Source organism: Hippocampus guttulatus, chromosome 21, assembly GCF_054856545.1.
Source record: "Hippocampus guttulatus isolate MCC_2025c chromosome 21, RoL_Hgut_1.0, whole genome shotgun sequence".
NCBI classification, from domain to species: domain Eukaryota; kingdom Metazoa; phylum Chordata; class Actinopteri; order Syngnathiformes; family Syngnathidae; genus Hippocampus; species Hippocampus guttulatus.
The window spans coordinates 5,298,951-5,587,308 of record NC_141281.1 but is presented as its reverse complement, the minus strand read 5'-3'; the positions used below and the strand labels follow the sequence as shown (position 1 = coordinate 5,587,308).

The 288,358-nt window shown below is 43.4% G+C and overlaps 6 protein-coding genes, 1 long non-coding RNA gene and 1 other non-coding gene across 21 annotated transcripts; 3 read left to right on the top strand and 5 right to left on the bottom strand.

The window, feature by feature from the left end:
• The first annotated feature begins 69,972 nt into the window (after positions 1 to 69,972).
• On the top strand, positions 69,973 to 72,699 carry fzd8a (frizzled class receptor 8a). The gene has a single exon (XM_086102368.1). It carries the CDS (start codon positions 70,367 to 70,369, stop codon positions 72,116 to 72,118), a length of 1,752 nt encoding a protein of 583 aa, XP_085958494.1. The 5' UTR covers positions 69,973 to 70,366; the 3' UTR covers positions 72,119 to 72,699.
• A 2,038-nt stretch (positions 72,700 to 74,737) lies between these two features.
• On the bottom strand, positions 74,738 to 77,547 carry gjd4 (gap junction protein delta 4). Its single transcript, XM_086102104.1, has 2 exons — positions 77,317 to 77,547; positions 74,738 to 77,232 (listed from the first exon to the last, which is right to left on the bottom strand). Exons 1-2 carry the CDS (start codon positions 77,399 to 77,401, stop codon positions 76,088 to 76,090), a joined length of 1,230 nt encoding a protein of 409 aa, XP_085958230.1. The 5' UTR covers positions 77,402 to 77,547; the 3' UTR covers positions 74,738 to 76,087.
• Positions 77,548 to 78,822: 1,275 nt separating this feature from the next.
• Positions 78,823 to 88,510, bottom strand: ccny (cyclin Y). Of its 7 annotated transcripts, none has more exons than XM_086102199.1 (13): positions 88,490 to 88,510; positions 87,793 to 87,991; positions 84,135 to 84,209; positions 83,802 to 83,822; positions 82,906 to 82,940; positions 82,709 to 82,732; positions 82,330 to 82,430; positions 82,196 to 82,231; positions 81,953 to 82,010; positions 81,676 to 81,795; positions 81,010 to 81,176; positions 80,636 to 80,798; positions 78,823 to 80,485 (listed from the first exon to the last, which is right to left on the bottom strand). In XM_086102199.1, the coding sequence occupies exons 2-13, from the start codon at positions 87,944 to 87,946 to the stop codon at positions 80,369 to 80,371; spliced, it is 1,071 nt and encodes a 356-aa protein (XP_085958325.1). In that variant the 5' UTR covers positions 87,947 to 87,991; positions 88,490 to 88,510; the 3' UTR covers positions 78,823 to 80,368. The 7 variants fall into 7 exon arrangements, with proteins under 7 accessions (XP_085958325.1, XP_085958323.1, XP_085958324.1 ...); XM_086102197.1 differs by lacking the exon at positions 88,490 to 88,510 and adding an exon at positions 88,172 to 88,474; XM_086102198.1 differs by lacking the exon at positions 88,490 to 88,510 and adding an exon at positions 88,190 to 88,474.
• A 1,095-nt stretch (positions 88,511 to 89,605) lies between these two features.
• Positions 89,606 to 92,134, bottom strand: LOC147186838 (cyclic AMP-responsive element-binding protein 1-like). 2 transcript variants are annotated; one of them, XM_086102052.1, is made up of 3 exons: positions 91,980 to 92,134; positions 91,107 to 91,236; positions 89,606 to 90,730 (listed from the first exon to the last, which is right to left on the bottom strand). In XM_086102052.1, exons 1-3 carry the CDS (start codon positions 92,008 to 92,010, stop codon positions 90,586 to 90,588), a joined length of 306 nt encoding a protein of 101 aa, XP_085958178.1. In that variant the 5' UTR covers positions 92,011 to 92,134; the 3' UTR covers positions 89,606 to 90,585. The 2 variants fall into 2 exon arrangements, with proteins under 2 accessions (XP_085958178.1, XP_085958177.1); XM_086102051.1 differs by lacking the exon at positions 91,980 to 92,134 and having other exon boundaries at positions 91,107 to 91,381.
• A 1,512-nt stretch (positions 92,135 to 93,646) lies between these two features.
• cul2 (cullin 2) lies at positions 93,647 to 101,651 on the top strand. 2 transcript variants are annotated; one of them, XM_086102449.1, is made up of 21 exons: positions 93,647 to 93,733; positions 95,320 to 95,458; positions 95,595 to 95,697; positions 95,776 to 95,870; positions 96,064 to 96,169; positions 96,246 to 96,328; positions 96,412 to 96,508; positions 96,823 to 96,933; positions 97,348 to 97,510; positions 97,601 to 97,725; positions 98,043 to 98,150; positions 98,241 to 98,300; positions 98,396 to 98,524; positions 98,680 to 98,766; positions 98,892 to 99,044; positions 99,489 to 99,566; positions 99,641 to 99,707; positions 99,899 to 100,101; positions 100,480 to 100,581; positions 100,678 to 100,794; positions 100,918 to 101,651. In XM_086102449.1, exons 2-21 carry the CDS (start codon positions 95,340 to 95,342, stop codon positions 101,047 to 101,049), a joined length of 2,238 nt encoding a protein of 745 aa, XP_085958575.1. In that variant the 5' UTR covers positions 93,647 to 93,733; positions 95,320 to 95,339; the 3' UTR covers positions 101,050 to 101,651. The 2 variants fall into 2 exon arrangements, with proteins under 2 accessions (XP_085958575.1, XP_085958576.1); XM_086102450.1 differs by lacking the exon at positions 93,647 to 93,733 and adding an exon at positions 94,493 to 94,512.
• Positions 101,652 to 103,831: 2,180 nt separating this feature from the next.
• On the top strand, positions 103,832 to 279,848 carry LOC147186834 (partitioning defective 3 homolog). Of its 6 annotated transcripts, none has more exons than XM_086101469.1 (25): positions 103,832 to 104,730; positions 120,030 to 120,131; positions 157,512 to 157,686; positions 165,875 to 166,059; positions 167,970 to 168,107; positions 175,546 to 175,649; positions 176,430 to 176,513; positions 179,467 to 179,592; positions 181,880 to 182,077; positions 182,168 to 182,355; positions 184,239 to 184,378; positions 184,687 to 184,815; positions 191,759 to 191,947; positions 192,062 to 192,232; positions 199,610 to 199,763; positions 206,229 to 206,415; positions 211,635 to 211,783; positions 213,391 to 213,429; positions 216,733 to 216,957; positions 219,847 to 220,075; positions 234,307 to 234,435; positions 239,645 to 239,956; positions 272,255 to 272,372; positions 275,222 to 275,349; positions 277,529 to 279,848. In XM_086101469.1, the coding sequence occupies exons 1-25, from the start codon at positions 104,611 to 104,613 to the stop codon at positions 277,932 to 277,934; spliced, it is 4,125 nt and encodes a 1,374-aa protein (XP_085957595.1). In that variant the 5' UTR covers positions 103,832 to 104,610; the 3' UTR covers positions 277,935 to 279,848. The 6 variants fall into 6 exon arrangements, with proteins under 6 accessions (XP_085957595.1, XP_085957592.1, XP_085957594.1 ...); XM_086101468.1 differs by having other exon boundaries at positions 103,833 to 104,730; positions 191,762 to 191,947; positions 272,252 to 272,372; XM_086101467.1 differs by having other exon boundaries at positions 103,833 to 104,730; positions 272,252 to 272,372.
• trnaw-cca (transfer RNA tryptophan (anticodon CCA)) lies at positions 118,249 to 118,320 on the bottom strand. Its single transcript has one exon. It is a non-coding gene; the product is annotated as a tRNA-Trp (tRNA).
• On the bottom strand, positions 193,712 to 199,956 carry LOC147186835 (uncharacterized). The gene is made up of 3 exons (XR_015098951.1): positions 199,867 to 199,956; positions 199,591 to 199,696; positions 193,712 to 193,859 (listed from the first exon to the last, which is right to left on the bottom strand). It is a non-coding gene; the product is annotated as an uncharacterized LOC147186835 (long non-coding RNA).
• Positions 279,849 to 288,358: the final 8,510 nt, after the last annotated feature.

Sequence of the window (288,358 nt, the reverse complement as noted above, 5' to 3'; positions counted from 1 at the left end):
CCTTGGAGCTTTCCCACTTAACTGAATTTTGCTGCATTTTCCACTGATTTACGCTTGAGTGGCCACACATAAATTGATACAAATCCATAATCCTGATCCAGCTTAAATGTGTTTCTCTCCCCTGCCTTTTCCTTACACGAGTGTGCAGGGTATTGATCCGGGCCTAAATAATTGAGCAGCTTAAGTTAAGCAAGTGTAAGGCAGTAGCATGCGTGGGTTACACAAGCGTGGAAGGGGGAATGGCACTGGATAGTACATCCCAAAATTGGCCATCAAATTAGTGTGCATGTGCACAGAGCTGCGGTCTAAGTCAACAATATAGCAGGCCTTTGACTTGGAAGGAAGTTAGGAGTTGTCCAAGAAGAAAAATAAGTGGAATACTCCTTGAAATGATCACCAGACGATCACAGACCTCACAGAGAGAGACAAAGATTGAAAGGCTTTCGAAAATTAGAAGGAAGCTGACTGAACGAGAACCCTCAAATTGTATACGGTGAACATGATCATTCCTCACGGCCCATTTCAATAATCGGGCGCAGATCTCCAACTAAACTTTCTGTCCTGTCTAGTCATTTAATGACAAAACCCCTGTAAGCGATTCCACGAATTACTTAACCCCCCCCCCCCCCCCCCCCAGCATCTTTGCTCAAACGATCATTCAAAACTTGAAGTCATCAATGACGGTGTGAAGATAATTACGTCTTTCTTTTTTTTTGTTTGTTTTTGCCACTCTGTTGTCCGGTCCACCAAATGACTAGATGAGAGTGGCACAAGCAGAGCCAAATGTGTCAGTGGGCCGCATGGAATGTTGGTTTCGCCCTGATTCAGCGCGTCCAGCTGGGTGACTCAGGTGCTCCCGACTTGACATTTCTCGACTGCAATCATCCTCCGCGATGATAAAATAAGTGCGATGGTTTCTTTCTTGGCAGAACCTCCCACTATTTCTCTCACGTACACTGCACGCAAACATCCCCATCCACAATCAGTAGCCAAGGTGCACACAGTCACAAAACGTTCATCGTAATGCACAAATGTTCAACTTTGTCAACTTTCTATTTCGTGATGTTGTAACCATGCCTTTTTATAAATCACAATAATTGTCATTCCTATAAAAGTATCCGTAATAAAGCTCCCTGTCATGCACAATCCTGTCAAGCGTGATGGAGATAATGACAAGGTCAAATTAGGAACCCGGGCAACACAGATGCTGGAGCTAATTTCACGCAAGGCGTAATAGCATCACATGCAGCATGATTAGAGTGTGGTGCAAAATGTTGGGAATCCTCTACATATAGCATAATAATGTGCTTGGCATCATCTTATGATTTCTGATATTTGTTTTGCCAGAATTGTTTTGCACCATAACTGCCCTGACAGAATTGTTTTCTTTTTTTCTTTTTGTACCTGATTGCAAGAAGTAAATTGAGGTCAGCCTCACACCGAGGAGACTCTGTTCGACACAAGTGTTTGCTCTCAGTGATTGTTTTTCTGAATTTCTATTTTTGTTCCTCCCAAAATACAAAATATGAAAACGGTTTCAAGGTACCCGAGTTGTTCGGGATAAGCTTTTTAGTGTCTACCAGCTTGCATGGCATTCAGTAATAAAACGGAAGAAGAAAAAAAAACTGCAATGACATTTTCATTCAGCGCCTCATTATGCATCAGGAGACGCTACGATGACCCATTATAGAACTTCAGAAAAAGAGACAAGCAGATGTGGACACCGATACCGCAGGCCCTCTCGGTCCTACGGATTCGGGGCATGTGACTGACACATCAGTCTGAAGTGCCCCAGCGGTACGTGAGCTAGCCGTGAGCAGAAATTTAAGAACGCAATCATTCAAGGAGAGCGTGCCAATTATCGAAAGCTCGGAATCAGATGCATACAAAATAGTTTTCTGTGTTCCACGTATCTTAGGCTTAGGCGTTCCTGAGTACGCCGCCCATTGCCCATCCAACGAGAACACTGACCACTTGTGTAGCAGTAAGCATCGCGAACGTGTGGATTTTCTGGGCTTTATTGTTCAGTGGTTGTATTTGTGAAAGAGGTCACGCCAACAGCAAGGCAGCGCATAACATTGGCATGAGTTTATTTGAAGTTGAACATGAGCTTCACAAAAGCAGAATGACTCAAGGAACAATCGAGGCATTGTAGAGGATCAAATGACAGATCATATCGGAGGTTTGTATTCAAAGTTGAGTTACATGATCCAATTTAAATGGCAACACAAAGAGCACACATCAAGGCTACGTTCTGAAAACAAATACGTCATGGGCGCTAAACAAAGTTCAAATCTTCATTTTGATTGGAAAGCGTGATGTCGGAATGAATGAACAAAGTGAGTTAGACATTGTATATGTTCTTAACTTCTTGTCCTTCACTTGTGGTTTTTATTTATTTGAAAGGCTTCGGTGGCTCTGGGATACTTGGATGCTAGGGGGTTCCCAATGTACCGCACCGGCATCATGAGACCAAAGCCATTCCATTTCATGACATGGTTGCATTGGGAGGACCCACTTGGAGGGTCCCGAGGTGTGATTGTGAGCGTGGATGGTTCTTTGTCTTTGTGTGCCCTGCGATTGGCTGGAAACCAGTTCAGGGTGTCCCCCCGCCTCCTGCCCGAATATGGCTGGGATAGGTTCCAGCACCCCCTGCGACCCTTGTGAGGATAAAATGGATTTGAAAGTGGATGGATCGATAATCTGTTTGGCCTCAAGACGTACGGAGTGAGCACACCACATCAACTCAAACAAGCTTAACCCTAGTTTGAACGAAAAATGGGACAGCAATTGAGACTTAATGGTCTTGCCTGGTGACATGCTGATGTATTTTTGACCGTCGGCAACAAGCCTGCTGACAAAGATACGACCAGGACATCCTGATGACCTACTGTGGCAGCCAGCTTCTTTCTGAGGATAAAAGAACAACAGGCAGTGGAATTTTGACCTGTGACCTCTGTTCTCTGCTTACTTTTTCCTGTTCCACGTCACTTTGACTTACTACTGTATTGTTGTGTTAAAGTGTGGAGGGCAAGGGTGTTGAAGTTTTTAAAAAAATGGTTTGGTTTCACGTCATGGGTAGTAGCACATTGTGATGGGATTTCATCAGGAGGATTCTCTCAAGGCTAATTTCAAAGCCGTTTTACATAATATAGTTCCCGTTTCATAAATGCACCGATAGGATCACATTTTCACTTTATGACTTGCGGTTTTCTCAAGACGCAGTCAAATATTTCTTTTAAGTCATATTTTCATAGATACCAAATAATGAGTGAGTGATTTTTAAAAAATATATATTTGTATTCAAATAAATCATATTGTGCTCGAACCCCCACAAATGTGCTATTGGTACGTTCCTAGTCATGCAGTACAAGAATCTTTTTGGCTTGTCCTGTTTTCCCCATTGGGAGTACAATGACTTATTTCCATGTCTAAGTGAAGTTTCACAAATTGCAAAAAAAAAAAAAAACGTTGGCTGTTCATTCTTGCCACAGCACTGTGGACCAAACAAAGCTTTACATCTCCCTGAAACTGTAACTTGGAAATGCTTGCTCATTCTTACCTAATTATCTCCCCCAGCAGTGTGGTTGCAACTCTCAGTCAGGAGTAAACAAGACCCCAGCGGGAAAAGGCTCCTGTCTTGGCTAGCCAGCCCATTTTAATAAATCGATGCGCTAATCATTGCATGTGCACCGACTGTCCTGGTCGTGCTTCCAGTCTTACTCCCTTTGAGGGTAATTTAATTAGGTTTCCAATGCTGAAACGCTCCGCACATGCACAAAGAAGTGAAAGGTGAAATAGATTTTTCCTCCCCCCCAGTATTTTTGGCATTTAGCTGGTAACAGCAAACAGGGTGAAGGGAATTAAATGACAAAAACAGAAAACAAAAGACCCAGTTTGTGTGGCTTAGGGGACATTTAGCTTACGATACAGCTGAGGTTTAATAAAGCGAGATCAATCCCTCGCAAATTGGGTGAATTTATCGACAGACCATTTCTTTCTCGGTGTTTGTCCTCAGTGTGCTGTCGTTGTTCATATGTTACACCCAAGGCCAGTTTGCTCATTAATCTGCAAATCCATACACTGTGCGTTTTTATCCTTTTGGTCTGCCCTAAAATGAAAATGTCTTCTACATTTGGAGAGAGTGTGGTTAACAACCGGCCAATTTTGAATGATGAGAACAATCGCCACAATGATATAAAAAGACAATTCAACATTGTGAAAAGTCACATCTTTGGCTCCACTCTCAAACGTTGTGGCCGTGTAATCTCCCCTGAATGCGTCAACTCATGCATTGTCATACATTGTCCAGCAACATTTTTTTGTGCCTATGACTTCGCTGCACGTTTGAGCCGTGAAAATATGCCAATTTAAAGCCTCCGGTGGCTGTTATACATCTCACCAGGTCATCTCGGGGCTTTCCAAACCATGAGGAGAGATAATAGCCACCAGCTAGTTTGCGAGCTAACAGCCTTTAGGGCATAGGCGTCAAACTCAGGTCCTGGAGGGCAGCAGTCTCCCTGTTGCAACACACCTGATTCAAATGAACAGGTTCAATGTCAGTCTTGCGCAGGGCTTGCTGATGATCTGATCATTTCAATCAGGTGTGTTGCAACAGGGAGACTTGGAAAACATGCAGGACAGTGGCCCTCCAGGACCTGAGTTTAACACCTATGCTTTAGGGGATCATGTCAGCCGCATCACTTCAAGTCAAAATATCTGGTCCTAAAACTAATATTCAAGGGATGTACGCTGTTTTGTGTCGTTTTGTTTCCATCCATGCTCCTACTACTGCCCTCTCCGATGACGCAAATCCCAACGGGGGCTAATCGGGTTACTCTAATATCATACATCCAGCCAGACACAGAATATTTTTAATTTTTATTATTTTTTTAATTGTGCAGGAACCTTTGCCAACACTGGAATCAACTTTTAAAAGCCTGCGCTTCTCCAAGCAAAAGAAAACTGTTATTTTTGTGCTGAACAGTACCCCAATGTATGTTCACTACTGGAAAGAGTATCATGTCTAGAGTTTCTTCGGGCATGTACACACTTGAAAACACACAGACCCACACACACACACAATCTGGGATTTGGAAGGCTTCTGCAGAACCTTTAGGCCTGTTTGGCTTTTGTATGGAAAACTCCCTGGAAGCGGGTCCCAGGACGTCAATGTGTGTCAGCTCCAGTATTCAGACAGCATTTTCTCATTTGACCGACTGCAGAGACCAGGGAGGAGGAAATCCATCAACAAGCAACAAGGTATAATATTTCACTTGACATCCGGTATCCACATGCCAGCAATCGCTCCAAAATGACTCTCCAACCTGGGCTGGGAAGTTTTCGAAGCAGAGGAGAAGAGTACGGTAGCCGTCAAGAATTTTCTAAACTACCGGGATAATTCCCCAATCAAGCACTGCAGCACACCAAAGTTGAGTATGGACAACTGCGTTTCATCGAAAAATGGTTCATTCCTAATTTCTTTTGGAGTTGAAGGTGAATTAGCAAAAAACATACAAACAGTAGTTAGTTATATCTGTTTATTACATATTGATTGCTCAAATTTAAAAGGTGGCATTTGGGCAAAAACAATTCTAATGACACAAGTGGAGCGAAAATAAACATCAGAATCATTCAAATGAAAGTTTCCTGACCTGAAATTCATGAACAGAAAAGCGCATTAAGCCCCAAACTGCGCAACCTAATGGCAATCAGCGCTGTTTATTATCCCTTGTTACGAGTCCAGCTGTCTGCTGTCTCCATGACACTCCCTGTGTTACAAGTGTTTATTTTGCATAAGTTCTGCGTTGTGACTGCTGACTCTCGCTAGGTGGTCTCGCCTTTATTACAAAGTTTGTATGTTTTGTTTTCCGAGGGGCCATGAGAAATGACATCCTGGTGGATGCCCCTGGGAGAGCAAAGTGACGAGGGACTACATGCATGAATTTGGAGGATGGTTGCAAAACCCAGATCCCTACTTGCTTTTTTTTTCTTTTTTTTTAAAATATAAATAAAGTAATATAAATGATAAAGTACGAGGTGTTTCATGCAGGGTCAATTCATGTCTTCTTTCATACTCTTGATGGGTGGTCTTCCTTCATTACCCCTCTTCCGCTGTTGCCGCCTCTCAACACAGATGAGCCTCAGCTTGTTTGCACGTCTTCCGTGATGCGAAGGCGATTCGCAAGCGAGAAGCATCAGCGCGACTGGTGAAATCATCATCATCTCCACTGGGACTTTCTTCCGACGCTGTGTTGTCTTCAAGTTTCCATTCATTAGCACTTGTCTGAAATGTTTCTAAACCTCTGTCCCATCACCATCAACCAAGCCAATCATTCTTTCTCTCGGAAGTGCAAGCAGATTCTCTCAAGCTCGGAAAATGGCTTTGTCTTACAAAAGGCATGAATTTAGATTTCATTTGTCAGAGTGTCGGCAACGTATTATCACAGCAATGAGAGCAAGTGACATCCGAGTTAGCTTCCAGTTCCTTAAAGGGTCTCTTCATCCAAATCGTGGAGCAGAAGTTATTTTTCTACCAGTGGGAACTTGTCATACTGAAAGCTATGCTGTGATAAGACAACGGAAAGGAAAGGAAGCGTTTCGCTGTTGTTTCTAAAGCGTGTTGATTTACATCAGTGGCATGGAGCCAAGTCCGATGCGTCCTTGTTTATAATGTCGTCTGAATGTACACTTTCCAACTCATTATTGTGCCAAAGTGCTCGATTTTTCACGCATCCGTGACACAGCACTCGTTACCACTTTGTCATTAATTATAAGGAATGCTCATTGTTATGAGGTGAAACCAACAAAAGACATACATAACTTAAGAATACTGAAGTGCCTTTCAAGTTGAGAAACACTTTTGGACTGTTTGACAGCTGGACCATGAAAAAGGATTACTATTTGTGATTTGCGAATTTATTACAAAGTAGTTGACAACTCCAAAGAAATCGGAGGTCAATTTGCATCCCCCCAAACCTTCGAGATTCCACAGTGGTGGATCACAGCAAGTCATGGTTTTGTTCCAAACCGATGAGGGCGGTGACAGTCTCGACTGCCCGATCCGCTACATTTTTCCATGTCACCTTCCTCTCTTTGGGATTTATTTTCCACTCTTAGAGGTCCTGTGAAAAACATCTCTCAGATTTTGACAGTTCATCTCAATCAACGGTGCCAAGAATGAGCGTTTCCCTCTCGGAAACAGTGAATCCGAATTGAGAAGACGCACGCAAATGCAAAGCTCATTCCAAGCATACCGCTGCCATCGCTTCTATTTGATCAGATAGCTTGAGTCATTAAGTCCATCCGACACATGAAACGGCCTCTCGCGACGAGTCCAAATGTGTTCCAATGGGCAAAGGCGTTCGGGCTTCCTTGAGGGGCCGCCTGACGGCTCGAGCAGGGTGGTGGAGGAGAGGCTTGTCTGCCGCTATTGGACGCTGTCAGCGGGCATGGACAGAGGTCAGTCGCCGCCAGGCCTTATTAGCTCCACATCAGCAAAATGCGGCTTGTCAGACATTGCATTGAAATAGAGGAGGGCTCCCGGTGTGCCTTCTGCCTCTCAGCACCAACTTTCTGGCTCGATGGTCATGATCAAACCCGTCTGGCCCTACCTACTGCGATGTCTTGTGTCACTCCATTAAACAGCATGTATTACTGGTTTCACGCCAAGTTAAGGAGGTGACAGGGAAAGTCAACTTGACCTTGAAGTCCGGCGGCTGTAATTCCTTGAATAGTGAGCACAGAGTTGAAAAAAAACATTACCAATTGTACCTTAATCAACGGCAGTAAGTTTTCTTTTTCCATACCGTCAGTATGTTGACTGGAGTTTCATTTCATCACCATTTTGTGACGGCATTGAATTGTATTTCTGTTCTATGGGGGCGATTGATGGCGAGTAGGCTAGGTGGAGCCATGTGTATGCAATCCAAAAGCATTCCATTGACTCCTAAAAGAAAACAATTGGGCGGCTGATGGATCTCTGGCAGAAATATTTAGCTTAGTCTTGTGTTTTTGATCTGGAAAGCTCAATGTAAACAGCAAAGGACCTTAGTAACCACTCGCATAGTAAACTCTGGGAGTTTGTTATGTTAAATGGTAGTCGTTATGTAGATTGAGAGTTAAATGTGATCAAATGTATTCCGGTAACAGATTCACTTTAAACATGGTTAGATTGCATTACATGGCTGAATCTTTTGGGGCTGCAGAGTTTGGAGAGTGATATCGCAGTGGATTACTGTGCCGACGTTGATATTTGCGGCAAAAGTATCATTTACCACTTATCAAGTTGTAACTCCATGATAGATGTAGTCACCTATCTGATAGTCACACAACATCTGGTAAAGTAAATATGTACAATATTTAATTCGTCCAAATATTTATCATATAACATCCCCTTGCTTTATGGTTGATCTCTCTGCCACAAATTGCAGTGTATCGCTAAGGTCCAGGGAAAAAAGCTGTTAACGTGAATGAAATGCCGATAATATTGAAGCCCCAAGTCAAAAAAAAAACCCCAACACAACTCCTTCGCATCTACACCCGGGATCAAATGACAAACTCACTATGACAGCTGCTTCCTGATATGTTGATCGCCGCGCTGCTTCGACAAGTGGCCTAATTTAATGAAACCAGAGTATGTTTTATTTCTGCCAACATGGCCAGCTCGGGCTATTTCCCCTTTCCGGAGAGCTGCTTATACTGTAACTCAAACTGCCATAAATGTATAGGCACATCATAAAGAATGCCGTTAGTCAAGGAGCCCAATACAAGCGATTTTCTCGCAAATTGCTTCAAAGGTATTTTGCATCAGTGCAACAGTAGAAGTTATGCTCTAAGTGGCCTCAGCATTAACAATGTTAGGTTTGAGAACGAACCGAATCATGTTTTGGGTCCCCAAAATGTAGACAGACACAATGCAAACAACAAAAATGTTTATTCTCAAAAACACAAAACCGACAAAATCCAAACAGAAATCGATGGTCACAAGGAGCCGGGAAAAACAAGGCATGATCAAGAAGCACTTGCAAAGAGAAAGGTTAAGTAACACAGAAATACAAACAAAATGACAAGAGTCCAATTCACACAAAAAAACAAGATCAAAAAGCATGAATAAGACCAATCTTTCCAAAACAGAGCAAAATGAACGCGAATAAGATTGACAGGCCTAGAAAACAACAGCTGAGCATAAACAGTAAGTTCAATAATTCAACAATGACTTGGCAGCTTGGCAGTCCTTCAATACATGGCAAGGCTTGATTGGAAACAAGGAACAGGTGGGCCTGCTGCAGGGAACCGCCCTTCACTCCAGCTGCAGCTGAAAACAAAATCAACACCGACAGACATGACAACATACTGCAATTGAATGACTTAAGACACCAAATCACACTCTCCATTATCTTTTGAACAGCTGTGCACATCCAAAATTGTGTATGCATTTTATTCACAATTACTAGAGCCTGAAAACTGACTAATTTTGCAAAGGGAACACAACCACAGAATCCTAGTTACTGTAATTTATGGGATAAAAAGGCTTTTTCTGTTGTCCGGAGCTGACGGTCGCCGTACAACCCAAAATTGCCTGCACTTGAAAATCAGCAAATCAGCATCCAGCAAAGACATGATGAATTGGATGTGCACCATACCCCCAACATGTGTTTTCGCTGATCATTTGAAATATGGCACTCTGAAGGACGCAACTGAGTAGCTCCCACCTCGAGCAGACAAAATTGTGATTTACTTCCCCTCTTAGTCTGTTGTGGATGTTTTATGCATAAGGGAACTCCGCCGGCGTGGGTGAAAATGAAGCGGGGAAATAACCGAGCAGCCTGTGCATTGTTTGTTTTTTCAGCAACATTCCGTGAGTCGACAGGAATTCCCTTGTCGGGAGAGCATGCAATGTGCTACAAATTTCCAGACCCAAAACTCAAGAGACGAATCCCCGTTAGACGAATTAAACTGAAGAATGTGTGTTTTGTTTACACTCGGAGTGTGAAGACAATCACAGCAGAAAGGGTGAAAAAGGGCTGCAACTCATTCATGAAAACAAATGTGGGTGATGTGAAGTTCAACGGGGAAATGCTGCATGTCGTGAAAGTCGGCTTTAATTAATGAAGTGAATTCACAGCACTCTTTCCTGCTTTAGAGTGGACTGATTGTGATTTACATTTATATTGGCTTGCAGGAATTCTTCATGTGACTGCGGCATCTGACTCTCGCCAGGATCTTTCCACACCGGTGACCCCTGAAAATCTCTGCACACATTTTCTATAGTCCTGTTATGAGAAATGTTGTCGTGACAGAAGCGTTATTGTGACAGAATTCAAAGAATGCGTGCAAATTTCCAAAGACATTCTGCAAGAACCGAAATCTTGACTGTCATCGTTACACTCTAGATGAGTTAATAGACTGTAATCGGAAATATTCTACTTAGTTGACTCCTCCGCTTTCCAGCTTTTATACCTACCGTGTTGTTTCAGTTTTTAGTATTGATCGCACTCCGCCTTTTGAATTATAAATTGTGCTGCTGGATTCAGCGGTGTCCCATATGGGTTCATCAAAGACAGACCCCCCCCCCCCACCACCACCACCACCACCACCACCCCAAAACAAAAAAACGTTTGTGCAACTTGGCACCGAGCTGTTAGAAATCAATCCGGGTCAAAATCGTGTCACCCCATCATTCTTAATTAGCCGGGGGCCAAATACAAGCTAGTAGCAGAACTTGGAGGTAAAATGCGGATGTGGATGAGTAGTTCCTGTTCCCCTGACTCTCGCGATCTGGTTCAATGCCGGTGGACACCAATGACTGCGTGTCATAATCATCAATGTGCGCCTGAGCCGGACAATTCCATCTATAGTAATCGACTGGTCCGCTCTGTGCTGGCTGACATTGAGTGGTTTTACTTCATCGTTCTCTGCAGGATTCCAAGAGTGCAAAGATCCGTTGTCCAATGGGACTCTTGTTTATTTATTTATTTATTTATTGCATGACTAATGTGGTTTAAAAGTTGTTAGCAGTGCATGAAATTGGGACTGGACATAGTCTGGGCAACCTTGTTGTCGAGTACAATGCATTTGTTTAGCTACAATACATTTTCCTATTGCGATGTTAAGAAGGGGCATGTTTTGATGACTGTGGGACGATGTTAACAATGAGATGAAATTTGACACTCACTCCTTAATTCAGATGATGTATTAGATTTAAATCACTGCCCAAGCGGGCTTCAAATTGAATGGATCATGTCATGGTATATTACAAACAAATTATCTATGGGCTGAGGCCAATATAACGGATATGACTAAAAGGCAACAAAGACCGCGTGTCGGAAATGCATTACCCAATTTCATCAGCCACTAATACATGAGAAGACGTTTAGAGCGTAATCCCTTCAAGCACAAACAATGTGATCCTCAGATACAAGCGGTGGGTTTTGATACGATAAACAATGGCCGCAGAGTGAATCAGGTTGCATCCCAGTCTCGGCATGAAATTTCCCACGGAAGGGCGCGTCTCCCTAATGGGCGAGCATTGCTTTGGTGGAAACAGTCGCAGGGCTTAGGGGTTTATAAATGTAAAGGAGTGAATGCACAACAGGGTCAAACGAGTAAATCCGGTCCTGTGTTCTGGCTTCTTTTATTGCGAGGGTTGCCGCATGGCGCGGTATGATGTTCTGAACACTGCCAATGGAAAGAAGCCTCCTTTTCACAAGCCGGTCGACCTTTTAAAAGCAGGCGTGTCTCAGATATAGTTTCACTCGGAGCCCTCCCCATTTGGCGATGCTGGCGCCCGATCCGGGTGCTTAACGGGATAGAAATGAAAGCAAATCAAGACTTTCAGGTGAAATGCTTTTTTATTTTTATTTTTAATGATGATTTGTGTTTTGTTTTTTCCAACTTCAGAGAACTGCACTGTATTGTGGCGGCTGAGGTAGTTGAGCTTGACCTTTCTCACCTTCACCTGCCGCACCTTGTGGTGAATAAAGAAAATGAAGAGTGGTGACCGAAAGCAATCTCACATTTTTACCTCGAGCTCCGGAATGAATTTCCTCGATCAACTATGACCAAAACTGAAAACAAATCACTTTTTGATTATGTATCCATTTCTTGCTTTGCGTGATGTTACAGTTTCTCTCTGAATGTTGTCATGTTTCAACGTTGCCCCAATCACCGCAGCATTCTGCTTCGAGATATCAGCAATCAATACCACACAAGCGAAAATGTTTCCTAAATGTCAACAAATTAAGTCAGCAATTGTTATGCCCATACTTAGTGCAGAGTCAATTTTGTGACGACATGAAACCACAACAAGCTAATACGACTGGGTTTACGGGCATTTGTTAATTGAATACGGTAAGCTCTTTGACTGTATGACTGTGGCTGAATTAACTCGCTATAATTAACAAGGACTTCAAAATACAGAACCAGGTGTGGCGTTGAGGCTATAATTCGCGGTTAGGGCGCATGACTGCTGGAAACATTCTTTCACGGTGACATCATCTCCAAGCTGCTGCCGCACTTTATGTAAGCAGAAACAAGCATGGGATGGAGCCAGAGACACAACATCCGCCGCATTCAACTGACTTGTTTTTGACCCGACAGAACATGTGAATGGCTCTAAATAAACCCGGGCGAGGAAAAGAGAACCTGAAATCTTTGTTCAAATTCTTATCGCAGACTGTACATTTCCTTCGTGGGCTAAATAGGTCCAAGAGTTTAGACTTGTGCCTAAATAAATAAATTAAAAAATGTCATGCAAACTGCCTTCCCGTGAGACAACTGTGACAGGGCATTCGTTTTGGTTTACAGTTAGAATTGCTGTCGTCAATCCGACTGGGACATTCACAACGCTATGGATGTTGCCTTAAACTCTATTTGTGCACTTTTCAAAGTAAAATTGAATCCTTAAAGTAGAAGAGACGACATTTTTGACATTTACAGTCAATTCCCAGACTTCAATTTGTCCCCTGACTGAATCATGAAAACCAGGAAATCTGTGAAGTCAGAACTAACGAGAGACTATTTACTTGGGAAAGTGGAAAAACTACGCAGAAAGGTGTTTCTTATTAGTTGTGTCATTCTGAAAGATAAACAGTCCAAGCTTTACCTCACTTTACAAAAAAATAAAAGAAATAAAGCATGGCCGTGGAAGGCAAATTGGCGCTGTTCGATGTTTTTAAACGTCAATTTTTTCCAGTTCGTCATAGCGGTTACATCATTGTTTGCCAAAGCCGGACTCAACCGTGAAAACGCACGAGAAATAATCTAATTGGAGGAGATGTAAACATTCCCAATATGTGTAAGACGGCGACCGAGCTGCCCTCCTGTCAACGTCATATTTCAAGTTATGAGTAATGCTCTGGCCTCGCCGCTTTTCAGCCCCGTATTGCCACTTTAGTGAAATTGATGCCCATTGGCAAAGTAACCGCTGTTCAACACGGTTCTTTTCCTGTCCCAAGAAGATTGGCGAAATCATTCTAAATCGGAGCCGCGTTCAATTTCCTCAAATCATAAAAACACGACTGAAACCAAGTGCATCTCCCCCCCTTAGGTTTTCTTCAACGGTTATTCCCTCACAAGTCGTTTTTCTTCTGCCAGATATAGCGCTTTGGACGCTTCATTGGGCCTCGGGGACAAATATGGAAATGTTACGCTGTAATTATAGTTGAGGTGCCCTCACCCTCAGCAAGTCAGGCAATGGAAGAGACCCCGGAGTCACAGTGGAATTTGGATGTCGCGTTCAAGCTTTCTCCATTGAATGATGGTCGGCTTCACTTCACAGCAAAGATTAAACACATCTTTGCGTATATTAGCTTGCCTGTGTCATCAAATGGAATCCTAGCCCTCTTAATCGTCACTGAATGGAATCATGAGGTGGCGGCAGATTCCTACTCAGACGAGTTAAGCTCTTGACGTGAAATTATGATGCGGGTCAAAATAGAAATCGTGACAAATGAACGTATATGTTTTATACATTTTGCAGCCAAGATCCGGATTGCTGAAACACCTCGATAGTCATTCTGATCATGAAGTTCCTCGGGAAGGGAAAAAAAAAAATCAAAAATAATAGCGACACCATCTCGCTACTGCCAGTGTCGGAGCTAAGTGCCCCTCTGGCTGCTGTCACAGTTCATGAGAAGTCATCATGATGCAACACTCTGCAAAATGTACTAATACAGCAAAATTCAAGAGTTCTTTTCAGGGATATTTTGGTCAAGATATGTAGCGACTGCATGATGGATTGGGAGTTGATATTTGCGGCTTATGTGCTAATGTCAGATATGATAAATATTTACGCTGCCCAGTGCTGCTGGATACTGCTGCTGGGAGGCACTTGAGAAATCGGCTTTGGACAATACAAGTGATCTCTTCATATGATGGCTGAGAGATGCTTTCATCAAGCACTCTCGGGTCATTGCAAATACTGTCACCAAAGTACACTGAAAGAGGCTTTTGTTGAATTTGCTCAATTCTATTTTATCAAGAGGCGTCACGAAATGAAATCATCTGGATTTTTTAAGGAAATGACACAATGACTTCAAAATGAATCAAGATCCGAAGGATTTTATTTTGTGCAGCCACTTTGAATACAATGGAGTCAACGCAACACACCGTCGACACGGAAAGACAAAAATCCATTTATTCAAAACCATTTGCATTCATAGATGATGCATCGATAACCATGACAGTTTGAAATCATATCGTCATCACACCGAATTGGAAAATGGATCTAAATCATAGTTCAACCTTTCCTTTCCATTACAGCAAAAGTTCTTCTGGCTTCAAGTCACATGTACAGTACAAAGGATGTTGGTGCTTTCTCTCTCACTTGCAGCCAGGGCAAACAACTCATGTGATTCGTTTGTCACCGCCTGGATGACGGCCTCCTGTCCGGGGAGCAGTTAGTGCAGCACGTGTCTTTTCTTTCCGGTCGTTTGTAGGAATAATGGCGCACCGAGGCCAGCACTCCATAGTGACCGAGGCCTGTTTTCCCAAGCAGCCGCAGAGCTGCTCAGGTAATTAGTCAACAATTTGGATCATGGCGAAACTTGGTGCCCCGAGCCCATGTGCAGAGGAACTTTTCTTGTTTGTTACGAGAAATGTCTCCAAGTGATCATTGAAACTCTGAAATTTTGCTTATGGACTAAATATATGTGTGTTAAATAACCGAAATAAAGTCATGGAACTGTGTTGAGAAAGGCCATCATTTGATTTCAAATTAATAAATGATTATAATGAAGTATCCACATTAGACTCCTCGCATCACATCATTTGACATCCACTTTGAAGATCACAAAACACGGAATCATCTACATTCACGACGTACGACCAAAATGCAATGAATTGGCCATCTGTTTGGGATCGTAGCATAAGCTCTCGCCCAAAGTCGGCTGTGATTTGGCTCCAGATAGCCTGGATACTGTACTGGACAAACAGGACATGTAATGGCTAAATTATAGTTTTGACCCACCCTAAAAAAAAAAACAATCAAACAAACAAACAAAAACACTCGCACAATGGCCACCTGGCCGAGGCTAAGAGCGGGCCTCGGACGCAATTTGCCTACTTTATATCACATCTCAACTCAGAGTTGGATAAATGGATAAATAGCCTTCTCACCAAGTTAGCAGGGTAATGAGAATGAGAATGGCTCGTATAAAGATATCCATATGTGAATAGTAAAGACAGATTCTTGGATTGCAACTACAGTATACGACCGTGGAGTCCAGAAAACTGAGTAATATCCTGTCAGGTATTGAGTTTAAGAGGTGCTGCTGAGTTTATTGTTTCAAATCGTTGGCCGTCCCTCCCATACTTTTCACTCCGTGAGCTTCAACGAAAAAATGTGCGAGTGATAAACTCCATCTGTCATTCTTTGTGTTCAGTAGCAATCCAGAGGCGCCGGCGTGATCGTTTGTAACATTGCAGTTCTAAATTTCCTCCATTGACATTTCAGCTCCAGTGTCATTGGACACGCATGCCGTAAAGTTGCGTGCGGAGAGCAGTGTGAGGAACTTCAGCGGTTAACCACCCCCACCTCAGAGGGGAAGGGTTTACAATGGATTTACAGTCTGTTTTGACCCCATTAGGCCCATGAGTACGTCTGTATCAACAGTTCGAGGGAACGTGTGCACGGATGTATTGCGGGGAGACAGAACGGATAAAAGAGTGTGGAAGGGGAGTGTGGTGGGTGAGAAAGAAGGCTTCCGAGGCCACTGCAGAGCAGGGTTCTGAGCCTTGCGTCAGGCCCATGTTTATTTCATAAACATTCGCTCCAGCTGTCAGTCGAGAGGAGATAGGGTACGCGCTCTCGCTCACCTCTGAAGCCATCCGCTGGAGTAAATAAGCAGCAAGACTCCTGAACAATAGTGTCCTCGGGAACAGACGATTACTACATTGCATTCAAGTTGCGGTTACAGAAAAAGGGATGACATTACCGTGAACCTGATTGTGTCCATTTTGTCAAAAGCAGATGCACGATTCGAGCTGGAGAGGGCAGCGTTCACGTCCGCACGGAAGGTCAAAAAGGCACCTTCAACTGGTACGCATCCATCAGCGGCGATATACTTCATTTTGCTTTTCTTGCTATCCCATGATGAGAGACGTATGACTCGAGCGGATATCGAGGTCCCCTGGGTCCCTCCACCCGCAGCAACTCGTGTGGAAAAAAAACTCTCCGAAAATGCTTGAATCGATGCCCTTAGGCCGTAAAACCTATTGACTGCGAGTCTCCTGTATTTATTTGGAGAGAGGCATTCATTCGTAGCTACACAAACTGAATTGTGACAGATCTGCTTTTTGCACTTTGTTTGTGTGTGCGTGCGTGCGTGCGTGCGTGCGTGTGTGTGTGTGTGTGTGTGTGTGTGTGTGTTTGTAAATTAGACCGAACTGTTTCTCCACTCTGCCTGCTGGTCTTATGTAAATAGAGTTGTCAGCCACTTGTTATGGTCAGGCTGGGAGTCATCAGGAGGCCCTGGCAGCCTCTGGGTCCCTGGGCTCTGTGTGATTCATAGCTGGCTAGGGGGACAGGAGGGAAGTTTAAGTCTGCCCAAATCCAAACACAGAAAGCGAATAAGGTGGGGTGGGGGAGAAATGCACCAAGCGTGAAGAGAGAGAAAAAGAGGGAGTGACGAAGGAGGAATAAGGAGAGACATCAGGTGGATTGGCAGTTTGTAAAGACACAATTGCTGCGGCAAAGTATGGGTGTGTTGAACGGGCTGCTTTCTGCCTGCTCTCCCGCTTCCTTCTCTCAATCACTGTCACTCCAGACATCGCCGGAGTTTATCCCTGCTGCACTCTTGCCCTCATTAAAGTCTCTTCTTGCATCTCGCTGCGTATTCGCCCTCCCTTCCTCGACTCCCACTCACCTCTAGCCCAACACATTGATTGGCATGAAGCAATTTCTAAAACTTTAATTTTCTCTAAACCCCATGGAACGCATCGCCTCAAACTATTCTCGCGTTTGACTCAAAGTTGTGGAGCTGCGAGGACTTGTAATGATACGGGGGGGAAATGGAATCCGTGGCAGTATTTGAATAATATAAACATCAGCAAGAGGTAAAATTGGGATCCACTGTTGGATATCCATTTAATTGCAGAACAACTGCATTTTTACTCGGTGGAACCTAAATTATGAACAACCAGACCCAGCAAATTAATAAGTCATGATTCTGAAAAGTATTGAATATTAATCATTCGATATAGACAGCATCTCCCGGTAGCCATTGTTTGCCGTTACACTGTTTTAATCCTCCGTCGCTTTGCTGATTCCATTTGATGCTGTGTCTGTGATGTGTTATACGAGACATCCTCTTGGCCGCTCAACTGCGAGCAAAATCGAATGGGTCGTTTAGGCGTGACCTATGAAACAGTGAACAAGTAAACCTTTCAACATCTTTCACATGGCATTCAAGATGACTTTCCAAATACACAATTCTACTACAAAACCATAATTTACAACGACGTTGCCCCTATTTTCAAGGCCAGCGCAAGTGTAGCACAAATTGCAGTCGAACTGTGCATGAGTGGAGTTTTCTTTTGTATTTTTGTAGATGGGTGCAGGAACATATTTGCGACAGTGTGGGCATGATTAAACTTTCAGACTACATTATAAAGAGCCCTTGTGCAATGCGTATCCTATGTATAACCCTAAAGCTGGACCAGAAGATGGCCTTCAAATATGGCGAGCCACTGGGCCGCAAGTACTACTACTACAAATAATAATACAGGTAATAATAACATGGCAAGTCAGTCTACATGTATATATTTTCTGCTTGTACCAGCAATCGTTATACCTTGACACAGATCAAGTTTTAGGACACAATTGGAAGAAATGCACCCCCATTAAAACATGGTCACTGCTAGAATGTGAGGTGGCAAATCATCTGCTGCCTCTCCACTATATTTCCCCTGCCACTTCACCACGAGAGCTTTACCCACTAAAAAAAGAGGTAATTCAATCTCCCCGCTCTCACGAAAAGCACAGCTGTCTACCACCAAGCACCGTGGCTCCTCTTAGTGAATGTAAATTTTCAGTTCATGGAGCAGCGAGAGGCGGAGGCAGTCACCGTGACAGTGTCCGCCCAGGATCACCGTTGTATCCATATAACTCGAGACAAAGACAGTATGTGAGTCAATGCATACTCAAAATTGTGTGTGGGTTTCATCAGTTAATCTTACTTGACTGCTTTTATATGCTAATGTAGCATAAAAATGTTGTTTTTATTTGGGGTGGGGGGTGTTTGTTTTTTTTTGCTCGATAAGAATTTCTTTAGGCTTTCTTTTTCCTCTTCACTGTTTACTTTCACAGCCAATGCTTGGACCTGAATTCTGCAAAGCCATCCCACTACCTTTATTAAGCCCCCTTCACACTGTCTGTTAATGGCGGTAGTTTTTTACCCCACCCACAAATTTCCTGTTGTACCAGGTGTGCACAAGGTCACAACCAGTTCGGAACCAAAAGCTGTCTCGTATGTGTCCGGACCTGTCTTGGAGCTTCTATTGTGAGCGGGGGCAGCTTTTGTCGTCTTTATGGTCGTGGTTCAGTGGATTTAGATAAATGAGATGTGAGCTCAGTCATCCCACGTGACAGTAGAGCCAATCAATCCTCTGCGTTTCAGAAAGTAAACACCGTGACTCTATAGTACAGATATAGAACAACAAAAGTTGGGTTAAAGACAGAGGAAGGGAGAGACCGAGATGACTGTTGTGGAGAAAGTTGAGAAAATGACAGGGTACACCAGATTAAGGGAGAGACAATATGGAGCAACTGACACTTTCCACACACACAAGTGGACAATGAAAATAGACTTCAGCAATCTGTAATGGATTGGACTGTCTTCGGGCAGTACGCGGGGTACACCCTGAACTGGTTGCCAGCCAATCACAGGGCACACATAGACAAAGACCCATTCGCGCTCACAACCACACCTGGGGACAATTTAGAGTGTTTAATCAGCCTGCCATGCATGTTTTTGGAATGTGGGAGGAAACCGGAGTCTTTTTTTTAAGCATGAAGACGCGGCAAAAAAAGACGTGGTCTTTCCCAAACATGAAACAAAGTAAAGGTGTTTTGCTCATCACTCCTCAATGAAGTAACGAGTCCAACATGGAGGATGTTTTGCATCAAAGTTGTGACTTGTTTGCCAAAGCCCTAAAACAACTACCGATCCTCTTTTTTGACATCAAAACATTTTATATGTTACTTCAACATCAGCATTTCTAAACTGCAAAGCAGGAAATGAAGCAGAGCATTTTGTCTTCAGATTATACATGTCATCACTAAAATAACAGACTATCATCGGAAAGGTTTAACACCAGCCGTTAACACCATTATCTTCTTTTCTAAAATAGCTCTCCTTGTACATGTACAAAGAATGTTGTTCTTTCTGCTGCACCATATCGGGTCAAACTGTCTGGCTTTCATCGGGGTAGTTTAGTGAGAGGCAGCACCACTGCATGTCTACTTGGCTTTCCCCACCAAGGTTGTCTCTCGTTTGGTCACTACGCTTTGTGTAATCTTCTCATATTACACAGAGAGATCCCGGTTAAATTGTAGACATGTGTGTCCAAGTACCTACCACACGGCCACGGTGGTTATTTTAAGCCCCCAAAACCAATGTTCTAATGTCATTGCACTCAACCGTAAGACCATAGAGCAAACCTAGGCTGAACGGTGTATGTCGGCCGGTTACAGCTGCTGTGAGTATTTTTACTCGGTGCTTCCATCAGGATGCATAATGTACTATATATATATATATATGCAAAAAAAAAAAAAAATACAGTACTTTAATCATTTAAGCATATGGGTCTAACATATATAAAGGTATCCTGCCTTAGTTCAGGAAAATAATTGGATTAAGAGAATGATGTGTCATATGCTGTCACAAACGATGTACCTGTATTTCAATTCCCTTTCACTGCGGGCCAGTACTTTTTCCCACCGCCGATCATCATGCCAGCCAATAGCAATGGGCCAGGAGTATCTCCACCTACAGGATAAGGATACGCAGTTTTTGCTGTGATCAGTTGACTCAAATGCGCTCATCAAATGTAATTTAATTTGCATTAAGATGTAGATGAGATTTAACACGGCTAATCCAATTTTAATATTTCTTCGTGCTTATATATGATGACATGGTGTGCGCTTGACTCCAAAAATACATGATGGTTCTGGATAAAACCTGACCTTCATTAGCTCTTGTCTCATTATTTTTGCAGGTGACTCATGTTTTCGGCTCGGCAGAGGCCTGCGCTTTCTGAGCGCTCTTATGTTTATGATGCTTTTATCATGTACAAGTACAGCTTTGTCAGATGCGGTTCTGGCAAGCTTTGAACTACCGCATTCGGGGTGTGTGGCGGTCTGTTTTACATTAACATGTAAAGTGTGGTGTGTGGTTTCGAGGTGTTTTGTGTCTTTCTTATTCAACGTGATAGATCCCATGACACATGCAATTGCCCTTCACTTGGATGGCAAATTGCGTGAGGACCAGTGTTTGATGACGGGGCACTTTGATTAATCACCGGAGACCGCTTACGAGACGAACGGACAGTAAAGAATATGCAGGGAAGCATCTTGAAAGCCTAGTGGTTTCGCTTCAATGCCTCCGAGCCGCATCTCAAAAGAAGACCGAAAAGGGACAATCAGCACTTTAACTCCTTTTCTGTTACCTGCTTCAGCTCGGAGAGAAAGGCGGGTGCCAGGTGTTCTGGAAGCAGGCGTGATATTGATGTGACGCTGTGGAGTTGACCCTGCTGAACTTTCTCTTTAAGATGTTTATCCTTTGGATTCTTTTAAGGCCCAGCAACTTGCGAGTGCTCCAAAATAAAAGGCTGGATTGAGAGTTTGCCATTCTGATGGATTCCTGCTTAAAAATAAATAAATATGACTCCATCACCTATAAGAGTGAACGTAGGATGTCAATTATTTTGGGACTTTTATCGTTTTATTTTCCCTGATTATTTAGAATTGTCTGTGTGGTTGTCATAATTATGTTATGAGGGCTATCGCTGCAGGCGATGCAGCTCACTCATTAACATGGCTATTTTCACCATATTGAAGCTGGGTTTGGTTTTCTTCCCTTTTAAAGTGAAAAAAAAGAAAGAAACGGCGTGCAATTTCAAGGAAAAACATCTCTCGTGTTTGAACAGGCGAAAACAAGTGGCTATATTTTGGCAAACCACATAATCTCGCAGCGTATTTATCCAAACAAAGCCTGGTCCAGCACCATCCCGCTGCGGCTTGCAAATGGTTTCTGCATCATCCTAGTCGATCCCTACAATAATACCAGCAGCCTCTGGGCTATTTTCAGATTTCCCAGAGTTCCTTGTTGAAATACAACACTTAGTGGTTGAGCGTGGTCTGTCTCACTCAGCTGTGTTTGTTTGTGCAGGTAACATCTGATTATGGCTGATAGCTAAAATGAGCTATATGCAGTTAGATCCAAATAGTACAAACATTTGTACATGTGGCCAAATTCTGGAAATTCGTGACAATGTTTGGATGTCTGAAAGCTCACATTTGAAAATGGATTTGACATTTGGAATCTCAGTCTAAAGGGTAACGTGCAATTCACATTGGAAGCCTAAATGTGAAGCCAACTCTCATCAAGAAAATGAACTCATCTATCTGTGGTGTTAAGAAAGGTGTTATCAAGATTTACTGCGGGCCGAAAAATGCCCAAGTCTACAAATAGATCAATTCTTTCTTCTTGCTGTTTTCATGAAATCCCAAAGAACACTTTTTTTTCCCTCTTCAATTGCCCAACGCAGTGCAACAGGAGAGTCAATTCTTGTGTGTCTGGGAGTAAACACAAGACCTGACGCAAATGCTTGTGGTTCCATCGGGCCCTCTCACACAGGTGTGCCAACAAAAGCTCCAAATGGATCCAACCACCGACCCCTGGTAAAGGTCATGTTGAACTCCAATTTAAATTCCTGTCTGACAAAGCCATTAAAAAGCTGTCTGAAAAGGCTTGCCCATCTACGATGCGAGGCGGTAACACAAATCCTTCGCAAGCGAGGTTTCACTCCAGACATTTGGAATGCATTATCTGTTTAGGAGCAAGGTGGAGTTCTGGATTACAGTTTCCAAATGAACTGTGGCGGTTTAGCTCCTGCAGGTATAACTGGCTTTGCCGTCAAGGCCTCGGCGCAGCCCTGCCAAAGAAAACTCAGAGGAGGGGCATTATTTTGCCCTCAACTCTACCTCAGAGTTGCCCACATAACTGTCCCTCACAATTACCCCAAGCGTGACGACGCGCTGGGATTCGGTATCGCTAAAAAGCAGACTCGCCTCTCGGTGTACTTGTCTCTCTCAGATCGCCGCGGTCTCTCGATCGCCCTCGATGCAGAATGGACGAGCTTGCCACGAGGTGTTTCCAGGGGTTGAGCCTTTTCAGCCTTTGACAACCATGTCCGTGAAAATGCAGAGCTGTGACCTTGGCAACTGTGCTCCTGCCACGCTACATTCAGCCAGGAAGACTGAATGTTGCTCCTTAACTACGGCTCTGTCTAATTATGTGCACACCTCACTTGAACTACTCTTAAAGGAAGCTTCCGGAACTCTCAGAGTTCTTGAGAGGCAATGAAAAAGATGTTTGTTTGTTTTGTTTTGTTTTTTTTAAACTTATATATTTTGACGCGTAAGTTTAACGACGTCTTATGCTTATTTAAGATTGATCTCCCGGTACAGTTTTTTTTCGTACGTTTCCAGTCGGGGAAAGGCTGTTGTGAACGGTTGAGTGCATGTTAGATAACATATCGTAGCTTTCTCATCAGCCCGCTGTGGAAAAAGGGGGAGAAAAACAAAGCGGACAGTGTCTTTGCCCGGCAGAATTGAGTTGCACTGGCAGAAGCTGGCAAGATTTCTCCCCTCTCGCCCCCACTCTATTGACTCTGTGGATAATCTTGACTCCCCAGAAAAAAAAAAAAATCCTCAAGCAGCTGGCCACAAACCTTGAGCTCGATGCATACAATATCTCCCTCCAGCCCTGAGGTTGTTTTTCTACACTCCCGCCTTCCCCTTTCCTCATCTTCCTTTCCTCTTCTTCCCCAGTTCTCCAGTGAGCCAACATATCTGGTGGGAGAGAGAAAAAAATGCATTTGTTTGTAGTGACTGCAATAAAGTGCCAAAATCAACAGGGCTCCCCTCTTCGCGGAGACCTGCAGCAAATTGGACTCAAGCTTCTCGGACCCATGTGAGGCCACTGTCTTCTGTCTGAGCCCTGCAGTGAAAGCAGAGTGCATGTGAGCGTTTCTGGTTCAAGGAAAATAATAGTAAAGCGCAAGCTCAGGGTAAAGCATTTTCACTATTTCCTGTGTAAACACAGATGCCTTCTGAGAGTCCGTTTCGGCTTGTGATCATACCGTTTCTTAGTGTCTGCTGTGTTAAGGAGATATTAAGCGTGAGTGCTCTAATATGATGGCTGTTGACTTTGAGTATGCGATGCCAGAAGTAGAAATGAACGTAACGTGCAGATGGATTCAACAAGACATCTTAATTACATTCTCTCATTGAGGTAGCTGCTTATCTCCTGTCCTGAGGCTTCCTGATCCCACCAAAAGGAAGCGGCTCCAGCATACAGAATATATCACCTAAGAGCGCCTTATGCAAGACATCCTTTTGTTTGATGGCATTTGCCCAGTTAAAGGTTAACATGTGAGCTACACTGCGACATGTTTTTTTTTTTTTGGTCAAACTGATAGCATTCAGATAAGTGCGACGCCGTCAGTCACATGGTTGTAGTTCAAATTAAAGCATCCCATAGCCAGGTATGTGATGGGATTTAAAAAGAAAAAAGACCCAATTTAAAACTTAATTGAGAAGGTACACTTCAAAATAATCCGAAAAAAGCCAATGTATTCAGTTTCATAGGTAAGGTTTTTCAAATAATGGTCACTTCCATTGTGCGGCACACATTGTATTTGGAGATAGTTTTTTTTTTTTTTCCTGCGTCCGACTCTCCTCTGGTCTCTTCTTTCTGAGTGCTTCAAAGAGCAGGTATCCACAACCCCCCGGGGCTCAGTGATTGAAAGCTTAGAAAGAAGGACCGAGTGCCAAAGTCTTATGAAGAATGCAAGAGAAAATACATATATTATTCAGATGACATTCTAACACTTCTGTCTCGCGATGCTGACATACATGATCCGGGAATGAATTTCAGAAATTCAACGGTAGTTGGTAAAGTCAGAAGTAAAAAGTCATTCATCAAGCATCCATGTCAAAAGCCCAAAGATGGCAGACTTCTGTGGGTATACCGCGTTGCAGTAGGATGGGAGAGAAAGAAAAATACGCCCTCCTCCATTTGAATGGTTATCCACGCTAGACGTGAGGTGTGACCACATGAAAAACTCCTCGAAAGCGAGTGTGATTTCCCCTTCGCCGGAGGGGGGTTCCAGATGTCAAAGCACCAAGCGATTAGCATGGCTCTGACATTAAGAGGAGGGCAAAACCTCAGTTACAAACATATTCATAAACTGCTCTCCAAAGCAGGCCTCCAGCCACACCGCCGCCGCTTTTGCAATCTACTCTTCTCATGGCTGAAAAAAAATCCCTTTCCTCAGCCTGTGTGCCATCTCAGCACAGTTAGCCTCTCCATATAATCAAGTTATATCAAAATCTCTCTCAGTCAAGATGGACCCCCACGTTGCCAAGGGGCCACACGCTCAAGCAACTCTTTGCTGGCATAATAGCCGCGCAAGTTCGACACACTTCTCCAAGTGATGTTCAAGTAAGAGTAAATTGCCGACATAATATATTCTCCCATCTGAAATGGACACACTATTATTTGCAATATTTGTTTGCAGAGGTATCTCATATTGGACTTTGTGCATCGGACTTTGGCTGCGAGATGAGCAAAATGAATTTGTCATCAAGTTTTAAGGTTTTTGGCAGCTATCCTGGAGTCAGCCAAGGTCCTTGAAGTCGCAAAGGCTTTCCTGCCGCTCACCTCCTCTGCATCCCAGCAGGTCCATGGATTAAATTTATAGCTTCTGTCAAAGCCCCTGACAAGCCTCAAAGGGGGAGCAGCGCTTCTCTGGCTCCCCCGATATCATTCCCCAAGGACTGGCAAAACAAGACTTTTTTTTTTTTTTTATGAGTCGCTGCGATGCTCAAGGTGCCACGGTGCCCTAGTGAGCCGGTATAATGTGACTCTTGGTTTGGATGCCACTCATGTCTGATGCCACCACCACTTGATTCGAGCCACCAGACTTTGTATATCTGTATCATAAGGCATATACAAAGGAAAAAAGTTATATGTTCATATCATACATTCGGTTTTCTATGTGGCCATTGTGAACTGGAATATAAATCCATATAATAACACAACAGGGCAATTCCAAGGACAACTAAAGCTCTCTGGGCCAAACACCAACATATCAAACTCTAACCTTGTTTATTAATTTTTTTTTTTTTTTTTGCATTCACACGCAACCCCCCTGCCCCCCGTGCTGTAATTCTTTAATTATTGATTTTCGTGCTCTCCGTCCTCGGCAATGCTCCAATTATATAACCACAAGGATTTCCATTGACGGCTCCGAGACCACTTGTCTAGTACTCCTTCAGATGCTGTGCCCAGCCCTGGAAACAAACCTTGGGAAAGTGTTTGTGGGAGGGTTAATGAATTTAGATCAGGGTTTGCCGCAAACACAGCCTTGCCATCCACCGCGGCGGGCCTTGAAGTCGGCGTCCCCGGGGTTAGAGTTGGGTCATCTCTGAGACAATGCGGCTGATTAGGATGGCAAACACCAGAGACTGTGGAGGCATGTCTTGCAGCCAGAGACCCCAAATTCAAAGCCGGGGCCCTCAATGACAAACCCAGGAGGCATTGGTAAAACGGAGAAACACAGAAGGTCTCTTAAATGCACTCTGCAGTCTTCGAAGCGGATTCGATAAAATAGTCTTCCAATGTGCAAGAGTAAAGTCGTGGATTTCCATCACAGAAATGCGTTGACTGCAAATTGTTTCTCGCAAGTTGTACCTGATCTCTGGCTACTGTAAACTCTGATCAACCACAGGTTAAAACTGAACTCTCACAAGATGGAATTTAGAAAATATGAGCGGGGATAAACATTTGCATCCTAACAAATGAATTTGGAATGAACCCCCGTGGCAATCACACTGCTTATTTTCATTAGCAATACCAACTTGCCTTCAGACCAGCGTGACCAAATAGTGGAATGGGGGGCAGCTAATTGCTCAGCGGTGGCCAGTGGCAACGTGGGAGTCTATAATTGGAAGACATATCGCTTATACCATCCTTTGAGGTGATGGAACATTAATTGCGGTGTCGGTGCTGACAATATTCTTTGCCACCATGTTTTGCATGCACGCCTCAGTCGAGCTCCCGCCATTGTATTTCTCCTCTCGTCCTACTTCACATGGACTGAGGCTAATTAAAATTTTTAGGCCAAACGGTGTCCCCACTGCAACATTAGGTAGCAAAACATTCATTTTCAGATTTCAGCTTTTCTGGTTGACCTACTATCACTCTGCCAACTACAAAACTCCACAACTTGTTTCAAGAAAGATTTTCAAGAGTGCCTCTGCTTCTTTGGAGACCAGTCACTCTGCACGAGGCCTCGCTACTGGGTGGCGGACTCTTCATTGCCTTGTGAGGGTCTGCTTTGGACTTGTGGGGGTCTGCTTTCCCAGGAAGTTGATGGATTTGAACTTCCAAGTAAATTCCTGAAGACAAGTGAGATAACTGGAAGATTACACACTTTAAACATGCGTGAAAAATGGTGCTCAAGAAATAATCTTAGTCAGACCAAGCTGCTGACATGTATTTTTGACATATATTATTTACGTATGACCAAGGCAATACATCAGAGGTCTAAGGTCTTCTGAGTTTCACTTAGGTCTCGTGTAATGGTCTGACATGATGTCAAACATGACAGTGATTCATATTGCAGCCCCCCACCCCAACATTAAAATACTTTTTCGAAAAATATTAGTCGAGATCAGAATTTCAGAATTTTTTGAGTGAAACCAAGAAAAGATTGCTCGTAATTGCTCAATAAAGCTTCTTCCGCTGTTTACCTTTGAGTGACACTTCAGCGGCATTACATACGTACATATTGCACAGTTCACGCTTCTGGGAAAAAAAGAAAAGAATAAATAAAAAATGATCATGTGTTTGTGCAATATACAAATGTGCGTCAGATGACCGTCAATGTGATTATGGGATGCGTGGCCGTATTTCTAGCAACACCGAGAGGGCCTGACGCCGACACTTGAAGCATGTTGTGTCACAGAGGCCAAAAGGAGCAGCCTCATAATTACAGACGAGTACTCAATTTCCCCACTTTGATGAGCAGTCCCCCTTCCAACCTTATGGGGCTTGTTAGAGGAGACAATATACCTCGGCACAGCAATGCCCCAATGCCTCCACCCTGTTGAACAATGAGCCTGTTGTGCTTAGCCCAGTAGTGAGGAAAGTCCTGGGAGACTGCATCGGCAGCTGTGGTGAGATCCTGAGACAAGGGCTGGAGCTCGAGGAGAAGGAGAAGAGGAGAGGGGGGGGGCGACGTTTTGGGGAGGGTGTGTGGGTTTATGGAGTCTAGAGGGCCAGTGTGTTGTGGGAACCTCAATCTCCCCGCTCAACCTTGTCCTCCCTCCAGCCACCCCCATCCTTTCTGACTCCCCCGAAAAAAGGCCAATGCGACAGCACCTCGATTTGCAATGCAGATCATGTCCAGGAGGAAAGTATAAAAGAAGTCGTGAATCAATGGTTCTGTATCAATCTGCTGCCTGCTAATGTCTCCCCGCCCCCACCCTGCCACATTCTGATTCTTGACCCCTTCCCTGCCATTCCCAAGAGAAACCGCCATTGTCCCCAAAGGCCCCACCTTTCCCCCTTCAGTCTATTGCGCAGCAAAAGATGCCACATTAGGCGAGGAAAACCCACAACTCAAGGTTTCTTTGAAGAGAGTCGCACTAAGTGTCATTTAGAAATGTGTTAAGCAGGTTTGGGGCCGTGACATAATGGGCTGAAAAGAGAAAGGGCTGAGAACGGGGAGGGTGCAAACTTGGGGGGGGGGGGGCAAGTCAGTGTTTCGCGAACAACATTTAACCCTTGTGGTCATTGTCATAATATGCCAATTTGTGTCACAAATCTGGTTAGAGTGATACGGTAAATCAGAGGAAGAAAAGAAGAGTGTCAGGTGACATTTCTCACTGACAAAAAGAGAGGAAAGACGATGGGAGCTTGCCGGCTCCTCACATCAGACCAATAGTTTGTCATTTTATGATGCGTATATCATTTAATCCCAATAAAAGTCTTGATTTATCATCAGCAGCTACGTCCACCCGTGAGTGTCTCCGTTAGAATTGTCAGTCCATTTCCAAGCTCTTGACCTGCAGGTGAAGAGAAACAGTTTCAGAGGAATAAAATTGGCTTATATGTGATTCTGAAGCCAAAAGTTCAGCATGTGCGGGGCGGCTGGCTGAAGGCCATTTATTATGCAGCAAGACTGAGATGGAGCGTCGCCCAGTGGCACCTTGGCTCTCATTTGGAGCAGCTGAAAAGACCACAAATGGATGCAGTGACCCTTCAACTCACTTTGGGACCGAGTGAACTCTTGAAATCAGCATTAGGCAGCCAACTGGGGCCATTATGTCGGTCGCTCTTCTGCATTTCTCTCAACTGCACATGTGGATGACATTTCATCGAACCAGCCCACACCACAACAGCAGCTCTTAAAGCTAACAGACTACATTCAGACCTTTTTTTGGTTTTGCAAGGGAGTGGATGGGGGGGGGGGGGGGGGGGGAGTTCCATCATACCAGAAGACCTTTTTCGTCTACTTGAACAAATCCTTTTCAGTGGTGGTGCATATGCATGATTTCTGACCGGCTGCTCCGCAAGAAATGCTATACAACTAGCAACGAGTGGTATAATTTGAAAGCCAGTCTGTCAGCTCCCCCTGTCCATGAGAAGCCTGCGCAGTCCTGTTGCCTGCTGTTTATTTATGAGCAGGTCTGGGCCCAACGGTTTTAATCATTCATGAAACTTCGACAGGCTGAAAAAGAAGTCAACACCAAGCCTTACCCGAGCCAATATTGTGGTGTTAAAGAAAAAAAAAAAAGAGAGCAGCATTTCTCCCGGATTGAGATAAAATATACAAGGGTAAAATCCATAAACACGTTGCACATAGAAATGAGCGATTGATTGACATCTCCATGAAATAAACAACTCAGAACTGTCATCCCAGCTCTCGCTATTATATCTTGTCAATTGGCCTGAATGACAGCGTATTCCACTTGATATTCCTCATCACCTTTGGGTGCAATTCTCATTTGGGTAAATTAATTCCAGTGGCAGGCACCAGCAAAACAAAAGTTGAATTGTGAAATTCCAGCATACCAGCAAGAAAATTATGAACGGATGAGCAAAAAGATTGCTTTGTAGTTTCAGTGGCCATATGACCTCAATTTTGATCAGGAGCATTTTTAGGGTTGCTTGAAAAGAAAATATTGGTGAATCTTGTGAGAATAATATTTCCTAATCTTCAAACTCTATGGGGAAGGCAATTTTTAGCAAATGTCAAAGAGGCTCACCATTATTTTGGAGTCTGGCTGATGTTGACGTTCACACTGTAGATACAGATGTACACACGTGTGTTGTGTTTCACTTTGTCTTGGACAGCTTTACAAAAGCCCAGTGAGAATTCATTTGGACATTTTTTTGGTTTACTCTGCGTATGTGCCAGGTCCTAAGTGCTTCTGGTTAAATGTGAATGGTGTATCGTAAAGCCGTAAAGCGACACAATTGGCCTTTATGAGCACACAAACAAACAGCATTATGCCTCATCGACACTTCACTTCTTGATGGATGGACTTGTTCACCAACACTGTGGCTGACACTCAATTTTCAGATATCGTCACAAAAAATGCATCACTGGGTGCCTCGGAGAAAAACGTTTTCGGCGCCATCAACTTGATGCGTGATTACAAAATCGGGAAAACCATTAACACGCCTCAAATATCAACTAGCAAGGGATTCAGAGAGTGAGTCTTGTTTTACTTGGCATTGTATCCTTCTGCTGTGGCTAATGTAAAAACAGCTCACCGAAAACACGCCTGAGTTATGCAATATTTGCCACCAACCGATTAAGTGCGCGCCAATAAAGCATTACAAGGTACAAGTGCATGTGTGAGACAACAACGTTCTATTTGTATTGTTTGTTTTGGGGGTTTTTTGTTTACATGTGCACAAACTGGGTCTCATCCAAAGATAATCTTGGTCTGCACATATACCGGAAGACTTCAAACACCTGAGTTTTCTCAGACAGTTTTCACAGATGAACGATAACGGTTTTGTTGTCCAAAAAAAAAAAGGAAATATTCCAGTTTGGAGTCACGTGTGATTCAGAACACATAAATCCTTGTGGTTGACAGACTTTGACAAATGCGGCGGCACAGATGCAACTCTCGTTGCGTGGTCATGCCAGACCTGAATATTAGCTCCGAACTAAGTTATATTGATTTGGATTTTGCAACAAATGTGTTCTATGAACCCCTCTCCCAGTCAGGTGGCATCATCAGGTCCAGCGCAAGTCATTTGAAAAGCTTTGCCAATTTGCCTTCCACAAAGTGGAGCCAATTGCCTCGGTGTATTCATCAGATACAATTGCGATTGATTGCATTTAAAAATTCCGCAGGGTAATAAAAGAGGGCCAAACATATATGCAAATGAGCCTGACAGTTTCCCAAACTGAGCCCAGATTGACGAGCAAACCTAAATAAACTGTAAATTCAAGCATTGGGAAAGTGACAACAAAAGTGAAACGTATGACGTGAAAAACAATAGCTGGGAGAAAACCAGAACGTTTTGAAAAGTTGCCATTTACATTTCAAGAGTCGCCTGAAACGAGCGTGCACAACAGCATGACCACATGAGCTCAGTGCAAACGCCTTGATCTTGCAAAGACAATAAGAGCCCAACAGGAGAAAAGATGGATTGGACACTCAGAGGGTCACGGCGCTGTTTGTGTGTTTGCTTTTGGTGTTTGCAAAGAACGCCACTTTTTTTTTTCCCTTCCTTTTACGATGCCATCTGCGCCGCGGCAAGAAAGGCTTACATTGTACGCGCGCGGCCCTTGTGAATGATCAAGGCGTTAATGACAATACCGTTTCAAACTTCCCACACTACTCCTCTGCCTCCGTTTGAAAGTTTGAAGCCAGGGAAACAAGCATAAAGGCAGCAATTATATGACGCGAGGCCACTCCGATCTTGTGTGTCCGTTTGCCATCGCTTGTGTGGGAGAGGAAAAACACGGGCTTGACAGCGCAAAGGGCAGAAGTTCAATTCGGCGGCGAGAGGACTGAAGGGGACCTCGTGACACAAACAAAACATTATTCAAACAAATGTAGAATTCTCCTTGACGGTCTCTCGTGTTGCACCAAAAGGGCCACGAGTAGATCACTCAACTCAACAAGATTTATAACACGCTTCCTTGTAGTTCAATGTTAAGCCTGTCCAGAAACCTCATACGCGGAGGGAATGCCGTATTTTCACAGACGATGAACGAGTTGAGTGCGGTGTGTCGTTCCGTGTTGACAAAACAAGGGAAAGCCTCGTGAAGCACGGTCACATTTCCTCGGGTGCGAGCAAGACGAGGCAAAGAGAGAAAAACACGGTGGGTCAAAACACGTTCAAACGTTACCTGCATTTCAGATTCTGTTGAATTTGAAATATTTGTGACATGTACTGCAGCCGCACTTCGCAATGTCATTAAAGAACAGTGACTTTCGTATCCGTCCATGGATGAAATCCAGTTCGTCGATGCGGCGTAGTCGTATTAAAATGAGGCACCTGAGATGTAACCGGCCATTGATGAGCAAATGTCAAGAAACAAAATGATTACAATTCTAGAACTGCATACTTCATAAAGACTGCAAATGTGCATCGTACCTTTTCCAAGAAAACAAGGTCAATTTCTCTGCGACGTGCAGGAAAAACCTTCCATCTTTGAAAACATGACATGAAATCTGACCGCGAAACAGCGTCCTACTTCCGCGTCCATTTCTCAGGATCAACATCAAACAAGTATATCATTTTGAGATGACTCACTGAGTACCTCCCAGGACGATTACCTTTATTTAGTCATCCAAAGAATCATCCATAAATGACCCGCACATGCGATCTGCTCAATCAGAATTTCATAATTTCCAAGAAAGTGTGTGTGTCTGAAGAAACTCACCACCTTGAAAGATAATCATGGCAAAGGTTTGTCAAAGAGATCCAAGGCAACACCGGAAGCATCTTTGAATCCATCTGGGGTAACGAGTCATTCTAATATGTCGAGAATGCTATTCAAGCTTTTCGGTTGCCTGGCAGAACTGGTACGCCTCACCAATGTCTAAACATTGTAAAGCTTGTCATCACATTCAGGCAAAAAAAAAAAAAAGACAAATTGCGAACTTGTGGGAAGAACTTTACACGCATGGCGCATCACACACACACACACACACCTATTCACGTTGTGTGAAAGTGAAGGGTCCACTTGAGGCGGCGGTGATAATTTTGTTTCTCTTTTCGGAGTTTTCTATGGCAGATGTGCCGGCGCTGTAAAAGCGGAAGGGATGCATCGGGGGCTTGTTAATTAGCAGAGTGTTTTGAAAGGCCTCGCATACCGCCTTGGCTGGCAGGTTGGCAGCACCTGATTAGTGGGGAATAGCGAAGCGCTGAGACGATGCTCTAGTTCCCCAAAATAAAGAGGAGAAGCATTCACTCACACAAACGCACATACGCACACTGAGAGCCCATATGCTGGCCTCATTTCCCCCCCCCCCACCCCCTCCCTTGTCTTCATCTGACAAATTGCATTCACGGTATGAAAAAGAAAACGGGAGGGAATACATATGTCTAAAGCAACTGTTGGAGCTGAAAACGGTAAATTTCCGCGCAGCATTGTTTTGCCGCATAAAGCGATGCTATGTTGGAAAAGTGTAACTATGATCAAATAGTTTGAAAGTTTACAAAGTTGGAGAACTTGTCAGTTTTGGCATAACACGGTGCGGTGTATTTCGACATCCCGATCAATCTTCCCCCGCTGGCCACAACATTAGGGATGCCATAAAATATCGTTGTGTTTTGATTGACGCGGTCAGATGGTTTCCTTGATTTATGATGCACTTGTGGCTTGTATCACGGAGGGTGTAGTGGTTTTGTCACCTGACATACAGCGTAGATGCCACCAATCCAGGGTAGGATAGGCTCACCCAAGACCCTCCAAAAGGACAACAATTACAGAAAAGGAATTATGGATTCTACCAGTGTAGAAGGAAAGACAATGAGCAAGTTTTCATGTGAACAAGTCTGCCGTTGAGTCTTGCTGGCTAGGAAAACTTGAACATGGATACGCTAAAACCATTTTGAAAAAGTGAGTCAACAGGTTTTAGGTAAGTTTATTTGTTCGCTGTCAGTGAATGAGGCCCAATGTCCCTCTGGGTTCTATGATTTCAGAATATTTGTGTTTGTGGAACATGTTTTTTATCCCTACGCTGCCCTCGGTGTCAGGACCACCGTGCGAAGGCTCTCCTCGTGGGAATTTAAGCAGGTCTTCATTTCGCGAATCTGAGCAGAATTATTTTCCCTGACTCCGCTCGAGCTATCTTGTTATTGATGTAACTGCTTTGTCAAAGTTAGCCAAAACACAGAGTGTGAAGAGCCAACAAAAAAAGTTTGTTTGGGATGACAGTGTGAACTGAAAGTATAGACGGAGAAGAGGCGACTGTGGAGCCTGCCAGATGGGGACACCAGCTCTGAGGTGGTATAGGTTACGAGAACCTCCTTTTCAGCGGCCCCGGGTTCAGCTAATGGACATCTGTCACAGTCCCACGACAGCAGACCCGGCCAGTGTTCGCGGCGGTAATGAAATATGTATGAAACAAGGATGTTCAGCACTGGGCTTGGCACTCCTAATCAATGCTTCGATCCAGCGGCACACGCTGTGCGGGCTCCATTTATTACACCGTATCTTTTCATGCAGTCAATTTTATGCATTCGGATTCCACCTCCAGTCGTACAACATTAAAAAAATGGGGCAAAGCAGAAATTGTGTTTAAAAATTTAAAGTGGTGCCCCGAGCTACATGGCTCCCTCTCACTGTCAGGCATGCAGGATTTGTTGGAAGGTGATCTCTCACTCCAACCTCTCGTCTCCTTCTGCTCTTTCTGCTATCCAAATTAAAGCAAACATATTTGCTCCAAATCAATTTGATCCTGTCGGTCTAATTACGGGAGGAGAAAGCAAGCGTCCTGCGTGGCGAGTTGCAGTTAAGTGACCTGAGCTGCAATGGCTGCCAAGGGCAAAGCGGGCTAATGTAAAGCAAATCCTGTACCTGGGGAGCGGCAACTATTCAGGCTAATCCACTCGCCTTCAGGCTGCTGCTTAATAGGGGCTCCACGGGCCAAGTCATTGTCCTCTCTTGCACCCTGCAGCATGCTGCAAAACACACACGCTGTAAATATTTATCGGAAGCATATTGGGTTCGCTTTGAATCTGGCAAAACACGATGAGCGCTATTATGAATACATCTCTTATCCCTCAAAAGAGCTTTGACTGGAGGTTAACACTGACACCAACAACCAAATAAAGAATATTACAAAAAGGACTGGAAGTGAGAATGAGGATCTGGTGGTGGACTGCGGTGGTTGCATAATCAAACACCATTTTTTTTCCACGGGCCTGTCATTTGGCACCATCTAACAGGGGGGGGGGGGGGGGGGGCAATAGCAGCTGTCAGCATCAGCCCTTTACATATCCATCCTCCGAATGCATCTCATTGGATACAATTCATTTTACCTGAGGGACTTTTGTCATGCCAGTCAGATTCTTCCGTCGCGGATGTGCGCGTGAGTGTGCGCAATTGCATGTCTGCCGCACGTGCACACAAAGAGTACGTCTCTGGATTTCCCTCCGCCTTGCGTGTGCACTCATGCATCACATACGTGGGAGCGGCAAAGCGCCACGTATTGACACACATGTTTACCCTCGCTGCCATGGGAGCATGGAGTACGCCAGGGGCTGTTGGGGTTACACAGCAGGGGATCGAGCTACCGAAGAGCTGCTTCGGAAAACTCACTGATTATATGTACCATTAATTCACACCCCCTTGACCTTACTGCTCAATTTATACTCCATCGCTCATAGCAAACGGCACGGCTCGAAGAGGCTCATACAGCCTAATCTGCATTTGACACACGCCGTAGCTCCAGGCAACAGATGTGGAGTCAGTCCGTACTTCATATTTAGAGTTGATGGACCTTTTTTTTTTTCTTTTGGCAATTCCGAATTCCTAAGTGATTTTTTCAAAAGCGGCACGGTGTCCTTATATCCATTTTCTACTGAAAAGAGCTACGTGGCTAGCAAACGCCCTGGTCCGGTCGCCCGGGCGGGCCTGAGGTGGACAGCCGTAGCGGGTGCAATCGTGGGGCTAAACTGAAGGATTGGGTGCATATCGTGCTCCATGAAGACAGCTAGGTCGAATTATTCCAGTCTGCAAGGCTTCAGTTTGACTGTCAGCTAGCTGTCTGGGCTGACGACTGATGCCACAGGACCGTGTGGACAGAAATGTGCAAGTGCGCGTAAAAAGCAGTTTGTCCAATTTGTCTTTGCTGCTCCCTCTTCTATCTTTAACTCTCTTTCTGCAGACTCTTTCATTGTAAAGACATCCTCCAGTCAGTCGTCTGTTTCAGTCTCCTCCATTTCCACATTCATGATGAGATGGAGTAAAAAACAAAATCGAGAGACACCGGCAGAAATAAAGAGTCACTTTCGGTAAAATGTATGCCCTCCACACAGATAGCCCACTAAACATAGCCTGCTTGGTTCAACATCAACTTCAATTTGGGGGAACCTCAGAGTATTTTGTTCCTGCATGTAGCAATTAGAATGTCAAATCAAACTTGGAAAGGCAAACAGCAGAGCAAGCCTCCACGCTGCTATTTCGAGCTACCACGTCTCTGTCTCAAGCACTCACACAGCCAAACGCGCACACAAACATACACACACACACACACACACACACACACACACACGACAGGCTCTCTCCTACTCCCACACAGCCAGCTCCAGCGACTAACGATGATACAAAGTTTCTCAGTGAGAGAGCTCCTCTACCACTCACATGGACACACACAAACACAGTGTCATGGTAATGATCACATCCCCAAACAATTCTTGAGTTCCTGACCCAGTAATCCACGGAGCCATAAACCGGGGGGGTTCAGAGAGCGCCTGACCTTTGACCCATCCAACACCCGACCCGTCCTTACTGTCAGTCAGCTCTTTATCTCCCCCTGACCTCGAAACATTACCCAGACGACAACAGGGTAAAGCCAGAGTCTGTATTCATTCGATTGTTGTCAACAAAGTTCCTCACCGTGACATCAATATATTTTCCAGTCCGATATATTCATCATCTGAAATGCGATAGGGGTACTTTGGATCGTTTTTATTGTAGGAGAAATCTACACTACTGCGAGACTCTTGTACAAACTCCTCGAGATCCACCCCCTTTCGGCAATTATGCGGTGCTTGGGTATCCTTGGCATCTGAAGTCTCAAGTTTTTATGTCAATGCTCTGTGATGTGAGGACACACTTTCCTTCGCCAAGCTTGCTTGAAAGAAGTTGGCATGACCGGAGCACTCTTGCTCATGCGCTGGCACGTAAATTGAAGTGATCACTCTTCTGGCTGGTGAGTGATAGAAACAACGAGAAATATTCAAAATGATCCACACAGTCCTTATTTGTCGTATGAGTTCCAATGTTCAGGTCCAATGTTGCACTTTCATGCAGAAGACACAGATGTTGGATATCCGCAAACTAACAGGCCTGCCGCACCAAATGCATACGAAACACATCCTTGGTCTAGATACTTCACGCTGGGAACTGGTTGGAGATTCTGGTGTAGAACAGGCATGTCCATCTCTGGGCCTGGAGGGCCACTGTCATGCCTGTTTTCCAGCTCTCGCGGCTGCAACACACCTGATTCAAATGACCAGATCATCAACCAGCTGTGAAGCAGGATTAGAATCAGCCAAATTGTTTGAATCAGGTGTGTTGCAGGACAGCGGCCATTTACTTTGGACACCCCTGTTGTAGGACTTCACCAACGGCATGAACCGCAGTGACTTGTGATAACACAATGGAGAAAAATGTGAATGTGACATGTCTTTTTTTTTCTATACTGCATATGTCTATATATTTTTTGGGGCGTACATAATTCTTTAGCATGCATGCGGCGAAGAGAGTCAAGCCTAAAATTAAGAGAGCAGACAGTTCAGGATGAATAAGGTGGAACAAGAGTGTACAATTATTGTTCAAAAACATTGATATTAAATCAGTGACTGCCTTGTCTCTTGGGCAGCACCTTGGAAATGAAGGGTTTTCAAAAGCACAACCACATGAAAGCAATGTCTTCTTTTTGCCACTGATTCTTTTATTTAAAAACTTCCTTTTCCCTTTTAACTTCAAAAGCTGCAATTTATAATTGCTTCAATCTCATTCAAATGCCTGTAATGACAGAGCAATTCTCTGAAATGACTGCATTTGGCTGCACTTTGTGATACAGTAACAGAAACACTAATCAGCGTAAGTGTGCCATTGCATGAACTATTTATGCCAGTATTTTCTTCCTTTTTTTTTTTTTTTTTTAAATAAGGCATTTTCCAAAACAGTCACTAAGTGGAACAGGCACCCTGCTGTTTGTCTGCAAAGAGGGAGACGCTTGAGAATTTGGAGGCGAGCAGGGCCACCGAGGGACATTGCACTCACTCTGGGTCACTGCCTCTGAGGTCAACACCCTCCTCCCCTTTTGGCCCCCTCTCAACCTACAAAATGCCACGAGTAACACTATTTCTCAACTTGGTGAACGGATCCACGGGTCCACTTTGACAAGTCCCTTAATCTGGTATTGAGAAGTGTAATCTCCTATCCTATATCTGAAAAGTGTATACGTACTGTATATTATATATATATATATATATATATATATATATATATATATATATATGGAGGCCACTATACAGTTGCTAAACTTAACTCTGGACTGACAATTTTGTTTAAAAAAAAACAACATGGAAAATAAGAATGCCAGCTGCTGGCATTACACAACGGCACAAAGAAAGTAAACCGAGGTACTAAAAATAGGGCACTCTGGCAGTAATTGACAGTTATTAAGAAAAAAAAAAGTTCTTATCCGCTATGATGTTTACACATTGTGAAGTGAATGGAGCTTGGCATGCTTCCCTAGCTTAGCGCTGCTTATGTTGGAGGATATTATCCGCCTCTGTGAAGCCTCCTCCCAATGTGATGACAAGCTGCGGAGTAACCCTTCACACAGCTGGAAGCTCGGGGCCCCAGACTTTAGAGGCGTGCGCCGGGCCCCTCGACAGGACCCACGCCGGCGTACAGTTTTGTTACTTTGCTCCTTTGCCTCTCCCTCCTCACCTTCCCTCCCGCGCTGCCTGTTTTTAACACTAATTTGCCATGCCGTCACCATTCAGAAAATGATGTTCAGTTTTGACTGACAATGTTTATTTTTGTGGCTCAGTTAACAGTGGTTATAAAACTGGACTGCATCATGCATGTGAAGTATTCCCACAAGTGGGCAAACACCACAAAGGAAGGCGGGTGACAAGATTTTAACCCAGACCGTCAGAACTGTGAGGCACGTGCTTACCACTGGTGGAATACACTACCTACTCTCGAGAACAGTTTAAAAAATATTGCAATAGCTATTAAAACAATAAAAATATTGCCATCGTTTTACATTTTTTCTGCAAAATGGTCATCACTACTTTTTTGTGACATCACTGAAGTCCTCAAGTGATGTTCCAACATAATTTTCCTTTTTCCAAGTTTGCAAATGTCCAACTACCGGTATGTTAGTTTTGGGGACGGCATCTACAGTTCCTTTCATTGGGCAAACTTGAGTGTTGAAACGGAATAGCCGTATACACAACAAAAAAAAATCTTTCCCGGTGAAAAAGTTGCAAATCTGGGCTCGCTCCCACAGATCCCCACAGTTGCCCTCGGGGCTGACTTACGGAAGGCCTGTAAAAACCATGACTGATTTACATCCTTGGTGCCTGGGCTTCCACAGACAAGTGGTACCTCCCCGACCGATTGTTTTTGGGGGATGCAGAGGTTTTTAGGGTACAAAAACCCAACAGGAGTGGGGGTACTTGTGGTCCACGAAAGAATAGTCGTGCAAAAATGTGAACTAGATGAGGGAGAAACAAGCAGGGAAAAGCAAGGGCATAGGAGGCGGGGGGGGTCATAAGGGCAGCGCAGGGCGTTCCCAGTCATCGCTGTGTAAACAGGCCTTCTCCTGGAGTGGACAGGTTGCAGGGAAAGGGGGTGGGGAGGGGGTCCTCCACGGGCCACTGAGGCTGTCAGCAGAGTAGATAACTGATGGCAGGAATGTGGCATTTATTCTCAAAAAGAGAGAACAGGAGGACGAGAATGGAGAGCGGGAAGGGGGAGGAGCTCAACTAGTGGCAGAAAGTGGGGGCCGCCAATTAACATCTACTTGATGCATTCATACAGCCGGGCCTCTGGCTCCTTAAGAACTGCAGCTGCATTTGTGCTGGCAGGCAGCTCCCTGCCCTCCCTGGCCTGGCCCCCATACGTTCACATAGACACGGCTTTAACGACACAAAAACAACATGTCGGTACAGTGCTCTCCTTGTCTCAGAGTTTAGTCATTACTCTCAAGACCGGTACTCATCTGGTAATCGATTTACAGGGTTAATCTTGATTTTACATTCATTACCTCTGCCATAGTTGATCAACATGAATAATGTCAAAGACATTTTTAAATGTTTCTTGTGACAGTTTTGTCAAAACAAGGGCCCCAGCAGATGGCACTGTCCGATTTATCACTCGCTTGCCCGTTTAGTAATACACAATGCAGACATTTGGGGGACAGGGGTGTAAAGTCATTCACGCAATGCACTCGGTTTTCGTGACGGAGTGGGATGCAGGATGACACATGGACAACGGCGGCCTTTAGCAACCTTGTGCTTCTTTGGAACGGGTTGCAAAAGTAGACCGGTGCCATTTCTATCCGGTTTGGACAAAAAGTAGGCCGCAGCGTGACAATGATTCCCTTTGCATCCCAGAGCCTGGGACACTTGAACACGGCATCAATAATTTTACCTCCATGGTGTTTTCACTGTGCCGGTTACTTTGCCAAAATCTCTTGCCACTGTCACTGTGAATTCACCAGCTCTCCGTTCAAACGCGCAGTCTGTTGTCACACCGGCGCTGCCTCCCAATTGAAGACCCGCTGCAGCACACCATTGTATCGGCACACCACACAGCGAATGCTAAGTGCAGTGCATCAAGTCCTTCGTGATATGGCCAAGCAAATCCTGATTTTGCAATTCACCAAGTCAGATGGACATGTTTCGGATTATTCGACGTCAGCACTTTAAATGTCATTTTCGTGGGTACTTAATACTTGAAAGTTTTCCCAATTTACACCGTCGCTAAGTTTGTCAGCACGATATGAACCCCCGAACAAAAAGTAGTGCAGCCTCAGCAGATTCCTTATTAATTCTAATCTCATCCCCTAACACGATGAAGGTTTTTCTTATCATCAGCTGGGTTTTTTTTCAAGCCGTCTTGCGCTGAAGAACTTGACATTAATTGTGATAGTCGGTGGCAGCAGTGACGTGATCCCATCGTCAAGTTCTGTCTATCGCCTGTGTGTGCGTGTGTCCTGCACCCTGAAGATTGGCATTCTCCTCCCGATCCCAAAGCAGTCCTTCGCCTGCCCTCCCATCAGGAGCATGCAGAGTCGAGATTGTTTGAGCTGACCTCAAGTCTGCGGTCGACAGAACCTCCGAGGTGTCCCTCTGCACCATCCATCTGAGAAGCGATCCTCGTGTTTGACCCTCCCTTTTGCACCGCCCGCCGTGGTGGCCTTTGAGGCCAAGTGAAGTGAAAACAAATCCAATATACGCGGCATTGTAAGGCACCCTGAGGATCCCAAAGAAGTAACTCCAGAGGTACAAATCACTTCAGGTCACGGTTTGCTTGCTTTTTCTTGCTCTATTTCCCTGCGGCTACCCGGCCAGCGCCACCATCATACACGTTTATTTACATTTGGACTTCGTAGATTGATTGAATGGGCCCCTTTTTGGTTTAGACCTCCACTGGCCTACTTAGTGGTAAAGCAGGCCATCTTTATACTCTGAAGGAATGCTGCACACACCCCATTCCTTCACTCGGTGATATCTTACTCAGGTCTGTGCAAAGTCATGATTCTCGCTAAACTTCAACGACTGGTTAAGTAACAATCACGGCTCAATAAACTCTGATGATTATAAGAAAAATACTTCCATGCATCCATCCATTTTCCAATCGGCTTTATCCTCACAAGGGTAGCGGGGGGTGCTGAAGCCTATCCCAGCCATCTTCGGGCAGTAGGCAGGGTTGCCACACACAGATTAACAACCATCCGCGCTCTTGTCGAATATTATACATCCATAAAGACAGAGATACGATCAGATGTCTGCAGTGAGATCCCGAGTACATTTGGAAACCCACAAATATCTGAACTGAATATAACCGGTGACCTGAGCACAAAATAAATAAAGGGAGATAGACAACGATGTGAATCCTCCCAACTTCTCGGAAGGATTAGGCGGTGGATCGGCACCGTGCCTATTCTCCTAATAATTTATTAGCATGATTTACAAAAGAAATACATTATAATTGGATGGAAAATGGACAGTTTGGTTCACTCTGACAAAGTCATTCTTGAGAAAGTATTCAACTGAGCTATTTCTCCTTCGTAACAACCTGCAGTTCGATCACTGAACTGTCATTTCCTCCTTATAGATAGGAGGTGATTTTTTTTGTTTGTTTGTTTGTTTGTTTTTTTTGCTTCCCTGCAAATGTAAAAAGCAGCGTGCAAACGCTGCTGCGGGTCAGCGGGGCATAGGACAACGATCCATATCCTGGACAACACCCTCTCCTGACCTGGCAGGCGTTTATCAGGTCACCGTGGGTTCAGCCCTGGGGCGTAACCCACTGACTGTCTGCTCGATTCATACGGTATTAGGGAAGAGCCGAGGAATGTGTCAGGTTGTGTTTCGAGGAAGAGAAAAATCAAGTGTACCGAATAGCTTGAATTAATAGCAAAGACGGAACGCACCGCTGTCGACGATGGGTTATTGTGGCTTTCATTTTTGATTGATATATGGAGTGCACGATTGAGCGTCATCTTCCTCGTGAGTTTGAGTGAGTCTCTGCAAAGACAAAGGTGCGTGAGTGTGTGCGTGCTTGAAAGAAATAATAACATACAAGCATCTGCCTGCACACAAATAAGAGATTGCCGTATGGTCCAATGACTCTATTCAGCCAAATACGAAGACGAGTACTTGTAGATGGCAGTTGCTCCAGATGCATATCGCTTCAGTTGACTTTTGGGGTAATTGGGTTTGACATCACTCTGAGAACGATTGCCGCAAAACCCGTGTAAGCAGCAGAGCAGGCTGACTGGGAGCATTGTCTGAGGAGGCAGCAGGAAAATACTCTTCAAGCACGGCGGCGTGATTACCATCTGTGCTTCTCAGCCTTTTTTTGTCCATCCTGTCATATGTTCTAAACTTGTTCATTTATTTATTTAACAATTAGGATTCTTGGAGGGCTGACAGACTGAGCCTGTCCAGGCAGACAGCCACAAATGAATGTTGCTTGACTGTGTGAACGCTGAGTGTTGAGCGCCCAGTGAGCTAATAGCGCTCAAATATTTCCAGGTTATTCAGCTACTCTGAGTCCAAATATTTAGATTTGAGGACGATCAACAGAAAACCCTGACGCAGCGGTGATGTCACCTATTCCAGCATGGGAGTCATGCCCGAATTTCCCGTGATGTGTGTACTGGCATTTTAGCATTCAACTGCACTTTCCTTGAACGTAAGAGTCACGAGCGGTGGCATAACCATCGTTTTAAAAAATATGCAATGCAAATCCTGTCTTAGTGGCGTAATGACATCAGTGGCAACATCTGGTGTGATGCTTTTCTCAACATAAGATGGTGAAAGAAAGTCAGTGTTGAGTGTCAAACTTCACACCGATGTCCCGATATTACAGCATTCCCCTAAACGCAGACGCCATACTGCTTCTGTTCTGGCAACCAACCACCACCCACACTGGAGTCTGGAGTCTGCTATCTTGGTTTATTGAGTGCTTTGATGCTGGCTGAGCTGAGCCCGACCAAGTCTGCCGCAACATCATGTCACCAATGACGGCTGGGCGACCTCAAACGTTTTGTCTTTGGAGAACTTGAGGCAAGGCAAGGGCAAGGCTAAGGTGGTTTGATTTGAATAGTGCATTTCATACGCAGGCTAACTCAATGTGCTTCACAAAAATAAAAACAACATTTAGAAGCATCCACAAACAAACAAGTTAAAGGCAGTTCAAAGCAAAGTAAAGAAAGAAAAATTACACTGAAAAGATGGCATGTTGAATTTGCTCTGTTTTATTCCGTCAATCAAATTACCTCAAGAACGTACGGTGAGAGAACAAGATTTTTGAAGAATTCATTTTTAAAAATGCCTGAAAAGCCCTTAATCATCAAACTGGGTTTGCTCGTGACTCCGCTATTAAAAAAATATGCGCTTGGTTTCTTCACGGTCTTGTTAAATTCCTTATGCCTGTCCTATTGCATTAGACAAAAACACATTTTACAGCCTTGACATACAGTACATGCAGAGAGTTCACATGTGTTAGTCATCCGACAAGCAGGGTGCAAACTTTGCATGTTCCCCAATAAATCAGGGAGACAGAGCAAGTTTTATTAGTTATCAAAGTTAGCCATTCATATCGCAACAAGGCAGGCCCACGACATTCTTTGCAATCAGCAGCTCTCTCTGTTAGCCATGTCGGAATGTCTGGATTCAGACATACATAACGCCATTTGCTGATTTCTGTCACGCTCTGGCACACTCCACAAACCAATTAAATGAGAAGGACAGTTTGAAGACTGATTTGTCATCTCTTCAACTCCATCTGTCAAGGATTAGTATTTGCATACCACCAATATTGTCATTGTTTGAACTGTGAACCAAGTTTCCTTTTTGTGACTTTTTTTTCAGAATCATTTTAACAGACTTGTAAGTGCAATAATAAAATCAACCATATTTCATTGTAAAAAATGTTTATATAATAAAAGATTATATACTTAATTTTTGTTTAACATTCTTAACTTATCACACGTGACAAATAAAAGCATCACCATGTGGGATAAATGACAAACTCGATGATCAACCATGTTGTTTTCTCCAAAGCATATGATTTAATTGCATTTTTTTTTTCTGAAAATCAACGCACGCATCAAGTAGCATCATCTTGCTAGGTGTGTTCTGTGACAGCTTTGAGAACTATTTCAGCCCGGTGCCTGCAACTGATGGCTAAAATATGCTCCTCAATTATGCATGAGGCAAGCCAGTCATCACCCCAGGGCCCCTGTACACCTCCCACCGTTGCACTCCCACCCTCAGTCCCACACACACCCGTATTGTACAGCCAAATACAGTGATGATGTTCCCTTTGCTCAAAGGTGAGTAAGGCCTATTGATTTGTAGACAGAAAGCCCCCACTTCTCATCTTCTCGGGCCCCAGCTGCAAAATGGATTGGGGTTGAAAAAGGGGCGGGGGTGGCTATGGCGGGGAGGGAAGAGAATGTGGTAGAAGGCTGTTAGATGGATTGGGGGGGGGGGGGGTTGAAGGAGACATAGAGAAAGAGATAAACTAGAAAAAAAAGGTACCAGTGCTTTTGTTACCCTGTCAGCGTCGATGACGTCACCCTCCCCCTCCCCCGCCCCCCCCCCCATGACAGGGTGAGGAGGTAAAGAAAAACAGGAAAGTTCAGGAGAGGAGAAAAGTAGCTGGTGGTCTCAAAATCTTCTTTGGTGGACTTGGAGGCATTGTGCAACAGGCAGAGTGTCCTTTGTTGCCCCAAGCGATGCCTTTTTCGAACACATTTGGAAATCAACGCTAATTCAACTCAATTAATTGAACTGAACATTTAGAACAATGAGAGAGGTGTCATGAACAGCCAAAACCCAAATGTAATATAAATGTGAAATTAAAAACTCTGCACACATATGCATAGGTGTGAATTTGTCTTTTGTATTTGTGGAAGGGTCAAGACGACATTGACCAAATTCAAATCGCTCATCTCAAAACTCACCAACTCAGACGACTCATCGTGATCAATCTCAGGGAGGTGGCAGCTTTTGCCACTTTTACTGGGAAGCCATACAGCATAATACAGAGTTTGGAGTTCACAAGAAATACTTGGAAAGCTCTGAAGGCTGAGTGCGCTAACAGATGAAAACAAATGTTGCGGACACAGGCCTTGAGTTATGTTCTATGTAACTCTGGCCACAAACCATGGAAACAACCCACATGCCACTGTGTACTCTGCCGACTTTATTCACGATTTGAAATATGTTTGTGCTTTTCTTTTCTTTTTTTTTTATTCTCACTCAAACATAATATTTTGCATGTGTATGTACGAGAGGGCCTCCCTGGATGTTGTTCTGTCGTGCGTCTGCAACGCTCTTCTGTTATCTGGAATACGAGCTCAGCTTACTTTGTTCACGGATTGAAATATTTACTCCAGTCTTGTTGTCCATTTAGTTGGAACATGAAACGTGTATGCTTGATTGGCAGATAAACATTCAACACCAGTCGAGTGAACCAGAGCGCAACTGAGATAAAGAGCATTGTCTCCTCGCTTGTCTTTACTTCGTCCACCGATGGCTCCCCTAAGTGGACTCGCCATTGATAATTGCACAATGCTTCCCTTCCTGTGCAACAAAGGCTCCCCAACCAGATGGCAAATTAATGCCAATTGTTCAAAAACAATGTAGACGTCTGATGACAGACGCTGAGGGCGCACGCAGGAGACGACAGCGCGCCAGTGTTTGGATAGGGTTTTTTTTTTTCCTCCATTCAGCCTCCTCCCGCGCTGCGCACCCACACGGAGCGAGGGGTGACCGAGTGTTGGATTGATTATTTTTAGTCATCATACATTCGCTTATGCCTGACATGATAAATTGATTATGCTTGCAAAGAAGAACGCTTATGCTTGCAATCATTAATTGACTATGCCTGCAATGAAGAACGCTTCTGGTTTTAATAGAGATACATTCTTTATTATGTACTCACATTTTATCCATTATATACTCACTTTTATAATCAAGAATGCTTGGTGCACTGTGTGGAAGTTTAGGGACGCAACCACCTTTCCGAGGACGTGGTTGGGAAGAGATAAGTGTTAAGACTAAACAGTGAGCAAGGGTGAACAGTGAATGGAGCCATCAACACCAGCTGTGGCGTGATGTTTTTGTGACAATTGCACACATGTACGTAATTTGCACTCACATACACACACATAGTCAAACAAGTGTGTTTGACTATGTGTTATCAACCGACATGGCAAATATTCACTGTTGTGAATACAGCAATAAACATTTTTCGGAACAAGTATTGGAATTCGGGTTGTAAATGTTGGTCAGAGATTCTAATCGTGCTAAGGTCCTCAGAGAAAGTCGTTTTGCAAAAATGTAGCCGTGCAAGAAGATAGTGGTAGTCTTTAGTTTTACAAATGATGATTGGGATTATCTGCTCATTTCTGGTATCTGGACATGTAACCTGCACTACTTGTCACGTCTCTCCCATACACGCACCCCTTTAACTCCCCCTCGCCCCCCACCAAACTCGCTGTCTCTCCCTACCTTTCTCCTACTCCCACCAGCATGCACGTCTATCGACCTTGACTATTTCCCCTGCAGCAATGACAGGATTATGTCTGACATGTTTAAGGAAGTGGCAGTCTAGAGGAGGCAGGGAATGAGACAAGACACACACACACACACACATACACACACGCGCGCATTCCGGATGGCAGCCCTGCTTCAGTAACCGTGTATAGCGATGCAAGTTTGTGCAACGTGTCTGTCAAAGTGCTGCTGAGATTAATCTGAGAGTAACGAGTGCACGGGAGATGAGCCAGAGAGGTTTTAGCGTTATCATTACAGATGTCAAACAAGATGACAGGGCAGCGGCGATGCCGTTGGCCAAAGGCCTGCGCTGGGATTTCAACAAGGAATTAGCCCACTTTGTCAAGTGGAAGTGCAGGTACAGGTGAGTATTTATTTACTCGCTCGGTGGTGTGAACGAGAAGGTCTTTCTGCCATCACGTCCTGTGTGCGGGTATTTGTCTGCCAAGAATATGATGAATGACTCCGGGGGAGTAAATGCACTCTCCAGCTCGCCGTCTCCATCTCGAATATCACAACAGCTGAAGCAAATTCCAGCAGAATGGCATAATTGAAGGGCGCTTTCCTTAAAGGTGATTCAACATGAAATGGCGGCAAGAAATGAGCGGGGCGGAAGATTCCGATTATTTTCCTCAGGTGGGATTGCACGGGAGACATACTGTAAGACATGGGCGCAGTTGATGAGTGGACATGCCCCCCCCCCCCTCCCAACTACTTCCCAAATTATGCTGACCTGGCACCCTGTTGTAACCTAACTAGTGCGGAGAGGAGGAGGATTTGCGTGTAAAAATAGCTTCCTCATGAACGACCCCCCCAACAACTTCTGAAATGTCTGCAAACCTGCTGCAAGAGCAGGAAGGGAGAAGGTATGGAAAGGGGAAAAACAGGAAGTAAGTGTGGTCTCAGTAGGTCAATAATAACAGAGTGCAAGAGCAGGCCCTCGTATATGCGCTTTGCTATACTTTCCGCATGAACTGCCGTCTTGAACTACAGTGCGAGGGCATACCGAGAGGTTCCTTTTAGCACGCTTTATAAGTTAACATGCCAGAGCGTGTCGATTCCCTCCGATGCCTGCTAAGACTCACTGTTGGTAGACAGGACAAACTCTTTGCCTGCCCACAAAAGCGGCCATTCATCAGGTATTATATGACGTCACGGTGCAGTAACTCAAAGACGTTGACAGACTTTCAGAGTGTCTTTGAAAAGCATACGTCCGCGCAGGCAGCTTTGATTTGTGGTGCGAGTGTTAAATTGGGTCATTTATCAGATTCACATAAAAGTGAAGCTAAATGGAGAGTTTCTTGGCTGAGAGTGGCTCCGACTTCCAGACTTGCTCCCCCAGGTGTACACAACTGTTGAAACTAAGCATTTAAAAAAATAGAGGAACAGTTTAGGGGAGAGTTATAAGCCGAGAGTTGCAAGTATTCCCCTGCATGTTGTAGAACTCAAAGATGTGCATGACTGCAGTCAGACAGTCGTAGATACTAAACCTTGTGAAATGTATTCACAACAATGGCTGCTGGATGACTTACTCCCACTCTCTCCTCAGGGCTTTACCTGTAACTGTGAGCCGTACGGTAAGAAGGCCATTCTTGTACGCGGCACAGGGAGACGACTTTTAACGGCGGCGGATTAACCTCAACAGCGAACTGGGACGCCACGCTTGCGCGGATGGCAATTATTAAGACGATTTATTATACTTTATTCATCCTCGAGGGGATTTTGTCTGTTGCACTCTCAGCTGGGGATGTCAGAATGTGGGAGCTCGACAAATATGATGTGCCACAGCAGCAGTTGCGGCCTGGCCTCATGCAGCCACTTCTTTTCCATAGCAACGATGAGTTTTGATCTTATAGTCCCCAATTCTGAAATGTTACAAACTGGTCCCCAATAAGGATAAGCGGAATAGAAAATGAATAGATTGTTCCACACCTCACAACAGACAACTGTTCAGCCTGATAGCGGTGTTGACGTGCCTACCGTCTGGTGTGCGGTTAGCTGTTTCCAGCTCCAGTTCGCTTAAGTACTGTATTTCAGTCGCAGTCAAGCTCGAGGCTGATGCCTAAAAAAGGCCCATCAGCCATAAGGTAAGATAATCAATCTTTTTGAAAGGGGGAGGAAAATCAAGAACACTAGACAATAGGGTTTTTTTTCCTTGATGGGTGTCCCCGTCAATCCCCAAGAATCAGTAAACAAGAATGTCCAAATCACCGAAGACTCAAAATGATTCATAGATGCGAATGTGAATGCTTGATTTTCTATATGTAGCAGTCCAGGGTCACCCAGGAGAGGCTCCATGATAACGGATTGTGGTTGTGGTAAAATCCCACAGATGTCCACCACGAAGCGTGTGCGTCCCGTGGACTGCATCACCGCAGAGCTAAGATTAAACCTTGGTTTGTTACAGTTGTTTGAACACTGACTGTGGCTTCTTCATGTGGTTTCCGACACAGCTCATTTTTCCCTAAATATAATTCTTGAACACCACGACATCATCTCGCCCTCCATGTGCCTACCCGAATGTGACCAACCCAAACATTTACTCAGTGTAAAAAGACCATGGAAATTTAAATACTGGATATTAGCAACCAACTGGTTTTACACTATGTTCTTGCCACGGAGCAAGTGAGACAATTTATCCTCGGTGAGATTTTTCCACAACTTGACGGTTGGTCCGGCATGACAGCCTCTCCAATGCTGATCCTATTTCGGGCAAGGAGCCGTTTTGGACCATTTTAGAAGTGCCCAAGCATCCAAATGAGACAACACGTTTCATTTATTCCAAGAAATTAAGTCAGACAATGAATTTAATAAGAAAAATATTGCATTGTACAAACTTTTGTCAAGTGGTTGCACAAAATAAAATCATCTGGATACAGATACATTTTTTGAAATAGACGATATGCTGTATATATACAAAAAAAAATACCTAACTGGATCCAGATGATTTTGTTTTGTTTTTTACAGTCAATTCCCCAACGGGTTGATGCCAAATGCGGTCAAGATAATTTTGGTACCAATCACGTCAATAAAAACTCAAAGAATATCATACTTTGATGATCTTAACCAAATTAAATACTTTAATGGAAACTGGCATGATGAATAAACAAAGCTCTGGACTTTGGTGTTCTGAGTAGCACGGATGCTTGCGGATTCATGTGAACCTGTTGTGCATGAAGGCTGATCTCAATGTGCAGGCATGCTAAATCATACGTTGTGAATGGGGTTGCTCCCTCAAGGGCAAGTGATGGCAAATGTTCAACATGTCACTTCTAGTTCAGGTGCATCTGCTGCTTTTTTTTTTTTTTTTTTTTACAGCACCTCACGGAGCACTGCTTCAGACTGGAAAAACAATTCAGACTGGGTTTTTGGTTTGGTTTTGTCAGCCAAGAATCCTTCGCCTATACAAACACAGGAAGTGAAGTGTGCCAGGAGAATGCGAGCCAGAGGAGACGACAGGACGGTGCTGGTGACAGACGGGACTAAAAGACAGTGCGGCAACCTCGATGAGTGACGAGATGTTCATGAACAATCTTGATTGTTTCGAATGGACCTGAACAGGACCAAAGGCGTCCAAGTTCTACGAGATGCGTGCCTTTTTTATTCCAGAATCGAGGCCAATACGGTTCGGTCATCATTTTCCAATCGTCCATCAAGTTCCTGTCAACTTGCGGTCGGCAATTCATTCATGCATGCGGGCAAGAATTAGAAAAGGGACTGATTGGTCTTTTAGATGGGACTAATTTTCAAAATAGACTGCGGGCATGTCAGGCAGACAGCAGCCGTGAGCCTCCCCGCACACAATTCTTAGCTCTGACGATGAAGTATTCCTCTTCTCTGCTTGAAATTCAGCAATTTGCGCCATGAGCTTTGTCTGAGTCATTTTTAAAGCAAGACCATAAAGTACAAGTAATAGGGCCATAGTGCAGAGTGTGTGTGGGGGGGGGGGGGGGGGGGGGATACTTACCGTATGTGCCACTTCAAAATACAACACAAAATTTTCTGCTAGCAAGCACCGCAAGTAATTCTGACCTTTACAGGTATCTATTTTTTCATTTGGTTTTGCAGTTATTTTTATCGTGTTGAAGACAAATTTTGCTCCGACATGAACCACGTTCTCCCAAGCAAATATCATTTTGTCATTGTATTGCCAGAGGTCTGAAAAACAAATCCGAGTCCTCCATGTTTAGTAGCATCTATCAATAAAATAGCAACGAAAGGGTAGATGACACAGCTGACTGGCCAGGAGCCACCTTTCCTAAAGCAAGAGTTGGGAAAATGAAAAGAAAAGACTGGGAAATGCAACAAGTTTGGTTGTTTTACTTGGGCTAGGCCCTTCCTCGCCCATGCTACGCAGCAGCTGCATACGCACCCGTCCAAACAAACGTGGGATGCCAGGGGCTATCCTCCTTTCAGAACACGCCCGACACCACCTATACACACAAACGAAAGCAACCTCGCGCGCTGATTCTCAACTGAATTAATCACTCAGTGAGTACGTTCTTCGACAGCCACCGGCCCCATAATAACCCCCAGTGGCAGGAAGGAAGTCTCGGTGTGTTCCATCTCCGTTGCGCGTTGCAGGTTGAACCTTGCCGTGTGGATTCAAACACAAATAATCTGGTCATGAACGGTCATGTTTGATTTAGGAGCAGGCAGATAGGGCAGAAGACTTTGGAATTTAAACAAGAAGGGGCCTCTATTTGGATATCACACACACACATATTTGAAAATGACCACTTTTGTACGTTTGGAGAAAAGTAATTTGGTTATTAAATACTGTGCATGTCAGATTTTTTTTTAACACAATAAGCAAGGGCCAGGTATGTCAACATCTGCTAACGTGACACCAATAGGAAAACAACGGTTAAGTTACATTCAGTGAGTATCAAAGGATTAACCCTGCGCATGTTTTACTTATTCTTTGACTTCCGCCCCCTCCGAACCCATCCCAAAAGAAAGCCTATCTTCAACAATGGGTGTTAAGAGATGCGAGAAGAGAAGGAGAACCTGACGTTACATGAAGCAAGATGTCAACAGTGTCCTGCTAGCCATCGTCTGGTTTGGACACGCTTGCTGGTAAAGTTGAGGGTTGTCTTTAAGCTTCACAATGATTAACTACGTTTGACGCTTACGTGATAATGAAGACGCAACTAGATCACATCAGTAGCCATAAATTTAAAGGCTGCGCGTGTTTTATTACTCTGGCATTTGAATGCAACAGTGAGTACCTTATATTTGCACTGACACTTAGGAATGTTGACTTCCAGGGTTTTATGAAGGCATTGGTTTTTCGACTTCAGAGATTTTACAGTATTGTTGAATGAAAACTTCTCTGCAAGTGCCAAACAAAACAAAACAGGATGTCATTTTAAAGCTTTGTGACGCATTGATTAGAATGCTCCGGCGTCCTTATTTCCCTAACGAGCCACAAGCCAAAATGGGTTCACTTGATTACCCTCAGGTTCTTCTTAGTCACTTACTCGGTGGATCTGGCTTGCTAGAATCTGGCTCACCTGATCCAGTGTTGTTGGTCACCAAATTGAGAAAACGAAATGACCAGTTCAGGGTGTCCTCCACGTACTGCTCGATGCGACCCTCGTGAGAATAAGCGGTTTGAAAATGGATGGATGGATGGATTTTGCTTGGTGTGAGGAAGTAAGCGTTTTGCCCAAATGGAGCAAATTTGAGCTTTAAGAGGCAAACTAGCCAAATGAAACCAGCTCCGAAAAAAAAATGACATCCAAGTTCCAACTCCACTCAGGACTGATACGACTAAACTTTTCCAGTCCTGGTGCCCCACCGCACCTCCACTACTCCTTCCCTCCCCTCCCATCCACCTCCTTTCTTCTTTTCCTTCACATGCTTTTACAGTGAGGTCCGCTGAAAGCTCCCTTTGTTGCCACGGTCTGTGGCGTTTGAATGGTACCAAACAAGCGCCCAAGTGCACCGAGCCCCCAAGACGGCCCGCTGAATAGAATTCTTCCCCTGACTTCTCCCTGGCCGAGCGACAATGACTGGGACCACTCCTTTCTAGTCGGGCCCGTACTAATGGCTAAGACAATATTTGCTGGAATGAGGGGGATTTAATTTGCATTCAGGCTGTCTCCATTTCTTTTCACAAGACTTTGGCCTGCTCAGTTCAACGGTGCCGCAGCCTCTGAAACTACACTGCCGATTCTGCTTTGATTTTATTTATTTATTTATTTTTTTTTTTTTTTACCCCTTCCACCTCCACACAGTCAGACCCGCGAGCCAGGTTTTGTTTGTTTTTTTCAATCCTTAGTTCCTGTAATTTAAAGTGGAAAACGAACAGTGAGCATCTGGGTGTTATTGGAAAGGAACAGGTGTGACTCTCTAAGATTAAACTGCCCTTACATATGAAATTCCTTTTTGATTTATGCAAATGGAGTGCATTGATTTCAAGATCCTTTGGTGGAATTCCTTTTTGTATAAACCTTTTTTTTTTTCACTTTGAAGGCTCCTGATGTAAGCTTTATTGAAATGTATAGATGTGATAAAATGCATGTGTTATGTTCAACACCTCTCAAAGGTATTGTGGCAGCTACAAATCGGGCTTGGGTAACAAACATCATTGGTAAACAATTATTTCAGGGGCGGTGGTTGCTTTAGATTGCAACGTAGAAATAGATTACACAAAAACAGCCTGGTAGAGGAAGGAGTGGGTACGGCTTTGCCATCGCCCAAATTGTGTTCTTCCTGCAGGTTCATTGACGTCCCTCAAAGCACACACGACGTCAATCTCCCCACACAGTGATAATTAGTCACTTTATTTTCACGCTAGAAAATAAAAATGTTCCTGAGGATTGTTTTGTTACCATAGGAATCCCCTGGCTAAATAGTCACCGCATCAATTGCACTGGAGAACAACCGACTTTTATGTTTTGTTTTGTTGGGCAGCAAGGGGCTCAGTGCCATGCGCCAATCAAAAAAGGACAACTAAGCACGACATCGATTTGAAAGCCGTGGAATTTATCCGTGATGTGTCCATTTGCCAGCAGAGACGTGTATTGTTTACATCTTTAATGATAGTAAAATCGATATCGGTATGTGGGCCTCGGCTTACTTTGCGCATGGGGGACGGAAGGGGGGGGGCGGGGGGTGGGGGGTGACACGAAAATGAGCTCGGTATCAGAGCAAAAAATAGGCATGTGGTCAACTTTTATGTTAATATTTGAAGTGTATATCATGCATCACACCACTTCCTCCTTTTGATTCCGCCGACACAGCAAGAAATATTTTTAAAATGTTCCCCGTTAAACAGGCACCCAATTAACTCCAAACAAAAACGGTCCCTTGAAAGCATGGGTCAAACCGAAGGCCCGACATCCAGATCTGGCGCGCCACATCATTTTCTGAGGCTCACCAAAGAACATGTGATGTGTTTACTTCAACTTTCTTGATGAATTGATTTGTTCCTTAACATTTGGCAGAAAATGTGTCCCCAAAGCGCAATTGTCTTTGCTTTTGACAGATATTACAAGTGTTTGTTTTTTTTTTGACTAAATCACTTCCCTTTACCTGAATACGAGCTGTTCCACGACGTATTCCAAATTGAGTTTGTTCCTTGAAACATATATGACAATGACATGTAGTTGTGTGGAGAAAATAGGATGGGTTGATTGTCAGAAGGCTCTCTGTGGCAAACCATAACTAGTGTGGCCCGCAATGGAACACGAGTTTGACGCCCTTGCTTTTTCAAGTGGCCCTTTGCTAAGTTGGCAAAGTCAAGTTTTAAAGCAAACACTCATCAACCCTACTGTAAAGAAGATTTTTCTTGCTCTCTCTAAAAAAAGAAAAAAAAATACATATATACACACATACGCATACACACATACACGCACACAGAGCGTTTCTTTGATTCAAATTTGTCCTTTGGGGTTGCAGCACGTCATTCCCGCATTTGGAGCAGTAAACTGCAAAACGTTACTGTTTTGAAGACGCATTTCAGAAGGAAAAGGCTTCTTCTGTCAAGAGGTTTGTGCCACGGGAACACGCAGGAGGGAGGTAAACAGACATTTGACAGTGCCGTTCACTCACCGCAATAGAGCCGTTTGTGTTTGCGTATTCTGTTTGAGGAGTCGGAGCAGGTTTTCCGTACCGACGATTTGCTCTAACTGGTTTTTTTTTGTTTTTCCTTCGCTCACGTTTTAAACTGCTCACATTAGGAAACATGTTTGACCTTGCGTATGACCTCGTCTTCACAAAGCTCATCCATGCTTATATCCTGAATGATGCAAATGTCACCCTGAAATATCAACAAAGTGCTTGAATGCGGTCAGTGATAGCAATCCGCTGCCTACGGATTCACAGGTTAAGCGTGGTGGGCGTGTCGCAAACCTCGATGGGACATACACACACGCAGGTGACCTTGGAAAATAAAAAGGGAAAAATCTTGCAGAAAAAAAGTTGGGCAGAATCAGAGATGATGAAGGAGTCCAAAGTTTTGAAATGTGCAGTGTGTCTTGGGCTTGGATCGGCGCAGAAGGGGATTTGTGGAGGCAACCTCAGTCATAATGAATGTGACGCTCAATTTTTGCCCAGCGACGGTTTCGGACTAACGGGGGCGGGGGGGACCAAATCAGCCATCTTTTTTTTTTCCCCTCGCCTGCGGCCATGTTGACTCCAGCCAGGCTGTTGGGTCTGATATGACTCCAGGCTATGTGTGAGCCAGTCCTGCCTGCCGTGTTTCTCTGTGGCCAGGTGGGTTGCGGTGGGGCGTTGGGGAGGGGGCTGCAGTGATGGGCACTTTGAGAGCGAGTGTAGTTTTCCACAGGGCAAATACTCATGCTCCCATCCAGCAAATTAACAAGATGAAGTTCCAGCGATAACCATTGTGACAGCTTGTCTATCTGCTATGTGCCTGCTGAAGTGAGACGGAGCCGCCGATGTCTATACAGCACAAATTCCGATGACGTAACTCAAATCGAATTTAAACAATTCATATACATGACAAAGATTGTCATTCCTGTTTGATGAAATGTCTATTGAACAGATGTTCATGACTCGGCTTGGATTTGGTAGCTTTTTAATGAGCCAATTAGACAATTCTGGAATGCTTGTCAGCCCCTGGAATAGGCGTTTTCTTCTTGTTGTTAATTACGTTGCATTGCTTCCAGTAGAAAATGTGGCGCTACGTTGAAGGGTCTCAACTTTAAATTTACACTTGCCTACAGAATATAAAACGCATCCTCACCAAAAATGTTGCGGCCGAGCAGGGGCGCAAATGAACTGTCATATCTGGCGGGTTGTCTGTGCGACTCTTGTCTATTCAGACGTGGAGGAGCTCGGCTAAGGTGGCAATTAAACGGAAGTCTGGAGAACAAGAATCAACAAGAGAGGAGGAAAGGGGAGGCTAAGGTACCCTTAAAGGAATGTTCTATTTGCCTTCATGGGATTGAATATTTAACAAAGCGCTTGGTTAAAATATAACACAATGCTTAGGCATTGGCATTCCTATCAATATTTAACTAACCGACAAGTGTATTCACTCGTGTGTGCGCTCTTGAAAATTGCACAAAGGCTGCAGGAAAATATGATGCAGGATTAAGACATTACTCTGACCTGGCGCGTGACGCCGACCCTCCCGAGTTATGTTTTCACACTTGTTTATGGTCTGACTAAAGGAAAACTGCTTCACGTTGACGTTAATAAATTAGGTCACATTTTTGGCAGCAGGCCGACAGGTACCTCAACCTGGTACTGTGCAATGTTTTGTTTTGTTTTCACCAAGGTCCAGAAGAGAATCTGTTTTAAAAGGTTTTGTATTCTGTCCATGGTTTATTTATTTATTTGATGTGTAACTTTGGAAGTGCGTATCGACTTTTTAGGTCATCCATCTCCAGCGCTTTCACTCTTCATTAGGATCGCGGTTGAGCTGGAGACTATCCCAATGGACTTTGAGCGAGATGCAGCATACGTCTGCATTGCCCGCCAGTCAACCACAGGCAAACATTCACACTTCCACCTTCTTTGTACAATTTAGAGCCTTCAATTAAACAGCAGACACGTTAACATCATTACAAGAGGGACTGAGTCCAGACTCAAACCCAGAAAAATGTGACTGCGGGAGAGAAATGCGAACTGCAATGCACCTAAACCAGGCTACTCAAAAACAGACTCACCACTTTTAGGACGGTTGAAGCAAAGATTTTAATACAATCTTTTCCTCAAAATCCATGCATGGATAAGACTTCCATCCATGCTGTATGATAATGGCAAGCGAGTTAAAGCTGCACTGTTTTTTTTTTAAATGCAATTTCCAAAGGCTTAGTTTAGAGTGTCAATATGGATGGGGCGGGTCCAGTTCACACAGAACTGCAAAAGTGACTGAAAATGCTGAACTATGCATGCCAGGCCAGTAGGTTAGCCACCTTTTTAACCCTTTACTGTCCTTTTGCCCCGTTGCCATAGAGCCTCAGGATACATTCATACAACACCACCTTCATCAAAACACGTGTTTAGAACAGTGTTGACCCACAAAAAAAAAACTGCTTCTTTCCAAACTTTAAAACAACCCGTCAATGTGTACTGCGTGTGAAAAGACAACGGTAGTTAATGTGACTCCAAAAGGACATGTTAGCAATGCAGCACTTCAAATGTCATTTGTGGAAAACACAATTAAAGCGCTTCAATACATATTTTATATGTGTATGGTTTATTTTTGTTTCTTTTTTTTAATAGAGTATCCGAATTTAAAAAAAAAACGGAGTGCTTCTCGGGGAATTTTGCAGGCTGCCGCAATATACTTTGTTAAGTGTGTCTTCGGCTCGATATGTGAAATGTGCCAACTAATTTACTCACACTGGGCAAGGGCATTAACAAGACAATGGGTCGCGTCTGCCATCACACTGACTGCTGCTAATTATATATTTGCACAGAGCAAGCAATCATAGAGGTGAGAACTAAACGACTAGATTCAATTCTTGTCTAATTTAGAGAAATTCAATGCAATTTTATTTGTTTAAGAGTTAATGTATCTCAAGGCACTTAACTTATTGAGCGGGTCTACAATCATGCTCTTTAGGCATCAGGAACCCCGACTTCCAAAATGTCCAACAGAGGAGGTTCGTATTCATTCGTCAGGGAGCTACCTCATGGGCTCTGGAGGTTGTAGGTTATGGGAACCTGCACCGTGGTCAGTGCCTGGAACCGTAAACACTCCAGGTGAGATCTGATACCGACTCCATTCATTCTAAATGGCCGTGAGATGCAAGATCACGGATGCATGGAAACAGGATGATTTTTGACCTCCCAAATGTCACATCCTGAAAAGACCGTTGTGATATGTCCTCTGGACTGAGCGAGCCCACTCCTTTGTTGTTGTGCTTCCAAAGAAGGGGAGGTTGCTATTTGCCCTCCTGTCATGTCATACACCCCAGAGAAGCCAGAGAATAAATTACAGTTTTAAAGCAGCTAATATCATTATTGAGTTCAGCAAAAATGACATCCTCTCTCAGTTTTTCAATTGTGATTAGAGTTTTGCAGCCTCTGGATGCCTCCCTTTATGTCAGATTAGAAAATGAGTTCTTCATAAATATACAGCTGGTTAGCCTCAATCCGCAACATTGGTCCCAGTGTGGTTTTAAACCCGTTCCGTGAAGGTAAATAGAGTAAATACAGACAGACCTTGCAGCTGCTAATGTACTTAGTCTGAGCAGTAAACAAAATGGGATTACTGTGGAGGCAAGGCAAACTCCGAATTTGATTTACTCAGCTTAGCGTAAACAGCTTGTCAAACTGCCGCTGTGCTGCAGTCAAATGTGTATTTGGCTAACAAGCAGTCTAAGTGTTTTTTTGTGCTAGTCACAAAAGGGATGAGGGAATTGTCGCTGAAATTGGATGGACGCGTGTAGACGTCTCCCCCAAAATATATAAATATATACCTGTATATATTTTTTTCTCAGCTTTCTTCACTGCTCCGTGTTGAATTGTGGAGAACCACGGCAAATAGCGCGAGCATAAGACGCGCTCATTTGCCACAACGTTCGACGGAGCTGCACGGTTTTAAAATATCCATTACAGTTGATGTATTACAAATTCCCCATTGACGTTTTGGTTGGCATTGCTTGAACAGTAAAAATATTAGGAAATTCTAGAACCACAATCATAGGCAAAATAAAGACCTCCCTGACAATGTTTTTCGCTATGACAAGATGTACCGCTGCTTGTGGGAATAAAGGTTGGTTGAACGAGAAGGGACCAAGCTCAGTGGTCTTTTTATGATCATAAATAGGATTTTTTCCAAGTTGCAATTCATAAGATTTCCCCCCAACCATTTTTTTGGTCTTGTTCCGATGACTACAGCGGTCATCTTATTTCTCTCTCTTCCTGTCAGGGAGAAAGATTTCAGCTTCTCCCCCTCATAAAAGACAGGCTAATTACATGTCATTGATTCAATGCTTAATTTTAATGGCCAGGAGAGGTCATTTGTTCCCCTTGTCTAGGCTGGCGGATGATGATGAGATTAAGGATGAAAGATAAGGCTGCAGAGAGAGATTGTAGGTGGGAGAAAAGTGGGCCAGAGCATACTGTAGATAATGTTGGTATATTCTATTCTTCAGTCCTTTCACCCTTCGCAGATGGTTAAAAATGTCTTCCCAACGCCTGAGCCGATAATTGGGAGTACGGACAGAAAGGGGGAAGTAGTTTCAATTACAATTGACTGCTCCAAAAGGCACCAGACAGGATGTTCCAAAGAGAAATTTCCACCGACCGATGGGTTTGGCACGGAACGTTAACATGGATAATGATCATAACACATAATAAGTAGTTTCATTCGCATTCCATTCCCTGTTTTCACGTTGAAGTCATAATTCTCAGTCAACCAGTAGCGGGCAGCGCTCCGCTACTAGCCGTCTTCTGCAGTTTGTCCTCTCAACAGCTGGAAACCAAAAGGTAGTGCAGCCCATTTTGATGGGTTACCCAATAGTAATAATAACACACACGAAATGGTGCACTCTACTGCATGGACTACTGGTGGTTCACAAGCAGGGCGCAACGTTTGTCTAAAGATCGTATTACTTGCATGTCCTAATGAATTATCCCAGGTGTCGTGGACCCCCCCCCCCCCCCCGATAATCAGCTCCACCCCACCCCCTCCTCCCGACTACCTGCCCCACCCAGATTGGTAGTAGATGAAGGCATCACAGGCCACTATTTTACGAGGAGAGCACTTCCTCCAGGCCTAATGGCCTCTGAGCTGCAGCTTTTGTCCCCTGATTAGCCGGCCTATTGAAGGCTCAGAGCCCTAATTGCACAGCCTGTTTAGCAACCCAGCATTACAGTGAGTATTAATGAGACACAATTACTGCGCCCAGGAAATCTCCCGTCTTTCCATTTTGCGGAGGTCCCCAAAAACCTCCTTGAGTGTCGAATTCAGCCCGCTGTGGAGCAAAACGGAGCGCGCACACACACCCTTATATACCACAGCTTTTCAGGGTGGGGGAGAAAAAATACATGTGTTTATTCGAAGCCATCTCATAATTAGGCCCTAGAGTGAATGACGGACGATTGAGTGTGCGAGCAAGGCGAGGGGAGAAAGAGAGGAAGGGAGGTGAGGGGATGGTGAGAAAGCAGCATTCAATAGCAAAAAAAAAACAACCTACAGATACAAAAGGCAGAAGAATGACACACACATGAGTTGCACCCCGCTTGGAGAAAGAAATGAGGAGACGGAAAGATGGATGAGGGGGGAGGGAGAAGACTGGAGTGGGGTGATGTTGCCATCGAGTCGAGGTGGTCAGAAACAGATTAAAAGATCCGGTTTAACATTTTTACGCTGCGTCTTTGTCGGAAATCTACAATATGGAAGCTGCCCGAGGTGACTACAAAAGATGGGACAGTCAGCTCCCGCGTCCGTTCCACTGGGGAGCTGAAGGTTACAGCTCCGAGCCAACTGGTGATGAGCCGCCACTGTCGGTGGAGGGCTTTCTCTCATGCATTTTATCCACCTTATACGCACGCACACACACTGAAATTTGAAACGATTTTTCTCTCTCTCTTTTTTTTTGTCATTTCAATTCAGCACAGTCGGCTAAAGGGGGAATAATTGCCAAACTGTCATCGCTTCGGCTGTCCTCAGAGACTACGTGGTCATTAATAAAAACCCATGGACAAGGAGGCTTCCCCTTTTTTTTTTCAGCCAGCTGGATTTACATTTGCATTGAAGAAAATCTCTGCCTCTGACACTGTGCGCATTTGGGATAAGTGGGACAGTACACCACCGGATGCAGCAGATGGCATCATCTTCAAAAAGCTTGGGTTATTTTCTGATCCTGATTGGCTTGAAATTCATTTATATGAATAAACGTAACAGATTCTTGAACACTATTATGAACAACAATGTTGACATCATCTTTATAGTTCTGTTTTGCGGGTGAGTTTCCGAGGCTACTTTAAATGCAGGAGCATTGATCACACCTATGTTGTTGCTGCGCAGAGTTGACACTTTTGACACATTTATGTATGGTTATTAACGTGACTTTTGGGTATACGGCACTTGAAAGGTACAAACATTTACACCAAATATCGTACAAAAAGGAAAAAAAACCATATAAAGGGCACTTGGAGCTGCAGTGTCAATGCAGCCTTTCTACGTTCTACTTCCCAAACAAGAATGGACCAGTTCTATAGATGAGATAAGACAGAGAGGTGGAAATGTTCCTCCCGCTCTTCTAATTAACATGGGGGTCTCAGTCACTCATCAGCATTCCATTCCGTCTGCCCCACTTTGGTGAAGAGACGTGCACCAAACACGCGTATTGATTCCTCCTCCGCCGCCTCGGCGGATTGTGAATGCGTTTCGCAGTGAGCCAGTGAGGCAAGAGCTCCTCAAGTACTTGTGCGTGGTTTGTAAGGTCTTACATTGGGTCTAGATTAGCCTCCGTAAAGAGGATTTGCAACTTTTGTGTGGAATATTTGTGACACTGGCCTCGACATTTCAGGAATGTTCAGGGGGGCTTTCGAGAGCATTGTGTTTACTCACCTGTCACTCTGTTTCTCTTTTTCTTTCACTGAAATCCCCTCACACACCACCGTGCGCGCTCACTGCGACCAAGTCTGTCGGCGTTGACAGTGCAAACGTGAGTACATTAGTCTCATGCTATCTGTGCTGGGAGCCTGTCTGTCTCAGCTCAGCTCAGAGCACTTCACCTGAATGGCCTTTGTTTCCCCGTGACCCCCTTAGAGCGGGTCGCCGCCCGAAGCCATTCCACCCCACTGTGGCCCTCCTCAGGTTTCCCTCTCCCAGAGATATCCGGGGGAAGAAAAGAAGAGGATCGCGACAGGGAGATGTAAAAAGAGAGGTTAGGGGCTCAGGTGAGCTTAGCGTGTAGCTTGTCAATCACACATCATAGGGCATAGCTCAGGGGAGGTTCTTTCCTTCCATTCCAGTGGCCCCTCTTCTCAACCCACGATGCTTCATTCAAGTTTGAATGTCATTCAAGTCAGCGTCCGGGCTCCCGGGAACTGCATTAGCTACTATAATGTGCATGTCACGAGGCCGGACCTCACTACATGACGCAATGTATTCCTTCTTCTAAAAGATACTCTTTACTGGGATGGAAAATTTATTGATTATTATTCTTATTACAATTATTTGCGATGGACGATTATCAGCTATTGGGCCAATACTGTCCTTACTTTAAGATATCGTAGAGGCTGCTGATATCAGCCACAGATACTTAAGGAGAAAAAAAATTGGACAATGAGTAAGTCCTCCTTAGCACGGGTAAGCACTATACTGTGATGCGTGTACAAATCCTCATCTGCGTCAGATTTTTTTGTTTTGTCAGTGTGTTAAATGAGATCTGAAATATGTATATGGCTAGAGGTATCGGTACTCGGTATCAGTGAGTACTCAAAGGGCGGATACTGTACTCTTATGGGTGTTGGTCTGAAAAAAGTGGCATTGAACATCCTGTATTAATAATAATAATAATAAGCCTGTGGCCATGTCAATCATAACCGTGCTTTTCGATCTTCAGAATGTTCGATACAGCTGATAGAATCTCATTGAGAAAACTCACTTGATGAAATGGTCATTCGCGTACGCACAATTACTTCGACAGTCTGCTCACCACTCTTGCATTGTGAGGAGATGCCGATCTAAATGGTGTCCGTGGCTGATAAAGACGTACTCCGTCCCTACGAGGTGAGATAACATCAGTGACTGGAGAGCCGAAGCATTTGGAACACTGAGCTTTGCTTGCCTGATGCAATTGGGAGCTCAGTCAAGCCTGCTAACCTTATTTGAGGGAGATGTTGACCTTGATTGATCCAATTATTGTTTTTTGATGGACTGGTGACCCTGTCATGTTCTGAGATGGAGAATAGTGTTAGGATAGCGCTTTCATCTCTCAAGTCTCAATCCCCCGTTGACCAATCCATGAGCAGCAAGAAGACAAGTTCCATCCATTGACATATATTTGGACTAATACCCACTTTGCTCATATGAACAGTCTGGCAATTGGAAAAATAAACACCAGAAGCCACGATTAGATGAAATTCGCTGATGCTGATAAAAAGGAGGACATTGTAGCCCCTCATTGTTTGCAAGAGAGGGTAAAATGATCGTGATACAGTTTGTGAACATCATTTAAGATAAAATCAGATTAAGAAAATGCTTTATTTTTCTCACCATGGAGAAATTTACAGCAGCAAAATTATGAAAGGGAGAAAGTGGGGTAGGGCTGTAATCGTTATAAATTCGAATTAATTATTGATATAGAAATGACGCTGCTGTCAGTGTTTATTTGAAAAGGGTCGGATAGAGCTTGACAGGATTCTGAGGTGTTTCTGTTTGTGAAGAGATGGGGAGAGGGGAGGTGGGTGGGGCGGTTGGAGGCAGAGATTGCGCTCAGGATAAGGTCACTCATGTCTCACTATTTGGCCTTGGGGGTTTATCTCTTGCTTGTACACTGTCAGCGAGAGATTCAAACATAGTTGATGTGAACTTGGTGCGAAGGTTGTAGCAAAGTGGGAAATAACAACATTGTTTACATACATAATCATGTTTTAATCAGGCTGCTAATGAGCACTATAAGATGCCCAGGGTAGCTCATCAGGGGCATTGCTTAGCCTCTGATGTGCATAACAAGAACAATTCTGGAGTTTAAACGAGCCGCGCCAAGCCCGAGTTGCAAACTCCACAAGGCCATTTGTGTTCCACATCTGCTGTGTTCATCCCAACCCTCTGCTTGTGGTTTCCCGTTTCCCTACCTTGCCATTTTCTGCCTCTCTCACTTTCCCGCCTTCCGTCTGGCGGCCATCCTCGCCCGTGCCATCTGTTTCTCCGTGCGCCGCACGCAGACGACACAGGCGGTCTGAGAGAGGGAGCAAAACAGGGGATGAGGGAGGAAGACGAAAATGAAAAGTATGCCCGCTTGGAGACACCGGAGTCATTTACTGGGTGCTGGCACAGATATTGAACCAAAATAAGACGTGTAATTAATTCAAAGTTGGCTAATTTGACTATCTCCAGTGAACTGCAGATAAATTTGGGACAAATTAAGCGTTTAAGCAGCCAGAATGAGTCACAGCTCCAAAATGTCATTCCCTCAAGCAATGAAATGCACTTTTTGGAGGGTTTTGGCATTTCAATCAAATCAACTGCATATATTTAATAAGCTAGGCAAGAAAACCCCACAGAGGGACTCTACTTTTAGTTTTTCCGTGATTTCATCATTTCTATAATATATTGTCGCCGTTCTCCCTTGACACGCTACAGCAGCAAGTCTCAAAAGACTTTCTTGTTGGTCAAGAATGTTGCTGCACATGTACCGGCAGGAACTCGGAAGTGAGATCAGATGTTCTAGACCGGCTTCTCGACATTTTAAATCCTCCTGCTCGTCTGCAACCCAATGGGCAGCTGATCTTAATTCAACATCAATATGACATCCCGACCCCTGCGCTGGCTTGAGGGCAGTTCTGATTAAGCAACAAGTGGCCAAGCAATCAATTGGCAGCACCAAAAATATGAACAACCAAGAATTTGAATATATCTGCAGACAATCTATATCTATAGCTACATCTATGTATTTTTTTTAAATGCTTTAAAGCATTGTACGGCACTTTGAGTTGCATTCCGAGGGATGAAAAGTGCTATATAAATAAAGTTTGATTGAATATATCAAAACAGAGCTCAATTAAAGACTCATTTTAAAACTATCCACTGCATTTCAAAGATTGAAACTAACCCGAGTCAATTGACGGAGAGGTCAAATCTAACTGGAATTTCTCAGTGGGTTAAACAATGTTATTACAACGTGCGTGTGTTTTCTGTGTTTCTAAGCAAACGGAATCCCCCGCAAATCTTCCTGAGCGGAGAGAACAAGTTGCACGCTGTTTTACAAGAGGGGAGATAAATCTGTCAGGAGTGTCAAGCAGCAGGCGTCAAGGCAGCCAAAAGCAGACTCCTGCGAGCTGGCCAGATTCTTGTGGCATCCGATGGCAGAAAATGCCAAACAATTGCACAATAACACTCACAAACAGACACGTACACGCGCGCGCACACGCACACACGGGAACGCATACGCTTGCTTGGCTCAGGGACAGCAGCCAAAACCAGTCAGTTCTTTGGCTGAGGCAGAGCGGGCCAATTCCTCTCCTTGTAGACAATGTTGTGTTTTAATTAATTTTCAAGTGACTGAAAAGTACATCACTTGTCTCAAGATTTCAGGAAGAATCAACCTCACGTTGTTTCTCACATTACACTTTGAACCTTTTTAAGACAATGTCTTTTCCGGGACAACATGGTGCCGGATTACAAACTGCAATCACAAACATGTTGCACTGGTAGTTCTCTGGCAATCAAACCTGACTATTACCATTTTTATGAGGACTTTTTTATAGACTCTTGTATTAGAGAAATAACTCTGCGGATGGTTAAGAAATTGCCAAAAAGAAAGTGTGGCAGTGCAGTATTCATTTTACTGATTTGAATACTGTTCTTGTATTTGTTCTCGTAGATGAGGCACGAAATACAACCACTAAAGTGACTGGTGGCAAACGGGAATTTTCATTTTCCCAACTACCATGTTGTGATTAGCTTTTAAAGTGGCACATTTAACACGCCAAATAAGATATAAATCATGTCCCTGTCACTTTCGGAGTTACCATCGTAGAAATGTTGCTGGACACTTGGTCGGGATATTGTTCCGTTTTCCAGGCCTTGTTAACTTCTTGTTTCTCTCACTCAATGGATTTCCTCCCGAAGACGCACACAATGGCACGACCGCAGCTGTAAAGAAGGATTTACGGGGGCCGCCTGTCCTCCCAGCAGTAGGCTGATTGGAGGGGCCGGCTGTGTTTGTTAAGGTAATGGGCTCGAGGTGAGCTAATTCACAGGGTACACGCTCCGCGCTCTGTCACCTCAGCAGCACCTCGATTGGGTGGGTGTGGGGGGGGGGGGGGGTTGGTGGCCCAAGCTCTCCCCCGAATCTCTTCGGCCATGCTCCGTCTACTTCAGCTCCACCTGAAAGTGATTAACCGGGGCCAGCCATGAGCAAACAAGCCCCATATGGAGTGTCTATAGGCTGGAGCTTCGGGAGCCTTCCTCCACCTCTTTGCAGAAAAGAAGCCTGAGCAAACATGGCTAATGAAGTCTTAACAAGCAGCCCCGGGTTAGTGTGAGCCCTCTAAATGCCACCGAGGCTTTCGGAATTGTGTCCGGCAGATTGGCTAAATCTCCTCCAAGCTTTCCCCTTTACAAGATAAAGTTGCATTAGCATATCTCCGTCTCGCCATCTCATATAGTCTTGGAACTGAGAGGCGGTCACACTTGATGGGCTTCCTCTCGGAACACTTGATTATGTCGGGCAGAATTGGCGTTTAAATGGAACACATTAACTTGACTTCCTGATGTTCATTGAGGATTTTATTCATTGGTCACACATCCATCTCAAAGCTTTGGTGTGCGCTCATATTCTCTCACAGCATGAGGCCAGCGCAAGATAAGCAGATAGCATATCGTCATTGCGCTGCTCTGCTCTGACTTTTTTTTTTCTCTCTCCTTCAACACATCATGAGAGATTTCACAGCGTTCATTGCATGCACAAACAAGCACTCGTCCATAGAGCCTGCTGAACTCTTGTCTGGCAGCCAATAACGGCGCTCTCGGCTCATTTAATCAAGCTGTGCTGTCCATGCAAGCTCAACTCGGGGCTATTGCTTTCATTCGGCGGGTCGAGGCTGTAAAAATAGCTACCTCACATCATAAAGATCGGGCTGCAAACCAAACCTAATATCAGCAATTTGGACTCCGCACGCTGGACCGCGCACACAATGTGGCACTATGCTCGGATGTGGATATTGGAAGATGCCTGTTGTGCTTGACCATAACTTGGCCTGCGGGAAACTTAACATTACATCCAGTATAACGCGCGTCCTTGGCGAAATTCCATTCCTACGTATGCAAAAACACCTGGATGTATACAGAAGTTGGAATATGCCATTTCCCAGCACAAACCAAGACAATGGAGGAGTAGATATTTGTACATGAAATACTTCTAGGCCACAGAGATGTCTCGTGAGACATTTGCAATCTCAAAATGTCATATGTCGGGACCGTCACAAAACCGAAGAGCCCAATGGCGTTTTTTGCACACACACACACACACACAAAAGATATAGTTTTGACAAATAAAAATCAAAGCTTTCTGAGAAAAAAAAAAAAACACTTTGAACGACCTTCATGCATGATGTCAAGCAACATGTCAGCAAACCTCAGAGCCGGCCCATGTTTTGCTCTTTGTTGTGTTTTGCGTATTCCATAAGAAGTCCCGACAAAGAAAATGAATATATACTGTAAGTTACAAGAAAGAAATAGACTCACATTCAAAGTCAATGAGTGTTTTTTTTAAATATTAAAAAAAAAAAAAACTTTTGGCTGACTACCAAGAAGAAATGGTACTTCATATTCCCTGTGGAGATAATAAAGGTGACACTCTATTAAGAAATGTTGTGCGTTGAAGTATTAAATCTGATTGTGAGCACAATGATTCTTCCATCATTTAGGATATACGGAAATAACGCCACCTGAACAATATTTCGCACATACATACAGTATGTCATGTTCTGTCTTGAGTGTGTTCCAGCTTCAGCTGCAGTGAAGGGCGTTTCCCTCCAGCAGGTACACCTGCGCCTCATTTCCTCATCAAGCCTGGCTGGGTATTTAAGGACTCTGACTTCTGCTACACCTTGTCAGATCCTTCTTGCTGTCACATTGTTTTGAGTTACTGCCATGAGTAGTTTGTACTATTGTAATGAGTTTTTGTTTGTTTGTGTTTGTTACTTTGGTTTCGTGATGTTTTTATTTGTTGTGGATTTAATGTTTCCATTGTTTTGCGAATATATTTTGCTCAGTCCACCCTGCTTCTCCCGCCTGCCTGCTTTTTGGGTCCTCTACCATGAAAAACGTGACAACATTATGCTGAGAGAAAGAGCTGTTGCTCTTATTAGTAAACGTCAAGTGTATAATACAATCTTAAAAACAGTTGGGATTTATGTTTAAATAAAGGTTCTGCATGCATAATTTTATGAAACATCATGCAAGCACTTACATTTTTAAAGATTTTTTAAAGATGTTTTACTAATTTGCATATCTGATGTAATAAAATTACTGCGTTTGTCCATTCCACATGAACCAAATGGAAAAAAAGACGCAACTGTGGAAGAACACACTGTATAGTAAAATTAGCCTACTTTTGCACTAGACCTCATGAGTTTTATGATCACCTGACATTGTAGAATCAACTTTTTCATTGTTTTCAAGAAAACTCTGACTGAGCTCTCGCACAGCAGAGATAGCTAGATAACAGCAGGTGATGAAATCAGACTGTTTAAGTGCCGACGACAGAAATAACACCGAGTAGATATTTGTGCAACATGGAGATCTTCAGCCACACGCACTTAGCGCGTTAACACAGACCTGAGGTGCTCAGTGTCAGGTTGCTCTGTCGCTTGCTCTCTGCCGCGCGCAATTACGCCTCCCGTGGAGCTCTGTGCAAGCGTTAAATGAAACTTTAGCACCTCATTTGAAAAATAAAACAACTGTTCTAAAGGACAGACAAAACCCTGGTGATGTAGTATTAGCGAGCGCAAATGAACCAATTTAGCAAACTGGCCTTTCGTTTGCACTCACGCACGGGGGTGGGGGCGATGACACAAGTTTTAACACAAAATGTATTTCATACAAATCCAACTAATTGACCTTTCACATAAATACAAAATGATACAGAACTGCATAACTTTAAAATTAACAATCTTCAATGAGATGAGTAAAAAATGTGAATATGGATTATTACGCTATATTATGCTATATTTTATATTGAACTGTGTACAGTTTTTTTTCTGAAACATTTATTTTGTGCAATGAAACACTTTGCTTAATAAAGGGGCGTTGTTGTCTTTGTAAAGCAAAATGTCAACGACAGCTAAGAAGATTGTGAGCATCATGTTATTCATGGCCAGTGTCAACAAAGTAAAATCAAAACAACCTTTAATGACTTCACCTTGACCCCGCCTCTGCCACGTTGTGATTGGAGCAGCTCCCTGAGGGGCGTGACCCGCCAGCCTCCTGTGTATATATCCACCACTTGATCGCCTCGCCGCTGATTTACATGAGAACCAATAACACAGGAGTAACAAACGCGCTGAATGCGTTTCTGTTCGCACGGGACAAGCGAAGACGCACGTTTTTTTTTCTGACAGCAGAGGATTTTCGTGTCTTTTTTAAACGGACTGGTGAAAGGGTAGTGACAGCGCTTAAAAAAGAAGACGGTGGATTCTCCTCTCAGCCATCTTGACTGCTGCTGCTGCTCGCCGCACTGAAGGCTCGTCGTCTCCTGCTACATTCAAAGTAAACACAACCGTGCCGGCCACTCGCAACTCCATGCAAGCTCCACGGAGACGCGAGATGGGCTTGCCGCGTGAAATCTGACCAGACTGAAGGCGGGCGGTGGAGGATTTACGGCAGTATTTGGATCAGACAAGGCAGAGGGAGCCGAGGCGCGCAACCGCTTGGAGAGATGGAGCCCGACCTGTTTGGGATTTACCTGCTCCTCTCTCTCGCCCTCCTGCCCAGATCCAGCGGCACCACCGCTAAGGAGATCACCTGCCAAGAAATAGCCGTGCCCCTATGTAAAGGTATCGGCTACAATTACACCTACATGCCGAACCAATTCAACCACGACACGCAGGACGAAGCGGGACTGGAAGTCCATCAGTTCTGGCCTCTGGTGGAGATCCAGTGCTCGCCCGATCTCAAGTTCTTCCTGTGCAGCATGTACACGCCGATCTGTCTGGAGGACTACAAAAAGCCGCTGCCGCCATGCAGGAGCGTGTGTGAGAGAGCCCGTGCCGGCTGCGCGCCCCTCATGAGGCAGTATGGCTTTCCATGGCCGGACCGCATGAAATGTGATCTGCTGCCGGTGCTGGGCAACCCCGACACGCTTTGCATGGACTATAACAGAACAGACTCGACCACCGTGTCGCCCGTCCTCCCCAAGCCCACCAACCATCCCGCGAAGGGCTTCAACCCACCCAAAATGAAGCCAGGTAGACCGAGCCCACCTCGGAAGTACAAGCCGGCCGCGGGCGCCTGCGAGGCGGGTTGCAAATGCTTGGAGCCAATGGTGCCGGTCAACACGGAGCGCCACCCGCTGTACAACCGCGTGAAAACGGGCCAGATTACCAACTGTGCCATGCCTTGCCACAGTCCCTATTTTACCCACGACGAGAGGGCTTTCACAGCGTTCTGGATCGGGCTGTGGTCCGTGCTGTGCTTTGTGTCAACTTCTGCCACGGTCGCCACCTTCCTCATAGACATGGAGCGCTTCAAGTACCCGGAGAGGCCCATCATCTTCCTCTCCGCCTGCTACATGTTTGTATCCGTCGGCTACATAGTCAGGCTCATCGCCGGGCACGAGAAGGTGGCCTGCAGCAGGGACTTGGACGTGGAGCACATCCATTACGAGACCACGGGACCCGCACTGTGCACGGTGGTCTTCCTCCTTATTTACTTTTTCGGCATGGCCAGCTCCATCTGGTGGGTCATCTTGTCGCTGACTTGGTTCCTGGCAGCTGGGATGAAGTGGGGCAACGAAGCCATCGCCAGTTATTCCCAGTACTTCCATTTGGCAGCGTGGCTCATCCCCAGCATGAAGTCAATAGCGGTCCTGGCTCTGAGTTCTGTGGACGGGGACTCGGTGGCCGGGATCTGCTACGTGGGCAACCAGAACCTTGACAACCTGCGTGGCTTTGTCCTAGCCCCTCTGGTGATTTATTTATTCATTGGTACCATGTTCCTTTTGGCTGGATTTGTGTCCTTGTTCAGGATCCGCAATGTCATTAAGCAAGGCGGCACCAAGACTGACAAACTGGAAAGGCTCATGATCAGAATCGGGGTCTTCACTGTGCTGTACACGGTTCCGGCCACCATCATAGTGGCGTGTTATTTCTACGAGCAGCACAATAGGCAGAACTGGGAGGTAACCCACAACTGCTCCAACTGTTTACACGAGAAGGACCGCAGCCGGCCGGACTACGCCGTCTTCATGTTAAAGTACTTCATGTGCCTTCTGGTGGGCATCACGTCCGGAGTGTGGATCTGGTCGGGCAAGACTTTGGACTCTTGGAGGACTTTCTGCACCAGGTGCTGTTGGGGTAGCAAGGCCACCAGCGGCTCCATGTACAGCGACGTGAGCACGGGCCTGACGTGGAGGTCAGGCACGGCCAGCTCCGTGTCTTGCCCCAAGCAGATGCCATTGTCGCAGGTTTGAATAAAACGAAAACAAAAGCGGCTTATGGAGAACTGCTAATTGTTTGGGAGATAACCCATCACACCCTGTCTTAAGCAATTTGCATTGTAATGAACTGCTGCTGAGGTGCTGCCCTCTTTCCTCCCCAAACTGTGGGGAGAACGTTGAGACAATGTCCAGGCATTCACACAGGTTTAATTCCTCCATTCTTCCCTGTTGATAGGAATTAGAGGCTCATCTCCAATTTCGGGGGCATTACTTCTTGTAGCCAGTTCTTAACAAACTTCGTACAAAGCGTCTTTTATGAAAACATTTTTTCTACCGATCTCGTGCCAGATAATGTCGAAATGTCAATCATGTCAAGTATGGTTTAAATTAAGCCTTAATAGTGCCCCGGGTGTTTTTTTGTTTTTTGTTTTTTTGAACGGGTCATACATTTTGTAAGTTCAAAAATGTATTTATATACTGTAAAGCTCGTGTACATTTGTGTATAAAAAGAAAAGTTTATAGCTATTGTAAATTTGTAAAAAGTGCAGATGTCTTTTTCAGGAGAGCAAAAAAAAAAGACTTATTTTGACAATAAAACATTTGATAAATTTAAACCTTTGTTTTTTTTTTCCCCGTGTGTGTCTATGTGTGTCTGTCTTGCCGAGCAGGCGTGTTTTGCGGTCATCATTTTTAAGGACGACAGCTTTTCAGGGTCTCCAGCGAAAGGAGAAGCCCTTTTAACCGTCAGAAAGTGGTCATTAGAGGCAGGGGTTGAGTTGGAGCATCTCCATGATTGTTAAAGTCCTCTTCACATGCCTGCAGAAGCCTGCTTTCTTAATTTGGTAAAAGGGTGACCGGCTGAATGCAGTCTAAATGCAGGGAAAAGACCCTTTTCATCTGCACAAACTTTGATCTTTCTTTTCGAACAGCGCCGAATAAAGGTGGTGTGTGTTAGGAGTGTCCGTCTGATGTGCCAAGGTTCCCCTAAACGTCCCCATTTGGATTCTTTGATGGGCATTCGACAATTGAAAGAGCATTTTGGATCCTTTGCTTCTTGGGCGATCGTCAGGACTGAAACCTGCCAGTGCCCTTGGATCTTGTGTGTGTGTGTGTGTTTTTTCCCTCCTCTTTTTCTGCAGGCCTGAATTGAAACATCTCTCCATCGGGCTCAAGCTGTGTCAGCGAGTGCAGGGGCCTTGACGTGAATGATTGTGAAATTGCAAAGAAAGAGCCACAGGTGGTCTGTTCACATGTTCTCACATCTTAGGAGTGTTTAATTGAGGTCTTTTTGCAACAAATGTGTCCTGTTTTGGTCTTGATTAAGTCTTCAAGCCTCTAAAGGACGTTATACTGTAACGGTTTAGAAATGCATTTGATTAGCTCGTCAATAGTGACAATGTGTTTTTCAGGGATGTGGGGGAGCAGTCAACGTACAACTTAAAAGCAAAACAAAACATCATATGCTGTTAGTATATGTGTGCAAAATATGGACTGGAAAGAAATTTTAAGTTGCAACGTCTAGGCTTCCACCAAAGTACATTTTCCATCCACCTTGCGCATTGTTTATTCGGGCCTTTACCTCCAACCGCTCAAGGCAAATAAGGCACCAGCTAATAGTGCCACCTAGTGGTCAAAGAGCTTTTGTACAGCTTTGACTCTGCTGTGAAACGTGCCATTCATTTGCAAACAGTAGCCTCATTGTCATAAATCATCTGTCCACCACAGAAGCATGCGTCGTCTTGCGGTTGCACATACAACTGTGATTATCAAGAAAGTGGGCTGCCTGCACTGCTTTGACAAGCCCTGTAGGAGGAGTTTGCAAGCAAAAGTTCCACGACTGTCTCTGAGGTGCATCACACAGTCCAAACTTGGTAGGGTCACGGTGGCAGGTCAAAGGTCCTATTTTTATGTTTCTAGCACATTGCTTAATCCATTAGCTCGGCCAATAACTGCGTTTTTTATATTGTCTAATTTATGAATTATATAATTTCATGTTTGGCGATTTTTATTTTATTTTTTAGTGTTGTGTTTTGATCTGAGAGGGGAAATTCACTTCATGTTCTTATCGCATGCATTATTCCACATATTTTTGCTTATGTATCTGTTTCCTGGGGGCCACATTGGCCAAAATTGCAAACGAAAATACAATTTAATATCAAACAGTCTCAATATATCTCGTCATTTCATTTTGAAAGTCCAGATTACATTTGAGCACAGAGCACGTAAAGCCACAGTTTACGTGGGTGTATTCTTACCCTAAATCAAACACATTTCTGCGACCTCTGAGTCGGCTGACCTTTCTAGATTTATGTTGGAACTTCCTGACCTCCAAACTCAGGCATTTATTCCCAGTTGACTGTTTGAAACACCATATGTTTGAAAAATAAAGAGAGTGACTGCAGGGCAGTCAAGGGGTGTCACTAAAACTTTCAGCTTTGGCCAACATGTTGTTTTTCCACGCCGGACAGGTATTTGGTAAAAACACTAATTGCATTTGTGAAAGGTCCTGTCTTGCCTCAAGTACCTCAAAGATGTCAAGACAACGAAGTAGAAGATGTAAATGAATCAAAGTGCCATTTGTTGACATTTAGTGATATCAAATTTTATTAATCAAAATTCCAAAACTGTCCACCGGATGGCGCCAATGCTACTGAATGATCCCGGTACGTGCATGCTTATTATGGTAAAACCAATGCCGAAGTCCACTTCTGTAAAATAAAGGGACATCCTATTGTAATGCTTGTGGTCTCGACACAAGAAGGTGCGGCGTAGCCACACCTGAGGTGATCTGAAGAAAACAACCCGTGGTCACCCCTGTCCCGCGTGAGTCAAAAGGCCGAGCATTGTCAAAATAGATGAGATCGGGGAAGCCCGAAGCTTTCTTTTGTCATCACTTTCCAAAAGAGAACAAAGATCAGGAGGTATCAGCTTACACAAAGACGACTCTCCAGGCTGAATGAAACGCGTGCAAGCAACTGATTTACTATGGGAGCCTCCACCCACGTCGGCAGAAAGCAAATGAGACTGCCAAACTCTCGGCTCACTTCAGCCGAGCTGACTTGAAGCATTCCGTGAGACTGTCCGGGTTTGACCCGAAAAATCCGTGCTTTGATCAAAGTGAAACCATAGCAGACATCCCAGAAGGCAACAGGCAATCGTGGTCCTTTTTCTGGGCTCCATGTCCAGTAATGTTGCTCCACTAAAGCTTGCTAGGCCCTGAAATAGAGTGACAAGCCATGAAAACAGAAACTTAAGGGGGTGCATAGTTACTTTGTGATCGTGGTGTCCTTTAACTTCTGATCAACCGTGCTTACTCTAATTGGAATCCGACTATAATGCTGTGGATCTGTTGACTTACAAATGTAATTCATTCTGTGACCAAGCGCGTAACCTAATTTGCTCAGATATTAAACCGACCCCCCCATTTTTTTTTTTGCACCTCATTTGCGCCGTGGCATATCTAACACTTGCTCGTAGCTGAAGCAAGTACATAAGTTACCGCTGTAAGCGTCAAACAGCCTACCAACGATGGGCACAAAGGCTCCTGACATGAACTTTGACCTCGAGCACAAGCGGCGCCCCCAAGGTGGAATCACAGGGTGAGGGCATGCAGGGCGGGTCATGGCCTCTTTTATACTCAGTGTGGTCGGGAGTGGTGGAAACAGGTGAGCTGTACTTTTAGACGAGCTCAAGGATGAAGAGCGCCCCACCCAATGAGGCTTAAGGCACGCACATCTTCCCTTCCACGACCCGGGGGAGGTATTCTTGACTCATGATATTGTTGCTTTGCATCAAAGGGTATAAAACACAAGCCCCGCAGAGAAGGCAACGCGATCCGTCGGCAGTGTGTTGATTAGCCACGAGTGAGGTGCAGTGAGGTAGAACGGCCAGCGATCCAACAGTTGTTGCCACTATGTAAAGCTGGCTCTCAAGTTGCTGTCACATCTTATTTGCTCGGTCTCATCTTGCATAACAACCCTGCAAATAAAGAAAAAAAAAAAGTCACACCCACTCGGATCTTTTCTCCTGGCCGTCATCGTTTGATCGGTCCGCACCATTGGCCGGCTCGGCCAAAGTGTACTGACCAATCCTATCCACGGCGGTTCCTGTCGTCATGGGCTCATCTCTCTTGAGTCTCATTGACAGCGCCGGGTGACGCCCAAGGTCCCGCCTGGGGGGTGGTGGAGGTTTGAGCCTGCTACGTTTACTAACACAAATGGCTTTAGGGGTCCCCGTCGGTTCAAAGGAAAAGAGAGTCAGCTCGTCACCTTCCTTCTCAAGAGGTTCCGAAAAAGGGTATCCACTGTTTCTGTTGGTGTTGCAGCCCAAAGGTTCCAAAGGGCGAAGGGCTGAGGTTGCATCCCGAATTATTCCGACTGCCCTCCCTTTGCAAGAACTCTGGCTGCCTTGCCTCTTGCGGAAACTCCCTCTTGGACCAGCCTCAGTTTCCAGAGTTTGACATCCCATGGAAGAATTGGGATCTGGGGTCCCCAGGAAATCGCGCTCGTCCTCATAAACACACTCCAACTTGCTTTTACCCTTTTGCCTCACGGAGCGCTTGATTACACAAATAAAATCCAGGGTATTTAGGAAAAGGGACAGGGCGGACACGCCCAGCATAAAGTTGAGCATCACCGTCTTCTCGGTGGGTCGTGAGATGTAGCAGTCCACCTGGGTGGTGCATGGAGGGTGTTGGCATAGAAACCTCCTCGGGATGGAGAAACCAAACAGATAGTAGTGTGCCGCCCCAAATCCTGCCTCCAGCAAAGTCCGGAGCATCAATTGAAATATGTAGGCTGCCGTGAAGCATCGGACCAACTCTCGCTTTTTTCCCCCCGAGGTCTTGACGGACAGCTCTTGCGTAGTTTGATCAGGACCCAAAGAGCTCGGGGCTGCAGCCAGGCCATTTGACACCTTATGGGTCACATAGATTGTAAAGATGATGTAGGGCAGACTTAAAGTGACGAGTTGCACGAGGCAGAAGCGGAAAAGGGAGATCGGGGAAAATATATCGTAGCACACATTGGCGCAGCCCGGTTGAATCGTGTTGCATACAAAGCGCTCCTCTTCGTCCTGGTAGAGAGGGTAACCAGCCAGGAGGAGGATGAGGCCGCGGAGAAAGATCATCAGGACCAACCACACTTTTCCTGAATTAAAAGCATGTCAGGATTAGAAGCGCGCTGAACTTCCGGCAAAAAAAAAAAAAAAAAGAATCATCAACATTCACTCACCTATCAAGGTGACACTTTGATTGACAGAGATAAAGATGATTTCTGACGGACTGGATCCCGCCATGTTCCGTCCGTCCAGAGTCATTCTTTCAGCAACCGAAGTTTTGGGCCTCTCTTTTAACTCTCCTTGCGGTACCTCAGCATTTTGTCTTCTCTTAGACCTGCAGGAACCTCACTAACACTGGGTTGGACATACCCAACAGTTTTGTGAGCTCCAATCCAACCTGATCCCTTTTGAGTTTCCCCAAAACGAACGGAAGTAGAAAGCAGGGGAAATGCTCCCAAACTTCCTCACCCTGAGTCCTCGGCAGACAACTGAAGACGGCAGCGAGCCCCATTGTGGATCTATTCTTAACACGCTTGCAAAGGCACGTCGCTGTCCTGCATGGCATTGCAGAGATATTTTGGGGACGCAGGACGTCCTTACAGGAAGACGAGCGACCTCCGGGGTTACAAGTTCTAATTTCAAACAAAATTTCAAGCACGTCCAAACTAGCAAAAGCATAAAAACTGCAACCACTTTGCTACCGCAGCATGAAAATTAATTGATGATCTTCAGGGCTGGCTTTAACAATGGGTAAGCATATTGTCAGTTTTTGGAGAATGCAAGTCACTTTGAATTTTCCGAACAAAGAGTTTTATGTTCAAATCAAGAAAGAAAAACCTGAACCAAAGTTACATGTGCCCTGTGCTTTAAATTGTTCCATTTTTAAAAGAAATAGGTTCTCCGTGCCTGCTCACACCGACGGTCCTAAAATGGATGCTAATGGATAATAGTGACATAAAACATGTAAGAATTTGGGTTTTGAAGTAAATCTGAGGAGTAATGCAAAGCAAACCTAACCCCCAAAAAAGTAACAACCTCTACGAGGTGCTGTAGTCAGATTGCCCACCTGTTCTTGGCAGCTGTTCCCCATTTCGCTTCTGGGTCACTTGAAACATTAGATTCGGCTGTGTAAACATATGATTGAGCGATACAATCGTGAAATAAAGAATCTCCAAAATACAACAACACCTTTCAACACTTTGCACTGTGCAATGTCATCCTTCTTCCTCCAAGGCCAACTTGAACCGCCTTTGGGCCACTTTGGTTCCACGTCTTCCCTTCTGGCACCTGCTGGTCAGAGCCAGAAATAACAAGGACCTGATTTGGGACCAGACTGTCAAGTGTGGCAGAACGATCCTAAACATTGTGCACAACTTTCATAGGTTTTTTTTTTATTCAACTAAAGGTTACCAAAATCATGTTCTTATTCTTGCAACGACTTCGATTTCCTTGACACATACTGTATGTAAAATTATACAATTAATTTTGATTCTACATCTTTGGCCCAAATTTGTGTGAAATTGCGAGCAAGCAAGCTAAGTGAAGGAAAAATATGGAGATCATGATGCCATCTCTAAAAATAAATCAAGTTAGAAGGCGTTAACTGCCTGCACACTGCAGTCACATCTTGATGCCGAAAGCATGTTTCAGAAAAAGAAAAAAAAGGTAATGGAAACAGATTCATCTCATCTTGTTGTTTTTATAACGATATATATATATATATATATTATATATAAATTCCATTTACAATACAATGCAGTGAAGCACCCGGCAAGGTTTTTCAACTTCCAGATAACAATATGCCAGTGTGGCCGTCCAAATAACATGAGCTTCTTCATTTCAAGAAAATATGAGAAAATTGTCCCAGACTGGCTTTAAAAAAAAAAATCGGATCAAATCATTGACTGTGTGCCTATAATTATTATTGCCCTATGTACCACGTATTAACACGACAACTTTCTGTGAGTAGAAAACACTGTAATAAGAAACAAGACAAACGTTTTTGACGGTGGCTCCCATTGAAATCGTTTTATCTCAGGTTCTTTGAATGATTTGTCGCCATTGCGGCCCACCTCGTGTACAGTAGAAACGGATCCAATATAAATATTCTAACGGTACGACCGCAGATGTTGCACACTGGCACCGCTACGTACACTATATAAAGACAACTTAGCAAAACGTATACAATCTGTGCGTGAACAGTGTTAGATAACGATCACATTGAATAATACTACTCATTCAGCTCGTCTCCAGAACACAAAACTACCCTGAAGAGACATGTTTTTAGTAGCTTCTGAATACAGAGTGTTCACTTGTGCTGTTTTAGTCATGAGCAGGAAGAACCATACAATATGGCGTGGGGATAAAAAGTTATTTGTTAGTTATTTGTTCTGCTCATCAGTGGTAAGGAGTTGAAGTCGGTTCTTACAGGCACCACAGGTTCGGACAATGGCAGTGAAGAAAGTACGCCGTCACCTTTGAAGTACATCTCGGACTTAGAAGTGGATGACAGCTTGCCCCCAACCCCCCACCACGCTTCATTCGACCTGATCGCACCAATGAGGCGATGCATGAATATTGCTTGAAGTCAATGTCCGAGTTGGATCAAAAGAAGCTTTGCCAGTCCTGTCAAAAGTGTCAAACACTGATTTTCGTTGACACTGTTGGCTCACAAAGCAGGAATGCCAGGTGGAAGGCTGCTTGCTAAATCAACCCCGTGTAAAATACATCCGTCCATGAACAGGTGCTGATATGCAGAATGGAATGTACACAGGGTTATGTCGTATTGAAACGGGAATGGGCAGAAACGCGATACAAACAAAACAGGCAAAACTGGAAGAGAGCTCGAATTTAAAACTGTCGAGGAGCTCTTAAAAATAAGCCGCGAAACGGAGGAAGTGGTTTAAAATGAAAGGAATGCAGCCACGCTGCTACTTGATCTCCCTTCCGACGTTGTTGGTCTCCGCGTCCCATTTCAACTTCACTTCTGCACTTCTTCATTTTGTTGCACTCACACACTTCGGTTCCGCTCTGGGTCAGTGCATTGTTATTTACAACAACTGGAGAGGTGCAATCTTGCTTGGTAAAAGTGCCAGATTGTGTTTGCGTGTCTCGTCGGGGAGACAGAGCCACATATCCACAGGACAGCTGCCCGCCTCGGTTGCCTGCTGAGCAGGCAGAGTCAGCTGACAGGTTCCACTTTCTGGGTGCTGCCGGCGGCCATCGTTAGGAAATGATGGCCGGACACCACCGCGCAACCGACAGGTTGTCTGCGCTCACTGACCGCTTCTTTGCTAGCTTCTTCAGGTCCTTGTATTTGTCATCGCACAACCTGGATATAGCCTGGAGGTAAAAAAAATAATAATGAGAGGCGGAGGTGAAGACAACGCATGTCACATTCAAAAGTGCAAAGTATCCTCACTCAGTCTCAGAAACACGTCAAACTCGAGGCCCATGGGCCACGTCATCCCAAATTATTTGACCATTGCTAACCTCAAGTTTCTGGGCCTTGTCTCTGCTGAGGGCCTCGAGAGGGAAGCTGAGGTTGTTGGCCTCTGCCAGGGAACGCAGGTCAAAGTAATACTTGGCATAGACACTGGACGGCACGTTGATGTTGAATTGCAGCAGCTCCAGAAACTGCCGCTCCAACTCGTTCCTTGTTTGGATAAAGAGGACCCGGTGAGTTAACACTGCTCATCGACTCAAAACAAACACGTCCACTTGCTTCGGTTCCGTCCATTCAAGTTGTATTGCTAGATGCATTTCAGTTCTATTTTTCAGGGGACTTTGTCTGCCGCCCGCGCTCATTTCCAGGTGGACGGCAACACGTAGGCTAAAGTTAGGTGAAATGTTTTCGTATCACTCACATGTCCTCCACAGTGATATCCTTGAGAATTTGGCAGTAGTCGACATTCCACACCGCCTGGTCATCCCAAACTTTGGATGCCAGAAGGATGGCTCCTAAAACAATGCGCTTCCAGTTGGCGGGGCAAATGGCAATCTCAGCATAGGTCAGGAGCCTCTCTAAATACACCTTTTGACAAAGAGAATGATGAATACTGATTAGTGCATAGTTTTTTGAGCCAGATGTAGCTTGTGCTCAAATTATTTGAGAAAAAAAAAAAAAAAAGACATTTATTAATTAGATCACCTCTAACTTTCAATTTTAAAACATTTTTGTGCTGCAAGAAGCAGTTTTGTGAAGTGTGTTGAGGTAGTGCCATTTCTTTCCCGGCATAGGTGCCATAATATTGGGGTTGCTGAAACGTATCGTCCAATTCAACCGTGATGCCTTATTTTTTACGACATCCTATTATATCACATTATCTTGATGTGTTTCGCAGATGAACCGTGCCACAGCCGACCAATGGAATCCTTCACGTGTGTACACTTCAAAAAAGAAAGAAAAACAACGGGCCACGGTATATTAAAATAAGTGATACAATAGCAGACTACATTATGAGGTACAAAAGCAGCGCCCAAAAACTGCCCACAGCGCTAAACATACGCGCATTGACAGTGCGCACACTCACCAATGTGACAATGGCGCATTCGGCCGTGAGCTGCGCGGCGCTGAACAGCGTCCTTACGAAGCGATAAATCTGCTTTTGCTCAGGGTCGTGCTTATCGTAGTCCGGAGGAACTTCAGGCTTCTGCGGTGACGATATGATGCACAGGACACCAGACATAGTGATTAGGTAACTAATTATTCAAATAATAATAATAATAAGACTCGGAATGGCACGCAATCGACTGTGAAAACAGCTTTTGCATAACACAAGCATCACGTACATGCAATAACTCCCTTACCGACAACGGGTGCAGCTTCTCATCGAATATGTCTAATAACATTCTTCCGTCGACCTCTCTGGAATAACAGACAGCAAGACACATCAAAGCGCATTTCACATTTGCCCAGGACATGACTACCACTTCAATAATGCATGAGCGGACCGTTTCACTGGATTCCTTATTGCGGAAAGCCCAAAAAAATATCAATTGATTCAAAACTGCGCACCGACCAAAGAAAAGGGAAGAGATTGTTGTTCTTACCTGTTTCTTATGTGATAGAATATCGCAAGGGCAACACTGGTAAAACACGAAAACAAAAGATCATTAACTTACTGTCTACTGCACATATTAATGCGGTTTGGGAAAAACAAGTACGGGAAGAAAATAAGATTTACCATTTAATGGTGTATTTGAGGTTGGGTTGACTGACAGTGCTGTCGTCAAGGAATATGGTAGAGCATGAGCTGTACTTCCTTCTCACTGGGCCTGAATGATGCTGGAGTGGGGACACAAAAGTAAAAAAGCATGTATGTCTGCGACACTCCATCTTTGTCTTTTTGGACCAGTCAAAATGCGCGATAACAACGATGGAGGTTTTTAAAATACAGTTGAGAAGTGATGGGATTGTCGATGGGACAGCCAGCTCATGCAGCTTTGTAATGACACCAAATTGTTGTCGGTTTACATCACACTGAAGATGTGTCATCCGAAAAATGGAGACGTAACAGCACAATGGATGTTGGACATCATTTGGGATTTTTTTTTTTTTTTTACCTTGCTCTCCGAAATGTGTGTGAACTTGCAAAAACAAATAAGAGACAGCAATCACCGTACTATTTGCACACTCGATGCGTCACAACCCAGAACAACATTTACCTGCGAGTTTAATTACTTCATAGCAAAAGTCATATCTCCTTTGCGGGAGCAATTCAGAAAAAAAATGCTCCCTTGAGTTTTGTCACTATACTCACATGATTGATGTAAAGGCTCTTCCTCTTCTCTCGAACTGAAAGGAAAGATACAGAAGCAGTTGAGCGATCGCCTCAAAGCAGTACCACAGACTAGCCGACAGGTGTCAGGATTGATCCAGAGTTTCTCGAATCTCAAACAAATGCTGGTACAGCATGTCGTAGCCAAGACTACAATAAACAATGCACGCTGTCTTATAAGAGAACATAACTTGGCTGGACTTTTTCTTTTGGAAAAAAGTGAAATGGTTTTATTTTTTGCTCTAACGAGATTAAACAAACATACAGTATATCTTGTGGGGGTTTTTTCTACAGGAAGACAGCTGCACGCACACATTGTTTATCCTTCATCATCTGAATCCCAGTGCTGAGATGCAACTGAGCTCATAGAATTACCTAAAACAAACGTTCAATTAAATAAATAAAATGAAATTAATTAGAGGTTGAAGTATGCCTCATATATGTTGAATATAATCATCCAATTTGCATCTTCTTTACTTTTCCTCCCTCATGAGCTCACCTTTGATTTTCTGATACAAAATAAGCGGAACAGTATTTCAAAGGCACTGTTTTCGGATCCTAAAACGAGTCACAAGGGCAACAGCACGATTAAGTGCGATAATATCAAGTAAGAAAGTAACAATGATCACTTTGGTGACCAAAACTTTTTTTTTTTTTTTTGTGGTATCTCTGCAACCCCCTTCACTAGAGAACATATCATGCACACGGTTACAAAACAGATACGCAAATTTACTGCAAAGCCACACCATCAAGAAATTTAAAAAAAACAGCGACACGTTGCATGACGAACACAAAGTGCAGTTTGCGGCAACAGGTGAAGCACAGTGAACACAATGACGCGACCTGCCGTTTGTAAACAGACACAGTCGCGCCCTTACCTCGCTTGCTGTGCACAGCAACTGCAAAAACAAAAGCCCAGGTTGTCTCCATATCGTAACAATCACGAAATGTCAGTGAGAAAGCTTCAATAAAGATTGGACGGATGACATGTTTAACGTTTTATCGTGGTTTTAAAAAGTCAGTGTTTCAATAACCGCTAATGGTGCTCAGGGTGAGCGGCCATCTAATGGTAAAAAAATATATATAGATATATCCTTTTTATTTACCCAAATATTTCAAAAAAGGTTATTTTAGAGCTGTCAGACAAAAGGTTGATTGAACTAAGTTCCAAAGTAAAGACAAACGTGTGCCACTCATGCAGCAAAACTCACCATCGGTCTGGGACTTGCTGAGGAAGATGGTGCTGGCTCGAGGGTGGTCGGAGGGATTATACTCCATCGGCAGATCTGAAAATAGAAGACAAAACGTCAGTCTGGCCTCTATTTCAAAGCACGCTTCACATGAAAATTGCCCAGTCATCACCACACAACAGAATTTTAGCATGGTAAGAGCAGTACGCTGTGGGCGGTGAACTTTCACTGCAAGGTATTGTGGTATTACTTTAAGATTCCAATGTGTGCATTGTGACATCACATTTTATGTCTAGTAAGAAATCCAGGTAGCTATAAAGGGTTCACTAACTTGTACTTGTAAATGTGTTTCAGTTCAAATCAAGCATGAACAATTAATATCTGCTGCCAGCTCAATATAGGAAGAGCGAGAAACAATGAAAGTATGAACTTCACCCAATCCAAAAAGGTTGAGGAAAACACCCACCAACAGTCAAACAGTGTGCAACCAACACATTGTCAACAGCTTCCTGGTTTCGCGGATGAGGTCAGTGAAACAGGAAAGGTCAGACATCCTAGAAGGTCAGTCTGAACTTAGCATAATGCTAACGATAACCGTGGCATACACTGTACCCAAGATCACACGGCCTCTTTGGGTACGCAGCAGGTTTTGAATCCAAGCAATCGCTATTGTGCCAAACCCTTTTGAACAGCCATCTTTTTGTGTTAAAGAGCCACTTGAAGAGCCTCAAAGGATACAAATGCACGCGTACGCACACAAAGAACCACACTCATGTAGGAGGCGGTGCGTGTACGCAATATGTTGTCCGGGGGAAGAGGCAGCAAGCAATAAAAGAGGGTTAAATGATGCTCACAACTGTCGGGGGGAAGGGGGAAGGGGGGTGAATGGATCAAGTCAGTCAAGAAGAACTGAAACGTTGTGCTGAAATTACAAATCAATGGGTGCATTATTTCAGACAGGAAATAGACTATTCGCAGACACTGGTGTCAGTGACCTTTGGCGTGGTTCTACTCCCAATAGTTTTCACCAACCTCAACATTTTGGGCTCTCACGTCACACTGCTGGGCCACACTATCTGAGAACCACCCGCATGCAAGGTCTAACGAGGCATCTTAAAATGGTGCATAAATGTGAGTATCAGAAAGTAGTTTGGATACGGATCGGATGGGAATCATTTTAGAATTAACAGTAAACCAGCCTTATGTCCTTTTTCTCTCAGTGCTAATGCATAAAATGCTTACTGCAAATGAATGCATCCGTGTTGATTGCATTACATAAGGGTGTGGGGGGGATGACAGAAGGCTCAGTGCAAAGATTGTGTAGGGGTTGAAGACTCCATGGCAAGTCGAGGGTAGTCATTTGCGCTGCACCCAACAGAGTCACAAACCCGCCCGCCTTCTTTCGCTCCCCGCTCATCCCCTCATCTTCTTGCTGTAACTAGGCAACGCTGGCTTGAGACGACTCAGATGGTGGAGGCAGGACATTCAAAGGCTTTTGCAGTCTTTAAATCTGCCTCGCCCACTGATTCAGTATCCTAATTGCCGGTGGGCCTGATAGAACAGTGACACTGTCAGGCATAATGATATTGTTGAAACAACAAAACACCAGCAGCGCACTTGATCTAAAGTACAGCTTTCTGATTCGGAACAAAAGTCGGGATTTCCAGTGGAGGGTGAATGGCATCATGTAAGAAGGCCGGTTCAGTGATTTTGTTAAAATGTAACGAGGTTAGACAGTTAGGTGTACTTCACAAACAGACGTATTATAAACAGCCAAAAAAAAAGAAAAACAAGCAAGGAATCCAGTGACGGCAATGGAGGGATATATTTTTATTAAAAAACAACTCACAACAACAGCAAGTGACCTTTGGCAACAGATGTTTTCCCACAATTGCTGTGGCAGCTTAACACTGTGATTGGACATGCCATGTCGGCCTGCCAGTTATTGACACTCGGTTCAACACCGTGAAGCATGGACACGGCGTTTCTAAGAAACCGATAACTATAAACCACTCCAAAAGTGAAAAGGTTTCGTGATCATATTTAAAAAACACATGTACAGTGTTCATTAACGGTAACATATTCAAGTAACTCTAAATGAGTGCATATTTATTGATGGAAAATGTTTTCCAATTCTCCCACGTATATCGGACATGTAGGTCAACCTGTCTGGAACTCATACTTTGGAGAGTCCCCAGGCTCATCAACCAGGCATAAATAATCCATGCCCAGATTTCAATTAGCCTGCCAGCAAGACTCGTCAATATGTTCATGTGTGTGCCCCACAAATTAACTTCTGCACCATAAAGACAGAGAGGAATGTTGGTGCCTGGAGCCACTGCTCAGTTACAGATGTCAGCCTTGACTAACATCCAGTCAGTGAGACATGATTCCGTTTCATCGTGTACATCTCTATTATAATTTTCATTTTGGTATTGAAGGCTAATCTTTCCTCTATTTCCTATCCCGGTTATATAAGGGTCGGTGTGAGCTGGAGCCTATACAAGTGATTCCCTCTACTTGGGATTACTGAAAATGGAACAAAGAATATTAAAGCACAAATACATTGCATGAACCAATTAATGTCAAAACATGGTACTGTGATTGATAGTGCTTTTGTGGAGTAAACAAAATAATCAACGGACGAAGGGGAAAGAGGTGGTTTCAAAGCCTGGAGTTTTAATGAAGAACCAGGGGAACATAGAGACAGGACGACTGCTTGGACAAATCAGGTTTCCAGTTGGTCTGCTGCTGATTTATAGTGGGGACAACTACTAATACATACTTGGGATGAGCGGGCATGTTGCTAGCGTCACCAGTGTCAGCAGTTTTCATGAATGACTTTCTTTTTCCATCACATGCTTGTAATAACACACACACACACACAATTCTTACCCATATGGAATTTTGAATACTGTAGTGTTAAATGTTGCTCTCAAATTTACTTTGGTAAACACGGCGCCACGTGACATCATTGGGGGGGGGGGTGCACGCATATATATGCCTGTACTGTATATGCATTCACATTAAAAGTCACGTTTGTTTTATTCTTGTGAACGAATACATAAAAGATCGGATTTAACAAAAAAAAAATCGAATTGAACATCACGCCCTGCAGCGTGAACCTTGCCTATCATAGCAAAATTAGTTCAACCGATTTGCTTAAAAGGGGATGTACTGTTGACTTCGGTCACAGTAGCTGTTGTTCCTCTGGCTGTATATGTTGCTAATTCGTGTGTTCATGTAGCAGTTGTAGCAATATGAAAGTTTATAATTACACTAACTAATTTCCTTGAGCCCGTCTGTGATGCTTCCCATTATATCTTAGCTTTAAGCATTTTGGTGTTTAAATATGCAATTAATGTTTCCACTTTGTATTTTGTTTTTGTGTCAGTTTTAAAACTTAATGCAAATGTTAAAATGAAATATGGAACATATTGCGCAAACTGAACCGGGCTTCACTTGAGACTGTCATTCTCAAAGCAAACCTGACCATTTCCTTTATGTTGCTGCCAGTTGTGGAGACTGTCAAACAATAGCTCACTAAACGAAATGATTACAAATCTATTGGAGTTGCTGCTGCAACGAGTGGGTGGGCCCTATGCACAAATATTGCAAGTAAGAGTTGCAATCGAAAAAAAACACTAGTACCATTGAATGCATATTAGCAGCATCTTACCGTCCAAATTTTCTCTGTCGCTGATGTGCTGGAGGTTGCAGCCCGTATCCTCCCGGCTAAGCTCCGGCTCTGGCCGATAGGGCTCCAGTCTGGAGTGGTTGTTCCGCCGGTGTTTGGGGCTCGACGCCACGCAGCAGGAAGGTGTATTCCCCATGGCGAGATTAGATTAATACGAGTCGTTGGACACAACTTTTAGTTTCTTGGTATGGGAAAGAGGAAAGAGATGGGCGGTAATCCGAGGAGACAAACTACAAACTGGCCCCGTTATCCACTCGCGTTACACGCCCTTTCCCCGGCCTAGAATACTCTTAGCTGATGACTGCGAGCCATTTAAAGGTTGCTAAAATGCAAAATTAAGATAAAAGAGCAGCCGACCAACCCCGAGCTCCTTCCAAACCTTCAGGCGAGGGTAGATTATGTGCCTCCATGTAACACACTTAGCTCTTCTGACGACTCCCTTCGTTTTGTTATTCCAGACTGAGGGTCCCCTCCTTTTTCACCAAATCGTTTTATTACGCTCTTACGACCAAGCGAGAAGCAACGCATGATACTTTTGGTCGTTCGGCAAATATTTGTTTCGACATCGGTGCTACATTGTAACCGATAGTGTGTGCACATCAGTGGCTTCCTCCGCTACCATGTTGCTCTCATATGCGTCGGGGATATTCCCCTTCTGCCCCATAAACATCAAACATACCTCGACCCAGCCTTTTGCCCGAATCGTACGTTAACAGCGCCGCCATGTTGAATGTGTCAAAGTGAGCCCCCCCCCCCCCCCCCCTTGCATAAATTGAGTTTGCGGACTTTGTGGTTTATTCCCAGGGTGAACCCAGCGTCCAAACAATTGTGTATTTCCCAGTTAAAATTTTCACCAATCAAAATTTTGAACGGCTGTTTACCTAACACGACCTCACATTTCTTATGTTATTCATTATTTTCCAAAGTTTCTTAAAAAGTTAAAAACCTGAGGGAGGACTGGGAAACCAAACAAAAAAACGGTGTGTGCAAGTCTGTCTCCGGTCATTGTCAATAATAGTAGCTTGATATAAATCACGACATATCGAAATCAAATAATCACAATTGTAAATGGTTGTCCTCATTCATAAAACCCAAATGTCACATCTACTGTACATTTCATGGGATGGTTATTGTACACTCCGATTCAATATTTCTTCGTGTGTGTGCGTATGGGTGTGTGTGCGCGCGCGTGTGTTATAAACAAGATATAAAGTCACCAACGATTTTGGAACCTATTTGTTTTTCCCAAATAAATTTGCCACGTGTGCTTGCGTGGATGGATGAATGAGAGGCATTCATTTTGTGCACTTTGTGGGATGTCGCTTTATGAAGTACAGTCCATTCACTTGAGGATACCGTGAAGATCTGCCACATTCAACAAGGTGGATGAGCTAACGCATCTCTGCATCCTGTTACCCTACTCGAGACGAGATCTAGGTCTAACTACAGTACAGTACTGTACTGTACTCTCTTGTCTTGACATTCCGTTTCCCCTGTTTTTCCTCTTTTAGCGTCATTGTCAACTACAGCCTGTTTATACAGCAGCGCTACTCACTGGCCAGGAGTGTTAACCCTTAATGTTAACCCTCGTCTACATTACGGTACGTTGTACACTGAGTGAAACTGTATGGTTTCGGTATAAGATTATTTGAAAGAAAGAATCATTTGTGGGTCACTCTCTGGTATAATTTCAGCCTAACCTTAAACGATAAATTATTTAAATCACGCAATTAAAATGATACATTGTCGATTTCCCGAAAACATGAGTAACATCATGGCGCTTTTATGGACAAAACAAAATGAAACATTGTTTATAAAGACGGACTAGATTCACAGAAGAGGCATTCATAATTTGCCATGTTAAAACTATGGCATCATAATACTAAAATATTACACAGTGAAATAACTTCCTCATCAAACGCATGTACAGGTATCGGTCATCAAATTGTCTGTCTGTAAAGGCATGTTTCATGGTGCGTGGATGCTAACAATTTGTCAGGTTAAGCAGGCCTTGTTGGGTGTAGGTAAAAGAAGAATGAAGTATTTTATTCAAGCAATTCAATACATCTACTTAAAAAATGTATCTGGATCCACTTGTGCAACTGCTTGAGAAAATTACCGTAAATTTTATCAATTCACCACACCATTTTTTTCAGTGTATAACATTTGGATATAGCAATGAGTGGCATGTAAAATTTGAGTTGAGCTATAGCTAAAAAAAATCATCCAAAGCTCTTCTTTTTTTTTTTTTTTTTTTTACTCAACAAACCACCAACTGCTGTTCAAACGCCAGAGGAGATAAGCGGGGCAAAGAATAAAAAGACTCTTAGTGTTGTAAAATGAGCCCGCACATGCTGCTGCTCTGATTCCTGGTGACCGAAATCACGTTGGATGGTTGGTAGAAAAGATAGAGACAACTAAATAAGCTTCATTGAATAATACATTAAAAAAAGCCTGGTTTTGTTCGACTTAAGATCAGGTCATGGTCTAATGTGAATGTAATTTAGACTATACAGTAAAAGACAGTGTGACTGCAAGAAACATTTTCCGACAGTTGCATCTTTGCATGGTTATTTTTTTTTTGTCCTGTTTCCAACACACATGATCTTGAAGACTGACATGACCTAACTTGCTGTGTTTGCTGATGTTGGCACGTTAGAAAAATGCTGAAATCTCAAAAATGTAACGAGGGATTTGGGGGATTGTTTGCCACGAGGGTTTTACAGTGGAATTTGCGGGTGTTTGTCCTTTCTCCATGTTTCGAATGAAAAGAAATCACTCGACTTTGTGTCGGTAGATGTCTTTCATGGCTCTTAGCTCCTCGATCAGAGTCTTGTTTTGATTTTCAAGCATGGCCACACGATTTTCCAGGCATTTAACATACTCTTTCTTCTTTCGGCGACACTCCCGGGCGGCTTCCCTGGAAGAGTCACGCAAAGACAACAGACATGTCATTCAAGTCATTCAGCAGCTTATACCAGCGCAGGTGATGAAACCTGAGTCAAGATTAACACTTCCTATTGATTGCATTAAGTTTGTAATGGAGAAGATGGGTGGTTCACCAAACCACCCACTGTCGAAACATTTCTCTTCTTTTGGTTCATGGATGAGCTGAAATTTCATGGAAATTCATCTCACCAACAGCATTATGTTGTAGTACCAAAATATAATCATTTTCGGTCTTTCAAGATTTGAGATCATGTTCACTAGCTGAGTCCTGTCTGTCATCAAGTATGTTTAACAGCTGATATTCAATGCTGACCTCTGTGAAATAAGCCAATAAAACAGCCTCGTACCTATTCTTCATCAAGCGCTGTTCCCTCTTCTGTGACACATCTTCGAAAGGCTTGTGGGGGCTGTGAGTGCTGCTCTGTGCCACAGCCAGCGGGAGAATGGAGCTGGCGCCAACGAGCTCACCTGCGGGGCCTGCAGATACAACAGGGTTGGACTTTGAGCGCCAGGCTAACCCCATGCAAGATCGTGGGGGGCATGTTGTGCAGCATGCAGGAGGTCTGAGGGAGCGATTGGAAGCACAAAGCTGTGAGGCAGACGCGTCACCCCCTTGGCAACCGCGCCGCCTCGTTTCATCTCGAACTGCACATTTTGTTTTGTTTTTCTGTTGCATCTCCCAACAAAGTAGAGGCCCTGCAATGATCTTTGGGATGGGGCCCCTATCTAAATGTACATTTCCTTCTTGTCATTGTTTCCACGGCAGAACTCTATTTACCGCAACACATGGGTGATTCATTCTGAGATACAATGCAATGCAAAAGCATCTGAATAGAATCACACCAAGGCTGGCCACTGACGTCAGTCTACATCTTACTCGCTGCATTACATACTGTGGAGACCTTTAACAGCAACAGCAGCGACGTCAGCAACTGCTGCTATTTGCTTTGCGTGGGCAGAGCACTCAAGCATTTCACTGAAGGAGAGGGAGAGTGTCAAAAGAGACAAAAGCCGACTGTTTCAAAATGCAAGGCTAACTGTGGGAAGCGTTCCTTGTATTGTAACAACTATTACAGTACCGTATATCAAAGAACATGTTTTGTTGTGCAAGTTTCAACCGCTATTGCTGCTATCAAGTATCCCTGTGATGACTCTCATCATGATTGGATGAACAAACAAGGCTGCTGTTTTAGTGCAGTAAAATATGTCAGGAAACATACCTGTTTCTGATTCATCCCCAGTCACAGCCATACTTTTCTACTCCTTGGATCTTCAAGAGAGTGTGTCCCTTCCCGCGTCTTCTCTCAGACTAAAATATTACCACAGTCAGCAGCAGCGTTGTGGAACTTACATTTAGGGGCATTGACATCATTATGACATCACTGGACTCCAGTGTCGACAGTGATGCACACTGTGAGTGAGTCAGGGGCTCTGCTGTTTGGCTGTGGGGAGTTTTTTTTTTGTTTTGTTTTGTTTTTGTTTCACGGTTTGTTCATGACTCTAACCTTTGGCACTGCAGTAAACACACAATACTTGCATTTACAATATTTGTTTTTTCAGCAAGTGAAACAGCGATGAGCGTGTCTGCCTCACAGTCGACTCAGGCCATCCTGCATGGAGTTTGCAGATTCTCTCAAGGTGTTTCAGCTTCCTCCCTCATTCCACGTTAAGGTAATTGAACACACAGCATTGCCCATAGATGTGAATGTGAGAGTGAATTGTGCATTATTTGTCTGTGCCCTGGAATAGCCTGGAAACTGCCCAAGATGTTGATCAAAGTCAGCTGAAAGGAGAATATCATTGCAACTATGTTGTATTGCATACAAATACTAGCAGCCACAAAATGGTTAGCACATCAGAGTATGTTGTACTTTCCTACATTCACATCTGTTTAGCATGGTGGTAAACAACTTCTTGCAGAATGTGAAACGGTATCCCAGCCAAGGATGATTTGACAACGTTGCTCAATCCTCAATAACGGCATATTTGTATGTTACCCTGCACATTTTCTATGGAATTAAGGACCGGAGTTTGGCTGGTCATGCTGTAACTCAATTTTGTTACACTGGAAACATGATTCTACTGGTGCGTTTGAGCTCATTGTTTCTTAGAATACCCATTTCATGGGGATTTCCTCTTCAGTATAAGGTAAATTAGGCAACATGAGCTCCTCAAGTAGTGGGTGACTTGTTTTTTTTTCTCCTTTGGATTTTTTTGACAAGTGTACGTCTGTGTGAGTCCACTTCAAAATTAAGGCATCTGTCTCCCTCTGCTGTCGTCATGTGGGGAAACATCAACCCCAACAGATCTGAATGAAACGTTGCTATACGTTTTCTCCAATAAGTGTAGAATCCGAGACAAGTTTCTCCTACGGGAGACCAAATACAAGTCAAATTCAGTTCTAATTCGAATGTGTGGGATTAAAACCACTGATCGTCGTACGTTTTACGTCAGAAATATTCAAGACAGAACGACCTGTAGTTTCCTATATTTAAGCGATGAACCATCTCCATGATCGCTCTATTCTCGTGTTGTTATGCAACTGAGTTAATTAAAAATTACATTTGATAAGCTGTTCTCTCTGGGATATGTTCTTGTTTTTTGGTTGTGTGATGTAGGGTGGACTGACTGTACAAACATAGCGACAAGCGACTCTTCCTGCTCAATTCCTATGAGCCCTCCGTAGTTATGGGCGGTACCACTAATTTAAGTTTGCACTCACATCTTAAAACTATATTTCGCCTCTTTGAACCATTTTTTATAAACGAACAAGGCACATCAACCTTTTAAAAAGATTTCAACTGCGCGTTTTACTCTAAAAATAAACTAATATTGGTGAGCAATTAACACAACTTTACCATGACCCCCTTTCAGACAATGGTATAATCCAAGAGGCAGTGAAGAGCAGTGAGACACATCAAGCCTGTGACAGCGTAGAAACTTGAGTTTTATAGCAGGGATTTACAGTACAGCGGTAGGTACAATCCTAACGTTTACCCTTGGACGCAGTTGGTGTCGTTTCAGCAGCATGAATACTGAGCTGTCAGTGCCAAACGAGGGACATCGCAGAGAGTAGATGAGCATTTGCTCGCGATAGCTGCGCTGCTGCCTGTAGCTTCCTGCTAGGTAACAAGTTGTTAGCTGGTGCCTTACAGTGCAAACGAGCAAAGAGAAGTAGCATGCTCGAGAGATGCTAGTTAGCTCGATCGCTAGCCATCCTATTTTGGGACTGACATTCCGGCAGCCGGTAACTTTCATTTGGCTGCCTCCTTTTCTGAAAAGAACTCTTATTTATTCGTGGCGCACGTCATGTTGCACAAACGTTAACATACAACGGCCGTTAAGAAATAGCTAGTAGCAAGCCAGTGGCTGACGTTTTCTATGTGTGATATTCATCTATTACACAGTTTTAAAGCCAGAAAGCGAAATCAAACCACGTTTCAATCTGCTGTTCTTGGTGCACCCATTGCACCACACAAAAGCAATTCATATGCATGCCAAATAAGCGCGTGAGGACCAGTGTGCACCTGAGCGGTTTGGGGGTTAGATGCCTTGCTCAAGGGCACATCGACACACGGCTCAGCAAGGACACTAGCATCTTTCCAGTAACCAGTCCCAATGTTATGTTTGAACTCAGCCAAGAAATTCGCTCCGTTTCCCCATCCAGGGTACACAAAGGATTTAAAGACTTCACAGGCATCATTGCAAAATGCATCAATAACATCTTCTCCCCCATTGAGGATAAATATAACGGTTGAGTATTTACGCAGGATAGTTGCACAGTATTGAGTCAATGTAATGTATTTGTTTTACTGTCTTAAATCCTACAAGTAAAGTTCTGTTTTTCATGTGGTTATTCCTGTATTGGACATAAGCATAGTGGTCGAACCAAGCTGTGAAAGAGGACGCCATGAGAATGAAATGTTGAGTGAAAGGATGCCTCTGAACAGTTTGCAGGGGGATGAGTGCTTTACTCAAGTGTACATCAGTGATGCTGAGGATACATCGACCAAACCCATTTGCTATTATTTGATTTGCTTCGGCATTCAACTGAAGTGTAGGAACACAGGATGGCCATTTGTTTGAGTGACCATGTGGAAAATTGACCAATGAAATGCACACACCTGCTTTTGCTTTGCCAAATCAATTATCATTACTTTTTTGCCATGTTGTGATCCAAACCAATACCTGAGTAGTAATCATTAAAAAAAACGGCCAAATATGAGGTCCCTCAGTCCAAGTATGTTGACACAATAATAGTCCGTATTGTTTTGTGTTTTTTCTTATTGTAAAGTGTCCTTGGGTGTCTTGAAAGGCGCTTATAAATAAAATGTATTATTATTATTATTATTATTAGTCCATGTATGTCCTAATGGAGCTGTAACAGGATTCTGTCAAAACTGAGCATGGAAACAAGCGATGTCTGTTGCTCATACTGTATTTTGAGGAATATCAAGATACTTATGCTCACAGAGCTCAAGCATCCAAAACCCACAGCAATGCAATGCTTGTGTCTGTTGCCTGGCATGGGTTGAATGATTTTGTGTCTGTTCTTATCAGGCTAATAGAAAGGCTGCACAATGTCCTTGAAGCCACGGGTGGTGGATTTCGACGAGACATGGAACAAGTTACTAACGACAATCAAGGCTGTTGTGATGCTCGACTATGTGGAGAGAGCAACGTGGAACGACCGTTTTTCGTATCCTGACCGAAGTGCTTTTTGTTGAATGTTAGTCAGCGGTGAATGTATGTTTTGAAGAGTTACTGAGTCAAAATTGTTTGAAAACTGCATTTGACTTCTTTTACATTTTGTGCTTCCTGAACTGCGACCCTAGTGATATATATGCCTTGTGTGTCGCATACCCTGAGCCTTTAGGTGAGAGATTATACAGCGAAACAAAAGTCTTTCTCGAGAATCATGTTCGGAATTTGTACAAGGTAAGCACAACGCCAAATCCGAAGTGGTGCTGCGTGTGGCTTTTCCAGATGTTTATCACGACTGTGCTTGCATCGTAGAAAGTCTTGGAATCGGAAGAGAAGGTTTTAGTGATGTACCACAGATACTGGGACGAATACAGCAAAGGGGCGGACTACATGGACTGCTTGTACAGGTAATGCAGTTGCCGTACGCTCACCACCATCTTGCTCACCATACGGTTTAAGAGTTTTGTTGACTCGGTCAATGTCTCATCTGTACAGTCTTGATATCAGGGGTGGCTGGTTTGTTCTATTCATTTCAGTTTACCGAGAAACTTTGAATGTTTGGCCCATGTTCATAATGACCTACACGTTTGCCCTCTCCAGGTATCTCAACACACAGTTCATTAAGAAGAACAAACTGACAGAGGCAGACCTACAGTACGGCTATGGGGGAGGGGACTTGAATGAGCCACTCATGGAGATTGGAGAGGTATTGACCAATAGAGCGTAGAAGCGACAATAACTTTGCAGTGCAATGATGAACACTTTTTAATTTGACATTATAGTTGGCGTTGGATATGTGGAGGAAGCTCATGATTGAGCCTCTTCAAGCCATTCTGATCCGGATGTTGCTGAATGAAATCAAAAAGTAATACTTCCCACACAGTTTCAGCCACTGGAAATGCACATCAAGTGTAGTTCGAGGCTCAGACCAAAATGTTGTCCCTACAGTGACCGCTGTGGTGAGAACCCCAACCAGAAAGTGCTCCACGGGGTAATCAACTCCTTTGTTCACGTAGAGCAGTACAAGAAGAAGTTTCCGCTGAAGGTGAGAATGTGAGCCCGATTTTTACTTTGAAACGTTTTGCTGATATCGTTGTGCCACGTCTTCTTTGCGGCCACGCGGTTTGCAATAACACAATTTCGATCAATTGAAGACTTTAAATTGTCCGTCGTTGTGAGAGTCTATGTACAGTAAATGGTCATTTGTCTCTGTGTCCTGCGATCGACCAGTCCAAAATGTCCCTCATGTAAGCCTGGCTACGCTGCGGTTTAGCCGTAACCCAAATGAAAAGGCGCAGTATAAAATATGGACAATGATTGTCTTTGTATGCTTAAATCTTGTCTTTTATTGTGTTGCAGTTTTATCAGGAAATCTTCGAAGGGGAGTTTGTGACAAAAACGGGAGAGTATTACAAACAGGAAGCGTCCAATTTACTCCAAGAATCCAACTGCTCACAGTATATGGAAAAGGTAGGCACTAATGGTATGCTTTGTAAGTTCATGTGTTAGCCACTAGCCCCCTTTAGCCTTACCCTATTTGTTAATCTCGCTCTTTTTTTTTTTTTTTAATCCGGTATCCAATGTATTGCGACCTGTGTGGACTGTAAATTCACTCAGTGCCCTGGTGTGTAAATTCATATTAGTCTGATGTCATAAGTGGTTTAATATTCCAGCAAAGGGGGTGCAACATTGTACCCTGTTGTCTAAACTGGCTCATGCACATTTACTCTATTTGACCTGCTTTATTAATGCCATAGGGCTTTACTCCTTGGTTACTGTATGACTTGTGTGTACATTGAAACACTCTGGAGAAGGCTGTGGAAAACCGGTCGAGGCGGCCCAGGGCCCTTTGCAAAAGAAGCTGATTTGTATCCCTTTGTCCAGGTTTTGGGGCGGTTGAAAGATGAAGAGATGCGATGCCGGAAGTACCTGCACCCGAGTTCCTATGCCAAAGTCATCAATGAATGCCAGCAGAGGATGGTGGCGGACCATCTGCAGTTCCTCCACGCAGAGTGTCAAAACATTATTCGTCAGGAGAAGCGAGATGGTTGGCTTTTTGTCATCGATCCCCCTCCCTCGATTTCTGATCGGAATTTGTCGCGGCTGGGAAGAAAATAACTCGTTTGTTTCTCCCCAGACATGGCCAACATGTACACACTCTTGCGAGCCGTGTCCAACGGTTTGCCGCACATGATCCAGGAGTTGCAGGTCCATATCAACAATGAGGGGATACGAGGCACCAGTAATCTATCTCTGGAAAACGTTAGTGACGCCGCACTACAGCATGTGACTTTATATTTAAAAAAAAAAACTAAAAACATTCAAGTTTTGTGCCAGTCCAGCGTTAAATCCAAAATTTTTCCCTGTGACCTGTGGAGGTGCCGTGCTCAAGAGATGCTTTTGTAATTGGACACATTTTGAAATGTGTGCGATTTATTATGGTCGTTTTATTTTGGATTTCAGTGACCGTTCTTTCAACAGGACAAGTTAGTTCTCTGTATACCCATTGTAAAGAGGTTCAGATTCTTCTGTCGGCGTGTGCTTCTTACGAAGACCTCCTCTTTTTTGCACTCTTTTAGATGCCGACCCTATTTGTGGAGTCAGTGCTAGAAGTTCATAGTAAATTTGTTCAGCTCATTAACACAGTTCTGAATGGAGACCAGCACTTCATGAGTGCGCTCGATAAGGTAACAAACTCGAGCCTCACTGTAAGTCACCGAATCATTTGAAACACACATTTGAATGCACTTTTTTTGGTCTATTTACTTTTTTCGTAGGCTTTGACGTCAGTAGTCAACTTCAGGGAGCCTAAGTCCATCTGTAAAGCCCCAGAGCTGGTCAGCGCACTCGCACGCACAAATGCTGTGTATGACGTCAAACTTTGCCGTTCATGCCTTGACTGGGTCACTGTCCTTCTCGTGCTTCTGTGCAGCTGGCCAAATACTGTGACAATCTCCTGAAAAAATCTGCAAAGGGAATGACCGAAAATGAGGTGGAGGACAAACTGACCAGCTTCATCACCGTTTTTAAGTACATCGACGACAAAGACATTTTTCAAAAGGTGCAACAACAAGTTTTACCTGGTTGCTCTTCTCTTTTCGCTGGATAGTTTTGACTTGAAGCTGTTAAACTGAGTGCTGTAATAGAAAGAGAATTGCATGTCTGTATTTCATGTCTTCAGAAGGTCAAGTCTTTTTTCCCCTCTTTTATTTTCAGTTTTATGCCCGAATGCTAGCAAAGCGATTAATACATAGTTTATCGTTGTCAATGGACTCAGAAGAAGCCATGATCAACAAATTAAAGGTAAATCTGAAACCCCCCACACCCCCCAAGAATGTGCTTGCTTGTCTTTGAATTCCCTGTTGTACGTATTCCTTGGTGAAGTACTTGCTCAGAACAAACTGTTCTGGTTCCTCCCACTCTCACAGCAAGCATGCGGCTATGAGTTCACGAGCAAACTTCACAGAATGTATACAGACATGAGTGTGAGTGCTGACCTCAACAACAAGTTTAACAATTTCATCAAGACAGAGGAGACCGTCGTGGACTTGGGTATCAGCTTCCAGATATACGTATTACAGGTGAGTAAGAAGCCATTCGAGATGCGTGTAATGTGCCAGATGCCTTGCTTTGAACCTTTGAAACGCAGTTTCCGCAAACTTTGAGAACCTTTTGAGACCCAGCGTTTATTACAGAGCCCAGCGAGGCAGAATGTTACTTTCACCCCCCCAAAAAAATACAAAATAAAAATAGATTTGAATTTGATGCATGCCCAAGTCATTGTCAGCCTCTGGTTTGATGTCGAAAATAGTTCGCCTCTGTCCCTCCGATGATGTAAACCTCCAAGGGACTCTTAATTCAATTGAGTACAGCATGTCAGTGAAGTGCTCAGCAACAATTTTAGCGGTCCTATTCCCCCTGTCGTTTGGAGTTTGAAGTTAGATATGAAACTGCAATGCTGGATTTGCGACGGAAAACATTTCCAGCATTTGTCTCGCCCGAGTGTCTAACACATGTGTTTGCAGGCTGGAGCGTGGCCACTCACGCACATCCCATCTTCCACATTCGCCATCCCACAAGAACTGGAGAAGAGCGTCCAGATGGTAAATTGTTTTCATGGAGCTGTCTAAGAACATCGCTGTTGTTAAATAATCCCGGGTTCCCTTTTCGCCTACAGTTTGAATTGTTCTATAATCAGCACTTCAGTGGGAGGAAACTGACTTGGCTACACTACCTCTGCACAGGTAACGTAAATGCACACGTGAAATTCCCAAGTCACCATTCCTCCATGTCCCCTTTAAAAGTCCGATGTCACAGGAGATGATGAACGACAAAGTTCTATTTCGACTGCCGATCTTTTTAAACAAAACAAATGAAAGGTAATTATCACTGTTATTAGATTCATGCCGGTTACCTCTTTACTGCCCATTATCAGGCGAAGTGAAGATGAACTACTTGTCCAAGCCGTATGTCGCCATGGTGACCACCTATCAGATGGCCGTGCTCCTCGCGTTCAACAACAGTCAGACGGTGACATACAAGGAGCTGCAGGATGGTACCCAAATGAACGAGAAGGAGCTGCAGAAGACCATCAAGTCCCTTTTCGACGTCAAGATGCTCAACCACAACTCAGAAAAGGTGTGAGAAAGTCAGGCTTTGATGCAAATAGTTTTTTTTCTCTCCCCACGCTGAACATGGGACAGGAAGGCTACCTACCTCATACTGTAGCTACATGGCTGGTTCGTAAACAAACACAGTGCTGCTCAGCTCTGGCTGGTGGATGTCATGTGTAGTGATACGTATTTGTCCAGGTCAAACTAATGCAAACGTGAATATGAGTGTGGCATGAACGAAAACAAGCGCGGTGCAATCGCAATATCTGTCGGCATTTAAACAGCCTCTCCTGGCCTTTTCAAATGGTGCCAAAGTAGTACTAAAAACTTTTTTTTAGCATCATAATTCAGACTGAACAAATAAACAGTTGCACTGTGTCGATGTCATTCTTTCTGCCAACAGGAGGAGATTGATGCTGAATCCACGTTTTCGCTGAATATGTCCTTTGTCAGTAAAAGGACCAAGTTCAAGATCACAACGTCAATGCAGAAGGACACCCCACAGGTTAGACGCTCATTGAAAGCCCTTCAACAGCTTCTTTAACTACGACGAAAAAAAGGGATGCAACTTTTTATTTTCGTCCGTATCCTTGCTGTGTAGGAGATGGAGCAGACTCGGAGTGCTGTAGACGAGGACCGCAAAATGTATTTACAAGCTGCTCTAGTGAGAATCATGAAGGCCCGCAAAGTGCTCAGACACAATGCCCTCATACAAGAGGTGGGTTGGTTTTACACTGTCGTCGTAACATTGTCAAATTTGCTGTCCGAGGAAGTTGCTTGGTCGCGGCAATGTTCCTGTGCGGTCTGTTGGAAACAAAAGAATTCTGGTTCTCACGTGTAGGTCATCAATCAGTCCAAAGCCAGGTTCAACCCCAGTATCAGTATGATCAAGAAGTGCATAGAAGTGCTCATCGACAAGCAGTACATCGAGCGAAGCCAAACCTCTGCGGATGAGTACAGCTATATCGCTTAGCGATGGAGTCGGGAGAGCCGCAGAAAGCAAACCACACAACAGACTCACACATCCCGTTTTTTGTTTTTGTTTTTGGGTTTTTTTGCGGGTTGGCTGTCGCCATCTGCTGGTAGCCAAACATGGTGACTAAAGCAGGCTTGGAAAGCCAAGACAATTTCCCACACTCCACCCAACGTCTGATTTTAAGCTGTTTACAAGATCACCAGTGCCACGTGCATCATGTGCGCGTATGACGACTCAAAGAGAATGCCTGGGTATTGTGGTTATTGGTGAGGAAAGAGCAGAAGGGCCTCCGAAGTGACTGAAAATAAAATAATGGATTGAAAAGTAAGTCGGGGCATCAGTGGTGCATTGATTGCTACACATTTTAAAAACAGGCTTTCTTTTCTCATGTTTGCAGTTCGTGTGTGTGTGTGCGTGTGTGTGTGTGCGTGTGTGCGCGTGCGCGTTTTCTTTTTTTTAATGTTCTGATTAGGAAAAATTCTGTAATAAAAGCGGTATACTGACTATTGTATTTACTTTCAGATGTAAAAAAAAAAAGACAAACATGATCTTACTGCTTGTCAATTAAATAAAAAGAATTCACGAGGCTTTTATTTAAACTTTTGCTCAATGAGTTTATTTCAGTACCACACGTTTCTGTCATTACGACTTATATGGGAGCCTGTCTAGACTCGGCTTTTATTGTGCCAGAGCTCCACGGGGTGTCATGAAAGAACATCTTAGTGTCTGATAAATGAATACGGTTGTATTTGGTACGAAAAAAATAAAGGGAACTCTTGGAGTTCCATTGTGCTGTTGAAGCGTTCCCTTAATTATATATTTTTTAGCAGTATATAAACAGTCCAGAAAATAGATGGACATGGTTGTAATTTGCCATGTTAACATATTGCAGAGTATGGATACAGAACAACAGGTAAAAAAAAGTCGAATCCACAAAATCCTAAACCCTGAAGCTGTAACTTTCCTCCAACAAGTTAAATTAAGGGATGGATTATAGGAAAGCAAGGATTCATCTCGAAGCGAAATGTGATGTTATACTTTTTAGCTCCAGCAGGTACCACTCTCATTTTATATTTATTTATTTATGTAAGAAGCGCTGCCAAACTTCAAAATACAGGATGATGGTCAAGAAGGGAGACTTTATAATTATAACTATTATTCTTTATTCCTTTTTTTAAAATACTCTACAGTCAGTACAGCTGACATCCATGCATTTTTTAGGGTTGCAGGGTGAGATGAAGCGGACACACAAACACACACATTCAAATGGACACGTACACAAAGGAGGGGAATGGGATGTTCAATAAAAATCAATAGAGCAAACGAGTCGAGGCACTCACCTGAATCCGTTTTCCTTCTCATGGGAGAAGTGTGAGTTAATCCCCAAAAGGTGCTGCCCAAACATGCCCGATAATGCAAGCAGCCTGAAATAGCTTTTGTTGCACCGTATTTTAAAGAGGCAATCGGATTTTACCGACTTTTAGATTAATCAAAGCCATCCAGCTTGTCGTGCTCTAATTTCTTGTTCCCAGCGTATAACCCTAAAACTCAGCTCAGTGTACATGGAAATGCAATCTGACTGATTTTCCAGAAACGTTTGAGGACCAATTTTTTTTCACAGTCTGGGTCTGAACTTGGCCTTGATGGATGTTTACCATCTTGAAGCATTCCTGTCATAGCTTTTCAGTCAAGTCTGTCCGTAAGAAAGATTGAATTCAGCCTTTGACCAAATGCGTTTTCATTTCTAGGACTGTTTTAGTTGTTCGCCATTCATCAGGCTAATTTTAATTTTATCATTTTGAAAAGAACATCAGCACAAGTGTGTACTATTCATTATTTATCAGCTTGCCAACACGTATTCTCTGTTTTTGTGTAAAGGAATATTTAAGTAGAGTGCTGTGCACTTATTAATAATTGTATATATTTCATTATTAAAATGAGGTTGTAAATATATCATACCTACTGAAATATTAGGATTTCTTATTGCATGGGTTGGGATTATCCTGTAAGATTTAGACATTCTTTCACTGTTTTGCCAATATTTTTCAGGTTTTCATTTGTTGTTGTTTTTTTTTAACCCTTTTCCCGGTTATTTATCATTTTCTTTGGAGATAACCTGTTCTTCTTTCTTATTTGTAGTTAAAATGAAATGGCATTTCCTGACACACTGCACTATCACAAAGGCTTGGAAGAAGGAAGCTAGAGTAGGGATTCATGATTTCAATGGTGAATTAGGTCACCCTGCATCTCAGCCCTGGGGCTGATTTTACTCTGCATCATGGTTTAAAAATTGCAGCATACCCCATAGCTTATATTACAACAATAACCAGTAAAATATCTGTTAGAACTGTGATTTTTTTTCACCCTGAAATCAGACAATGAAATATGAAAACAGTCAACTTGTGTAGCACCTGCGGTACTCAAAGGGCGGCTACCGCTATACCACCTGGGCAATGCTCCCAATTGATATACAACGTTTTTAGTCTTTCATAGCCATTATCAGAACCAGTAGGTGTATCATGACAACGAAACCGCTATGTCAAACAAAATGATGTTACCTTTGAATTATTCGACTTTTCTGTTGCACTTATTAATAACATCGATGTGTTCTTTTGACGGTGACATTTGCAGTGTGCTGTAGAGCCAATGTTAGCTGGCAGATTTGCGTACTTTCTTGAAAACCCTTTGTATGCATCCTTCCATTCGCTGTTTTCACTTTGCTGTTGCTTGATTATGATTATTGTTATTGCGTTGTTATTGGCTGAGCCCCGCAGAGCCGCAGGTACTAAGTGCAAGCAAGGTGACAAGCAAAACATGGACTGGATTTCACGGAATAAGGACATTCTCAATACACAAGTGGAGCATTGGATTACAACGCACCGGGGCTGCCACACGATGAACTAAAGGTAAACTGACAGATTTCTGATCATCCTGTATTGAAGTGAAAAAGAAATAGCAGGTTGCATGTATTTTTTTCACACTGACATTCTGGACATCTTTTTCGTGAGTTTGGCGACATTTGTGGTCCAAAAAAAAAATACCTTTTCAATTTAAAAAGATTATTTAGTGAGGCCGAGGTTGTGTGTGGGGGGAGGGGGGGCACCCCTGATAACAGGTCTAGTGACGCCCCTGTTTGGTACCCGTAACTGGCCAAAGGACATTTAATGCAACTTGTATTGGTTGTTAAAGAGTTAAGTAGAGAGCGCGAGTACTTTTGCCAGCCCTGCTGGTTGCGCGCAGGAGACATTCCTGGTGCCTGCTCCAACATGTGGGGCGACCCTCGCAGCGTCATGTCAGCTGTACGCTCCCCGCTGAGAAGCCGCTCGGCTGGGAAGTTTCTCTGAAGTGAGTCAACACGAAAAGAGGAGGACGCCACCCAGTCAGCCGGTCACTGCAGCCACTGGATCTCGTAGTTTGGACTTCTCCACGCTTTTCAAAACGAGCTGTTCTTCCACAAACTGCAGGGGGATTTTTTTTTACGCTTCCCCAACGCCGTCAGGGATGGTTTGCGTCCCTTTGACGCGTCGTCTTTTTCCTCTTTGGAATTAACGTGAGGACATGAAGGTGACTGTGTGTTTCGGACGGACGCGGGTGGTTGTCCCGTGCGGGGATGGAAATATGAAAGTCACCAGCCTCGTCGAACAAGCAGCCATGAGGTACAAAAGGGCCATCGCGAAGGTAAGAACCGAACGCGTGCATGTGCAACGTCTCGTCCCGAGACAGGGCGACTCCAGACGCCACTGGAGCCGCAACATGGCGCTTTTTTTCTCGGGCAAATAATGAGCCAGAGGGCGGTGGTAGGAGGTGTACTTGCTTCCCAAGCGTAAGGCAAGGAACCTAACTTGGACTCCTGAGTATGGACCCCCTTTGGACTCAATTGATCACTGGGAGGCGCAACTTGCAAAAACCGAGCTATTTTTTGCAGTCTTTTGCTTGGTTACAAAAAAAAGTACAAAGAAGCGCCACGAAAATCCAGTTTGTGGACAACAATTCGATGCATGTTTACTTTGTGGAATGTATTCGGAAAGCGGAGTTAAACACGCGCGCAACATGGTGCGTGTTTCTCTGCAGGTATGTCAAGAGTCTGATTACAGATTATAAACACACTTGAATGCAAAAAAGAAGATAAAATTGGCATACGACGCAATAGACTTTACACTTAACGGGTACCTACACGATCGAATGGAATGTGACATGCTCTCACCATACGGTACTGTAATAGTATTTTTTTGTCGTTTGCAGTGGAGCTGAATTGCGCTCCATTATTATCATAAAAAATGCAAAATTAGCTCATGAGAAAAAGGCAAAAAAATACGTTAGTAATGCACATGTTTTTTTTTTAGATAATGTTTTTGGAATGCCAGGCTGGCACAAGATAACACGTTGGCCACAAATCATGATTGTCGACGTTATCATCTAAAACAATGATCTTAATTGAGATCACCGATGGGGAATATCTTGTTTCTCCAAACCTGTTGCAATCATTGTCTGTGGTTTGTCGCTGCTGTCCCTGTAAATGTATGTCGTAAAAGGTTGTTGGAAAAACATTACACGAACGTGCAGGTACATGTGCAAGTACATTTAGCTGAAAACCTATTCAAGTACCGTCATAAAGTATTTGTACATAGTTAGGTTCCACCACTGACATCACATTTGACTCATGCAGGTCGACCTGATGTGGGCAACAAATGTAAAAACAAGTCCCATGAAAGTACTGTATATATGTACACTCATTGCCCTCTTTTAAATGCTAACCATGTTTGGAGCATATTCAAGCGTTATGATGGAATGCAACCCCCTGTTCCAAACCTCAATGGGTCCTGACAATGTCCCATTGCTCTTCTCTCAGTGGGTGTCTCGTCTTTGTTTTCAAACCCACTCAGTAAGTTAATTACTGGTTGGTAGTGCCCTGACATTTTCTCTTTATTGCCAGTATGTGTGTGTGTGTATATATATATATGTATATATGTATATATGTGTGTGTGTATATATATATATACATATATATATAGCAGGACAACATTCATTCTTAAAGAATGAATGAATTGAGAAGAAAGGAGCGTTAGCGCAGAGCGCCGATGCGGATTTGGAACTGGGAGTCGCGGCTTGGAGTTTAAAGTGGATTACGTGGGACAGGAGAAGTGAACGAATCTCTTTTCGTCAATGGACGCTACAGCTTCGTGTTTGCTTTCAAAACTTAGCTTGTAGCAGACGTGTGCACATTTTCAGCATGACGTCTCTGATCCACTGGTGAAAGGACACTTTGATCCTCTCCTCTTTCATCTATAACTGCTTCAGACAACAAAATGTATGCAGAAAAGTGGTGAAGATTGCACGACTGTCTGTGTCCTATGTGTTGTGTTGTGTTATTTTTGTTATTTTGACTTCAAAATGGCGCAGTGAGAGTGGCTGCCTTTCCAGCAGCTCCTATATTTTGTTGTTCTACTTCTTCCTTTGATAACTTTGCTGCTGTGAATTGGGAATTTCTCCATTGCGAGACTAATAAAGGTTTCTTATCTTATCTTATCTTAAAGAGCACTGCTTCTAACACACAGACACACACACACCTATGATCACACATCGCCTTAATAGTTTTCCGCGGCTCAGCAGAATGGAAGCGACTGCTCCATTGATCCATGCTGCGGTACTGTAAACGGAGAAGCTTTTGGCTCCGGGGAACATGGCCATCTGCAACAGGTCCGTTAAGCTCTTTGGGCCTCTGGAAGACATAATCGCTTGTATGGAGAGTCACTTGAGAGTTTCAAATGTTCTCCGAGCTGACAAAGCATTAAAGCATAATCCTTCTGCTCAAATTGGAGGATTTATTAGGAGTACGTGGATGGATGGAAAAGAAAAAGGTATCGGCGTAAATATTAGCCTTTGCTTGACTGTCTCAGCTGGTGATGTACAAAGCGTATACCCTCAAGGACACTTGCACAAATCTGGCCAATCATAGTTGGTTTTGATTAGCACTGCCACATAGTTATTCATATAATCTCTGCTGTTCCTTTTCCTGTGTTGGGCCTTTCGAATGCATCCATGAGCCATTCGTACGCCTTTAACGTCACAGCCAATCTGCTCTTTCAGTGTGCACAGTCCTGAAGGGTGAATGCGAAATTGCTTTGCTCGTCACTTCAAGGCTGATGTTTTTCAGCACTTGGCCAATCAAGTAATAGATTTGAACAGGAGAAAAGTAAAAGTTGCCATTCAAACCGCACATGGACATGATGGAGTTGGGAGGGCGGACTGCGAGTCACCATCAGACAAAACACGATAGAGCCGCTAATTCTGACGAAAGTCTTGCATGTAGACAAGACAATGTCATTTTTTTCCCCACATTCGGGACTCTCGTCCATCAGGGAGACTGCGCCATATACTGGCAATGATGATAGAGGAACATGCAGTATTATTCATTCCAATTAAGCTCTGTCAAAAAGGTTGTGATACTTTCACATCAGCAGTTTCAGGTATGATATGATCCCTAGAATAACCGCTCCTGATCGAAACTGTTGTTCTCATTTACCAGTGCACCGTCATTTTCCGTTGCTCAGCAGAATGGCGGAGACGAGTCCATTGATCGAGGCTGTGGCACTGTGAACGTAGGCTGGGACACAGGTCATCGAAACCCTTTTGGATGCCGTCTCACACGCGCAGGAAAGCATTTTAAAAGTTTGCCCTTTATGAAGTCAGCCCAAAAGATTTTAAGAATTTAATCTCCGGTAAAGTTAAACACGCTCAAATGCACCACGAAACAAAACTGAAAACGTGTGGAAGCTTTTCATAAATAATTCGGTCACCATACTCAGGAACTCGTTTCTTATGTCATAAAGAGAGAAGCTGTATCCGAATAGCTTTTGTACAGCCGTGCATAGTAACTGGAGATATAATTTTGGGACTAGAGAGCGCAAAGCAGAGCTTGCGGGTCCCACAAGATGACGGGAATGCGGCGTGATTGATGGTAATGGACGATGGATAAGTTCAGGCTTCTGGTCGAGCAGCAGAGATTTTTCACATTCATTTCTGCCACATGAGGGAATAGAGCACGGGACTCGAGAGAAGTGTGCACTCAGTAACCTCTCATCATCCTCTTGGGTGATTCTCCTTTGTGTGACTCCTCTTCTATCGTTATCCCTCTCTTTTTTTTTCCTTTCTTGCTGCAGACTAACCTTGATCTCATGCTCCTCCCCTTTTATCCACGCAGGCGATTGCCTGCCAGTCGTTGAGTAAAACATCCCTTCTGCTTAACATTGATGCTCATCAATGCGGGCTCCTCACTGGTTAAAAACGGCCTCTATGACTACGTGACGTAAGATGTATTTACTTAATTATTACGGGCACGGTGGTCGACTGGTTAGCACTACGGCCTCACAGTGCAGAGGTGCGGGGTTCGATTCTGGCTCCGGTCTTCCTGTGTGGAGTTTGCATGTTCTCCCTGTGCCTGCGTGCGTTTTCTCTGGGTCGTCCGGTTTCCTCCCACATTCCACAAACAAGCACGGCAGGTTGATTGGGCACTCCAAATTGTCCGTAGGTGTGATTGTGAGCCCGGATGGTTGTTTGTCTCTGTGCGCCCTGCGATTGGTTGGCAACCGCTTCAGTCAGGGTGTACCCCGTCTACTGCCCAAAGACAGCCCGACGCGCCCGCGATCCTTGTGAGGTTAAGCGGATCAGGTCATAGATGGATGGATATTATGGCCACATATGCTCTTAAATTTTGATTCGGATCTGAGTCCTGCATTTATTACCTCGGCCAAAGGAGGATTTTAAATCCACATCTGCGTAGGGTGAAGTTTATTTGTGTTTTATTTGTCACATGCATAATTTATCATCAGAATTCATTCATTCACCGCTGATTATCATGAAACTTTGCAACGGGGGTGGCAACAATGCTGTCACTTTCTTATTGAGATCCTCATGCCAACACCACAGGAACGCAAAGCTGACATATAGGGAATATCGCATTTTACCTCCGTCCTTGCCTGATTGATTGAATGCAGCGCGTTCCCCCACTTAGTCGGCTGGCCCGAAGATCAACGACACAGCAGTAAGGCCCTTATCTTTATCAAACAGTGTCTCTCTTCAGGGTCAAGGTCAGGGCATATCACGGCCTACCCCCGTTCCAGTCTAGAATGCCACTCATGTGTACACAAAACAGTTGCACACGTGCTGTGTAGGTGGTGGGGAGAGCGCAGGCATGCAAAGACTTGAGCGAGCCAACGGCGCAACAAACATCGGGGCTTCTCAATTCAGGGTTGTGCTTGAGTGTTGCATGCAAAGTTGCAAGGATTTCTGGCGCCTCTTGCCAAACGTAGCGGTCGGCAAGCCACGTGTAATAGTGCCAAATACCGCTGCTTGCCAAGTCATTGCATGAGTGGTGTTTTCTGGCTACATAGGGTACAATATATCCGGAGATTTGTGGTTTGCTTCTTTCATCATTGCTGGTATGAATCAACAAAATTATATGTATTTTTTTGCATACCACGAAAATGCATGGTGACAATTTTTTTTTCAGCAAGCGTATGCTCGGCGACTTCATGTGCTTTCACGCCTTATCTAAGAACGAGAAAACGGGAGACATAATACAGGAGCTCCAGTGTCCTGCGCGAGTGTATGGTTTCTTATCGAAGCCAACGATTTACAAACTCAGTGGTTCAGAGAATCCAATTAATCATTAGCCAGCCCGGTACTGTCAGAGGCATTACAATAGAAGAGGCATACTCGTGATGTTGTCGCTGTCCGTATGCGTCATTAGGCTATTTCTCAGATCATCAAAGAAAAAATGTATGACTGTTGTGCCAGTTTATTTCTTGATATACAGTAGTCAGTTTTAGCCAAGGTCTTAATGAGACCCACCCCTCATTCGTATTTCATTAAAACATGTTAGTGTTGTTCAAGAGACAATTCTGACAATGACGATCCTGATGCGATCAGAAAATACAAGACACAACTTTCTCATTTGGACTGCGAAACAAGGTCAGGAAAAGAAGCGGTATTTGTTTTCCCACATGGTGTGTGTTGTGTATAACCCTCAGAAATTTCAAAATGGTGAAGGTCAACATGTCAAACCCAACATTGACTCCAGGGGAACTTTGCTGTTACTTAAATCCATAAATGTGTGTCCAAAGTACAGTGGTCGTCCAGAGTAGATGGTCATTCATTTTGGTTGCTGCTGTTTACAAGTGATGATGTGCAAAAAGTACATAAGGGCACGGATGCTGTGCTGTAACTCGTCAAGCAAAGGACTGACAACAAAGAGTCCAGCGACAGATGGAGAGAGACTAATCACAGTCATATATTCCATATACTCTTCAAATAATGACAAATATTACTGCCGTACTGATGTGCAGCGAGCAATCCACTGCTATCTTTTATTTCCACTTTATTTTTCAGTTGTTTTTCTCATCCCGCATCTCCCGTTTCCTTCCTAAACCTGGATGTAATCAAAGTGAGCAAGTCCTAGCAAACGCCAGCTATGTGGATTGTTTTGACTCAACATGACAAGCCAGGCCCCTCTTGGGTGTGATCCAGCCTTTTGCCAGTAGTTGACTTCTACAATAGAGTCCCAAGCATGTTGTTTGTCGACCCATTCATTACAAATGTCCACACACACACACACATACATATGTGTGTGTGTGTGTGTGTGTGTGTGTGTGTGTGTGTGTATATATATATATATATATATATATATATATATATATATATATATATATATATATATATATATATATATATATATATATATATATGTGTGTGTGTGTGTGTGTGTGTGTGTGTGTATTATTGTGAAAAATATTTTGACTTGACCAGCTACCTAGTTGCTATTCCTTTCTTTTTGTAGCTGCAATTTTGGTCTTTTTTTTTTTTTTTAAGCTTTGGGGTAAAAAGGGCTGTCAAGGCAAGCAGTAACTTAACTCTGCCTTTTCAAGGTTTAATGTGAGCAAACAAACTGTCTTTTCAATTTTCCGTGCCAGGATTACCAATTCAAGTACATGTTAACTTTGCATACGCGTGAAGGAAAGTTGCCCTTGTATTCGAAACATCTCTCAGTAGGAGACACTGAGGCTTTATAAACACCAAAATAACCATATTTTTTAAAGATACCGGTAATTGCTGTCAATGGAAACGAGCGCCCAATAAACCTCCAACAAAGTTGCTGTGCCCCCTCGAAAGTGTCGGCTTTTCATGCCAAACTTCCGATGTATTTTTCATCACTGTATTTATCTATTTAGTGAATCCACTTAGAGTGTTATAAAGATAAAACGAAGAAAACAAAATAACCCGGGCTGACCATTTGCAGACGCTCATGTCACATCCTTTCCAAGAAATGTGAAGTGAGCCAAATGCTTTCCAACGTAGCCTCACATTTGACGCCTCCATGGCAATATGCGAGAATTCCCTCTGACAATACTCCATCAAATAAAAGGCCGAGTTGGTTCAGCTGGCCTTTGCGAGATGTACCCTGAAATTATGACACCGTTGCGTACACTCAAGTGACCGGACTTTGCGGACAAAACTTTTAAAGGCGAGTAAGGAGTGCAACTCACTCCATGGCGCGCCGTGCCGTACCTTGAGAACGCTTAATGTTGCTAAGTGTTGATGATTTTTAGTCGAATGTGCCCCAACCTGCTGACCTAATTCCCCTCGAGCAGATGATTTTGTGTGTGCCTAATATTCATTTGTTAATAAAACAAACAGTGAAGTTGACACATGCAATTTTGCACAAAAAAACCCCCAAAACATTTTCAAATCTATTCCGAGATGTTTCTGTTCTCGTGCAAACCAGCTTATTCTTCAGGGCATTTCATTTCATGATTCATGAAGTATTATTCCTTTTGATGAGAATACATTTGAAGTCCTGAAGTGACTTTTTCAGGATGTGGTTTGGCCTGATTATCCGAAATTTCCCCCCAGCATTTGAAATCTGCTCCCGGTGTAACAGTGATGTTGATTTTTTTCAATGTCTTCGACTACCTATGCCATCTACAAAGAAGTCGGCAAGCTCGCTGTCAGCAAAGGAGCCCCGTTTTATCGGTGAACACATTGACAAAGAAAACTGATGCATGTTTTATTTTGAAAACGCATTCATCACAAACCAGTATGAATGTGCTTTGCAATGGCAATGGGATGGAGTTGACCTCACAATTAAACACCAGTTACACTTCATCTGTCATCAAACAATTATCAGAACAATAAATTTCCGAAATATTAACGATTGGTCTTTTGGTTTCCTAACTTTTCCGTTCGACACAATTTATACAAGATGACTCGGATTTGTTTAAATATAAGCACGTAGGCGTTTGCCAAACATTGCCCGCCATAATATCCTCGCCAACACCCGCACTAAGCTGTAAAATAGGACAGATGTACTCAGGGCTGTTGGCGAAAAATACCTTCTTCGTTTGCACACTTTTGTTGGCGGCACTGCGAGGAAAATTCAGTCATTTGGACCGGCAAATTCTGTACTCAGCAGGACCGCGTCTGTCGAGTGGAAGTAAAATTTGGCACTATGCTGAAGTATATTTCTGTCTTCATGCAGGTAATAAATGCAGAGTCAGTTAGTTTGTGGTCGTTTTTTCTTTGTGGCGCTTTTAGGTCTCGTTCTTTCAATAAAATGATTCTGTGCTTTCTGGGCATTTACAGTAGTGGGGTTGTGGAATATTCCAAAAGTAGAAGGCGGGGGAAAAAAAAAGGCTGAGGTCTCCATCCGCTCTGAACCCCTCAGCAATGTGCCATGTGCATCATCAGGAGTAGTTAACAACCAATAATCTGCTCATAACATGACAATTGTATACTGATGTCTGAGCATCTGATAACTAAATTTATTGACGGGTGCACTTTGCCGTGGACCAATATTCCAATTGAGGTTGTAAATGTACTGTAGGTCAACGCTTCTGATCATATTTTAGGCCCGCAGGGAAGACCACCAACCAATGATTTAAATATAAATAAGCAAAAGGGTTTGTCTGAAGAAAAAAAAAACAGCTCGATGGGCTGCGGTGCATAAAGGTAATAATGGTGCACTGCCAATTGTTTGCTTGGACTTTGAATCTAGGTCAGGTAATCCAGACTGAGGAAGTGCAGTAGATCAATGTGGGAACTATTTGGACGTAACTGTAAATGTGAGGCAGGTTCAGGGGTTAATAATAGTCGTTTCAAGTTCTGAAGTCACGTGCAGAATTTCATGCTGTTGATTGTTTATTTCCTTGGATATAGTTTTCCATTTGACCCCGTAAAACACATTTGTGATAATCAATGTTAAAAAAAAAAAGTAGCTAAACTGCGAAGATCGTGATTGTGCTGTAGCAAAATCTTTCCAGTGACGCAGTCTCAATTCCGTTAAGCAAATCTCAGTGTCTTCCTTATGCAGGAAGAATGCCGTTTACTGTTTTATCAAGATTTTCACCCTGCCAATCCATTTTCCGCATCCCTTACACAAGCGGCGTGAGGTGTTAGTGGCATATCCTGTTTCTACTCGGGCTCAGAGAACAAGTCCCTTCTCGCCTTTTTTTTTGAGGATGCCGAGCCGCCGTTAACAGGTCACTGATGTTTATCTCCATTTTTAGGGGCCACAGATGTCTGATAAGACACTTTTGTTGCCAACACGACCATCCCATAAGTCTCCAGGATGACCAACTCCACACGATGGCTACAAACGATACGTCACACGGATGGGCCTTGATCACACTTTCTTGTGCCAATGAATTTGAATACTACTAAAAACAAGACTGTGTAAACATCCACCATCTGTGCGACACATCTGTCACCCGCTGAGACTTCCTCACGAATAATTATTCGGTTTTGTCACGGAATGTGTTGAGCGGCATCCCGTAGAGCGCGGGCGGGGAGTGTGTGGGTGTGTGATTGACCTGGTCCAGCCGGTTTCTCACTCACTGTCAACAGGCGACTCTTTCTTTCAACTAAGCACATTCACTTTGCATATGACCGAGTGTCCCGAAGCACCGCAACTTTTTAAACATGTTTTTTATGTGACTTCAGAAGGGTTTTTGTCTCCAAGAGTTTGGTCAAATTCATACTGGGCAACCTTGTGAGGTTCGACTGGAACTGTGTTGTGATATGATAATACATTTTTTGGCCAAGATACGATGTCTGCCGCGCGGCCAACTTAAGCGTTAGCTGCATGACCACGATTAAAGACGTTTGTTGGTAAATGGGTGTCGCTCCACCACATAGCTACTTTACTCCCTCGTGTACATACAAACATGAGCTATAGGGGCATGCAATATTGCGAATCTAAGTGGCATTCTCCTTTAATCCGCGTGAGCAAAAAGCCAAAGGTCAAGGGAGTAGTTGATTTTGACATTCAGTTAAGAATCCTGCGAGACAATCAAATATCAACGGCGCGGTGCAAGCAGCATTGTTCCGACTCTTGCGCTCTGGCTGTCATACTTCTCGGAGCACTAATGTGTGTGACTTTTTACAAGCCGCAATCACGTGTACATTTTTGGATATGATTTGGTTCCAACCTATTCTAATGTACGGCAATGTACCAATGACATGTAAAATGTCACCACCAAGATGACTGCATGTCGTTCCTTGTTCTTCTCGGGAACTTAACCACGTGCGACTCCAGCAGGAATCCGGCCAATGTGAGCGACACGGCGGTGTTTGATGTCCTGTGATCTCATGCTGCTGCTCACACAGCTGCAGCACACCAGTCCAGGCTCAAACTCCCTTTGGTTCAATAAGAGTGGCTTAAAATCTGCTCACTTTGATGTAAAAGACTCCATTGCAGGGTATCATTATATCAGAGCGCAGTGCAGTCGACATTTGACGGCGGTGATGGTTAAATAATTTGGGGGCGAGGTGTTAACGTGCCAACGTGGGCCAGGTGGAAAATGAATTTTAATACGTGTGTGCTTCCGAAGCTCTCGAACAGAGTTTTGATCCTTCTATCAGGCGGTAATGCTCTTATTCAAACCCTTGCGTGCACACATAAACAGGCTGAGTCATCTTTTTTTTTTTTTTAAATGAAATAAAATGGTTTCATATTAATTGTATTTGTTAAAAAAAGGAGCCAGCTCATCATCAGTGATCCTTCCTGGGTGACTCAGCAGCAATCCCTTGAAGCCACCGCAATATTAAGTCGACTCGTGAACGAGTGAAACCTGACCAACTTCTTCTTTCCTTCCACCAGTTTTGGTGATATGTGATCTTTCTCTGCGTTTAAATTTGCTAGGTCGACCATAGTTCATAAATATTTGTCAAGTCCCAGGGGCCTTTTAGACCTTCTGTTTTTAATCAGCCGTGGTGAGGGCATCTACAGTTCTTCATCCCCACCAGCGGACCACAAAGGACTCCTGTCACCATTTCCACATCATCCCCTAACCACCGCGGGCCACCACGTGGCTCTGTGCCATGTTCTCCCTTATTTTCACACCACGCCTGCCATCAGCACTGGTGATTGATAGGGAGACCCTCCTTCACGCAATGCCTTGAATGAGAGTCGCCTCAGTGAAAGCACAGAGAGTCAAAGCGTAGCCGGAGGTTAGCTTGTCAAACTGATACAAAGCCTTTTACAAATGTCTTGGTAATATTTTGGTGAATCGCTGCTGTTTGTAGGAAGGGAGGATTCAATATGTCTAATAGAATGTATCAATTGTTCAGTTCCTTTGGAAGCTTGAATGGTCAGTCCATTAGCAGGCAACAGACAAGGGCAGGATAAGTAGTGGGTGGAGCAGCCTTGCAGCATGACATCCTCAATATTGCCCGCCGCTCTTGCCCCGTGAGTGATCCAGCTGCCGTTCCAGTGGGAAAATAATTCAAACCATCTGAAGCCACTAGTTCCTCTAAAAATATGATGTTATAGTTAGAGGTGAAAAGTCAGCCTAGCGTGGGAGATTGGAGTGACAAATTTGAAGGAGAACAAATGGGCTTTCCATTTCCTGATTTATTTATTTATTTATTTTTTTACATGTTATTTCTGTCTTTGGATAGGTCTCGAGATTCGTTGTCGTGTTGCTATGCCACCCACCATTTTTTTTGTTGTTCCATTTTGAACATTGAGTGCACAATGTGAATCCACCATTGACATAAGTGGCAATCAGGGATGGAGACGGCATTGCTGATGACAGAGCAGCCGCCATCAACATCCAGCATGAGGAATGCAAGAAGAACCCAGATTGGGAACATGCCACTGCTAACGGTGGGTGAGCCAAAAGTCATTGTCAGCTTTTGACTTGACAGGCACCAAATGCCGCCAAGATGTCGTATTTCCGAAGCGTAATCTTTAGAATTACGTACAGAATGACATGGAACGGTACATGGTCCTTGTGCATATTGATCTTGAGCATGAATCAGGGCAACCGTTCTTGCCAAGTGTACTGGACTAGAGGCGGATTTTAGTGATCGTTCTAAATCCATTAAATCTCAAGTGCTAAAAACATGCAAAGACGAAGAGTAATTGCTGAGAGAGCGCGCTAAACTTCTTTACATCTTTCACTCGTGATTGATTTGCTCTGAAATTTCTCTGACCGCCGCAAAGTAAACTCTGTTTATATTTTGCCAAGTCATCATCTGCAAGAAATATGTATATGTAATACCATTCTCGTTGGGCTTCTCCGGATGAGCAGATGGCTTAAATGCGCCGTCTCCCTCAGGGATCTGAGGCTAAAACATCTCTCTGTAACATGACACCCACCTTCTGCTTCTTTCCTCTAATAGCCACTTAAATCCTATTGTTGACTCATTCGTGAGGTTTTCATTTGCTTTTTCCCATTCCCTGGGCTATTAAAGTGTGTGTTTTCAGCATTTGTGCCAGATTATGTGGGCCCTTACCCCTTGCTATAGGGTGCCAGCCCTAAAAAATGCTGACATAAGGACCGAGGTGCATGAAATGCATTTGTGTGTGCAGTTGCACAAAGCACAGCTGAGGCATACGAAAGAAACAATTCACTGTGATGTCTAATTGTATAAAGGGGCTGTTACTTATATAGAGCTTTGATACTCAAAGCGCTTTCCACTTGTGTCCTCATTTACCTATTGATGACGCAGCATCAGGACCGACTGGGGGTTCAGTATCTTGCTCAAGGACACTTTGACAAGGTCGCAGTGGGCGGGGATAAACCCCCCAAGCTCCGCGTTGGGAGACGACCACCCTATCACTGAGCCCCCCCCCCCGATTGTATGATTTTGGAAGTGTCATGCATGCTACGGATGTCACTTATGCTCTGCGGACTACGAACCTAATCAATCTTAGGCCTTAGAAGAACCACGAGATGTATGCATCATATTTGCAAATGAACATAGCCTGACCCTCGGTTGACTCTGTAATTGGCTTCAAGATGTGCAACCACTCAATGAGGTCCCGATTACCATAATTTCTGATGGCAGTAGTAATTCCGGGTCCTGTTGAGTCATCAGGCAGTTTTTGTTTATTTGGACCAGATGTTGAGCTTTCGATCTTCTGTAATCCTCAAGGGTGTTGAGGATCAGAAGGTCACACAATTTTAGACTTTGTTGCAGAGGACTCCAGAAATTGCTTGCTTGCATTATGCTGTAAAGCTCAAACTCAACAAAGTGGGAGGCTGGCAGCTTCGACTTGTGGTCGGAGCTGGTGAGTCACTGCGAGGTCGAAACACCCAGCGCTTGGAAATCACAGGATAGGCTTTTCACTTTTTTTTTTTGGTGAAAGTTTTGCTCAATTCAATTCTCAAACACTGTTTTGTAATATACACTGAGGATCATTAAAACCTGTATCACTTCTGTATGTCTTCAAGTCTATTTTCTCAGTCTCCAGGTTTGTCTAGTATTTCTGTGACTTTTAAAAAAGACACTGCAGCCTTTACATTCCTCTACCGTACCCAACCTGAAAAGCCTCCTACTCCCACAGAGGCAAAGTTAACGTTTGAAAATCATTGGACTGTGTCGACGTAAGTCTTTACAAAGTCGTGGCCAGGTTAAGTTAATGAACTCTGCTGTATGTGTCTGATGGTGTGATGAGCAATGTCTGTTTGCTGGCCATTCTCAAAGCATCATTCTGTAGTATGACTCATAATGCAGGGCTCAGATCTCACCCGGGTGACAAAAGAGAGCTTGTTGATACTATTTTTAAATGATAACAGCCATCGTTTCATCCTTGTTGCGAAATCTTTTGGAGATGTAATCACCAGTTTGGAACATTTCGTAATGGAATGGATGATTGTCGTCGGGGGGGAAAAAAAAAAAAAAAAAAAAAAAGAATGACCCCGACGTGATTTGAACACGCAACCTTCTGATCTGGAGTCAGACGCGCTACCGTTGCGCCACGAGGTCCTGTTCTGGGCGGCAACAGAAAATCGAATTGCGCTCGCTGTGGGAATGGCAACAGCCGCGCTGCAATCATAAACATCCACAGGCACATATACTGTATTCTCTCGCTCACGGCCACACAGTTCTCCCTTTACTGATTCACCACAGGGCATAAGCTTTTGTGCAACTCTTGGCGAGGACAGGAAATCTGGTTTGGTACAAAGACATGGATGACAGGGTGAACAGATCGTTTGGTGAGATATTGTGTGTGTGTGTGTGTGTGTGTGTGTGTGTGTATGTGTGTGTGCTTACATGACCTTATCCTGTTAACTAACAAACCAGTGATGAGACTTAACCGCTGTGGCAGAGGTAATCAATGTTTGATAACATATAAAAACACAGCAGCAGACTTGACACTCTCGACACAAGCACAGACCTTTTCCGAGGGCCCTTTCAGTGGTGAAGTCTGATGATACTTCTGTAATGAGGGCTTTGCTGTCGTATTTCATACGGCAAGGCACCGTGGTTGTCAGGCTCCGACATCACGTCAGGCATGTCAAATCCAAGCAGTCTGTGCTCATGTTCTTTCAACTCCACAAGTGTGTCTTTGGGATTATGTTTATGTGACTGAGCTGCTCTCAAAAGTAATCCATGTGAAGAACAAGCCGGGAGGATGTCTGTGCCAAATTGACATCTGGCATTTGAATACAATATTTGGGTTGACTCCACACCCCGAGTGCATCCGTATGAGGTGGATTCAATCATATTGTTCAACTGGATATTCAACATCAATGACCTCTTTCTGCTCAAGTTTTTTTTTTTGTCACAGTACTGAACTTATCACATTTTCCTTCCCTTTTAACCTAAAAAAAAAAAAAATGTAACACACCGACATTCCTTTCATGAGTTGGACCATTTTTGCAAGTGAACCAGAGTGGAGTTAAGTAAAACAGAGCCCAAAGGCATTTGACCACAGACCCAAAGATAGCTCTGTTTGGAGCAGAGCGAAGGCTGAACAAAACAAACAGACACAGGGAGGACACAACATGAGGACATAAAAGCAATAGTCTTCTTGGTTTCTCTTTCTCCTCTCGATTGCTTTTAATGCTTCAATGCTACCTTGAGCTGGCCAGAGCCTGAAAGAAAAAGAAATGAGGGCAGGAAATGGACTGAAATAGAAGCCTTTGAAATTCCCCTTTTCACAATTTTCCACCCAAAACTTTCCTTGACTAGTCATATCCCATGCAGATGTCCATTTTCTTTACCCCCTTCCTCATTAGCATCGCGGGTGAACTGGAATCTGGCCCATCTGACTTTGGGCAAGAGGCAGGGTACGCAATGTTAAACAAATTGTTTAAGATCGTCACCTCCCCCAACAAACGTGCCACTAGGTCACATGATGTGGTGGTACATTTGTCCCAAGTTGATTTTTAACACAGGCCTGAGATTCTTCGGAATCTCTATTCGAATTCATGACAGAGCACATAGAAGATTAAAACATTTCATAACAGCTAGAATGAAGTCAATCCATGAACATGTCACAATGTGCCAACTGAGTAGCGCATTGATGACCCACATAGTGATCAGATCAGCTGATTCCAATATCTGTTGCTTTGGCAGCGATCATATGTGGCATGGCTCAAATTGTGTCCCAAATCCTATGCACTTGTATTGCAAATAAACACAATGCTCTAGATTTTTTTTTTAACACAACCCATTCTCCCTTTTTCCAGGACCCCAGCTATTGGGTCCAGGTCTATAGGTTGGAACACCGGGATGGTGGAATCCTTGACCTGGATGATGTCCTCAGTGATGTGGCCGATGACAAAGACAGGGTAAGTCCTAATGTTTGTATCAATAACAAGATAAATTCTTTCTATAATGGTGTAATATTGCTGCTTCACCTATTTACATTTGCATTGCGCAATATCACTTGTGGTTGAACTAATGAATGTGGTAAAAACAAATGGCTGTCATCCAGACTGCGTTACTACTTTACGGCTAGAGCTGTATCAAACATGTAATGATTGATACTGTTGACAAAGATAATCACGCTTCGTTTTGATTGCCACTGTAATGTACATACAGCTTGCTTGTTTTTTGTTGTAGTTGTTGTTGAAATCCTCAGTAGTAGGCATGCATTTGGTACCTGGGCCTTTAGAGGGGACATCAATTAATCGAACTCTTCACATCACCAATATTACATTAAAATTACCGTATGTAAACCATCAATACAAAACAAAAATGATAAAAATATAACAGCACGCAACTGTGCCACGTACACCATGCACAACAATTCAGAACCAATATGTATCTAATAACATGGGGAAAAAAATAATGCTGACTTTTAAATGTATTGATGCGTGCAGATTGCTACAAACATGTTTTGCACGTTTTGCAACTTGGCTCGTGTGTACGAGCGCGACTAAACGTTTGCACATGCGCATTAGAATGACGAGGTGCCATGGTAACAAATCAGGTGATAGCGGCTGAGAGAGCAGCTGCTTTGCACCCGCACCTGCTCCCACTCTATTGATGTCAGTAGCGTCTGTCTGGCCCCGGAACGTAAAATCAGTGATGTTTCCCTGCTTTTCACCATCTCATTACCTGAACAGACGACAATGAAGGTTAGTCATCGAGATTCAGTCGCTGGCTTGTGGCAGTCACGTCTTAAATGTATATAAATGTGATACCAGTTTCCCCCACAAGATGCTGCTCTTGTATTCTCCTATTTTGTGCAGATTGTAAACGTCATACTTGAAGCATATTGCTTAAAGCTCGTGGTGTCTGTTTTTATGTTTTAAACAACGAAACAACAACAAAACAAGAGGCCCCAAACCTGATCTGCTGCTCTCATTCTAACAAGATCCCCTGATAAAAATCACATCACGCCCGTTCTATAGTAACTCCACTGGCTCCCCATTCACTCCCTATTTCATCAAGATACTCCTCCTCACATTCAAAAGCCAACAATATCCTCACATCACAGTGTCTCGCTAACCTCCGTCACCTTAACAGACCCAGCTGTTCTCCAGGTGAAATGTTGCAGACATCTCTTGTCCCAGTTTTGCATTTCCTGCATTATTGGGATGTATTGTGTAAATGTGTGTCCGCAACGGCTCAAATGAACAGAAGAGTTTGTGTAAATACACTGTGGGTGTTTGGTTCCTCTTGTGCGTTGATAGTTGTAGCAGTAAATCCAGTCTGTCCAGTTCTTTTGATCGGCAATCAACTCCTGCCCTAGTTTCTCTGTATTTTACAAAGAGTTAACCAAAGGACTTTCACCTTAATTTTAACGAGTTAAAGCTAATGCTGATCACTTTGCTGTTGATCTAATGCTTTGAAAGGCAGTTTTCACCCTTATGTGAGTTCTTTAATGTTTTATTTGTCGCTAGTAGTGGTTGAGGGATGACCCCGAGTTGTGCAGTGAATACGAGTGAAGATAGATGTGCCGTGATCAGCAAATCATATCATACACGTTATTAAAACATAAAAGAAACTATCCAGCATCATGAAGTGCTTCAGTGTGGTTGGTGTGTGTCAGCTGAATACAAAAATGAGCCAGCTACTCAACTAAAGGCTTGTCTTAAAAAAAGAGTTGTGCAATTGTGCAAATAAGGAAAATTGGTTTTGTTTTGACCTCTGTTGATGTATTGGGTTGAAATAAATAAATGTTGTTCCTTGTCAACATCAGACTTCGGTTTTTTTCCGGTTCTCTGCTGCCATCAGCTGGACACTGACTGAAAATACAGATGTCAAGAACAATTTTCAGTACGTCAGAGCATTTCGAGACGGAAACGGGACCTAAAAATGAACGAAAAAAACAAAAAATCGAGCCTTTGTAATGGCCCCAAACTGTTTCATAGTTGCAATTAACCCTTGCACCAAACGGAAGTGATAAATTCACCCTTAGAGTTGAAACGATGGAATAAAGCCATGGATTCATAAATCAATGAAACTGGTTAATTATAGCCAATTCTCTTCAACCGAAGTACACAATTACAGTGAGATGTAAACCTGGCATTGCTGCCACTAATTACAGTAGTAGGAGAATGCTTTGCATTCAACAAGTCCATCCATCCATTTTCCGAACCGCTTGATCCTCACTAGGGTCACGGGGGGTGCTGGAGCCTATCCCAGCCGTCTCCGGGCAGTAGGCGGGGGACACCCTGAATCACCCTGAACCAGCCAATCGCAGGGCACACAGAGACGAACAACCATCCACGCCCACACTCACACCTAGGGACAATTTAGAGCGTCCAATCAGCCTGACATGCATGTTTTTGGAATGTGGGAGGAAACCGGAGCACCCGGAGAAAACCCAAGCAGGCCCGGGGAGAACATGCAAACTCCACACAGGGAGGCCGGAGCTGGAATCGAACCCGGTACCTCTGCACTGTGAAGCCGACGTGCTAACCACTGGACTACCGGGCCGCCCTGCATTCAACAAGTGCAGTTTATAATTGTAATTTAAAAAAAATAATTTTTAGACGCATGTTTGGTGTCTGGATCGGCCTTATTATGAGCAGAGGTGAGCAAGGATTCCCTTTCCCGCTGAAGCTTTTTTTTTTTTTAAACACATTCGAATCCCGAGGGCGCAAATTAGAAAATGCTCATTGCAGAGGCTGATGGAGCCTTGACCAGAAACATGACTGGAGTTGTTTCACTTTTAGACCACTCAGAGGTGCTATAGTCCATGTTTAGTGTTTACGGCAACCGTGGAGGTACAAATGAAATGTGATGTCTGTTCTTGAGAATTTTGTTTAAACGTTTTAGTAATATTTTGCTGGTGTTTAAACGACTGTTCTGCCGAGGGAAATAACGGTGTATGTACTTGCATCACATATTAAAATGTATTTTGTATTCTAGTACAATACTCTATTTCTGAAAGCTCATTACAGGAACCAAATGCACAGCTCTTGTTTGTCTCGTGGTGGTCGATTTGCAATTGCAGTTTCTTGGGCCCTGAAGTTGGCATTGCCATGGCAACCACCATTGGCATCAAGTGGGCACCTGCTCTGGGTTGAGATCAAGCTGGGAGTGAAATTAGCCAAGGCTAAAGCGGGGTCCATTCAGCTCTACCCCAGGTACCAGAACGCTGCCAGGGGAAATCAAAGCCTAATTACTAATCACCAAGTGTGTTTGTGTGTGCCTGTGTGTGTGTGGAACAAAGTCTTTTGACATGCACGGTAGGCTACTATGTACCACCAGTTTAATCCTCATGTTTTTATATATTTATGATCAAGTGTCATGAATGATGCGCCTTTCATGAAATAAGTTAATTGATCCATATGGATCAATTTGATTTGCACCTTATCAGGTGTGCACATTTTGTATTCTGCAAATGCAAAACTGGGACCATTAAAAGCAGCGTTGCATGTTTTAATTTGTGTTAAAATGGAAATCTGATGAATTGATGAATGTTTCAGCTACCTTTTGTCATTTCATCTGGTTTGTTTTTGAGGTGAAATTTCAAGTGAATTATCACTTGGGGGAAGAGTATTGATTTAATTATATTGCTTAGCTTGTCTGAATGCCATAACCGTTACAACATTCAATGCACTCGAGTCATGCGTCCCGATGTGCGCATGACTCGTCAACTTTTAATATTTCACAAAAGGATGCTCGAATAGCCAAAGCGGTCTTTGTAGCGGCTTGCAGATGCTGTATGAGCTCTCTCATCAATGCCATGAGCTGTATCAAATAGTCTGCCTTCATGTAACATTTCCAATGTGAGATCTAAAGTGCCTGCGAGTCTTCTTGTCTACTTAAGATAAATCAATATGCTTTTTTATTCAATCATACATTCATTATTGTGCATTTTGTTTGCCGCGGTGTGGAGCTGCGCTGCATCATAATGAGAGCCGTTGCTCATCTTTATGACTCCATACCAATTAAGCGACAATATTGTTCAATATAATGAATACACTCTTAGCAAGTAAGCAAAAAGACGCTCATGCTCTTCATACCTCAACCTAGAAATGCCATCGACTGTGCAAAGTTTCTTTGACACTTTTGACTGCGTAGTCAAGTGCGCATCAGCATGCCGGGACATCGGTCAGCTCTAAATCTGCATGCAGGCAGGATAGCCTCACCTTCACTCTTCTGTTCTGACGTTTGATGGGCAACAGCAGGCAGTTTTTCCATTTAATTTCTCTCCAAGGCTTTGAATGTATCGCATGTTTTTGTTTGTTTATTAGGTCGTCATTTTCGTAGCCACATTTTCTTGGGAAAGATTGCTGTTCCTTTTCAGCGGCTCCCGCCTTCACACAGTTATAATCCTTCACAGAGGGGATATAGCCAATGCAATCATAGCCTTTGTGCGCCTCGCCATCAGGGAAACCACAGGATTTACTTTGAACAACTCCATGGCCTGCTGGTCATTTTATCCTTGTAAAACATGACAAAACACAATAGTTTCATGGGAAGTCATTGACATTTTGTCATGTATGTGCATGACATACACTCCTATCACCAATTCTTTTTTTTTTTCCCGTTCCTTTATTTTCCTGCTGTATTACAGTTACGCCTTCATCAGAATTCGAGTTGGCTTCATTTGCATCGCGTATGCAATATGACATAACATTGGGCAAAATCAGGTCGCGGCACCAACCGTATTATCCAGCTTGGAGGCAAGGCAGTTCGTATAGCGTAGGTGTATTTGGTTCCTCCTCGATGACCGCTCCACCCTCAACAACAGTGTTTTCTGCCAAATTGTTCCTGACATGATCTGAACTCAGCAGAATACCGTCTGGTCATGCTGTTGGTGTTTAGCCAGAAAATTACGGAAGGAAAAAAAAAACAAAAAAAGAAGACATCTGTGAGAGAAACATTGTTACCACGACATTGAAGCCCCACCCTCCCCCACCCTTGCCATGAATAGGGAAGGCTGTACTGGTTGACAGCTGTCAGGGCCTCTTTGACTCGAGTGACTGGGTAGGTATTTTGCCAAACAGGCCTATTATCTGTGCCGTTCTGTGGTGGGCCTTGGGGAGAATAATTGGGTCAGAGACAAAGCATAAACGAAGATGACAGATACAGGCCCTCCCACTGAGCTCCCGGCATCATATCATCTACCCCTGAAGGTTTCCGCCAACGTGACGAGAAGTGTTTTTGTCTTCTCTACAGAAGGCCCTATAGGGACTAATGGCAACTCTGACCAAAATAGGGTCAAAGACATCAACCCGCTTCTTCTTTGAAATCCTATCGTCTCACAGTGTGGCTGCAGGGAGTTTATATTTTTTTAGGAGCGCTCCTCCTGGGAAGCGTTCTGTTCTTCATTCTCCATGTGCCTCTGGAGTACGATGGCCTTCATGAACGTTAACAAATGGAATTGAAATCAACTTAAATCTATTATGACGACGCTAAGAACCTCCATGAACTATTTACTGTCTCGGATTTCTAAAAAAAAAAACAAAAAAACATTTTCTAGTCACCGGTTTGTGAAATGGATGGATGAATGGTTAAAATCTGCAGTCCGGTAAACATTTTTACATTCCCATACAACAAGCCAACTGTTTGAAAAAAATCAAGTCGGTGAAGTCCACTGCTTCTTGTTGAGAATACTGAACCAAAACACAAGCTCACAAGGCTCCTGTGTGGCAAAGGAGGGTGTAAAAAGTGTAACATTAGCTTCCGGGGGACCTCCCGATACGGCGTCGTGAGTGGAGAAGAACCGAAGAGGAGCAAAGAAGGAGAAGCGATCCACTCAGATTTGAGAGCAGGCACTCAGGCCGCGAGCTAAGCCGAGCCAGGCATTGCGGCTGGCACTGTTCGGAGCTGAAGTTGACACTGGCGCGTTGGAGGCAGGGAAGCGGTGCCAAGGCTGAGGAGCTAAGCTTGGTAGTGAGCACTTTAGGCTCGCATATTGTTGCAGGCAGGCAGCTGAGGATGTGCACCATCCGAGTACATCCTCAGTCACGCTTTACTCATTCGAAAGCGCTCTTCAGATTACGTTGTCTTCTCTTCTCTAATGCTAAGGCTTACATACTGTACATCCTCCGTCTCCACTGTAGCACCACTAGCATGGATATCCTCTGTTATTAAATTGAGGCCGTCAAGAAGAATCAAATCTCTATGTACTCAGTGTCGGGGTGCATCTTCTTCGTCCCTCTCTTTTCTCTTCATTGGCCTACTAGTAGGATAGCTACATGTTAGTAGTGAGGCAAAACTGCGCACTCGTTGACAAACGCGTGCAACTTGTACTCACTCAAGACATTACAGAATTCTACTCGTTCACATCGGAGCTTCGCTCGGACTACTAGTAGAATGTACTTTCGCTGTTCACTAGTGCGCAGTTTTGCTTCACTAGTAACACTTTTGTGGTCTTATTAGTATGTCAACGTTGTCGGACGAGTGTAGAAATGTCTCACATTAGTGGAAATATCCCAACAGTAAGAGTCCTTCTCTAACAATATATTGAGGAAATTGAAGAACTGCTCAAATGGGTTTTCATACACTCAATCTGTGACCTTTTAATTCGAAACCCAATTAAGGGACGACCTGCTGCCGACCTCAACCTTATGATTGTCAGAGGACACTTTTAAGTATGCTCAAATTTGGCAAATGAAGGACAATAAGAAAATATGCACCTTTTTTTTTCATCCGTGTGTGTGTGTGTGTGTGTGTGTGCGTGTGCGTGCGCGCGTGTACGTGCGTGTGTACCAGCCTTTAATGTATTGTGCGGTTCTGAATAAGGTCGAATTTCCGCGACCCTTTTAGCCGCCACTCTATCGCGACCACCAGCTGGGTCCTCCTTTCTGCTTGTGATGTGGAAGGTGGTCAGGGTTGCCCTTAGTCATGTTGGAGGGGTCGGAGGGGGGAGTCGATGGGCCAAGCAATTTGGCAGGATATTCAGAGCTTGGCCAAAAGCCCCCTCAGCGCTTGGCAAATATGGCTCTCTCTCGCCACTTGCACCGCTTCTCGACTCTATGATGCCACGGCATAGCGTTCCTTCTGCTGTTCTACTTTTGGCAAAACTTTCTGCGCCTTCTCAGTGATTCGACGCGCTCTCAGTTGTCTTTTCACTCTCCGCCGCGGTTCGCAGTTTGTTCCGCTCCCGACATCACGCTGTCTTTTCTTTAGATCAAACCTCCGCCTGCTAGATTTGCACGCTCGGCTCTTGTGTCGTGTCATTATTATGTCTGGGAGAGAGAGTTTGGAAAAAGGCAAGCGAGAGGTATTACATTGGAGTGTGTGGAGCTGCAGGTTGATATGAATATCAAAGACTTCTTTTCCCGCCAGCAGGTGATGGTGCCTGTGGCGCTCCGACACAGACAGGTGGTCTCATCTGTTGTGTGTGTTGGAGAGTTTTTTTTTTGTTTTGTTTTTTTGTCTGTGTATGTTTGCCTCTCCTGTTTCAAAACAGCCATAGTGCACAATGTCTGGTAGGGTTCGTGTTGTGTTTCTGCGGGTTAACGCACCACATCGGATTGTGGCCGCTGTTATTTTACAACCGTGACGTCTCATCCATTTTAAGGAGCCTGATTTCAGTGGGGGTGCGTGTCTACCAGGTGGAACATAAAAGTCTTCATAGCCTGCATTTCACGGTTGGCTTGGTAGAAGAGAAAGTTGAGATGAAATTGCAATTCGATTGCTTCTGCTTTCTCTAACAGGTTTGAGTTTGATTGTTGATTTGTGAATCCGGAGTGCTACTGGAGAGGAACAAACTTTACTCACAAGAACTTACCATTTAGAAGAGGAATCTTTATTGTGATTTTGTTGGGGGGGGATTTTGGAGTGAACAACCTTCCAGTCACTGCATTATTTCTCGAGGAGGCAGGTAACCATGGAACTTGCACACCTATTAAGTTAAGAGGACACCGGAGAATTGTTCATGTATACAAAACATCTCGTCCTCATTTGGCATTGATTCACCCAACATGCACTGGGAACACGTCAGTGAGAGCGCGCGTCAGAAGAATAATCACCTCTCCAGGGTGTCACAATGATCCACTGGCTGAAAATGGGAGTTCCAGTCTGTGCATTGCTGATTTATGGCTTCCATAGGTTGGACTTTCCTTAATCGACAGCAGGGGGCACTGTGGGGTTTTCATTACACATTGGAATGAGCAGACTGGACCAAACTCCTCTAAACCTATTCCATTTATAAATAATCTGGACATTTATTTAAAATAATATATATATATATATATATATATATATATATATATATATAAAACACTTTTTTTTTCAACAGAGTTCATGACTAGTTTACTTTGAGTGAACAGTTTCCAGCATATCGGGCACGTGCGCGATGATAATCTTTTTAAAAGTGAAGCACAAAGTGTTTGAGGTCGTGGTTACCTAGAATATCTCCTTCCTTGATGTTTGATGGGTATTTCAGAGGGACGTTAAAAGGGTGCTCACTGTTTGGCGCCCTCTTTTGTGAGAACCCAGTGCTCTGTTCTGATGTTTACGATGACGGATCCCTTGATGGACGTCTCATCACAGCAGGAGTCTTGTGATGTGATCTGTTCAGAGGGCTGATATTCACACACGCATGCGCGTTCATTGAAAACTTGTAAAGTACACCACGGCTGCAAACTTGGAACCAACTTTGCCCAAAGTTCCACTCAAGTGCTTTCATAGGAAGAGCGTATAACACGCGTGAAGCCTTCACTTCCTCGCTCCACATCACAGTTATGACAGGAAAGAGTGGGAAGAGACATTCCTTCTCCAGAGGCAGGGAGGGAGAGGCTCCCATTTATTATCCACTGTCGTCATCCTCTTCCTCAGCCTTACATCATGCGTGAAATGGATCCAAATGGGTTCCCTTTGTCTATTGAAAGGATTCCTGTTCTGCTTAACACGTGAAGCTTGACCTGGTATGTGGCTAAGTGAGATTCACCCTGCCTCATGGGAGTCACTTTGTAAACAGCAGGGGGACCCCGAGCACACCTGTAACATGAGATAAACCCGCTAAATGTTTTGTCTTTGTTTTACTTGAGTACTCTGCCACCTCGAGGTTCTTTTCTATTGTCCGGATCAGTTGATGGATTTGTCGACCTCCCCTTGGAATTATGTGATTCGCCACTCCTATGCGATCGAGGTGACAACAGAACTAAAATGCACCAGACCTTGCAGCGGGTTCCTAATCACAAAGTTGCTCTTCATAAAATATATATATATATTTTTAATCCCTCCACTGAACCAGTAAGGACTGATTGGAAACTTGTCTAATAAGCATAAACCACTTATGTCAGTCATGAATATGGTTCACACATTAGCCCTGTACAAGAAGATCGTCTCTGTGCGGTGAAAACTTTTCTCCACCCACAGTATGCTTCAATTTCCTAAGCCCTCTGCTTCCCATTTCCCACCGTACACATCTTTGGAGAGCGGCTCATTGGCGTTGCTGCACATCACCGAGAGCTTACGGCGCGAAAGCGTATTGGCCCATCGCCGGTTCACTTCCCGGCTTATGCCGTTGATGAAGTCAAGCAGTCTCTTATCCCAGCTAAAACCTGCATTGTGCTCCTGAGGTTTAGAGATGAAGAGGGAACGCTGTCAATAGAGAAGAGGGAAGCGGGAGACAAAGCAGGTTGCAAAACTTCCGCTTCTGAGTGGGAGCTCAAAACAAGTCTGTGGAAGGGAGACGCACAATTTCCTTTCGATCTTTATTTACAACGCACATCACCGAAATGTCCATCGGGGTCACATTCAACCGCATAACTCTGAATGACACTAAGTTGTGCTCCACCAAAGCTGAAAGTGAGTGGCATCAAGATGCAAACCTTTGTAGAACGTCTTGGCTCTTAAAGTTGCAGTCACACATAATGCCATGGACACACACACACACACACACACACACACACACACACACACAGCTTCATGATCTGTAATTATATACTTTATTGTGATTGTGACATCTGGAAGCAGTTCAACTACAATATTGACATTACACTTAAGCGGTATTGACTAAAGGGGGACGTGTTGTGTGACTTATGCGGGACTATTAAACCCGATGGAGCTTGGAGTATTGCGAGTGATCTAATGACTCTGGCGAGCAATGTTTTGTCTCTGAAGCTGTGCCTGAAGGCAACGAGGCTCTTTGGGCAACGGCTGTCACGTTTCTTTGTACTTTTGACCAACTTCGGAAAAATGTCAGCGGGTGATGATGGTGTCAAATTATACCGACAGACAATATTCAAAGAGTAGAGCTGAGACGAGTGCGACTATACCGTTTGCTGAAAAGCACTACCCTCATGATGCTGCCTGGCTTCAAATTCTCCAGCGTAACCTGCTTACCCCAAAACACACATCCTTTTTTTATTTTTATTTTTTTTATTTATTTATTTTTTTTACATTATCCAGTGGCAGTCGCTATCGGTCCTTAATGGAACTGAGGAGGAACAGTAGTTCTGTGCCTTTGGCGGGTGGGTTTTTATTGCCCCTCAATGAGATGAGCTTATTGGAAGCCTCTTTTGTAGGAGGTGGGGTTTTATGGCTGATTGTGTGGATGTGAGCCATCATAAACCCAAGTGGAGGGGACCTTATTTTATGATCTTGTTTGGGACTGGGCTTTTTTTTTTCTTTTACAGGAATAACACTATGTTGAAGAAATGACACTGTTGCTTCTGCTGTTGGTGAAATTGTTGTCAAGTGTTTGAACACGGTATGTCTTGTATGGATTGCTGAAGGTGATGGCAGACAAAAATGTCGCTCGAAGCCAGTTCTCACATAAAACAAAACAAGTAAATCACGTTTTGAAATGAAGTTTGATGGCATTTAGCACTTAAAGTTCAGCACGACGTTCTTTTTGTTGAAAGTCATGCAGCATGCATTCACGCTTTTAAGAGATTTCCCGAGATATTTGTTTTTGCACATTTTAGCTGTGTGTTGAGCTTTGCAGGCTTACTCAGGCCTGAAAATCAGATCGGTGAAGTGCTCTAAAGAGGTGCAGATGGAAATGGCTGTTTTTGAACATTTTCTTTGTCAGCCCTGTCTTGCATTTATTTATTTTTGCCTAGTCTTTGAAATCTTTGAGGGAAATTACAGTGACTGCAGCACGATGAAGCATGTTGTATGAGGTTACGGCGAGAGTGTTAGTGCCGAGCTGCGTGGGGAAAACGGTACACCGCATCTCTGTGCTCACACAGCCACTGATAGGAGGCTCATTATGCATCAAATGGCCGTAAATAGCCCTCACATTGCCAGTCTTATCTGGATGAGCAGAGTTCCTCAGGCGCTCCAACGCAAGTGTGCGTGCGTGCGTGTGTATACCGCATGTATGCACATCCAGCTTATGTTTTACCCTATCTTTATTTTTTATGTGCGCACGCTCAGGTCCTTGTCATTCTCTTAGTGCCATTGTCTGTTGCTGGCGTCTTTTTAAAAAAAATATATTATTAATACACGGATAGATTTGCATATAGCTGTTTACTAGCCTGCTAATGTGTCCGATAGTAAGCCCTCCCTTCCCACTTCTGCATTAGCTCACCCGGCTGATAGAGAGCCGCGATAACACCCGCTATCACATCAAACAAGCCGTGGAAGGGGATTGAGGGGAGAATGCTATCCTTCTTTCCACTCCTTTTTTTTCTTATCCTTCTTCCCTCCGTCCCCATGTTAAACCAATTAACAGTAATTACCAAGCCACCGCGGGCGCACTGTCTTTCTGCTGGCTCCGCTGTTTCGTCCCCATCACCACGCTGACATGAAGGGAGGCTCCGCTACGTTTCGGGAAGCAGGTCATTACTGTTTATTAGCTAAGGGAGGTTGATTTCCCCCGATGAGCCCTGCAGGAGCACAGTAAAGTTGAGCTGTTTGGTCAAGCAGCTTGACTTTATGAGTCAGTTTTATGTCTCATCGTCAGTTGAAGCGATTTTATAGTCGTACAAATATCAATGCAAGTGCAAGATCTTTATAGAAGCTGCGTCTTTTCTTCTTTCATTCTCCCCGCAGATGTGGTTGCGCCAACTGATGTCATCAAGCATGACTTCCCGGCTGTGACGCCGTCTGTTTTCCCCTTTTTTTCCCCTTTCCGTTTAAGTTTCGAATGGAATGGCACTTACTAGAACTCAGACCTTTGCAATTCCAAACTTAATTTACATTGATTTTCTTCATACAAGGATGTTGAAAATTCTTTTTCGAGATGCTTTTAAAACAGATGCAACTCCAAACCACCACAAGCGCCAAACAAATATCTGTTAGCTATTTCACCCTCAATCTCTTGACTGGTAGCACAATCCAAATAAACTATATCTGTCAAATCAAATCTCACTGTTTTAAAACACATTTCAGTAGATCAGCAAGGTTCAGCAACAGACTGCACACTAACATATATGCCTCGCTTTATGCACAGTAGGAGCATGCATTCCCCAATCTAGTTGACACTGCTCCTGACTTTTACTCTGTTTACATTGCTTTTGTTTTTTTTAAATCTCTCTCTGGCCTAGACCATTGACCAGGAAAATCAATACTGCTTCACATAAACCTTGAGATGATTTTGCGATGTGCCAAGTGACGAAAATGTGCAAAATAGGATATGACTCATTGGAATATGAAAAAAATGCAACATTGCTGGCTGAACACAAATTTGTTGGGATTGGATCAACCTGCGCAGGGAATATTGGTTTCAGTTGAATGGCAGAAAATGTGACAAAGATCTCCGTTGGCGATGCAACTCGAAGGGTTGGCTTCACACGGATCCCAAAGCAGACAGCAATTCTTGAGCAATGCAGGACGCTTTTAATCCAACCAAGGTAGATATACAAAACAAAAATACAAAAAAACGGAAAATAATGACGGCAATAGGTCGCAAATAAAATGCGAAATGACATACTAACTATCGAGGGACTCGAGGTGGAAGTGGAAGTCACACTTGACTTCCCACACACTACACTCATAAAATGTGACACCTTCCTTCAGTTGAGGCCGAGTTTAAATGCAGGTGGGCGTAGTTGGTAACACGTGCGCAAGGAGGCTCTGCCCACCAGTGCTTCTGAAAGACAGAAAAAAAAATGAACGGCAGACAGAAAAACAAGAACATACAGTAACAGACAGCTTGTGTTATTTTCCACTTATATAGCAAACTGCAAATATGAGAGATTTAAAATATTGTGAACCATGTCATGGAAAATCAGAATAATGCTCCCCGCATATCGAAATTAGGAAAAGAGAAGCAGCTGTTGTTCATATTCAAATGAGTCAGTCAGTGCAGAAAGACATAATCAATCGGTCACAGATCACGGATGACTCAAACAATAAGACAATCAATCATGCTTAGCAGCTCTTCTTCTAACCTGTAATCACGGTGCATGGTGAAGCACGATGCTTACTTGAATATGTATGAGCACGCGTGCGCACAAACATACACGCACGCGCACACACTTCATTAAAAAATGTGTTTTAGATGGTAATCGCAGCAAACAAAAAGAGATAACTCCAACCCATTCCATAAAACAGCTTGTTCGTAAGAGACCTTGGGTGCCACTTTGCACAAGTTTGGAACCGCACAACAGACTCCCACATACATCAACTCGCAAACATGCCCCCAGCCTCTCAAGTGTTTGAGGGACCATGACCTCATCGTTTTAGAAATCGTCCATTTCCCTCGTCATTGTATTCTTGAATTATTTAGTATCTTTCTGTATTAGGCGCATTGATATTGGTGTCCGCCTCAATCCCACGAGGTCAGTTTCACTGAGTACCGGGATGGCTGGAATCGTGAGTTGGGGCCCATTCATCAACAACGTGGTGGGTTGGTTTAGAAACATGATCAGATTGACGGTTGACAAAATCTCACCATTATTTCATGGCAAGACCACAGAACTAATGATAACTGTGTGTTTGTGAGTAGTGCACATTTGATTTTTTTTTTCTTCATAGGGTGGTACAGATTAATGTCATATCCATTCATGTCAATGGGGAATTATGATTTGAGATACAGTATGCAGGCACAAATGTCATAATAGACAACAGTGTTGTTTGATTCAACATATTTGTGTGAGACCAAATGCTTTTTGTGTGTATTAAAACGGTAGAATGAATGAGACAATTGGTTTCTTCCATAATTTTCCACACCAAACTGGTTCCAACAAAGGGTGGATCAAAAGCATACTGACAAAAATCATTGGGGTGATAAATTTGTGATACTTTCACAAAAATCCATTCGCACATCTCCAAACATATGGTCTAGTCCAAAGCATGTTTCCTTCCTCAGCAATCAGCGTTAAGAATAATATTTTATACCGCATCTGGGTTGTTTTTATAGCGTCTCCCAGCTGCAGGTGGCTGAGCAGCCTTATGGTTGCGGGGCTTGTGAGGAGGCAGGGGGAGGCACTGACCTGTTAAAAGCTCTGGCCTCAGCCTGCTCACTCTAATTCAATAAGACCATTCAGACTGCACGAAACCAGCATATGTGGTTGCCCATATGTCATGAAGGTCCCACGTAGGGCAGCTTGAACCACTTGTCATGCTCATTTACCACTTGACTTACGTTTCAAGCTGCTTTGATACTTTGTTTTTAACTAAGCTCTACTTTTCCGTCGTCACACTATTTATGATTAATCCGGACAAAATCCCATGAAGATAAACATGTCCAAGGCCTGAAGATCCCTTAGATAGTCGTGTCCTCTCTTCCGATTCCCACTTGCCGTCTCTAAAAATGGCAAAGTGGGAGAGAATGATGTCTCCTTACGTGGATGGATAGATGGAGGGAGAGCAGTGGTTGGGGCTGGGGGGGTGGTGCAATGTTGACAAAAGGAGAAAAAGAGGCATGTCTGTGTGGAGAGAAAAGGGCAATGGGAGGTACCTAATTACTTTCATCCTCTTCTCCCTCTTGTGGCTGTCTCCTTCTTATATCAGTCCTTGGCACCTACAAATTAAATTTGTCCCGAGTGGGGGCAAGTGAGGGGGATGGGTGTCTGGATCACATGAGGGAAGGTGAACACACTTTGCTCCATCAGGGCCCCCAGAGGACCTGAGTAGGTTGCTGACGATGACAAGCCAGATGCAATCAGGGGTTTGTGTTTGTGTGTGTGTGTGTGTGTGCGTGTGTGTGTGTGTGTGTGTGTGTGCGTGTGTGTGCGTGTGTGTGTGTGTGTGTGTGTGTGTGTGTGTGTGTGTGTGTGTGTGTGTGTGTGTGTGTGTGTGTGTGCGAGAGAGAGAAAGTTGAGTCGGGAAGACCGGAGAAGCCCACCTCTGAGATAAACAGTGCAGCATCGGTGGGGCCCCGAGGCCGAACCAAACGCCCACTTCCTGTCTGCTGCTCATGTCCACGCACACAGAATTGATTCCTCTTCTGTGCATGCGGACCCATCAGTAGATGTTTCTCAGCCTGTAGCTTACTGACTTGGTGCGTCTGACAGAGGAGCAGATGGACAGCAGATGAAAAGCAAAAGGCGCCTCCGGAAATGTGGAGTAAATGGTCTCAAGTCACAACTGAGTGGCGCCGGTCAGCCACTTAGTAACAACAACAAAAAAATAGCAGACTACAGTTTTTGCTCCTCAGTACATCTATTCTGAATTGATTGAACCTTACCTGTACAGAAATTTTTTCTTTAGTCTATTACATCAATTGACAACTTGTGGAATACGTTTGCAAGCTTCCAACATATATTGTCAGAATCGAGGCAAAGTTTTTTTGAGGTGTTTGTGTAATATATGTATGTGTGTGTGTGTATATATATATATATATATATATATAAAATGTCCTCTTTTTCATTTTTTGTAGATTACATGGATGATTTATGAAGCTACATACAATGCTCATGGTGATCCTATTTATCAAGGGAATAATATCGGGTTCCTCAAGGAAAGAGAAGGGTCTGCGTGTGAGGGTGGGAGGCCAGACCACCCATCCTGTTGAATGTAAAGCACTTAGCATTGGCTGAAGAAAACACATAGCCAACACAATTCCTTAGTACAGTACCAAGGTTGTTAAAGCCAATACGACTTGCTTTATGGATGTAAAGTACAGTGTGCCTTCGTAAAGAGTTATCATGATCAACTAGTATGCTTGTCTCCAACCACCGAGCCACGGACCGGTACCGGGCCACAGTCTACTTTGGCTCAGGCCTCGATGGGCCATACAGGTGAAAGGAGAAATTAAAAAAAAAAGCATACTTTCCAGTTTATTTATTATCTGAGGGTGAAAATCAGTGAAAGCCTTGAAAACAGTTAATTCCCCCCGCCCCCACTTCTCTCTCTATCTCTCTTTTCCTCTCTGTCCTCCCTCTTGCAAACACGCTCACACACACTTTTCCTTTGTCTGGTATGACAATACCTCATTAAAACATGTTAATTGCACCAACATTGACTAATTGAATTCACCGACAGTCCACCTGTTGTCATCATTGTGCTCTTTACAGGTGCAGCAATAGTGGCCAAATGTCAGGGTGTCATTTTTGTAGCATTTGTATAGCATTAGTACCATATAAAATTTTATGTCCATGCCTCGGTTGTTGTATTCTCAACACACATGTCCTGTTTGAAATGATTTAGCATGCGTTGTAATCTGCGCTGCAGACAATTCCCATTCGCTCCTTTTGAGTTTGTTTTAAGAGAAAACCACGACAAAGAGAATGATTCATAACCTGCTTTAAGTGTGTGTGTGTGTGTGTGTGCGTGTGTGCGTGTGCAGAGCAAAGTTAAGCAGCCTATAGGCGAAGGGTGCACCCTTGGGAGGGCTTTTATTCCAAGCTAAATGAAATCCTACATGAAGCACGGTTTCAAAAGCCATCCCAGAGGCCTGCTTAAGAAAATATCAACGTCCCATATTCCAGATCCTGGGAGTTTTCAATTCTGGGAACGGCTGACCTACCTTGCTCCTGCTATTCCAGGGACCACAAAAAAAAAAACAACCAAAAAAAAAAAACACGACAAAACTTTGTGCTGTCGTTGGTTAAATTATTTTCAGTCGTGATTGAAGATATTTTTTTTTATCCAGATCACCCTCGATGTGCACTCTGACCATCATTAGAGCTTCATTAATGTTTAATGATGTTTGACTCAAGTTGATCAAACACTTATGTAGAAGAAGCTGAATCACTAAAGAAGGGTTACATAATGTCATTTACCTTTTTTTTTAGCGTGGCAGCACCGTGTAGTAGAGGTTGGCACGTCTGCCTCAAAGTTGACACGTTCTGTATTGGAGTCCTGGCTCAGGCTCTCCTGGGTTTTTGCATGTTCACCCAATGCTTGTGTGGGTTTTCTCCTGGTACTTAAGTAATTTGAAGATGGAATATTGTCCACAGATGTAAATGTGAGTGTCCATGATTGGTTTGGGATGTGTCCTGCAATTGACTGCTGTCCATTCGAGGGTGTACCTGGCCTCTCGCCCAAAGTCAGGGTGGGACCGCCTCTCACCCCAGAGGAGGGCCGATTGAGGTTGAGGTGTGTGACTGAGCTCCGCTTCAGTGATTTTCCCATGCCTGCAAAAACACTCATGCATGTTATGGAGAAAAAGCAAAACAAAAGCCACAACAGCCTTATGGTTGATCGAACGTCCTTGTATTACTTGACATATATGTGAAAATAAATGTCCTTGTTCTGGAAGCACTACAGTCGATCAGGAGGTCAAACGGGTGCACACTTGAAGTGGAGAAAGAGTTTCCAGCCCAGTTACTACAGAACTGTTGATCTCAGTTGAGGGCTGTGTGCCTCTGGTCTTCCTCAAAAATGCTCCGTAAAGGCCACATGCGTATTAGGCAGACTGTCAATGTTAGATTCTGTAACTAGATCGTGACAAAGTGCCGGACATTTGCCCAAAACATCAATTTGCAAGATGGAATGGATCTGCTCGGAATGGTGGTGACCATCTGCTTTTAGAATTACAGGACAGCAGACACCTCAGTGCCAAGTGGGTAAAACTGTGAAAATGATTAGGGGCTTGAGACACACAAAAGAGCCTTTTGTTCTTCTTGAAAATGAGGCACGATGCTGCTGTTATTCTACTCCTGACGATGGCATACCAAATCGATCCATTCAACCAGGAAAAAGGGCCTCTACTTTTTTAGGGAATATTTATTTTGGCACAGTTTCATTTTCATCACTGTACATTTTTTTCTGCTGGTTCTCAGATTAATTACTGAGCCCCAGTGTCTGTTATTTTTTTCCATGAGACTGGACGAGAAATAGACTTTCATTCCACCAGATGCTCCTTTTAGGGAAACTATCAAAAAGAACCACAGTGGCATCGTTTTCCTTTGAATAACGGCAATAAAGCCCGAACTAAAGCTTTGTTTTCCGAACTCAAATGGGCAGCGCCCCTTTTATGTGTGAAGAACAAAAAGTATGAAAATGACACCATTTTTCAACATTCCTCAACAACACGTTTCAAAGCGTAGCAACATTTTAAAGTCATAACAAATTGGGACCGCGACCACTCTTACTCTATATTTCCGCTTGATAGACGGCGACCCAGTGTATGTCCTGTATAATTTGCGACTCCAGTTCCAGATTGCACTAAAAATAAAGCAAACAGTCAACATTTGAAAAGCCCATAGATAAAACTGTCACCTCAAGTGAAAGTTACAATGTCACATACGGTTGGCTTAGGATGCAAAATATAACATTTATGATTACATGCTGATTTGCCCTGCCCCTGATGCTTAATCTCAAATTTGTGTTGCATGGTTTTTTTTGTTGGTTTTCTTTTGGCATATACGTTTGCATTGACGTTCTTCATAATATTTAGGTCTGGTGCACCCTTTTAACAATGCCGAACGGACACCGCTTCAGTGAAGTACACATCACGAGAATAATTAAGACAGAAACTCCAACACACCGTGGCATTTCATAATGTGGAAAAATATCACATCAAACGTAAATGGGCCATTCCAGCAGTCACCCCTCACTGTAACAAATAGCTTGTTGCAGGAGAGAAGCTTTTATAAATACCCATTAGATCACACAGACGTCTGACTGCCGGCTTTGGGACTGCACCCCAGCTGCCTGAATGGAGCTCTGAGTGGCATTCATCAACAGCCATTGTTATTCTTCTGACTGCTTCATTTGAGGTAATTGACTGGAGAATTATGTAGCATGATCAGTGCACCTATGGAGATATGAGCAGTAGATTGATTTGCTGCTGTGGGCCTTGCACTGAGACAGTCTTACATCTCAGGAAAATGCTACAATAAAAGATGGGTGATGAGCGCCGATGGGTAAGAATGGTTCTAGGCCTGGAACCATTACTGTGGTCCATTTATTTAGGTGCTGCATTTTTCATAATGAACCGTTTTGGGCTGCGCGCTGTTGTCAATTTAAGAGCTGAGATAATAATAGCTTGGAAGGAATAAGTGAGGTTATTATACTGGCAGGCGGCATGAAACCACACAAACACCCGCTAACTCCTTGAATGAGCTCTAAATAACAGCCAGTCTGCCTGCAACAATAGTAATGTGAATAATAATAATAATAATCACCCTCCAAAGAATCTTCTCTGTCATCCATCCATCCATCCATCCATTTTCCACCGCTTATCTGGGGTTATTTGCTGGGTTTGAACAGCCCTTACCATTTTAAAGCTCAAGTCCAGATTTTCACCAGTAGGGATGTCAAATTGAATGGTACAGATTGGACCCTTTGACCCACGATATGTCAATGCTAATGTTGTGGTACACACGACCGACTTATATGGCGCCAATGTGGGTCTTATTTCCGCTGAGTGACTGCGGGGTCGAACGTGAATGGTTGTCTCTCTAGGTCCTGGGTGACTGAACAGTGATCAGTCCAGTGTGTAGTCTGCCAATTGGGAGTGAATCCAGCCTGCCCGCGACCCTGAACAGGATAAACTCTCGAAAATGAGGGATGGATGGATGGACTGCAGGTACCCAAAAAATCTTAGTTATATACCCAATGACTTGGATGCGAAACAAGTCTGTGAGCCCAAATTCCAGCAGGACAATTTTATTTTCCGAAAAGTGAATGAACAAGAACGCAGCCCAAATTGGACCAAAGCTGTATTCTCAAATTTAAGCAGCTTAGTGATGTGTCACATGTATGTCCCTGCATGTGTAATAGATTCACTCCAGTGACTTAGAGCTGCGTTGGTCCCCGGAGAGAGCGCAGCACTTCTCAACTGCTCAGCTCCGTCAAATCAAATCCTCGGATGTGACATTGGGAACAAAATCCTGATTAATACAAGCCTTGTCGGCTTCTGAACATGTGCGCATGCAATACAGGATGACTGGCATCAATAATGAAAATGCTATCCATAGTTGCATGTAGTTGCATTATTTTGCTTCATCGTTGTTCTTTAATGTGAAAAAGGCAATTGTTTTAGACCAGGGACGGGCAACGTAAACAAAAGTGCAGGCAGGGGGCCACAATTTTTCATCAGTTCTACTGGTGGGCACACACATGTTGTATTCGAGGGCACTGTAAGTATGACCTTTGCATGCAATGTGAACAGTATAATTCAGATTTGTCACTTTACGGATGCATTCCGTTCACATTAGAGTTAAGAGCTTGGTCATCGAACAAATGTAACTTGTAAGTCAAGGCACCACTGTATTTTAATTTCCAGACTGTCGCAGCAATCTCTTATGGTAGTTCTCAGGCTGTATGACAAATATCCAAAGTAAGATCTTGAATAAATTTAGTTTATCTTAAGAGAGGGAGGCTTTGCATTGACAACATCACAGCGATGCTGGGCTTATTGCTCAGTCAAACATACAGAAGCGCATTCAAACAGAGCCTCCCTTGACCATATTGGAGGCCACAGACATCCTCATTCGGGTCAGGGGACCCAAACGTCAGCGCTGTTACTGAACCGAAACATTTTCATTCTGCCGCTGTCATAGGCGCAAATTGGCTGACTTAAGTCACAACCCTTCTGGCCTTCTGATGTTCCCGCCGCTCCTCTGCTCCCAATAGGTTGATTTGTCACCTGAGATGAGGATTTCTTCTTTTGAAAAACAAATGGAAAAAGGAAGTGATGTACAGTTATTACAGTTACGGTGATTTGATCATATTAATCCTTGGATGGAATTTGAATTCACATTAGGGTTGGCCAATTAGTTTATTTTGATTGATTCGTTTTCCTATTCAGGATGATTATTTGATGGGTTTTTTTTTCTGCAGTTTAAACACACTTATTACACTGAACGGAGATCAGCTTCTTTTCGGAAGACGCCCGTTTTTAAATTGTTTTATTTGAAGGCCTCTGTTTTATGATGTATGACTAAGTTTGACCGTATCGAGCTGCCTCAGATTTGGTTGTCCCTTTCAGGGTATGCTGAATAAAAGCAGGATGTATGGAAGGCTTGAATGATTATAACAACAAAACACTGAAATGTCAAATGTTGACAACCTCATGTAGATGATAGAAGTTGGCGAAACTAAATTGACATCCCTTCCTTCGCCTGAGGTTGTCTGAGTTTGGCTTTGTTGAGTAGTCTACATGACCTAAATGAATAAGCATGACTCTCAAGACAAGAAGGAGACCCTCTCAAGTTTAACCTACATATACGGACCTAATTCCACCACCTCATTGATAAGGAATGTTTTTTTTTTCATCTCGCTCCTTTGTTTTCCACCATGTAATCAGATTGTGCCGTAATGAGGCTGTAGGGGAAGGGGCAACAATTATGTGTACAAAATGAGCTCAGCTCCTCTGTTGAAAGCGTATTTCAAAAAACAAAAAACATGTGGTTGGAGGAGATGCCGCTTCGAAATGGCCCAGATTGCTCCCCATGGGGCTGTAACGTTGCTCGCTACTGATAGCGCAGTGTGATTGCAGACTGTGTGGGATTTTCGTGTCGCTTGTGTCAAGCAATCTAGAGACAATAATGGGCTGGCAAACTCAAACCCCCATTTGGAGGGAATTGGCATCCCCATAGTGTTGCATGCATCCTTCATGATGAATTACAAACTCTGTCATAGCACCTCACTCACTCCATTTCACAGTCGCTATAATAAGCGAGGAGATTGGGAGGTGAGCCACCAAAGGCTTTGAAAATACTGTCATTTACATCGCTGCTGTGTTTTGGCACGCACACACTTCTCCATGTTCAATATTGTGTTTTTATCCAAGATATGCAGAAATTGACATCATTTCCAATTGACTATCCCCTTTTTTGGATCTTTATTACCAGCCCTAGTCTAAAGTGGCTTCTCAGGAGGTGGCAGTGTTTTCACCTTATGATGATTTAACATCACATTAAACCCTGCTCGTCTAGCGTGGATGGACAGTTTGGTTTTGCACTTAGAAATCATCTATATTTATTCGAAATGCGGTTTTGGAGAGGCAACAGGCAGAGAATTTACTTTGTTTTGCCCTCATTTAGATTTTTAGCTTTGAGTATTGCGATGACTACTTCTGCCTTTCTTTTTAGAGATGTTTCATTCGTAAATTCTTGCCCTGGTTAAGATCAAAAATATGATGCTTACATCATCCAATGAATGTAATATAATCTTTGACGAAGTTCTGAATCTATGATTGACTGACATTTGACAGGTGAGATCCCGTTCTGTTCATTACTAACAAAGGCACGCGCACACATTCACTGTCTTGCTGAACATCTTTGCATTATGGACTTCCTTGCCCCTCCTCCCCACCTCCACCTCCTCACCTTGCATTTTTTTTCTTATAATAACGTGGGCCAGTTTCCAAGACAACCACTCCATCAGCCTCTCAGCCTCTCATGTCTTTGCTTCCAACAATATACCTGAAAATGTGTGTGTGCATGCGTCTGTGTGTTGTTTGCTCTTACATGTATTAGAAGAAACATGACCAGGCAGATGTATGTTCTTGATGTCTTTGTCAAAGTTTAGCCCATAAAAGTGCGACACTCTCTGTTCACAAGAATAGCTGGCATGCTCACACTACATACGGATTGTGTCTCAGATGTGTGTTTCATCAGTACCTAGCACTGCAGAAGCACACACACACACACACACACACACTCATACGTCTTTGTTCCCCCTCAATCAAACCATTCCACCGCAAAGCTGAAGCTCTGCCCATTTTATCCTCGTCTGTTTTTATTAATATGGGGTTTTGTTCCTCTATTTTCATAATAAAGCGCCCCTGCGTGTGCTTGAGTGTATCTGGTGTGAGACAGCGCTGTTGATCGATGGGCTGTCGGTGGTAGATTCAGAGGGAAGCAGGCCTCATTTAATGAAAATCCATGAAGACGGACAGAACATCCCAGTGCGGCCAGGCCAACTTTGCTGACCGAGAGAACCTCAGAGAGACGGAGAGATTAATTCCTCTCCAAATTGACCACGGTGCATACACGCGTACACAAAAACAAAACTAAACCGCAAAATAGATATACATTTACAATGGGAAGAGGTGTGGGAAGAGACCAAATATATGCCGGATTCATTTTAAAGTCTTTGTTTTTGGCATTCTCACATACCGGTACATAGAATATGTTTAAATGGTGCATGTGATTTCATCATGTCAACATCTGACATGTAAGTGACACAAAAGCATACACTTAGCAACACATAAATATAATGGCTGTAATTATAAAGAGTACTTGGCATTACGCTGCATCCTTATCACCCTCTTCTCTGTTTTTGATTTCCATATTACCAACTCCTTCCCATCAGGCCTGTTTTGTAAAGCCAATAATACTTTCACTGCGCAAGCAAATATTAGATTCTACTGTTGAATCCCTAAATAGACCAATCGATGCTCCGGGCATTAACGTTTCGTATAATTTCCCGCTGGATATATTGACCCAAATCTTTTTCAAGATGAAATATTATTTTCATCCATTGTTGGGTTGACAATACGCACACGGCTGCTGCAATGGAATTGTTGTCACAGATTTCCGGCAAAGATTTTGCTCAGGTGGCACGAATCTTTCTTTTTCTCTCTTTTTGCAATTCAGACCGCCCAGTAATTGCACCTGAAAGTGCACCAAATAGCCTCGAATGTTTGGGCGGGCAAAACATAAAACATGTCTGTGGCCTTCGTGTCATCAAGCTAATTGGGCAGAGCCAGGCATCCTGGATGCATAGCTAATGAGCACCTCCGTCTCAGCCGGGATCTCCCGGCACGTCTAACGGTCACATAAATTCTCATTTATAGGTCATAATCTTCCATTTATGTATATGGGCTGCCCCAATTAGAGAGCTGGGCTTTGAGACTGAGTCCTCTCCTGGGGATTCAAACCTCTTGTACCCGTGTGCACATGGCGCAATGTGAGTGGCAAACACTGCCTTGGTGTCGCAGACAACCCTTGAGGACTTGTGGTAACTTGGCTCATAAATGCTGCTGGTACTGGGCAATCATTAGAGGTGCTTGTTTTTCGTGTCAGTTTCTTTGTTTGTTAATTAAGAGGCAATGGCAGAAAACTAGCACTGGGTCTGGTATAGCTCTAAACGGGCCTGTAGACGGCTCTAATGTTGCCACCCGTTCAGCCATCTTCTATAGCACTTACGCTGCTCAGGGTAAGCTCGGAGATGGCTTACGTCCCGGCAGACTCGGCTCAGAAGCGCAGACCACAAATAGAGACAACCATTCACACTCACGCGGAACTGCTGCCTGCACGGAGGTCTGGCGCATGAGCCCCTGCACGCCGTTGGATTCTGTTGTTGCCATTTAGGCCATTCTTCTACTGCCATTTTTACCAGGGGGGAAAAAAAACCAAGTTCATTTTGAATGGCCAAATGTTTAATAGAGCCTGTGGGCCAAATTTGACTTGTAAATGGAGCATAAAGCTGGACAGTCTCACTTTAATTAGAAGAAAGAATGTGAATTGCCAATGAATGCAGACATTTAACTCTGTCCCGATGGAATCGCCTAAAGGCCAAGCAAACGCATCGCTATAACCCCACGGACATGTACATTTGTAGAGTTGGAGAAGTGACAAGGAGTCCATCCTTTAATATAAAACCACAATAATAAACATTGTGATCTGAATTACCTCTTTGTCAGAAAGAGTATTTTCACCGTTTGCAAAGTCAACAGGTACGTTTTTGGATAGGACATGAATTCTTGCTTTGTACGAAGCACTTTTACTTCAAGGTTAACTTTGAAACGTGGCAAGAATTTTCTCAGCTCTGTGCGATTTACTGACAAATCAAACCTGGCAGTCTTTTATATTGCTCACAGCACTTAACTGTTGACCATTTATCATTGCGTGGACAAAGTCATTGAGTTTTTGATGTGGCCTATCCCCTGCGATTATATTCCTGTTGACATTCATTCCGTACACGATACTACAGCCTCCTCCATTTAGTGGTCAGCTCTGAATAATGCATATTAAGTAATGAGCTTCCCAAATGGATCGGTAGGCAGTCAGTTAGGCCGCGCATAAAAGCAATCAATTATTCGATCAATAGCGCTCATTAGGCCATCATATAGTTAAGCTGCAAGGATGGCCCTCTGGTCGGAATTAATTATTTAGCATCCACAAAAGAAAAGTGCGACGGCCGGTCCGGTTCACGGTCCCCTTCATTAACAGTTTGGGAATGGGAGTTCAGACGTGCGTTCACATCTGTCCATCTGTCGCAAAACTCATTTAAATGTAGAGAAAAACACACCTGTCAAGTGGCTTGGAACGTGACAACTCTCTAATTCCAAAGTACCAACTAGCGGGATGTAAACTGTTGACCTGATTTTATTTTATGACCTGCATCCACTGTCCACCACCTGAAAACAAAGTTAACATTTCGTCCCAATTCCCCGTTAAATGTCTTGAATCCCCTTCCTGGCGCGCTTCCTTTCTCTAATTGCATCCAGCCACTGGGAGCAGGACCTGAATGGTGGTTGAGGTGTTAATTGGTTTGAAGGACTGCTAACAAGACACACACTGGCAAATGGCGAGTTAGGAAGGTGCCTGTGACCCTTAAAGAGCGCAGCGTGGCATGAGTGCTGTCATGTCCTATTTAGACAGAAGGTGTCGTGGCTAATGCCATTAGGCGCTCTGGAGTATCATCAACATGATCCGACCAGTTCATTTCCTTCCAATGCTACATTTAGCCTTCCCATTCTTGGGCCAATTAAAAGTTAGAATTTACATTCATTTAAATGCCCCTGCGGGGTGACAGCAAACAACTTGTGCCGTTAGCTGCGCCCACCAAAGGTTATCATTCACACTGGGCATGCGTTCCATTGGGACCACTTTTAGAGCCTAATAGATTTACTGAATGTTTTACTTTTTTTTTTTTTTTTTAGACTTGACTGAACTCAAGTGATTGCTCACGAGTCGAGGCATAAAATTGGCCGAGCGACGGCTCTTATCTCGGAAAATGTGTAAATTGGGGCTCTGCTAAATCGCGGTACAACCATGTGACTCAACGTTTCACACAAGACTGAGGACAACATCCGGCATTTTGGGGGAACCACTTTTGTTTAATGCCTTCAAAAATTGTTGGACAGGTTTTACGAACTCTTCGTGTCAGCGATCTTGTTTTTTTTTTTTTTTGGCAAGTGTCAAGGAGTCGGAAGCTGCTGTTTTGCTGCGGAGAAATCTGCTGATTTTGGTCCTTAAAGCTGCAGCTTACACATCTTTCTGAAGGAGGAGATTATGCTCTTGGGAGGATTTTTTACATTGCACCTCAAGACACATCACATGCCAAGGCCTATTTTCTACGCAGATCAGCTGTCCACCTGCTAGAGGAGCTGACATTTGGCTCCTGCTGAAGGCTTCACTTTCCAAAGGAGCCTTGGAGAGCAGCTTAGGGGATTTGCATGTATGTTATAGCAGAGGGGATCTCCAGCTGGTGTTGGCGTGGTGGGCCAACAGAGCAGGCAGCTGTTGCTCTGGCCGGCAATGTTTTTCCGGCCTCTGTGTTGCATACGGATGGATTATGAATGAATACTTTTCCACAACTGTTTGGACATCCCAACACCGAGAGGCCGTTAAAAAAACAAACTTGAAAACTTTTGATCTGTGAAAATCGTCTGCTTTGGATTTTAACCAAACAAAGCTTCCATCATGCTAACTGCTTTATTGCATCTGGAAATATCGGAAGTTGAAAACATTTGATTATATAGATCATGGATTAACAGTAATTGATCTGTTTGAGTAGAAAAGTAGCACGAGTGTGCCACAAAGAGATGGTAGCATTGGCTAGTATTGATCAAGTTTACTGTGTGGGGTAGAACCGAGTTTGCCAGAATTCCCAGATTGTAGACCTTGAAGCGGTGCCGAATGTATTCAACTCCTTGACATGCAGATCCAACAGCTGATTTGCATGCACGCCATCATTTGGAAGACGACACTGAGCTCCCAGCTATCTTGTGAAGTGCGGATCTGTCTTTTACCTCTACATCTCCCGCTCCTTATTTCTACCATCGTCCTATGGCTAGACTCACTTTTATGCGTAATCCTCCGAGTTTTGTGCGGAAACACTTTGAAGAACTTTCTGTCTGGTCTCAGTGCTGCAAAAGTTTGCGTTGTTTATGAAAGTCAAGGATGCCTCGAGGCAACTCTCGCGTCTATTTGATGAGTCCCAGGTCATGTTTTACCGTTTAGTACCTGAGATGACCTTGTAGGCAATTTTTGATGTGTTAAATAACTTCAAATAATGGTGGTGTCTTTTGATGTCTGCTCTTGACAGACGAATGAAAAACAAGTCACTTAAAATGTTGCTGGCATATCATCACTACACAGTAGCTCCTATTTTAAAGTTACTGACTCAGGGGCGCGCATTGCACGTAGTACCTGAGGGTGGACGCGCGTGATGGCATTGACACGCGAGAAATGAGCAAGTCACACCAATCGCCCTCCTACCTGTGGAATACTCATTAGCGGTGCCAATTAGTGCAAGTGACGATGAAGAGCTGGAGCCGGCTTTTGCTCACCAAGACCTCAGCCTCGCCTCGTTCACCTCGACATCCCTCAGGCGCCGGCAGCTACATCCATGAATCTATTTAAGCAGTTTGTATGTGATACATTCTTCATGTTTGACTGTGATAGATGGAGTTAGACGTAATGGACAAAGTAATCCCAAAAAGCATGAAATAAAAGAATACAATCATGTTATGCAAGAAGATAATCGCAGTGGCATCATCCAAAGCGCACAGCATTGGAAATAACGACCACGACAAAGGACCTCAATCACATCATACAAGAAGGGCTAACACACTATATTGTGTTTTGAACTACTATGTTGTTCTTACGAGGCCATCCAAATGACTATTCAGACTATGAAATGCCTGTCATTCGACATCCTTCAACACCTTTCCTTATAACTCAAAGCTCCTTACATGAAAACCATACTTTGCTCCCATCCTGAATCTTCCAAGCCGGCTGAATCCAGATGAGAGCTCTGCCCAACCCTGCACCGCTTTCCAAGGTTAGGACAAGGAGAAATCGTGAGGCGATTCCCACCATCTGTTTGATTTGGAACCTGAGCCATGTCTAGCTGTGCAGGGCAGGTACAATAGAAAGGGTCCACTATACTTTCATATGGCTGTAAGAGTATATTGGCTGGGTTCAGTGACATATTTGGCCACGTCAAAGCATAACGTACTCTGTCGCTTGCATTTCTATTAACTGAGTGGTGTCTTGGTTGAAGTCTTTCTGGAGTGGGGCCAAAGTGCACCCGACCTTCTGCAATGACAGCTTGCCGACATCAGCGAGCCCTTAATTTGCCCACATCGCTCCCTCGGACTTTGTTGAAGGAAACCAGACTCTGAAAAAAAAAAAAAAACACTTGAATGGCTCACTACGATTTTATTATTTCTATCCATATTCTGGTTCACTTTTTCTTTTGAGTAATTCCGGTTGAGTGGTCTCAAAATGTCCCTGTTTTTGCTATTTGACAACTAAAGCCATTTTTATATAAGAAACTTGTTTAGTTGGAGGAAACACTCGACTCACTTGCTCAAAGCTGATAAATACGAGAGGAATTGAGGCAGACTTCCTTTGGCGCAGATTTATTTCTTTTTGCTGCGGTCTGAATGGGTATTGATGGCTGCTCGGAAAAATAGACTAACCGCTCAAAAACTCAACACCAGCATGAGCACAGTCTATATCCACAACCAATTAGTCTTTCCTTGTATATCTGACAGCCATCGAGTTTCTTTCAAAAATAAATATTGTTCAAGAGTCCCAGTCATGGGAAAACTCTGCTCTGACCTCAAAGCAATGTCAACCCCACCCATACACACCCCCACATACACACACACTCCACCAAGGTCACCAAGTGAAGCTAACCAGTCTCCTTGACTAACTCTCTCCACTAGTGTGACATCTTCATCTATCACAGCCTTGATAAGGGGTATCTTTAATTACCCCCTTTTCCACAAGTGGATCTGTATCTTCTTTTCATCCTCTCCATAACAGACTCCCATCCGTCCCTCCCAGTAAAGGCTATAGCATGTCACAGTCTCAATGCTTGCCACTCTGTAAGTCGATCCAACAGGAAATCAATAGCAAAGTCTAATGCTGAATAATTGAGGTTATGGGAGTTCAGCAGTACTCCCTAGACGTACTCCCTCCTCTTGTCCTGTAGTCTCCTGTAATGTATCGAGCGAGGAGCACTGTATTCGCCACATCCCGTCCTTTCCAAGAGTTGGGTGCATGTATGTATACACTTGTTTTCATGCAGTGCAGTGCTCCACCTAGTTCTCTCAAATATAGTTGTTTCATCCAGTGACAAATAGGATTTTAACCAAGAGTGCTGTCAGATGACCCACTCGGAAGCAGTTCTTCATTAGCAAAAACTTTATACTAGATTGTATAGCTGTGTCCTGCAGTGGAAGAACATACAGGGGGGTGAGAAAATACTTGATATTGCCATTTCATAGTGTTGCGTTCACTAGGGGGCACAAGCTGCCTTCAAAACACACACTGATCTCTCACTGGAGTTCAACAAGTGCCCCTGCAATGAGCCATTCATCCATTTGATGCTGGATTGTGTCCCCACTGACCAGGAAGCATGTTTTTGGAATGTAGGAGGAATACCTGGAATAGACTCATGTAAGGAGCCCACCTCTGTGAGCCCACATCCAAATTTAAAGAAAAATCTTGCTTGCTCTCGACAACAGGCAGAGCAAATTGACATTTACCCGTAGGTTCACAAAAAAAAAAAAAAGTATCCTTCTGACATGGCATCGTTTGTTATAGTACTTCATATTCCAAATGTTTTTTTTTTCTTCTGTACGACTTTCAATCTTATTTTTGCCATTTTTAAGATGTTAGCGGCACAGCCGAAACCTGCAGTGTCACATGTACAGCTACAGAATGAGTACAAAGTGAAAGAAGCAACAGCGGCAAATGAAAAATGTCTTTGCTCTTCTCTTCAAAGCATCAGGGCTAATTTTGTTTTCTCCACCCAATTCTGAATCTAGTACTCTCTCATGTACAGGCCAAACTTTGGAACATGGAACACGCAGCTACACTCCACCACTTTTCCTGTTGTGGATAAGATAACTGTACATGTATGTTCTCAACCTACTTTTGGGTTCATAGGCATGCCATATTGTCATGTGTGCATCATGTTTTATCCATGACATTGCATGTTAACCCAGCCACAGTTACCAGCTATGAGAGCAAGCACTCCTTCCCTCCTTGTTGTCTCCTCTCCCGCCAAGCCAAGACCACTCAGACCTGCAGATGGCATATTAAGACAGTGATGTCCCCACCGGCGAGTTATGTGCATGTTGGACTCCGAGTGTGCATTCCTGTGAGGCAGGATCTTGTGGAGCCATTTCGCCGTCTCCTTGCTTGCCGACTGAACGACCGGCACACTTTGCTCTTTGCTGGTGGCTGTATCGGAGGTTCGCCAAGTGGCCGTCGACACCGAGCGACCGACTGAGCCAAGCGTCTTAGTGGATGTCTAAGTGACCGGCCAATTTAAAAACTTTGGGTAGGCAGCGAGAATGACTGACTTCATAAACGGCTCAGTAGCTTGGAGTGTGAAATTACTCATTAGCCGGCTGCCTAGGTGACTTACTGACTGACTGAATAGTCGGGAGGCAGTCAGCTCACCTGACAGACTGGTCAGATGTGGTGGTGGCAAACGCTCAGGAAAATTACAGGTTGGGAGAATGAGTGTGTTTTAAGAATCGAAGGGAGTCGACCATTCGTCTTTTACGGGTTTGACTTTATAATAGAACGGCTGCAGATACGTGCAGCCACTGTGTATGTTGCTCTCAATGCTATCTCCAAATGTCTTTAACATAGATTTGGTGAGCTGTAGCTCTGTTTTGACAAGCTCAATCTATAAGAGCACGGTCTACCCAAGCAGAAAATATTCACTTTGGCGAACACTGAAAATAATTCACCCCCGCTGAGCAAATTTAAGTGTTTTGATGGCTAATTGTGACTTTCTTGTGATATTCTGGAGCTCGTTTCATATTCAGCTCGTGCCTAACAACAAATGCTCAAGCTGATGGTAGAGAGAGTCTTCATAGCGTTTGTTGACTCAGCCTCGTTTCCTATAGTTCATAAATAATATACAATTATTAATTTCTTTGCAGTATTTAATTTGCATTTGTTTTTTTTAGGCGTCAAACACTCTCGGGTATTTGTTTTCATCTTCCGCTATTTAGTCCCAAGCTGAAAGGGCTATTTGCATATTTAACAGAGTGAGCCTGCGTGCTGCCTCTGTTGTCGCCGCATGGCTCAGGGCTGTCAGAAGCTAACTTGAGGCCATCCCACTGATGGTATAGGCCACCTGGAGAGTTGTTTTTCAACAATATGCACATCAAAACCATGAAGACAAAATAATTCCCTGGTGTCACATTACAACTGGCTTTTACTGCCAGTTGAACGTTTGATCTTTGTTGAAAGTTGTGGTTTTACCATCTATTCTATTTCGCTGTATTTATTTTACGACCTTCTGATCAGAGCATAACCCTCGTCTGATTTAAAGCTAATCCAACTGACCACAGTATCGGGTGACCTATTTAATTATGTTTTTCGGCAAATAAGAGGTTGCTTTGCCACAGTTAAGAGCAGCAGGATACTATGTAATTGTTCTCTTTAGATTAATCATATTTACTTAACAACTTCAGAAACACATTTGAGCTACTGGTTCAGGTTTAGCTATTTGCCATCGTGTGCAATGCCATACATTTTTATAACTTTTTTTTTTTTGTATCCTTTGCATCACAGTGCAATAAGCCACTAGCCTCTGAAAGGCAGTGGCTTGAATAGTGACTTTTGTAATGTCGCGTTGCCAGAAGAATACTAGAATCCATCTTGTTGTTTTGTGTATATTTGTTTTGGGGTCAAGGTCTATTCCAACATACTTGTAGATTTCGTACTTGCGTTTGTTCGCGTTGCCTCAAGAGAGACTACCTGGCTGTTGTGCTCAGACTGTCTCTGAAAAACGTTATTGGATGGAGTGCACAGGGTGGATGGAGGCAGACTTGGGAGCGCAGGAAGGTTCATATATTGATTATTTATTTTATGAGGAAAAGTTTGAGGCTGTGGAATCTCAAGGTGCCTTCGGCGAGCGGCTTTGAGGGAAATGTCACTCTTAATAATAAACAGGCTTTTGAACTTTCATCACATTTTCAAAGTAAAAAAGCTTCAGTCGTTGCATTTGTAGTCAACTGTCTGCCCCACCCCCTCACATATTCAGTGGGATTTAAAAGGCAGGTAAATGTTAAATTTCATATCATTTGAACCGGATTGCTTTGGCGAGCGACTTGGAACATGAAATAAAAAAATGGCATTGCTTCTTCCAATCCTTACCTCATCTACCTAAAACAAATGACACAGTTAAAATTTTAAGAATAAAACTCAAGTAAATTGCCTTTTATTTTGCCTGAAGTAAAAATTGAACCATGACCCTTACGGATATACCATTGCTCACCTTTTGTCCAAGGTTCGAATGGGCAAACATGTATAAATGAGGACAACTTTAAATGGAGGAATGATTGATTGATTGGTCTCTGTTTTCACATTTTCATCCAACATCATTTATATTCCCTAAAATTTCCTGAAAAAGTAAGCTTGTGTTAGGACCCGCCTTAACATGACCTTGGGTTACTCTTGCTCTACCTGTGGAAATCTTTTCTGTGTCTATGGTAATAGTGATATTTTGCCACAATTTAATGTCTTGCTAAGAGTTACCCTTACATCAGCCCGGTGTGACAACCCCTGAAATATGCATCCGTTTCTGAGGCGTGGCGGGGTTACCGTTCTAGCCTTATTTGATATGCTCGCAATGGCAGGCCAGAGTGCTTGACACTTATTCTCTGAATATTTGATGGCCTTAATGAGCAGGAAAAATACAGGACTAAGCACTTTGCCGGTTCGCTCCAACTTGCATGTGCGAGGAATAAAAGACAGAAGGAAAACCATGAAATATTCAAAAGGGGCAATCCACCGCAGCCAGGAAGAGGAGGATGACGTGTCCACTGATGTTTCTGACGCTCGTGACTTTTATAGCAGAGAATATGCAAGGTCACGACCATCAAAAATGTGATGAAAAACGGAAGCGTCGAAGGACCCCCATGACTGTTGCACTGTGAAGGCGGTGTGGATGGAGTGCCGTTGAGGCAATGGCAAATCATCGCCATTACTCAACATTTTGAGCCCTTGGAGTTTCTGGTGGAATGATTCACAGTTTCTACCTTTACTGTACTTGTAATAACTTTGTGCCCCTGATACCCTTGCAATAAAATGAAGAAAAATGATATGGTCAATGAAACTTGGGCTGTTTGTGTTACACAGTACGTGTATTCTTTTTTTTTTTATTATAGTTTTTATTGCACCTGTTTCTCCAACCATGTGTTTAATACAAATTTAATTAAACACACAAGAAGACCATTTATCACATTACTATCTCTCCAAGACTGTGGAGTTCAATGCGCAATTTCTGTATACCTTTGTTAAAGGTTATGCAGACCCAAAATTATTCATCATTCCGGATTACATTTTGGCAGGGGAACCAAAGGCAGTGAGTGATGTGGTACCTACCTAAAGGCTGGCGATAGAAGTTTTCCCTTGATTGGTTAAGAATCAAATTAACATGGAATCTATCTTTTCGTAGACCTTTAAAATGCTGATTGTCCCCAATTTCCGCCATTGGTTTACTGTTTGTGCTCTTCTGTTTGAATGGAACAGCTTGGCTATGACTTTCACAATGAATTACGAGTGGAATCCGTTCCATGTTGACACATTTCCAAAACTTTCACTCTCAAATATAGGGCGACTTATGTCAACTGTCCTTTCCACTTGCCTTTTGAAGAAAAGAAAATCTGTCATGGGGAATATGGATCCAGCTTTGCATCATCACACTGCAGGTATTACATATCTCTTGTTGTACTGGCAGCTCGGCCCGCGACTGCTAATCAGCTCCCTTGCCGAGCTTTTTTTTCACGGCGCCACTGTCTGAGCACTTGGGACAACTGTTTTATAACGTTGCCAATCCTAATGCCAGTGCTCTGTGGCAGATCAGAGGTTTTTGGACGTGGATGTCTTTGCTGAAGAAGTAAGGCTAGTGAGACACGAGAGAAGCCAAGGGAGCCCCGGGTTGTCAAAACAGCACCCCGTCTCGTCGTCAGCTGCTTCCCATCCATCTCGTGCTTTTCCCTTCTTTGCTGCCAAAAGTGGGAAACAGATCAAACGTGACCAACATGAAAGGCATCGCTGACACTTTCCCCCGCCGCCTCTTTCCCATCTTCCTGCTCTCACTGTGATGGAATTGGAAATATGGGACCCCAACTATCACCTGTCGGTTGCAGGAAAATGCCTTTGCATGTTCTGCGTCATCTTAACTCTTGAACTTTATCATCTCTCGGTAGTTCGTTGCTCTCCAGCTCTCATCCGGCTAACCCCAAACTGAACCCAGATAGCGGCTGACAGACGGTTGTTGTGACAGTTAGTAGACCCAAATAGGTTTGGGTAAGTGTTGAGGCATGGGACAGCTGCATTCTGTTTCCCCCATGATTCCATTTGGAAATAAACTGGCTAGCATGTCCACATCAGAGTTTGCAGGCATGAAAGTGATACCTACTTTTGATATGTAAAATGTGTCATATCATACGACTTCGGGGGACAACGGGGTTCATAAAGCATTTTGTATTGTATCTTGGAATGTTTTATTTCATTTCCTCTTGTTGATGACAAGATTGAGTTTCTCTTTCATTCAGCTCACCATTTATCTCGAGCTTGGAAATAAGAATGTTTCTGCATTGTATTTACCCTACCCTTTGTGTTTTATTGTGGTTCTAAAGTTGCTTCTGTCATGCTTCTTGACAATTAGCCATGCTGCTTTGTGTCGCACAAAATGTTGGCCTTCTGGAAAAAAAAAACAATCGTGCATTTTAGCGCTTTCTGTACAAAGCTGAGCAGAGGATAACTTAAATGCAAAAACGAAATATGAAATTGTGCTGTTTCAAAACTGTCCGTGACCAATTCTCAAAGAAAGGGAAAACAGCGCTGTGAAGACTTTCATCATGAAGCGGCGTGAGAGCTGCCCCTTCAGCAGCAAGTACAGCTTGAGTTTTCCCTCTGGCCAAAAGCGCCCTCTTTTCCGAGACCACATTCAAAGTAGTTGGAGTGAGGCAAGAAAATATGATTGATAGCTACTTTTAACAACCCACTGACGAAACTCCTACAGAAATGGTTCCACTCCAGTCCTCTAAGTGGCAGTCACACGTGACAACTAATGAGTACCATGGGCTCTATTTTCGTGCCCTGTGCAAATTGGCGTGAGGGTAGGCTAGACTGAGTATTGTTAATTTCACAGAGCTTTGCAAGACGGTGCAGGGCGCCACATATTAAAAAAAAAAAAAAAAAAAGACGTTTTGTGTTCTGATCGTGATTTGAAGCGACTCCTCTCATTCCCACGCTGATAGTTCTTGACATGGCGGGACGAGACAATGTCTTGCTCGAGTCCATCGGCAGGTCAAGGCGTGCAATTAATATTCCTTATTTCGCGATGACCTGTTACCAATACACGGTTGTTGTTAAGTATGAGCCCGTGTTCATTTGATCCTCAATTTTGTTGTATGAAGTGTCTGCAAACTGACCATATTTTGTGATGTAAAATTTTGCGCTTTCAAAATGTATTAAAAGTTTTCCGCCACACCATCAACAGTCTTTATCCTGTCTTTAAACGGACAGCTGGCAGGCAGAGAACTCATGGAGTTGCTAAATACTCCCAGGAATGTATGAATAGGAGTCCTGATTACTTTGTCACTAATTATTCATTGGCTCATCACATTTACTTTGGACAGTGAAAATACCTCTGGGGGCATCTCTCGCTCTCTCGCTCTCTGGTGTTTGGCGTTGCCATTGTCACGCAGCTGTCCCTGTCATCATTATCATAGAGAATTGCTGATGGGGTTTCTGTAGCCTGATTAAGCCACCCCCCATCCTCAACACTCAACTCCCCAATGCATTGTTTCCTATTTTGGGTCTCATGTCCGTAACTCACAATAGTCCAGAAAATTTTACGCTGTTATACATAAATATATATTTTTCAAAATCTACAGCTTCGAATGTTCTGATAAGTACACTTTCAGCCAAGTGCCTTGTTGAGCCGCTCTGATAGTTTCTTTGGTACACTGAGCAAAATTGCCATCGACCCTCACAAACATTGAAATGCAATTGGGGAGTGATGGGAATGCAGCATGATTACGGTGAAGAGGGTGATTCAGTGATAGACATCTCCCACAAATATTGGTATGCACCGCAAGAAAGAGCTTAGGGGAAAATCTGAAGCCTGCTTTATTTGTGCAAAACCAGCATGAGGCATTGCTGTCAATTACATCAATGGTAAATCAGGTGCAAAGTCCCACAGGTGTCTCACACAGGCGCACACGCGCACACAATAATAGTCAGTTAATTTAATGAAAAAGGAAGCATTAATGCTTCCTCACTGAATATAGTTTTTCATGTGCGATGCAAACAGCCAATGAATTAATATGCAGAGGATGGTCCTCACACATGAAGCTCTAACCATATTTAAGTGCTGCATTTTCTGTGGATGTTTGTATATTTCTCCTGCGGGCCCTTCTCTTCTCTGCTTGCAATCACTGTGAATAGTAAAACACAGTTTTTGCACCATATAATTTGACTTCCAATTACATGTCACCACACTTGCAGAAACACTGCATGCAGGCACACACTAACCGAAAAAAAAGTTGTCCTTGTTGTTCTCAGGAGCACATCCATCCAAACAAACAAACAACTGCCTCCTTTTGTAAAATGACACAGTGCTGTGGAGAGCAACCAAAACACAGATCATCTCATTTCAAAAAGTGCCCGAAAACAGCTGGAATAGGCTCCAGTACGCCCGCGACCCTCGTGAGGATAAGCGTATTAAAAAAAATGGATGGATGGATGACTGAACATGTCGGAATATAATAGTCATGACCTACTTTCTCTCATCAGTTGGTGGCTGTATATGAAGAGCAAGATCCTCACAATGGTGGTGACGGTACAAGCGCCAGCTCGACAGGCACTCAGAGTCCCGAACCGTTTGCTGGCGAGCTGAGGTCAACGTCATCCTTCCAGCCCTACCAAGCCAACAGCGAGATTGAGGTCACCCCATCGGCTTTGAGATCAAGTGAGTCCAATCCATTGCGAGCGCAATTAGCTCACGAACTGAGAACTTACTGTCGTAGTATTCAAGTAGAGTGTCAAAGTGTCACTCACCACAGCTGTGACATTCATGAAGAAATCAGCCAAGTGTTTGTGGACTGAGCTGACACCCTATGGACAAAATAAATAAATAAATAAATATATATATATATATATATATATATATATATATATATTACTTCAAACATAAAAATAAAAACTAACATGAAACCAAAGCACAGTGGAAAGACTTATGTGCTTTCATTCAGCTATTCGTGTATCTGTTGTGAAGCTTTTAGGGGAAAAGTATAGTAAACAGATGAACAAATGTGACCGTTTTTTTAATTTTTATAAATCAATCCAGCTGGCAGCATGGATGTCAGTTCGTAACAAAATGAAAAATGCATTTCTTCAACTCCAAACGTCCAAAAACCTTCCATCCAGCAATTGTTGGACTTGGGAGGGATGGGGAATCAATTGTTACACTTGACATTCTGCAGGTGTACTATGCGGAGCCAACTGTCTGTCAAGACCATGCCGCGCATATAGGGAATGCCAATGTGCTGACTCCAACCGACAGGCGAAACCCACACAAAGAAACGTAACTGAGACACCGTCGCGGTGTTCAGTCATGCGCAAATTTGAGCGCGCACGTTTCAACAAAGGTGGACACGCTGGCAAGCCCAAAATGCCACCCCGAGACATTGACTCAGAGGTTGCGCGTGCACGCTGTGTTGACGTTGCGTGAAGTGAAACCAGTAGGCTGATGCGCTGCTGTCTTCAAACTTCAAAGCTCACCCATGATCAGAACGCACGAGGCTCAACATAAAAGTTCATTCTAGAGTCTCACACTCTGTCTGCAGGAAAGATTCATGGAAAAGGTTTGCCGAGAGTCGTTCGTGGCCCCTGACAGTATGAAAATCATTTTTGATTGAAGAACTCTTCTTTTCCGCCAACTGAATTCTTTGGCCTACCAACAGCAAAACGTCCATGACATTTGAAAGTGCAGAATTGACTATGAGACACGGCATTGTTGTTTTGTCAGTAAGTTCTGATTACAATTCCGGGGCTTGCTCAAGGTCTCTGGGTGTTGTGATTCAATATTGTTGAGTAACAGACACACTTGTGCACAGAAACAACAAAGAAAGGAGCAACCTTCACTCCAGAGTTGTATATTAGCAAACAACCGGCGGTGAAATTGCTTATCAGAAATCAAAGTGTGATGTCATCCTTGGCAGGGAGGCTATTTATAATCATCCTTTGGAGCCAGAATGATTGATTTCCCCATTGACGACTCTCAAATATTGCCTCCCTTGTTTTGTCTTTCCAGCACGTTGTGGCCGATTTTCAGACGTGCTACGCAGGTCAGAGTTTTAATAACTCGACTGGAGATAAGATCAAAATTGTAAGAACACATTTTCCTTATGTTAGTATGGCTTTAAGTCAGGATTGTGGGTAAGGTTTGGTGGATATAATTGAATGGATTTTTGAATATTTATTTTCAAAGACTGTTGTTGAAGTAATTTAAACAGAAATACATGCACAGATTCACTAACTTCACTCGAGTGTTGTCCACTGTCCAGCCCCGACAAGGGTGGCAGGTGCTCATTAAATGGATTGGCTGTGTGTGTGTGTTCGTCCATAGGTGCATGAGTGCATTAATGCGGGTGTGTGTGCGTGTGTGTGTCTGTTTGTGTGAGTGATTGGGTGTTTGTATCAGTTGCCTTTTGACGAGGATGACCTTTATCTAATCCAATTTGTCTTTCAGAACTGCTCCGATAGAGGCTGGATGGCACCGGCCAAGGCCATATAAAAGTCGCGATGATACAGTTCGACGAACACATGCCATTTGCGTACACCTCGTCGCGATCTAAGTTTGACCTTTTTGGTATTAAATTCATGTAATTCCAGAGAAATGTGCCCTTCCCTAGTCTTAAAAGCAGCTTTTAAAAACTTTTTGTCAAAGGCTTGAGCTCACGATGTGGACTGCTGCTCGATCGGAGCCTCACCCAGCGGATTTTGGGTGACTTCCAAAGGCAACGATTCCCCATTATAGATAAACTACCAGGTTTAGGTTTTGCAACCACACGTTGCTCGGTCCGATAGCAGCTACTGATACCGATCTCTGTCATCTGCCTTCTTGCTTTATCTGTCCCCTCGGTCCAGAACCACCACCTTAATCTCTCACTCCACCAATGAGCTAGTGACGCAGTACATTCTTAAGGTTTTGATAGGAGGGGAATCATGACGTGCTTATAGGTCCCGTCTGATGGTGGCCTGTAATTATTATGATCCTTTATGCCTTAGCGTGCCAGAACAGTTTGGCTGCCCAACAGGAGAGTTGGGTATGTAATTCAAGTTAAATTTCTATCGTAGATTTGACTATTCAGATCAAATCTATTTTTGCTTGTTTCGTGAACAGTTATGAATACGCAAGGGCGTAAATAAACATCGATGCGACACACAGGAACTGTAGTTTTAAGCTCATGGGTAAATCCACATCTGGTTGGCTCCCATAAGGGTTATCTCAATATTTTCCCCTGCCGCCTCCAGACAGTCATCTGTGCATAACCGCTCTTGACTCAGTTTGCTCATTCACGCTGGAGTGAATCACACACTCGGCAGCGAGAATGTCTGCCTGACCGGATCAACTTGCCTCGTCATGACAACACTGATAGCACTTTTAAACTCCTCAGACCTCCTGAGCCCTATCTTCTACTTTATTGAGCAGAGGGGCTATCAAACTCAGTCCTGTTGGGGGAGCAAGTAGGCAGTTCCCAGACTGGGGTTTGGAAACTGCTAACGAGTGGGTGTTCAGTTCACACTCATTGGTCATAAAAACACTCATACTGTCATAATATCATCCCCAGCCTATTATAGATAATTATTGAAATGGCTCGCGGTGTTAAATGGTGAAGGGAGCGTTTTGGAAATGAAGTGTGAAGTGTTTGAAGTGGCAAAAGACCCCACTCAGCACTGCTGGGATTGTGTTACCGGTACCGTGCCTGTTATTGCTCCTGTAAGGGTCTCAATAAAGGCATAGCCAAACAGCTGAATCATGCTGCGCTATATGGCTGTGTGTGGTTGTGCGTGTGCGTGTGCGTGTGCGTGTGTGTGTGTGTGTGTGTGTGTGTGTGTGGTTGAGCAAGAGCTTTTTGACTGCTTTATTACTTCCTTCACACGGCTGAGGGCAATTCTGCTGAGCGTTTGTGTCACACTTAAACCGACATAAGAGCAGTCAGGCCTGAATGAGAAACATAATGATTTACGCGTCGTGACATGGAGACATCAACTTAAATGGCGAGCGGCATTAACCCTGTGACACGGAGCATGGGAAGCAAGACGGTTTGTTTGTGTGCCTCGAATCGGGTGTCATGTCAGCAGCATGGATGGTTTGCGGAGGCAAATTACAAAGACGGATTCGTGGGCCGTGACAATCCCAAATATTGGCATTCATTCAAGTAAATAAGACCAACAAGACCAACGGCAGGCTTTCATGATAACTTTTCAGTTGGAAGATAAAAGACATTTTCAGTGATAGATATGATGCAGTTCTGCACAGACAGAGAATGCGAAACACGACAGTCATAAGACCTGCGGGATAACAAGTCATTTCCGACGTGTGCCATTTGAACTCTCTGGGGTTCATTTGCATGACATGTGAAAAGAGGTTCACGGCTAGCCGAGGGCATTGCCGCCCACTATCGCCATGATAAGTCCACAAAGCCATTTTGGGCTTTTAGCATCTTTTTGTCTCCAGGCTCTTCATCCCTGCGGATCCGCGAACAACCCCTCCTCCTGCCTCATTCGTCCCTTTTGTGAGAGGCTCCCTTGTCTCTCTGCTGTTCCTGCACTGACCTGTGCCAAATTGCCAAAAGAACACACAGTGGTGTACGATATCGCATGCGATGCATGCAAGCACTTCTCTGGGCTCCTCAGCCCTCCAATATTAAGACACAATTTACATATTTGGATGGTATTTGAAGTAAAATGTTCTTTCTTTCTTTGGCTCCTTCCTTTGTCTCTGATTTTATTTATTGCATGTCAGTAGTCAACCTCAGCTTTCTGCAAATTGGCCGTAATTTATATTGTAAAACAGAGGTATGAGTCATCTTGGCCGCATCTTCTTTGAAGTTTCACATTCTGCTGCTTTTCATCCTCCTGTTTTTCATCAACCCCGCCCCCGAAAGAACTGCGGTGATCCCTTTCTGCTACACTCCTATCTTGCCTCTCACAGGGCCACTTTCAGGGGACTTACTTTGCCCCACGGCTTTGATCACGGTAAAACACGGCTCCTCTAGACATTTTTTTTTTTTTTGCAACCTTTTGAAAGTTACAGGGCAAGTTACTTGACGATTTAGAGCAGCCAACCTTCTTTAGTTGACGAATGGAAATCTGTAGTTCCTTAACATTTATTCCCATAATGAAGGAAAAACAACAGGTTTGGGACCCGCACTTATTTTTGGTCACAGTCCAGGCCTCCTCCCACTATATAACCACCATGCGCTTACCTAAAATGGAGCCTTTTGTACCCATGTGGATGGTTTGGGTCAGTGTGCAGTGGAAATCCTCCTTTGCTACACACTGGAGACATCAATATGTAGTTAGTGGTTGGAGACGGAGAGTTAAAATGGCTTCGAGCCATAATTTATTCAAGTATTGAACGGGCACAGACTTGATGTATTCAAAGTAACCCAAGGGGGGGGGGGGGAGCATTTAGAGGTTCCTTGAAGCCACGGTTGCTTGGTATTTTTTTATTCATATCAGTTGAAAAAGGGAACTCATGGATTTAGAGCACACCAGGAAAAAAAAGGCCACTGGAGAAACATACACATCCTCCGCCACACATCGAAAGCATGTAATTGTGCTCATTGTATCAGAAATTTAGCTATTGGGTGACTGCAAATAATTTGCTTTGAGAGCTGCAAACAGAACCAATGACACATTTAGATTTATTTTTATTTTTTCTGAATTAATTTGTAGTGCGCTGTGGGTTAAAACATTTCGCAGGAAGCGCTCCAATTTGCGGAGCTGTGTTTCTTTGTAACGTTTTATTTATTTCCGCTGAATTGTGACTGTGTTGAACGGAGCAGAAGTTGGCATCATGAGGCCTGCACCAGTGTTGTTCAACTTTCCACTAATGACACGTAGTTGAGGAGGAATCAACAGTGCTGCATCTGCTGGTGACATCTTGGAACTGCACTCAATTCTGACTCAATTGCTCCACAACATGCTAAATCAACGTCTGGCCGTCATGCATTTGCTTGAGAAGATTGCTCAAGTTGACTTGGAAATAGTTTGTTTTGGACTACAATGTAGAACACCATTCAACCAAAGATTTTTTTTTATTTTGTGTAAATGTATTACAATAATTAGACAAAAGAAAATAAATACAGGTACAGCCAATTGTGTCGGTCTATAGTTTTCATGTGATGGCCTATGGACAAACTACATCCACCGCAGTTATAATTTGGTCAATTTAAGAGTAAGCTCAGCTGTCTTTCATGATCAGTCGCGGGGTATGTGCTCGTGTGTGTCCTCTAATATATGCCTCCTCCAAGCAAGGTGGAAGTAAATAGTAAAAGGTCAAACCAATAAGAGGTGATAGCCCTTTAGACTCGTGCCCTTGTGGTAAATTGTGTGTGGACCCTGCGCCTTGGCCATAATTCCTGGATCTGGCCACCTTTTATTAGCCCGTCACCACCCCCCAGCCTTCTGGAGTACTCTTCATCCTGGATCGATGGCTGACTCAGTTGGAATCTGTCTGGTTATTAAACATGGGACTAAACCCTCCCAGTCTCCCATCACAAATTAAATGGGTGCAAATGTTACGAGGGGCAAAGAGGTGCTATTTTCATATGGCCATCTTCATAATAGGAGAGCCCACAAAAAACTGTCCCATCTGTCCTACTTTGCCGCCATAGTGTGTGGCTTTTCTGATCTCTCAAGTGACACGTTTTATTTATTCATTTATTTATTTTTCAAAAAATTTAATGAGCGACAAATGTAGCAACACTTTGTAATGTCATTAGATCATTTTCGAGACTTTTTGACTCTCTCCAGAGCAGATGTTTTAACTAAACCTCAATGTGTGGCCTGCCCATAAATTACTCTTGCTTGAAGACACCACTGGTTGATCGAGATTCACTTGGATTTTGCCATGTGTAGGCAGCACTTCATTACCAATCCACAAACTTGTGGCACTTGTCAATAAGTGATCCATGCATGCGGTGCATGCAGCTGACATATCACCAATCACGACTACCATCAGATGGGCAACTTAGTGGCACATATCAGTATGTCCCAGCTATCAAAAACTAACACTTGTATAACTAGCTATTGGTAATCTGCACAAACACTGCAGCTCTGCTTAACACTTTAAGACCAAGGCAAAACCCCCCAAAATATTTGTTTAATTCCACTCATGGCGAGTGGGCAGGCACTGCGGGGATCCAGCTATTTGTCTACGCAGTAATAAATGCATCTGCGAGAGACATATTTCCCCATGACACATGCACTAATATGCTAATGAGATTTATCCACATTGATGCGAACTTTTTTTTGTCAGAGTTACACTTTCACACGACTTGTTAAATGCGCTTTGAGATTTAACGGTCGAGTAAATCAAGGTAACATACCTTCCCATCATGTTTTTGGGGTCGTTGCTCGTTTAAACCCCTGTGAAATGTATTAAATGTAGTGAAACAAGTCACCAACATTGGCAATCTGGGGACAGCCGTTTAATGTTCTGTGACTGAAACAGCTGCCCTGTTCAGATATCAGCACATTCCTTAACGCATTTTCTATCTCGATGGTCCGAACAGGACATGAGACATTAGTCAGCGGCCTTGCATGTGGAAACATTCTAGATCTTTTTAACGTGTAGGCTTCCATACATCAAGATTGTTTGCTTGACCATGAAGGACATAATGAGGGGGAAAAAATGGATAAAAAAAAATCCAAAACACTAGCAAGGAAGTCTTGTGATTAAATCAATGGACTAATGTAATTTCCTTCATCTGTTGTCAAGATTTCTTATGCTTGGGGGCTGGGTTGGAGTGGGAGCATGTCACTGGGATGGATTGATACATTTGATTAAATAGGATCAAGGACAATGGCACACAGTTGAGAAATGACCTTCGGGGTCGACCTATTGCCATCTTAAAACCTTTATTGTACATTTTATATAACAAAAAAAACTGTTGGAAACAAGCGACAGCATTTTTGGTGATGTTTGAGTCCTACTGCTGTTAATTTGGGGTGGACATTTGACAAGCAGACTTTTTTGCAATCTCATTATTGTCACAGTTACTGGAGGCAGCCGCAAGAATCGCTTACGGTTTCTTTAAAAGCTACCGTTTTAAATATGCATGTTTTGCAGAGCAGCGTACGGCGAGATTAATCTGCGCTGCTCTTACGACTAAGACTTGTCTGTGGCGTATCAGATGGAAGCTTAGCACCGGCATATGCTCGCCGCACTGATCCGGTGATTGATGACAGCTGGTTACCAAACTATTTGCATGATTATGGATATATTGCTCAAGCAGCTTGAGCGATAAAAAACAAATCCATCTGGCCTTTGGGGAGCTTGCTAATGATTCTCACCTCACCAAACTCTCAGATCTACTTAACTGGCCTGCCTTTGTAGCAGCAGGCGTCCAAACTGAAAGTTTTCACTGCAGTGAGGATTGGAGCATCATCTTTATTTCCACTCAGGATTCAGAAAGTTGAATGGTGGTCACTGCGCGCGGTCACGCACAGCCCAGAGTTTCCCGTGTAACTTTATTTACATACTGTGTATAAGCTCATGGAATTAGACCGGACGTTCTGAAATCCTGCGGTTTTAGAATTGATGTTATATATTTATATGGCTGGAATTTCTTCATGTATTTTAAAACTTTAGGATTACTAAAAGGGCGGCTATTCTGTGTTTGGAGGAAATTCGACTTATTGCATATTTTATTTTGACAGTACTCAAGCCAAGAGAAATCTTCCATATATGAAAGGATGCATTATTTTATGGGACCAGTTATTGAGTGGGAAAACTACCCTCAGTGCTGCCACAACTGACCACACATGTGTGATATGCTCCCTTCCTGGATGCAGTGTGACGTGGAAAATGCTTTGTGTTTTCTTTTTCCTCATTTTCCTTTTAATTCTGTTTCCCCGACTAGACATGCCTCTCCATGTCCGTCGCAGTAGTGATCCTACCCAGGTTGGACTTCCAGCTGGAGAAATCCCGCTTGGTGAAGAAGAACCCTCCAGAAAGGACCCAAGTCGCTGGACCACAACTGCTGGTTTCCAAAAGTATAACCACAAGCCACACCCGAACCCTGGTACCAACAGCCTTGAACGAAAGGTAAATATCCCAAATGCATTTCAGTCATTGCCCTAAAAAGCCAAAAGATTCACACGCTTCCCAACTGAATGTCCTTTTTGAATTCCTTTTATTATTTCTTTTCCAACATGGAACCTTACGTGATTGAAAAATGTGTCAAACTGGCTCGAAAAAATCTAGCTGAAAACCCCCCCATAAATAATAAAAAATTATAATCCTCCATGACTCTATTTTTAGTTTTCATTCTGATTTTTGGGTGAAAACTATTTTTTTTCCGACTTATATAGCTTCTGCTTATCAAGTTTCACAGCAAAAATAACAGCAACCAAATCTGATTCATATTCCCTGTGACTTAGAAAACACGAACGGCTGCCAATTAACCAGCGCAATATAAAAATGGCCACACTCTCCACGTGGTGCACACAGACCATTACTTCTTTCTGAGACGACAATGCGTACTGCGTACAGGATGTGACACAGCAACCCTCCGTACGATTAGTGTGTCTTGCTGCATCGTCTGATAATCCGTTTTAAAGACACTCCACTTGTCAGAGCGGCAACACTTCCGAGTGAAGAGAAGGCAAAGGCTATTAAGCCTTTTATTTGGTCGAGAAGGTGTCCTTTCGGGCCTGGCTTGCGCTGACTAGTTGTGCTTGTGATCGAAGGAAATACAGTTGAGGCAACAAGGCCTCAGCAGTGTTTTGCCCTCTTTAAATACTATTTGATTATTTTGTTGCTTATAAAAAAGCTGCTCGACAATTTACTAATTTACTTTACCGTGAAGCTCCAAATTAAGATCAGGTGCAAGCTGCTCGCACTGATCATCCTTGGGATGATGTTCTATTGGAGTCCAGCTGCGGTCAACTCAGTTCATTGGACATGAATTCAAAATGCACACTCATGACCGTAAAAGGTCCCACAGTTGACAGTGCATGTCAGAGCACAAACCAAGCATGAAGTTCAAGGGATTGTCTGTGGACCTCTGAGACAGGATTGTCTCAAGGCGCAGATTTTGGAGAGGGTACAGAAAACGGCAGCTATTTTGTAGGTCCCATTGAGCACAGTGGCTTCTATCATCTATAAATGGAAGGAAATTGAATCAACCGGGACACGTCCAAGAGCTTGACCGCTGGTCTAAACTGGGCGATTGGGGGGAGAAGGGCCTCAGGCAGGGAGTTGACCAAGAACCCGATGCGCACTCTGTCAGAGAAAAGCAGATGCTATTTAGTTAGAGCGTTAGAAGCATGTATCAGCAAAAACTGAAGCCAGGGTCGAGCATACATATAAGACAGGGCGAGTCTTTCACAATTTCATGGTCCTTAATACATCCGAGGTTCGGCTCAATCACCAAGCTATCAATGAAATCACAGGAGCTATTCGCACTCTAAATTTCAATGCAACTTCCGATGGACAGCGTTTCAGCTACTTCTCCTCTTTGGTTGCATGAAGTGTTGTGTCAGTAAAGATGAGATGGTGAGGTCGTTACGTTGTATGGCAGAAAACAGAGGCCAGTCTTGCTATCGGAAAAATCTTTTAAGATAGTAAAGTTTAACAGGTTTGCCTGCGCAGCTTCCTCCGGCCCGTCACGCCACATTTAACACCGTTAAGACTGTTAAGTATGGTGCAGGGTTGGATTACCATCTGAGTGGTTTAGAAAGCCGATATTTACTCTCTATTGAACCAGAGAGAAGAGTGGCATCGGCTGGTGGCGGCCACTTTAAACTCTGGAAATGTTTTACTGACTAACTTTTCTCCTCCACATGCATAAACTTCCGAGTTCATCATTCCAAGAAGCCCACAGAGTACTTGGGTCATACAAAATGAACTCGCCATTCAAGTGATAACCCATGCAACAGAATTGTCCCATACATTCTGCTCCAAGTCTTACAACTGTCATTAGAGTTGAATGTGTTCTACGCTTTCCTTTAAAGGGCAGAGGTGGCCATGCCTACCGGAGTCTTCCACGAGATGCCAGTGGCCGAACCGCTCAGTTTCAAAGAGAGATGACCAGATCCTCCCTAAGTGCAAATCACCCATTGGTGGACCGTTGGCTTGATCGACAAGAACAGGTATGGTGGTGCTGTCGTGACATTTAGAATATGTATTATAAGACTGTAGCTCTTTGTCAAAACACATTTGTACATGCTTTGCCATTTGATGAGTTCTCACTACTGGCACTTTGGAGAGATTACTCCAGGCTTCTCTTTAGTGGGCATAATGGGATTCTCTATAGGATTTAAATCAGGGCATTGACTTGGTCAGTCCAAATCGTCCACTTCATGCCCCTGATGACTCCCTTTGTTGTTTTGGAAAATTGTTTCCTGTCATCATATTGCAGTCGGATGAATGGTCTTCCAATTACAGTAGTTTGGTTACATCTTTATTTCATTTGGCAGACTAAATGTCTCTTCTCTGGACTTGTAAGTTCATTTGGTTTCTTCCATCGTGCGTTGCATTAGTAAATTAGATTAATTATCCCGTCCCAGATGATGCGATGCACACCCAAGGTCTGGCCTCCACGGCATTCACAGATGATCTTGTACGTTTTGCGACATGAACTCTTTTTTTTTTTCAAAGCGTTAGCCTGATGTTCACTTTGGTGAAGGTTTTAAATCTTTCTACATCTGCCAAGTCACAGCATGAGATCACGGTATGGGGTCACCCCACCATCACATCTGTAAAATAATGCCACACACTACTGGACTTTGCATACTTCTCTCCTCACTTCACACTTTTCATGTTCCGTGTTCACTTTGCGATTGTCTCTTACAGCCACAGGTACCTCTATTGCATCATCTGTTGGGGGTGCGGGAGTTGTGGGGAGGAAAGTGTTCCATTTGAAAGTTATCAAAAGTGACAGAGAGCAGAATAGAAATGACCTCAGGAGGGGACCTTGTGAAATGACTTGACAGCCTTCCCATGTCCTTACCACAGAAACCTGTTCTGACCTGTGTTCAAGTTTTTTTTTTTTTGACAGATAGCTTCCTCTACCTTTTAGAAATGACATTACTGTTATTGTTTAGCTGGGTAAGTAAAGGTATCCCCACTGTATATAAATAATATCTACATGCACAGTTTTGCCCCTGTCTCCTTTTATTCTCACTTTACTACACACTTGTATGTATCAGTTTCTTCTTTCTGTTCCTTTTTTTTTTTTTTGCCTCAAGTTCCAATCCAAATGCTTCATTGGGTGTGGAGTCCTCTCCGCGCTGCTGCTCGTTAACGCAGTAATTCTTGATTAAAGTTCATGTGCTCGGCTTCTCTGATTTGCCCCGTGGAGTGAGAAATCACTTTCTCAATGAGAATAATTGAACAGGGCGGTGCCAGCTCATTACCCACAAATCATTGGGAGTCGGGGCACCTTAGCTGCAAACAATAATGATTTCGGGGAATAAAATCGGGGTGCCGTCCTGGATCCAAACCAGCATGGACAGCGGTGAACAGATCTCATCTGACAATACAATTATCATTTGGTAAAATAATTCCTGGGATTCATTTGTCATTCAGTTTTAGTGGGCTAGTGAAGACCAATCCTGGACATTTATGGGAGAGATTATTCTAATTAAAGCCAAACTTTACTGATTGCTACACAAAGGAACCAAATTTGTCATTCCAAGCATGGACCAAGTCCATCCGTCCGTCCATTCATGTTTTTGTGCCACTTATCCTTTTTAATCCTGGCCATGGTAGCGGGGTTTGACCAGTGTCACGAGTGCCTCTTAATTTGTTTTTGCCATTGGTTCTCACTTTTTCATATTTAATATCCCCCACAATCCCAGAGTGTGACTCAAATTGGGCCACTTTAACACAGTGGGGTTCCCTCACTTTTTAATGGCCCCATTACGGGCTAAATGCTTTCAAGTTGCTGAAGAAATATAACAAGGCCCTGGCCGACAATAAACATCATCTTCACAATGCCGAAGAAAAACATTATCAGATGAGACTGAAAGGCACATTTCATTTGCATCGCCTGCACTACAAGAGTGGTCACAGTTCGATGCGATATGCATATTTTAACTTCCATTTTCATCTCTTGATAATGGATTGTCGACAGAATTTGATCCACAATGCACTTCACCTCACGTGATTGCTGTGGCCCGGTCGGAGCATTTTGGGACTTCATTACAAATCCGACACGGGCTCCTCATTATCTGCCCTTGTCTAAAAACACAGACTTGGCCAAATAGCTTGATGTCCCTCCTTCATCCGAGAGTCTCAGATTCCAATGAAAACCAAATAGCAGCACCTCCAACACCACCTTGAGCTCCTCTCCTTCTATTATGGCCACCTGCTCAAATAAGACGGCAAACATTGATCAGTGGAATGAATTGTTGAGCCCCATAATCATCATCTGAAATGTGTACCTTCGGTTTACTTTCTTCTCAATAATTCATCGTTCAACATTCTCACTCCCTCGTTTCCCAAATCCCGATGTTTACTGCATTTAAGATGGAGGTTAGGGTGTCAAAACGTCATTGAATATAAGACTTTGGAATTAAAATGCTCTTTTCTATGTTCTGCGTTATTCTTCGGTGTTGGGATTCCTACTCGTTGATTCCACATTTGTGCGTTCAATAGGCAATTTGGCAGTGCAGTGATGTGTGATGCTCATTCACGGCAAGATTTTTAATTTTTTTTTTTTAACCACATTTCATATCTACGCTATGTGCACGCTCATTGAAATTAACATCACTGATTCACTGGCGCTCACTGACCTTCACAGCATAAAAGATGGATTTGACGTTCTAAGCAGTTGAAAGCAGACTGTCCTCCCACTTAATAAGCTCAAAATGATGATTAATCTCCAAGAAGCACCACCAAGCCCCTTTTTAATGTACTGGTAGAGACTCAAGATTTAGAGGAGTCCATCCGCTCCCAACATCCTCAGTACCAGAGGATTACTTCTTCACATCGCCTCTCCATCACCTCAGTCAGGTGTCTAAAAACTTAATATGCCTTTTTAAATTTTCTTTCATACATCAGAAACCCCAAATCTTGTTTTTTTCTACTGATGTGAAGTGCTCTTTGAATGTAAATGACTCCTTACATTCCGTTTGATTCACTTGCCTTTCATTTGTGTTCAAATGTAAAACTTGCCGGGGACAAAAACCTGAGATGATAACTCAATTTCCACTCATCCCCCCCCCCCCCCCCCCCGACTTGGAACCGCTCTTCTGTTTTCCGGAGCGGCGGAGTCTTGTGCTACCGTTATTGATGAGGCTTGTGAAAAGTCATGGTCACTCTGCCTGCTTAGGGTTCTGCTATTGACCCGTGATAGATTTAAGCTCTCATAATTAGCTGGCCTAACTACGTTAAAGTGCAATTTAACAAAACAGTCGGCAAAGGCACAGATAACTGTGTCATTGATTGATCGGTCCAGACCTGATATATAAAACAGGCCCTGGCAGATGCTATATTCAAACGAGCAAATTTGCCTCTCAGGGAAGAAAATGCAAAGATTGTGCATGAGACCGGAAGGGGACATTATCCCATCGAGAAAGATAAGCTTCGTTTTCACAAATGTTCCCCAAACATTGCCGCCCGCCTTGTAACCTTCCCTCCCATCCACATGCCACTATTCTGTTCCTTGATGTGGACAAATGCAGCCTCACATCTCTGATTTAATTAGCTTAACTGCATTAGAAACCTGTCTCTCTCTCCCTGTAATTTGCCTGAAGTAAATCCTCGTCAGAACATTTACAAGCCAGACACTCTTTCCAGATCAAATGCAGACAGATTTTAATTTGGTTGAGGTTGCAGAGGGGAGTCGCAAAAGCATAAACCTAATTTGATATACTGCGGCTTCGAGTTTCCAACTGCACAAACAAAGCTTCGATGTTGTGTTTTGGCACCGGGGGCGGGTGGCACTCCATTGCTTGAGGGCACTTCGACCAAGTCACAGGAGCTCAGGTTTGAAACCATGACCATCAGGTGGTGAAACAAACACTCTGCTACCCTGAGTCACACTGCCACATAATTGATGTTGCCAAGAGATTCTGCCAATCTGCGCAAGCAAGCACCCCCAAATATTGTCAGAATAACTCATCCAAAAAGTTGTTGTAATTTTGCTTCATTTTCAATCATGTTGAGCTCAATGAATATTTTTAAAAAGGTGAGTAAGTTGAAGGGCATCACAAATAGTTAAACAGAGGTCGAGCAACCACTTTATTAATTTGGCTCACAGATACGGTACTTTCAAATTATAATTTGTCATTCTTCCTTTTGTTGCACACCGTGAGAGATGGCAGGCGCCAATGTCAATGTCTTAAAAAAAAAATTCACGGATAAGGACTCAGTTGAACATTTGTGAAAATGTTATTTCAACACAAGGTGAGCCAATCACTGAAACTGAAAGGGCCATCATCATCAAATCACAATAATTAAAGGAGATCCTCACGGCCAGTAAATTCTATTTAGGAACTTGTGTTCAGGATAAATTGGCCATTATGACCCTTTCATCCACTGATCAGGTTCCGTCCTTGGAAAAAAAGGCTTTCTTTTGGTCGACATCGATATAACTTAGTGTCACCTAATCTTAGTTAGTGTGACATGTTGGTTGTTTTAATGGTGGTGTGGGATGACATGCCGGCAGTAAAGGAAGGGTTAAGGGGATTGGAAACGCTTGGGACTCTGTCATTGGGTGCAACACTCACGTCGTAACTCAATCATGGAGGCCATTTTGGGGAGTCATTTACCTTTAATGACAGTATTCTGGTTTTGGATGATACAAGATCCGGTACAGGATTTTGACGGTCGAGCTCGATCTAGAACACCTTTCCTTCCACAACAAAAGCATTGTTTAGCTGCAGCTCTAAACAGAATATTCTGGCGCGAAGAAAAATCAGAGTTTAATTATTTTGTGGCGTTAGAGGAGCATCAATGAAGAGATATTCCGAACAGCTTGTCTTCGTACATCTATGCCATAGTGCATAACAACCGCACTGTGGTGTCCTGTATGGGCCTTTGATGTGATACAGTGTTTAGGCTAACCGCAGCCCGGCTGGCGCTGCAATTATGATGTTTCCCTTCACCTTTCTACCGCCCCATTGTAACCATTGTTTGCCGCCTTTCGCAGGCTGACAATATATGGTCCATTTCACATAACCCAGTTAAACTAATATTTTGAACCCGTCGTATCAGGACGGAGGTGAAAGTGGGTCATTGTGCATATTTCAACACGTCGGTGCTTTACCGTAAATTGCTTACTTCCTCGACGTTTACATGAAGTGAAAACATCCATTGTTCATTCCAAGACATTTCGACGTCCTGCTCTTTGGCCTGCATTGTTCTGCTTGGCACAGACCGGTCATTATAAATGACCGGGATGGTCTGCCAGAGAGGCTCGTTCAACACATGAAGCTGTCACACACATACACATGTGGACTTTAGCCCTTAAGGGTGGGCGGGGACCAGAAACCCACCATTCTTCGTGACCTTTCACCCTTTCCTTGTTAAGCCGTTGATGCCAAAGACGGGCTCAGGAGGGTGCCTTCCTCTTCCCCAGCTCCCCAAACAGCGACATGTTGTACTTGGCTCTGGCTAATGGCACAACACACACTCACGTATGCACTTACAGTCCCTTTCCTTCAGTGCATGAGCTGTTGGGGGTGGAGGGGGGGGGGGGGGTCACTCCTCAACACAGCCTTTGTCCCATCCCCCAAGCAGTGGACTTTTATTGTACATGTGAGTGTGTGTGCATATGTGTATACGTGCGAGTGATTCTCCACCCAGCTGCTACCTCCTGTTCCACCTCTCAGCTTACTAACCTGCCAGTCAATTTGAAGGTAACAAGACTTTGCACTTTGCAGCTTTGTCTCATTCACTCCCTCTCTCGCCTTTCTCACATTCACCCTTGCTCAATAAAGCCTCGACCTCCACATTTTGCCTTCTTTCCCAATGCCACAGATGTGGATTTTATAGGGGTCCAGCAATGATCTCTAACCCCTCCCGACTCTATTGGATAAAGGAGGTTTCTGGGTGAGTTAGGAAGGAGGTCTATTAGAGAAAAGCAAGTAGGGCAAAAGAGCAAGCCTAGACTGAGTGCTACGGCAATCTGAAAAGACTTGTTGTTTTCCCCCCACTCCACTGGTTACCATGGGACCACAGGGTGCTAAAAGCACTCGAGGGAAAGGAGAAATAGAGGTTATGGACAGGAGATATTCAGACTAACACAGAGACAAAGAACGGCAGAGGTGATGTGGAGTTGAAGGGGAAAGAGCTGAATGTATATTTAGGCTGTCTCTCATGCTGTCACTCGGCGCTCAGTAAAAATGAACAATAAGCAAAGGTTGGCAGTTGAGAGAAGGTGATGGTCACCTTCTGCCTCGGGTCACAAGGACACTCAAGCATCATTGTGTTACCCAGGGAGGAAGTCAGCAGCTATCCTGTGAAATGATGTTCGCGGCAAATATAAAGCACCTTCAGTTGAAAGAGTGTTATTTGTCTGATGAGGTCAATTGTGGAGTAGTTACAGTGCATTCATTTTGTCCAATATTCTCACAAGAGCACCCATTTTACAGATGGTGCTCTGCCATGACTCACTCGGCAACTGTAAAGTAAAAGATTGCCTCTGAGTTGCATTTTCCTATAGATTTATTCCGATGATTGAGTTTCGCTTTGAGATGTAGCTCGCGATGTCTTTGTGGATTCCCTCAGGAGGCTTGGTCCTTTGTCCACTTCTTATGTATGCATGGAAATAGTCAGCTCTCCTCAGGGGGCCTTTCTAAAAAGCCTTGTGAATGATGGCCCCACCGGCAAACCCGGACCTCAACTGACATACAGTATAATTAAAGGTGTGCCTGACTGGATGACTGATTTAGTTTCACAGTGCCCCTGTATGTCGCCATAGATACTCTTGCCTCTTGAAAAGGGTTGGATCAATTTCCATTTAAAAAAAAAAGTCACGAGTCCTTTTTTAGATGTGTTTAACGTTTCAGTAAAAAGAGAAAAAGAGGGAGGTAGTCGGGGAAATAAGGTGTGCTGGAGCAAATGGTTTCTTTAGGATACAGTATGATGTCTGAACCAGATGTGGGTAAATTGGCAAAAAAGAATTCTACTCAAGTAAGGTTACTGTTGCTTCAGAATAATATGACGCGGGTACCAGTAAAAAGGAGTCCTCCAATGAATTACTTGAGTGATGGCGCAAATGTAGTGCGTTACCACCCACCTGTGGTCTGAACAAACACGCGCAACTGATATTGCGCTTGTTACTTGTTAATTAACCTCACCCTTCTTCGCCATAAGTACAGATAATCAACTGCAATTGTTCTCTGTGTTATTAAATGTCTCCCTCCCTGAAAGTTTCCCGGTATGGAGGCTCTTACTTGTTCCAGCAGGTAATTGATTTAAAAGCCGGTACAGATTAAAAAAAAAAAAAGAAACACGACCGAACAACGGTAATGGCAAAATTGCAGAGTATGGGAGGGTTTTTGTCTTTTTTTTTTCTTTTTGCACATAGCCTTTTTTTTTTTTAATTCATGTATTTTCATTTTCTTCTTTTGTTTTTAGGAGGAGGAAGAGGCAAGGCAAACACATGACCAAAGAATTGAAAGGATAGAGCCAGTGGGGAGAGCTGACTCCGCATTGGACCATTCACCTGTGCTAAGTCTCGAGTGAGTAACCCCCATACTGAACCTTATTTTTATTTTTACAAAGTCACAATGCCACATTAAAAAAAAAAAAAAAAAACAACCAGATGCCGACACTTGCTAGCTCCGGATTTGGTTCAGTTTAACCACATCATCGTTCTGTGACATTTGTTCAGCGAAAAACTCCGCTAGTTGCCGTGAACGTGAGCAAATGACTGAGGCGAAGCCATTGTGATCACATTTGCCTGCTAAAGTTAATTTGGCTCAAACATTGATTGTCTGCTGTGAATTTCCCAAGCAACTGCAAAAGCCAAACAAAACAACAGCAGAACTGCATTTCCATAAACCACTAAATCGAGAAATAAAACACACTCGCCACATGAGAATGACCAGATAGGACAGAGGCACCGCGGTCACGTTTGTTCATTTGTCTTCATGTCTTTATCTGCACAAAATAAAATAACGTGCGCATTTCTCAATTAGCCTGTTTTCGTTTCTAACACCAATTTGATCTTAATCACTTAAATGGAGTCTCCATTTGAGTCCATCGTCGACAGTGAAAGTCTTTCACTGGCGTGACTTTTGTAACGGATGACTTTGCATGGACAATACAATGCAAATGCCGCACAGAGTCCACACTAACCTTTGCCCCGCATAAATTCCTTCAGCCAGTCATGTTGACAATGCCATTTTTATACCATGCTTTTCATTAATAATGTCATTTATGTGTTTTTTTTTCCATGCATATCTCCCACCACATTCTCCCGCCCACCTTCTCTCACCCCATCCATCATCATTTTGCAGAGCCATGCTCAAGCCGGTTGAAGTGTCCAATAAAGGAGGACCGCTGGGGATCCACATAGTGCCATTCAGTTCGCAAGATGTCAGGTAAAGAGGAGGGAGTCTTGGCATCACACCTAACGATCTAAGATTTTGGAATTGCTTTTAGTCAATTAAAGGCGGTACATTTACTTCAACTTTATTTATTTGCCAAAAGATAACCCTCCTTCGCCCACAATATTTCTTTTCCCGGGAAGAAGAAGAGATTCAAGTCATTTTACTCTTGGCTGCACAGTTTTTAAAGCCTTGTTATGTTTTCTTTTCTATTCTAACCTTTGTCCTCAATCACAATAATATCTGCTCAGCCTTGAAGGTGATTTGGCTTTCCTCTGCCTTTCCATTGTTTTTTTTTTTCCTTGAACCAATGCATGCTGCCACTGAAAGAGCCCAGGATAAGCAGCGTATTGGAGTTCATGGTTATTTCAGCAAAAACATAAAGGACGCTGGACGCAGCCAAATGTAATCAAACTAAAAGCTTGCCCATAACACTAATCCACGCTGCTCGCCAAAGCAGCATCAAGGTGAATGTGACTACTCAGCTCCACGAAAAGGGAGACGGGCAAAATGAGTCGGAAAGACAGAGCAAAGAGATGAAGTGGCATGACATTTGAAGTCGAGGGGCGTGGCCGTCATGAATATTGGATAGGTGTCGTTTCTTTCGGGGCATCAATTCCCTTGCTGCGCATAAATAAGCTAGTGTTGCGGAAACTATATTTAGGTTTGATCTATTGCCATTGGCGCCCTCGGAACCTGTGACACCTTGAAACATCCTGCATCAGAGGATGAAAGTAGCGATGAAGGGCAGTATATTTTCATGTCACGAGACATTTGGTGATCAACTGGAGTCTTGTTCATCTCATAAAAACGTGTTGTAAGTTGTACTTCTCCGTAGGACTTTTCAACCTGAGCCTTTACCTGCTCCTTGCAAGCCAACCTGAAAGTTCAGCGCCAACAGCTATTTAGACTCTTCAATAAGATTCTTGATAACGTGGCCCTTTCCTCATTTGTTATATTCTAGTTAAAGAGGCATTGAGCTCAATTAACTTTATTCGTTAACGTCTAGACTACGGCCACGGGGGTCAAATAGCCAAACAAAATCCGGACAATAAACACAAAAGCACATGTGATTCAGCCACGACAATTATGATTTGCAGACAAAGGCTGAGAGACTTTGTCACACCCTAATACGATCTCACTCACACATGCAAGCAAAATAGCCCAAGAACACAATGCCCTAAATACTGCAATAATACATGAAAAATGTAGAGGCAGATGCATTCTTTGCTTAATGAGCTGTTCATTCCACGGCCACTTTCAAATCCAAACAGACCAAACATAATTTTCAGAAAAGCGCAATAGGAATGTGATTTAGTTTTCCGATGATGATGATGATTATTATTATTATTATTATTGCTGCCGTCGGTGGTGTTGATAAAAAATAATCTTGATTGCATTATATGATTCAAGGGAGAATATGGGACCGGTTGGAATATAGCAAAAGGAGTCGAGCTATAGTTGCATGCTGCTTGTTTTTTGCTGTTGAACATATTTTCCTCGGTTCCCTCGGAGCCTTCAGATAATTTTGCATTCGCAAAGTCCCCGTGCGTCCACATCTAATGAATTCACAGTTGAAACTCTGCATTATATGCCATTTAGCTACGACTCCCCTGGTTTCCACAACTAAGTGGGTGCCTGTGTATGACCATCATCACAGTGACTCGACAAAATCATCTCAAAAACTAATGAACGTCTTTCCGCTATTGAAATACAGATCAATGATCAAAGTCTCCTTTGACTTTCCTCAAGTGGTTACGGTTTACCAATGCCGTAATCTCCGTGTAGGCAACACTTATTGAGATGAGGCGCAATCATGTCCGCTTCCAAGGCACCCCCAATTACGCTTGTGTTCAACACAGTTGAGATAACCTGACAACGTGCTATCAAACAGCGAGGAAGACGAGAGTGCCTCTTCTGAGCTTTAATTTTCTTTCAATGTAATTGTTTACCCCCCATCGAGGGGCCGAGATTAGTCCGTCATGTGGACGTGGATCTCCATATTATGAAGCCAATTAGGGCAATGTTCTAAGAGTGGCCTGTTTGCCTGAAATGCTAACGAGGTCTGAACATCTGCCCTTGACATCGTCGTTGAAGCAGGGTTACATTTTTTACAAGTGGCTGTTTATGAGTCCAATGAAAATCGAAGGATTAAGACCTTGAAATTGCTATTCCCGCAGAAATTGACAGTTGTCAACCTCAAATGAAAACAAACCATCTGTTCTTCTTGCAATGAGGCAATGGGTGCATTCTTTCTCAATATTGATCATTAAAACAAAAAAAACAGCACATAAAAAAAAACTAATTGAGTACAGGTAATCCAGAAATTGCCTCGACAGAGGTCTTTATTCGCAGATATTTTTTTCCTTTTTTTGAAATGACTGGAACTTTGTATATATACATGCGATCTCTTTCCAAATGGTTATCCCTGAGGAGCTCACTCGTGTATTTATTTGGAAGAGGAATTGATGGGGTGGGATGTAAAAGTAAAGGTAGCCCTTTTTAAAAGGGATTGCTGGGATGGCGCTGGCATGGGAGCGCTTACTGTATTTATTACAACATCAGCGCCTCTCGGCTTAAGCTCCGGTGATTATCTCCTGCAAGTCTACGGTTGGGATTGCCCCACACAAGCTGTCCTGTCGTTCGTCTCGGCCTGCAGACGGCGTGGGTGGGCAAAAGGAGCCGTCCGGGCTTCACATGTTAGTCAGCAGGCCAAGAGAAATCTTTACATAGTTGAAAGATGTAATTCAATACTGTGGGGTTATACTGTGGAGTATTGCTTAGCTCAAAAAAGACACATTATTGGCTTGCGTGGGTTTACATCATGAAACATTGTGTTGCACTATTCATTGGCTTCTTACTTGTCGATATTTCTTCTAGAATGCAATTTCCACATGGTTTATCTCAACGATGTAATGTTTCTGATGTGTTTTGCGATCCCTTCCAGAACCCACGGCTTGCTCGTCAAGCGTCTGGAGCGTGGAGGCAAGGCAGAGCAGGAGCATCTCTTCCAAGAGAATGATTGCATTGTCAGAATCAACCAGGGAGATATACGTCATCTTCGCTTCGAACAGTAAGCTACAGTTTTCTTTCGGTCCGACATCATCCTGTGCGTTTTTGTGGTTACCGCTTCTCATTATATTTATGGCACATTTCATTTTATCAAATGACGGACGGCATAGGCAAAGGTTTACAGATTTCTTTATACCGCCTTTCTACTAAAGAATGAGAAATGTTTTTGTTAAGTTGATCAAATAGGCGACAATATTGTAAAAAACAAAGAAAACAAAACAATCCAAAAAAAAAAGAAAAGAAATCATTGTTGTAATTTTACTTCTTCACGTTAGTACTACTTTAACTCATTTTGTATTTTTTAACGACCATCCCATGCAGGTTGTACTCATCTGCAAAATATTATATTGGATATTTCATGGAGCACTGTTCACACGCACACACACACGCTCACACACACATGCACACACACGCTGAACTGCACAATAAAAGTGAAATATTCCCGACATGCAGGCCTTACAGGGATAGGTCTTGGCGACCTGCAGTCGTTGACCAACGCTTCACCTTCCAAAACTAGGCACGTACACACTCCGTATCCGCCGACTCAATGCCCCCGTTTCATTTCTTAAAGTGGGCTGATGATTTAAGATGAGGCCTTTGACCTCACTTGACCGGCGTCCAAAGCCTGAATGTGCATACTCGCACGTAATATATACTTGCATATGGGCAATATATGAGCCATAAAAACGGGTGGGATTGCCCCGACAGTTTATTAGGTGCATCTGTCCAAACTAATAGCTCTAATATGACGTCTCTAAAAACAGGACTTTTGCATTCAAACATAATGGTGCTTATATTTGATTGACATACAGTCGATGGTATCAATAATTTCCATTTATCAAGACGGCTTTGAGTGGGAAACGCGGCTGGCACATCCGCTTCAGAGCAAAGGGCTGTCGATTCAACTCTCAGGTGTGACCTTTCAGTATGCCATTTGTACGTTCTCATGCTTGGAGTATGTACGTTTCTGTCGGGGCTCTCTGGTTTCCTCCCACATTCCGAAAGCATTCATTTTAAAGGAACGGAAGCTGTCTAATGTGGTTGACTTCTGATATGCCAAAGGTGCACTTTTGTCAACTCCAGCTCAACAGTGACAGTGACCATGAGCAGAATAAACCGGGGATGATGCTTAACCTATGGTTTGCAATACTGTTAGTTCTTTGCCATCTGTAACATCTGTTAAAAAAAATGCAAGAATAAAATTATTTTACATGAGTGCCTCTGTAGCCGTAAAACTTGGAGCGGGTGTTTTTTTTTTTCACATGTGCCACGTTCGAGCACACTGAAAAGCTGTTTTACTTTTCCAAATTTCTCGCTCCACTGCCAAACACGCTCCACGCCGACATCAGCTTGCGTATGATTGTAATTGTGTATCTCATGAAAGTGAAGAAGGTAAACTCTCCCTCCCTCCATCTCTCTGCTTTCCCCTGCTTTGATTGTGAACCCCACAGAGGAACAAAAAAAAAAAAAAAAAAAAAAAAGGGCTCTTCAAGTGATCTCAGCAGATTGTTTTGCTTGGGTAAATATTTTGATACACTTGATCCGACAGAATGATTTATCGATGGGGTAATTTGTCATTCAATTAGGTCGAGGTGGAGGCTGATTGCGCTGCACGTGTGTGATGTACAAACAGACATATAGACACACTCGTACCCGCTAGTCATTATTCATGTCTCTGTGATATTTGGAAAATTTCCATCTGAATGAAAGTGGGAGGGATATTTGTGGCTGTGTTTGAATGAACGGCTGTGTGCTGTGGCGGAGTCGTCTTAGCAGTGACATTGAGGGAGACCCAGCATGGTATTCCTGCTACTGTCTTGGATTTGCACCCGCACTTGCTCCCAGCCCATCTATATGCTAAGTGCCATTGGCAAAACAGACCAAGCTATTTTTGAGACTGGAAATAGTCATTATTATTAATATTGATAATTGTGAGAAATCATCAGGATGATCATTTTCTTAGCAGAGATGAATTTTCATCCGTCCATTTTCTGAACCATTTAACCTCAGTATGGTTGCAACATTTATAACAACAACAACAATTCGTACCCAAGAAGCAGCTCTCAATTTCAGAAGGGTTGATGACCCCTGGAAAAATCAGCGGTACCGGCCCATTACCAGGCTGAGCCCGAGTCTCTTTATCTCCTCTGACCACACACTACTCATTGCCTGCCCGTTTCTATCTGCAGAGCTATAATATATCATTTTGTACTTGTCTCTCTTATCTTGTTATGACAAATGCATTTCTGTCCATATGTGATGTTCTTTTCCCACTGCACCAACCCCAGAGCCCAGAACATTTTTAGGCAGGCGATGGCTTCCTCCCTCATCCTCTTTCATGTGGTCCCGGCCGCCATGAAAAGGCAATACGAGATACTTGCGGGCAAGAGTGAACTCAGCTCACCTCATTCCAGCAGAGTCCGCTTCAGCCAAGGCTCTCTGCATTCGGGTGACAGGACTAGCCTCGTAGTGGGGCGAACCTCCAGGTCTGTGACACACCTCTGTTTATTTTACTGGAACCCCGTTGAAAAAACAAAACAAAACAAAAAAGTGAACCTGTTTGCCCCTTTTTGTAGTCAACGGGGGTCCCTGGCAGGGAGCACTCCGGAGCCAAGACGGAGATATGCCACGCCGGCGCAATCATTGATCTCGAGTACCTCATCCACCTCATCCACCTCCCTGCAGCGCAAAATAAGCACAACACAGTCCAGCAGCTCCTATGTTAAACGCAAAGGCCGCAGATTCAACGTCCAGCTGAAGAAAGGTAAAAACCAACAAATGAACTACATGATGGTGTCATGATTACTAGGGTCAACATTTTGGTCCAGACTGTTTTGAAGATTTTTTTTTGGGGGGGGGGGGGTGTCTTAAAAGTGCTCAAGAAAAGTTTGACTCCATCAATACTTGGTCTTCATTGTTCAATTACACCTGAAACCTCGTCTCTAACATTTAATATTGCCCAAGGCAGGACGCTACTATCAAAAAGACACCACTGTACTGTATCACATTATGCCCTGCTTGTTGCCAAATAGTGAACAAATGTAAAATAATTCCCTTTCCTGGGGGGTTTCTTTCCTTTCTTTTTTATTTTATTTTTAAATAAACACAGTGACATACGTTTCTTTATGATTTTAATGGTGTTTCCTGTAATGGATGTCCTCATTTTTAAGGTTCAAGCAATTTGTTAACTCCAAATGGGCAGTAATTATTTCCCACATGTTACTGAAATGGTAAAATTAGCTCAGATTGGGCCGGGCTGTTTTCACAGTAATTACCATCAGAATGGTAATGCACTTTTAAATGAGCTGTAGTTTTAGCCATTGACTTATTGCTCCAAGTACTAAAGCCGTGAGTGCAGGTCTCGCAGGGTAAACATGCAAACGGAAATTGGTTTCGCCACACACGTCCTCTGTGTATTGTAAGTCCACCTACGCAAATTTGATTCAATTTAAGAGCTGTAACTCTTAGCAAAGAAACTCGTCAGTTTGAAAGATCGAACATGAAACAGCCTATTTCTGCCTATTTATTATTTTGAAGTAAACACACACCCAGCCCGGCTGAAATTTATACCTTCATGGGCAACCTCTTTCAACGTTTGTTTGTTTGTGCGCTGACGCCTTAAGAAAGTTTCCAGCCACGCTCCGCTCTCGCTGCGCTTCGTCTTCATTTACACAATCACTGTCAGCCACACCAGTGACAGTTCGACAGATTGTAAAGAAGTCGAACTTGGGAAACTAGGTCATGATGGACTATCAGAGGCGCTGACAGCCTTGTGAAATGAGCAGCTACTTCGACGTGAATACTAACATTAGCATCCGAAAAAGCCCCATTGAAACCACATCAAATGACTTTTAAATGCCACAAGATCATGCAGGGTAGAATCTATCCCGTGAAAATGAATAAATACTCTTTTGACAAAAAAGGGAATGCACAACAGATTTTCAAATGCAGTTCTGAATCACCAGCTGACATTTGAACAACTTTTTGATTGTATCGACAAATTCATGTCTCCTCTGCAATAAAGGTCAGGTCACGTGACTTTGGAGTTATCAGTTACTGCATTTAGCCATTTAACCCTCAAGCAGCAATTCATATTCATTTGCCGAAACTTAAAGGTCACCGTTCTTGAAACCAAAAGAGGCTTTGCGCAGCATCGAGCTCAAGGGCTTCCTCAAATTGATCCAGTGAAATTCACCAAACTTAAAAGAACATCTTGAGTCAGGATGAATGAAAAGGAAGGAGTACTGAATGAAACATATTCCGTTTAAAGTTGTCATGACTCTGAGCACATTGACTCAGATTTGATTTGAAGCCTTTACTGTTGCTTTTGTTTGTGTGTGTTTTTTTTTTTTTATATCTCGTTATACTTGAGGATCATTTGCATATGCTGGAAAGCAGAAAATGAAGACAGATCTTCTTATTTTGGATTAAGAATGTGTGGAACAAAGTTGTGGTTTATTTTGTTTCGGTAAATCCTCTTTGCTTATTCAACAATTTAATGCAGCAGGATCTCACACGTTGCTGAATGACTGACATATTTGATATTTGTAGTTGTGGGTGTGGTCGAGAACGATCCTTTGAAATGTATTTATTTATTGATTGATTTATTTTTATGTCAAATGTGTTCATTCCTGTATGTCCATGTAGGTCCAGAAGGTCTTGGGTTCAGCATTACCTCCAGAGATGTCCCTGTTGGTGGCAGTGCCCCTATTTACGTAAAAAATATTCTCCCACAAGGGGCCGCCATCCAGGATGGGAGACTAAAAGCCGGAGACCGTCTTCTGGAGGTAGGAATCTTGAAAACAGTTGTAGCCATCCCTATATACTGTATTATTCAGAAGATACTGCATGTCATCACAAAGATTAAATGTGCGGTTATTGTTTTGGATATGTTCCAAATGAGTAACTTGAATAATTTCTCGATGGCTTTCGTTTTATCTCATGGCAGATCTCACTTGAAATTCTAATGGGAAATAATAGATGAAATGAATTCGAAGATGGGTCTGCGCCGATCACTCAATTTGATTCCAAATGTTTGGAAGTGTCTTTCTGGCCTCCAGTGGGTGTTCATTCATAAGTCGTACGTGTGCTGCAGGTGGGTGGTGTCGACTTGAATGACAAGACTCAAGAAGAGGTGGTGGCTTTGCTCCGAGCTGCACCTTTGGGTGGCACCGTGAACCTGTTAGCGAGTCGCCCGGAGGACCCTCTGCTGCCTCGAGAAGTGGTCAGTACCCCAGTCAGACCCTCTTTACACAACATCCCATTCATCAACCCAAGGACTAAATGTCCAGACCTGACTATTTGCGAAACACATGGAGACTATTCCAATTCCTACACCAACTATTTTTACTGCTGACCACTTTTTCTCCCTCGATATATCTCATGCTTAAGACAAACGTCAAATACCACTGACCTCACTTGGAAGCATGATATGCGTTGATGGGGACACATGCACAAGCACTCAAAACCTGCTGACGTGGTTGTCGATGTCCCGCACGCAGAGGAGAATGACTCACCGATAGACAGGCATAGGCAGATTCCCCACATGGACACGCTTACCGCACGGAGCTTCCACGCAGGGTGACTTTGGCTGTCACCCAGCAGATGGTGAGGCTACTGCCCTCGTCCAGCCTGGCCTCCACCACTCTGACAGCAGGCTCAGTTGTCAGAGCACCTTGGCAGACCAGAGGCCCCTGATGCCACAACCTCGCTCCCACTCTATTCGCAGCCTGGCGTCTGTACTCAATCAGTCCCATCTCACGATGTGGTCACTCACTAGTTTAATTTCATAAAATATACATTTCAGAAATAAAAATGGCATCATTGTACAGCATCTCATACATACGCTCGTGCACAACAGTCTGGGGATATGCCTCTTAAATAAGTAGAGATCCATACTCTATCAAATCGGCTAAACCCGAATCGAGTTTTTCTCTTCGGCCATCCGCACAGCGAGCAACATCGCCGAAGGCGACCAAACTGGCAATCTCGCACGGTACAAAGCAGATTACCGCAGTGGAAAAACTGCACCCCCATTCATATTCTGTCAGAGCGCATTTCCGCGGCAGAGACAATCCATATTTCAGTGCTTCGTAACTTCAAGTTCACCAAAAGAATTCCGTTTCTCGTTAGCGCTCCTTCAGCGATGTCAGCAATGTGCGTGATGTGCAACACGCCACTTCATAAGTGAATCCTCGCTGTGTGAGTGCGGCTGCTGCGCATCTCTTACCTCCTCAGGCATGAACGAATTAGAGAGGATCCGTCATGGAAAAGTCAGTCGAATAATCTCTTTGGTCTTTGTTTTGTTTTAGCCAACTTTTCCAAGCTGAGCTCGACTGTGAGTTATATTTTTCATTACTTTCCTCAGGAGATTAGTCTTTTCTTCCGCTCACCCTCCCTGTTATTTTTTATTTTTTTTGTCCTCTCTCTTTCTGTTACACATTCCCCAGCACTGCTTTCACAAATCTCAATAATCCCTACAAGTATGTTCATAAAAATCAGATAAGGAGGCCAAAGCTCTGCCAGTGACAGTTATTGCAAAAAATGGTGGAAAAGCATCGTGGGTAATTGCTATATGAGCCTGTGTGTGTGTGTGTGTGTGTGACAGAGAGAGAGAGAGAGAGAGAGCAATTATGTTTCAAACCGTAGCATGTTTTTCATGCCTCACACACAGTCACACACTTGTCGGTTTTCCTTTTTTTTCTGATTGACACATACCTGCTTATGTGCCAAAAATCGTAACGTATCATCCTTTGGTTTGAATGTTTTTTTTTTTTTTTTTGCACCCCAGCAGGATTATCTCACGCTCTCAGCGTGTTTCGATTATGACTTCAATTACCATTGGGGATGGGGGGCTATTTTTATTATTTATATTTTTGGGGCTATCAATTGCATTAAAAAAAATCCTCAGGCTGAGAAGCTGACGGGCCAAAGCCCAGAGATATACTGTATATATATTTTTTTTTCCAAGGAATTTTGTTCAAGATCTGTGTACTGGATGTATTTTTCTTTGATGAACTTTGGAACATAAGACATACCGTATTCTTTTTTTTTTCTCAGCCCCTGCTGCCACACTAAACTAGCTGTTGTTGCTGTTGGCCTCGATACGAAACATATTTTTGCCCCCATCGCAGATGCTAAATCATTGCACGCGAAAAAAAAAAATACTCACAATATGGATTTGCTGAGTGCTTTAGACTGCTGTTCTTACATCATTCAGTGGGCTTCATTTATTATTTTTTTTTATTTTTGACATTTTCTGAACTGCGATGAACAAATGGGCTTAACGAGTCTCTGTCCTAAAAGTGCGGTCCACGTGAGAGCAATTAAAGAGTGCGTTAAAATCCCCTTTAATGATCATATCTCACTTGTCACTGATCCATTAGTAGCTATATCTGCCAAGCAATGAGATTCTTAATTGCACAATTAATAGCAGCCTCTGACTGATGTGACAGATGAATTTATGGCCTCTGTGAATGCTGGAGATGCGTCAGACAAACGCATGACAGCGCTGATGATAATTATAGCGGGCTAATGGCCCGTTTCATAAGTGCCAACCCTCGTGGCCTGGTTTAAAATCCCCCATATTCCGATTTTACAGCTGCACAGCGATTGAGGAAGATCATCGCAATAAATAATCATAAATTAACGCTGTTTTTCCGAGTCATCTAAATTGCTGGATCGAGAAGAAAGAAAGAGTCGCGAATGGCGTGGTGGTATGTTCACGTGCTTGAAATCGAGCGTTTTATTTTTCTTTTTTTCTTTTATGAGTGCTGATTGTGGTCGACGGTGTTTTTAATCATCCCGCTGATGAAATTGATCCTCAAGGTTGTACAACTCATAGCTTGTCATATCGAGGCCGGAAGACAAATGATACAGAGATCAATTGACTTTAGTTCACTCGTCTTCATTTCATTTCCTCAAGGGCAACTTTAGCTTTATCATCCCCGCTGTCATCGAGCATTTCATTTGGAATTGCGTTCTGGATTGAAGACATTAAAAACCTCTGAACAAGTGCATACATGTAAAACAGGGCTAGAAAATGACGGTAGATTTGGAAATGTATTTATTACGTGACTTGACTCATTGTCCCATTGTATATATATATATATCAAAGAAACGCTGCCTTGTTAAAGCACCCTATTGTCACTTTAAGAGTACAGGAATGAGATGGCGATAAGTGGGACTAACTTGATATAATGCTGTCTTGACACCCCCCCCCCCAAAAAAAAATCTTGTCTTTGGTGTTAATATAATTAGATGAGACTTACTGTGGAGCAATGCTTCTTACCTCAGTGTTCTTGTTAATTAGGCGATAGAGACACAGCATTTATTTTCTCTTTCAGGCAGTTGAATAAATCAATGGATTTTAGCTTAGCAAAAAAAGGCATCACTTATTCAAATTACAAAAAGAAAAAAAAATGCGGGAAGGCTCTGGAAAGCTGTAGTGGATTTAACTGCAACGAGCAAGGTCATCTATGACTTGCTGTCGCTATTTTGAACAATTAAATGGTATGGGCTGCCTTTCAATTTATGAATCACGATGAAAAATACTTGAATGATGATGCCTGGTAACAAGGATTAGCTTTGTTATTATAAAACAAGACCGTTTTGTCATTTTATATATTTATTTTTCAAACAATAAAACTCGCCTCGCATGTCCCATGCATTCCTGCAGGCTGTTCAAACATTAAGTTAACCTTTGAAGGTCAGAGCCGTTTATTTTTTCCTCCAATAATTAAAGGAAAAATGTTCTCTGTGCTGAAACGGTGGCTGTTGAGCTTCGGATCAAAACTTCGAGCCATTATTGTTTGTGAATGAAACCGACAAAGAAAGAGTAACTTACTGCTGTGGTCAAAGTACCTTTACGAGGACTTGCAGACACAATTTGAAAGAAAATCACCAAAACACAGGCAGTAAGGGATATTTGCTCAATTTCCGATTTTTTTGTTTTTTGTTTTGCAAGTTGCTATAAAGTTTGAGCCCTTAGGGTCGACTGTATTATAGGATGTTCTTGATGAAACAAAGTAATCTGATGAGTTCCCCCCACCCCCGCCCTCCCCCACTTGTATTATCTTTGAAGCCCCAACCGATGCTTTGTCATAATTATAGATTATCCTTCCAAGTGCTATCGAAGACAATGGCAGCCTGTCGAATGATTTCCAAGCACGCAGCACCACCTGTTTTCGTTTAGCACTTTTCAGCAGCTGTTCCTATAATTATGGTTGCTGTTGGTGCAAAGAATGGGAGGGTGCGCTGCAGCATAGTCCCTTGCTGACAAACAAGGTTGTTAAAGGCCACTCGTGGCGACGGTTACCTTTTCCCAGAAGAGGATTCGATGTGTTTCAACAGCCCATAATAGATTGAAGGGTGTACTGTATATGCTGTCGGATAGAGCGCAGCCATTCTTTCAGCCACCGTTACTACCGTGATCTGCCGAGGAGGATCCTTGGCATCATCAACATTTGCAATTAAAAATAAATGTGGCAAGTAGACATTCTGAGGGTTGGAATTTTGGATAATCCTACTCTATGCAAGAAAACCATGCTGCCAATCCCTCGCTTCAAGATTGCTTTAAACCTTTAAACCTCCTTCCAGCTTGTTGCCGTCACGCTTCTGAAAATTCCCCTGTACCTGAAAAAGCTTGGATTTGTTTTGTCGTCATCTAGACCTTTTGTCACAAAAATGACACTGCCTGAAGAAATTTGTTCTGACAATACTCATCACACGTTTTGCAATTACACCCATGGCTGACTTCTTTTAGCCTCTTTGAATTTATTTCCAATGACCTTTATGTCACCAAATTAGGCCAAGTGTGGAGAGAAGTTTCCAGCAGCGTTAATTGTTTTAGGCATTGAGGTGCGGAGAACTCACATTTGTGTGTGAAAAGGACTAATTGTGATTCATTTGCCCGTTTCCCCTCCTCCAAGGCGTTCTTGCTTCCTCAGTGCACCTTCCTTGTCCATATGTGACGAGTGAAGTCAGGTGGAAACAAAATAAAAAGCCCAATTAAGCAGAGGAAAGCAGGTGCAGGTGCACTATTTTTAGACTAATGTAGAGCATTTTCTTCTATTTGTCCCTCTTTGTTCACCGAGTCGCATGCCACCGCCCCTGTAAAAAATCAATGGCTGTCTCTGGCCCAACAAAGTGTGGGCGTAAATGTGTCTCTTAAAAGTTGGAATTGGGTTAAAGCACAGGTGTCAAACTCAAGGCGGATCCGGCCCACGGCATCATTTTTTATCGGAAGACGTTTCTCCAATTCACACATTTTAGTTCAGGACAATCACGATTCTTCGAAATATTTCAAGTGCATGGGCACGGAGGGTCCCACGAGTGGGTTTGTGTACTTGCGCAAATTCCAAGCAGGCACACAGTGAACAATTCAACAAAGGGTGGCCATTTTGGGCGTGATGTCCACCATGCGAGTCCACACGCTCCTAAATGAAGCCTGTTCCCATTGCGGACTGTGAGCACGGGTTTCTGAGCTAGTCGTATCCAACTCAGTTTGAGCCGGCTTGAATCGACGCAACAGGCCCTGCCAGGCAGCCTGACATACTCATTCGAGCCTAGCAGCACTTTTTCCTGTCTAATGAAAATGTTTCACTGCTCTCTCATCCTCTGCCTTGGCCCGCAATTCCCGGAACACTGCTTTGAGTGGGCGGTTATTCTGTCATCATTGTGGAGGGAGTGGGCTTTCAAGCACTCACACACCTTAAACACTTACACTCACTCGGAGTCTGACCTCGTTTTAACATGAGAATGTAAGGGCTGGGTGAAAAGGGTTGTTTTTATATACTTAATTAATAATTTAGGTTGATTGATTGTTCTCAATAATAATAATAAGCAGAAATAATTATTACTAATTTGTTTCAAATATGAATTCATATCAATTATTATCATTCCTAGGTGGTGCAAGATGTACCTCATAAAGTGTGTGGTGATGTTGATTCACATTGAAAGTGAAATTTGACATCAAATTGAGTCTCCGTTTTTGAAGGAATCTGGAAAAGACCATTGCCTCTCATTTCTTCTTTTTTTTTTATGGTGTAAGGGGACCGTGGGTTTTGAAGCATTGTGGTGCTCTGAGGGTCAGAATGTGCAAAAAAACAGCTAATGGGTAGTACTGATAGGTCCAAAATAAAAGGGAAATAGCAGAAGCAAAAAAATAGCTGGAAAAAAAAATACACACCAAAAAAATGATGGCTGTCTAGCGTGTTGGGTGGTGTTCAAAAGAACTTTCACCTGATTGCACTACTGCATCCTAATAACTCCTTAGCCCATGAAGGAAGAAAACGGACACCTTATGCTCTGTTTTACCTCTTCCCTGTGCTTAACACTTTATCCGAGCAGCTGTGAGGGGCACACACCTGGCGGCCATCCATCTGGCGCCGCGCAAGTGTGCGTGTCTGTGTGCTGATACGCGTCCATTTAAATAGGTCTTGCAGTGAGGTCTCCTGGGTTGATTGTGCTTACTGCCATTAATCTTCAACTGGACGTTATCTGGCCCATCACGACATCCCAGAACTGCTCCTGTGCTCTCAATCTGCAAACAGGGAACACGTCAACAAAGCACGATGTTGTCTGTGACTGGAGACTGAGGCAACTGGGCTGTTTTCCTCCTTATTTTGCCCATTCTTGCTCACAATCACATCGAGGGCCAATTTCGAATGTTCCATTAACATGCATGTTTTTGGAATGTGGGAGGAAACCGGAGTACCCGGAGAAAACCTACGCAGGCATGGGGAGAACATGCAAACTCCACACAGGAAGGCCAGGACCAGAATCGAACCGTGCACCTCTGCGCAGTGAGGTCGACGTGCTAACCGGTCAACCGCCATGCCGCTTCTCTTTTTCAGAGAAGCCCCTTTTTTGTTTTTTGTTTTTAAAGATGAAGTTTCTTGTGGGATTAATCCCATATGACCTTCCTTCCAGTTGGGGTTGAAATGCTTGTCGGTTTACCTGACTGTGGCTTGGTATATTCACAGAACAACGAACTTTAAACCATACCGATGAGCATTTTCCAATCTTTACATATCGTTTGACATTGTTTTCCTGATTGACTCAGTCCAACTTCTCTCACAGGTCGTTTAATTTTTGATAGTTATTTTAATTGATGGATTCGTATTGTATTTAGTTAGATGTACTAAGTTTGTCCTGAATTTCTCCAGCAGCTAGGGAATGATGACCTGGTGTTGACCCCCGATGGTATACGGGAGTTCCTGACCTTTGAGATCCCACTCAATGACTCTGGTTCAGCGGGCCTCGGGGTCAGCGTCAAAGGTAACAGGTCCAAGGAGAACCACGCCGACTTGGGCATATTTGTCAAATCCATCATCAATGGAGGTGCTGCCAGCAAGGCGAGTAACACCCGTCCCTCCTTTAGCTAGCTACACAAACATATTCGAGCTCACAAGGCTGTCCTCCAAAATGCGGCATATATTGGTTTGAGGAGATCTAACATTTATCTCCAGGATGGGCGTCTGCGTATAAATGACCAACTCATCGCAGTCAATGGAGAGTCACTGCTTGAGAATAGCAATCAGGAAGCCATGGAAACGCTACGCAAATCCATGTCAGTCGAAGGCAACAAACGAGGGATGATCCAGCTCATCGTAGCCCGGCGGGTGGCCCAAAACACAGAGGTAGCTCACAGCCGAACTCAACAAGCTATGCAGACGCAAGGGCTAGACTGTCATAGCTTGAGTGAATGAATTCATGCATCCACATAGCTGCCTGTGTAATTTTCCCAACTTTCTGAATACACACAATATACGGGTGCAGTGGTCCATGCTGTCGAGTTTCGTGTGCACGTTGCAGGTCCATTGCAGGTGTTTGCTGGACACAAAACCAGATAAATGGGAGGGTTGCGGAAAAGAAGGGTTCTGGTGTAACGTTACCGTATGCATGCGACACACTGCGACGACGCCTAATCCATCTCGCTGTAGATTTCGGAGCTGCAAAATAACTAAGGGATAACTTAAATGTGGCGACCATAAAGTACCTTCAAATATTCTCATTTCCTGTGTGAGATAGCTGATAGCGGCACACATTTATTTCCATCCTTGGTGTGACTGACTTGGGCCACATTGGGCCTTTGATCTGATATCTAAGAAAACCTTTGCTCTGTTATGATTGCTATTTTTACTGAAAAACACAGAAAGATACAATACAATACATGCTGATAGTCCGATAAAGGAAGATGTATTCCAGCAAGGTTTGAGATTAATATAAGCAAATGGTTGAGCAGAAAACTTGCAGAAAGGTTATTTTGTTTTGAATTGACTTTTATGTATTTTTTTTAATCCCTACATTACCCCATATTATTTTACACACATTAGTCTTAGTTGTGCTCTCTTATAAACGATACATCCACTGCAAAGCCCAAGATCACAGTCACCACAGTACAATTTAATCAAGTCACCTCTATTTTTGAAACAGCATGCATACGTTTTCTTCCGGCTGTCATCATTCACTGTTCGAGCATCAAGTAAATGTTTTGTTGAAGTTTTTGCACAAATGGCACCAAGCTCGATGGCTATTCCAAAAACAAAACATGTTCAGTAGTTGTCTGTTCCCGCTGTATTGCAGCTCCTTGAATTTGTAAAATGCAGGGCTGTTTTGTGCTTTCTGCTTTCCCCTTGGCATTCATATTAACTTCCCATGCAACCCCCCCACCACCCTCCTCTCCTCCGTTACACTTGAAGGAGAACATCCATTCCTTCTGGAAAAGCACAGCCTGGAGGTTTAATGAGTTGTATCACTTTGCTCCAATTCCTCACTTGTCCTTTTAAATCCCTCACCAGCATGGAGAAAGTGGCCATCTCTCCGCAGTGTGATAGCCGACATTATCTTATAAGGTTACGTTTTGATACTCACTTGACATGACGGTTCAGGACAAAGTTAGAGTCCTGAAAGGTAATTTGAATAGATGCCAACATGCCGGTTTTTCATGATGCTCAAGAGTAGTGAGACTCTAAGATCATGGCAGGACCCCAATCGGAAAAGGAGACTTCTCCTCCAAGCAACCAACACGCCCCCCCCCCCCCCCCATTCACAATACTGGACCCCTGGCCAGGCAGATAGCATGTGGGGAACCAGCGCCAGTTTGCCACTGTCACCCAGCAGAATGGAACTGAGCACTGGGGGCCACCATTGAAATGAATCAGATCCATCACTGTCTGCAGGGGATAGGAGCCGAGCCGAGCCGCACGCACTAATGCATCGGAGGGGGAACCTTCCGTGGGTGCTGCACATCCAGGCTGCTTCATTCTGTGAAAAAAAAATAATAATAATGCTCCGTCCTGCAGCCTGTTCTACAACAGAGCAGTGTTGTCGTTACTTTTTTTTTTTTTTTGGGGCGGGTGCACAGTAGCACACCTACATCCATACATCTTCACACTTGAATACATAAAGATTTAGCCAATATTTCTGAACTAGCCCATTTAATGGCCTGCATAGTAAAATGTCACAGAGTATACAGTTTGGAATTTAAATATGCACTTAAGTTTGAGTACAGAAATATATTCAAAATATAATAAATGCCCTTTAGACGAGAAATTGATTGGAGAGTAGCTGCGTGTGCGACTATAGACGCATATCTTTCCACACTGGATTAAATTCCAGTTGAACAACCCAAGGGGCATTTACATTCAGTGAAAAAAAAAACTTCTACCATCTCCACCCACACTCAACTTCTGAGTTAAGAAGAAAAAAAATATCCCGTTGTCCTCTTAGTTGTAGCAGACCCTTGCTTTGAAGTAGTACCCAGTACGTGACAGATGACCATCACGCTGGTTTTCTTCCAATGAAAGCCTTTAAGTAGTACGAATGTATGCCATCCTGTTTTCTTTCGCGTACAACTGTTTTGATTTCAGTCACCGTGTCCTACGCGCAAGGGCATATGAACCACAGGCACACTTTTATCTCTGCTCGATCTCCCCCCATGAACAATGATTTTCTCTCTTCAGGCGCGTCTTTGAAAAGGTATCTTTACGCCCCAGATCAAGGAGACGATTGGTCACTGACAATTTGTTTGAAGCTTTGTAATTGCATGACTGCTTCTTCATACGGCCTAATTTTTCTTTCCGTATCTTTGTTCTATGAATGTGCCTGCCACGTGTGTTCATGTTAAATCACGTTTCAGAAAAAGCAATTTCAATTCCATTTATTCTAATGCCACGCTGCTTTAATGTTCCAATTTCCATGGAAAATTCCTCTCACTGTTATTTTTTTCTTTTACATTTCTATTACTCTTTTTTTCGTTACAAATGATGCTGTCTTCTCATATTTTCAGTTGAAATCGTTTTTTATAGCACTTGCTAAAGTATCAAAGGCTTTCCAAGTAACAAATACCAAAACCTCAAAAACATCAGAATGAAAAGGCATCCGTGAATTAATAATGTATAGCATCTTGAGGATGTATTACGAAAACTTTCATGTACGACCAATATTAATTCAGACTCACAAACCCATCCAGATGTAGACCCAGATGTAAAGTATTTGTCTTTTGATGTGCAAACCAAAATTGTTCCAGTACTATTGGAGAGAAGTATATACTCATATATTTTTTAATGAAACACTCTTGGATTTTGATGAAGTTGGAGGACATGCATAACAGACATTTTGGCAGCAGGGGTTGGGGCGGGGAGTGAGGGCAGCGGAGAACAAATGGAGACCATATTTTTGCGGGGGCGGGGGGCGGTGGGGGTATGAAGAAATGTAATCGAACAGGCTGGTAAAATAAATGAACAATGTCTTGGGACAGAACAATAACCATAAACAAATGGCATCTGATTCTGCTGTCTCCTTTCAAAGAAGTTTCAGCGAGCATCTGTTTCTGTCTGTCACACAGCCGCAGTTCATGCCCCCCCCCCCGGCATTCATGGTATTAATCACACATATATCTATCTGAAAGTGGACAGCCTGATAATGAATATGCTTCTAGCGGGCACAGATTTCAAATCGACCACAGAACGTCAACCCGTGCCTGTACGCACATTTACGGTGTCATTTAAGTCCCAGATCTCCTGCACTGACAGGCACTATTGACAAACTGATTGGATCTGCTTTTTTTCTTACCGTCACGACCCAGAACTTTGCGCACAAACACCGATCCATCACCCCCGCGTCACCTGACACTTGCACACAAATGTATTGCATTCATGATCCCATTTTTCACAAGGTGCAGGTGTATTCAGAAAATGTCCGCCTAACCCTGCGCACGAAACAAATGTATCATTCCTTTTATTACTCATCAAATCAATTATATTGATCATTGCAGACATTTGCGTTCCTGCAAACAACAACAACTGCTGCCAGACACGACTGAACGTACACTTCAGTCTCAACCCAGCCTATCTACTGGGGGTCGTGTTGAAATAAAAATATCTTGCAAGTTAGTATCATTAGCCTGCCACTGACTTGTTTGTCATGCAGTCCAAAAGCCCTGGAGTCACTTAGGGAACGTTTATGTAAAGGGACAAGGAGGAAGGAAGTTGCTGGCCTGAACAAAAGACATACTCTCGGACGAGGAGCTGATCGATAAATCCTGGAGAGAGCTATCAATCAAAACCCCAGCCTAGTAATTTATGGTTTTATTAGTATTGAGCTGACCACTGCTGCTGGAGAACTTAAAACCCTGAGATGCTGGCTAACAAGGAAGCAACATTCCTGACATGGCATTTATCGTAGTGGTTTATATATATATATATATATATATATATATACAGTATATATATATTTTTTTTTTCCTGCAGCGCTTATCAAACCCATGTCACCTGCATCCTGCATAGATGTCAGGCAAAAAGAAACACTGCACCAAAAGTGAAGGCGTGACATTTTTTCCAAGCGCATCCCATATTCAGTAGTTTGAGTGAAAGTCGTCTTTAATGGTGCATTCTGGGAAACGCAGTTTGCAATGCAGCGGTAACAGTATTGTGGGAGGGAGAGGAAGCAGAGTAGCACAAATACGATCCTAGCGCCGCCGCCCCTTGAATTCTCGGCCTGCTCTCCGCGGACTAACTCGTTTAGGAGAAGCAGGGGAAACTCAATAGGGAAACTCAATTGAGAAATAATATATTGAATCTGGTGGTTAAGTGGGCTTCTTGGCCCCACTGTAGGACGACACTGGTGAAATTTTTGTGTCTGAGAACATAGCCAGCATAGTCGGTAGGTGTACCTATGAAAGCAAACAGTCACACACGTGCTTTCTCTATAAAGGATGCCAACTCAAATGTGGGGTTTATCATGAATTCATTCTTCCGCGGACCAGAAGCGTTGCGTGTGTACTGTGCATAGAGAGGCAGAAACAAAATGTGTAACTGTTACTGAAGGGATGAACATTAAATTACATTGGACCCATTTGCTCTCCACTGATCCTTGCAGTGTTTGAAGTTGTAAATATAAAGTAACATCACAAAAGAAATTAATTTAAAAAATCTTTAATAGCAATAGTTAAGGTATCTTTAGACACATGACTTTTATTTCCTTTTTCTTTTGGGCAAAATGTTTTGCAATCAAATGGACATGCCGGCCTGCTAAAAGAGATTGTACCAGCCCTCAGTGTTTACGCTCTCTTTTTTTACAATTCAACCTGTCAAACTAATCAGTAGGAAACACTGGTTTTATAATCACGAGTATAACCATAGCGACAGTTTTTGGACTGTAATCATGTCCTACTCTTGTACTAAATTTGTGTGTCTTTATTGGTGGATGTTTGGGTTGATTCGGGCAAATGGAATTTTTACTAAGGTATGATCTAAACGATTGGAAGTGAGCTTTCCGTCTGGAGAGACTTGGCGTGTGCCTGTGGCGAGATGCAGCAGCTTAAGTCTGTAATTACAGCATTACGGTAGAGGTGACTGGATTAGGGCGATGGCAACAGGCTGATGCTCGGATAGAAGGCCGGCAAATGGCAACAGACTTGACATTATTAGCCTTGGGTGACAGTTTAAGACTCTCTGTCAACACTTTCTTTCCTCCCCCTCGCTGCAACTGAAGGTCGGCGAGATGCTGACAGAGAGGCCAAAGCAATTTGTGTATGAGTTTGCATTTACCACAAATATTGCCCCAGAGAAATAGAGGCGATACACACACACACACACACACACACACACACACACACACACACACACATGTATGAGTTTGTGATAAATCAAAATTGAAATAAGCACAGTCAGTTTTCTTCCTTCCTGCTCAGTCTATAGGTTAATCCACTCTGAAAACAACTGGATTAGGACAGATTAAACACACGCTGGGGTAACAAAAAATGATTAGAAGAAAGTCTTAAAGAAACACACACACACACAAAAAAAGGTCTTTGATGAAAATGTACCGCATGGATTGGATTGAATGATCAAAATCTTTCTTGTGCTGAACTGATTGCTAAGTCATTGGGTTGCGGTTAAAGTTAGGGTGGGGAACAATTGGAAGGTTCACTGACCATCCCCACCTCGCATCACGGCCCAAAAATATCGAGGAAAAATATTCCACATTCTGCAAACAACCTCTCTGGGCCTGAAGTTGTGGCTAATTGATGCTTGCGCTCAATAATGCAATCGTTGAATGGGTCCTCTTGGAAGTGACCTAAATTTTGGATTACTACTCTGGCATAGTAATGCCCGCAGTCTCGGGATTTCACAACAACATCACCGCGTTTGGTGTCAATTTTCCCAAGTCGGTAAACAATGTCAGCATGATTACGTTTTAACATGCACAGAACACAAACTCTATTTAAAACAGCTCCGCAGAGTGAGATTGTCTGATTTCTTTCCTTATCTTGATCTATATTTCTTCTCGGTATATTTCTGGTGTTTTAATCTGTTCATTCTCAGCCAGTAGTTTGCAATGCGGCTCCTAGTTTTCCGACTTTTTCCATGCCAAGCAACCACCACGTGGGATTGACTGATTGAGTGTCAAGCATATCAAATACATTTTCATTTCGCAAATTTGAACCTGACAGAGTCTCAATTGTCGAGGGCCACCTATTTACGACCACTGCCATTGGTGATCATATTATATATGCCATGACCCAGGCATTCGTTTAATGCACACTGCTGTTCTTCTGTTCGCTTTCATCAATGTTGTTCAGCTGCTTTTTCAACCTTATTTAAACCAATCCAATAAATCCCAGTTGGCTTGTACGCATCTCCGATCTCGAGCCAGGTTTCGCCAATCCCTTGAGAGTTTAACATGGCAGCTCTCATAATTTAGAGGAACAACAGATCATGCAAATTTCATCACTGTGTTTGCCAGAGATTCCCTTCCTTGAGCTCATGTTTTTTTTTTTGTTGTTGTTTTTTTTTTCTGCATCCAAGGTTTCTATTACGCTTGTCTGTCCTGGCTGGAAGCCAGAAGAGAAATGTTGGACATCAATAACTGCATTATCTTGAGACTCCTGGTTCGAAGCATGCTTGAGTTATAGAGTCAAACAGATCTTGAGTATTGGGCTATGAGCGAGGTCTCTGTAAAAATGTTCTATACAGGTCTCTAGTTTGTTGAACACAAAATGCATCTCTACCAATGCCTCCTGAACCCAAAGGCGAAACCGTTCTTCACTTATCAAAACTGGTACATGCACTGATTTGTACATTAGGGTAACTAGCAGGCCTCCACATTGGCCGCATGACAAATGTCACTTGTTCCGGATTTATTGTTTGAGACAGCTGCCAATCGACCCACGGGAAATCCGTAGAGTTTTTATCGGCTTTTGGCCAGCTTAGCTCACTGCAGGAACCGTTTCGCATCGCTCAGCCAGAAAATACTGACGCAAGCTGAGATCAGTCTCTCCAACATGATTTTGGAGAACGGCGTTTTGTCAAACACTCAAATGAGCACTTCCATTCCATGCACATGGACGAATTTAAATGAGATACAACTTTGGATTGCTCTACCGCTTTGGGAAATTGAACTCACACTCTGAGCTCCTTGTGCCACCCTTTATTTTTACATATTTATATTTTTATAGATGTGTACAAGTGTCGAAGCTTCTGTTCATACTCACCCGGTCTTGTGTTTTGTAGGAGGTCCCTGGCAGCCCACCTATGCCGGGCCATCCTGGAAACCCTTCCAGCCATCAAGAAAAACACGAGCGCCGTATCTCCCACTCCCTGTATGAAAGCATTGACGGTTTTGAGAAAACCTCCACACCACGAGCAAATTCAATTGGACGGATTGGTAAGTCATATTTGCATTTTTTTTTTCCAATGATTCCTCTTTCAACACAGTTACAGTCAGATTACAAGGTCCTAAAATGTGCATGTGCGTGTTTGCCATTTACCTTTCCAAAAAAAAAGTGTCTTTTTAAAACAGAGTTCTGTGCTAGCTTCTCTGATATCCCCCAGTGTTCTCTCACAACCTTCTCCGCACCCCAATAGCTCTTCATCGACACCACGTTTCACCGTTCAAGCCCCAAAGGGATTAACGTCATTGCTAATCTCCCCTGCGCTCACTCCACTCCTGACCGGTTTCACTCACGCCAATTCCCAATCTGTCCTGCTGACATCAACTGGCTGACATCTTAGCTCTTTGGCCGTATTGGAATTGGCAATTCAATCCACCACCAGTCACTGCTGTCATCTCACTATCGATGTGCCTTTCACTTGCATGCGCACCAGCCAGGATGAGCGAGTCTGTTCCTATGGGATGATGGAATGAAGCCATTTTTCATCTCACCTCACCGTCCACAAATAGGGATTTCCGTTGTCTCGTGTTCATATATATTGCTTACTGTACTTTGTACCTTCTCACCCCCCCCCCCCCCCACCACCTTCTTTCATCTCTTCTTGCTCCCTTCCTATTCCATCTTGAGCCCCTCTTGAAGCACTTGACTTTTAACCAGCGATAGCGAATGGGGTGACATTGTCATCGGTCAATGATCTTCGCCTTTTCGTCATCCCACCCTTCTCATTTATATGCGGATCACGAACGCACGCACAGGAGTTCAGTCAGAGTGGTGCCACTCTGCCACTGATGATAGTAGATCAGAGACTGTGTCAGACAGAATTTTCTGATGGTTAATTAAGCCTTCAGATCAATAAGCCTGACATTTGACTCCATACCTTTGACACCTCATCTCCCTTTATTTTTTATTTTTTTAAAGATTGTCTTTCATCTGTTAAATAAATAAAATACATCCAAATTGATTGGGTTTTGCTCCTAGTTTAGTTATTTATTCCACTGGCTGTTCTGACACAGGCTTGTGTGAATTCCACTGTGATCAAAAGCGGCAACTGCCGGCGCTCTGTGGGCAAGAAAGTTTCTCTCCAGTGGAAACTTCAAGGGTGCCCGATGCCCATCTCATCCTGCAGACTTGCAATCCAATGGGTCAATAGGAAAAGTTTTCAGAATTAAGGCTGCAAAGCTCACATGACGACTAAAGCTCAGCGCGTCTTAGATCTGTGACTTGTCTAACTGCGAGCAAAAATGTCTGTTTTTATTCTTTGTCTTGAAGCTGCCTCTGAGCCTTGCGCTCATTAACCCATGCCGATTGGCTGTGACAGGCCTTCTTTTCTCCGACATTATAATTTAGTCTTGGGAGACACTACTTGAGTTTGAAACATCACAAAAATATTTCATTTATTCTAGGTCGCCGTCTATTCATCCTGGCAGCTTATTATTTGGCGAAATAGGCACAACTGAAATACATTGACAATGGATACCAATAAAAATGGCGTTGTCCTACTGTTAGACCTTCGAGGAAAAAAATATACATGTTTTGAGGCAGTAGCTGTTCTGACATAGATTGCTCGGGATGAGTGAGATGTGAACGTTGTGGTTGCGGGGCAGATGTTATGATGTGGCTCTGCAAGGTCATGATATGCTGGGCCTTGACTGACAGCTCGATATATCGAGAACTGGTAAATTAGAAAACTTCGAATCTGTGGAGCGTGTCCATGTAACTGCATGCAGTCGAGGCTGTTTGAATCATCTTGTGCATGGTTGCCATAGGGACAAGTTGAGCTATTGAAGTTGGTTACTTTTCACACAGTATTCGACTTCATTCACATGAGAACAGTCTGACATGACACTTGAGCCAGATGCTGTCATTGATTGCAGTGTAACTAACCCGTGGTCTGCTGAGGGGTTGCAGACCATCATTCAGACTCCCTGACGTGTGCATTTTTGTATATGAACCGCACACATCTGATATTAATAGTCAGAAGCGATCCGATTTTCCCCTTTTTCTTCAGCAAACCATGCGGCGTGGTGGTATTGTGAGCTTGGTCGTCACGCATGCACAAAGCTCTCAGCTGAATCCATAACTAAGCAGGGGGTGAAGTGCAGTATATTCTGGCCGACTCCTGGCTCATATTAAATGTGTTTCTGACACTTTAGTCCTTTTCTTTCTTTCTTTCAAACCACCCACCCTTTTGCCTTTGGGGAGTGGAAGGGCAGGACTTTCTTTCGCACGGAGAAAACGGAACAAAATTGGGTGTGTGGAGGAGAACTATGAAGTGGAGTGAAATTTCCAGTGCGCGCACAGTGTGACAGTGACAGCCAGGCGAGGATGCAAAGGTTGTTATCACACCCGGCTTTACCTTCCGTTCTGTCTGACTGAAAAATGCTGCTGGGTGTCAAGTCCACATGCTGGGGTGAAAATTGAAGCCCGCAATCCAACACTGTCTATTAATGTGACCATTTGGCCAGGCTTCCCAAGCCAGCAGGGTGTGGGATCTGTAGGTGGCAAAGATGAATGAAAATCCTCTTGGAAAACAGGAAAAGAACATCTTGTTGTGATGTAGTGTGTGCATGTTCACTTTTATCTTTCCTCCCACGTGAAATGTCCCAAACACAAAGTGTCGCCGCACCTGTCTCGCGAGAGCCGATCTCAAAGGCAACCACTGTTCCTTCTGTCGATGGCATCGACCGGTGGATTGGTGCTAGCTTTGTTTGTGCTTTGCGCGCATTATTTATGATAATAAAATGTGTGAATAGAAAAAGAATACGATATTAGCTCGATGCTTCAGTGGTGTCGTCTCTCGGTCTTGTTAACGTCTGAGCCATTTGGTCGAGTTCAGTGTCATTCAACTAAATGTTCAGTTTAATTGCATTGACGACAAAATCCCACTTGCAAGGTTGGGGAACACTGTGAGCAAATTGTGCCTCGCTCTCAGAGCATTTGTTTTCACCAGCGTGTACTTAGTGAAATTACCCATTCCGATATATGTACGGGACTGATGGCGTTGGCAGCATGGGTTCACGAACGACCCCTCCATCATTCTGGTCAATAGGCCATAAAGCGCCCCAGATGAATAAACCACAAGGGAAGGATAAGAAAACAGAGCAGAAAGTAGAAGTATGCTTTTTGGACACAAATGGAGAAAAGAAGATGGATCTGTCCTATTCGTGTGACCTCTCACCTTAGAGCTCAATATCTCAGTGGGTGGCACCTTGCTCGGAAGGCAGAGAGTCAGAAGAGTGAATCCACTGGTCCACCGGAATGGTCCACCGCCAAAGGGAGAAAGAACATTGCGGCTTCAATACCACCAAACAGCTGGCACAGAATCTGAACATTTTTAATGACATAAAATAAATAAAGTGAAATACCTGACTGTGACAGAAAGTCACATGTTAGGATGTGAATTGAGGTGTCCCATTAGCACCTCGGTTCCTCCAAACACGGAGTGAAAGTGCTAATAAGTCACCTTTTTGCCGACAAATCACGTCAAAGAGAATGATCGCTCTTTCCTGCATCGAGAGTGCTTTTCCAACTCCATGGCCATGAGCCATGCCCTGGAATGACACTCTGAAATGGCAAGTTCCTCCTCAACAAACTCTAAAAACTGCACTGAAAAAAGAAAAAAAATCATTGTTTTCCAAAAAGTCACACACAACCAAATATGAACCCTTTCTGGATCTTGACAGGAAAAAAAAAATCTGAAAATAAATAACTACATACGAAAGCCACATTGAGAGCAAAGACGTCCTCCAAGGCCTATTGCAAATTCAGAGAAGTGCTCCTTCATACACCTCTGTGGATAACCTGCATGTTTGAAGTTACATTTTTAAAGAGGGCATACCAACAAAAAACTTACGTCAGACACTTTAAGTAAAATCAGATGGGAAAAAAAAAATGTTTGAACTTTTTTTGAAACATTTTAGCTGTCAACTGTCCTGTTATGTGCATCGGTTAAGTCTAAGTACTTTTTGTGCTGCATTATCAAACCGGCAAGCGAGCTATAATTTTGCTATTGTAATAGTGACAAAAGCAAGAGTTGCAGTTTCTCTAATTATAACCATCACCGTACCACTTAGTTCAACCTGTTTCTTTCCACACATGCTCTTTAACTGTATTATATTGAACAGAATGGGCAGAGAGTAGATTTTTATTCTTCATCCGTTTCCAGACTTTAGTACGAATGGAATAAAGAAAAAAAAAACATAACCATATGTAGACAAAATCAGAGATCTAAGAATGGTACGGTTGGCCATATATATATAGATAGATATAGTATAAAGTTCTCTTCATGCAAAAAAGAGGCTTTTCTGAGCAGCACTCATCGGTTTATCATATCCCGCATAACATAATAGGGACATGCTTTTATTCAGATACATGTAGATGTGAACCCTGACCATATCATTTCAGACAAACATCACCAGCACGAGCCAGTATGATCACTGTATGTATGCATGTTATCAATGTCCAGCGAAATTGAACCCACTCACCCAGACAGCTCAGTTTCAGCAATTGCCTGGAGTTTTTGACTGGCCTTCCCCAAGCTGATTTACAGTGCCCATGAATTCAATTACCCAGAGTTCCCTGTCAAGCCGCCCAAGTGAGAAATTGCCTTCATTTCCCCTTTATAATGTTGGCAGACATTTTAACTTGTTTGTAGGTGCTAAATCTAAATATCCTTCCACGAGAATCCGGCCTCGCGTTGTTTTCATTCACAAACAACATGTTTTAAAAATAACAGCGGTTTGTGTAAATTCAAATGACTCACAGACCATGAGACATGAAACGTATTGGACTGTATTATCAGTTGAGTTAAAGGTTAATTTTAGTTGCGGCAGTTGCTTCCTCTGCACAGCTGTTTCGTATCTTTATTTTCCCATTTATTAATTTATTTTGTCCCGGCAACAAAGTAAACTGAATTATACACCTCATGGCTGCGGTAATTGCTGCTCAGAATTACTTCCGCAGCATGCATCTGTCATTAGTTGGCACTCTGTGAAATTAAATACCTGTTTGAATCATTTTGGGGTTTTTGGCAGGGCGAACGTAGTTCTCTGCTGTTTGCAACTCCGCGAAGTTGTTCCTCAGCCATCCATCCATCCATCCATCTTCTACCGCTTATCCGGGGCCGGGTCGCGGGGGCAACAGCTTTAGCAGGGAAGCCCAGACTTCCCTCTCCCTAGCTACTTCTTCCAGCTCTCCCCGGGGGATCCCGAGGCGTTCCCAGGCCAGCTGGGTGACATAGTCACTCCAGCGTGTCCTGGGTCTTCCTCGGGGTCTCCTCCCGGTGGGACATGCCCGGAACACCTCACCAGGGAGGCGTTCAGGAGGCATCCGAATCAGATGCCCAAGCCACCTCATCTGGCTCCTCTCGATGTGGAGGAGAAGCGGCTCGACTCTGAGCCCCTCCCGGATGACCGAGCTTCTCACCTTATCTCTAAGGGAGAGCCCGGACACCCTGCGGAGAAAACTCATTTCGGCCGCTTGTATCCGGGATCTCGTTCTTTCGGTCACGACCCATAGCTCGTGACCATAGATGAGGGTTGGAACGTAGATCGACCGGTAAATTGAGAGCTTCGCCCTTTGGCTCAGCTCCTTCTTCACCACGACAGACCGATACAACGTCCGCATCACAGCAGACGCTGCACCGATCCGCCTGTCGATCTCTCGCTCCCTCCTGCCCTCACTCGTGAACAAGACCCCAAGATACTTAAACTCCTCCACTTGGGGCAAGATCTCTCCCCCGACCCGGAGGGGGCACTCCACCCTTTTCCGACTGAGGACCATGGTTTCAGATTTGGAGGTGGTTCCTCAGCCATTAAATCATCCAAATGTCTCTCTGCTAATGAAAACACAGGCACAGCACAAAAGGATTGAGCATCTCTCAATGCCTTTTGTCTAACTGTAATCAGATGTGTTCTCGAACTCTTTTCTTGACTTTGCCTTCAAACTTGAAAACTTTCCGCCCTTTACCGAGACAAAGGCCTGATCAACGTGCAGAAAGAATCCTCCACCTCTCTACTCATTGGGACATCTCACAGGACTGAACAACACTTCTTCTCCCGCTCTCGCTATTGAGTGTCAACCAACGCGGCACATTTCCTATTGACTTTGACTGCTGAGGAGATGTAAAGGGGCAATTCAAAGAAGTCTCCTACAGGGAAGGTCGCGCAGGACGGAATACAAATCAGAAAAGCTCTTCTCCTGCACGTCTTTGTCCTCTGAAAATGTTCGAGGAGAATGGCTCCAATGACTCATACTTTAAAATTTGGTCGGGCCTCGGGTGACGTTAGAATTTTGGTTTGGATGTCAGTTTTGGGCTTTTGCTGACATTCAGCTTTGCAAAACAGCACTTGATGGGAGTTTAGTGAAATTAAATGTTGATTTGGTTCCAAAGAAAGTTTCTTGAGTCAAGATGACAGCAGGCTGACTCGATCCATTCTGTCTTTTGCCATCTGCGATAGGTAAATACCAGCTCTCTCCGACTGTGAACATGCCACAGGATGACATTGTGTTGATCGAAGACGACAGGCCACCCCTGCTTCCCGTCCACTTCTCCGACCAGTCATCTTCAAGCTCGCACGATGACTTGGGATTCGTGGGAGAGAACCCGATGCCGTGGATTCATGAGCTGCCAAGTCCGAATGACTGGTAAGCAACAGACTGTCCCACTCCCTTTCGTGATCGACAGCAAATGCTAAAATGAGGGGGAAATCTAGCTCGTCATTCACAAATGTTGACAACTGACAATGTGTTTGAATTGAAAAGTTGGCCGCATCGTTACTGTAATTCAGCATGTCAACATCTTAAACAGGAAATCATTGAAAGGGTTATTGCAGTATTCAATGTTCTGTATTTTTACTTGGAAAAGGGTCCAACGTGGCGAGATGACTTTTGGGAGTATTTGTAATCCCGGTAAATAAGATATAAAGCCGGATTCCATTTCAGGTCTGCGCCCGCTCTGATTTCTGTCACACGAGTGATATTCGCACCTACTCTCTATTCACAGAAAGATTCAAAGTTTGCATTTATTGGTCTAATCTCGAGATGAATAGATTTATTCAGCATTCCATGAGGTAGACATTTTCCATGTCGCGGATTATTGTACATTCCATTTGGCGACGGCACACTCAAGCTTCCTCTCGGCCGGTACCTGCTTTCGCACGCTTATGCATGACTTGCGAAACTGCTCACAGGGCAGAGGGTGTACTCTGTACCACTGCCGAGGGTTATGGTGAATAATTCATCTCGTCAAAGTCACATACATGAACACATGGCGGGCACACGTTTCCTTTCACTCAAAAGCTCACAGCTGCTTAAATGCATTCTCCTCCTTACCTGTGGTGGCTCTCTTGCTCCTTTTTAAAATTATTATCATGAACAAGCATGCCAAGTAATTACCGGATGTGGTCCAAGAATACTTGGTATTTGATTTTTTTTTTAAGTTAAGCTCTTCCAGCAGTGTAACAAAGGCCCTGTATATGTTTTGAATATGTATTACGCACCATTTCACCTCTGGTCATCTCAGTATTTTTCAGCTGTCCTTACTCATGGGACACTCTTTGCCAAGGTCACAACTGCTCTGCCAAAATCATTCAAAGTCAGGTTTTTAGTGAGTGATGTAAAGCAATGTGTAGAGGAATCAGTCTGACAAAAGACAGAAACTGGCCTACTTTCCCATTTTCTTGGCCTCCCCAGCCAATAATGTGTGATCATGTTCCGATCTATTTGTGTACGTGTTGTATTCAAAACGCTTGCGTGAATAATCAGAAGAGCCAGAGCAGCTCCCTCTACAGGCCTTACAAGCAAATGTAGAAATTCAACAGGGTGTGATGACCCAGTGTCACGGCTTGACATTTAACAGTGGCCCGTGGCCACGACGCGACTGTGTCGGGCCACCTGAAGTTCACTGACTGGGCTAGTACAAATTTCAAAACTAAATGCGATGCAATCAACTGGTTATTGCTTTTAATCTGGCATACAGCGGGACTGTATGTTCAAAACCGAGGTTAAGGAAATATGGCATAAAGGTTCAGAGATGTAACTTTTGAGGCCCAATGGATCTGTGGATGTATGACAGCAAACATAGCCGTCCAAAACCAACCAGGCATTTCTTAAAACCGTAATGCCCTGACAACCTGTTCAGTAGCTCAGTGATTTTGTTTTCATCCACTTGCGCAAAATCTGTCCAAAATCCCCAAAAATGACAAATCAAGCATTGCTTTCCATAACATATGTCAATCCCCGTGTTTGTTTTGAATTTGCCGGGAGTTCTGATCTACTCTGTCAACCTGCCGAGATTGAAAAGGACTGCAGGCAAGCAGTCTCGCACACGTCGACACACACATGCACAAACACGCACACAGTCACACACGTCCCGACCTGTATGCACATACCCGCCTGCTCGCACACTCTGTTGCACAGAGGCTCTCAGTCTCACAGGTGTTTAGATACACATTGGCTGGTAAACAATATTGCACATTAACATATAAAGTGGAAACGGTCCATATAGACGTGAACAAACTTTCAGGCGAATATTGCAGGCGGTCCGCTTCTTCAGTTGATCCGCTAATAGACTCGGCCATCAGGAATACTGTATAACTAAGAATTACACGTGCCTGTGTGTTTTCCCAGAAATGCTAATGGTCCCCTCTAGCTTCATGAATATTTACTGTGTCTCTGTGGTGCGCCGTTGGTACAAGCATGTCATACATGCTCCCTCTTTTCTCCTCACCTTGCATATGTTTCATGAGGCTCTCCATGCGGGCTACTCGATGTCTGTGACCTCCTTTTGCGGGTGAATATCAGCATGAATAATGCTGCACGGCAAACAGACACCTTTTCGTTTGCCAGAATAAGTTGTTTTCGCCGCGGTTTAATTTTGCAGATGAGGAGTACTGTGACTATTATTTCAGTGAAAAGACCAGAGCAAATGACAGGTGGAGCTGGGATATTTTGATACTCTATCCAGTCATGTACTTTTTTTGTTTGTTTGTTTTTAATAATGTATACGACTGAAATTGGCTTGTGACCACTTCATGGCGTGCCCCCTGCCTCTCTCCCAAATCCAGCGGAGATAAACTGTAGCTCACACGTGACCCTACTGAGGACAAGTACTATTGACTGGATAGAAGTACAGTACTACGCAAAGTCAAAAGTGTTGACAACAGGGTGTGGTAAGTACATAAAGTTCAGAGTTCAAAATTCAGCTCCGGCCTTCCTGGTTGAGCTCCTCTAAAAACAAGAAGAGCTTTTAGCATTTTTAATGCCACTGCAGGGATGCTTTGACACATTTAACTGCCTGCCAGGAGAATATGGAGACGGTGAAGGTTGATTTAAAATGCACTCCAAAGCATTGCCTCTGAGCAATGCTCAGCGCTGGTTAATTTTAGATGACATCAGGACGCTTAGCGTAGACGGAAGCATCTGCTTGGAATGTTGGAAATTGCTTTTAAACGCTGCTTAAAAAAGAAGCAGAGATGAGGGAACATTTTATCCATATGGGTTCGGGCTCACTTTTGAGGAACGGCCAGAGGCACTGACAGCAAAGATGGACTCGGGGGGGGGGGGGGGGACATTGCCACTCTCTCCAGCAAAAAATATTTTCTAATTTGTCGACGTATGTACAAGCGAGTGCGCTGGTGTATGTTATGCAAATGATATCCCGCAGTCATTTTGACGCTGAATAATCACAAATAGTGGGGCAGATCAAGTGAACAACATTCTGCATAAATTATATCAAACCGATTACTGTAAAACATTGTAGAGTGGTGGCACATGAGCCGAGGGAGAAGCCATTACGTTTTAGCAAAGATCTGGGAAAAGGTGCAGATGCAGGAATTTAATTCACTTTCAGTTGCAATGTAGATTCACTCAGACTGGAATTGCAACTGCAACTAAGTGACGGTGTCAGCTTTAATTCTCTGGCAGCCTAAGCTCCACTCCATATCATGTGGTCGGCAAATTGCCGAGTTGATACGAAAGCGGTGACGTCAATGTTCAATCGCACGCGGAATTCGATTCGTTGCTGCAGCAATAGAATCTATGGTTATGAAAGGGCATGCCGACCCTGTATTTAACAGATTGAGGGCAACTCGCGATGTTGAATTATAAATAATATAGAAATACAACCTCATGATCATTTTAATACCCTTTTTGAAGTGTTAACTTGACACGTTTTCTTTCCATGTCAAACATATTTTCTCTAGATGAAGGTATGCTGTGTAGATTAGTACTATGGTCGGATGGATTTAAATATAGATTCTCATCGTCCAAATTCCAACTAATGCAATTCAAACAGCCGCTCCAGAAAACAGGGCACCTTGTCTCGCTAACTAGATTTTATCACCCGACTGTAAATTGTTAGAAAGAACAAACCAGTAAAAATGTCTGCATTGTTAGGAGGCGTTTTCTTTGCGAGCATGGATTATGCTTGCGTGCACACGGGGAACCAAATTCTGTATTTTAAATGCATCTCACACCTGATATATTGGAAAATCTCAGCACAGCACCCAGCCTCGGTGTATGTGGAAACTTCCGAAAACAAATATAAATTTAATTTCGCTTCGGCTGAAGTCTCCCACTGGACACGCCAAGCTACTTTTTGCTTTTGTTTATGTTTACACACTCTCTGTAGTCATTTATCAGAGCAGCTAGGCCGCGTGAGTGAAAAATAGATTCGGGAACCGTCTCAATCAAGAAAGATACACTTGTTTGAGACAAAACAACGGCGCGTTGTATCGTGTGAGATATGGGAAGGGAAAAGAGAGTGATGATGAACGAATGAATATTACATCTGTGCTGTCACTCCTTTCTTCCTGCATCACTTTCTCTCTTTCCTGTGTCGGCGGGAGGCGGCCCCGGTCTCGCAGCATACGTAGGAATGGCGAGTGCGGGTGACACATGAACACCGGCCTCTCGGTGACACGTGAAGCACGTCTTGTGTTGAATGAAGCGTGACAAACCAAATCACAGTTGTTTGCATGCAGGCGAGCGCCGGCGCATCTACCTGTGCCACGGTGTTGTACGTGCCTTCCTATTGTGTGCTCATTTGTAAAGTGTAAAAGAAAAACACGCTTCATGCTTGCAACATTTGGAAGACTTCATTACTACCACATCTATCTCCTTGAATGGCAAGGTGTTCACCCTCATTGTAATGCAAATACCAGTGGCCCCTTCACCCAAACTCTGCCTCTCTCTTCCCCTCCGATTTTCAATTAAGATCCAGACAGAGATAGAGCATCTCAAAGGTAAATTGCAATGGAAGCCTGGACTGTGCTCCTGCCTCAGACATACTGGGGGGGCAGGTGGGGGGGGGGGGTTTATTGAGTGATACTGACCCCAGAGCATCCTCACATCAGGGTGTCCCACACAGAACTAAACTTGCCCTTAACCAACCGAGCAAGGCGTTAAGGTGTCCTTGAATACAATCCTCATCGTAATGGGGAAATGGGTTGGCTGTGTATTTTTGAAACCGATGAGTGTGGAGCGCCGTTATATGTAACGGAGTGTTTGAGGGGTTGGGGGGCTTGTATGAATATTCATTGCTAGATCATATCACCTCATTCATATGATCAGAATTGCCCCTGCCGTTATTCCGGCGGCAGGTGGATGCAAACTAGACCTGCTAGCCAGCCACAACATTACTAAATCCAACACACCGCTTCCTTAAAGCTTTAACATTTGAAGTGTGATGTCATTTAGTTTGGATTGACTCTATCAGAATTATATTATTTCAAAGATATGTTCATTTTTGCAGTGGTGGAAAAAAAAATGTCATTTGATTATGCTGATTCTTTGGCTTTGAAATGAGCTTGCCTTCACCCACTTGAAAATCGCCTACCTAACCTTCTCTTTTTCATCTACTGCAGCTCATTGAGCCCCGATGCGGACCCGGATGGTTCGTTTCAAAGGGAGGGCTTCGCCCGGCAGAGTATGTCAGAAAAGCGCACCAAGCAGTATGAAAATGCTGCTCAGTTGGAGATCATCAAGTCACGCAAGTCCAAGAGCATGGATCTGGGTAAATGCTTTGCTCGTTTAATACTACGCATAAATGTTGAGGGTTTTTTTTTCCCTAGTGTTTCCTGAATTAACCCATTAGAACGTGAACTCTTGGGGTTTTGTCTGCATACATTAGAAACCCATCCAAAAGCACTGTGACCGTGACTCTCATCACTACCACGTTGTATGTTATGTTCAGAGTCTCTCTTACTGATTTTAAAGTAATTACCTTCTCTCGGAGCGCTGATCGAATCTTATCTGACATCTCCATTCCTCACTGTTTCTCGAGAGATGATGCAAACCCTCCCTCAAACTTGGGTCTAGTAGAAGTCTGGTTGCCATATAACAAAGTCATGCGCCAAAGTTTTTGCTTTCAGTCAAATTGCAATTTGAGATTTGTGTTTGTTTTTCTTCCCAATTAGCATACATTTTTCAGCGGCGGTCGCAAATATAATCTGATTAGTCTGAGGACAGGAAGTGAGCGGAGTGCAAAGGGGGATGAGACGGCTCGTGGCTGCAAATGCACCTCTTATCTCTGGACGTTATCAAAAAAGCCTCTCGATTGTTCCAAAGTGATGTCAGCATTTACTCGTCTATTTGATTAGTTCTGAAAAGGAACTGAGTTACTGTACTTATCAGACAATCTTTGAATCAGCCTTGATGCATTTTTCTAATATCATTATATCACACATGTACGGTTGGATGCATTTGCTTTGGAAGCATTTGAAAGCCCAGACTTCAACCCAATCGAATCTAGTTGAAAATAATGGCTCTTTGATCCAGGCCTTCTCTCTTTACCATCAGTGACCTCCGGCTTCATAAATGTCTCTGGAAAAAGTAGTTGACACAGACTCACAGACTCGTTGAGCTTTGCAGAAGATTAAAACGTGTTGTAGCTACAGAGCCGCTTCATATGTCTTTCTATTTTATATTGAGTTCTTTTTTAGTAGGAAATGGCTTCCTGTAGAAACCTGTATCACATTTTGGCTGAAGGTAGAGTCCATGAGCGGGGATTTCAGGTGCCAGCACGAACTCTAGTTGTGATGAGTTGAAATGGCAGGACCAGGAACGCTGTGGAAAAAAAAGTGTGACATATAATCTGAAAATCACGGTGTCGACCGGTTTGTCTTCTAAAGACCTTTAAAAATTCTGAACTTTCTTTTCCTCGTTACAGAGGCTTCTCTTCTTCGGTACTACCTTGGCAAAGCGCTCCACACGCTCACCGACAAACTCTCGCATCAGTGGCCGTAGGGAATTCGGTTTTCTCTTCTAAAATCTATTCCGGGTGATCCCGTATCACAGCAGCAGATGGATTTCTTGTCTTTGAAGAGCCTCATTGTTGAAATATGCTAAATTGATCAGACACCCCGTGTTCCTGTTCCATTTAGATGGCGAATGAGATTGGGCAAAGAAAGAAAAAAAAAAAGATGTGAGGAACATCAGCTTGCAGGAATATCTGTGCCTTGTAAGCCTCGTGACTGACAGGCTCATGCCTGGGATGTAATGTCCTCAACTTTGAAACCCCATTTTCAAATAACACAGCTTCTTTTCCCGAACGACATTGTCCCCTCTCTCTTCTTTGCATGTTGCATGATCGCTCTCATGCTTATTTGTGCTCTTTAACAGTAGCCGATGAGATTAACAGCAGTGCAAGAACCAGTGGAGGTAAGCATATGTGCCTGGACTTTTATTCAATTATTACAATGGGCCATTATGGTGCCATGGGTCGATAAAAGAGATTACACAGGTGACTCCCCTCTTTTCCCATTACTAACTCATTACAAGCCAAGGTTGGCTTTCTCCTACGGCTTCTGCACAATGTTCAAAGTAGTTGGATAGCCGTGAATAGTGACCGGCAGTGATGGATCATTTGCCGCGGCGCTCACAAAGAAAATATTCAACACGGCTCAGGTTTGAGGGCTACTTGTCGCCAAGTGGTGAGTGAATAGTAGTACTTGCAAAGGCGTCAATTGCTCGTTAGCACCTTTGGCTTTTTGGATTTGATCCATTGTAGGCCTAGTTTAGCTCTGCTTTGTAGCTTGTTACTAAAATGAATGGACACGCTTGGGTTACGGGAGACAGGAATAATTTGGGATTCATCGTATAAAAGGCCTTCATGATGAGTGATCAGTGCAGCCCATGAGTTGGGTTGGATGCACATTGCGACCATGATATCCCATCCCCGCGTATGAGTTGCATGAGAATTGCACAAGAACTCAATCAGCTTCATCGAAAATGTAAACGCAAATGTAAATGTCAGCCCTTCTGTTTCTGGCAAGGACTGCAGTTTGTTGAATTCACCCTCTACATATAAAAAGGCTTTGGACTCCCAACATTATAATCAGGGTATTCTTTTTGGGGTTTTTTTGTTTGGAATGACTCAATTTCTGTTTTGGTCATGCTGTAGCAGATACTGGGACTGGGACAACCTTTCACAGGGTGATAGAATAACTTGAGGTCTGGGATTTTAGTGGTCTGGTCAAGTTTCCTTCAAACAATCCCACCCAAAATGTTTCAGGGTCATTCTGAGTCATGTGGAAGTGTAAAGTTGTCCAAAGTGTCGTGGAAAATAATTTGATAAGATCCAGGTGAGACAAAGAGATTTAGTCTGGCCATTAATGTTGAGCAAAGCATTCATGGCAAGGCAACCTGTAACCCTGATTGAGATTTTACCGGTAAATCCCCCTAATTGAGATTTTTTTTTTTTTTTTTAACGACACATGTTTAGAGTACGAAGGACGTCCTCTGTCATGCTAATTATATCCCACTGCCAGAGACGTAGGAGGCTGACTGACTCCAGGGATATCTTCCCTCCTTTGGGGTACCTGGACTTGGCCTTTCCCTGACCACCTTGGAGGCTATTTTTACCATAATTACCCTTTTACCATCCCGGCTCTTTGAATAAATTATGTGTAATGGGGCTGCTGTCCGTACACGTATCTTTACATGCAAGGGCCTATGCTGAATGATAGCCGGGTTGCAGAGTTTTAGCTGCTCTAATTATAGTATGGGCTCCTGTCCCCGTAATAACTGCTGCTGATTTATTCATGAAGTTTGCCATGGCTCCCCTTTAAGGTTTAATAGCAATGGATCTTCTCCAATTAACAGCCCGTGCACTTAATATGCCTAAGGAACACAAAATGGTGGCCAAGTTTTGCCGCCAGACGTGACACAATTTCAGGTGCGGCCGCTATTTGTGGAGATTAGCTTTCTTTGTGTGCGTTTCAGTGCGATGATTTTCATTTCTCCTCCAGGCGTGTGGGGAGTGGCAAACGCTTGTCTGTATGCAATGGGGGAATATGTATTTTCATGGCTTTGAATAAGAGGGCGTCGAGGACCAGAGCGCATAGGCTCTGGAGATAGGAATCACATAATAGAATGGCAGACAGAGAGCTGTCCGTCAAACTCTCCCTTGAGAGCTTGGGATTTTTCTGATGAAAACAAAGGAAGGTTGCAGCTGGCAATGGTCTTTGGCCGAACTCTCTCTCTCTCGCTCTCTCCTTTCCTTGCTTTTTTCCCTCGTCTTTGTGTTTCTGCGAATCTCTGCCGTTCACCAGACTTGTGAGAAACAATGGTGAAGTGGATGGTGATGCCGAATGGAGAGTGGGAGGATAATTCCCGGGTTCCGAATACGGCAGATGTCATTTTGGTTCCCGTCAGCTGTTGCATCCTGTACGAGCTTGCAATGCTCTCTGGCTCTATGAGTCTGCTTTCTCTTGGCTTTTCACAAAATGCTTTCGTGTGTGTGTGTGTGTGTGTGTGTGTGTGTCTTTGCAATATTTTTATGCTCTTCCAGTACAGTCGAACCTCGTTACAACATACCTGGAGGGACATTGAAAAGAGGTTCGACTGCATGGTGACATATGTTTGGTCATTCACCCAGTTCGATCATTTCTGTGAAGCAAATTGCATAACCACACCCCCCATGGCATCTTTAGCCCACGGTACAATTTTATTTCATTGTTAGAGCCTGCATGAAGGTGCGCATGTAAACTCATCTGATGAGGCATTATAGGATTGTTTAGTTATTTGCAATGGTGCTTTCGAAATTAGTTCCTGGTTCTCCTGAGATTGGACGCGTTTACTAGTATTGATGAAATCCAGGATAAAATGGAGTTTAAAAATCATGACGGTGCATTTAACAGTCTGCAAAACAGACTCCAGTGGATAACAGCTGACCTTTTTAACCTATTTGACTTCTTAGACAGGAGATCTATCGGCACAATGAATGGAAGAAAATAACCCGCACTTCATTTAGGTGCATTGGTAGCAGATGTAGCAGAAGGAGGGGAATCCCTTGTGCCCCTAAAGACCTTCATCTTCCTCATCAGCCCATTCCCTGAGTTGGCATTGCTCCAACTCTTCTCAAAAACAAATAGATTTCGGGGGAGGTACTGCATACAGGATACTACATTATTTTCTTAAAGACATGGGGGATTATTTTCTTTGCGTAATATGTCTTTGTCAGCGCAATACTCCACCTAAAGACCCACTGGGGTCACAACTAGCAGCAGTGGGTCACACCTCATTGAGCCAAATTCAAACATGCTCAGATCCCCGACCGAGAATTGCGTGTCAGTCATATGGTTTGTGTTATTGCGTCGAGATGTCTGAGTGTGAGGAACTCAGAGCAGCGACACGTCAAATTTTACCAAGCACGTGTTCCATGTGGTGTGTGAAGATGTCGAACCATTTTCAATATTTGCCATTTATGTTACACCAAATGCAGAGACACAGGAAATATGAACACATGTTCGGAACACGGGACACGCAAAACATCTGTGAAGTCTTTTGGACACAGTGCTGAAAGTCAGCGAGGCTGCAAATGAATCAACCGTCTTCTGATTATGACCGAATATTTCCACAAAAGAAGTTTAGATCTAATCAAGGTCCTACTCCACCACGTGCCACCACGTACAGGTATATGCACGATTGACACAATTTCTTTTTTTTCCCCCGGTTCTTCAGGTCAAAATGTCGGACCTTCGCTGGGCCTCAAAAAGTCCAGTTCCCTTGAAAGCCTCCACACAGCCCTGGCTGCAGCAACACGCAATGGTGAGATCAATGTGAACAGGCCACGCTCTCGAATCATCAGGGGCCGAGGGTGCAATGACAGTTTCAGAGCGGCAATCGACAAGTCGTACGACAAACCAGCGAGCAATGCACCGGAGGAAGAAAACAGCATAGATATCCGTAAGTTGTTCTTTTGACATTATTCACTATTGTTTTGAGTCATATGCAATCGTCTGGTTTCCGGCTCTAATTAGGCTGATGTGTCCATGTTCATCTGGATTTATTAGACCGCATGACCTTTTCCCATTGCCCGAGAGTCCAATCTGAATGCTACCCTTCCCAAATAGCGTCACGGATAAGGCTTTTCCTTAAAACTACAAAACAGTTTTGTCCTAATTCCTGAAGAGGTTTTCAAATTATGCCTTGGAAGGTTTCATTATAAAGAACTTATTCCGAAACACTTCTGTGTTACATTTACTCTGTTAGGTCAGCACAGGTAGGGTATTATGTACTGTATAGAAGAGGTGGGTGTGAGCCTCAAACAATTAATTTGACGCAATAAATAGGGTAGATCTCCTACTGGAAATTTCCATACAGCCTTTAGAGAACGTCTGTATTCCCAAACACAATAAATGTCATCACCAGTTGCTCGACATGAGTTTTTTATGCGCCATTCCCACAATTGTGGTTTCACGCAGAGCGCACAGCACACACTGTCTTGGTTACATGGTCATTAATATGAAGACAGTGTCATACTGTCTGAAACTGTTCAAGGCCATGGCAACATGTTTTCCCATGCTTACGTGCTTAAAATGTATTACCGGGTAGTTGAACAGAAAAGGAAAAACTCACGATTTATTACTGAGGAAATTCCTCAATGTACTTATTCTAAGCAAACACAAAAAAAAAAAAAAACGCCCCAAAAAACCTGCACCATCCATACCAGCTCCTAAACGTATCCATTTCTCTTTGCTGTTTGCCGATAAAAAGGCATGTGTTGGGCATAGTGAGCCGAATGTCTTTTACTTTGCCAACAGGTAATAATACTGCAGCACCACAAGAGTAACTGCAATATATACAATTTATCCACCAAAGGATTCCATTAAACACGGACGAGGGAATCGTTTGAAAAAGAGGGAAATATTTGCCTGAAATGCTTTGTTCTCATAAGCTCTGTCGGCGAGCCACTAAATACAGTCTTATCTCTGCAAAGAAAAATGGGGAAAGCAGGCGATTTCCGCCGCGGCGGTTTATTGCATCCACCGCCCCTCCCCGCGTGATATTCAAATAACTCTGTTTTTCAATTTAGATAAAAGCAGCCAGTTTGTGCTCGTCACCGAGGTTAATAGTCAAAGTTGACAGATAAGCCCCCACTGTCCTCTGCTCTAAGACTTTTATGTAAATAAAATAATAATTTGGCATCTCCTAAGTAAAATGTGTCCCCATAAGATATCCTGCTCTGCAAAATGCATTCCTTCTTGTCCAACTCGGTGTTGTGTCCTTTGAAGATGAATTTGAAAGAGAACTGAAAAGGAATATCTGCACTTTTGAGCCAAAAGATAAAGTGTTGTAATGAGACAAGCAATTGTACTTGTCTGTCATAGCCTGAACTGACAGTCCAGCTTTAAAGTTCTTGATTTTTGAAAGCATGAACGTTTCACAAAAATGGCACCAAAACGATTCCGGCGTTTTTTCTCCCCCTGCAAATTACCTCCTGACTCTTTTGTCGACGCTTCCCCGGCTAGTTGGGGCTGTCTGTCAGGTCTTTAGAATGGCCATACCTTTTCACGTATGAAAGGAATTTTGCGATTTCTGAATGGGGGAAGACTCATTCAATTCCTGAAATTGCGCTGAACGATGAGGAAACATCGGATTCCCTTTTGTCTGCCCTGCCTTTTAAAGCAATGAAAACCTTTGGGGTGCCTCGTGTAGAGAACATGGCTGCCTTTCATACCAATGCGCTTGCAGAATCTCTCGTGATGATTCCACCCAGCGTCATTGCCACAGCGGTATTTGTATTTACCTCACTGCTAATCTCGGACCATTTCAACAACCATATTCTACTGGCAGCAGCTGCGTTTCAATCATGATACAAAGATTGAATATGAGAGAAAGAAAATTTGTAGGGTCTTATTTACTTTAGGATTGTGCGGGCAAAAAGATGCGTCATTGTTTCCGTGTCACACCTCCCTTCTTTTTCCCTCCTCCACCAAACAGGCAATTTCGATGGCATTCCATCATGTCAAAAGTTGCATATAACCCTCACATCTCGGAGAGAAAACCATTTCATTGCAAGACGGGATCATATGATTATAGCATATTTGCAATTAAGTTCCCGCTGAGCCTTTTTCAAGATTACTTATACGCTATATGTATAATTACGGACAGATTAATTACATTTTGCACATCACTTCTTATTAGATGTGATGGGAACTTTGAGTTTAATCAACCGTATATCACCTAAGGAGTTTGGATTCCATTTGATGTCTGGAATTGAATTAGACTCAGATGTAAATTACAAACCCGATCCACATGACTACCTCGGTCTCATAATTTATGTGAAATAGGCTGAAGGAGGGAAAAAAAAGTTCCAGATGTGGGCAAAGGGGCGAAGTTAAATGCACGTATTTGAAGTCGACTTTGAGCAAACCTACTGAAGTTTCAGATGACTCCAAACCTCATGGGGAGTGAAATGTAAATATATTCAACTTTAATGAGGCTGCGGCATTCTGTGTGTTTTGCTCAAAGATATCAAACCACGTGAGACATAAATGTTCTCTTAATGGTTTTTCTGATGCAATCAGGAGCAAAAATTAAGTCGACGCTGTTTTGTATTAGGATTCAAGTACAAGATGTTTTTCAGTCATATTTTGACTTACATCTAAATTGGGGTGTACACAAATTGCTAACCCGGCCGGATTTCATCCTGATTGTCTACTTTCATCCCTTCCGATCAAATTCAGGCCCGATTATCCGACACATAGGTGAAAGATTTTCTTAACGGATTATCCCGTCTGTCTAACCTCTCACGATGTTTCTTTAACTCGCCCCCACATGTTGTCACTCAAGTGGACGAAGACACAGAGGGAAGCTCCCGATCAGGTCAGGATTCAATGTCCGCCAGTGGTGACCTCTTCCTTGGCCCCGCTGTCAATGGCAACATCTCCAAAGATGACACGCTGAAACATCGGGAAAAGGTGGAAAGGAAGAAGTCCGATCGGGAAAAAGAGAAGGAGAAAGACAAGGACAAAAACAAAGCAAAGAAAGGTGTGCTGAAGGGGCTCGGCGAGATGTTCAGGTAAGACCCGAGCTCGCTGTGTAGCCTTGAGTAGCGATTGCTTTCTGCTTTATGCCATGGAACACTTTTTGCCACAGGGTCATACAGAATTTGTCTGCATTCCTTCAATGTTGAAGTGCTCATTAGGAGCTCCTCTCCTTGAACCCAGCAGGATGCAGGGAGAAGGTGAAGGGGTGCGTTGATAAGGACCTTCAGAGCCTCTGGCACGATCGACAGATTATTTTTAATAAGGCCAACATGTTTTATTTATGACGAAGCATGTGCGCGCCTGAACTTAAGATTTTGTTGACGGCGGCTACTGTTGCTGTGTGGTGTAGCCCGGTGCTTCTCAAAACCAGTGTGCCGTGGCACATTCGTGTTCCGTGAAAGATCATCGGGTGTGCCGCGGGAAATGATCCGATGTTAATTCATTTGATTTTTTTTTTTTTTTGTGTGAATTTATCACCTGGGGGGGATCAATTGCTCTTTCACCAGATGACAGAAGGTACATAATACGGTATCTCAATTTTTACTGTTACGCAATTTGAGGGGTTCTTGTGGTTTCTCTTGGTGTTTACCTCATCAAAGATGTTTGAGCTAGTTTCCCTTTTTAGTTTGTGAACACCATGGCCAAAAAATGAAGATGGCAGTCGATTCAGTGCACATTTAAATAGGTCATAAATGAACGATGGATGGGCTGCAAGGCTCGTTGTGCTTTAAATTGCTTCCGTGTGGATTACTTGAATGGGATTGGCAGGCGTATCGTATCACGTGACTTAGCGATGAACAATAAAGTCGACAAGTGTGTTTTGGGGGTCACGATTGAGACACGTCAAAGTGTTGCTTGTTTTCTGTTCTAGGCTCGTGTGTGATGAAAACTATTTTTTGCACTAAGAATGAGTCGATATAACGTTGGGTACAGGCAAGCCTTTCGAGCCTGACATGAGGCTGTTTAGGGATTTTCATGATTGCGGGTGACCCTTCCATGTGCCCTTTGTGACTTCTTCACACCTCGTTTTCTTTGAGTGCCAAGTCCATTTAAGTTTTGGCACACAATGGGTTTTAGCGTAACTCCCGATACATAGCCAGCTCCTGGTCCCTGCGCCTGAAAAGAGAGCAGGAAGAAACTCTTGAATTAGCATGCCTCTGACTCTCAAAACTCTGCCTGTCCTCCCCTTGGATGTGAAACTATTTCCTCCTCAAAAACTTTTGACTGCTCTCACACCCACTGCACTGTTCTATCATCCTCATGTTTTTTTTCCCCCTCTAATCCAGTTCTATCAAGTTAAAAAAAGGACAATAGGTGAGAATAAATGCATCCCTGTAGATGAAATAGCAGAACTTTATATTTCAAGAATAAACTAGTCATAAAAATTGCCAGAGGCAACAAAATAAAAAATGTGATGGGAGCAATTTTAGCAAAACGAACAAAAGCCCGACAGTGATTTTAGATTCTGTGCTTGACAAAGGCTTTGTCTTGTCAGTAAATCCAAGACTTTCAGGCTTACAGATCACGCACATGCTACACATTAGCAAGTTCCGCATGTAAGCACATCCCTGTTGTATCCAAACATCAAAAAAGACTTCCTGATGAGGTTAATCCTTTGTAATGGATGTCTCGATGGTTTTGTGTCTGTCACTCTTTATCCCTGCATTCCTCTCCCATGCAAGTCTCGTTTTCCGCTCCCTCCAAGGGGGTTTCAAGGAGTTCTGCATGGGTGCTGTAATTTCAGGTCATTTGGATGTAGGGCCTTTGGACAGCCTGATGAATATGGATTCAGTGTCAGATTGATGGGCATCCCGATTGGGAGTGCGTTAAGGGAAACAAGGATGGCTCTAGCGCTGGATGTTAATGCAGTACACTTGAGTTTTGAAGCTTGGCAGATACATTTTGGGAGTGTTTGACAGCCGAGCAAATGGTGGAAATACAATCCAATGTCTTCAAACAAACACAACCAAATAGGTGAAAATTGACTTCACAGACTCCAAAACTAAATGAGCCTCTGAGGACATAAACAAGGAACGAACTTGGAAGTCTGGCACGTCAAAATGCGTGGCAATAATGTCAAAACCACCGCAATATGAAATATAAACTTGGATAGGAAAGTGCAAGTGGAAAGGAAGATGCAGTAGCCCAAAACTCCTCCAGTATCTGTGATTATTCATGTCCTGCCTTGCGGATAACGTGTGATCATTAGATTCCAAACCTATCAGATTAGTTTAGTTGTGAGAATCTTTGCCCTGGGCTGTGTTAGCGTGCTCGATGGCAGTGATGTCTTGGTCTGGCCCGTGAGACTGCCTTCAGGCATGCCTAATGAGGTGTCATTTCGCCGACTCTCGCTACTGATTGACTGACCTCCTTCATCAAAGCCGCATTCCCATTATTTCCTGACCCTATGTATACGGATGAGTATTAAACTGATAACTAGACGGCACTCGAGGAGCTCCATTTCTGCATATCATCACGCGAAATTACATTACAATGCTACTTTGACCCCATTAATGTGATTTTCACAGTCATACTCTCCTTGGCATTTTTTTAAACCGACTATATTAGTGATTGAGACACTTTGGAACCATTTTATTTAAGAACTATGACCCAGTTTTCATTCAAATGAACTGCATGTTTTTTTTTTTTTTAAATAGGAATTAATCACGTGTTGTAAACGTACAACACTGCTGGAAAATGTCCAAAGTATAGTGTGGAAAAAGCATATGGCTGCATAGTGTTGCTTCGATATCTCATACCAATTCTGTTGTCTTATCGCTCTGCCCCCTGCCAGGGCAATTGAAGGCCACAAGCCTGCATGAGCATGCCTGGAATATGTGATTTAACTTCTTGTATGTTTTGCTGTTCAATGCGGCATGGAGAAATAATATATATATGCACATATATACTGCACAATACTGTATGTAATTGCCGTGGAAAATACCCCAGTGGGAAAATGGAAAATTACCATACATTTTTTTTCAACCCTTTGTGTCACTTAGCTGATCAAAGGATGTTCTCAACCTCAACAAATAATAGCAAAATTGTTTACTGCTCTTTTTTTTGGGGGGGGGGGGTATTGTTTGGTATCATGCAAATGTAAAACATTCCTGGCCGAAAGTAGCGTGAAGGAGATGTGCTGGTGGAAGCTGCAATATTGAAAGGCATGGCGAGGGCGAGGAAGTCCAGGGGGGCGGGGGGGGGGGGGGGGGGGTTGGGGTTTGAATGGGTGAGAGTGGGAGCATGTGCACTGGAGTGAACTGGGGCACCAAGGGAGAGTGGAGGAAGAGGGATAAAAAGAAAAAGGAACAGTGCAATGAGAAAAGAAGGGAGCTTTTCACAGTGGCGCAGTCACGACATCGTGAAACTGTCTGCCCGCAGGGAAGGATTAAAGCTTCCCAAGCAATTTAGCCTTTTTTTTTTACTTGCATGTGAGTCTGCACCCGTTTGCATGTTAGTGTGCATTTTCAAGAAGGATGTGAATCCTGCATGTGTGAGGCATGTTTCCTCATGTGTGGAGATGAAAAGGCATGTTAATGGGATCTGGCATCACCCTCACCAATTCTCCAACCCAAAGGCAGACACACACACCCTCATTGCCCCGGCCCCCACTCTGATAAGTACCGCGCCTGACGTCGAGCCATCAGCCGACATCGGAGCTGGCTGTGACAGCAGCGCGCCCCCGCCTCCTCTTTGCTCCTCACCCTCCATCACCCCAGGGGACCTCCTCGTCTTGCTCTTCCCAACAGATGAATTCCCACTCAAGGCTACCCAGAAACGTGCTGGAGAAAAGGGGCGTGGAGAAATACATGAAGTGGAAGGCCTTTTTTCAGTTTATTTTTCTTAGGCAGTGTGGAAGCACACTGGGTGTGTTTGCGTGGGTGTGTGTGTGTGTGGGTGTGGTAGAGGTCTTACGTGTGTGCAATTCACCGACTATAATACAGATGCCATGCGACAAAGGCATGACCCACCTAATGTGGAGCATGAGAGTAAATGCTTAGCCTGTTCCTGCACCATTCCATGTCTTTAGCCCATATGAATGTTTCTGCTTATGTGGGTGGGAAAAGCAGATGTCTGCTAAGCCCGTTGGATCATTAGCACACCGACATGACACATGCATTAGCCTGGCTTTTTATATACGCACACAACCATTCCGCCGGCTTGCCTGATAAAAATCGGACTTTCCACCCCCATGCGCCACTGTTTGCCTCTGTCATCCTCAACGCACATTCACATATGCTGCTTGTGTTATGGCGCAGTTGAGTTGAAGACGGCAATTAGCCACCTCCACATGTGGGCTGCAACATCTGCTCGGCGTAATCTGGGCAAAAATGATAATTGTTCCTCTTTGGCGCCACCTCGCTCATCATAATGTGTTGAGTACAGCTGACGCGACGTGAAAAATAACAATCGTAATGCAACAAACGCAATCACATGTAAACACACATCATGCTTCGTGATGACCACAAAAAAAACCCACATATTGGATTCAAATTTCCATGATGAGCCAAGTTTTATGAATATTTTTGTCCATTATGTCTTTGACCTGCCTTATACTGTATGTTGAGCTAAATAGATGAACTAAGCTGCCTCTGTCACGCTTACATGTTATAGAAAGAACTCAATATCCTAAGTACAGTCACAACTCAATGTCACCAGGTCCGTATTTTTTCAAATAACTACTGTTCTGGCAATGACTTTAAGCAGAGCTACTTTCTCAAAACTTGACTGAGTGAGACATCCCATTACTTACTGTACTGGAGGTCGTGTAGCAACGAGGCCCAGCACAGGGGACACATCAGCAGTTATTGCAAATACAAACATCGATGTTACAGGAGATGGTGGGGAAGGCGGGCGGACACCTTGTTTTACAAACCTGGAAGCAGCTGTGCTGCGGGCCTCAGCGAATTGGACACCACTTTCAGTTCTCCGGGAGGCTAACGTGTTTAGATGTAAGGAGAGACATTAAGTGATCAGATTAAGGAGGGGGAAGACAGGACTCTCTGTGACTTTAGCCGCCACATGAGATTGAGAGCTGACTGTTCGAACCATTGGTGGAGACCAAAGAAGTGGAAGGTTTGGCTCGCCAAGTTCTCTTCCGATTCCTTTGTCCATTTGACGCGAATCAAATTGGGCAGCAGTGGGCCTACATCAGACAAACCCACAGTGATTAGGTTTGGAATGATCACGCGGTGCGGCGATCGAGACCTTGAAGCGTGGGGGCGTCTGGTTTGTGTGTGAGGAAAGATGGTGCTGCAAGACAGATTTAATTGAATCTGAAATCTTGTCAACCTGAAATGAGATCCAGAGATGTCTCTCGCACCGCGTCTCGGGCGGCGAGCCGATGTTCGCAACCCTCTCGTCTGTTATTAAAAGAGCTCAAATTAAGTGGAGCGGTGCACCCTTCCCTGTTAGGCCTCCGACTACTAATGATACAACACCCGAGGGACCGCACGCAGACCGACCATTGTCTCTGACTTCTCCTCTCAAGATGTGCTTACTGTGATGTACAAAAGCCAAAGGCTACATGAACTTTGTTGTTTTAGCAGGTAGATAACTCTATGCATTGTCGAGGCAGACTTACTCACACTACTTCAAACCCCTGCACTTTATGAAAACAACCGGAAAATATCAATCAGTCAGTCAAACATTTTCGACAAGCTCCAGTGACTCCATTCAAAAGCAGGCCACTCCCCCTTAAACCAAAATGGAGTGCTGCCCAAATTAATGGCATTGTAGACAGATGCCGTTCTTCCGTTTTCTGTTTCCATGTCAAAGGAACAAAAAGCCTTCCATGCGTATTTTATTGTCGATAATGTCGATACTGCATAATCAAAATTTCATGTTTTTACTCCCAAAAGAGACAGAATAAAAATGGCAATGCACATGGGCGAGTATTTATTTTTCCTTCTGAAGAAAGTGGAAAGGAAGCTAGCCTTACAATTAGCAATGCCAGTCACGCTTGATTTTATAGCGAAGAGACAAAAGAAATACGCATTTGAGAATGTATTTATGTAGTCCCTATGTACAATTAAATGAAGCACTTGCTACTGTAGAACTCATTGCTAGTCTGCTCATCCCACCACGGGGGGCTTAGCATGTAATGAAATAGGGGCCTTTGGCTGAAATGACCTTTCCCATCCGATGACTTCCCACCTGCTGATGTGTGCGTACATCTCGACATGTAAGCCATAAAATGGGTCGTGGTGGAGGGAGAGGAGAACAGTGCGGGCAAGAGAAAGAGTAAGCTGTGAAAATTGCTTTTGAATTACAATGGTAATATCAATCGATGTTGGATTACACCGGTGATTTTCATCAAAGGCACCCAATTAAATGCAGACCTATAGTGCTTCTCGTGTTGTTCGTGTCTTGACGTGTTTGGCATGTAATGGACCATGGTTTTCCATTGACTGACATTATTTTAACCCAGAATCTGATTTTTTTATTTATTTTTTCTAAATTGCATTCCAAAGGCATTCTGCCTTGTCCTGAAGATCAATTTGGAGGTCTTTGCCTGGACAAACTGAAGCTGATCCCTTGTAAATGACACACAATTTACAGGAGACAGTACATACGACAATGTGTACAAAACATTGAAGAATAACACACATATAGCAATGATCAGTCTTATGATGCTATGACAATATATTATGTCGATAGAGATGATTTAGAAAAAACTCAAAAAACTCAGATGACATTGTTTTTATTTATTTATTTATTTATTTATTTATTTATCTATCCATCCATCCATCCATTTTCCGAACCGCTTGATCCTCACTAGGGTCGCGGGGGGTGCTGGAGCCTATCCCAGCCGTCTTTGGGCAGTAGGCAGGGGACACCCTGAATCAGTTGCCAGCCAATCGCAGGGCACACAGAGACGAACAACCATCCACGCCCACACTCACACCTAGGGACAACTTAGAGCGTCCAATCAGCCTGCCATGCATGTTTTTTTTGGAATGTGGGAGGAAACCGGAGTACCCGGAGAAAACCCACGCAGACCCGGGGAGAACATGCAAACTCCACACAGGGAGGCCGGAGCTGGAATCGAACCCGGTACCTCTGCACTGTGAAGCCGACGTGCTAACCACTGGACTACCGGGCCGCCTTATTTATTTATTTTTTATATAACTGCATGTTAGAGGGTGCAAACTACCTGTGGACTATTCTCTGGCTAGTTGCACATGCACCATTGTGGAAGGAAAACACAACATGATATCTTTAAATTTGGACATTTATCATTAAATCCAACGATAGAATTCTTGTTCACGGGGATGTGTCCAAGGTTATTTATCCAACCCTGTCTGCGGTGTGCATTTGTGCAAATTTCTTCTGTTGCTCATCCTCACTTTACTCACAATTACTGTCACTCCCACCCATTTTTTTTTTTCCCGCCGGTATGCACACCCATATCCCTCCCCGCCTCCTCACATCCCATCTGCCCCATACATTCATTGTGGCATTGACAGAAAGACCTCTCTCGTCTCCCTCTGGATGCCGAGGAGGTTGCGGGGGGGGGGGGGGGGGGGGTGTCAGGGGCGATGCATATCACGGATCAGTGCTTCTGCTGTCTTCTCTCTTCAACAGACTCAAATGCAACATTTAGAGCAGTGTGTGTCCATGCCTGTATTCCAAAGTCAGTCTACGAGACACAAAATGCCCTTGACTGGCTATTTTGTTTGTTTGTTTTTGTTTTTGCAGAGTAGCTTGGAAATAAGTCAATAATTTATTGACTACATCACAAAGACAGGAAGTAATTGCAAGGAGAAAAAGATAAAATAAAATGACCAAAGTATAAATAAATATCCAAACATTAAATCTGATTAAAATTCCGCGCAGTACCGTACATATTTATTTTGAATCCACAACTCTCAATTATGGTTTCTACTATCTGTGGTGAAAGTTGTTATGAATACCCCTCCCGACATATGTTTTTATTGTATTTTTTCAAAAATCTAACACAACAACAGTGACACCACAGTGCCCCTTCTCAAGTACCCGATCCGCCACTCTGTGTCGTACAGTGGCAGTCGCGGTTGCCATCATCGAAAGGACCGAGTATACTTTGGTTGCTGCGTCTGCCGAATCCCGATTTTGCGTGCCTGCGATGGGCGCCGGCAGCCGGCTTGAGGATAACGAGAGTGTCGGCGATCAAAATGGACCATTAGGAATGCAGTGTGCCGCGCCGTATCTGGGTCACGGACTGAGCCGCCAACGGTAGCGCCTCAACTCGGAATCCGCAGCACTGACCCCCCCACCCCCTGCATTCTCATCCCCATTCTTGTATCTCTGTGCACGAGCATGTCGCCAGGTTGGTTAAACGCGACCGTCGTCAAATGTCTGCGAGCGTGTAGGATTTTGCGTGGTACTCGTTTGTGTTTGTCGGGGTTATCGCTGTGCCTATGCATAATGCGCATTCCCATTCAGCCAATTCCATCATGCCAATTTCCCTCCGAGGTGTTTCTATGTAAATTCTCCTTCAGAACCTCCCCACTCACTGTGCTTACGCACTCAAACAAATGGATGTGTGAATACATCCGGATTGTTTATTTGTGCTGTAATGAGAGACTTTCATCAGGGGGTGTCAGGGATTTGAAATGTTTCTCATCGCCAAAAGAAAAACGCCCAAACATACACACTCGTGTCCATGCAGTGGGCTACGATTTATGAGAAACATTAAAGGCAATTATGTTGAGGGAGGCCTCTTTTTTTTTTTTTTTTTTGTATTGTGCAGAAAGCACACGTTATCCATTGTGCGTGTATGTGCGTAGCGATGACAACACGTCGGCTCACTTGAGCGTGACTGCTCCTGATACAAATGGAAACGTTGTTACATCAAGAAAATAACTCTGTTTATCATCGGTGGGCTTATAATGATACAAACTTTATTTGGCCGTATCATAATGCAACCTTTACAAAGAACGGTAATACTGGTAAGAAGCAAATGTCGTCTCCATAAAACTAGCATATTATTGTGAGCAGTTAGAGCGAGAGATAAAAAAATATACTGTATATAAACAATATTAAGCTGGCCTGCCCCGTGCATGTAAATCTTTCTTTTTATTTGTGACTTTTGCATACGAAACAACCAAACTGATGACCACAGAAATGGACTCCTCCAAAGTCCAAAATTTTCTCAGCTGGCTTGTTTTGGAAACAATCGAAGATATTGCCTGCAGTGTGTCCTCCCACGAGTGCATGGCCTAATCATGAATAAATACATTTCATGCCTCCATGATGCAGTACACACTGCTTTCCCACCCAGCATGAAACCTTCTGAATCCCATTCTCACCCCTTCATATGTCACCCCGCTGCGTTCTTTCTCTTTCAGAACACATTTAGCAAGCTCCCCCCCAGAGCTGAAAATCATCTTTCGTCACACAAGTCCCAATCATTCTCATAGAACGATTCACATTCCTTGATTATTTTCGGCATCGTCCTCAAAAGCCCCATTTTTATCTGCACACTCGTGATATCTTGTACTATGAGAGTTGCTGTTCCCAAAATTAAGTTATTTCTGCTTTCGTTTTTTTCCCCCCAAACAATGTGAGCAAATGAAAATGTTGAAACTATTCTTTGACAAAGCCACAAGTCACCCTTCAAATATGTCAGAAATTGTCGACTGTGTCGGAATTCCAGATGGGGCATCAATGGTGAAAGCTATCCCCCACTTCGAAACAAAAGATTAGGTGCACTTGCACGAGCTAATGAGATTTACTCGAAAAATGTTATCGTAAAAGAAAGAAAATCAAATTTTGCTCACTTCTGCAGGTGATGTCGTTGCAGCGGCACACAACAAGAAATTGCAACAATAGACAGGCCGGTGAACGTATCTGAAAGCGGCCGTTGAAATTGATCAAATTACGTCATCATATCTGCTTGAAGGTGAAAGAAAAAGTAAATGGAGGTGAAGTTTATTCTTTTCACCCTTCACAGCAGCAAATGCCTCAAATGCGTGTCGGAGCTCCCGCCTGGAAGATTCGGATTAACTTTCAGGTTGGCCAAGCAGAAACCAAATGACTCGTCCATGTCTGCCCTTGAAATTATCTTCCCGTCACTTACTCCCATACAGTAGATGGATCCTGTTTATTCATGCGTTCTGAGTCCCACGTTCCTTTATCAACTCGGAATGATGCAAAGTATTTTACGGCTAATGTTCTGAAAGTAATGACGCATTTCAGGTTGCTAGGAAGTCGGTACAACCTCAAAGTGTTCTCGGTGAATGAAGTCAAATGCGAAGAGGCAAACATGGCTGACAACGGCACTCAGAAAGCGTTTGCCTTGTTTGTGAGGAGACAGTTTAACTGCAATCTCTGACAACAATTTCGAGGCCTGCTTTGTTTGTTGAAGCGTGGTGTGTGTGAATAAGCAACCCTGAGACGAATTGCAATGGTTGATCACGTCTTGAAATCTCCCACCCGAACGACGGGTGCAAACGGCATCGCTGTGCAAAACCGTGATTGGGAGACCCGGGCAAAATGACAAGTGACAGAACGGATCTTTTCCACACATGTAAAATTGTTTACGGACAAAAGCCTGAAACCAAAATTAGCGCGGTATGTCTGCACAGCACAACGCAACACTTAGCGCCAGTCGCTCCCAAATTTGAAATCCAATGTTACGCAGTATGGGTAGATTTGCTCTCGGTTAAAGTTAAATCACACACGCACACACACACACACACTCATATCAAATGTGAGATTGACTATAGCTGAAGTCTATTTCTCTCATGAGCTTGCTGGGCGTAGATGTATTCAAGGCATGACACGGAAATTGAACGCTCCGACTTTATTCCTGGTGGGTCGTCACATTAGTCGCCATCAAAGCATTGAATCTATTTGATATAACTGACACGTGCCAGATTGCATACTGTCCAAATGAGGCTCGATGGCCATTCAGACATTATCAGGCCAAGTGGTGATGGATGGCGCAGTGCTCCAGCTTTGCGGGTGACTCCTACAGGTCATAGCTATTCTCTGGGCCCATCTGCATTCACTGCTTCACTATCTCATTGATCAGATGCGCGTGTTATCCAGCTGCGTGCTCGCTATCTTTTCATTCAGTCGCAAGCGCTTCACTCCATCTTTCTTTGTTGTTTTTAGAAGAACTCCGCACGCGTGCATTCATCACTTTCAGTTGACTGCTGCTTGCCTCAGTGAGATAGATGCTGAAGAACGGATCATTAAACAGTACCGCGGCCAGTTAGTCACAAGCAGAAGAGTAGATCGTAGCTTCATGGGGATGTGCTGGTCGATTTACATGGATAAAATAACTACGCGAGAGCTACTGTAAATACGATTAGCAACATAGGCCCCATGCGAATTATATGCAACTGCTTTATTTGTTTATTGACACGGAAACGGTGAATATTGTGAAGGGTTACACCCACCGGAGACTGCGTCGGGTAATGACAATAATCGAATGAGGTCCAACACAAAAGATTTAATAGAACCCTACCCACAAAAAGAAAGAAATACAAGTACATATTGTCATGATTCGGTTTAGGGACCAACAGGTGGCACTCTAGGGCTCCCCCGGCAGCTGCACACCTGTTGGTCATTTGGTAATTAATTGTATAAAAGGACTCCTGCCCGAACATTCAGTGTCGGGTCATTGTTGCTTTTGCTACTGTCATGTGTGTTGTTGTTTGCTTCTTGCTACTGTCATGTGTGTTGCTGTTTGCTTGCAACTGTCATGTTTGTTTCTGTCATGGTTCTGTTCCTGTTAGTTTATTGTCATGGTTTTGTTTGATACTTTGGACTTTGTTTGTTTTGGATTCAGTTTTCTCTGTTTTATTAAATATAATTCGTCAAATACACCCTGCTCCTCCCTCCTGCCTGCTTTTTGGGGTCCACCACCACCTTGCTACGTGACACATATAGATTTGACGGTCGTGAATATGATTCAAAACTTCACAAGTTGCTGAATAGCTTTCCAGAATAGTGTAAACAGCTTTCAGTAGGATGCAATTTGTACCACAAACATATTACACAGATATGACAACATCGCTCGTCTTTTGTTATTCAGGAAAATCTAATCGAAATATCAAACAAGCCTCCTCAAATGAATGACATTTGTTTTGGAATGTTTTGGTGTGACATTTGTATTAGTTTTATGAATCCATTCCGATGTTGTAATTGAGCCCTTCAGTTGTTGTTTCTGCAATGAGGTCATGTAACATTTGTGGCAATGAAGAAATTAAAAAAAAAAAATCACATGGGTAGCAAAATCATGCAGACCTTAATTTGCTCTGTGGAGTCTTGAGAGTGGTAACCATGGTAACACCTTGTAGATCTAACAGCGGTTTTGTTCAAGGTCACCCGCTGATAACAGTCACAACTTGCATACATTTGAGCTCCGCTCTCTGCATGTTGTGTGCAACCGCTCAGACAGCAGCTTCAGATCCAATGGTGCCTTCACACTGGCACCTTTTACTTCGTTTTCATCAAACTGTAGTTTTGTTTCCTCTTTTGCTGCATCTTACCTTGATCCGCTAAAGCCTGCGCATGGACGGAATACATTTAGACTCGAAATGGCTCTGCAGGGATGAACATTATCATTTTTGGTTGAAAGACACTATTGTTATTCAAGCAGTGTATTTCAGTGACCAATCAATATGTTATTATCAAGCCTTGTCAAATTCTCTGTCAATACAGCATGATTCATGCTACAGTGCCAGTTTGAAAAAAAGAAAATAAATGACTGAATTGTCTTTCCTCCTGGCGCCGTTTAACCCAAATAATTGTAATTGCTCCTCAGTAGTATTATTTTTTTCACTACACGAAAAAGGCCGTAGGAAATACTTTGATGTTCAAGTAAACGAATGGCTGAATTCAAACGTAATGTTATTGCTTGTCTCGATGGACTGGTGACCAATCCAGGGCGTAGTTTCCCTTTTGCCTGCAGTAAACTGGGATACGTTCCAGCCCCTTGCTACTCTCAACAGGATTAAGTGCTATAGGGAAGGAAATATGGAGTGTTTGTCTTTCGCTTGAATGTTTCACGCTGCCAGTAAGGAGGAGGTCACTTTTCATTTGATGGCTGCTGATGCCCTGGTTCTGTCAAACCTGCCAATATATTTGACAGTCACAAATTGCCCAATGCACTGCTGTTGATTCAGAAGATAAATTGAAAGTAGCCTTTTTTTTTTTTGGACGTTACAATGAAATCTGTCACCTGTGGAGATGATGGAAAGCAGCCTCAGGATAAATTACTGACTCTTACTTCCTGGAGCTATTTGTTGATTAATTAATTAGGTAATGCATGTAGTCTGCAGATGAGATTCCCAAACATTATCACCTTGACCTCTGCTGGGCGTAAGCACAAAATCTCCCATCTGGCTGCAGACATTTTTAAAATATAACTCATCCAAAGCAGCCAGGTCCAAGGAGGAGTCGTTTTTTTTTTTTTGATGGCTGATGTTCAGCCAAGCTGGAATGCTAAACAAAGAACCAAAGCCCAGCAAATTTTATTCCACTTGGACATAATAGCGTGAGCCCTTGGTTGTCATCGTGAGTTCTGCCACTCTCGCAAGCTTATTTGTGGAGGTATAAAAGTGGAAATCAGATCTCTCACACTGCCACAAGCACGTTGGTGTGAGTTATGATGTTGACGTCGTCCGATTGTGGAGTTCTCGATATTGTATGACGGTTTTGACTTCGCCACTATGTCTCCTCATGAGGACACCATTCTTCTCTATTCCATCCCTCATCATTTTCAGCCTGCGGGTCCCCTGCCGTTAATTCTCTCAGCACCAAGCTTGGCTGACCCGAGGAATTTACCATCCTATTCCCACTTCACCGTGAAGCTGTCGTTGCTTTACCGCCACACGTGTGTAACTGCTGTGATTAAATTGTAAAAGTTTTGCAACGTTGAGGGACAACGTTGCATCCGTCCTGGTTTCCTGTCATTCTTTCCAACTTACTCAGGAGCTGTCACTGCTCTTGTTGACTGTTAATTTTCTGGAAGGTGACAGGATGCCAGAGGGTGTTTACGATTTTTTTTTTAAACTTGATGTTATTTTTTTCTTTTTGATTGTATTCACATGAAGGAGACCAAATAATTCAACCAGAAATGGCAGAGACTGTGTTCTCAGCCGTCTCCCCCGGTACACACTGAACCTGAAGAGTCTGACAGTTTTGACACTTTAATTTCCTTTCTGAGCAGTTTAACCTGAATTTCGCCGGATGAGGGAGGTGACGTGCGACTTTGAGCAGTCTGAGAATTGCAAAGTAAATGCGCCTGCACCTCTCTTTTGCTTAGGTTTGGGAAGCAGCGCGGTAATGAACAGCCAGCAGACAGAGTGGAAAGGAGGGCCTCCAGTAAATCTAAAGCTGAAGATGTGCACGCCTCTGAGGAGGACACTCAGCGGATGAGGCTTGAACAAGAGAGGTGAGTGCTCAGCACAAGTTCGGGCCTGTTAAAATCTTCTCAGCAAAACTCTTGTGAAGGGGAACAATGCTGATGTTCACATTTTAATAGATTTTTATTTTATTTTTTTTTTAGCAAAAACAGGAAAACAACTGAAAACAAGGCGTTTCCAAAAAGCTAAATGCATAGACTTGGAAAAACAATGTATGTTCATGCCTCCCATTGAACTACGTTGACATGAATATTCAGCATCTTCAGAGAATTCCATTGTAATGATTCAATCAAATTGTGTAGACTGGCCATAAAAACAAAACAAATACCAATCTTGAAAGATGATGTTTCATTTCTTAACAGTTAATAGTATTTATAGCCGATTGTTGCCTGTGCTGTTCAGAGGCACTCACCTAATGGCGCTTGTCTGTCCCTGTGGATTTGGCATGATTGAACGGTGCTCCTAATTATAGCGAAATCAGCGCGGCTCTGCATTTGTTTCGCACTGCAGCCCGCCGGTGCTGTTAATCACTCTCGAATACACTGTCCCTTCATATTTTCCGTCGTTTTGGCTTTGTGTTAGTGGACATTGGGGTGCGCGGGGGAAGAAGAGGCATTTCAGTTTGCAGGGTTCGCCTCATCCCTTGTGGATGAGCCCTGTTGAATTCTCTAGCAGGGGGGAACAATATTAATGCAGACTGAATGAAAAGACAGCTTGCTGCCTCATTGTTCTCCTTCGACTAAATGAACTCGCCGATCAACCAGCCGCTGGTAATAGCGGCTAATTGAATAGAAACAATAGGGCTTGATATCGCTCCCTCTTTCGGCAAATGAAGAGAAGGGTGGAAGGCTGTCAAATGCAGCGTAACGGTTTGCACACACACACACACACACACACACACACAATCTCACAAAGGCTCTCTTCTCAACTGAATGAAACATCTGGAGGGCTTGCTCAGAAAGCGCGAGCACTTTCCTCCCTGGTATTTGGCTCAGACATGCGGCGAAGGTCCTCCCCGCCACCAGTGCACCCCCCCCCCCCCACCCCTTTCTCTCTGGCTGAGGGCCGAACACATTTTCCTCAGTGCGCCCCGGAGACTGCCCGGCCCTGGAGAAGGAGCTGCTCCATCCAGGACTATCTCCTTTGAGCACTTCCCAAAACGACTGTCATGCTAAGCAGCATAATCAACACTCAGACACACAGAGAGCGCAGGAGATAAGTGCAATTCGCTCCCCTAAAATGGACACACGCTATTTAAATCTCGACCGCTGTCAGAAAATTTCTTTGTCTCATTCCCACTCCGTTCTGCATGCGTGAGCTCCCATCCCAGTTGCCAGTGCACAGGGTACACCCAATTCTTCTATTCTTTGGTACCTGCTCCCAAATCCTATCACTGTGCCAAGCCTGGATTGTCCCCTGGTTAGTGGAAAGTGAATCCTGAGGGAAATCAGACGGGCTAATAATAATCCCACCTGCCCCGATGTCAAGTCCATGTTGAAAGTATTCAGGTTCAGATGGGCCCACAAATGTGTCTTGTTACTTTTTTTTTTTTTTGCATTTCACCGCACGCGATTCCAAAACTCACTTGCTGGGTCAGTGCGACCCTGGAAAGACTGCAACCCTAATTCTGATTTATAGGCAGTGATTAAATTGAGTTGACACTTTTGAAATGAACTGTGTGTTCCAAGGAGCAGTCAACCAGGCGGTGAGTCCAATGATTGCGACTTCATATGGTTGCTAAGATGAAGAATTATTATTCAGGGGTAACAAAATGGATTCCCTGATTGATTAATTAAATGCAAGAGTGGAAGGTGTCCCTCAAGGCTTGTATTGTATTTTACCAACCACATTTTGGATGGAAGGTGGTGAAATCATCTCAAACGTTAGCACTCTAGATGAAAGCAGGCAATCGAAAGCATTATTTTATTTTAATTTTGGCACATTCTTCATAGTGGAGCTTATTAACTCTTTGGAGTCGCATCAAGGCATGACTTGAGCCCGTAGACTTTATCCTGATCTCGATCCGTTCAGGCCAGTACCGGCAGCCGTCACCCTGGCCTCTTTTATACTTTGCGGGCACGCTTATCTGATTGGTTCCCATTAACAAGACTGTGGAGACAACAAGCTTTCCGGTTGGACCTTGTCAGGGTTGGAAGCGCAGCATTTTCTGCGGCTGTCACCCGCTTCCATGCGACGGCCTTGGGGGAGAAAGGCTGAAAGAAAGAGAGCATGTGTGGTGCTGTTAAAGCCTCTATCAGTCTCTGACTTATCTCTGCACGTGTTGGCCCCGAATCTATTTTTCCGGGCAAAGTGGGGGCACATAAACGACAAGTTGACAATGCTCCCTCTTCATTTTATGCCTGAAGTGAGCTCCATTCTCTGTCTTTCTCCGTGGCAGTTGATTATGATGTCCATTCTCTCTTATCTGCTTGGCTCCGCTTGGCTTCTAATCAGCGGCCAGCACTCCACTGTGACTTTCCTCGTCCCTCTTCCCCCTCAGACCACCAAAGAGCATGTTTTCCTCTTTTTTTTTTCCTTCTCCAGCACCGTTCTTTTAATTTGTCACGTGTCTACTTGCTGACTCTGTCCAAAAATAATCGGACCAGTGTTTCAGATCAGTCAGCAATTCACTTCGCATACAAAGAACCTCGACGAGGTGTGTCTCCAACAGTATGTTCCATCACCATCCTCGATTCATGCCAACGACACGGACGGAAAAACTAAAATGGCAGCCAGAAGAACGCAGACCACCGTCAAGCCCGAACATTCAATGGCTGTCTCATTTCTATTTTTTGAGCAGTCTTATTATTGCCATTAGTGCAATAAGCATTTTTAATGGGTTCATGTTCAGCACATGTAATACCCCTCCCTTTTTTCACGCAGTACCTCTCACCTGTGTCCAGATTAGAAAAAAAAAAGCAATTTGCTTAAAGGCACACTGATGCCCTGTGCAATTGGGAAATCCCGATTGCACGAGGCATTAGTGTGCATCGTGGCCCCAATGTTATTATTATTCTTGTTTCTCAAACGACATCATTATTTCACAATCCTATTTCAGTTCCCTAAGTTCAAAGGAAGCGCGAACTGTGTGATGTGGAAGTGTGATTACGATCATAATTATTTTTGTGATTACAATTATAATGATTTTGATACCTAAGGCAAGTTAATGTGATTATCTCCCCTGTAAATGAATACCCTGGAACACGGACAATTATCTCTTCGGATTGCATGATGCTATTATGGGCCAAGTGTCAACGGAAAAGATGGGCTATCTGTGAGTTTGTAATTCTGCACAGACAGCTGCAAGGAGTCATTTGCTGCACTTTGATTGAATTCACATATCCATACGCTGCCCTCCATCTGCTCTTTGCAACAAAAGAGCATGTTTTGATGAGGGTGCAGTGAAAAGAAAAGAAAAAATCTATTCAACGTGTGTGAGAAAGTCAGAGTCTTAGTTTTGTTTTTTTCATCTGCTACGGTAACAATGCATACCGAAAAGCCAGTCTCTCAAACTTCTAAGAGTGTTAACTTCAAAATAAAGTGCCTGGACGTAGACCGTCCTCTGTCCCCTGACTGACTTCTGTTGGGCCGATTAAATATTGACGAACGTCTGCTGGCTATTTTTGGCTCAGAGTAACATTGACAGTGGAAGGACATTGGGTGGATTGACAGGTTTGTACCTGTCTCTAATTTCCTCCATTTGAACGGGGCGGGGGGTGTAGACTTTCTCAAATCCAGTGTATGTGTGTTACTCTGGATTAGTTTGCAGTGTTGTGAATGCTGCACTGCTGTTGCGACCCTTCCTCATGATGGCAACATCGGAAGGATCAAACAGAGTTGTGTTCGAGTAAAATAGTGCACACATAAACATTCCCTGCAGGAAAGTCGCTGTGCTTTGTGTCACCAGTCCAGGCAAGGGCATTATCACAGTACAAATGTCAACGTTGTCATTTTTATAAATCTGATTAGTTCTTCAACGAGGGTTGGGGCTTGGTTCCCAGAGGACTTCGGAGAACCTCTGCTAACACTATTTTCGAGTCCTTCCTGGCAGAGATCAGACATCGCTTCAGCCAGATGGCAGGTGGAAGGGATTTGGAGAATTGTGTTTTCCAGTTTTGAGACTTACGTTATGTCCCTTCATCGTGTCTGCTGGGCGGGGGGCTGCACCGAGAGCACACGACTCGTGCCGTTCATTAAGAATTTCCACATTGTACCTGCTCTGTGGTCATGTAAATAATAAAAGAACAGACATGTTCATGCACGACCGAGGACTGCATATCATACAAACACCGCATCAGGCCGCCATCAGAATTTAATTGTGGAGATAATGCTGAGCAAATGGGATTTGGGGAGGCTGGAAATAAATAAGGCGGTCTTTGAGTTGGATGTGGGAATTGGGTTAATCCGCCGCTGAAAAATGGTGATTGTTTGAAATATGATTACTGTTATTAAAAATACAGACATGGAGGACCGAGAGTCTGGAGGGGATTCAAGGCCTGTTTCAAGCGTGTCAATCGTCTGTGAGGCAACAGTGAGAGAGGAATGGCGTTGGATGTCAGAGGTCGTTTATGACCTAAGGTTAAAGGGATGTGTTGCAATAGTGGAAGGGAGCACGCTGGTGTCCGTTGGCGCAGACGTGTGTGCGATCCCACGACGGGGATGCAACATCTGGAACCTGTGAGCAGTCGGGTGGCTGCCGTCAAAGTGCCTGCAGCGGGAGGTCGACCTTCAGCCTCTTACTCAAATGCCAGGTCTTTTCACTTCCTCGTTGGCGCAGCATCATTACATCGTTCTGTTCGCCACTAATGCATGCGCATTTGCGTGGAGCCGTTCTATGAGACAGGAAGAGACTTGTGAAAGGCACCATTGTCTTGAGCTGACCCCTGCGAGGAGAAAAAGCAAGTAGGAGAAGGTGTAGTAACGGAGGTCGAGAGGTTCTCTTACTTCCTACCTCCTCTAGGCCGGGCCCTGATTTCACAGATAAGATCAATTCAGTTTTCTGGTGGCTCATTGAAAGCGCCATCGTTGAATAAAAAGGAACATACACATTTTTTTCCTGCCCACTTAGAGAACATTTCCAGAGATGAAACTTCTCTTTAGAGTTTCATTACCAGAAGCTCCCCTAAAAAAAAAAAGGAAATACTGCATTATAGGCAAATGCAACCTTTTTTGTTTTTTGCGTGCGGATATCAGGCCGAAAGTGAATAATCTCAAACAATGACCTTTGTTTTTCCCTAGAATACAGGCCAAGAAGCGTGAGCTCCGGGAGAAGCAGGCAAAGGAACGGGAATACGCCGAAATCCAAGATATCATCGGCCACTCCGCGTTGAGTTCGGACGAAGAGCACACCTACGCTGGCATCGGATCTTGGGACTCGTCCGCGGACGGCAGCAGCTTAGACCCTTACGGCAGTGTCCACCAGTACCATCTCCCTCTGGGTCCGCAGAGCCCTCATCCTTCCTCCAATCCTCCAAACAACAACCCACCTCTTGAGGCGCTCTACGCTCAGGTCAACAAGCCTCGCAATGGACGCCCTGCATCTTCAGACAGGTAAGTCAACAGTTGATGATGGATGCCGGAATGCTTCTGACTCACCGTACAAATGCGCTCAAGAGGAACAGTAAGATGACCTTTATGCCTTTTGTTACACAGTTTAGTACACATACGGCGTCTCATATGGCATATAAACTTTGTTGCGGTTGTATTTTCTCATTTCGCTTGTCACGGATAACAAACACTGCACACTTGACAACAAGCGGATTTCATAGGCAAGGTGAAACACCAGCAGGAATCTTTTATCTTAGCGCTGGAATGTAATTTCATGTCTTTTTTCCCTCATTATCCCTGGATCAGAGGTAATCCTTTCAGCCTCACACACTTTTTTTTTTCCAGTCATGCTCTGTTTGAGTTCATCTCCGTTTCACTCACGGCTTCTGTTGAGCAAAGATTATCTTGGTGTTGTACCACCAATGCCATGGAGAGTTGAAATGGCGATAGCAGGTTCCAAATGAATTTCAAATGCTACTTAAATTACTCATTGATTTTGTCGCGCTCACGCCTTTTTAACTCAAATGCCAGGAGACAACGTAGTTGTTTGTGCAGTGAGCAACTTGGATAATATGTCACGGAAGTCAGTAAAATGCAAACTGATTTGAGCTTTCAATGCATCGCCCCCCCCCCCAAAAAAAAATCAAAACTGCAAAACCAGCATTTACTCACCCGTTTCTATATCTGGAACACCTGACGATAAATGCATGAAGATAAGCAAATCTGTCTCACTGTTTTCTAAGTTAGAGGTTCAAATCCAGAACCCCCAACCTTTTGTGTAGAATTTGCATGTTCTCCCCATACTTGTCAGGGTTTTATTGTTTGTTTGTTTTCTTCTACATAAGGTTCATTGAAGAACGTTGGATGTTACTCTCATACCTTGTGTGGCTTATGAGTGCACACAGTCCCAACATATGTTATACTTGTTCTTCTGGTAAACTGGGAAGATCATATTCAGTGTGTGTGTGTGTGTGTCTGTGTCTCCAGCTCCACAAGATGCGTATATAATAATCATTTTCAAGGATCCGTCTCCATTCTTCGACCGCATACTGCCCCCTCCTCTATCCTATATAAGTCAATTACAGCAGCAATGGCATGATTATCTGGCCAAACTGATAACTAGCTCAATCCCTGTGCCAATACAGGTATGGCCCATCAGTCGCAAGATAAGATACAACCCCAGAATCTTAACGTTTTATATTGGAAATATCCCCCCCCCCCCCCCCCCCCCCAAAGCCAATTTTGACACTGGCAAAACTAAAGATTTTCCGGCAGTGATGGATATGATTCTATTAAATATCAATTCAAGCCGCAGGGATACAAAAAAACAGTGTGGGGCTTCCACTGAAAAAACATGTGGTTCTTTCCCTGAGAGAAGTCGAATTGTGTTTAGCAAATTCCGATTGCATTTATTATTATTAATTCCCTCTGACCATCTGGCTAATGTTTTTCTTTCTTTTTTTGCCCCCTCCTGACAAATGTTTTTGAATTGAAATCCAAATACATTACACTAGTCATTATATCGTCTCTGAGAGTAATTGGTTTATTAAAGCAAATAACTCCGAAAGAACCTGCCTTGCAGGGTATTGGTCTCCCACTCTCTTGTCTGACTAGTTTCGTGTGACATTTATTTTTTTTTAAATTGTCATGGGTTCCAACAGTGTTGCATGTGAAATATATATATATATATATATATATATATATATATATATATATATATATATATATATATATATATATATATATATATATGTATATATACAGTATACTGTATATATAAAAGAGGTTTTTCTCTTCGGTCCATTTAACTAATTCGAGGCCGTTTCCAGACCCTCAGATGAAGAGATTAGGTCCACATGCCTCCAATTGCCCGCTTTATTGTTGTTTTGCAATTTGGACTCTTTTTGTGTTTTACAAATGTACATTGGTCGAATGTCTTCATAAAAGCATTCAACCATGACTCACCCACAATTTCGAAGCTGCCCACTTGTTTCACCTCTTTAGGTCATAAAACGAGGCTGCAGCTGGACAAATAACCCAAATAGGCACGTTTCTGTCTAATGGACCTTTGGTAATGATGCACTGATGGCAAGGTGAAGATGGAATGAGTCAGACCATGTCATTAAAAAAAAAAACGTCGCTCAGTCTGCTGTATTAGCTTGTACTGTTACTTCACAGTATGAATCTCAAACGAGCTCGTTTGACAGTTTATTACCAGGCCCACTGTAATTAGAGCTGACAGAGCCAGCCATGTTTGGACAAATGTGTCACCCAATAAAGATGACGGACAAGAATAAAAATGCATTCTTCATTTGTGTCAAGGTTTATTTCAGTCTTTGACAGCACAGATATCAAATTTCACTCAGAGTCAGAGCTTTAATTCTTTTTTTTTTAAGCCGAGTTTTTTTTTTAACTTTAGAGGGCTAGAAACAAGAGGCGATTGATGTTGTTTTAGTTTTGCGACACCTTTTTTATTAAAAAAAAAAAAAAAGGGTTGTCTTAGCAAAATGGAATGACCTCATTTCTAGACAGGCAGCTGAGAAGTTAACTATTCCATCTGCCAAGGGACGCCGGGGTTTGGGTGACTGGCACCGGATGACGCGTTTGAGCACGACAGCCTGACAGGTGCCAGCCTCCGAGGGATTTGTGGGAGGCTGGCGTGAAACAAAGCATCACCTTTTGAAACTGTTGTTTGATTGACTGCTGCTCCCATTACCCATCAGGATTCTAACACAATACAGAGTGAGAGTGCTGCAGTGGTGGAAGGAAGCATTGGGGCAAAGCGGGCAGGGGGAAGAAAAAAAAAAAAGACATGGAGCTGATAGAGCTCAGCAGTGCAGAGCTTTTGAAGTCCTGTAAAACTCAAGAGAGGCTAGCAGGTAGGGGATGAGAGCGCAAGAACTCCAAGATCGACACTTAAAGAAATACCTATCTCAAAAGTCGAAACCCACACTTACATGTCCTTGAAATTTGATCACGAGGTAGCTAATACATTTTCCGAAGCGGATAAGAGACCAGGTTTTCCATCTCTGGAGGACAGATAAAGTAAGTGTATCTTTCCTGGAAGATAGTTTGGCTTCTCGGAGGGAATATTCATTGAGACACCGTGATGGAGTACGAGTGTCCCACTGAAAATATGTAATATCAACTTGCTGAAGAATATAATCGTTAGTGACGTGACACCCCACACCAACAAGTGTCCAAAGTAAGAAATACAATCCAAGCTAGCAGACTGTTGGCCCTCACTTTGGACACGCCTGGTCCAAATGGAACCACTAATGCAGCTAAATAAGATGTGATGTGTGGAATTCTGCCCCGATCGGTCGCTTGCTGAGCCGTTACGAAGTCAACATTTGTTTTGTTTTCTCTCTCCTCCTTAGTTAGTTAATTAAGTCTGCAATCAACAAGCCGTCTCCGTGATTTTTATTGTATGCGTTTCATTATTTTGCAATCAAAAGAAGATTAACGGCCCTTTTTGATGGCAACATCTGTAGCTTTGATTAAATTCCACCTCTCAATAATTTATTGGTAAACAAATTAATCTTTTACAAGCCACGCTTCTGCGTGTGACTTAAATAACAGCTCTTAAGTCTCTAATAACTTTTCATGTTGCTCCCCACGGGAGCAAACACCATGCGCATATTGAAGCGCGTTGCATTAATCAGACGCATGCAATACCGTTCTGGAGTAGAAATGAACTTTTTTTTTTTTTATGGGGTATCTCAGTATGTGTTGGGAAGTTTATTCTGTTTTTGTTTTGTTTGCCAAGATGAACGATCTCAGTGTCAGCCATTTTTATTTGTCTGATCTGAGGTCATGTTTGAAATTGACGTGACCGGATATGTTTAGTTCCTTCGCGGTCCTGTTCAACTCTTTCCACTGATACGACTGAGCAGAGACTTGAATGAATTGGTGAATTAGTAAACAAAATCTGAACAGTCAAGATACTTGTTTGGGAGGAATCTGATGAGTAAAGTGGTTTCATCCGACCCCTGCCTCCCTGTGTGGAGTTTACACTTTCTCCCCTTTCCTGCGTCGGTTTTTCTCCCGGTACTTCCTTGCCCGGTAGGTTAATGGAACACTAAAAAGTGTCTCTAGAAGTGTGTGTGAGCATGAATGGTTGGTTGTCGATGTGTGCCCTGCGATTGGCTGGCAACCGGTTCAAGGCGTACTCCGCCTACTGCCCGAAGACAGCTGGGATAGGCTCCAGCACGCCCGCAACCCTTGTGAGAAGAAAAAATGGATGGCTGGTGTAAGAAGGAGAGAGAGAGAGAGAGAGAGAGAGTGGTTTCAAAAAAAATCCTGGTCCTTGTGTCTGCTGTTGTTCCCGTGCATGTTGTGAATGTTTTCATCCAATGTGGTTGTAACAGTACAGCTCTGGAAAAGCCCCCTTGTAAACCTTGTACCATATGTTCGAAAATAAAGTCTCCGTGCGGATGCCAAAACACTGGCTTTTGCCCTTCTCCTTTCAGTCTGCGCTTGTGCTATGATGATAGCACAGGAGGCCTAATGTAGAAAATGTACATCAAACTTATCACATGGCTCTATACAGATAGCAATGTGTATCTCCGAGGCAAAGCAAGTGAATTATTTTCATGCTGTTTTCATTTTTCCTCCCACCCTTCTCTCCCGCTTCGCAGAGAGGCCCCTGTGGGAGAGATGTGATGAGATGGAGCACGCAGAAAGCAATTTATCCTCCGTTTGTACCATTACGTTCATTTAAGAAAGCAAACAGCCTGCAAGCAGACCAACAAAGGGTATTGGGGAAGGTGGGGAGTGGGGAGGTGGGTAGTGAGATACACAGACCCACCTCTCCTTCAACTCAACATCAAGTGGATCAAGCTGATTAAGCTTGCATGTACAGTATGTGTTTTTATCAATACTTCAGATGAAAAGCCTGGAAGACATGCGAGTAATACCTAATGAATGTTCACAAGACGATGAAAGGGAGGTAGAGGGTTGTTTTGCAATGAGCACGGGTTCTCCGACACAGAAATATGCAAAAGGGAGCTGGGAAAAGCTTGAAACGATCCCTATGGCTTTTGAAAACTGCTGATCAACTTGTGGCAATCAGCAGCTGAAAACAGACAGATAAGCTGCAGCAGTAACTCTTTCCCGAGGCTCCAGCGTTTGACACTTTGACTTGTACTGGTGCTCTTTGAGAGAGGTTATCAAGATAGGAAAAAACATATGCCGGAAGAGGCTCATTTGTTATCAACTAAGAAAGGTTACAGCACAGTTGTTTTACATGACAAGCTTTTTTTCCGCTCTAAATATGATCTGGAAAAGGGTTCTGGTGGGAACATACATATGACGAGGTCAACAAAATATATTGTGGGCCACGTACGGCCTTGCTCCATTGTGGGCCACGTACGGCCATGCTCCACTCTTTAATCCGGCGCACCGACCATCAGGGGTCACAGATTTTTTTGATGCTAAATGCTACTACTTTGATCCTGATTAATGAGAACCAGTTTGCTATCGACATATTTTTGAAATTAAAAAAAAAGAAAAAAGGGGCAAAAAAATAAACCTTTTGTCTCCAGTCAGTGAAATCAACGTAGTCCATTTGGAGTCAATGGCATAATGTAGCAGGCCTGTTTGTTGACTTTGAGGTTATATTCTGCTTTTCACATGCTCGATAACCTAATTTCATAAACTAATCACAAATCCACTATGCTAGCATAAAATTGTGGCTTTCATCCTGCAAACAGGTGCCCCCGTAGAGCCCTTGCCAGAAATAGATCAGGTGAGGAAATTGATGGAGATGTGTGGCACCCTGAGCCGAGTCAGATGCAAAGACGCGACTCCCGCGCCACCTCATCTTTCTTACCTTTCTCTCATTTCTATCTTTAGTTGTGCTCAGTGGGAACACACGTGCACATACTGTAATGTAACGCGTGACCTGAGTGTGCCACGGATGACATTAAACCTCTCTCTCTCTTTTCTTTTTTTATTTTATTTTGTGCACTGGTATTTTCGCTCAGGCTGGAAAATATAAGTTAATGCTCTCAACGGTAACGGTATTATAGTGTGAGTCATCGATGAAGTGCGGAAAACTGAATTAGAGCTCCTCATTTTGCGTTGACCATGGTCAGTGTTGCCCAGACAATGCAAGTGTTTCATTATTTAGCTCATGCTCTCTCTGACCTGTTTATTATTTAGTTTTACAATATTTTGGCATGGACAAGCAAGGAAAAAAGGTGATCAAAAACCCTTTGGTAAGGTGAATGGGGCCCATCACTCTTCGAATGTAATGCAATAATATGGCACATTTGAGAGAATGATGTCTATGAAGCAGTGACACAACAACTGAATGATGGTTCTCTCCGGGCAGAGTGAACTGTGTGACATTTACTCAGTTGATCTACTGTCAAAATAGTGTTTATGTTTTCAACAAGAGTTACAATAACCATCTGGTTTTAATGTCAACGTCAATGACATTTTGTTTTTGACATGTCATCAGAAAATAAAGCAGACCACACAAAAGGCTGAGGCTCCCCTATTTGTTTCCATTTTATACAGGCCCAACCGGGGCATCGATTTGGCTGGAGGATCCTTTATGCGGAATTTGACAAGTGGTCTCCTTTGTTCGATCACCTGAGCCAAACCTGTTTGAGCTCCCTGTGAGACCTCATAAAACCTTGTCGGGGCCAGCAGACATAGACAGAGTGCCCGTAAAAATGCTCTTAGCCGGTCACAACCCAGTAATGACAACACACAGACTTATTTGTCTGCTGTAATGGGACCATGATGTCATCGCAGATCATCCTGGAGCCATAGGTCTTGAAACCTGGCTTGGTCTCAAAGAGAAGGAGCTGTCGTCAAGAAAACCGAGTGTGTGGGTTTTGGGTTTCTGCTTTACCCTCTGTGATTAGTGGACTCTGTTTACGCCGGTACATGTTACCAGGAACGTGACTGAAAGGTATTTTCACCGAGTTATCGTCTGTAATAAATTGCTGAGTTGGCTTACAATTGAACCGAGTTATAGAACTTGCCCGTCACCACGATTGCACACCATGTGTATTTTCGGCTTCTTTGGATTGTTAAATTGAGCTTGTTGTAACATTGTGCAGGACTTTCCCAGGTCTGGGAGTGTGAATGCCCCCCTTAAAAACAGGCAAACTCCTGTGTGACTCGCTATTCTTTTGCTCGACAGCATCCGCCGCTGATGGTCTCTAAATGTCACGGTGAGAGATGGGACCCCGGAACCACTTGTCTTTACCGCAGTGATTAAATATAAAGTATAATCCTCATCCTGCAGTTATATGGCGGTCATTAAAGGCTCACTGTAAGGCCAACCTGCCTTTCCCCCCAGATAATGGTCATGTTTTAGTGATAGTTGGCGACGTCAATTAAACTCCACATTCGTTTTATGACTTTTTGAAGCAAGTTGTTGCCGATCCATTTCGTGACGGTGAGGGGTGACTCTGTTCTGAACCTATGATTTCCAAGGCGTTTTTTCTTTAAAGCAATTATGATACACAAGTATTAGTGTGCGGCATGTCCAATTTGTCTCTGATCATCGATCGTTTATCACCACAGCTGAGAAGATAAACAAAAGACAACACAAAGGATGGACAGTATGTTTGGGGCATCAAGAACTTATCATGTCAAATGAAACGGGGCACAGATGTCGGTGTGCTTTTGTGTGTGCGCAGGCTTTTTCTTTTCACTAGAGCCAGGAGGAAGACGCATACTCACCCAATAATGCGCCCGTACTGTAAATACGCCGAATGTGGAGCCCCCAAAGCTGATTAGTCAAACTTGTGATTTCCAATTTCAAACTCGTGACACAAATCCCACATTTAATCTTCATGCAGACGTGGTTTGGCCCATTGCCGTCCCGCGTCGCCTCAGGGTTGTTGGTTGTGGGGTTGGAGGTGGGGTGGGGGGGGCAGTCTTGTGTTGATGATGGGAGCCTGTTAATCAGCTTAGTTAAGAGGATGAAGAAAAAGAAGGAAGACTGAGAATGTGATGTTTCTTTATTTTGCGCATGTTCGTTAGATGCCCGATGAGTGAAAATTGTCCACACACGACGGATAGTCATCTTATCAAAGGCTTCGTACCCGCCACGTAACCCGCCACACGTTCACGTACCTAGTCGTGAGCAGAGAACAATCATTTCCTTCTTCAATGATTTTGCTTCTGTTGTTGTTTTATACAGTTGTTTGTTGGTGCCGGATTTGAGCCTTGCCATGCTTTTACACAGACAACACTTTCCTGTACTTTCTAACCGGGACTATGGTCTTATCTTATATTTTTGTTTAAAAGAGCGAGAGTGAGGGGGGGTTCACTGTTAGTTTGCCTGCTCTGTCTGCTTTCTCTAACCTTGTAATCATCTCGGTATGTTGTGTAGTCATCACGACCCTGCAAGCGGAGAGAACAATGGGGATGGGGGGGGGTCAAAGTAAGATAGTGTGGAGAGAAAGGGAGACGCAAAAAAGATAAATGGCCAATAAAGTGCAGTCATGGTAGAGGAAGAAATATAAGCGTAATGTCTCCACTTTCATATCTGTGCGGTAGAAGTTATCACCGCCTTTCACCTTTGACCCTTTGAAACCAAAAGATGATCCATTTTCCCTTCTTCACAAGCTCATTTTCTCAATGATGCTCTGTTAGAACCTCCCCACCTCCCCTTAAAAAAAAAAATCACAATTATTTTCCCTTCCCGTTCACTTTAAATAGCATTATTCACGCTGATGCTTTGACATTAATATAGTTTGACTTGCCCTGGTGCGTTTTTCACCTTTACATTTCCAGGAATGGTTACGCAAATAACGCTGCTGGCTGGTGTCCTAATAATGCAACGGTGGTGATCAGCATCTCTGAACTTTGAACTTAATGCCTCCGCATAACATTGATTGATTCAAATATGTAATAATATGGAAGAAAACGATTTATAGTCGTCTAGTATTACAGCAGGCTGTGCGGATAAAAAGCCTTAAAAGATGAGGCAAAGTAGAGAAAGACAAAATGGTGCGAAGGAGCGAAACACGCCGAGGTGATCCTAAGGACAAAGAGAATCCCGTAGGAAGAGCGGCTGGAAGGGATCGTAATGAAAAACACTTCACTCCTTTGCCTTCCTGTTTAGGCCACAGCTGTAGAACTCCCATTCCATCATTCATCCGTGCCTCTGTGGAGCTGTGTGAGGTGTTTCCAACCTCCGCCAACGCTCCATAACTCAAGCCTTCCTCTCCAAAGAGACGCTGCTCAAACAGCACCTTTTTCCATCTCCTCCCAAGCACTCTCATCACTCCCATCAGTCTGTCTTTAAAACAACCAGCGGAGACATAAGAATCAACAGCCTGCGACCATCAGCGTAACTCCACATCGCTACTTGCCTCATCCCCACAGGGCCTGAGGGGGAAATGTGGCAGACATGTGGCTGATCTTGCTCCTCTGGGAGACTTTAGGAAAAATTGCAGCAATCGAGTCTAGAGGGGCTATAATTCACCTGGCCTACTCCATGATGCTGTGACATGGTTATTAGCCATATAAACTAGAGCTGTCACTGTGCCATTATTGCTCACATTCGTGTGAAACCATCCGTTTATTTACTCATTTTCGTCTGAGTCAACTGTTGGTTGCACTTTTGATGACTTCAGCTTATTGTGTCTTTGTCATAGGCTCATGAACATAAAAAAAAAGAAAAAAGAACTGGGCATTGCCTCTTAACTCTGTCCCATAAAATTGAATGCATCTCTACTTTCTGACCACAATCTTAAGTTATTAAGCAATCATCCAATACCAAATAATCATCTTCAGAGATTGGCTAAACATTCCTGCAAACACTCAAAATATGCAAAGCGGAGACCAAATCACCAAGCTTGCGTCTTTGATTGCAAACAATGTTGTTTCTATGTGCACACACAGCACTAGACTGTACCATACAAGTTTTGACTTACCCTGCCGGACTATTTTGCCGTCTGAAGCCTCCCTCCATCACTTAATTACCTTTCCGAGGTCTAATGCTCCACTTCATCTTCAGCGACACTATATTTCACCTCATCCTTTCCGTCTCACGCCATCTCACTTCTTCACTCATACACTTTTTAGCGCCCTCTTTGACATGCACGTACACACTCATATGTCGGCGCCCTGAGGAGTTGCTGTCAATCACCCATCAGGCTCCCGGGTCAATTTGCCAGGCTGCCAAATGTGTTGTATCAGTGTGCTGCTCGGTGTCAAGAGCCCTCATTATAGGCCAAAGGCTAAACCAAGGAAGAGAATGAGTCTCTCCTCTTCATTATTCCCATTCCCCCATGACCTCCTAACCTCTTTGTGCTTTCTCTGACTAAATATCACCACCCCAACCCCCATGTCACCATCACAACAGTACTTTTCACCTACCAAACCGGCACAGCCTCCCTTTTCCTTCAGGCTTCAGGCAATCGCTCCGGCGTCGCATGTGGATCCACTCATGCTTCCGACTTCGTATTTCTCACATCTTGCCATTTCTGGCATAATTTTCTGTCTTGTTATGTTTTTTCCCAAAAGCGTTCAAAGGAAATGGAAGGCACGGCATTGGAGGTTTGCTTTGTATAGACTGCAATAGATGACCAATTATTTCCTTATTCAAGTGTGTGACAGTGACTCCGGGACCTTTAGGAGAGCTTGACATGTTGCACCTTTTGCTCAGGAAGATAAACTCTGACAGACATAACCATCATTTTTGTGAGATAAACTGTTTTCATCCTCAGGATGAAGTAAGACACTGTAGGAAGAGTCAAAATCAGAGCATGCGTGAGGACGTCAAGCACAGTAGCTAAACCTAAGGCCCATTCATCTTTTCCTCTTCTTTCTTCAACTCCTCCTCCTGCTCAGTGGTCCATCCCAGCACATGCCAATCAGGCTATACAGTAACGCATGCCCCTCGTGGAGACGGTTCATTCACCTCAACATATGGTGCTTCGCCACTAAGGGGGTAACACAAAAGAGGAAGTGTGGTGGGAGAGACTCAAAGACAAGAGAGCATTCTCAAAGTGATTCGGGGGCACGCTAATCCTTCCTCCCCTACCAGGTGCTGAGAGAGGAGATAACCTGGTAGCCAACACCAAGCATCAGGCCGCACCATGTAGACCCGTAAGTGTGCTGTAAGTGTGACCAGGTTGAGTGACTGGCTGGCTCGGAAGAGGGGGTCGAGCAGTGAGAGGGATAACAAGAGCGAGTAAGAGGATGTGAGGGGACTTTGTCTTTGTTTTTGCAGAGGCTAAACAAGGATTAGTGGTTTGCTGACATATTCTGTCAGTTGCCCCACTGTGAAGTCTGCTTAGAGGCCACAGCCCAATAATGAAAGTGGCTTTAGTGAGAATGACCTTCCCCAGATGTAGTGCTTCACACACGAAAGCAGGCACCAGAGTGACTTTGTTGATTCCCCCCTACAGCTCCAGAACACATTACAATGTTATGCATGTCTTAGATTGCCTGACACACGGCTTTGAAAGTTCATCATCTGGTTCGGTTTTTCTATTCTAACACCTGGTCCAGGTATAGATTAAATTAAAAAAAAAGACTAAAAAACACAATCACCTAAGGTAATCACTAGCCCTTATTAATCCATCTTCAGTATTCATATGCTTGATTTGAGAATCAAACTGAGAACCTCTCAAACGTGAGACAGACATGCTAACCACATACCCCCCCATGCTACCCTCATTTAATAATGTATTTGTTGATGAGTGTCATTTTTACTGGTTTAGAACTAAACTACAGGGGAGCTTGTGGTGAGCATGCTGTCAGCATACACATTGTGCGCTTTGTGATTGACTGGCAATCAGTCTACTGTAGGTAGGCCCATCCATCACCCTGCCTGCGCTAGAACCGCACTGCACATCATACCAAACTGTGAGAAATTCATCTCGCAGTCGTGGCATTTACCAAAATATTTGCAATGTTTGCTGCTGCATATGGAGTGTTTGTGTGCTTCATAATAAGCGATTACAAGTGTGTCTCATTCATTGTTTTTCTGCCAAGCTTCAATGACACACTGAGCAGGCCGTTTGTTTGTTTTTTGGGTTTTTTTTATTTTTTTTTTCTTACTGACATGGGACTGTCATTTCCAGCTTATGGGCAAGTTTGTCAATGTTTTAACTGTTTGTTTGAGTGCTTGAAGAAAAGTAGAAAGAATGTCTTGGTGAAAATCGGAGGGGAAAGTGCAAAGAGAAAGAAACCAGCAGTGACAACAAGATCACTGCCATTTCCCTCTCACAACTTTTTTTATTTTTTATTATGTACTTTTCTCGCTTGGAGAGGAAGGGAGATGATGTGATAAAATCCCACCTAGCAAGAACAGACATGACATCACCTTGAATGCCCCTTTCCTAAGTGACACTTTGGAGATTGTTTAGCGTGTTCCTTCGAAATACGCTTTGGAGCTCATGGGAAGAACGCTTTCTTTTTTTCCGCGCAAGAAACATTCCCAGCTGGATGACATGGATTTGTGATGTGTTTTTGTAGAAATAATCAGACTAAAACATCCCGCCACCATGAAACGTTTGCCTGACATGCAGTGGAGGCCATCTCTCTTTGATCAAGGCACACTTTGTTTGGAAGTAGCAGGAGAGGCCAATAACTGCCAATGATTGGAGTTTTGGTGTTATGGATGACTGCAGGCTTGACTTTTGTGCATTATGGCAGATAACATCACAATCAGCACCTTGTCGGGCTTTTGTGGGAAAAATGGTGCAAGGCGTGTCAAGATGAAGCGCTGTGAGGTGTTTTCACAAACACGAGCCACAAAAGAGTGAGAATGCATCACATCGTCTGTAAAATGGCAAAGCTTTAGAGAAGTACTTTACAGCAGCGAGGGGAAAAAAAAAATCGGAGATAAACTGGTGTGTAGCTTATGTTTTGTGCATATCACGCAGAGAAGCAGACCACACACATGCAGGCATTTAAGAGAGATGTCAGTTTCTTGGGGGCTGAGTGCCTTCTTTTGTTGGCAGGGCAAATCGGCCCATCACCCTTTGGTTCCAAAGCCCAAGAATGAGTGACTGCTGCTTCCTTATAAGTGAACCTCCAAAAAGCCTTTTTAAATGCAACCCCTCAAATCGAACATGGGGCACCTTGAGAAAACCCACACAAACACAGGGAGAATATGCAGACTTGACACAACTGAGAGACAAACCTGCAGCTCTGATCTATAAGGCAGGCATACTAACCACTGCCGCATCGTCCTGCCTTAGCAAAGGAATAACACCCATTAATATTTATTGACTTTGCTACACACCAGGTGTTTGGGAATAGCATTAGTCAAGGTGTTTGTGTAGCAGAAATTCAGTTCTTTGCTCAGTCCCTTCCGGCCCCCTCCACCCCAGCGCATCTATATCTGAAGAAAGGAGCATGACGTTCTGCTAGCCTCGCGCTCCGTCTGGCTTGGTTTGATCTCAAGTGACAAGTGAGGGCTTTGCAGACAGGAGACGAAAAGCAGCCTGGCGTACGAATCAGGTGGCTTTGATCGTTGAAATTAATGAGGCTGGTTATGTTTGGCACCGCTCATTATGCCTACACATAGACCCCAAACCCTGGGGGCCCCAGCTCTGCTTTCTCTTCTTTGTGTCATGATCCCTCCGCTCCTGATTTTCAGCCTCCTCTCCACTTTTTCCTCTGTTTTTGCTACTTCTTCTCTCTGCGTTGCTCTCTATCCCCCACTACCTAAACACCCTTCCTGTCTTTCAAATGCTGTGTCTGCGATGTGCAAGCGCGAGATAACATAATCAGCCGCGCATGGTGAGAACAATAAGTGTCATGTCGGGCTAACAAAAAGCAGACACTTCTTCAAAGGCACCTAAACATTCCACTTCTGCCCCAAATGAATGCGGTGAAAGGAAGGAGGAGGGGTGGAGCTTCTTATGTGTTACCTCTCACTGTCAGGTAAACCTTCCAGAACTGCGAGTTCTGACTATTAAATGCTGCAATTTTATTTAGCATGTCTCCATATGGAAGAATGAGTTCATTACTGTGTCATTTGTTCCATCGAGGATGATATTTTTCGAACACCTCACCTTCTTGTAATTATTCAATTCCAACATTGTTTTCCACTCATTCATTTTGCAAGTGACACATTATAAAAAGTTAAAAAACAAACAAACAAAAAAAAAACATCGAAGGTTTGACGACCTCTGCAATAAAGCCAAGCAAGAGTAACAAATTTCCTAGTACATATTGGATGTGTGTTTGTATTATTATGTTTCTGTGTGTGTTAAGGGGTTGACGGCCTCGAGGTTGGCTCCTGAGATAAGGCGGACATCTGTTAGATTGTCTTTATCTCTGGCAGAGCTCCTGACACACAGTAGTGGAAGGAAGCCCCATCTAATCAGAACAGGCGCAGTGTTGTTGGGGGTGCTGAGCATGACTGCCAGCTCAGGGAGCCTTCCACCCTGGGTTCCGCAAACACACCCAACTAAATGTTCATTCACAAACGACTTCAAATTTTACACGATGGCAATGTACCCTTTTGTCACATGTTTCTTGTGCTTTGCCTTATATAGCAGCAAAAAGACTGGATATCCTCTCTCGTGATAACAAATTCTCAATGTCCCTGAATCTCATTTCTACAGCGTCTACCCTTGTGGGGTCATGAGTATGAGTGTGTCGCAGAGCATAAAGAAAGGTTCATTACGGCTTGGAATGATGAAGTTAGCTCGAACTATTTTTTAGGTTCTTACCTTCTCGGCCTCCAATCAACCTGCCTTGAGCATTTTGGCCTCAGCACCCTTGAATGGCAGCCCTTATCCCTGATGCTGTTTGCTATGCTTCCTAATCTATTTCACTCAGCTCGAAGCAATGCTGACCGTGTCAACTGCAGCCAACTTTCACGTCACACCTAATACCCGTCGAGCCCCTTGACACAAATTGGCTGATACTGTATTGACTGCACAGAGTCTCACAGTGTATCAAGATTGATTTAGTTTTTCTTCCTCGCTTTTCTATCAGACGTTTGTTTGGCTCAGGTTTTGCTGTATGTGGATGTGTGTGCGTGCGTGTTTTCATGGTAACAAGCAGTGACACCAGCCTTCAGTGCTCCATGGAACCGGTCTTTTGGAGGCTTAATGGATCTTGGTGGGCCTTGTCACTGTGGGTTTTGGTGCATTTGTCCCGATAGATCATGCAAGGGGACGGTTTATACAGCTGTGGTGGTGGCTCTCTCTGTGTTCAGGGGATTCATTTCTACAAAGTTCCATCCTGACCTGTGCTGCGTTCACTAGCGATACCATACTATGAAAGAGGTAGCTTGAGGCAATAGCTTTAAAAAAGTAGATTTGTGCCAGAGAATATAGACTTATTTTACACCATCTGATATGGGAAAGAAAAAAATAATAATTCCCCACAGTTATTTTCTTTCAAGACTCTTAGAAAACAACGATGCTGAATAAAATATGACAGTTAGCAGCAATTGTAATAGTTTTATATTCTTCAACAGCCTTTGTTTTCATTTTAATGACTGTCTGAAAGAACACTAACACCTGGAGATACCATCTTTCCTTTCCTTTGATTGGAAGTTAACGGTTGTTATTGCTCCTCTCTTCTCCGTAATGAAAATGTTATGCAAGTGAAGCAGCTCTTGTTAAAGGGAGCTAATTCATATTTCAGAAGGGCTAATCAGCAATGAAATGTCAGATGAAAAACCAGATCACTGCTAGACATAAGCATAATGCTCTCAACTTCATTATGCCCAGAAGAGGACATCTTTCAATTCATATTAGATCCCAGAAAGAGACGAGAAACAGATCAACCGACACAATGAATCCCACCTGTTGCACATCTTCTCCAAACAAGCTGACATTTGGCTTTCCTCAATATGGGCTGCCCAGTCATACTTACTTCATTTCAAAAGTCAAAAGTCACACACCCAACCACCTTTAATGGCATCAATTAATGCAATTTTCATTTTCTTTTCCACAAGTCTCAATCCTGTCAATCCTCACGGAGGGAGACCTTTGACTGGTGACAACCCAACCCCCCAATCATGTGACTGCCTTTGTTATGCTGAGACTCAACATGCGTCACTTTTACTGCTGTGCTGTTTCCCCTACCTCTTTAGATAAATGCCAATTCAAAGGGGTTTGTATGTGTGTGTGTGTGTGGAGAAATTATGGCATCACATGTCCCACTGGAGAAAGGCCAGACGTTGTCTTGTCTGCACTCATTCCTCTCATCATCTCCCAAGTTTATAAGCATTTTCCAAACTGTAGGTTCAAATTTTAAAGCAATATCGTGCCGTTTTTATAGAAAGGCCTTTTTTCAGACACATTTCAACCAACTCCATCATGTCAGAACACAGAACCAAGTTAATGTATCCCCTGAAATGCTATTTTTAAATTCAGCGCCATCATCACAGAATCAGTTGTCATGGAAAGCGCCAGCTACTGCCTCAAGCGTTAACACATCTGACTCACCGACATATTTCATGCAGATTTTTACTTGTAGTGTCCTTCATGATATGCATTTGAACCGTTTACGGACTTGCATTATCACCACTGGCAATACATTTGAGACAAAATACACGTTAAAGACATTTGAAGACATACATACTGTCGGCCTCACCCTCTCTTGTGGATTCACGAAAAAGCAAAGTCTGTTACTGGTTAAATACCAGCACTAGCCGCGGCTCAGATATCCGATTGTGATCATTTGAAATACTGCCCCATGAAACTCCAGCTGTAACGACAGCCATCTTTGCACTGTGTGTTACGACTGCAATAATATTGGAGAAGTGATGTGGTCGTGTCGTGACATGGAGTCATGCGGTTCACTGAACTAGCACATAATGGTGTAATCAATAGCTTTCACAAGTTTAATGATGAAGGAGTACGTGCAGTGGTTATTTTTAGATGTGCAGAAGTGTTCGAACATACTGGAACTTATGGCTGATTGCAAAACCTTCCCGTGGAGACCATCGCACAGCATGGTTTGTTTCAATGTACTTAAGTGCAAGCTGATGCATTTTCCTCCTCCATGATGTTTCTATAGGAACACTGTTCTTGGTTTTGGAGCAATGTATTTTTGTCTGCTGTGTGAAATGCTTTCAACTTATTGCGACATGTGTTGAGACATGGGGGGGGGACAAAAAAAAAACATTTTGTCCCAGGGTTAGAGGAATTTTGGGGTTTTAGCGTTTGCTTTTGTGGTTACAGTTGTGACAGAAAACAAGCAAGCTGTGCTGTACTTACGGTGCATCTGTGTGATTTTTGATACAAATAATTTATTTGTTTGGAGGTGTGAGTTTTGCTCCATGTCAGACCACTGATGGCAAAACAAAGGAGGGAGAATATACACTAGCTTGCAAAAAAGCAGGTGCTCAGAGATGTTGCTCTTCGATTGTTGGTCGGGAGCAGTCCTGGTCCGACGCGCAATAGGTGCTGTGAGGGTTGGCTGGGAACATCTACCTTTGTGTCAGAAGGAGTTTTAACTCCGTCTCCGGCAGGTTCTCGACCAGCACCTAACAATATCCACTTGTTCGCAAAAGTAAAATTCACAAGCCTTGAATTGTCGCCACAATTGGAGCTATTCAATCATCATAGTAGGAGAAGATTGTTTTTCCTTCTTTCCTTGGTATGTTTGTGTAAGTGACACATGGTCGGTAGCTAAGTACCTTAATAGGCCTATTTCTTGTGCCTGTGGGCTTGGATTTACTCCATTCGTTGATACACTTTTTTTCCTGTCACAGTGGAAAATTCACATTTCTTTGTGTGTTTGTTTGTTAGTTTTTTTTAATCATAATGTTTCCTGAATTGTAGCTGTTAACATTTCTGTGGATCAGTTATAATAATAGCTTTAGCTTTCCTTATAATTATGTTGTTTTGACTTTTGTTTTTAATTACAGTTCATTCTAATTTGTTTTTGGAGCGGGGTTGTTAGCGTGTATTTATTTATTTATTTCATTTTCGTTAGTAATTAGTTCCGGAAAGGAATCCATTATTCCTTCTGTACATAGTGAACCACAATAGTAGTAAGGTCAATGTTTCCCTCTGTAACCGAATGCTCTTTTTTTTATTCAGCCCAGTCAAGGCAAACCATGGTATGGGCCAATAAGGCTTTCTATTCTTCTTGTTGCTCATGATCTTCTTTGACAGAAAAAATGGCCACCATGCTTTTTACCACATTCTGCTTACATTGATCCCCCTGTATCTATTTTCTCACTGTAATGGATGGCGTTGGCCCTCCCTCTTCGCTGTTATTACAAATAATTGCAAATCAATATGCACTTAAGGCCCGGCATCGGAATAATATTTTAACACATCATTTATTTTCAGCCATGTTCAGCAGTCCCTCCTTTTCACAGGAGTCAGCGGTGAACACAGCCCTTGCCATCCTTGCCGAACAATTGATGCAATGAGCTAAATACTCTCAACTAACGGAAATGTTTTAGTTAACCCGTTTTGATTTAATCTCCAGACCAAAATATTAGAAAGTTCTAATGACCGTAATAAACCAATTTTGACACCAATATTGGACTGGATCTAGTTTTCATCTGCATTTGTGTTTTTGTTGTTCTTTGCACTACGCGCAAAACAGAGGGACATTATACAAGTAAGATTGCATCCCCAGAGCCTGTGGAGTTTTGTGGTCATATTTGTCATTTTTTATTTGGAGCAACGCCCGTTTACGTCAAAACAAAAATGACTTTGAATTTTCAATAATGCTCACAGGCTAGGTGATGTAGCTGAGGTCAGAGGTTAAATCACTACATGTTCCGTGTCACCTCTCAACCCGGTCTAATGTCAAAGCAAAATCAAGCCTAGATTTGAAAGGATATCCGACGCAAGATGCCCAAGGCAGTGTGGGTCAAAGGTCACGTGCGTGCATGTGTTTTGACAGCTTTACAAAACTGAAGTACAGAGTGTTTCTGAATCAATTCATCACTATTGTCTTTTCCCACCTACTTATAGTCCACTCTCCTTAATTATCCTTAATTATTAATTAATTAATTATTTTTTCCCCCTGCATAAAGCGTATGAGAGAGCGAGGAATAGTGTTGATTATCACAAACAGGGACGGCCATACGACCAAAGGGATAGTCAGGTTTCCTCTGGAATCTCCCTGGTTGGTGTTAGTCCATCTTCAGTTGGCAACAATACACACATACATACAGTACATGGGCACCAAGGGAGCGTGGAGTAAGGGGAAATCCCGACGATATCTTGCTACTGGTGGGAGTACAAGAGAAGCTACAAGACCTTTGAGAGCATTTAACATTAACATGTGTGTCATGCCGAGAGCCCTACACTACTGTATATGGTCAAAAGTTGTGGTAGTACACAGAGAAAAGCATACCATTTTTTGCCCCTTGGCAAATAAAACTCCATTTATCGAGTAGAATGAAGTTCATGGTTACTGATGTCAATCTTGGTTTTAGGTCAGGCCCTTTAATGGATATATGGTGGTGTTGTCGAGTACGATTGATGTGGGAAATGCTGTGTGTGTGACACCCTACCCCTGATTGATTGATCGAATTCATTCAAGTGTGTGTCTCGATTCATATTGCGGATGAAATCAAAATGTATTTGTGCCGAGTGAATACACGGTGGCATGGTTATGAGCTATAACGGATTTATCTCAACACGTGTGTCCCTTTAATGTTTTACAGCTCTTGCTGGAAGCTGGTTCCTGTTTCACAGTCTGAAATCGAAACAATAACAGTGCGGTTTTTAGTTTTAGTCAGCCGTAAATCTTATGGAGGAAGCCTGTCGACACCAGAAAATCCATTTGCCCCCTTGCCCTCATGCTATTACCTGAACAACGCTGAGCTAATGAACTCTGCAGAGTGGCAGGGTGGCACTTCCCTTATCTGTCTCTTTTTATTTCTACCTTTTTATTCTCACCATTTGCATGATGCACCTTCCAAGCAGCAGCTTTGTTCCTTAGTGAAGGTGGTGGGGAGGGGCGGGGGCAGATTGCGCGGACCTAATCCTCAACCTCACTCTAATCAAGCCTGCCGCTCCCTCCTTTGCATTTGAACATTGACTACGTGATGAAGGAAAGCCGAGCAAGATAGAGGCGTATAAATATAAGTGCCGGCGGGCTAATCTCTTCAAATCCAACCTGCAATGTTCAGTCGCTTTGCTTCCTGGCTTGTTGTTTTCGGCGTCAATCTCTTCCATACTGCTGCAAGTTAAATGGATTTTTTTTTTTTTTATATGACGGTTAACTCCAACCTCAGTACCAAAATTGCTTCCGTGAAACACCTCAGGCTGAAATTATAGACTGTGGATGTTTTTTAGGACCGAATCAGTGACAGAATTGTATTTTTTCTTTTTTATCTCTTACATCCATTACTTTTTTTTCCTCCAATCACAACTTTTCACTCATTATATTTATCTCACTGTTGCCATGACAAGATCCCAAAAGATAAGTGAGATCATTTCTCTGGGCACGGATATGATTGCCACCCCTCTCCCTCACCCCCTTTCTATTCTATGGTGCCTGAGCCCTGAAGCAAAATGACACAATAAAATACATTTTTCTAAAGTGATCTGAGCACCCCAAAGCTCCTGTGACATTCAGTCTGGATAAAAATCTTTAGGGTGGAATCAGCAACATCCCAAACAGTCTCAGCCTTTCACCGCCGCGAGGAAAAGCAATAAAAGTACAGAGATAAGATGATCTGATGAGGGAGACATTTTTGGCACAGATGATGCTGCCAGTGTTTTTTTTTTTTTTAACTCTTGCACCAACCTTTTTTTCTCTGTAGCTCTCATTGTCAGCTGCTTTGTTACAAAGCTGAAGGAGCTGCCTCACACGCGTATTGACTGCATTGATTTTACAACATAGAATAACGATGTGCATTTTGAGAACTGTTGAGTGCATGCACTCCCTCTCTTCATTTTTGGCAACGATGGGGACTCAACTTGGCTCTGTTTTTATGCAGCCCGTGCACTACTTTGTTTTACCACTGAGGCGGACTCCTCAGACTGAAGGATGGTGGACTTCGGAGTAAACACACGTAAGGGCTTTTTACACCTTTAACAAAAATGGCATTTCTGCACTTAGTTCAGCACTTGCCATTTGACGACTTCTTTCAGCTTCTCGGACAAATTCATGGCCCTTTTATGCTCCGCTAATTTGCAAACTGTACCATGTGTGAAGCATTTCTAGTTAGATAGATGGATGGATGGATCTATTCTGTCATACCCATTCATGAAATGCAAAATGTATAGACCCTCAATTCCACTAATATAGTTTAGACAGCGTGAGACTAACTGCTCAGTGGTCTCCTTTTGTGTTGGACCTCCCTTCACAGTATATGCCCCGAGTAATTCGGCGGACCCCCCACGCCACCCTCACCCTTAGCATACAAAGAGGAGACAGAGTTGGCCTGGGTAATTGGGATAATAATTATAGCTGCATTTACTGCCAGCTGGGTGCCTTAGAAGGTCAGGGAACAGCGTGAGGACAGCCTTATCTCCATGTTCTTGCTGGCTTCCATATGACAAGAGACAATAGGAGCAAGCTTTGGCCCTGAGCGGAGCCGCATGGCACAGGCCCACCTTCCGCAGACAAAACACAACAACCGCACAGCGAGCATCAGAAGTGCCACATTGGCTTACTGGCAGCAGAGTCAATGGCTGCACTGTAGCTAGTCGTAGTCCTCTGGCAATAAAAGCCAAATGGAGATGGAAAGGGGAAGAAGCAAAAGCGGTGGAATAGATGAAAAAGAGCGACTTGGGGGGAAAAGGCCCCTTTCCACACCTCCAACTTAAAATCATGAACTTGTTGCCTTTAAATCCTTGTTCCATCCGTGACGCCCACGGTTAACGTCTGAATGACTCCGATGACAAAGACATTCCTAATTTATGAAGAGGAATTTGACCTCTCTATTCAAATTTTACCTTGATGCATTAGCCTGGTAAAGGCTCAATGAAAACGTAGCAGGGAGAGGTAGAAAGTCAGCTTTCTTTTCCAGCCACCCTGTTGGTCTCCTTCAACTGCCCCTCTGACCTTACCCCTCTCTGAGTTACCATGGCACTGAAAGCTCTTGTAGCAAAGCTCCCTTTTCTCCATAAATCTGATTTTTACTATGCTTTTAAAGTGTATCTAGTGACGGCTCTATTTTATTCCATTAAGTTGGAACGCGATCAGTGGCCTCTGTTTCAGGAAAAGAATGTAACAGTTTCTGCATGCATGGTTTTTTTTTTATGCACAGGCTTGAGAATAAGCCTTCAGACTTAAAAAAAAAAAAAAAAAAAAAAAAACATGGTGGGAGTTCTTTGCGTTCTCTGGCATGCGTTCCCCAATGCATTTTTCCGGCGTTTATCTTAGAAAAAAAAGGACCTCTTGCATGAATCTTTTTTATGATAACTCGTTAGCAAAACTCCAAATGAGGATCAGCTATTTTCCCCTCTCCTGATCTTAATTAGATTAAAAGGGAACTTGGCAACGTTCACAGTGATGTTTCCACATTGAAAGTCACTTTCTCCATGCCGACTGATAAGAATCCGAGCTGGACCACAAAAACAAGAACATGGGTGACAGGCATCGCTGTAAATGGGAGACATATGCCCATTAACTATTTCAGAAAAATGTTGAGATGAGTATATTGGTGTGGCCCTTTTGCAAAATGCATTTACACCCCCGGTTGTATGGTGATGTTGGAAGCTTACTGCTGAAATGTTTTGTTGAATTTCTTCTCTCTCTTGTCGAAAGACTTGTATTAGGCCAATCAAGTTCCTTCCACGGCAGACCTATTTGAAGGTGGCTGAATGGACCTTGATTTGTGCTGGAACAGAAAAAGGGTCTTCCCCAAATCGTTCCTCCAAAGTTCGCGGCATAGTGCCACATCTAAAAATCCATCCCTTGTGTGTCCTTACAATCTTCTTCCTTGTTGCTGCCTGTTGTGACAGAAGAGCACCGAGGACTCAGACTGTATGATGGTCATGACAGTAATGATGAGCACATTATTCCCCTTTCTCCCTCACTGTTCCTCCGCACGCCTTTTCATCCGAGGAGAAGAGTCTATAGTTGATTATCTAAGAATTTCCTCTTGAAAGGGCACGGCTACAGCGAAGCATGTGGCAAGGTTTCATTACGACCGTCACTGTCATATAATCACTACCCACTTACATCCAAGACAAAGGAAGCTTACTTGTCCAGACCAGGCCCGTTCCACGTTCATATTCAAATCCAAGTCAGGAAATGAATCTGAAATTGCCTGTATAGAAATTACCATCTCAAACCATTAGCGCTTGACTTTGCAAAGGCCGCAATGACTGATAGAACCAGTGGCGAGCATTTGACTGGGTGAAGAAATTGCCAATTTACATTACACAAGCGTGAAAGTCTCCCTTTGATAAAATGTTGTAATGGCTTTGAGAAAATGTGGATTTATGCAAAGGAAAATATAACCTGCCACGGATAAAATGACCAGATCTTGCTTGGTAATACTAAAGTGAAGAAAAACATCATTTGTCTTACAGTAAGGAGAGGCCTCACACAGTCAAGCACAAGGAATGTGCGCATATTGAAGCTCTTAAAAGGAATTGGCCTAATCAGTTTTACAGAGCATTTGTGTTGGATGTTTGAAAATATTAGCTCATTGGTTCCTAAGTAAATGTTAATATTTGGCCACGTATCAAAACAAATCTGCCATGTGTGTGTTTAGCTTAATTCCCCCCATCAACGGGACAGACACATGTTCAGATCTTAGAGCTCAATAACACAAAATGTCAAGCCCGACTTTATTTCAACCAAAGTTAAGGTGGCTTTTCCTCTCTCGGCATGGATGTCATCCCCTGTTTTGAGGAATTAACACTGTGTGAACATCAGCCAATTGGCAACTGCTGTTCACTGCGACCAGCTGTGTTTCCTTCTCTTTCACCCGTCGACTTTCTCTCTCTCTCTCTCTCTCTCTCTCTTCTATCCCCTCTCATTAATCTTTACAAGATCCAAGATGATGGCATGAGTTAAGCTTTATCGTACTGTACAAACAAGCCTTTGAAGCCTGCTAAAGCTGTTCTTCAGGAATGTTTCAGTTTTCATGGGACTGTGATGGAGGATGCCAGTTATAGGGCCATTTGTTTTAGTAGCACGTTTCATCTGTCCCTAAAGTCATGGATTATATAAATGTGGGGCGTTTTAAAGGCATGGAGTAGAAAAAAATACGAGAGGAAAAAAAAATAGTCCACTTTTATTGTGGACCTTAACACGGAGCAACATGATGACTCACCAAATATCAAATATACGGAAATGTAATATATGGTCAGTACATTTTTCATATTTAAACATACACATCACACAGTCAAAAGAATGTTGTTTTAATAGCTTCACACTACAAGGTAACAGTTGTCAAATGACATCTATCAATCAATGCATCAGAACGCAGTTGTTTTCCCCTACCCGGAGCTGATATACACACTCAGCAGGTTGAGCAAAAACATAATTTGGAGTTCTCCAAACACTGGCCTTTTAATTAAAAGGCACAATGTTTTTGTTCCCATGCTCTCGTCCCCAACCCCCACAGCAAGGGTGAAGGGCAAGTTCTGTGCATTTCTAATAAGAGTATCTTCACGTAGACGGGACTCGCTGATGCAATCATTCACACGTCAAGGACCACAGTCACCATCTGTGGCCAAACCCATGAGTGCCTGGTCTCTTTGGGTAGGGGGCGGGGTTAATCCTCGGTGGCTTGTCTAGGACTCTGGGAAAACCTCGTGACATCCCTTCACCATCACCCATACCTTTAAACCACCTCATCTTTTGTTGTTAATGCCCCTCATCTCATTTCAATTAAAGCGCATATTCAACAGCAGGTGCCACCTAACAGGGCTTGAAAATAGTCACGGACATTACAAGGCACATTACAGAGCCTTGGCTGAGTGCTTGGCTGTGTCTTATTTCAAATGGGACACCTTATTGGGTTTTTGCCCACATAGTCTTGCCAAAGAGGGACCATGAACTGGCGACACTGAGCTTTTTTGGGGCTTGGGGGGGGGGGGGGCTCCTGTAATGCTTCAGGGTTTAAAAAACAAGGAGAAGAAGCAAACTGTGTAAATATCTGTCTATTTGCATACATACACACAATGTAAACATTTGTCTAAGCAGGTGTATGTCACTGCGGGATAGCAATTTTTTACCTTGCTACAGTACGGCCGAGCCTTGTGAGTTCATTACTGGCTTTGTCAAGCTTTTTCAATCGAGCTTCTTTGTAACATTACATGCTGAGGCTCTGTTCTGACTCCCTTCCTCGACTCAAAGTGTATTCATGTAAACCAGTTGATATTTAAAAACGCCATTGATCAAGACGTGCAGAGATATCGACTGGCGGGGCTACTTAATGCCATTTTGGTCACAAGGGAAGTGAAGACCGGCAGTCTTGATCATGTGAATCGAATATGTGACTATTTGTGTGTCTTTACTGGAAGTTGCAGTGCATACAAGAGGGTATTATATTTAGGCTTGAAACGGATGTCACCGAGGCTTTTGACTGATGGATGCCTGGTAAAAGATGATGAATGCATATTCAAGTTGATAATTGAGTGCCGCAAAGCCAGGACTCGCTGCGGCCTCAACAGTTGAAGGCAGCATTAGGGCTTCATTAAGACAGAGCGCCATCAGAGCCATAGATCATAGCAGTGACAGGTCAACATTATGTCTGGTGGGGTTGATAATGATGTCATGAATGCCAGGGTCAAGGGTTGAAGACCCATTAACATATGTTAACCTTCCCGATACTGATGGGGGATTGCGTCGTGGGCGCATTTGTTCTCTGTGACATTGTGAGCTGTCAGAAATGCCTTGAGTCCATGGGTGCCTTTGGTATTTTGGTGTGTGAACGTTTGCGCGGATCACATTTGTGAACGAAATATAATAAAAATACAACAAATATAGTTTTTGAAGTGGATTCCATCCATTTTCTGGTTAGAGTCACTGTAAAAAATGTTTAGATTTTAATGATATCTTAACTTTAATGGGCACAAAACATAACTGAATGTAACAAGTAATGTCTTTTTTGTTGTTGTTGTTGTTATTTAACCACACGTTGTTGACAGATAATGCAGGAGAATATGGAAAATCACATGATAGTAAAAGTCAAAATTGTCCTAAATTAGAAAAACCAGGTTGTCGCCAATTCGGTGACTCGGCGCACAATCACTTCAAGTGATATGTGACCACCAGGGAAGTCTTCTGAAGTTCCAATTGTTGACTTGTCCTCTTTTCAACCTTCCTGGTTCAGTCGCCCCATCTGTCAGTATATGCCGACCTTTTGAACCTTCCATTGATTATTACGCAAAATTGACAGTCCATATTGAAGTCATGCCGCCAGCCATATTTTTCCCCTCTGTTCATGTGTCTAGGTTGCCATTATTAAGGGTCAGGAACTTTGATCTCTGGCCTCCTTCCTCTTTCCTAATTTTGTCTTTAAGATGAAGGCTCCAAGACTTGATAAAGTAATGTCCCGGACAACGCAGACAACCAATTGGTGGTTGAGCGGGCCGCCCCTCTTCTCCCTTTTCCCAACTGTCCGACTCTGTACCTCTATTTGCTCCCACGAACATCCCCCACCCTCATCCTCTTTAAGTCTTCACCACTAAAAGCTGGGACCAGCTGTGCCAGGAACAAGAAAGCCATTTTGCTCCATCTTTTTAATTCTGGTTTATTACTATCAATATTTCTGTTGTTTAAAGTGGCCCTGACCCTTGCTGTACTCTGACAAGAATTCCCCTGTGCCTCTTTCTTTAATTATATAAAGAGGGAGCTGTGGCCAAGGCTGTGCGTGTATTGGCCTGCAAATACAAAATGATACTGCGTTGGCTCCAGGCTCACCTGCAGACTGCGAGTCAGTGACATTTGGAAAGGGAAGAGTAGCTCCGCATTGACCAATATCTGGTATTGTGCTTGAGTAAATGAGATACTTTACAGTTGTAGACATTCTAGGTGGAACCTCTGGGACCTTTGTGCCCTTTTAATAGACAGGATACTTGCTTGTTAGCCTCGAAAGGCTGCTTTCAATGATTACGCCGTTGACCAGTGATGCTAGGCGAAATTCCATACCAGCCACCGTGACATTCAGGGTTTGTTTGTCTACATCCCAACCTTGGGAGAAAAGGAATCTTATTTACATGACATGCAACATAACCGAACAAGCCATGCATGCCCAGCTGCAAATCGTCACTGTCAGGTGCACAATTTGTATGTCCAAACCTTAGTACATTTTCTTTTGTTTTTCCAAAATCAATACAATTAGTCCGTCCCCATGTTGACTGTCTTAGAACGTAAAACTGCGCCTCTTGCATCACTCCGTGGGAGTTTTGCAGCATTATGTCAACGCGAATGTCTTTTAGATCATAACATTTGAAAATAGTTAGGGTAGACATCTGAGAAAACCTATTTTGTTCAAAAAGGATCACTGTAATGCTCATGTGCAGAAGGAACTGGTCAGCCATGAAATCAGAGTAAGTAAGTGCAGACTCATTTTCTGCTTGTCAAACTGCTTTGTCAGCCCACCATTACATGTACTGAATCACGGATGGCTCCAAGACTATTGACATAGTTTGGGAAGATCATCTAACCAAAGTTGTTTGACATTTGTTCCGAATACTAAAAGGCTTTTTTGTCTGATCGGTGGGCCGTAGCACGAACACAGACTTTGATGCGGATGGCTGGCACAGACTTTTGGTATGTTAACGGGACTTAATGACAGAGTTTTCTGATAATAATATATATTTGTTTGGAAACATCCCAGCAACCAAATGCTTTCCAGAATTGCTCGTGAGGACAAGCGCTATAGAAAATGGAAGAATGGATTAATCCAACTGTACAAACAATAATGCTTCTTATATCTGCTTGCCTACATTTGTAGACATATTTTATTTGGTAAATAAACTTTTTTGCAGGAAAAAATAGACACCACAACCCATTTCATTTTCATCTTTTTTTTCAACAATATAATCCCTCAAATCCCTTGTTTTCAAATGTCCCCCATTCCCTCCCTCCGTTTGTCTGCCGTCCGACTCCTGCACTGGCATAGCCACACACTGCTAAAAAGACATTTGTAATTCGATTATGCTTGCCTGCGGGAATCCCAACTCACGGCAAGCTGGAAGATGTGGGAGTTTCAGTTTGGAAATGTGAAAAGTCAAGTGGGCAGCAGGGTTCAGACAGCTGTGTGTGAACCTCACATAAACCTGCTTGAAGGATCTTATCTTCTCTGTATCGCCGATTTGTATCTATTTATTTATTTCTGTTTCAATGTGACTGATTTTGTTTTGGTTTGTTCTTTGCTTGTTTTTACTTTTGACAATCGAACTGGGATGGAGTCCCATGCTTAAGTGATCGGGCAGAGGACAATGATAAAATGAGAATGCAGTTTTCCTCTCATCCTTTTTGATAATCAACACATTCAGTCATGGATCTATAGGAATAACCGAGATGAGATGGGTTTCAAATGAAATATTTTCTGAATTCAATGTTTAGGTTTTTTTTTAAGAATATGAAAGTAAATTAGGGTGAACTCGGTTGTCTTAGACTGTTTGTGTTCTTGTGTAACGACAGCTTTATGGGTCTCAGATTCTCATCATGATGTCCTTGTTCTTAGCCTCCAGAGTTTTCCATCCAGGCAGAATTAAGTTTTATATTTCTTTGCAAAACAAAAAAAATAGAAAGAAAGGAATGATCTGATGCCAAAAACTGAGCAAAGCAAATGGAAAAGGACCTTTTGGGTCACCACTCAAAACTGGAGTTCAGTTTTTTTGTATGGCATTTTACTGAGTATAGTAATTGAAAAATGCGATATCGATTGTCTAGTTATGACAATACTTGATCTATTTTTAACATTAGGAGGAATTAAATTTTGTAGTTTGGTCTTGAGTAGAAAATGCAAATTCCTGCTGTAATAAAAAGTGTCGCAAGTGTCCATGCGATACTTTTGCAAACGAATGCCTCATGTTACCCAGGCGCTGAGGACCATGATTTGGGCTCGCATCCCCTCAAGGACCCCCTCATGCACACACACAGGCAACCATTAATAGCTCAACAGCAGCAGTCTCTTCTCAGAGGAGGGTATTTTAGCTGCCGAGGCCCATTGCCGGTACATCAGTCACATGGGTACATTGGTCAAGTTATAGCCTGACAAATCCGGGGTGTTATTAGGCCTTTGTCCAGCCTGCAGCTGTCTCTTGCCAAGCTGGAGGGAGCGGATGGGGAGGAGGGGTGATGGGCTGACGTGAATTCATGACCTATCCCTGCAAACGATGGCTTAGGCATTTAGAAATGACAAATGACACGGAGGGACACCAAAGAAAAGAGAGAGAAAGAAAACATCTCTGATCAGATTGCTTTTGGAACATGAAGAAAAGTAATATGGAAGTGCAAAATACATCAAATCATCTTTTCTATTCAAATTCCCGGTTTGCAAATGTTCCCTGAAGAATAAAAAGATATTTCATCTCCATTCTTATAAAAATGACCAAATGCATTTGTAGATCTAATCGTTTTTCTGCCATCACGGGAGGTCTCGGTGGCGGTCCGTCACCCTTCCTAAAGAACTCATTCTTTCAAATGTTAGTCTACGGTGCGATGAAATAAAGATGAGCTGAGCCTTAGACTTGACGCAAGATTGCCAGAGGGTGCCGGCTGAACAGGTCCGTCCCATCATCTGCTGCACTGACATACAAAGTTATAAAAAAATAAAAATAATTCTAAGAATTGCAATCAACAGTTTTCAGATAGCATTGTATTTTGCTGTAAATGGCAACAGAAAAACAGGCAACGCTTTTCCTTTCCTTGAAATTTGATACTTGTAATTAAGTCTGTTTCTGTTATTCTGATCGGTCTGGCCTAAACTCTGACATGCATATGCTCATGTGACCTATGTTGTGTTCTTTCTTATTGGATTACTCATTTATTAGTTCGTGTGTGAGTGTTTATGGGTCAGACTGAGAGTCGGCACATGTCAGAATTGAATGCAGGGACTGTGGCGTTGTTTGCATCCTTGCTTTAAGTCCTGACCGTGGTGTCGGAGACATCTGCCTAATCCTCCCGGATCAAAGGATGACTATTACACCGACGGGCATCCAGAGCCCCGACACCCCCCGACCCCAAAAGCAGCTTTCGAGGGCTCATGACCTCTGTCAACAGTTCAGGTTAAAAAACACAGGTGGGATGGAAGCGCGACATATGTAAACACAGCAGCTCGTCACAAAGCTGCATTCATTAACGGATACATTTCACGAGTTCATATGAACTTGATGGGATTTTTTTTTGTGATCAACATGATAATAAATATCTTGACTATTGATACTTGGGCGCCTTTCATACAAAACAAATGTATCAAGGGGAGCACATACGGGGGGAAAAGTGGGTGGATATTTAAATATATTCAGAGGTATCATGGCCACTATGAAAAGTCAACTGCTGACATCGAGTATACATGTGAACAGGCAAAAGGAACGATGGTGGCCACGAGGCTTGTGTGGCACACTGTTGACACCTTGACCTTCTCTCATTTCCAAAAAAAAAAAAGGTGAGCAGTGTCAGGCAGTGGCGAAAGTCCTGTCGGTCTTTTGGATCACATTGCGGAAATATGCATGTAGGCATGAGTCATTTTATACATGTGACCTTTTGTCTTGTGCAAAAACAAATGACTTGAATTGGACTAATCCAGGGCTCATTCATATTTGCTTTCACGCATCACATCTGCTGATGTAAAAGCCCATTCCAGAAGCATGCAGAGAACTGGGAACTTTACAATTGGTGCACGTGTCGCAGAGCTGATTGATTACATCATTTAAAAAAAAAAAAAAGATTTGGGAGATAAAATAATCATTCTTTTGACTCCCAGTCTTAGAACAAGCTGGTCTAGCACTGGGTTGCAGGATTTAATGCAACCCTTTCTTCATCAAATGTTTTTTTCAAGAATGAAACTAATTTAGTACCGCCCAGTGGAGAAAGAAGCTCCTACAAGTAGTGCGGATATTGCCGAGGCCCATGCCATCATGTCTTGTCAAAGGCCGTTATTGCCTGCGTCTTTAGTGCAACGATGTTCTACTGGCGTTCTCTACGAACTTTTCTATGCGAGTGACCTCTCTCTGCACCCAATTCTGCAGTCTAATGTCCAATTATGGCTGAACATTTGACTTGGTTAGTTGAAAATCTATGAAAACGTGGTGCATTCCGCTGACTTAAGAATGTGATTTGTTTTGTCAAATTTCGGCTAAGGACGAACCAGTGAAATTACAAAAATGATGTAGGAAGATATTAGCGGATGAAAGCCATTGATTTTCTAATGAGCAGCTTTTCACATAATGAAAGCATTAGCTTCCTCTCACTCTAGTGAACCACTTAATTGCAACAACCGTATAAAGTGTATGCTTCCTGCGCTGCTTTTCACATGAACCATCACAAGCAAATGGGGTATAACTAATACAATTGATTTTGGGAAGACAGTATGAAAGAACAGGATAGCCACCAAGTCCTACTTAGGCCAGCTAACAAATTCGCTGCGCTGTTGACGTGCGGCCTATTGTGCTTTTCGTGATGCTTGATTGGCAGTACGTCCGAGCGCTTATTATCATCGGCCATCTGTCATCAGAGTTCTCCGTGGCCAAATAAACAATGGCTTGCACCACTGATTTGCGCACCCCCCCGTAAGTGTCGCTTTCGAAGACGTGTACGATAACAGCGCTGCAGGTCCTCAGTTCACATTTACACTTTTTTTTTTTTAATCTCCCTGCTGATGTCGGCCTTTGTTCTGATGGACTGCGTTTTTCTTTTCTCTCACATGCTCGTGTTTAACCTTTCACTATTTTTCACTCTGCAGCAAAGCAAGGCACCCACGTCCCCCCCTTCTACTTTTATCTCCCGTTCCTTGGCTCACCTTATATTACTGCAGAAATTCCTCACCTTTTGTCATTTTCATCCCTTTTGTTTGCATACACGCGGCAAGGCAAGCTGGCTTTCCCATCATAATTATGTGTTTTGTCGTCCAACGCCTCTGTAGCTGGTGATAAAAGGGGAGCCTGATTAAGCTGAAGGAAAGGCCATTGATTCTTATTGAATGGCCTCTCAAAGCCTTTTAATGTCGGGGAAGGTTTTGCACAGTGTTTAATGACAGCATGCCAAAAAAGCTCGCGATCTTACTTCCGGAAAGAAAAAAAAAAAAGCTCAAGCGGTGCCCTCTTATGCCAAGGTCAGAAAACCATGATTGGGCTTGTCTTGACCGGGTGGGGGGGAAAGCTGAGTCAGCTTCATGAATTTTCACATCACGATTTTAATATAAACAATATAAACAATGGCACTTTAAAATGTAAATGTAAATGTGTAAACACACGTTGGACTGAAAACAGTTTGCTTTGCTCTCAGCAGTCAGACGGCTCCTAGTAACCATGACCGGATACAAAGGCTGAGGCACGAGTTCCAGCAGGCGAAGCAGGACGATGACACGGAGGACCATCCGCACTCCTACGGCTTGGATCGGTCTCGGGTGAGTTTATGTCCACGCAAAAAAAAATATTCAGTGGTTAGGAAACACATTTTAGCTAATCAGAAGAAGAAATTAAAGCAGAACCTTGATTGGGCCTTTTAGGTGTCATTATATTTTAAGTATGCATCAAAACATCACTCATTTTGGCATTGGTCCAGTCTGTATTTCAGACGTAAAATGTTTCTATTAGCTTGAAAAACACACCGCCGGTGATCCCTCACCCACACGGAAACGACAAAATGTATTTGCTCCGGATTTGCATCCATGTTAGCTCAACATGACTTTGCCAATCACATTCCTAATCTCTTTCTTCCCATGCTCACTGTCAAAGTGAGATACTATCTGTTTGTACAGCACTAAGCAGTCTCCGCATTTTTCTCTCGACGTCTGAGCTCCTAATTGCTTGTGATTGTTGACACTGTTGAGCATGCCCTCGTTATTCCGGTCGTAATAAGATACTGGGCCAGCCTGAAGTGTGTTTTATTTGTCCCCTTTCCTGCTATTTTCATCCTGCCCGAGCAAGATTCACAAAAGCAGTGCTCCTGCAGGTTGGTTCTCACGAGCCTTAAAATATTCAAAAAGCTTGTGCACAAATGGCCCTTTTAGATCACATACTTGAACTTGCGTTTCATGACGTGAACGACCTTCCATAAACAGTAATGATATGACTTATTGATTGTGAAACATAAATGAAAATGTTATCAAAAAAAAATACATTACTTAGAATCTGTGAATGGTGCCTCATGTCATGTTGATCAATTCGTGCATCATAAAACTGCCAAGCTGATGCTCACACAAGTTGTTGCTTTTATATTCCCGTCTCCTTTCCCTTGCTTGGAAAGAGGGGATTTCCAGATGTTCAACATAAATTGCTCAGTGCTTTCCAGTGTTTATGTTTGCCTCTTTTGCTCTCTTGGGGAAGAAAATTAAGTAATTGTGTGCCGTTAGCATGACCGCAAAGGGTGAGCACTATGCTGGTTCAATGGGGCAAATCTTTGTACTGCATGTCCCTTTTTTTTAAATGTATATATCATCATGATAGCTGCCACTGCTTGGACAATCATGTCTCCTGCACAAAGTTTGGCTTAATATCCCGGTTTGCCCACAGATAGAGCAAAGTGAGAGAAAGTCGCAGGTCCATTCACTCCCTTTTGATAATTTATCGCTAGGATTGTTATCCGAGAAATCTTTCCACACGTCGCGACAACAAAGTTCTCAACTTTTAGCTCTGCCCTTTCAGGAGCTCCATCATGATATGTCGAAAGCCGAGCCAACCTTCCATTCGTGTGGTCAAAAGGAACAGGAAACAGCAAACCACACTGCTTCCTATCTGATGGTTTCTCTGCCCGAAGCTACAAATCACCGGGACCACCAACCACTGATCTGAATTAATTGACGCAACTACATTGTCGCACGACTCAAAAGAAAACAAAAAATCCATCTGGCCTTTCTTTTTTTTCTTTTCTTTTGTGTTTCCCAGGGGAGTATATTCCATTTCTCTTGCCACGTTTTTTCTGTAATTCATTCTACCCACTAGCAAGTGAAATGCCTCGGATTTTTTTTTTGTTTACATGCTTGCAATGTGGTTATGTTCAAGTCATGCCTGATTTTTACTGGTGTATCTGACAAATAGATCTAGAGGCTTGGTTTGCGGTAGGTTTTTCAGAACCTACGGCTGCTTTCCTGGTTCTGTATTTTATTTTATTTATTTTTTGATAGCTGCAAATGATCGTCCTCGGTGATTCCGCTCATGTTGAAACAGGTGTGGAACATCCTCTTGTCCACCTTTATTTGTCTGACACCATTGGCAAAACATGAAATCCATCAGCGTGTGCCATCATCTTTCAGGTTATTGGATAAAAAACAAACACGGTGGTCTCCTTGATTTGATTTCAACAAATGTCATGTTTTGTATGGCACTGTGTTCCAAGCCATGCACTAATTTGATTCGACTTCCTGACCTAATGCCATTAAAGTGACTGATTTTCTCTCCAGGTTATTTCTCATGTAACTCTCCTGGCATGGCGTCATCCACCTCAAGCCCTTCAGTTTTAACCCCAATAGTCCCATGTCCAGATTCCCCACCACTTCCTCTCAAATGACCATTGCATCGGACTAATTTTCTTCCCCTTCCAATTCGGCCCGAGTTTAAATGATTTCTTCTTGTTCACTTCTTGTACATCCGAGAGACTTTTCAAGCTCTGTTGTTGCTGTGAAATTTGAACCATATGAGTCCAATTGGCTTCAGCTCAATTGAATGCTGCGGAAAGGACCTGCTGTTGGTGTTGAGTGAAATGTAATTGCGCTGTTATTGCAGCTGTCCAAGCGATGGGGGGAAAGGCAACCGTTTCACAAGAAGTGAAATTCCTTGCTGACAACCTTTCCGGCTTCTAACATATTTTTTCAGCCATCTCTCTTTTCAAACTCCACCACTACCTGAAGGTTTTGGATATAATGCTTAAAAATGTCGACAATCGGTTTAGATTGACGCAATCACAGTGGTGTTAATTGAACATAAAAGGTATCAGTGTGGTTGCAGTTTGCAGTGTAGATGTGTTTTCAGAATGATGCGGCTAAGTATTGCGCCGCTGGGCTAGATCATTCCAATGGCCCTCTCGAGCAGTGTCAGTCGAAACATCTCAGAATAAGATTGATCCCAATGAGACACCGTGGCATCGAAACAGCGCATTAAGACACACGTAAACACACTTTTATTTATCACATACTCTGAATTGTAAAAGATTTTGTGCTGTAATTCCTCACTACTCCTTGATCTTTTTCCGTTGCCAAGTGCTCTGTGCCTCAGCTGTATGAGCGATTGGGTCTTGATTTGTTTCTTTTGATTATAGTCTAGTAACGGGATGGAGATGCAAAGTGGGCGCCATTCGGTAACCGTGGAGTCTCAAGTCCAAAAGCAGCACCAGGAGGACGGAGGCAGTTTCCGCCAAGCCCAGAGACAGTACAATTCTCTGCCACGGTAAGTCTCTTCTGTCCGTCTGTAAACTTTAAAATCAACAATGATATGTGGACAATTGTCACACGTTCTGATCGATTTTTTTTTTCTTTCAAGGACGACGACAAAGCATTTCACTGTGGATACAAATGTCATGCCTTGCAATTTAAAGCTAAATTCCACTCTGTGATATTTTTGTATCATCGTGACTGATCCATTCACGTTGTGTGAAACTTTTCTTTTATTGGCTTCGGTTCTATCCTTTATTAGGATATCTTATCTTATCTTATCTTAAGAGACAGCAATGGAAATGAAAACAGGATGGCATTGGGAAAAAAACAAGATGTGTTTGAGCAAAAGGGAAGAACCGAAGCCAATAAAAGAAAAGTTTCACAACAGTCCCATTTGGGTCGATGAAAACATGTTTGCTTCTGCGGATATGGATTTGCGGTCCACATGGACGCATAATCAATGCGGTCTGTATAGGCCAGACCGATCCATGCATTCCTTTCATAGGTGTTATCTGCTGGCATCGCATATGATGTGACAGTTGACTCCCAGGCTCCCCTCCCACGGTCGGTCGCTTCTCTTGGGAAAGTTCATCTGGCCGGCGATAAAAGACGGACTGTGGTGGCTTTTGATATGCATTCCTACCATAATCTCTTAACACTCTTAGCGGGCGCTTGCGTGAATTCAGGCTTCGTGTTAAACTATGGCAAATGCCTTCCATCCCTAGATTAAAAACCACGATTCTTCTCAGTTCCCCCATTTTCAGACATGTGTTCTCCTCGGGAATTCCCTTTTAAAGTAAAAAAGTCCAATCCCAAAGGAGCTTCCAGAAAAAGCCATGCTAGCTGCATATCTGATGACAGGCAGGCTTAGCTCGCCGTCTGGGATGTGAGGATAGCAGGAGCACTAATGAAGGGTTGTTGTTCGAGCAGGATTAGCGGCGGCAGGCGGTGGTGGGCGAGGAGCAAGTGTGTTAGGGGGAAAGAGAGACCGCTGATTAGCTTGAAAGAGACACAACATGCATAACACTCACATGAATGTAGTTAAGATAAGATTCTTAACAGCGGGGAGGTTAAAGGAGGCAGGCCGCACGCCCTTCCACTCGAAACAACCCGCATATATAATATATATACTGTATATATGTCAATTAGTTATGAAATGTCCGCTCGGCCATCACTGGCTGGCTCATTTCGTGCAAAATTTAAAAAAACGTATACTTTAGAATGTGTGTGTGTGTGTGTGTGTGTGTGTGTGTGTGTGTGTGTGTGTGTGTGTGTGTGTGTGTGTGTGTGTGTGTGTGTGTGTGTGTGTGTGAGCTCGGGCACAGGCGCGCGCCTGTGCGCTGATGCCCTTCCCATGAACTCAGATTTGTTCAAGCTGTTTAAAAAGAAACACCCTGCAACCGCAAGTTTTTCCTGAGAACCAAGTTCCTAGCTTTGTTTATATTCTGTCACTCTAGAGCTAACTCTCTCTTTGGAGTAATATATTTCCCCCACCCCCTCTGTCTGCAAATTTAATCTATTTTGTGACAGATTCTGGCTCAGGAGTAGATGTGATAAGAGCGCTCCTCTTATGCATCAATCATGAGTGCATTCCTGTGGGAAAAATTTATTTATTTTTTTGCTCTCATCCTCTCCAAAAAAAGCTTCTCAAATTTTATTATTATTATTTTTTATAAAAAGTAAACTGTGGTTGCAGAAATGTGGATAGCTGCCTTGTGTGACAGGCGCAAAAGCAGTTCCCTCCTGAGTTTTGTTGGCAGCCCTGTAAGCCAAGCCAGGGTGTAAATGCATGTTGGCTCAAGGAGACGGCAAAAGCCTGATGTGGAACATGTGGTGCGGCTCGCTCCACAGTCTGTCCTTACATCTGCCCCCGCTCCATGTTATCCTCACATGCCTACTACATATACTAATAAAAACACACACGAGCAGAGGAGAACAAGATGATCAGCTTGAGTTTCACATGGTCAGTGCATAAATGCATTTGCAGCTGTTTGCGTGTACATACGTGCAGAGTTGTTTGCTATGTTGGCCTCTGGACAAGAGCATTCATGAGCTTTGCTCAAACGGTGCAATTGTGCATTCCCCATAAAATTCACCCTGAGTCTGTCAAATGTAGGCTACAAATTAGGGCGCCAGATAACTCCTCAGTTGATTCCCAACCCAATTTTCGTTCTCTGTCTCTGTCTGTTTAGGCCACGTAAGAATCCAAGCAACGCGTCCCAAGACGCGTGGGACAAGGCCCACACACCGACAGATGGTTCTCAGGGTGCCAAGGACAACCCACGTCACTCCGCCAACCACGGATCACATAACGGCTACCTGGGAGCTTCCAACTTTAACACCCGCGTCCTCTTGGAGACTCAGGAGTTGCTGAGGCTGGAGCAAAGACGCAGAGAGCAGGAGGCCAAAAGTGCCTGTCTACCTCCTGAACAAGGTCCCTCTAGCACCAGTAGCAGAGAACACACTCAAGGCCCCACTCCCAATCCGCCGAATTCCAAAGGTCCCTACAGGCAGGACGTTCCCCCATCCCCAACTCAGCTTGCCAGGCTCAGTCGCCTTCATCAGGGCTCAGAGAAAGGGAGGCAGTTTTATTCCTGAAACCAACAAGTCAAGGGGCATACAGGAAAGTTAGGACTGATTTTATACAACATTCATGAAAAAAAATAAAAAATTATATAAAGCGAGCAAGGAGTCCAAATGCTGTGATATTAAGAATTTTATTTGAGTATTGATATTTAACTTTTTTAATGACATAAGCCTATCATTTTAGCTGTATGTAAAATAAAGTTTCGTAATATTTTCTTATCTAGAATATGTATATATCCGATAAGTGCCTTTTTCCCACAATGACTCCCTTGGTACCAACTTTGTGTTTTTGGACGTTCTGACAAGTGACAATAAAATGCTGGATTTTTACATAGCTACCGGAATGTTTGCCATTGTGGGGTAATTGGCTCTTTAGAGGTTTTCTCGAGTGTTTGTGTGTCCTAAGGAATCCGTGCTTTTTTGCACTGTGCATCAATCCAAAGTTGGATTTCTTTCATCTTACTTACTTTCTTGTTTTTCCTCTCTTTCACCAGACTTAAAAAAAGGGAAAAAAACAGCTTTAGAAGTATATTATTCTGACCGTGTCTGTCCTACCCGGGGACTCCAGCTTTCTAAATTGGGTCAGGTCAGGGTTATTAATTAATGTACCTCATTAAAAATGAATGCAAATCTTTTGTATTCTTTTTTTGTTGTTGTTGTAAATGTGTTGCGAGGAGCGAGAAATAGCAACCTTGCTGGCAAGGTTTCGGCCCCGGCCTTGTCCGGAATGATTGGGATGTAAGTGAAGCCTGCTGGCCCTGAGGTGTCAGAGCTGTTCCTTACTGAATATTTTATCAGGGTGGTCACATGGGGAACCGCGGCAGCTCTGCAGTGGGTGGCCCCAGTTTGCAATAAAGTGTGTCTTTTATTGGCTGAATACAGTGGGGCTGATTTGGTTTCCCCTCCATGATGATGTCCAGTAATGGGGCTCCACTTGGCTGTGTTTTTGGCATTCTGTCAATAATTGGTGGTGATTTTTTTTCTTTTTTTCACTTTGTGGTGAGAGTGTGAGCTTTGCACTTGAATTTGTGCGAATATGATGGCTTAAAAAAATGAAACTAATGAATAATAATTTGGAGCACATGTTGACTAGAATATTAGATCAGTTGTGTTTTTTTTCTCTCGCAAAATATGGGCAAATCCTTCCACGCTTTTGTATCTCTCATTCATTTAAGTTTTAACCAAGGGTAGCCATTCACTGACAAATGGCTTCTTAAGTCTTGTTCAGCACGATGCTTCCTACCGTGTTGGTGTGCTTATTCACTGTTCAGCATGTGAATATAGTTTGAACATTTTCATGTCAGCGAATGTTGCCAGTGGCTGAATGCTCCAGTATGTCAATGTCTTGGCAACCTTGCCGTACGAAGCTTATGGCTCCAGATTTGGAGAGAAGCAGATGAGGAGGAGGATGACAAGATGGGAGCTCTGACCTCGTCGATGAATCAGTCAGAGGAGTAAATCGCGAGTATTCCTCTGAGTTTCTCTTCGAAGCTCAAGGTTACCGCTGTCTTTGTTGCTGTTTCGTCTATTCAACCCCTTCGTTCTTTATCTTGCACGTCTCTCTGGTCAGATTGTGCGCGAATGGGTTAAATTGGCTGTGATCGTGCATTGCATAGCACAGTAAGGAAAGGCTAAAGCGCTTGTGAATGTACCAATATCCTTTCATGCAAATGTCCTCAACTGTGTTTTTATTATTTGCCTCTGTGCTATTGTTTGGGGGGGGATTTTTTTTTCCCCATCCAGTGCAAAATATATTGTTGAGTTGTGTTTACAGTCATCCTTTATTGGGTTTTATTCTATGCACATGGTACGACGGTGGTATCAAAATTTGTTAACACCGTATCCTCAATTTTATAAGAGAAGACGATTAAGAACTGACTTTCTGCTCTTTTGTGTACATGCAATAAAAAAAATGTAAACACAGGCGTTTAGGTTTTGATATTTGTTTGCAAAACTAATTGAGGAAGACCCATCCATCCACCCATTTTCGCTAAGTGCTTCTCCTGTTAAGGGTCACGGGGAGCCGAGGCCTCATTTATCAACCAAGCGGACACAAGTGTTGACAAAGATTCCACCATGAAATTTATCAGATTTGTCGACTTGTGCGATGCAAGATCTGGATCTTGATTGTTTTGATTTTCAAATGACAAATTCCATCCATCCATCCATTTTCCAATCTGCTTTATCCTCATAAGGCTCAAGGGGGTGCTGGAGCCTATCCCAGCCGTCTTCGGGCAGTAGGTGGGGGGCACCCTGAACCGGTTGCTGGTAAATTACAAATTTTACTGTCTAAATAAATGATCACGATCTGTCATCTTTTTTTTTTTTTCCGATAGACTTCTCTTTCCGATGACCCACCAGAAATTGGAGCCGTTATACTATATAAAGTGAGGTGAGGGGTGCTAATCGCTGTGATAATCATACTTGTATCTGACCACAATGACTGCCACAACCATCAATTCTATACTGGCATGACTTTAAAAAAGAAAATATTCTCTGCATTGGTCATCTGGTTGACAGATCCCCCACTTTACCTTTCGCATAACTCAACGTTTTACCATCAAATGTCTTCAGCAGCTATACGGCCCGCCGTTGGCCGCAAGTCAAAACATTATAAAGCTGGAGCAGCCATAAAAAGATGCAATGAAATTAGATCATCGCAGTTTCTCCATCCCTATAATCTCCATTCCTGATTTGAGTTTTTAACTGTGAGCTGACTCAACTTCTAAAAAAAAAAAAGGCTTGTGGCGATGAAGGCAAAAACGTTTTAGGAAAAAGCTAACGTCGGGTTTTAGATGTCAGCACCGGCTCTTCATCAGACTCCTTGCCAAAGCTATCTTCATCCAAAGGAATGGAGATGTGCTTGAAATGATCAAGCTGGCCATTCAGAAAATAGATCCACTTGATGATTCCACCCGTCTGGATGCCACCTTTGGCGGGGAAAAAGGGTAAAATGAAGGCGAAGCCTGAGAGGAGCCCGAGCAGCGGGAATTTATCCAGCTTGAGAGGGTGAGGCGAGGCTTTAACTCTTAATACCTTGCGGGGAGTTGTTAAAAAGCAACGTTTCTGAAGAAGCTCAAACTTTGATCATCCGTACTGAGCCACAGTCCAGTTCCTCCAATATTATATGAATATAAGTGAGGGCGTATTGAGCGATTTGGAAGGCGATGATCCTTGCGTCCGGTCCGGTACTTGCCGAGATGGAAGCCCTTTCAAACCTTTCCGCTGTGCCAGCAATGGCTTCCTTTTATAACCCAGATTTTACATTTCACGTGCTTTAAAACCGCTTTCCTGCAACGCAAATTGTACCCTGTCAAATTTTGCAAATCTTCCAATATGCCGGACCATGGTTTTGCACCCCGGCTTCCTCCCAGTCCAAGCAATCAGTCTAATTTATCGTCTGTTTTGTTTCCCCTCCCGGTTTTATCCTGTAATCGCCTCTCGACTTTAGTCAATTTTAATTTTGCAACGGGGAACAAAGAATGGCGGAACAACAGCGCTAAAGCACGGGACAATAGAACTGTTCCTGTGTGAGAGTGCTTGAAATGGCGAAGAACAGAACCGGGGATAGAATGTGAGGTGAATTACAGCAAGCCTACGGGGGATTAAATTGTATTAAAAGGCTTTTGAATCTTCAACTTTGGACAGATTTATAAGTGCGGATATCAAACGGTCGAGAGAAAACTCTTCTCAAAAGCTCTGTTGAGATTTAAAGGCCAGTAAAACTCAACTTCATCCCCAGCATGGTGTCCAACAAAGCACGGAACATATTGGGTGCTCTACTATAACCCCAAAAACCTTTATTTCTTTATGATCCATGGAGGCAATAAAACTGTCTTTGGGTCCCTGGAGTTTCCCCATTTCCATGACAATCATACTAACGAATGGAAAACTGTCAATGAGTGACAGAACAATACTCTGACATCTGAAAGCCAGTCTAGTAGGCCCATGTACTGGGAAGAACAGAGGTGATGGTAGATGAAACACTCTGCCAAGTAGATTAAAAGCCCGTTCCCTCAGAAACCAGTTCACAAATTTTCACAAATGCTTTCTACGTTCATCGAAACGGAACTGGCGAATGTGATCGTTTTTTTCTCTTATTGTCTGTTTTTGGCGACTTGAAAAGGTGCAACCTGAAGAAAAAGGAAAAGATTGGTTCTGTTTCTGTGTGGACATAGCCGATTGTGTTTTTGGTCAGGGTCACCTGTTTCGAGTTGAAGAATCAATCTGCTGCGTCATTAGGGATTTGAAAGCGTGTTACCTAAATCCTGGAAGATGCATAATAGAAGACAATTGAGGGAGTCTGACTAGCAGGTATGTACATACACACACAGATACGTAAGTTCAAATGTTTTAAACTAACATCTGGTGCGTTTTTTCTGCAGGAGCATAAGGACCCTCTTTGGACCATGAGAAGCGAAGCGTGTGTGGCAGGACCCAAAGAGGTATCGAAAGCAGATTTATTGAGGAGAAGAAGAAGTATGGTTTGTGCTTGTTGTTTTGACCTCCCTTCTACAGAATTGCAAATTTATTTCTTATCTTCAGTGTCACAGACACAGATCAGGAAAAACTGGCCTCTGGAAAATGCATTCGCATGTGGTGTCAGGTGAAAATGATTTGAAATCCCTCTCATCTCTCACTGGTCGGCAGTGGATGGGTGCAAGAATATAAAGCGGAAGAAGGTTTGCTGTATTCAACGGTGAGTGCAAAAAAACACACACAAACACAACAAGGAGCATGTTAGAGACAAAGACCAACCTTTTGAACACGGGGGGCCTTCCCAAGCGCGTTTCCCTTGAAGGTAATGGGACCTGTCGTCTCCCACACTCTCAAACACAGAGTACGGGAACGTTCGGGACCCCTTACTTTTCAAGTAGCCTGTCAAAGCGGCAGATTGAAAACAGAAGGTGTTCTGAGAAGCCGTTTGATTGGCGACACATGGTAAAAGAGCCCATTAGGAACGACAGAAGTGGATTTTCTCGCAAAGGCGCCTTTGATTCCTCAAACGCGTGTCTTGAAGGCATCTGCCCTGCATGAGGCATCAATCTCATGCTCCTGCGAGTCACCGGGGAGCCGATGGAAGGTCTCTGCAAATATATACCGAGCTTTCAAGGATACGCTCCTGAGTGCGGGCTGAGTAAATATAAAAGTAAATATTATTTGCAGCCATGTGCAACTGAAGAATTACATTTGGTTGGCCGGCTTTGAAATGCTAATTTATTGTTTGAAGTTTTCTTTTAGAAAAAATAAATAAGTAGCACAATGAATGCAGATATTAATGATGGTTGATTGTTTTTGATGTCATAATACTCTCTCCCAAAGAATTCTGGCTGTTTCTGTGTACAATATGAATAACTACTACTCAGCCTAAACAAAGAAAAACAATCATTTAATTAACTAAATAAAGGTAGAAAACACTATTTACAGGCCGTATGTTATTTCTTGAATTGTGGCATCTCTTTAATGAAGACAAGAGTCCCATCAAAATCCACGCATGTTGTTGCAGGACGGAATTCTCACCCTGTCGTTATGAATCAATGTGGAAGCCGCGTTTCTTCCAAACAAGATCACGGAACCAATGAAGTTTGTAACTCGAGGTTGCATTATCATTACCACACTGGCAAACTGAACCACCCCCGCGTAAGCTACCAAATGTGGTTCCGTGCCAGATTGTGTTCAATATCCCGTTGTGTCAGTTGCACTGACATTTCAGTAGTTTTGACGTTAGGTTCACGTGGCTTTTCCTTCATCACTATCCTGCAAAATGACAAGCTTGATGTTTATGAATTCATGAAAAAAAAACAACATTTCAGGCAGAACATTGAGCTGAAGAGAAGAGAAAAGGTTCAATAAAGCGTCTCTGTATAAAATCTACATTGGAATAAATCCGGTAATCTCTGCTCCGTTTACACAGTAGAGTGGCTGAAAGCAATTACTCCTGACAAAGAATGCCCCCCCCACCTCACCCCCCCCCCCCCCCCGGCTTCTATAACATTCCCAATGCCTTGCCTCCAGTTAATCCTCTGAACTTTCCAAAATGTCTTCCTCTATTCCCTTTTTTTGCGCGAGTGCAGGCTGCAACCCCCCCCCCCCTCAAGATATCGTACAGAGAGTAGAGGCCATCGAGATCGAGAGAATTTCCCAGTGTCTTGCGCGCGCACACACACAAAGCTCTTTGTTCTACCTGACCCCCACACTTCCCCTTTTGCCCCCGTCTCGACACGTAGCCCCACTCAGAGAAAGAGAGAGCCACATCAGGTTATTATCTCTTCTCGGTGGGATCCTCGCAGGTGCTGAATGATGGCCGCATGGGAGCACGGGAAGGTTTGGGGGTGGATTTGCTAAGGAAAATAGCGGGGGGGGGGGGGGGGGGTGAAATGGCATTCAATAGAAGAAGAGTGGCTTTCTTTCTTTTTTTTTGGGTGGGAGGGCGGGAGGAGGTGGGGCATGGAGTTCTCCTACTGGTGATTATTTAACGAGAGTGGGGAGGGGGGTGGCATCCTGACACCTGTGGACGACTTCTCGAGGAGGTGGGGGCTGGGGGTGGGACGGGGGCGAACATCTGTCGCAGTCACAGCCGATGGAGACGAGAGGCACCGATAGCCTTCCACCTGGACCAGAAATGTTAATGGCGTGGCCCCGATGCATATTAAACACACATCTGTACATCTATTGGATCATAAATGCAAAATTTCAAGTACATGCTCCCACATGCTTTAGATGCTTGTTCCATATCGCTCGTCACCCTGCTTTGGTGCTTTATTGGCTCATTTTTCATGATTGTATATTGACTCTTGCTTTCGTTCCTCTGGTTACATAAATATCCCCAAACCAAACAATACATACTTTAAATGACTGCACCGGTAATTAGATTTTTTGTTTTGTTTGTTTTATCTGTTTTTTTTTAAACAATAATTTGAATTTGATTGGGGATGTAGCAGAGCAGGGATGATGAATTCTTTGCTGAGTAGAAGCAACAATGCGGCAAGGTTACAAGATTTCACAAAAGATGTTGGCTAAAGGGAAGGTTATTGGCTGGATGATGGCGGTGCTTGTCAATGGATTCTCTTTTATCTCATATTTTCTTCAATGAGAGTTTGGACACTGATACCGGTAAATAAATGAGTTTTTGGGAACACTTGTTTTTTTTTTTTTTAATGAGATAACATCATGCTGCACGGTACTCTAATCCTAAAACAATTTGCTTTCTTGTTGATAACGCAGACCTTTTTGCTAAAATCAAAATTTCCAGTAAATAAGGTTTTCAAAGCAATACGTCCCCTTTCCAAATGGTTTCCATTTACATTTAGCTTGCCACAGATTTTTATTTAAAATTTTTTGAGGGTTGTTTGGCTTGTCAAGGAATGAATCAAAAATCTTTGTTCAGAACCTAGTTTCCATGATCGCCTTATCACTATGACAAATTTTACCGGTTTCTTTTAATATTTATTTTATTTATCGTTATTTATTAATTTTTCTTACAATACTGATTAGAATCATTCGAGAGGATAGTCAACTCACACTCTGCTGTCTATTGTATACGTATGAAGGGGTGCACCAACGGTGCTGCACCTCTTGAGCTGACCATTGCCATCTATGCATTTGCCCGGGGCGGGACAGAACTTTTTGAAAAGAGGATTTCAAACGTGGCTGTTTCATTTCTTTAACTGTCTTGACCGTTAGTGATCAAAGGAAGTGAAAATAACCCGTCTCTTTTTGCAATTGCGGAGCTCACTGCTAGGCCTCGCTGTAGTCTCAGCATGTGCATGACAGATGCTCAGATAATTGTACGTCAGGTTTTTTTTTTAACTTTAAAGTTAACAGTGTACTGATGTTAATGTCTATTAATGGTGACTGAACATGTAAAGCTATGAGCCGTTTCAGAGCCAGACACTTTCCTTGCTTTTGTTGGCTTGTTTTAAATGATATTCATTAGCAGAGGTTTTTCTGTGAACATCAAAAGCCAAATTGAATCAAAATCCCTTAACTATTTGTCATCGGGCTTGTCACCTTGATTATATGGTTCTGACTGAACTGTTTTCTGTTTCTGTCTCTCTGAGAAGATACAGATGTTGTATTTGAACACAAATGCATGTGGGATCTTCGGTCTTTCGAGAACACTGGCTTTCTTCCTCTTCAGTGACAGCGTGTATCTTTAATGGTCACAGTGTTTTTGTTCTTCATGTCTCTTGGGACAGATAATGGGAAGCGCTCCCCTTTGGTGGCGAATGGGCCAGAGGAGGCTCTGTAAACATGAGGGAATGAAGATTAATCACACACTAGAGATGGTGCTCCCACTTTAATAATCGGTATTGATTACTGTCACCTTACATCTGCACCAACAGCTGCTGCGAGACGGGCCCGTCGCCCAAGGCTGGTCCACTTTACACATCCCCAGTTAAATCATTGTGTATTCAGTGGAGAACAGCTCGATTATTGTCAAAAAAAAAAACAGAAAAGAATCCAATTTATTCCGTTTTCTGTGTAATTATCATTTTTATATTCCAAAATAAAAAACATGATTAAATCGTCAAAAGGTATGTGGCCGAATATGATAATGGCTGCAGAAACGATCAAAAATGGCAGACCGTAGTTTATTACATAGTGCCACTGAGTAGGAACTGAACTCGCGCAGCCTGCACGGAATTCTGTACCCCTACTCGGACAATTTCTAGGCCTGGCTGCTTAGTTGGTACTTCTTGACGACTTGCGCTTGTCCAGTTTGCTTGATTTTGTTTTGAAACTGTGTGATGATGTTGGGTGTTAATTTCATGCTAATTTCAAGCCCATGACCTCCCACTACTTTTGAAGCCAATTTGCTTTTGATCGACCCATCCAAGAAGCCTATTAAGCGGGAGCCTTGATCTTCGACTTAATTTTCATCTTGGTCTTTCAAATATGCTTTGACATCATCATATGACACTTTGCCAGGATTTTATTGCTCCCTCGGGGCAAATTCAAAGAAACAAAACTTTGTTTTGATGAAGCTTGGCTACATGTACTGTACACTGTGTGAATCAAAAGTGCATCATGCCTTTAGGACACCGATCCAAACATCAAAACACCACTGCCAATTGTAGCCATAGCGATGTAAAATGAAAAACAACAAAATCCAATAATATCTGAACTCTGACCCTGAGGCTGATGTGGGGTGGCGGGGGTGAGATGACTGCGCACAGACAGCACATGTGGGTAATGAGAAAAGAGAAACTGTGATGTTGTTCTGAATGAGAACACGCAGCGTTGTGACCCTAGGATGGCCTCTCTCCATCTTGAGAGCCAGGGGCAGGGCAACTGGGTGAGAGGGAGTCTTTTGGGGACTGTTTGATTGGCACGTGCACACTGTCGATATACTGTATGAGCACGCACAAGAAAGCTGATGTGCAGTATGGTGTAACCGTAGCTGAGATGTCGAAAGTGGAGAATAAAATTGCTCTAAATTGCAAATGTAGGGAGTCGGTTAAAGCCTCGGGTGTCACTTATTTTTCTCTTGGAATTCTTATGCCATGTAGCCACGCTGTCATTCTTGTAAACATATACAACAACAAATAAATGAACTGTAACATCAGTTTGTCTATTTTAATGATTGATGCAACAAAGCCCAGCAAGTTGACCCTACTTTCATAATTGGTTGTTGTCACCATCACGAAAGATGCTATTTTCCCATTTTAATGACTCTGAGGGTACGTCTAATGACGGGTTAGTTGAGCAGACGTATGACAAAGCCGGCTATTATTTGCATCATACTTTTGAGGTTAGCGTTTCAGACAGCATTAGGTCATCAATGTGTGATCAGATGGCTATAATGCTAACAGTTTAATTAATGGACAACACAATTGCCTCTGGGTTTTTTTTATTTGTTTTTTGTTTTTTTTTGCCTTTGTAATTTCTGGGGAAAGTTTAACAAGTCTCATTACCGTTCAATATATGTACACTTGCAGATTCGTGTAAAAAAGATGAGCCCTTTGGCTATCTTATTTCCCTCCGTGCAACCGCTATGAGGCGATGTCTAACGAAAATGTTTGTTTTTAACGCTGGGATCGTCATTGTTAATTCAACATTAACATGATAGAAAGTTTCCGTGTCCTCATCTAGTTCAAGAACAAGCTAACCTTTCTTCGAAGGGTGAGGCTTAGTATTCCAACCCCTCTTTACACAAAGTGATCCGGCGATAGATAAGAATGATCACTTTGGCTGACTAATCCCACTTGGCATGGGTTTTATAATAATTTTAGGCAGCCAATCCGCTATTTTCAATGGATTATCCTTTGAGAGTAACCTTGCTAGCCGTATTAATCTATTACGAGTCACCCTTGTGTAATTTCGTATTAAAGTGGGTGACAATTCATTAGGTGGGCGCGGCAGCTTCGGAGTGCTCGATGTACTGCAATTACAGCCCATAGTGGAGGGCTCTGACCCTGGAATGACTGCACGGT

What these genes read in the sequence shown, in the direction of transcription:
- LOC147186834 (XM_086101466.1), top strand. Translation starts at nt 104,611, where the DNA reads ATGAAGGTGACTGTGTGTTTCGGACGGACGCGGGTGGTTGTCCCGTGC. An exon ending in TGGCCGATGACAAAGACAGG is followed by an intron (nt 120,132 to 157,511) that starts GTAAGTCCTAAT and finishes TTCTCTCATCAG; the next exon opens with TTGGTGGCTGTATATGAAGA. An exon ending in CGTCATCTTCGCTTCGAACA is followed by an intron (nt 179,593 to 181,879) that starts GTAAGCTACAGT and finishes CACCAACCCCAG; the next exon opens with AGCCCAGAACATTTTTAGGC.
- cul2 (XM_086102449.1), top strand. Translation starts at nt 95,340, where the DNA reads ATGTCCTTGAAGCCACGGGTGGTGGATTTCGACGAGACATGGAACAAG. An exon ending in GCTCACAGTATATGGAAAAG is followed by an intron (nt 96,934 to 97,347) that starts GTAGGCACTAAT and finishes CCCTTTGTCCAG; the next exon opens with GTTTTGGGGCGGTTGAAAGA. An exon ending in TCGTCAGGAGAAGCGAGATG is followed by an intron (nt 97,511 to 97,600) that starts GTTGGCTTTTTG and finishes GTTTCTCCCCAG; the next exon opens with ACATGGCCAACATGTACACA.
- LOC147186838 (XM_086102051.1), bottom strand. Translation starts at nt 91,282, where the DNA reads ATGGGGTTAGCCTGGCGCTCAAAGTCCAACCCTGTTGTATCTGCAGGC. An exon ending in CAGCGCTTGATGAAGAATAG is followed by an intron (nt 90,731 to 91,106) that starts GTACGAGGCTGT and finishes TGACTCTTCCAG; the next exon opens with GGAAGCCGCCCGGGAGTGTC.
- fzd8a (XM_086102368.1), top strand. Translation starts at nt 70,367, where the DNA reads ATGGAGCCCGACCTGTTTGGGATTTACCTGCTCCTCTCTCTCGCCCTC.
- gjd4 (XM_086102104.1), bottom strand. Translation starts at nt 77,401, where the DNA reads ATGACTCTGGACGGACGGAACATGGCGGGATCCAGTCCGTCAGAAATC. An exon ending in TCAAAGTGTCACCTTGATAG is followed by an intron (nt 77,233 to 77,316) that starts GTGAGTGAATGT and finishes CTTTTAATTCAG; the next exon opens with GAAAAGTGTGGTTGGTCCTG.
- ccny (XM_086102199.1), bottom strand. Translation starts at nt 87,946, where the DNA reads ATGGGGAATACACCTTCCTGCTGCGTGGCGTCGAGCCCCAAACACCGG. An exon ending in CTCAAATACACCATTAAATG is followed by an intron (nt 82,232 to 82,329) that starts GTAAATCTTATT and finishes GTGTTTTACCAG; the next exon opens with TGTTGCCCTTGCGATATTCT. An exon ending in AATGCGCCATTGTCACATTG is followed by an intron (nt 81,177 to 81,675) that starts GTGAGTGTGCGC and finishes CTTTGTCAAAAG; the next exon opens with GTGTATTTAGAGAGGCTCCT.